Consider the following 288358-nt stretch of genomic DNA (forward strand, 5'->3'; position numbering starts at 1 on the left):
GGCTTATTCAAGTCAAGATATACCACATCTACGACCTCCCCCCTATCCACAAGGCTTGTTATCCTGTCAAAGAATACCTTGGAGTAGGGTGACCAGATGTCCCGATTTTATAGGGACAGTCCCAATTTTTGGGTCTTTTTCTTATATAAGCTCTTATTACCCCCCACCCCCATCCCGATTTTTCACACTTGCTGTCTGGTCACCCTACCTTGGAGGTATTTAGCAACATTCCTTTTTTTGGAATACATTCATTGAATCATTGAAATGCAGGGCTGGAAGGGACCTCAAGAGGTCATCTAATCCATCCACCAGTGCAGAAGCAGGATAAAGTATACCTAGACCATCTAATATTCTAGACCTTCCTGTGCACCGTGGTGGGGGGGATGAGTAATTATGTGTCCTTTATTATTAAAACACTTTTTTTTGTGTGTGGCCTAGATGTACAGGATTAGACATATGCCTTATGGAGTCATGAAGCGTTTTCTATAACTAGTAGCAAAGTAACTGATGGAGGAATCTGCCTTAGAAATGACCTTTTTGTAACTGAATTTGATAGAAATGAAAAATGAAACACCAGGGTTAATTTTCAACACCGTGCACTAACACTAACAAAAATGGGAGCTGCACATCTAGTTCACTTCACACATTACTGAGATGTCTCCTATAATATTACTTGAGTTGCAGGTATTATTACTGTAGTCCGTTTAAAATTTGCCTGCACGACTGTCAACTGTGTCAACAAGAGGATGACTTCAGTAGATACTTGAATATATTAGACATAACAAAATGTTACCTGTGAACCATTCTGTATCCAATTCTTCTATTGTGTTAGCTGCAGCAGAAGGGATTTTAATGGAAGTCTGTACATGATCAGTAATATCCTTCAGAGGAACATGTGACAAATTTGGGAGTTATGTCTGGTCTAGAAGAAATGTTTTATTTATTTCGCTAAACCTAGGAAGAGCACATATTGCAACATTGATTATGTTTCTATCTTTTGATTTGCCTTGGGATTTACTTCTATGGTTCTTTCCTAACTCATTTCCCTACCCCCGCCCTGCTATGCCTTTTCAGACTCAGAATATTGAGCAGCACTAAAGCACAGCACAAAATTACCCACATTCCTGCATATTGATAGGGACTATGCTTTGTATAATTGTGATCTAACCAGCAACACCGCTATTACAAGCCACAAGCTCAGAATCAGATTTTCATTCATTTCATTCATTTTCAAGTGAATTCCTGTAATGAACAATGAAATAGACGATGCCTTTGGATATGGAAAATAAGCAGGTTTTAGAAGCAGAATAGTTTTACCTACAGGACACCTGAGAGAAAAGAAATCTTTGTAACACCCTATTAGATATTCTGTTTCACTCTTTTCTTAAGGCAAGACATTTATCCTGAGGTTTGGAACAATTCTTATTTTATGGGGATATAACATTTCATTCATCTATGCAAACAGAGGGAATGAATAAACATTGACTAAGAATGAGATGGATATTTTGTATTATCATACCAGGCAAGCAGGAAACACAAAATGTTGCTAAAATAATTATTGTTAGCATTTACGTATATATATTAGAGTTACTAACTTGAGATTTCCGTCAATAGCAATGCTTACTGACACTTCTAAACCTTTTAAAAAAGCGTTTTTTACATTTTTTACGGCTAATAGATTTTTTTCTACAGAACATAAAGACTTAAATTAATGAAATTGTCAGGCAATTTTGAGTTTCCAAATTTCAATGTTGTCTTTGTAAGAATACCTTGGCACTCATCCCAGGATTGGAGACACCATCATATTCACATTGTTGAAGTATCGTTTGTTCGATATTCTTTAAGACATTTGAGTTAATTTGACATGGCTAAATTAAGAGAATTTGAAAGCTTGACAGTTATTCTGTCTAGAATGAACTGTTGTACAATAGGTGAGCTAGATAAATAATGTAAAGTATGAGCCACTGAGGGAGGTGAGGGGTGGGATAGAAAAGATTGCTATGGAAAGGTGAATGTTTTGGCATTAAATTGAAAGCATCATAATATACTAATTATGAAAGGGATGTTAGGCCAGTTTCTGCTCTCATTTACACTTATGGAGTCCCAATGCATTCAATGGGGTGTAACTTTGACCAGAATTTGCACTTTGGAGGCAAGTGTGTAACATTGTTAAGAAGTTTCAAAGTGTTTTTGTGTATTTATGTAAATTGACACCGCTCAAGTGACATCTGTAGAGCTATGTTGATTTCCACCAGCTGAGAACCTGTTGCAAACTGGATGTTCCTCCCACAACATCCCCATATGTTCCATTGGATGGGATTACTTTAGGAGAAGTTATATCTGAACATGGCAATTGAGAAGATGGATTAGTTCATGATGGCAGAGGGAGATCCAAATTATTCCCCCATCAGTATGTGAGAGCCACTATACATTGTCCACGAGAAATTCATTGTGCATGACAGCACAGGATTTGCCCTAAGGCTTCTGCCTTTCCTCTTGGGTGCAGCAGGGGGGCAGCTTTAAATTGTTGGGATTGCTCCACAAGTGCCTGTTTGATGGAAACTTCTTCCCAGCTAATGTGCTCAAACAAGCTAATCCTCTGCTTGCCATGGGCAAAATTCCTCCTCAGCCAGCACTGCCACATTAGGCCTGTTTTGGTGCCCTGCAGGTATCTCAGTGGATGAAGGCTGCAGGCACTTTTAGTGGGATTATTTAAAAAAACAAAACTCATTGAAATTGATGGGAGTTAGGTGCCTCAGTGCTGTTGAAGATTACATTATTTTTTTTGTTTGCAACCCCATTTGAGCAGATTTTCTTGCCCCCCCCCCCCATAGTTCGATTTATGGCAGTAAAAATATCATGACTCAGGGCTGAATCCAGCCCCCAATGCTTTATAATCTCATATTGCTCTTCAACATCATTTGACAGATCAGGAATGTATTTGAGTACATGACCATTGTTTTTCCTCCTAAAATGTTCTCTATAGTGCAATAGTGTCTGTTGAATAAATGTTGGGTTACTTTATGTAGTCTTAGATTGCAATAATGACTAAGAAAAATGAGCATGTTCCTAAGGACAAGTGCATCAACAGTTCTTTTAACCTACGAGAAACATCAACGCACTGTTGTTCATATACCTATATATTATGGGCCTGATCCCCTTTCAATGGAACTGTGCCAATATATACTAAGGATCTAGCCCAACATTTTTGCTGTATTTGTCTGACAATTGTTTTACTAAGTTATAAAAATACTGATTTTTCTCTATCAAAAAAGTGCCTCTTGTGCGCAAGGACATAAAGGCTATTGAACTGACAATCCTGATTCCCATGCAAAGACAAAGTGTGCGGACTTTTCACATGAGGAATGTAATCCTCTTTCCAAGGCAAAGCCCTGCATTTCCCTTCCTCTTGGGTTTTGGCTAGTGAATTTGTATGGTTATGGACCCACTGGCCACTCTCATGAGCAACCCTTTACCTTCCTGAAGAACTCCTCTGTGTTGTGGGGCAGAGAGAGCTGCCAAAGAGCACTGGTCCACAGCACACAAGGGAGAGCAGAGATCCCTGCAGTGCCTTACTGTGGCTGGGATGCCTTACCCAGGGAACCTGACTAGGTTTCCTACCTTTGAGCCCTTCCACAGGGTGTATGTCTCTGAATTGTGGGAATTCACTGGAACTAGCATTCTAACGTGACATGGTGCTTGCAAAAGACTCATCAAATAGCATCCGGAATTATATATCCCTGGTAATACTTCAGTCAACTCCTTTTCTTCTAAATGGGGGGAAAAGTACTGAAGCTTTAAATTATTAATTTCACATTGACTGCTTTTCTATTATCTTTCAAGTATGAACCATATGAGTATTGAGCTTATGGTAATGATCAAATTCATTATTTACTGTTTGGAAAACCTGGAAATTAATTTACAATCTATGTCTGAACAAATAGATCTATGTAACAAGCAACTTAGATCTGGACGAGTCACTCACTATGTGAACTTGAAATACAGTCTGATGACATATAAAGGTAAATTATCAAAAGGGTTGAGGTCTTGCCTCTCATTTTGCAGTCATGGAGTTAGAGGCTCAGATGCTCAGATATTCAATTTGTATTCACTTCTTTCAATTTCTCATAACTTAGATAATAATTAATAGAGACCAATAATGGACTACTCTTCCCTCACAAAAAAAACAACAGACACATTTCCATTGCAAGAAAACAAACAAGCAGTGGCAGTCTAGACCACAGGAAAATCTATTTAATTAGAAATTGATTTTATTAGATAAAACAGCACCTAAAACTGAATTTACTCTGTTTTTCTTTGACATGCAGCACTATAACTGAGGTTTAGATTCCAATGAATCAAAATATTGCAAATATTTTCTTCCTTTTTATAATCCTGAAGCTTTCCATTTTATGGCCTGATACTGCAAAACTGGAAAACTTTTATGTTTCAATATTATTAAACATGCTGTTGGGGGGAAAAAGTGCAGCATTTCTCTCTTATATAGATATTGTGAATATATCTTTTATTCTTTTCCCAGATGAAATATGACAGTTAATGGTCTCTGACTTTTCAAAATAATTTGCATGAAATCTTCTAAAGAAAGCTTAATATTTTAAGAAAGCATGCAGCTACTAGCATTTTTTTAAGTTCAAAGAAGAAAAAAATTGAGATATACAGTAAGTGGTTTTATTTTGGATATTCTTAGTAAATTATTTTTTTCTTCATGCAATGTGACTCATCTTACAATAAATGTGCAGTTCTGCTGTCCCAGTTTGTATTGTCATAAATGCTTTATAAAAATATACAATAGAAAAATGTCACATTTTTATGGGAAAATTGTAACCATTTATTCACTAAACCATGAATACTGCTTAGAAGAAATCTAGGTTTGCTGTAGTACAGTCAAAATATTTTTCATTGTCAATTATAGTTTTACTATATCTTCTCAAATAACCAGGTACCAAACAAAACAAACTAGCTGTGGTAATAGAATACTTAAAGTAATCACAGATGATGCTTTTACAATTAACTGAAATCATGAGTAGTCTTCAAAATTAGCATTTTTCGTATTACTTATCTTTAATGGACTTTCTTCTTTCATTTATTTAACTGGCATTGCAGTGCACAGTCTAGTCTGTCTGTCTGTCTATCTGTCCCACGTAGTATAGCCTTATAATTACAGGTCCAGATTTTATTGATATTTAGATATTGCTTCATTTGGCATTGCAATGGCTTACTGACTTAGGTACCTAAGTCTCAAAAGGTGACATAGGCTTTTGAGTCAGTCAGGTGTTGCAATGCTGACCAGACCTTTAAACATTTGAGCCTTAGAGCCTTATGTTTTAGATTAGAATATGCAGCTATTAGACATATTGCCCTGGCTCTTAAGCAGTCAAGAAAGGGTTGAGTTTATGGAAAGGGGCATTTCCTTAGAAAATGTGTGGGCATTGACTCAAGACAATCTTCTTAGTATATTTTTATTTTCAATATGATTTTATTAGCTTGCTGAAAAATGGATAAACCTGCAAGGCCATTAGCAAAGTTTACATACATGAAGCCCCGCATCAATCAAAACACACTCTCTTTGCAACTTCTTTCTCCTGTAAATTGTCCTTACATTGCCATAAAACCCTCTTCCCCCAGCCAGAAGCCAAGCCTTCACCACCACATTGACTTCTTGTCATTCTAAAGGCTAGCATTCTTTGCATTCAGGGTTCTGGTTAAATGGATTGTTTCCCTTTGCCCATCTGCTTAACAACACAACAAGAAACCAATTCAAATGTAATAACCCCTCTTAACTCAAAACCTCAAATGTCTATTGCTAATTCCACATACAATTTTGAATGTAACAATTGTTTTAAACTGTTGAGCAGGGATACATGCAGAAATGTATAATGATTTTTAACTGCTTCTGTGGATTGCCAACTTGAATTTTATTATTCCAGTAAAATTAATTGGTTTTATGTCTTCACTATTTTTAATAAAATATTTTTAACAGTACATGATGTCATGACCTCAAAATATATGAGGCCAGATTTTCAAAGAGCCAGAAGTGGAGGCCCATGCAGAAAAATAGGCACTCAATATTGTGCCTAATTTACAGTTTCACTTACGATGACTGCATGAAAATCAGGTTTTTGTGCCTACTAATAGACCCATAACTAGTTCACTGTCACAGGCTGGCAGTCTCTTGAAGGCAAGCCAGGCTCAGACTTGCCTGTGTCTAAACAATTATTCCCCAGATGAGTGTGATAGAGACTTAATTATAATGACTGACCTCAGCTGCAAGGGAATCAGCGAAAGGACTACTTAAACAGAGCTATGCCCCCTCTTTAGGGAAATGAGACCCAGAAGGGAGGAGTGTTTGCTCTCTGGAAAGGGCCTAAGGTAGTTAGGCTAGAAGAGACTTCAGGAAGCAGGCCAGGCTTGGGGGAGGGCTCTGAGGTAGAGCTTGTAAGGAGCAAAGAGATCCCTGAGGGAAACAGTTGGAGTTCCTGAGGAAGGGAGACACTAGGGGGAAACCTGCTGGGAAGACTCACAATAGAACAAACTGAAGAGGCAAAGAGCAGAAAACTTCAATGTAGACTAATGGGAGCAGATGAATTATTAGGGTAAATATTTATTTGGACTTACAGTTGGACCTTTGTCACCCCAGAAGTGGACTGAATATTTAAGTGACCTGGCCAGAGGGCCAGGCCATGGAAGACCCAGATAAACAGGACAGTGTGGGATAAGGAAGTGGTGACCAGGAGGTGCTTGTGTTGAGGACCGCTACACTGTATCCAGGCACAAGGGGCCACCCTCTATGTAAAGGTGGGCTATAACATTCATATATGCAATTGTAGTGGCTGATACTGGAGATTAAATATATAATTGCCTATATTCTTTTGTACATAAACCCAGGCATCTAGTCTCTAAAAATCTGCCCCACAATATAAAGTTACAGGAAATATCGTCTCCTCATGCATAAATTCTTGCAAAAGATTTTCACGTGTTTTAATGTAGTAATGTCCTGAAGAGTACTCACATTTGCTATTTGGCCTGAAAGCCAAATCTCTACTGAGTGCTAAATGGTTATACAATCAGTGCATTTGTAGAAAGTCCATGCCATGGGTCTGCAATCCCAGTACGCTGTACTGTGAAGGAGCTACAGCCTTGGTAGCAGGGAGGGGCCCAGGGAAAATGCATGGTAACTCTTTAGAAATCTGGCCCCAACTATGGATACCAACTATCCATAGTTAGTAATTTAGGAGCAAATCCTAGTTCTGCTTCTTCTATAGTGCAGAACTCAGCCAGATTCCATTACAGACCTGAATAAACTCTAAACTTTGGCCTGACAGCTCTTAAAGAGCTCTCAGACTTTTTACTAATGGGGTTCTCACCCCTGCTCCATAGTTGGAGTCTGTGATTCTATCCATAGGCCCTTAGAGCTGACATCTAAACACCTCTCAGGTGTTGCAAAGGGCTGTAATCCAGCTGTAGGTGCCCAGCAAAAAATTCCCCTATCAAAGAGGAAGTGCTTGCTGGCTCATCTGCACAATCCAGCCTCTGTTCCCTCCATCTCGCCAGGTATAGGGTGGCATGCTGGAGGAGGGAGCATGACAGTGCAGAACTCCACCAAAGTCCTCCAGTGGTGGGGATCCATTAAGGACCAGGTTGCACTAGGCCTGAAGATGGTCCAAGACCAAGCCACTTGAAGCTTTAATCTTATGATTTATATGAACACAGGAACCATTTTTTTAAAACTCTTGGCGCTGGTGCAGCTAAGTGGCTGGTAGACATGGCTCTAAGAAATATATATTCCTCATCAATCGTGGGGGTAGCTGCGGACTGAACTGATTCCTGGCACAAGTTAAGAGGAGGCACATGGTTGCTCTAACTTAGTGTTTCTCAATGACTGGTTCCTGAACTGGCGTCAGTCCCTGCGATCTCCCTGCCATAGCTTAGGAAGGCAGAAAGCTGGTCCCTGGTATCAAAAAGGTTGAGAAACAGTGCTCTAACTCACATGAACTAGAACAGTCCCATAGAGACCATTCTACCAGCCCAGGAAAGATGGAGTGCCTCATATTTTGGTTCTACTCCAGAGACAACCCACAATGAAGAAGGGAGAGCTATACTGGCTTTATTCAGCTAAGGATTCTCTACTCTGATATAATCCTTAGATGCCTGATTAAAGCAGCTAAAGATCCTCTTTGAGCTGCTGGAATGGTGCAAAGAGGACTTACCCAGGATCAGGATCTGTCCCATTCAGGTTTCTAAGTTAAAAACTACTCTTGGCCCAGAGATGGATTTACAGTGAAACACAGGGTGCCCTGGCACGGGCCCCCCCAACAACAGGGGGCCCCAGGGTTGGGCAGCTATGGGGGCAGAAGCTTGGTCCTGTCAGCTCCTGGGGCTCCAAGCCCATCCCTCCCCCGCCTGTTCCCCACCACCTCCTCCTCCCAAGCGTGCCGTGTTCCTATCCCTCCCTGCAGCCAGGAGCCAGCAGGACCAAGCTTCTGCCCCCGCAGCTGCCCAGCCCTGGGGCCCCCTGTCATTGGGGGGCCCTGTGCCAGGGCACCCTGTGTTTCACTGTAAATCTGTCTCTGGTGGAACATAAGGGCCCTGTCTCATTCCAAAAGTTAAAAGTTGTGGACCAGTTTTATGCATTTGAAGACCAGCTATGGATTCTGAGATTAAAAACAGGTATAGGGTAAAGTCTGGCTACTGCAAGGACAAGCAGGAGGAATTTATTTTTGAATTCACATATTCTGGTACATTTCAGATTAATTTCTGATTTAGTATTTTATAGACTAGAGCTGTATGTCCTTCAGGGTTTTAGCTCAGGCAGCACAGGACATATTATTGAATTACATTTTCAAGGCTAAACGAATAATGTAGGTGTAAATTCAGGCCTGATGCATTTATATTGGTTGAATAATTTGATTTGTTACTGGTACTGTATGTGATGTGAAAAGACCAATGGAAGGGAACTTTTGTATTCCTAAACACAAATTCCATGAAAAGTGAAGAACACTTTCCATCCTATTGATATTGCTTTAAAACCAGAAATCAGACATACAGTGAAATTACTTCTCGGTAGCAATAGTGTGAAACAATTTAGGAAACCTATCCAAGCCTAAATGTAACCATGCAATAAGATGGAGCTTCTGGAGTTGCTGTAATATGTTGGAGGAAGCTTTTGAAAACCAGCTATTTCAAGGAGACAATAGAGACCAACGAAATGTGCAATGACAAAGGTCTAAGAGAAATGTAACATGCCAGAAATGTCTCAATGAATTTCTGACGAGGCTGAAGAGTTACACCAGAGATGTTATGGTTGCATCAACAGTGATTCAGCACCTGTGTCTCTGTGGGCAAGAAAGGTACTTGGCTACATTTCCCAGTTTAAAAGTAAAAGATGATTTTTCTAACCTCCAGCCATAAAAATTCACCCTCATATTTGGACATCAGCCTAGGTTCTTTCCCACTTTGCATAATCATCAGAGTTATAATCTCCTATTGCAAAAGAACAAACATATTTCACAGTCTGGATTACTTTTAGTTTAGTTAAAGGAAACAACAAAGAAAGAACAAGTACAAAGTCTCCACTGGGGACTCATTCTGTAACTGTTGCCATCTTCGATTAATTCAGTGAGACTAGCAGATAGGGGCCCATCATTGAAGAACTACTTATTCTAATGAAGATGCTGAAATGGTAACGTCACTAACAATTCTGGTGATGATATTTGAGCCAGAATAGACTCCTGCTTGCTTTCCCACAGCTGTGTAGGCTCTACTGGTCTAACAAGAGTAAAAATAAGCAGACAAGAAACTTGAGTAAGAAAGTGCCATTTTGAAGTCACTTTTCTGACCATAACAGCAGTTTAAATATATTCTAAAACAACATACTGTTCCATAGAGTCATTTATAAAATATAGAGTAGATGGGTAGGAGGAGGGATTTGCAAAATGGCTGAGAGATTTAGGAGAACTAGTCCCATTTTAGGCTAATGAGATTTGTGCTCCTAACTCTGTTGCCTTTGAAAAATCCCACTTTAGATCTCTTCATCTTCTGGAAAGAACCTGACACCCTGTAGTTTGCATAAATTGACTGGCTTCTCAATATTGGATTGCATCTCCCCTTTCTAATGTAAAAAAGGTGGGACGAGAAGTCTTCGTGGTGCTCTTTCCCTCTTTGCTGTACTTTATGGAGGGTGCACTGCTGGAGAAGGGTCTGCACTGAGGAAGGCAGTGGGCTGGGGAAGGAGGTGGTGTGCCAGATACAATATATGTTGTTCCCCCCTCTGTCCCTGTGGAGGTTACATAGAAAAAAAAATACGATCTGAGGCAGTATTATCAAGAGCAGCTCTTCCCACTGGGGTCCCTAATAGCGGACCCCACATTACCAAGGACAGGAGAGGACCAACTGGTGGTTAGAGAGAGGTCCTGGGCCTCTGCACTAAGAATGGATGCTTGCATCATGTTGTAGATTCCAGGAGATCCTCCATGTTGGAAGGGCAGATCTTGAAGCTTTCCATAGATGGAACAATTCTCATGGAGATTTCCTCTCACTGAGCCCAACCTTTGGCTTGTGTCATAGGAGAGGGGAGATCTTCCTCATTGTCATTAGACAGCTTACAGTTCCTTCAATGTGGCACTAGGGATATTTATGATTATGCCACATATAATGTCTGCCAACCAATTAGATTGTTGGATGAATGACTTTATTTGACCGATAAAAGTTAAAAAACCCAACTTCTGGTAGTCAGGAATCAGTTTATTCTTAAATGTCCAATATACTTTGAAGAAAAAAAATCTGGGCTAGATCCTCACCTGATGTAAATCAGTGTAGCCCCATTGACTTAAAAGGACCAGTGCATTTTACATCAACTGAAGTTCTGCCCCTCCACTTATAAGGTTGAAAAAGTATCTGATTGGCTGGGGCACACAGTGTCTGTTAATCAGATTGTGGCAATTCATTCATAAAGGTGCAATGAGTAAATTACTTTCATGCATCAACATCCATGATCCGGAATAATTAAATCCACATCATTCATTTGTTATATCAGTCTTTGTATTGGAATATTGTTGCAAAATCAGATTCTTCCTGCTTTGAATATCTTTGCTTTGATATTCAATCAAAGGAGATCATAATCTAAAGACAACATTCTAGTCCATTGACTTTCTTTCAATTTTACTAGGATTTTAAAAATCTGAACAGAGGATTTGTTCTTAAACTATTGGAACATTTCCACTAATCAGGCTTCCTAATATCTGCTTTCTTGTGCTTTCAAAAGGATAATTTCTGGATGAAAAATGTCCATCGATATCTATGAAACCTGTATCAAATTTGCTAACACAAATATAAATAGCATCCTTTTTGTACTTCTTTGTAAACATTTATTGATGCCTTTATTTCTTATCACTGCTTAGAGTATTTGAAGAGTATTGCTTATAATCCTTCATTTCATATTCCTTACCTTTGTACTACTGAAGTAATGTACTACTATGCTAAAACAAGCACTCATTACTGTGAGTTTTTCACATGGTTTGATCTTGCTGAAGTTCTTCTACAGGGTATTTACATTAAGTTTTATAAAAAGATTGACGCTAGCTTCTTCAATATCCTCTTGACTTGGGCAGCTTAAAACTAACTTTTTAGAATCAGCAAGTTATTTTGTTAAGGAATGAGCCAAGAAGCATAGTTTATGGTTCTTTTGCAAGCATAATCCTTTATAGCATTATTTCTATCTATGTATGCACAGAGCTACTGATGACTGAGTGAAAATAGGATTAAGTGGGATTTAGTGACATTCTCAGTAAAAAGCTTGAATTTAATACAAGAATTCCAATGGGAATTTTTGCCCAAAGATAGTTTTAACTAGCACTTAAAATTTAAAAAGTGTAGAAAATAGAGGTCCAACTCCCAAGTAGATAAAATAAGTCTTTCTCAATTTAATTGTAGTGTCAGCCTTTATAGGAAGTAGAATGCCAACTCGCAAAGACAGAGTGTATGCTTAGTCTTCTTAAGAATTTAAAGTCTCTCTCTTTTCTCTTGTTTATTGACTTTGCTTAATACATTCTTTGAATTTACCGTTGATGGACCAAGCAAACCAGAGTATAATTAACCACTACTTAGGTCATGAAGTAACTGTCAACCATCAGGCATTTGTAAGTCATCAGCCTCATACAGCCTGTTCCTTCTGTAAATTGTTCTCTTAATGTTGGTAATATTGCAGAGAATGTCTTTCCCTTACAAAAGTCATGGGTATGCTCTGGCTGTTTCACACTGGTGATATAAAGCAGCTGTAAACCTGGCTGTAAATTGATTGGTTACCTAAGAGTTGCATCACCAAAACATACTAGTTAACTTAGTCCTTTGTCTTTTCACACTAAAAGTGAACAACATGGTTGTTATTAGTCTGGCCACTCCTTTTGGTATATAATGCATTCCTAGGCTAAGACCAGCTTCCTAATCACTCTGAGAGTGCTTGGGAGAATGGTAGATTAAAAATCTCACTCAGTAATTATTACAAGTGGCTGGAACATATGGAATTTTGTAAAATTGGAAACATGGAGGAATGTTGTAGAATTTAAATGCAGTGAAACCCATCTGTGGCAATTGAGTCAAATAACCAACACAAATCAATTACTTAATGGAAGTCTGGAGATTCTTTGGGATGGTTTATTAAGCCAGGAAGTTGCCTAATAAGAGTGACCTCTTGCATAGATTTTACAATACATTTCTTGGAAATTTACTATCATTTGGTAAATTACACCAAAGTAATTGTAAACAATCTGAAGGGAATTTGCTTCAATCTTGGTACTGGGGTTAAAAGGCTTGATCTTGATAAGTGAATCAGATAAGGTGAAAGTATTATCTAAAGAATCAACACCTGTTATCAGGGTGAAGCTTAATATTTAGGGAGGAGCAGCTGGGGTCACTCCATTCTATTGAAGATATTTTTAACAGGACATTTTCATATGCAAAAGTGAAAGTCTAGGAAAAGTACAAGATGGGATGTCCAGGGGAGGTGTTCTCAAATGGAAACAACAAACAGCAATGTCTTTGCAGGATGAGGGTCAAAGAGTATGATGACAATGTCTGCCCTTCTTCAGTTGTCACAACAGAAGCATAAAAATGATGGGCCCCTCTGCCTCAGCACATTATAACTATAAGGCAAACACCACCCAAAGAAAAAGGTTGCTTTAAATAAAGATGGTTTTATTTTTAGTGTTATTCATGGGCCATCTATGTAAATCCTCACACAGTGAAGATCTTTTGAAATAAATAAAGGGCTGAATCATGGCTCATAATTATGCAGGAGCAAGGCACATGTTAGCCAGCATGGAACATCATCTGTCAAGATGGTCTGGCTTTAATTTGTCAAACAGTTCTATCCCTGCGGTCCTTCTGGACTCTTTGTTATTGCTACATACCAAAAGAGCCTAAGGCTGCTGAAAGCACCTTGTCCCATCTACAGCTGGCCACATGGGACCACCTCATACTATAAGACTGATCTGACCACTATGTACCACACATTGGAGACTTATGACAGTAGGGGCCAGAACTTTTCTGACAGCTGGCCTACAATTGTGGAACTCACGCCCAGAACACCTCAATATGACCGGATTTCCCTACTCTCCCTCCCCACTCTCCCCTCCCCCCTGAACTCCTCCTTCCCCACCAGTAGTCAATTAGTTACATTGCAGTATTTCCAATTTAGTCGTTTTCCAACCCCCCCCGTACATTAAAACACCCCCTCTAATTTCAATTCCATGAATCTCCACACCTCTGAACAAAAAGAGAACCTCACTTATTCAACTCAGCTTTGATAAAACAAATGCTCATGTGTCTATGTTTCCCTCTCTGAATCCCTCCACTACTGCTCTGTTTTAAACTAGGTCAAATTCAAGCTTTTTGTCCTCACCTTCAAGGCCAATTACATCCATGCTTCTTCCTACTTATTTACTCTTGACTCTTATTGCCTTGCCCCACCCTTTTTGTTCTGGCAGAGATGCTAGCATTGGTTAAGGCCTAGATGGAGACCTCTTAAGTCTTTATGTGTGTTGCTGCTGCTTTATATACACCCGGAGAGGACACTTAGTCTTTATGTGTAACTAACTGAGCTTTACGTTCAAATCTGTGACCTTGACATTTTCCCACCTAATTATCCTTTAATTTTGCTAGCTAACTGTTGCTAGCAGTTAATTTTGCTAACTGTTTCCCAAATGATTGGGATTGTGATCCTGATCCATGCTGTGCTTGAAACTAAGAATATGTCCACACTACCCTGCAGTTTGAACTAAGGGGGTATGAAAAACAGCGTGCATCAAAATGCTAAGATGAAACCCCTCCCTCCACACGGATGCTGCGGCACGAATTTAAAGGTCCCAAATTTGTACTAATATAATCCTCTTTGATGACATGCCATAAGAGTCACTGACAAGCCAGAAGTCAACCTATAATTATTCCAGATAAGTTGATTGGCTAACATACTCCCAAAGCCTATTTACTAATGATTTATGTATAAAGGACAAATGGTTAAAAAGTAATTAACTTTTGAAGTCTTGCATTCATCATCAAAAGACAGTCTATAAAATAACACTTTGCTGATAATCAGTAACATCTGCTTTTGAATCATACAGAGTCATGACTGACTCTTAATAAAAGGTTCCCCAAATAGTGACCTACTTCATGAGCTAACTATCCAGTTCACCTATATGTGCAGATATTAGGTGTAGTAGCAGGAATCTAGGGGACACAGTTTTTAATGCTAAAGTCTATTATTGTTCTAGATAAAATTCTGAAGTATCTAGATTAGTCTTTTTAAAAATCTGCATGGAAGAAACCATTCTAAAGCATCAAACAAATACGCAAGATACTCCTGTTTAGAGTATCCCTTGGTTTAAGTAACTAAAAGTGGCTATAGGAAGAGAGCCTAACTAAAACTGAGCATCACTATATGAGGTGCTGGATCCCTTCAACTCACTGTTGACCATGAACAATAACTCTACTGATAGTTAAATCTGGACAAGACCATATTCAAACATGACAGTGTATCCAATTTGTATGTCAATGTATGTAAATATATGGAAATTTAAAAGGGTTATTTGGCTAGCCAAAGAAATCCCAATTTAGCAGCAGATGAGCAAGTTATCCCAAAAGAATACAAATTATAATAAAATTGTACAAAATCCTGATTAATTTTTTGTGGACCTGATGTAGTTGTCAGCTCATTAATCAAAATCTCCACACTGACTCACTCCCCTCCATTCCACCTAATAGGCTAGGAGACCAGGTGGCAAACATTGAAACTCTCACCCCATTCACAAAACCTGCTCCACCACCTGCTCTAGGTGTGTAGTGACATGAGACTTTGGCAAATGCTGATTACTCCTGTCAGGTAGAAACCGTCCTTGCCTGGTCTTAGTTTGAGTGTGATTTACTTTGCAGTATAGCTTACTGTCCAGTGCAACATCGGACAGGATTCTATCATAATTCACATGAGTAAAGGTGGAGAATTATGATTTCTGGATGAACTTTTACTGAGAATTTCCTGGCTTCTGCAGCTTCAAATTTTAGCCTTAGTATGATGTTAATGTACAGGTTTGGGATTTCAATACAGGAATTGCAGGTATTAAATATAGGCTCTGGAAAGTCTACTGATGTAACCACACCACCCTTTGGAAGTGCTGTTCTTACTAAAAATGAACACCCCCCCCACACACACACACAGAATTCTGCACTGCTCACCGAGGGCTCAATCTCCTAGTCACCAGCTTCTTTTTGTGTGTTTATGATTAGATCCTATGGTGATTGGTGCCAGAGAGAAGCTTACAGATAAATAAATGAACATCTGAGTAAGTCCTGTTTCCTTACTCACCTGATTAGATCCATTAAATACTATTGAGGTAAGTGGTCAGTCTTCCTGATTATCTCCTAGACCAGTGGTTCTCAAGCTTGGGCCACCGCTTGTTCAAGGAAAGCCCCTGGCGGGCTGGGCCGGTTTGTTTACCTGTCGGTCCGTAGGTTCGGCGGTTCGCCACTCCAGGCCAATGGGGGCTGCAGGAAGGGCGGCCAGCACGTCCCTCAGCCCATGCCATTTCCTGCAGCCCCCCTTGGCCTGGAGCAGTGAACTGCGGCCAGTGGGAGCCGCGATTGGCCGAACCTGTGGATGCGACAGGTAAACAAACCGGCCCGGTCTGCCAGGGGCTTTCCCTGAACAAGCGGCGGCCCAAGTTTGAGAACCACTGTCCTAGACTAATAGCTTCACAGGGCAGGATTCGTGCAGGATATACAAAGCAGAGTTTTGTCTGAATATAACCTGTCCACGCTAATGTTTCCTGAGTAATGGGGGGGAAATGGTTATGAATATAAAAATAGTGTTTCATTTTACTTTTGCTTTCCTCCAAGGGGTTTCATTATTTTTCCTTTGAAATTTTAACTTTATTATTAATTTTTATTTGCATTATAGTAGGAGGCTTAGTCAGGGACCAGGACCCCATTGTGCTAGGTGCTGTACAAATTCATAACAAAAAATGGCCTTTACTCCAAAGAGTTAACTTTACCATCTGAGGGCTTGTCTTCACTATGGAGCTAAATCAGCACTGCTGCAATCGATGCAATGGCATAGATTTAGTGGGTCCACCTCAACCAGAGGTGGAAGCAATGTCGGTGGGAGAGCGTCTCCCATCAAGATAGCATAGTGTGAATCTTGTGATAAGTAGATCGAAGCTACGTCGACTTGAGTTACGCTACTAACGTAACTCAAATTGCGTAGCTTAGATCGACCGGCAGCGGTAGTATAGACCTGGCCTAAGTAAATATGTTTGCAGTCTGCTTTTCTCTCAGTTCCTTACAAAGAGGAAGAAGAACCAAATCCAACACAAATGGAGATGTAAAGAAAGCAGCAGACATTAGCTGCTGTTGTGTGGCTCTCTCAGCCTTTTGGGGAGGTGAAAAAATCTCAGAACCTTTATCTGGGATACTTTACCTCCATCTTGTTTTGTTACAGATCTGAGCTACATCAATGTACTAAGCAGAGGATCCTAGTCTTCTTACTGAACATCATTGCTTAATTGAGTTTTAATAAATATGACTTTACAGATCTATCAAGGCTGAAATACTAGACATAGCTGGGCACCATTAGCTAATTGAACAACACCTTCCCCTCTCAACTATCTAGCATCCAGAAAAAGGCAATTCAGATGTTTCATAAACAAATTATTAAACAAATGACTGGTTGGGGAGTCACCTGATCTTGTCTCATTAGTATGCAGCACTACTGGCATGGTATGAAGGAGGGGGGGGGGGGAAAGAAAAACAAAAAACCCTAAACCAGAGGAGTTAGAGGAAAATGAAAAGCACTGAGAAGAGAAAACCTGTTGTTTCTTAACTGAATTGGAGAGCAGGAGGATGAGGACAATGACATAGCCTGCAGCTCTTTGTTTATGAAAACATTCTCCCAGTGATCCATGTCTGCAGCAAATGTGATGACTGCATGTGGTGCCACCCCTTCTATGTTGCTGGTACTTCAGTTAATGTGAGGTAAGTTGTTAATGAGCCACGGTTATCACTATGCAGACCATAGTCAGTTCAATCATCCTTAGCTGAACTCACTATGTTAGGACTGCTGACTGATTCATAAACTGTTCCTAGTTACAGTATGCTGGGGATTTCTCACTTCTCATGGCTCCCGCTGCCAAACCAATCTAAGTAAAAGAATTGTCATGACAGATGTAGTGGTAGAGGCTCACATATGGTAGTGACGCAGGTCAGTTTCATACATGTCTTAGGAGTTCTAGTAATAGAGATAACAGTTTCAGAAGTTTCAGAAACTGGCTTCACTTAGGGTAAGTATCCACTATTTGGAAACTTCTGACTTTATCCAGAAGGCAAACTCTTGGAGCCTACAAAACTAGTCTGGAAAAGTTGAGAGAATAGGTTTTCTCATTAGGTCTCTGGCACCTCTGGGCTCTGTTGAAAAAAAATTATCCAAATATTTCAGAATCTCATCTGAGGCTGGGTTCAAATTTGATTTAGGAATGGATGCAGATTCAATGCTTCCTTTATTTACCACTCTGGTTTATCCATACCTAGTAACAACATTTCACAAAAGATCCATGACTTTGAATACTGATTTTGCAAACACATAGTGGTTGTCAGTACTGCAACCATTGTAAGATCTTATAATAAGTATGAAATAGCAATAACAACAATAATAATAACCACCTATGTATCTGCTCTCTGTATGGACAGCACATATGTAAACACTCTTCCATGTTTGGTGAATAAAGAAAAAACTTCAGTCCTCAGGGTCTTTCAGTGTAGCATGTTTTTGTTAACGTTACCATTCACTATTACTAGGAAAAGGAATTCCATCTTATCAAAGGGATAAGGAGACAATGATGATGAGTGAGAGTCTTGTGCACCATTTCCCATGAGAAACTATATAAAAGATGAGCACTGATTTTCATAATTGTGGGGTTTACGGGGTAACCATTAGAACTGTATGGACGGTGGAAGTTCTATTTCCCAAAGGATTTAGAGATTTTGAAATTTGACTTCATTCCAAACTGGAGTGAAAACAGAACATTTCAAAATCCTCTGCAAATTAAACTCTGAATTTTGTTTGTTTGCTCGTTTTGGGTTGATCAACATGTTTTGTTTTGATTTTGACATTTTAAAAAATACATAAAAAATCATTCATTCAAACTGAAAAGTCATTTTAAAATGAAAAATTGGAATGTTTAGTTTCGAAAATGTTGAAATCAGATGTTTGAACATTGTCAACTTTTTTTTCCGTCTGGTTTTCTTCTGAAACCGAATTCTGGCAAAATCAACCCGATTTTGCAAAGCATTTCCATTTTGCTGGAACTGCATATTCTTATGGAATAGGATTCAGTTGAAGTTTCTCAGAACACTTGCAATACCTGTTATCCACTTTACACAGGAAGGCCAGTGACTGTGTGAGAGAGCGAGGGGGATGGCAGTCATCGTTTCTTGGGTAGGCTGGAGATCCACAGGAAAGGACAGTGACTATCCCATAGATCTTAGATTATACAATGTTTAGTCATTTGACTCTGTACTATCCCTCAGACATCCCCACCTACAGCATTAGCAGCACCTCTGCTAATCCAGCAATGGCAGCTTCTGTGGAATAATGACTGCATGGCAATGGCTGCTCCTGTACCACAAGCACAGTGATCCATATGATGGCATTTGTGGTGTGAAATACTGCTGCTTTAGGCAGTGGAAATGTACACTAATCTTTTAGATGTCAGTTGTTCTGGTTAACAAGGGGAATATGCATTATGGAGGAGCACTGTTGTTCCTTTCAAGGCATAAGTGAGTACCAATGACTTCCCTATTCCTCTCCAAGGTGTGTGCATAACTACTTTGCTGAACCGGGGCATAAATCCCACACTAGGACAAAGAGGTTAAGGAGCAGGTCTGGGACCAGCTGACTATGGCTCACCACACTTGCAAGAAGAGCTTAAGAGAGGGCCGGACAACTCAGAAAGGGAGAAGACAGTAAAGGAAGAGAGATGTATTTTAGGAGTGCCTGAATAAGGATACAGCAGGAGCCCTTAGTGCAATAGAGGGGCCTACAAGCAACAGCTATACCAGGCCCTTAGAAAAGGGGACAGAGAAGAGACATTGGCGGTGTGTGCACTCTCCATTTGGGGAGGCTAACCCCCTGCCCCTTCCCCCTTGAGGCCCCTCCCCATTCTGCTCCTTCCGCCAGAGGTCCTGCCTCTTCTGCCCCCCTCTCCCACCCCTGCTGTAGCTGGACGGCCCACTGGTGCAGCCCCGAGCCCTGGCTGGCACCTGGAGCAGCCCTGATCTGATTTTCTTCTCCCCAAGGAGAGGAGGAGGAGGCGATAGACATTGTAAGCCCTGAGTTGAGGCCACCCACAGTAACCTGGAAGTTGGCTGATGACCTCTTTCTTTTGTGGGGATAAATTAATGGAGATATTCTAATCTCCTAAAACTGGAAGGGACCTTGAAAGGTCATCGAGTCCAGCCCCCTGCCTTCACTAGCAGGGCCAAGTACTGATTTTGCCCCAGATTCCTGGGTGACCCACTCAAGGATTGAACTCACAACCCTGGGTTCAGCAGGCCAATGCTTAAACCACTGAGCTATCCCTGTTGACTGTATATATTTTGTTGTACTCTGTTACCCTGGAAAGGGGTGAATTAAATTGGTGAGCTAGCTGGAGGGCTGAGTCCACCTACTGAAAGGTGGACTGCCTCAGCTGGGACCCCGTGAACTAACTGCCACGCTGCAGCACCAGTGAGGTCAGTCTCTGTCACAGGCTGACTATGCATGTGAATTTTGTGCTTTAGTCCCTTTGCACTGTGCAGAGAAGGAAAACATCTGTGCCTAAAATCTAATATTGTACCTTTCCTACACAGTTATTCAAAGTGCTGGACAAACTGTGCCTGTGTCTGTAATAAAGGGTTCATGTTACATAGTAATGTATCTTTGGGGTGATATGTATTTTTAAAACTTCTTTGAATAAATGCACTCCCTGGCTATGATTAATTTTCTAATTTTTTGTGACTCATTCTAATTACAATTTGTAAATATTCATACGAAAATAAAATCCAATTTCACGATGATATAGACACATCATAAATACTGAAATTCAGTAATTACCACTAAAATGATTTGTCACTATTTACTTATGTTTTAATAAAACCCAGTTCGGGGTATTCAATAAGTTAGACAATATTTTCACCAAGAGCAACAGACTTATTACAGAACCTGGATATAATAGAAAATACACAGCAAACGGAGCTCATTTTATTAATTTGGATATATTACAGTTTTACAGTATTATTTATCTTTCTGATTGGATGGATATAGTGAATGCTTTAGGTATTCCGTTCTATGTATAGTTATTTTTATACTGCTAAAATAATATCTGATTAATATTGAAATAAAAATACAATTTACTATTTAAGGGTGAAATTCATTTCTAGGCAGGGGACCAGAATGAGGCCTATGCACCTTCCAAGTTCAACTTCAGGTCTCAAAACACAGTGAGACCATTTAAAAATTGTCTCATTTTCGGCCTCCTTTAATGTAGTGGCCATAGTAGCTTTTGTGTGAGTGTCAGTGCTGAGATTTCTGCTGTATGGTAATGGGAATTGGTCCATGTAATCACCAGGTGGCTTTGGACAAAATGTTCTCGGTCGTGCTATAATTGGACTTGATATCTTGTAGTTTACAATATTTAAAGACAAGAGCCTTATCCCTAAAATACAATGCATTACAACCTAAAAGGAATATACAGTAATGTATTTTCCTTTTCTACTCTCACCCAGATTTATAGAAGGTGGATATCGCTATTTTCTGAGCACAAAATAAAGTACCTTTTTATATGTTGTGGAGAGTGAGGGAGTTATGAGAAGTATTTTTTTAATAAATATCCAAGATCCCTTAGGTCACAGTGTGATATTATTCTTCCTGAATGCACAGAATTAAGTGAAAGGAATTGTTAAAGGAACCAAGCCGAAAGAACAATGACTCGGACAAGAGTTCTTGAAGAAACAATAGGGAAGCTCTTTATTGGGGGAATACCTCCTATTCTGGCTCTATCCAGGCTGGAATGGCTTACTTTTCTCAAGGCTAAGCCTAGAATCAAAGTGGATCCTAAACCTTAAACATCCTGGCCTTGGGAAGGAGGGGAGGCTACCCTGGGAGTGCCAGCAAGAGCTGACATGCTGGCAAGGAGACACAGAGAGAGATGAAGGGGCAATCACCTTCTTACAACCTAGAGATAGAGGTAACTGGCCTGGCTGAAATGTACATAAACTTGCATGGAAAGATTAAGGGTAAAGTAAAGGGAAATGTGTGTAGACCTTTGTTTTACCCCTTTGCTCTGATTTTTTAGGTATCTTTGGTGAATAAATAATGCTCTGTTTGAAGAAGCACATCTCCACAGTGAAAGGGCTAACAGGTGCCAAACAGACCTATGGTGTCAATATGGGTGGGAAACAGGGATGCTGCAACCCAGCGATCCAGTCTAAGGGTGATTGGACTACTTGATTCCACCCAAAGTGAGGTACAGACAGTCAGGTCTGCCACCTATGGGAAGAGCGCAAAAGAGACTAAAATGGCATCCAAGGTGCAGTTTGCCTTGTAATTGGACCTATATATTGTATAGGTTGAAACTATTTGCCAGTGGGAAGTCAGTCATTCTTGGAGCTGGTTGAAGACATAATCTAGAAGTGGACTAGATGTCCCTTGTAAATAAGGATCTGCTATCTGTGCTTACTCACCTATTTTTGTTATTATTTTAATGGTGGTGTTACTGTTATGTTATGTGGATCAGAGTAAAAGGTATGACTGGTTTATTTGTATCTAAAGATATAACTGTGTGTGCTTCTGAATCCTGGGTAATAAGAAATTTTATATAACTTAAGGAAGCCAAGTCCTGGTTTGAGGGCTTAAACTGGAACATAGGTCTTGAGCTTGATTCTCAGTTACACTAAGGCCCCTTGACAGAGCAGTTTAAATGGGCCTTAAAGTGGAAAAAAGGTGCCTCCCTACAAATACCCTCTGCAGTACAGAGCTTGTGTAAGGGCTCTGTGGTGGACTTGCTCCCATCCCTGATTTAGGGGATGGATTGGGGACATTTCAGGGGCTCAGCTCAAGTGCACTTCGATTTAGTCTCTGCTTCCCCGGGCCTGAGGAAGCATATAAATTACAGTCAGACGGAGGCCGCTGTCTCTTACTGGATAGGCTCTTGCCTAGCCACAGAGTATGGGCTGCACAAAAGTAGTTTAAGTCACCTAGGACTCCCCCCAGCAGGAATAGAGAAACTGTCATCAAGCTACTCTGAACAGGGGTCATCAAGCACCTCTGAACCTTCAAGACCATTTAGAAGCAGTTACCCCATGAGACACGTACCCTGATAAATTTACTGACCACTCCCTTAATGCATTTGTCAAATAAAAAAATACCTTCTCACTGCGAAAAGCTGATGTATGTGGCAGCCTATGTCTCTAAGAAGAATGAAAGAGAAACATAGAATAAGTATGGGGACTGCATAGGACATAGTCTCCTCCTTTCAGAGGTTTTATGGGTAATGCAGAGGCCTAGGAGTTTGGATATCTGTTTTCTGTGCTGAGTGAGACACAGATTCCCTGTGTGACTTTGGCTGAACTGTTCCCTGCCTCAGTTTCTCCATCTGTAAAATGGGGATGATCGTAATTCCCTTTTGGGTAGATGTGTTGTGAGGCTTGATTAATTAGCCTTTGTAAATTACTGTGAGACCCTCAAATGGCAGGTGCTATACAAGTGTCAAATAGTTTGTTCTTTTCTCAATAACAGGTGAAGTGTTAAAGCTTTTATCCCATGTGCTTTCCTCTGAAAAGGCACTTGTGTCTTGGAGTGCTACAGTGATTGCTCCAAGTAATCATTAATCAAGAATGTCCTCCAAGGTGACAATATCCCAATTTGCCCAGATGAAGGAAATCTGAATAAATGGCTTGTTTGCATTGTGTAACACAGAACTGAGACTTAACTAGAGAGGCATAAACACCTTTGACAGGATGCATACACAATTACCATGATGCCTGAATTCCTGAATACAAAAATGTTATCGACCACCTAGAGGGTAGGACCCAGAAGGGGGAAAGGAACACCTAATGTGCTATTGTGAAAGATGATTCTAATCTAATTTCTCACCACTGCTGAGAAGGACCTTAATATTTCCTTAAAAACCAAATAAATAAAAGGAAAGAGAACCTCTCAGATCTGGTTTAAATCATTCCTGTAGCAACCCATGAAATACAATCAGTGCTGCTTCCCAGCAGTTTTTACAGGCACACTAGTACTAAACTTTACATAAATGGGAAGATAAATTAAAGCTTTTTCCAGATGATACTCACTGTGCTATAAATCTCCTTTGCAGTTTCAAATTCCATGTAAATAAGCCTGCATTAAAATTCATCCCACAGATGAGCCAGGCCATAGCAGGTGTAACTGGTGATCAAGAAGTTTAATTAAAAAAAAAAAAAAACTAAACCCCAAACACTGAAACTAAAAGGAATCTGGAGAGGTTTGGGTGTGGGAGATGTGATGCTGGTAAAACAGAAAGAATAATTTATTCAGAGTTTAGTAAGTTGGATGGAGTACCAAACCTGCTGCTAATACCATAGAGTGAAGTTTGCTCTCAATTCATTTATTAGACTGCTTCATCAAAAAGTAATTTTCCACCCCCAAACTATTTCCAAACTCTCATCTTGTAGGGTAACACTTGACCCTCCATAAAAATAAATATGTAGGGTCTGATCCTTACTTATACAAAGGGCTCTTTGCACCATTCTGGCAGGGTAAAGTGGCTTCAGAGTAAATGAAAATCAGGCTATTAGGATTTTATCAAACATGACTTTTACCTCGGAAAGCTCCTTCAGCAGAAGTTTTCAGTTGAGACTCTATCTCCTTCAGTCCAACTCTTGTGGATACCTAGGAGTGTGAACAACCTATTGTAGGACTGTGGCTGGTAAGCTCTCCCTGGTTACCTGAGTAACAATATTCATAGGGTTGCACTCTGACCCAGCCCTATGCCGCGAAGAGGGGCGTAAAATCCCCCAATCCCTGTGCAGCTGCATTAGTTCTCCCCTTTTTGCAATTCCATGCATGTGAGGTCAAGGGGGAGTGCCTCATATTCCCTCTGGAGCCTGGATTCTGCTCAGGGCCGGCTCTAGGCACCAGCAAAACAAGCTGGTGCTTGGGGTGGCACATTTTTAGGGGCGGCATGGCTGGCACCAGAATGCCTCCCCTGCCGCCCCTAAAAATGTGCCCCGGCCGCCCTAGCTCACCTCCACTGCTGCTGCCGCTTGCGCGCCGCTACTCGCCCTCTCTCCCAAGCTCTCAAACCTGGGAGGGAGGGGGAGCAGCAGTGCGCGAATCAGCTGTTTCGCGCGCCGCGGCCGCTCGGAGTCTCCCCCTCCCTCCCAAGCTCTCAAGCCTGGGAGGGAGGGGGAGCAGCGGTGCGCAAATCAGCTGTTACGCGCGCCGCGGCCGCTCGGAGTCTCCCCCTCTCTCCCAGGCTCTCAAACCTGGAAGGGAGGGGGAGATCCCAAGCGGCTGCAGCGCGCGAAACAGCTGATTCGCGCGCCACTGCTCCTCCTTCCTCCCAGGCTCTCAAGCCTGGGAGGGAGTGGGAGAAGCGGTGCCCGCGCCGCGGCCACTCGGAGTCTCCCCCTCCCTCCCCCCTCCCTCCTAGGCTTGAGAGCCTGGGGGAGGAGGCAGGGTTGGGGATTTGGGGAAGGGGCAGAGTTGAGGCGGGGCCGGGGGTGGGGTAATTAAAAAATGCGGGGGAGGGCGGCCAAAATTGTTTTTGCTTGGGGCCGCAAAAATCCTAGAGCTGGCCCTGATTCTGCTCCCTCTCTCTCTGCCTTGGCCAGTGCAGCTGACCTAATAAAGGTCCAAAGTAAGTTACTTCCACCCCAGGAGAAAGTTTCTTCTGTGCTGCTGCTTGCACAGGACTGAGACAGTGTCTTGTACACCACTACCTCGATATAACGCGACCCGATATAACACGAATTCGGATATAACGTGGTAAAGCAGTGCTCCGGGGGAGAGGGGGGAGCCGGGTTGCACACTCCGGTGGATCAAAGCAAGTTCAATATAACGCGGTTTCACCTATAACGTGGTAAGATTTTTTGGCTCCCGAGGACAGCGTTATATCGAGGTAGAGGTGTATTGTCAAACAGTAGAGCCTTTCATCCCGAAGGATTTCAAAGCACTTTATAAACAAATATGCTCAGTGCAAACAATGGAAGTTTTGCAAGTGAAAGGACTTAGGGTATATACTGGGATCACTTCACCTGTCATCAAAAGGAAGCCACCTCTGGAGTTGAACACAGCAGCTATTTGATGGAGCATAGCAGCACTGCACATTATTCAGGGAGTGAAGTGAAATTCCAAAGTGAGTTGGAGCTTGACCAGGCCTTGAGGGCTAACATTTCTAATTCTTGCAAAAAGTTCCTTGGGTTCTTTAATTGCCACATGTGGACAAGACCTCAGAACCTCTGGTCACAATAGAACTCTAGCACCATGTAGAATGGTACTGTTAGTAAAGGGAAGTGCACCATCTCTATATAGTCACATCCATTTTCTAAGGTACCTAGGCTATGCCTTGCAGCAATGAGGCCCAGAGATTCAGCTTGTGAGATCTATTGGGATACCCAATCAAGGGAGCATGGCTGGACAAAGTAAAATCTCCTGTTATAGTTCAAGTGCCATATTCTGCTTTAGTTACTTAAGTTCTCCCTTTGAAGATCCAACACCATTAGGGAAGGGTTTCCCAAAAGTTTTGGAAGGAGCATGTAGGTGATATGACAGAATATGTGCAAATAGACAAACTGCCCACATGGTTCATGAGGAAGTTAGTAAGAGTTTATACACAATATGTAGACAACGTAGCATAGTGCTTGGAACCAAGAAAATTTTGTCTATAGGTGTGAGGGGAGACAGTCATTCATGGCATAGCTACAGAATATAATAATTAGCTTTATATAATATAATCAATAATTACAATTAATAATATATAATAATAATCCTGTCAGATTATGGAGTTCTGCCTCTTCTGGGGCAGAGTCCCCTTTATTAAAATCCTAAAGGAATGAATTAGGGCTATCATGCGATTAAAAAAATTAATCTCAATTAATTGCACGATTAAACAATAGATTACTATTTATATAAATATTTAATATATAAATATATAAATATAAATATTTTTTGATGTTTTCCACATTTTAAAATATATTGATTTCAATTACAACACAGAATACAAGGTGTACAGTGCTCACTTTATATTTATTTTTTATTATAAATATTTGCACTGTAAAAAAAAAATATTTTTCAATTCGCTTAATACAAGTGCCATCTCTTTATCATGAAAGTTGAACTTACAAATGTAGAATTATGTACCAAAAATAACTGCATTCAAAAATAGTCCACTCAGTCCTATTTCTTGTTCAGTCAATCACTCAGACAAACAAGTTTGTTTACATTTGCAGGAGATAAAGCTGCCTCCTTCTTGTTTACAATGTCACCTGAAAGTGAGAACATGCATTTGCATGGCACTGTTGTAGCTGGCGTTGCAAGATATTTATGTGACAGATATGCTAAAGATTCATATGTCCCTTCATGCTTCAACCACCATTCCAGAGGACATGCATCCATGCTGATGATGAGTTCTGCTCGATAACGATCCGAAGCAGTGCAGACCAATGCATGTTCATTTTCATCATTTGAGTCAGATGCCACCAGTAGAAGCTGATTTTCTTTTTTGGTGGTTCAGTTTCTGTAGTTTCTGCATCAGAGTGTTGCTCTTTTAAGACTTCTGCAAGCATGCTCCACACACCGTCCCGATCAGATGTTGGATGGCACTTCAGATTCCTAAACCTTAGGTCGAGTGCTGTAGCTATCTTTAGAAATCTCACATTGGTACCTTCTTTGTGTTTTGTCAAATCTGCAGTGAAAGCGGTCTTAAAATGAACAACATGTTGGGTCATCACCCAAGACTGCTATAACATGAAATATATGGCAGAATGTGGCTAAAACACAGAGCAGGGAACATACAATTCTCTCCCAAGGAGTTCAGTCACAAATTTAATTAACACATTTTTTTAGCAAGTGTCATCAGCATTGAAGCATGTCCTTTGGAATGGTGGCTGAAGTATGAAGGGGCATACAAAAGTTTAGCATATCTGACACCTAAATATCTTGCAATGAAGGCTACAAAAGTGCCAGGTGAACATCTGTTCTCATTTTCAGGTGACATTGTAAACAAGAAGCAGGCAGCATTATCTCCCGTAAATGTAAACAAACTTGTTTGTTTAAGCAATTGGCTGAACAAGAAGTAGGACTGAGTGGACTTGTAGGCTCTAAAGGTTTACATTGTTTTGTTTTTTGAGTGCAGTTTTGTAACAAAAAAAATCTACATTTGTAAGTTGCACTTTCACGATAAAGAGATTGCACTGCAGTACTTGTATGACGTGAATTGAAAAATACTATTTCTTTGGTTTATCATTTTAACAGTGAAAATATTTGTAATAAAAATAATATAAAGTGAGTACTGTACAGTGAGAACTGTTTTTTAATAAGAAATATTTCATTAATGTAGAAGAAAGGTAACCACTGTGAGGCTATTATGTTTGATGAACATTTTTTTAAGAAGATACAGCCAGCCAGATGGCAGTGCTCTCTGCAGAAGACCAAAGGTCAGGCATGTCCTTTCCGGGTCCAGACAGAGCCTGCAGTATACAGCAACAGGAACACTCCTGTGCCCTTCAGGCTGAAAGTGAAATGGGTATTTATAGCTCCCATGACTCTGACTGTTCATACTGTAGAAAAGAAAAATGTACCATGTCAATATGAATTCACCATTTTATGTGAAAAGTCCAGTAAAATGGATTGTGATTTTAGATACAGGTTTGACCTTTTAATCATCATTCTTACTTGTATCCTTTACTTTTCTGTGAGACTGTGGCATATCGGTTGCACGATATGTGGGAAGCCTGAATTTCTACAGAGCTAAACCAGGGGCAGCGGGCAGAATTCATTTGATCTAATCATATTCTACATTCATACTGTGCAGCACTCCAAACTCTATGCTTTTTAACCTGAACATGTTTGGTTTCACTTGGGCTGCTTAAATGTTCCTGCAATGTAATTATTTTAATTGACTCGTCTTTAGCAATAAATATAGACAATGCTCCACAGCATCTGTGGCTGATGCTCAGCTGGCAAGCTGCTTATTAGCCCAGCAGATATTTCTGATTTTAAGAAAAATATGAACTTTACTAGCTCTCTCTCTCTGCTTAAGCGAGAGAAACAAAGCTCTATAAAATGCTGAGCACCTCATGGGGAAACGCTAAGCTCCTTCAATTCCCTCAGTAAACATAATTATTATTTTAAAAAAGAGGCTTCTTGCACATAGTGGTACTAGAGAAAGGCATAACAATTAAATCTCTGCCCTTATCCACAAGCATGCAACCCCCATTGACTTCAATGGGAGCTGAGCATGTATAACCAGGAGGTTTTTCGCCTTCCTCCGCAGCATGGGGCAGAGGTCGCTAGCTGGAGGATTCTCTGCTACTTGAAGTCTCTAAACCACAGGATTTGGGGACTTCAACAGCAGAGTCAAGGGAAAGGGGTTGGGACGGCTTTGTGGCCTGCATCATGCGGGAGGTCAGACTAGATGATCATAATGGTCCCTTCTGACCTTAAAGTCTATGAGTCTATGAGTCTATGAGAATGTGCCCTTGCTTTTTCAGCTCGTTTGACATCAGATGTGCCAATAATGATAGATATGTTTGCAAGAAAAGAGGGAGCTGGGTTAAAGCTCCAACTCAGCATGAGAGTCTTAGTGAACCTACTACTTGAGAATCCACTGAAAGACTGTGGGAATTCCCAGACTGTCAGCTTGGAAACAAATAACATGCATGACCCTCTGTTCTTCGTATTGACAAAAGTCATGTACATCAATATTTGTTCTGTAATGGTATTTATCACGCCTCTTGGAGTGTCACTTCTTATGGGCATCCATGGAAGTTCTGTCTTCTGCACACACTATTCCTCTTCTGTTGATCTAGAGTTTCATTGTTTGTGGAACGTAGTTGTCATGGGAGAGCATGGACATAAAGGGAGAGAGGATTTCTTAGGTAATTAGAGTCAAACCAGTGAAAGTTTTGAACATCAGCACAGAGACCTTGAATTAGACTCTATGTTCCACAACTGGTGCTTCAAAGGTAGCACTGGTAAGCATACTGTGATTTAGATTACCAAACTCTCAATATCACATTGCAGATACCATGGACTCGTAGCAATACTTGCAGCAAAGAATTCAGCAGCAACTCATAGGTACTTTTTTTTTTGCCTAAAATGTTCATCAACAAATTAGTACAAATCACAGTCTGTTCACAGACAATTTTTGAATAGTGTAAAGATAAGTTCAATGGATACATAATTTCTTATTAACTGTTTGCTGAGCACTAGTACTAGCCCCTTCTGAGCAGTCAATTATCATGACAAATTATTAGCTAACAGATTTATTCAAGCTGTGGTTGTCTATTTGAAATAGACATCATGCCATGAACTTGATTTTGCTGTGGATGCAGCCTACTGAGCTGAGTGACATTTAGTGCCTCTGAGCTTGTCTGGAAATGAATATTCTCTGATATAAGTAGTCAGTGATTGAAGTATCGTTTCATCCTGACTCACTCAACGTTTTTGTTAATTGATTATCATCGTCTGCTTATAGTACTTACTGTGCCAAATAGACTCCCATATAGTCTCTCTGCCCATCGTCTGCTTAATATACTGTGATAGATAGGATTGGTTGAACAGTTTTTTTGAATGACAATGGACGTGATGCTTCTACCAATAGAATAATTTGCCAGAGGAGGTTAACGGAAAGATTAATCTCCAGGAGGTTTTTGCTGTGGAGGTTTGTCCCTGATCTTTCTGTCAGGGGGCAAGGTTTGCCCATTCCGTGTAAAGGCTGTGGATCCCACCGCCCACATCCTGCACATACCCCACAGTCTATGTGGAGGGGCTGGGATATCTGTTTGGAGATATCGCAGTACCAGGTTTGTGTTCCTAATCCCTTGCTCCCCTCTAGAATCATGGCTTTCGAGAGGAATTATTAAACCTCTTTCTGTGCAGGAATGTTGTGATCAGTGCATGTTCTTCCCTCATGGATCAATGGTCATGATCAGTCCCAAAGATATTAAAGTATGTTCTAACATTATTTTGTTCACATTTAACAGTAGAGATTTTTTCTAAGTACCAATACCTCTATATGTCAGTATATCTAGACCTTTACTATGAGAATAAAACTCTATTTGATAATATTTAGGACTTCTGCTAAGGGTTTCTGCCATATTACGGTCACTTTCCATTTGTGCTGCTGAATTTGGAGAACAATTTGAATTCCAATTCTGATGTATTAAATGACCCTGTTCTTTAGTTTTTAAAAAATATTCCCTTTGAGACAGCAATATGAGAAAGAAATTCAGGCAATCAATAGTGATTCACATAAAAATGATCACTGATGGTACAACCAGAATAATCTTGCATGGTTATTTCCCAGTTAAAACCAGACTCTGACACCTTTACTCTCAGTGAATAGTGCCTTATTCCCCAAATGGTCCCATTGACTATAGTGGGCCCCTCATGAAACAAAGTACTACTTAAAATGAGTTAGGGTACCAAAATCTGGCTCATAGTTACTAATAGCTGTTGCTGTTATCTATTTGTATTTCTGAGACAAGGTGGGGGAAGCAATATCTTTTATTGGACCAACTTCTGCTGGTGAAAGAGACAAGCTTTCATGCTTACACAGAGCCCTTCTTCACCTTCTTGACTTGAAGAAAAGCTCTGTGTTGCTGGAAAGCCTGTCTTGTTCACCAAAAGAAGTGGGTCCAATAAAAGATATTATTACCTCACCCACTTTGTCTCTCTAATATTCTGGGAACAACATGGCTACAACAACACTACAAAGAAAATTTGTGTTTCTGACACCATATGAAGTTACTTTGTTCTCATGTAGAAATATGGCAATGTTACCTTGATTTACCATGCAGTAACCATTGTTCTCAAAAGAGCTGCTCCTCACATGTCATTGGCACAAGAATTAATTGTGTTTTGTGGTAATTCGATGAACAGAAGCTTCACTTCTCACTATACTAACTTTTGTTTTTTAAATATTACATTTGTGAGAGGTATTGCTCCTAGAGCAATTTGCAGTTGGTGCTATAATTCCTAAAGGAAGGCTGGGTTTACCTGTAACAGTTTAATACAAATATCCATCCACATTCACATCAGTACGACTAGGTGAATGTTTGGAAAAAAAGATTCACAAACATTGCTTTACAACCTGCTTTGATTGTGTTCATGTCTTTTTTTGTGTTTGTGTTCCCCAGACATTCTAGCAAATGAGGTTGATTGAGGGAATGTTTGTGGGAACAGCAACTGCATGTGAACATTGGTGAATATTTGCAGAAAGAGAACTTTGCATTTGTAAATGTGAGAATTTGTACCAAATCTGGATTCTAAGAGTTGTGTCACGCAGTCATGAAGCAAAAAGATACCAGGTAATCTGTGTGTTCAGTCAGCATGAATAAAGCTTAAGTTTTGAATTTGGAATATCAAATATTTGCAATGAACAACCACATGTCCTCATGAACAACCACAGTGGAGATTCTAGTGGTTCCTACAGGTTCCATTTGGCAATTAGGTTTTGAAACAGTAGCCCATTTCTCTGGGACTTGGGACTCCTAGTCATTAAGTGGAAATGAACAGAGACCAGTAGAAACCAATAAAGACCAGTTGTAGCAAATGGACAGCAGTTAAAGAATCCTAATGGAACGTACAGAATTTCCATTAGAGAATCTGCAGAACAAGAATTTTTCACAAGAATTGGGGTGAAATTCCCCCATGATTCAGAGGGCCCTCTACATGACTTAAGCCCTAGCTGCTGTGCAGGTTGAGTGTGCATGGACTAGCTGGACTGGGGAGTCTGAACAATAGAGCTGGTTGAAAACTTTTTGACCAAACACTTTTTGACCAAAAGGGTTTTTTTGACTGAAGAGCAATTTTCATGAGCAAATTTCCATTTGTGTTTACATTTGGGTAGGTTTTGTGGGGAAACAAAAGCTGTTTTGTTTTTTGTTTTTCCAGTTTTCAACAGCTGAGAACCAAGAATGTTTAAATTTTCCGTTTAACAGAAACCAAAAATATTTTGGCTTTAGTTTTTTGGAAAAAACCTGAAAATCTCAGCCAAAAACATTTTCATTTTCATAGAAATGAAATACATTTTTGACAATCTGTACAGCCCACCCTTTATGTGTACCAGAGATGATCTCCATGACAGCCTCACACAGGCTGGTGTGGAAGATTGTGATGGAGGTGGGTTAGGGCAGGGGCTATGCAGTCTGTATTTACATGGATCCAGTGACCCCAACACTCAGAGTAACTGTATTGAAGAGTTTCCATTGCTTTTCCAGCAGGAGGAGGGAGAAAAAATGGTGGCTGGGCAGCAGTCTTCGTCTTTCATCTATTGGCAAACATGTTTTTTTTCTCAACTCTTTACACCCCATGAGAATTTTATTTTTTTTCCAATTAGTTAGAAAAAAGGCACACTATTATTTCATTCTTTGCGTGCTTACATATTGCACAACAGACACGCTTCGAGACCAAATATACTTTAAGAAGTTAACACATTTGGAAAAAACTGATCTCAATCGGTTTGTTGGAGGTAGAGTTAACAAGTGAAATAGCTTCAAAATAGATCTGGTAAAAAAGCAAATTTTGTAATTTTTTGACAAAAGAACAAATTGTTCATAAAAAAGATTTGTGAGTCCCTCCCCCTCCCCATTTTCCATTTTCTGGTTAAAAGGATTTGAAAAAGGTGTTTATTCTAAACACATTTTGGGGGAACAAAGCCTTTGTGTTTTGTACTGCAGACTTGTGGCTTTCATAATCTGTGATATGCATCATGGTAACGTAAAATAATTCTGTATCATTCCTCATGTTATATAGCATTTTTTTCTTTTATACCATGTCAGTTGCAAAAATAAGTAAATAAATCCTCCACAAAGAACCCCATCCCACCCTCACAATTTTGAAACTGGTAATATTAGTAAAAATCACAGATTTCATGAAAAACTTGCTTTCAAGAGAATCAGTTTTTGACCAGAGGCAGCAATACTATTTCAGTCAATATCTAAATTTTTTGCAAAGTATCTGTTGCAGTTTTTTTAGCCATGCAATATATTTCCCATTTAAAGTAATAGACCAGGAGAGCATCTAATAATGTATATACCTCTCAGTAACAGGAGAGTTCATGCTTAATGTTGTAGTTGGCATTCTCAGGGAAACTATCATGCTGGATATCATGTCATGCCGGACCACTTTGCTGCTGCTTTTTTTGAACTGCTATATGCCCAGACAAGCCTTCCTTCAGTGGCAATGTGCTCCTGTTATTGTAGGTAATGAAGTTGGCAGATCCAGGAAAACCACCTCCCTTCCATCCTTGCTTCTACAGTGACCTCTATTACAGCCAGCCAGAGGAGCAGCTCACACATATAGGAGTGCAGGCTGAGGCAGCAGCCCACATACAGTCCTAAGTATCTCTCCTCTGATCCTGCAGTATTCACATAAGCCTTGAGAGCCTGCCCCCAAAGGAGGAACCCATAGACAGGTCACAGAAAGCAGCATGTAGCTTTCTGCTACAGATAGGGAGAGCTACAAAACATGAGAGGAAAATAACACCCAAAATTAGAGAATGAAAAAATACATCAAAAAGAAAATGATTGGGAGGAAGAAAAGGTAGAAAATGGCAGGAGAGAGAAAATGGGGAAGACAATTGATGATGGCAACAGAGACTGGCACAAGAGGATATAGGCTGATAGTGCTGATTTGCTTGCATGCCCCAAGTGTGTGTGTGTGTGTGTGTGTGTATGTGTGTGTGTGTGCATCTACCAGCCAAAAGTCGGGAACCCGCTGTCATGTGTTTGATAAAATTTTAAATTGACCCATGTTAAAACTGTGATTAAACTTCAATATATTTTATAAAAAATAGTACTTAGTTTACTTTCACGGAAGTGAAGAGATACAATTGCACAATGGTGGTTACAATGGTAGAAATACATATTGTCGATAAACTGCAAGTGAGTTTAAAACATACTGTACAGCACCGCATCAGAAATTGTGTGATGGCAAAATGAATCATATACATTTTTTCAAAGTAAATCAAATCCCTAAAATCTTTCTCTTGGAATAAATAAGAATTATGTGCATTATGCTTCAGATTGCTACCAAAATATTTCCTGATTTTGAGCAATAGACAGATTAAAAAAAGACATAAGGTAAAAAAAGACATTCATGCATTTAAGCCACCATTAGTCTCTGACTCTAATATAAGGCAGATCATAATCTTTTTAAAACTGTCTTTAGCCACTTAAACTCTCTTTAGTGCTTTTCATGACAAGGTCATGGCAGGCCTTGTTTTTTCAAGAGTTAGGATGCTTGTATTTCCAACAGGTCATTTTTGACAGGCTCAGCCATATTTGGAACACATTGCACAGTAGAAAATGCTTTCATTTTTTAATGAAAAAGAACTTAAATAAAAAGAAATCCAGAAGGATGTTTTAGAGTTTATCACAAATGACACTTTTGAAGTGTGCGTGGGGGGGGGGGGGGAGGGGAAGAAGGGGGAGAGACAAGTTTATGTGTCATCTTCAGTCTTAATAATGTGGAAAAGGGTGACATTGAACAGGACCTGATGTCCATTATTCCAGGCATAGAGAGCTCTATCTCTTGCATTGTAGTCAAGCATGGATATATGAAAGTACTGATTATGGAACGGAATGTCTGTATACTCATAAGTGGAGGTTTTCGTGGAATAAGAATAGTAGACCTTGGCTCCTGTTAAATGTGAGTTGGTAACATACAAAGTTCCACAGATCATGAAGGATTCCCCAGCACTTCTCTTTGGATAGCCTGTACTCCAGCTCTTCATCACTTCTAACGTATCCTGGTTTAGCTGGCTGATAACAATGTTGCCTGCATTCTGATTGGTAGCATATACGGCCCACAGCCCAATTTCATCTGCCATCAGGTCAATATCTGAGAAGCCGCCCCAAGTGTAGGGGTACACATTGTGAAAGCCAGCATATTCCAGGCTACGCTGTGCAAGCACCCGTCCTGTGTCAAAGCTGTATTTGATGATTATGTTACTCTGATACTTGTTGAAATAGAGGGAGCCATTGTAGACAACATGATTGGTTCCTGCCCATTTGAATGGAAGATTGTATGTTCTTGATTCAGCCCCACTGACAAAGTCTGTGATTGATTTGTATTCACGGACAATTTTATTGTTAGTATAACTGTCCATGTACCAGACCTGAAAGAAAAATAAAGAATAGGCTGTGAACTACTGAAATAGAATCCTTGGCTGATCATGCTGTATTCTGAGTACATTTTAAAATATGTTCCAGAAATCCTGTGGCATTATAAGTTACTAGACTTGCTCATAAAACCTACAGAAGTGAAGGATGTGTCTGTATATTTATTCTGTTGCAAAGACATTAGTAACACTAGCATTTTGGATCAGAACCTACTTAATAGCCTCTCTGAGGCTGCTTTCACAACAATGTCTGCCAGGGTCAGAGAAGTTTGCTTTGGGAGTGTTCTCATAGCTTGGCCCTCTGGCTCAAGGGGTCATTAGTATTGTTAATGATGTGCCCAGATTTGTGAAAATCCCAAAGATGGAAGGAAAGTTGAGTGTGACTCGAACCTTTGAGTCACACCCAGAATTAGAACTGGTTGGAATTTTTCAGTTGAAACTTTACTTGTTGAAAAATGGCATATTTTCAGGAATGAGAATTTTCCATGAAAATGTGTTTTCTGTTTTTTTTTTTTTTTTGTATCTTACTGATTTTTCCACTTTTTGGTTCCCCATCACCTTTCTCTCCCATTTTATCTTCCACATTTATTACTTTATTTCACTCCACACCTTTTCCCCCTTTTGCCCCTGATAAGGGGGGAGGGAAGAGAAAGTAAAAGAAATAATAAAGAAAAAACAAACAAACAAAAATTTTCTTTTTGCTGAAAATTTGGAAAACTCCCCCCAAAATGAAATTTTGTTGATAATTTTTGTGACACATACTTACCTTATTTCAACTAGCTCTGACTGAAATCAAGCATACCCAAGTGCATTGATTTTTTAGTATTGGCCTTATTAGGTAAAGACCTGGATAAACCACATTGAGGGCCTAACTCTGCAAGCATGTGTTAGTTTACGCATGTAGGAAGCTCATTGACATCAGTGAGATTACCCACATGAGTAAAGTTACTCATAAATAACTGTTTACAGGATTGGGTCCTTAGAAGATGTCCACTGAAGAAACTATAATGAAAAGAAAGAAAATAATGTGTATTTGTATACAGAATACAGACTAGTATGCATCCTCCCCAAAACAAGCAGTTTAAAACTAATGAAAATATGCAATATGGTTGAATTATTTTTTAAGGAGGATGGTTTAACCTTTTTTTTCCTAAAGTACTTCAAAATATAGAATATGAAAATGCAGGGAATACAAGAAATAAATGTTACATGGTAAAATCTCATGTAGGGAAATTATCCCCTTGTAAAAATTAAAAATGCAAATAAAATATCAGAAGAACAGAAAGATATTCAATGCCGCAACATACTCGGTTATTCTTTTCTGATGCTAAAGGATCTGTCATCCAGGCTCCAAATCGGGTTCCAGAGGTCTTGACTGTAATGGGGCCTGTAATTTTCATCAATTTGCCACATGCTGAAATTAGAAAAACAAATGCACTCTTAGGAAAGCCGCAAACAATTTAAACATAACCTGACCATATTCTGACTGATGTCAAAGAGTTGTCTAGAGAACAAGACTAATTGCTATAAACCACAGAATGATTTCAGGATGTACGGAGGCCGGTTGAAAATAGCTCTTCATCCTTAGCGTATGAACATCGGTAGTTTACATTTTTTCCATTGAAAAGGGAGACAGGGATTTTTTAGAAAAGTTATAAAAATGTTTCAGAATCTTTATTATCTTTTGGGTTCAAACAAAATAAGATAAAATATATTAAAATATCTCCCCCACCAGACTCAGAAAAGCCAGAAGCTAGTGTTGCCTCCAAATGGATTTGAGAAATCTATCCCTTCCTTAACAACTTGACACGTCAGAGGAGAAAAGGGAAATAAAAAAATTCTAATGCAGATTCCAGTATTGCATAATCCAAATATGAATAAATTTAAAGATTTTGAATTGACTTTCTTCAAAATTATATTCAATTTACAGCTCAGTGAGGATTACAAAAGAAGCTATGTTTGAGCTCCTGCTGTCGTGGATTGTCTAAGCACTAACAGCTCTATCCTGCAAACGTTACTGGCATTAATGCCTACTAATGTGAGTTAATCCCATTGTTATCAGTCTCCCCAATACCTTGTGCAACTCAAGATTCAGGCAAGTGGAGCGGATTTCATTCTTAGAGAACTGAAAATGGCAGATCTAAAATCCCATCCATATGCCCCAACATCCCTGATTCATCCCTGCTGTCAGTTTATGCGACAATTCACAGTTCGTTATTTTCTCATTTCTCCCCACACAATCCACTCAACTCCATAGCAGCATCTGGAATAATAATCCAAGTTATAATATAATTAACTCCAATATACCATAGATAACAGTTACAGAGATAGACTCGAATGTGTAAAACCACCATAGGTTTACGAGCAAAAAACACCATAAATGAAGAAAGTAAATATGAGAATTATTCTGGAACTGTCACCATATCAATGGACATCTAATCCACCATGCTATCCCTTGTTAGACTGTCTGGGAGGAAATAATGAGAGTCAATTTGATCTTGAGTGCTGACCTTCCTAATAATCCAAAAATCTATATTTTAGGGGACATTAATAACATGCCTATTACCAACAAAGCTCACAGGGAATTTATTCTAAATTTATATGGCCAAAAGACTTACTATCATAGAATGATGTAGATGAATAAGTGACCCAGCAAGTTTGAGAAAAAATGATATTCCAGCTGAATGTAAATATTGAAACATTTCATGATTTAAAAAAAAAAAAGTATTTTAGATATATATAATTCATTCTGATATAACTGCTATTGCACATGACCCAATCTAACCAGAAAAGGTAAGAGACAAATAGAATATATCACTTTAAAATCTAAGGTATATCATTCAAAGGAGCAGGTCACATCATGATTTCATTTTGTAATTTATGTAACAGACAAAGAATGCACTGTATTGTATGTTCCTAATTTCAGCCAGTTATAATGTGGCTATTGCTCAGGTAGTATCTGAGTTATCACCAAAAGGAATTCAATCCCAGGCTAGTGAAATGGGTATAACAAAAATTAACATAATCTAAGTACGTACTGAGGATTTCATGAACAGCACAGGTTGTGTTTTTACTGTTAAGGCCCTCTTCTTAAAAGAGAGCTAATTTATTAGTTAGCTGTTAATGTTGATCCACACAAGCAAGCATCTGTGTATCTCAAACTCAAGTTGCAGGATCTTGTGAAGACATACTGGGATTAAACATGTAGGAGACACCACTTTTTAAAATTCTGTTCTCTCCCCTCCCCTCCAGTTGCTTATAGTATTTAATTAACTATCTCTTCAGGGATTTTTTTTATAAAACTGCTACCAGTGTCACACATAGCCTGAATGCTACCATTCTGGTATGCTTTGCAAATCTCCATTGTGGAGAGTTGACTAATATATCCCAGTCAGGCCAAGTTTTACCCTCATTTAAAATGGCATGTCAGCAAACTCAATTTGTGAAGAATATATATGTGGAGAAGTCAGAAACCATTTGGAAAGTACTAAAACAATTATGATTTGAGACTCAAATTAGCGGAAAACATACAGTGCACTGAAAGAAATTAGAATGAAATTAATCACCACAGCTAATTTACATTTACTTGCTCTTTTTTTAACTAATGGAAAAATACAAACTGAATAATGTAAGAATTTGCTGGATACATCATTAGTATCATTCAAGTATTGTGTTAAAATTAGAATTAAAATACACACTTTCCATTTTAGAAAAATGTAGAGTCCTAAAACAAAGGATATTTTTAGAAGAAAATGGAAAATTTAATTCAGGAAGATACAGAAGTATAAAAAATTATCCCTGAAATTTAGCTCTAGAATTTACAAAATAACGGTTGGACAATTATCTTTCAAAACCCATGGTGGGCTAATCAAAGAAGAAGAAGAGGGATGAATTTAAAAAGAGACAAAACTCTGGTTTCATAAAATCAAATGGGGACAGCCCCTCAAAAAAGAACATGTTGCCTCCACTTTCTCCTCTCTCTCTGTTGCTGTTCCCGGCTTTCCCTTTCCTTTTTATTGGTAACAGAAGCCCCAAAGCTTATCTCTCTGTGCCTGGGGAGCTTGATGAATCATTTTGTGCTATTTAGAACTAACTAAGGCTATCACATCTTATACCCACCACAGCCCATCTCCACTTTAAAGTTAACTTTTGATCTAGTTCCGTAGTTTCTGGTATGGCCCCCAGTGGTGCATTGTGGGTCTGTTGGCTTCCTAACGTAACTGCTCTCATACTAGTGCACAGTGTAGACTGGACTATTCCCCTCTGTGATTTGGAGGGAGACAGGAGGAGCAATCAATGCCCACCTCCAATGACTAATGTCCCCAATCCTCCTACATCCCTTAGAACAAGCTCTCTCAGCACAACCTCTTCCCAGCTGAGACTTTCACTCATGGAGTGCGGTGATATGTGCCTTCAGTCCTGCCCTCCTTTCAAATCTCAACAGATTCCCCCACAGTTGCATGTATGCATGCATCCCTCAGTTTTCATTTGAAAAGTCTGATCACTTTTATCAACAAGATTACTTTGTGTGTGGGAGGTGGTGGTACAGAGTGATAGTGGGCAGGGGAAAAGAGAAAATAAAACTCCCATTTTTGCATAAGGCTGATGCAGGCAAAGGGCTGACAGAATTTTGTTCAAGCACATCAGTATCCAATGTGCACCACTGAGTAATTTGAATTCAGAAGGAATTGTTCAGAATGACAACAGAGGCCCCAAAGCCCATCTCAACTATTTAGAACTACTTAGGGCCACTGCGTAATACCTTCATGGTTGGAAATTACTCTGAGAGTGCCACAAATCAGCTGGCCTGCTAAGTACTGACCATGGGAACAGAGTGAGGCTCTGGCTGACTGATTGGGTAGAGACAAATTGTGAGACCAGAGGAGGAAACTAATTGAGGAAATATAGGTCCCACCTCCTCATTTCACTTCCATGAATCACACAAACACTAAATCATGTGCAATGCCTTTTCGACCAATGGCACATCAGAAGAAAAGAGAATCTGATTAACAGAATGTAAAATAATGAAAAAGTAAGCTGCCCCTCTTCTCTGGGAAATATTGTACCTAGATATCATCATTTTCTCAATGTCTGTTTTGTGGAATCTGATCCTGCAAACACCTTTGCATACATGTAACAAGGGAGCTGTAAAGATTTTGCAGGATTGGACCTTGAGGCAATCTGTATTTGTGTACATTGTAAAGTGCCAAGCACTCTGTGCTAAAACATGGGAAAGGTGCTGCAGAGATGACTTAAATTCCCCGTCTCGAGATGGCGTAGATCAGTGTGTGGATCCCACTGGTCTTCTCTGATTAGAAGTCTAATTGGACCCCATGAAGCCAAAACAGGGGTTTCAGATCCTGTTTTAAGTTAAGTATCAGAGGGGTAGCCGTGTTAGTCTGGATCTGTAAAAAGCAACAGAGAGTCCTGTGGCACCTTTAAGACTAACAGATGTATTGGAGCATAAGCTTTCGTGAGTGAATGCCCACTTCATCAGATGCACGTTTTAAATTAGAAGGTGAACAGATTAAAAAAGGAAATAAAGAGCTGGTAAAAAAACAACATAAAATGGGGAAAATGTCATTGCTCTCCTTCCCTTGAAGTGAAAATAAATTAAAAAAGAAAAGCTCTTGGTTCAACTCATTAGATGCTTTCCGGATAGTCGGTTTCTTGTTTCCTTTGGAAACAAGATAGAAAGTGAATTCTCTAAAAACAGACCTGGAAGGCAGACATGCTGGCAGCAGAGTGGCAAAAGAGGAGATGATGGAATTATCCCCTGCTATGTCCTTTCATCAACTCTGAAATGAATGGCAGACATTAGCAAGTACAATTATATTAGACATTCATGTTAATTGTTTTACGGAAGCTTGGTGTTAGCTGGAAACACCTTGTTACTATCTTTTAGTACAGGATTGTTTGCATTAGAGATTTATTTAGTGCCTGTGTCTATTTGTGATATAGTTGTGAATTCAGAAATATAGCTGGGAAAGATCAGTGAAGCAAAGAAACAATCTGCCACATGAATTTTCTACAACAGTAGTGGTGGCTAAGAAATGTAAACAGCCCACAGATTATTTTTCAGGGCCAAAAGCTCCTTTTTGTTTGTCAGAAGAAAAGTGTGACAATGTAGAAATATCTCTTGTCATGGCATATAACCTTTTGACTATAGTACACCTCAGAAGCAGAAATACCAGATGATACTGAGAAAGGAAGGTCTTGTGTACTTCCAGCCTAGCAAAGAAGAGAAAATTTTGGAACATTCTTGTGAGAGCCTGTTTGATAGATTTGCGGTCTTTTTTCCAGAACAAAGATATCCAGATAGGTTTAGATAACAGCAGATTTTCAGGATGAGATTTTTCTAAAACACTGAGTATTGGTCTAAATCTGCTTCCACTGGAAAAACTTTAATTGATTTTAGTGGAAGCAGCAAGGCCCATGCTGAGCGCATTTGAAAATCCCAATGGTTATCCTAACTGAACAGCCAAACCTTTTAATGTTTGTCCACTAAATGTGATTGTATAAGAAGTACAGTGCACCATCTCATGAGTGTTTGTGGCCTGATTCCCTTCTTGCACTAGTGTTACTCCATGGACTTCAATACAGCTGCTCATGATTTACACTGGTTTAAGAAGCTGATCAGGGTACAGGATGAGGAGCATATACTACCCATGAAGGCGTGTAGAAGCAGATGCACTATCCCTGCATGCTAGGGAATCCTGGAAAGTAGAATGCATTCCGGAACTCTCGGTGGGGTGGTGAGACATTGCCAGCTCTATAAGTCACTAGAACTTGTGGGAGAGGCTGGGAAGACCCAGTGAGCATATGGCTATTTTGAGGTACACATAAGAATGGGTAATCAATGCTAATATAGCCCCACAGTCTCTGTGATGACTAGAGTTTACTCTGAAGATTACAAGTTTTACCATATACCAGAAACCAAAACAACCCCACTATAATGATCATATAAGTAGTTTTTTTTTAACGTAAGGTTAATTTTTAGATGCATCGCTGAAAGAAAATGAGCCGAATAAATTTAGTACAAGGACAGAATGGAAGTTTTCCTGGTTAATTAATAAATATTTACCTATTGAGCGGTGCTAGTACCTAGTTATGAGGTTTTCTCCTTTTTCTGTCTCAAATACAGTCAATCTGGCTTTTATATGCAGATTGTTTCATTTAGTTAGATACTAAACACTGACCTGAATTATTATGGGTAAGAAACAGGGTAGAGGGAAGTGAGTCCACTCCTCAGTGTGTACACGAGCAGTTTTCAGATGTTTTACTTCTTTTGCATCCTTCCTTAGGATAAAATTTGTTATAGGAATACATTGTAAAATGAAGAGCTAGAGACTGAGCTCACCCTTTACTTAGAGTTTATGTATCTATTATCCTACTTAGCCGCAAACCAGGAAATATGGTGGTCTAGTGGCTAAAGCCTGCTACTGGGAGTTGAAACTCCTGGGTTCTATTTCGAGCTCTGTCACTGACTCCTTGTGTAATCTTTGGTGTAGTTACTTACCTTCTTTGTGTTATGGTTTCCTCATCTATAAAATGGGGATAATAATTCTTACCTCCCTCACAGAACGCTGTACAGCTTAGTGTTTGTAAAGCTCCTTAGAATCTACAGAAATGGTGCCATACAAAGAATCGCTATTATCAATACAAGAATCCCTTGCTAATGCTACCATCTCTTTTGCGATCAATATGATGGCATTTCTTTGTTGAATATGCTATTACACTTTCCAGGCCCCAAGCAAAAATATCAATATCAAATTTTGCCTTGACCTTGCTGTATAAGAAAGCTAAAAATGAATCTAGCATATATCTAGTCTAATAGCTTCTTTCATGTTTCATAGGTAACTGTTGTCTGAGAGAATATTGATTTACTAGACTGACCATATTATTTCTAAAAATCTGTCACTACTAAATAGCATTAATGCACAGTAGCTGATTAAATGAAGATGATAAATCATAGGAAAGCAGTGTATTACTAGAGTAAAAATTGTCCATATGTACAGCACATTATATGCAGTACAATAAGGCCTACATTTTCTTGTGTGTATCTGACTTGCATGAGTGCCAGCTGAGGATTTGCACACACAAATGCATGCAAGCACACACACCCTTTTATATGCAGACAACCAAATTTACACGCACAAGTCATGCATATGCTTAACTGCATGCACACTTCTGAAAATATAGGCCACATTTATCAACTGCTGCAAAGTGACATTTTCCTATTATAAGGAGAAGGAACAAGTTTCACTCACCACAATGGCTTTGGAAATCATTAAATTTCAGTGAAAATAAAATGACTGCTCACTGTATGTTAATGAATGTTGCAAGGGTTGCCAATGCAGATGGAAGATTACTTTTAAGTGGCTAAAACTGTATAAATAATGCATAATATAACAGTTATATTACTGGAAAACACCTGCTAGGGAAAAGAAGAGGGAAAACAAGTCATTACACATGCTGGTTAGATAGCTATATTGCAAGACTCAACAATAACTCTGTAATGATTCAAGCCCAAATCCTGGGTGCAGTGTTGCTGTTCTGTCCTACACTGCCATAGGATTCTGGCCCTAAACTAGGGTTACCATTCGTCCGGATTTACCCGGACATGTCCTCCTTTTGTGTGCTAAAAATAGCGTCCGGGGGGAATTTGTAAAGCACTCACAATGTCCGGGATTTCCCCCTCCCCCGGCTGGGAGGGCGGCTGGGAGGGCTGCAGGAAAGTACCGGGCTGGACTCCGGAGCAGCTTCCTCCTCCCACCCCCCCCTCCCTGCATTCTGAGCCGGCCGGCAGCTCCTCCTCCTGCAGCCCGCTCCGGCAACCCTGTGCAGGGCCAGGGACCGGGTTTTGTGTTTTGCAGGGGAGCTCAGCCATGTGTCCGGCTGGCACAGAGCCCAACACCCTGTTCTGAGCAGCAGGGTAAGGGGGGGCAGGAGAAGGGACAGGGAGGTTCTGGAGGGGGCAGTCAAGAAACGGGGGGGGGCTTTTGGAGGGGAGTGGAGAAAGTTTTGGGCAGTCAGGGTACAGGTAGGGGGTAGGGTCCTGGGGGGCAGTTGGGGGGGGGGGGTCTTAGGAAGGGGCAGTTAGGGGACAAGGAACAGGGAGTCTTTGGCTCTCTTAATGGCTCTCCATGCGTCTCTGGACCCTCTCAGCTGTCGGGCTTGGACGGAAACATTGCCTGAGGGTAGTGAGAGAATGGGTTATCGGTGAGGTGGGGGTGGGCGTGAGCCCGGTCAATAGGGGCAACCCCTACCAAGATCTGAGCCTTTTCTCACACGCCCGTTAGAGCTCGACATTATGCTGTTTGGGACCCCTCTTTGAGGAAAGCCTCTGGATTGCAAGTCCAACCGCTACCTCCTCGTGGTGAGAGTCGGTAACTGGCTTGGATAGCCAGGCGGATTGCGGAGGACGAACCCACATCCCACGTTCAGTGGGGTGTGGGACGGGGTTGGGCAGCCCCATATGGTGCCACATGGATGCCCCCCTGGTAAGGGTAGCCTCCCCCAGGTACGGGTTGACTCCCCCTGGTAAGGGTTAGATTCCCCCTGGTAAGGGTAGTCTCCCCCAGGCACGGGTTAGTTTCCCCCTGGAAAGGGTTAGTTTCCCCCAGGTACGGGTTAGTTTCCCCCTGGAAAGGGTTAGTTTCCCCCTGAGAAGGGTAAATCTTTTAGCTATGGAAAAAAGTAATTTATATTTTTATACCGGATTGGCGCTGGACCGGGTTAATAACGCCCCCGCTGTTGGCTTTGATGCCCCGGCTGACAGTGTTAAATATATTAGGGGTGTGATCAGGGTCGCTGGACCAATGGATAAAATGGTGTGGACTATAATGAAGTCTCATGAGAATGAGAGTGAGAATCAAGTCCTCCCAGTGGAGCATGGAGAGGAGGTAGAGGAGAATGTTTGTGATGATCATGGTGAGGAGATTTTATCTATCTTACCGATGGTTTTTACAAGGGACACTTTTAATGATTTAACTATGGACAGTTTTAATCCAGATTTTAAGTATTTAAGTACATTTGATGATCCATATGTTAGGGAATCAAGTACTGATTTTAATAGGGATCGTAATAAGGATCTTAACAGTATTGGTAGTAATATAAATATATTAGAAAGTAGTTCGTGGAAGGATGGGGTTTTTTATTTAGAGTATCCCGTTGATAGTTTTAATTGTCCAATATGTCCCCAGATATTACCAACATTTGGTAAATGGGCCAAACACATTAATGTGGTTCATAAAAGTAAAGCCATACGAGTTGTATGTAGTAAATGTGGAAAATCTTCTCAATATCATAATATAGCTTGCCACTACCCCAAGTGCATACCCAAGAAGGCGGATACCCCAATGAAGAGCCATACGTGCTCGGTCTGTGGGCTTGGTTTTCATACTAGATCTGGATTGAGCCAACACTGTAGACATAGACACCCTGCTGTGAGGAATGAGCAAAGAAAAGAAGATATGGCTGCTAAAAGTAAGATCAAAGAGGGATCGACTAGATCTCGTATATGGACTAAAGATGAGGTTGCGCAGCTTATACAGTTGGAAAGGAAATATATTGGGAAAAGGAATATAAATAAATGTATTGAGAGCGAGATGAGGACCAAAACGAATAAACAAATATCAGATAAAAGACGAGAATTAGCAAAGAAGAAGTTAGTGGTAACAGGAGATAGGGAGGAAGTGACTGAGGTAGAGGACATTAGAGTAAATATATTAGAAATTCCGCCCCCAAGAGAGAGGATTTTCCCACTAAAAGGACATCCAGAAGTGGATTTAGTGGAGAAAATATGTAAACGGGGAAAACAAAGTAGAGAGGGAAGAGAAATAATAAATAGTTTAGGGGAAATTGAAGGATTATTAAAGGAGGATTTAACAAAAGCTCTTGGATGGGCAATGTTGGAAAAATTATGTTATTCATTAGTAGAGGGACAGGACCCTAGAAATGAAAGTCAAATAGAGTTGAGGAATAAAGGAAAAGGGAAGATTAGAAAGGAGGGGAGAAGGAAACAATTTAATGCAATTAGGAGATATGCTACAAAGAAAGCTAAGTATAAATTCTATCAACAATTATTTGATAAGGATAGAAGAAGATTGACTCGCATTATAATGGGAGAGCCAGATAAGGCTAAGTGTGCTATCCCTATGAAAGAAATTGAGGAATACTATGTAAATATTTTGGGAACAATTGGACATGGTAATATGATAGGGTGGCCATCATCCACAGAGAATGCGGATAATGATATATTAATGAGTCCGATCTCTGTGGATGAGATTAGAATAGCTTTAACAGAAATAAGAAAAGATAGTGCTCCTGGCCCAGATAAAGTAAAAGTGAGCAATTTGTGGGATATTTTTAATTTAGACTCCTTAATACTTACAAAAATTTTTAATATATGGTTTCTAAATAGACAGGTACCAGATGAATTTAAGAAAAATAGAACGATTTTAATACCAAAGACAGAAGATGAGGAGGAAATGAAGAAGTTAACATCTTGGAGACCATTGACAATTGGGTCAGTTTGGATTAGAATCTATACCAAAATATTAGCAAAAAGACTGGTGGAAATAGTTAAGATATGTAGTAGACAAAAAGGGTTTATATCCGCCCCTGGGTGTGAGGAAAATATTGCTATATTAGATAATTTGATTAAAGGGGCTAAACGAAATGGGAATGAAATTGCAATAGTGTTCGTAGATCTGGCTAAAGCATTTGATTCTGTGGGACACGGACATATAATAGCCGGGTTGAGAAGATTTGGTATAGATGAACATTTTATAGATATTATTAGGGACCTTTATGATAATTGCACAACTAGGGTATGGGTGGGTGATGAAGCTACTGAGTCTATTTTAATTAGGAGGGGGGTCAAGCAGGGTGACCCGTTGTCCCCAATTTTGTTTAATATTGCTATGGATCCCCTTTTAACTAGATTAGAAGTAGAAGGAAGTGGTTTTTATGTTAAGGGTAATAGTGTCACGTCATTGGCTTTTGCCGATGATGTGGCAATTTTAAGTAGCTCATATAAAGGAATGATTAAAAATTTGGGTATCTTAGAGGAGTTTTGTAAAAATACTAATCTCTCTGTTAATGTGAAGAAAACGAAAGGCTTTCATATTTTAACTAAACATAAAACCTATGTAGTTAATCCTAAGGATAATTGGCAGATAGGGTCAGAGAAGATTGAATATGTTCAACCAGGGGATTTTGAAAAATATTTAGGGGCTAGAATAGATCCCTGGATAGGTGTAGGGGGACCCGTACTTAAAGAAAAATTGAAAGATTGGAGTGAGAATTTAATTAAGGCCCCATTAAAACCGGCCCAAAAAATATTAATTTTACAGACATACATCTTACCGAAGCTATTTTATAATCTTCTTTTAATAGAACCCCCTTTTAATCTTTTAGACGATCTTGATGTGTTAGTTAGAAAAATAGTTAAAGAGATTTTACATTTACCTCAGTGTACCACAGATGGGATATTTTATTCTAGAGGTAGGGATGGTGGTTTAGCTCTCACTAAGTTTAGTGTGCAAATCCCAAATATGTTAATTCGTAAATGGAGGAGACATATTGTCTCGAGAGATGATTGGATGGACCTATCTTATCTATATGCAGGAGAAAATCTTGTGGATAAAATATTGTCATTTAGTGCAGTAACATCTCATCCCAAGAAATGGAGGGAAGAGGAATTTTTAAGATGGTCGGAACTGAGATGTCAGGGAATAGGGATAAAATATTTTAAAAATGATTTAATTAGTAATTCGATTTTTAGAAACTCTAGTAAAGTTAAATCGTCAGCGTATATCGCAGCATTGCAGCTTAGGGCAAATATTTATCCTACTAGGGAGACATTAGCAAGAGGAAGAGGAGGTGTGAATGCTCTTTGTAGATGGTGCGGTAAAGTGCGGGAGACTGTTCCCCATATCTCAGGACAATGTTATAAGACTAAGAATGCTAAGATAAAAAGGCATAATAGAGTAGTGTCTGCAGTTGTGGATAAGGTTGGTAAATTAGGGTGGAAGGCAATGATAGAGCCCCATTTGAGAAATAGTAAGGGTGAGTTAAGAAAGCCGGATATTATATTTATAAAAGGAGATACAGCAGTGGTGGTTGATGTTACAGTGCGATGGGAGGATAATGCCGGAAGTTTGGAACAAGCCCACAGTGAGAAGGTGGCTTATTATCTTGAGTTAGAGGAAGAAATTAAAAACTTAACGGGAGGTAAAAATATCCACTTCTTTGGTTTTGTGCTTGGGGCGCGTGGCAAGTGGAGTGAAGGTAATAATGATTTGTTACAATTATTGGGAATGGACAGAAGTAAAAATTTTAAGGAGAGTATATGTAGACTTGTTTTATATTCCACTATTGGTATGATGGCTATATTCAGTGACAGGTAAAGATCCCGGAGTTTCCATTCCGTGTATCTTGCCAAAACTAAATTTTAGCTATTTTGGTTTCCATGCTCTAAATTTTCAAATTTTTAATATTGTTTTGAACATTAACATATTTAGTGTTATTTAATATCTGCCCTTCAATAGAATGGTTTTAACTATATAATAAATACTTATTAATGGATGAAATTCCAATTTAAATCATTAGTTTATTTATTTATTTATTTTAACTACTGGATGTGGATGCGGACTGGCCACGTATAGTAACCAGGAAAGGGCAGGTAGTCACGCCTGTACATAAATAGGGGGTGGGGTTCTGGAGGGCAGTTAGGAGCAGGGGTCCCAGGAGGGGGCAGTCAGGGGACAAGGAGCGGGGGGTAGGGGGCTGGGAGTTCTGGGGGGGAGCTGTCAGGGGGCAGGAGTGGGGAGAGGGATCGGAGCAGTCAGGGGACAGGGAGCAGAGGGGTTTAGATGGGTTGGGAGTTCTGGGGGGGCTGTCAGGGGGCAGGAGTGTGGAGAGGGATCGGAGCAGTCAGGGGACAGGGAGCAGAGGGGTTTAGATGGGTTGGGAGTTCTGGGGGGGGCTGTCAGGGGGTGGGGAGTGGTTGGATGGGGTGTGGGAGTCCCAGGGGTCTGTCTGGGGGTGGGGGTGTGGATAAGGGTTGGGGCAGTCAGGGGACAAGAGGCAAGGAGGCTTAGATAGGGAGTGGAGTCCCGGGGGGCAGTTAGGGGCAGGGGTCCCAGGAGGGGGCAGTCAGGGGACAAGGAACGGGGGGAGGGTTGAGGGTTCTGGGGGGGCGGGAAGTGGGAGGGGCAGGGGCGGGGCTAGGGCGGGGCTCCTCCCGTCCTCTTTTTTGCTTGTTGAAATATGGTAACCCTACCTAAACATGGCATGGACAGCCACAGTTGGGTCACCCCAGTGCAGAGGGATCCTCCAGTGATGTAGAGCAGGCATAGCCCTTCAGTGCAATAGGCACAACTGGGGTGGTAGCTGGAGTTTCCTTATGCCCCCTGATCCCCAGATACTGTATTAACTTTAAGCTGATTTCAGGCTGCTCTAACTTGCAGGTGGGGACTTGCCAGGAACACAGTCAGTCCAGGATTAGGGGAGCACAAAAGCCACCTGACCTGTGCTATGCTTTTCTCAGCCATTACTGAGCACCTGGATCTCTGAGAATAAGAGCAAAGACAATTCTGCATTAGGATTTAAGAAGGCTGAAGTTCTTTCAGTAGTTAGCCAGAAACCCGCTTTAAACTCCTTAAGCATGTAGGCAAACCATAGGCCCTAATATGAAAATTTTAGAATGGTAAAGTCTTACTAGTGTTATTGTCTGGCATCATCCTACTCTTGAGGCTCAACATGTAGTTGCCTGTGGACTAGGAGAATATGTGATTGTTACATGGCTATAGAAAGCAGAGGGGTACAGAGACAAGTCTAGGGAGGTGGGGAGGGAAATGAGAAAGAACTCTAAAAACAGAGAAAGAGATGAGATCCTGGCAGTGAGCAGAGAGAGAAAAGGAGCCTTGGGGAAATCATATAATTGTATCTATATAGGGAGATAACTGAGTTGCAGTGTTTGGATTCAGAATCAATCTGGAGAGGAATTTCTGAGAGACAGACACAGAGAGAGAGAATACGTGTGCATGGATATGAGGGGGGTTTCTGATCCTGTAGTGAAGTTTCATCCAACTTGCATACATATACTAGGAGCAGGGTATGATGTTTATTTCAATGTGGCGATGGTGTATTTGCTACTTTTATTTTATAGAACTTCTCCCCCTTAAATTACCAATATAAAAAAAAATAGGCCCCAGAGACTTTTTTTATTGGCCAAGAAAGAAAGGAAGAATTGTATGTTAGGGAAGAACTCCTGGGAAGAGAGTTAAGAGAAGGATTTGACCTAGGAAAATAATTAAAAGGGAAGTAAAAGGTGTGGGAAGAACCTGTAGGAAAGACTACATACCGTATATACTTGTTCATAAGCCGAATTTTTTTTAGTAAAAAAGGGAAGCACCAGAGAAGGGGGTCGGCTTATGAATGGGTATAGAGAGGGAGAGGTGGGACACAGCCCCTCCCCACAACAGAGGGAGCAAGGAGAGACAGCAGAGCCAGCACAGTCAGAAGTGAAGAGGCGGGGCCAGATTCTCTCCGCTTCTGGCCACGCTGCTCTCCCCCCAGCCTCCGAAGTAGCTGCAGCTCCGGGGCTGGCAGGCTGCAGCCCTGCCGCTCGGCCCCACCCCCCCAGAGCAGGCTGCGGCTGTGCTGCCCAGCCCGCTGGAGCAGCTCCAGCCAGGCCAGAGACATCCCAGATAAGGTGGGAAGGGATGAGATGGGGAGAGTGTGGGGGTCCCGGGCTAGGGGTTGGGTCATGTGGGGGGTTTCACAGAGGTTACTCCCCTGACTCCCAGCTTCTCCCCCCCGCAAAAATTTCCCCACCAGTTGCTGTCCTGGCCCGTCAGGGTAAGCAGCTGGCGTGCCGGGACACTTTGTTTACTTAGGTTTACCTCCAGGCCTGCAGATGCTCGAGGTAAACACACCATCTCAGGCCGGGAGCCAAAGTTTGCTGACCCCTGAATTATAGGGTCGGCTTATGAACGGGTCATAAAGATTTTCCATTTTTACTTATCCATCTTGGGGGGGGGGTGTCTGTTTATAAACAAACCAGCTTATGATTGAGCATATACGGTAACTATAACAAGGATGATTCTGAGATTCAGAATACCTCCCATTGTGCAGTCAACTCATTGATTTATATTACAGATATTCACCACAAAAATGAAAACAAGATGACTGAAAAATATGTAATGCCATTTTTTTCTCCTTAATATTGCTTCAGAATAGTAACTATCGAGAAAAGTCACTATTTAGACCAAATTTCTTGCTTGCTGCTGCATAGTAAAACATTTATTTCCCCTTGACTGCACATGTATATGTTCTGTCAATGTAATAACATGCTATTATGTGTATGTATTGTTTTGGAGAATTGACTCATAAGAGATTTCTGTCTGAGGAAATCTTTCATGTATTTTTGCCCACCACAGATATGCTAATCCCATGTAAAAAGAGCTGAAAATAAATAATTTAAGAGGTTAACCCAGTCTAGATTACTTTTTTTTGGTCTTTGTCCATTACTTCAAAAATGTACATCTTCTGTAATAGGCAGCACCTCTTTCATATTTCAGATGCACCCACCACCTATGAAAGTACACACCCAAGATTTGATCATTGAGAAACCTATCATAAGCCTGAGTTCTATTTTTTTAGTGTTTAATTTTTGTTCATAGTGATTTTTTAGTTCTCATAAAAAGGGTCAGACTGAGAGAAGTGGAAGGCAAAGACTTTCAATAAATAATAATTCTTGGCTCCTAAACAGTACCTTCCAGCCAAGTATCTCAAAGTGTCTTGTCAGTTACTTTAATTGGAGCAGGCTAGGGCCTTTAAGTCCTCAGAACGTGCCTCTGAGGTAGAGAAGTATTAATTATCCCCTGTTCAGGATGACATTTTCCAAAAAGGCCTCTAATTTTGGGTGCCCAATATTAGACAACTAGTCTCTAATTTCCCTAAGCATCTACTGAAGCCAATGACTGGGCATCCAAAACTGAGAGTCACACAGGAAGGTTATGGCATTGCTGGAAACAAACCCAAAGCTGTGCTTTCACCAATACATTATTTCTGCTAAAGTAGGTAGGAACAGTTCTAATTTCAGTGGATCACACCTAACCTATTATTACTAGAGGCCCAAAGTAATACAGTCTGAGAGGTCATTTTCTGAACTGGATATTTGTAAACTTCAAACCAAGATTTAAATTTTGATGATGGTTTTTGTCATGTGGATATCTCTCCACTGGACACTGGACAGAGACCACCAACATGTATCACATTGGCCACTAAAATGCACCTGGATGCAATCCTGGCCTGAGTTATATTACAACTAGTGTGAGAGAGGAAACAATCTTTGTATCCCATTAACAAGTTCATGAGCAATTCAGTCCTAAGACCCCCGTCCTTAGGATTTCCAAGTTGCCATCCCTTATAATTCTGCATCTTAACTTTTTATTAATAATGGGTCAGATTCTAATTTAAATTATACTGGTGGAAATCTAGAGTAACAGTTGACTTCAGTGAAGTCACTCTTGATACACATTAGTGTAATAGTGATCAGAATCTGTCCCAGTGTGTCAAAGAACTGAAAAATAGAGGATTTTATGTTTCTACATCAAAGCTCTAAAATATATAACCTAGGGACAAAATCCGGCATGAAATGGTTAACTTACTGAGTTTTTTCATGCAGTCTCGAAGTCTGGTTTCTAAACTGAGCACCCTCTGGTGTAGTTCCTCATAGTCATAGGCACCAATTTCTTCCTGAATCCCAGTGAGAACTGCTGACAGATTCCTAATTTCCTCCTTGAACTGGGTGATTAACTTGGCATCAGTTTTGTACTGTTCCAGAACTGGGATCAATGGCAACAGCTCATCCATCTTTTCCTTCAACTCCTGCAAAAAGCAGTCACCTGGACATTAGAGCAGCTTAAAGGAGTTCAGTCCCCTAACACTCTTTAATATGATATTTTGAACTGATTAATAAAATGACTTTAAAATTCTTATTGATATTAGTTTCAGATCCATTACTAGTGTATTGTGAAAGTCTAGTGAATTCAACAGTACGAGTTGGATAAAATGTAAAAGAGAATATTCAATTTCTACTGAAAATACAAAATTCATTTTTAAAAGATTGGAAACAAATCTGAGACGCGTCTTTCCCTGCACATGATACAAAACTCCTGTTGACTATATTTTTCTTGAGAAAAGGTGACCAGGACTGACAACACAGTTCGAGGTGAGGATATGGTTCTGAAATAGTGACATATTTTCACTGATTTTCTATTTAATTTTTATAAATATTAATATTTAATTTACTTTTTTTGACTGCCACTGCACTCTGAGCAGACATTTTCATTGATCTGTCCACAGTAATGTCTAGGTCTTTTTTCTCCTAAGTGATTAGAGTTAAATTTAGACTCCAACAGTGATATGAGAGATTCAAATTATATTGGCCAATGTGCATTTGTCTTTAGTGATTTTTCACTGTCCAATCAATTAGTTTTGTTAGATACCTCTGAACTTCCTCAAATTCTTCTCTAGCTTTAACTAACTTAAATAATTGTATGTCATCTGCAAATTTTGCAATCACATCATTCTTTCTCTTTCCCAGACATCCCATACTTAAATGTTTGCCATGTTGAAAATTGAACATTTATCCCCATTTATTGAATGTTTGTCTCTTAGCCGTTTCTAATCCATAATGGCTATTTATCTCTCATACCATAACTATAATACACTTAATATCTTTTGCCAGGGAGTTTGTTAAACTAAGTCTTAATACATTATGGCAACTGGCTCTTGTTCAGCCACTAACATGTAGCTACCCTGAAAGAATCCTAACAGATTAAAGATTTTTCTTTTATGGAAGGCATGTGGGTTTATCCTTTTCAGATGATGTTCATGTAGATGTGTTATAATTCCATTGATAATTTAAGGAAACAGCAGGACTTCCATGAGAGAGAGAGAGAACGAGATGCAAGCTTGGACAGAAGGGAGAAAAAGTGATGGAGATATAGGTTTGACAGTTGCCAGCACAGAGATAACAGAGGTCTTGGGAGCAGATGAGATCACCCAGGGGAAAGCATAAACGGGCAAAATGAGGAGACCAAGGTTAGAACCCTGGGGAACATCACAAGATAGAAGAGAAGGCTGATTACTTCAGCATCATCTTCTGTTAATGGTAGAAAGGAAATCAGGGAAGAGTGCAATGGAAGGCCAAGCAAGAGAAAGTGGATCGGTGACACTATCAAAGGCAACAGAGACATTGGGGGTCAGAGGTGCCAGATTTATCACAAGCACTGAAATATCCTGAGGGGTGTGTGTATGCAATTTATTACATTTTCATTCATATTAAAAGATGCAACAAACAATGTGAAAAGTTTTAAAGTTGCTGTAATGGTGATCCTGTCTCTGATCATGAGATGGAGATGGATCACAGACGAAGGCCAGAGTTAAATTTGTTTAAGGAAATTTACCTCTGAATTTCCTGCCTTTTAAGCATGTTTTGTAATAATTATAGTATTTGAATAATATTTGCTTATAAATTAATATGCACCCCCCATTTTAACACTACCTCGATGCATTTTTTTTCACCTGGGAATTATTAACTCCAGAGAAACTCCTTAGGTGTTGGCAGTGTATTTTATACATAGCTATTTTACATAGCTAGAAAACTGCATTTTAAAATTACATATCAAAATGTTATTACTATAAATCCATTTAGAGTAGCAGGAGTTCCTTCTCTTGTTCTGATTTATAACTTTTACTCATGAGGGAACTTCCATTTACTGTATAAGTCCAGACATTTTTGAATTAAAGTGGGATGGAGAGAGGTGAGTGGAGAGTTTATGATTTTATTATTATTAAAAACAATGCATACAGCACCATAAACTTACAGCAATTTAAAACACATATTAAAAGCTTTCTCTGCCCTAAAGATTTTAATGCATGAGCCCAGTTTTGCCCCCATTGAAGTAAATAGGAGCACTGTCACTGATCTCAGTGAGAACAGAATAAAGCCCTAAGAAATTTCAATGGGTAGAATTACAAGACTGTACTATGGTGGGTATTTCATTTTAAAATTAACTTCTTAGTTAGAGCATCTTCTCACGTCACTAAAGGAAGTGACGATTTTGTGATCACTGTAACTATAATGATTCTTTTGATTTTATTGGTACTACCTACACCTCTTAAATCTATTGTTACAAGAATGAATTCACATTGCAATAAAAGAAGGAAATTGCACCATTTTTGAGCTTATTTCCCCTTTGAATTGCCACATAACTCCCACTAGTATTAATAGGAGCAATGTGGGGGTATCAAGGACAGGCAAACTGACAAATTTTTGTGACTCATGAATGACATACTGTACCAAAATTTTAGTCGATCAAAATTCCGAAAGAAGGTATTATTTTGACATTTCAATTACTCTTTACTTTAATTAGCTGGCAATCTGTTTTAGCCTCCTGGAAAACTGTCAAACTGAAGCTGAATGTCCAGTCAATTGAATATTGAATATTGAATATTTAAAAGGTTGGAGTAGTACAACAGGTTGCTGCCTTTGACAGCCAAGTTGGACATTCAAATTCTGGTATTTTGTTCCTCTGGAAAAAAATGTAGCAAGAATACAAAATATATAATGGCACAACACAATGTGCCATTATATATTTATAATAACATTACAAGGGGTAAAGGTGAAAACTTTCGTGAAGTTGAAACTGGCTGAGCGGAATTATACTCAGACTTTCAGCTAAACTGAGAATAATAAATAACCATACTCTCCACATGAGCTCTTATTAGTATAATTAATTACTGAAACCAATTACTGTTCAGTGATCAGTACCTCTGAAAAATCAGAACCCACTCAGTTAGGTGCCACTCCTTTTGAAAATGTAAGCCTAAGCTTTTATGTTTCAGTTATCATGAGCACCTCAAAGGACATAATGTTAATAATTTTGTAGTCTTTGGAATATATTTAATGGACCCTATCTTGCATTCCTTGCCCACTCAAAACTCTCCATCATTAGGGCCCAGTACTTGCAATACTATGATATATGTCTGTAACATTGTCTCCTTAGTATAGTCTAGATGGCTTCCTAAGAATAGACAATAGCAGTTTCTAACCTCTAGCACTAGACTTCATGGCAGATAGGGGGGCTAAAGTTTTTGTTCAGTGAAAAATCACTAGGAAATTTAACATGGACATTTTTTCTTACAGCACATGTGGATTAGAGGGGAGGGGGATACACCCCAAAACCAAAATAACTAACTCCCCCAACCTCTAATCAGAAACTTTTAGATCTTATTGCTATTAAGTACCAATTACAATAACTTCCCTCATTATAAACTTTTTTCTCTTCAGTTCTACAAAATGTCAGACAACTGTAAAAGTGCAAAACCCTCTGGTCATTTGCTATTAATTCCCTGGCTTCCTCATTTATCACTAGTGCTTGACTGCATATAAATCTCTCAGTATGAACTGCACATTGATACAGTAAAATAGGATTCTGTTTATACTGACATTTCTCTAACGTCTTAATAATTAATGGTCACTCCTTATTGCAGTTAAACTGAATAGGAAAAGTGATTATCATAATAAAAGAGGTTATTTTATGGTTCCTTTTCAACGTTGCTTTTGTATAAGCTTTTCAAGCCGAGATCTTAGCAGTTCATGCATTGCTTTTTAGTGCATAGCTTGCAGCAAGCTTTCAAAATTATTATTAAAATAAAACCTACTTGAAAATGCTTTGTCATTAATGTCTTCCGATCATCTTCAATTTGCCGAAACTTAGCCTTCAGCCCTTTCATTTGTGTTTCCATTTTTAAAACATACTGGAAATCCCTCTGAGTCCGTAGGTTTAAAACTTCAATAGATTGGGACATATTCTGAACCTGTTAAAGAAGAACACTGGCTGCACTCTGTTTTTCTTTTTCTTGTATGTGTAGTTAAATGTCAAGTGATAAAATGTCATGCCTCTGTCAATGCTTGAACTGTTAGCCATTTTTTACCTCAGTGGAGCTTTGAATTCGTAACTGTAGAACAATACAGAAAGTGGGCCACATTTTGGCCTTGGTCACACGTGTAATCCCACTGAAATCAATGGGATTGTTCCACTATAAATTAGAGGAATTTGGCCCAATGTCTTTACCCATCATATAATACCTAAAAAGAAAACTGTGCACTAAGTATTTTGACAATTCAGCAAGGGGAAGAACTGTTCCAGGGCAAGGAATCATAAAGGAGGTTTGGGTGTCAACATTCCCAAAAGAATATAAGTACAGTATTCAATAAATCAGGAAAATCGGATATTGATTTGAGTTAACTTATAACTCCATGCCACTTCACTACTTAAACCAATTTATTGAGGATTTGGGGGTGTGCAGGAAGAATGGGGTAAAGTTTTGATCTTGAATTTAAATCTGTTTAAGCTTCATCAAGGATCTGAACTTATACTTGACAAATGAAATGCATGCTGCCACCCAGATAGAGTTTGTACTATATTATGCAGCACTTGCTGATTTTTTTTCAAGTGCTGTGTATACAGCATGTGGATCTTAGAAGCAATCATTTAGCCCTGAACATTGTACTACTCTATTAAAGAGAATGGGCATGATTCTGATCCTTTACGTAAATGAAAATCAGGAATAATTCTACTGAAGTCAGTGGAGTTACATGAGTTTGAAATCAGTGCAAGAGAGACCAGGGTCAGGGCCAGTGGGTCTCCTTTAAGAGATATGTACAACTTGGGCTTTTTGCAGAACCCAATATTTTACACTCTAGTGATGCAGTAGTTTAAATGTCAGTGCTTTGGAAAAACATGGTCTTGGGCTTGAGAGTGACATTTACTCAAACTAGATTTTTAAATTTTAAGGAGGGCTACACCATTGTTTTTGGTGAGTCAGCAAAATACCCTATTTTAGGGCTTGATCCTGCTCCCATTGAAGTTAATGGCAAAATACCAGCTGACTTCAATGGAAGCAAGATTGAGCCTGTAAAATGCTAGTGTGTGTTAAAAAAGCTTTGAACTGTTTTCTTTATACACTGTGCACTAGCACTACTTTAACTATAAATATCTTTACTCAAAGTTATTTATGCATGCTTCAGAAATATTTCCTAACTCTGATACAGATAATAAGATTTATTAAATTGACACCAACATTATTACTACTAGTACATTCTTTAGACTGTAACTTCTTTGGAGCCGGAACTGTCTTTTTTGTTCTATTGTTTGTACTACATCTAGTACAATGGGGTCCTGGTCCATGGATTCTCTATCTATTGTAGAGGCATTCCTAGATGCCTCTACAATAGATTTCAATCCAGCAAAGCACTTAAGCATGGGCTCAGTTTTAAGTATGTGAGAAGTCCCATTGGAATCGTGCTTAGAGTTGGGCATATGCTCAAATGCTTTGTTGGATCATGGCCAGAGTGCTCACCTATCAGGTTAAAGGCTGTTAAGCCCTAAATGACTTGGACTATCCTACTTGCCTCTTTCAATGCCATATTGCTGAAGATGGGATCAGCAAAGATCACCGTGCTGAGCCTTCTTAGTATAAAAGAGAGGCTGTTGGCAGGGTATCTATCCTTCATGATCATGAGCTTTGGAAATCACTTCCAGATCCCAGATCCCAGATGTGTTATCCTTCAGGATATGCTGCAAGGCACAACTTTTCCTCCAGCTATCCGAGGAGGGGATGGGTTGAGAGTTGGAGAAGTTTTTGTTGTTTGCTGTGGAAATCATTATTTTAATTGCTAGTATGTGTTTAGTAGGGTGGAAAGCAATGCATTACATTTGAGATTTTATTATACAATTCAGTAATATAACAGGTGGCCAGACTGTAGGATATTTGATTGTTTATAGTTTTATAAGTAGAAATAAAATAAATCTATTCAACTGTAAATCATTAATAGAAAAAAAATCACTGAAAGATGAAAATAAATGAGTTTCAAGTAACTGATTAAGCGTATGTAGAACAAAAGATAGCCCATTTCCATCTTTAAGACAAAGACAACTTTAATTTGTATGTACTTTATGTATCTTTCATAAGTGTTCACTTTATAATAATCAGACAAAATATGTGGGTGATACATTTCCAGACATGAAGCTGAAGCAGAACATTTTGTTGTTGTTTTTTCACAAAGTTTTGCATGTGCAATAATTTTATGCCAAAATTCACTTTAACACATGCACAGGAGGGGGAAGGAGGGAAGTACCACTAGAAAACATTAGGCCCAGTCTTAAAGATCTTACTCAGAACTTGCTCAGGCAAAACCCCTTTTGTCCATCCAGTCTAATGGAGGTGGGAGAAAAGGGTGATATTCCTTCCATTCACTAATATATATAATCTTTGAGTTGTTATCCATAGTTTCAATTGGCACCCCGTTGTGATGACGACTGTATCATACTGCATCTGGTTATTAGGATCCTGTAACATATTGTGGATCTGATATAGTTTGATTTTACTTAACCTACCACCTAGTTAAAAATACCTTAAAAATAGTGTTGATAGCAGTGTAGATTAACTAGCAATAATCAGCCATACACATTTTTGCTAGAAAGTACTGTTAATGGAATAAATCCACATTTTTGTCGTCTTTTATGCTCCTTCTAATTATTGAAGCCAACAAAATAAATCCTTTCAGAGCTATGATAAAACTTGAAATGTTTCACTTTGCCAGATGCCACTTTCCCTCAGAAAGTGTAATAAACAGCAATGTGTGGCTTTATTGATGTAGTAAAATGATGCTATCTACCCACATTTGCCATCATCTCAGTGAAAGAAAATAAGTTGTAGAGCTTAAGCCTCCACATAGAACACCCCAAATTATCAAAGGGCTAGTTGTGAGAGGGTTCGTGCTGTGGACTTAAAAAAAAAAAGAATAAAAACCTTATTTATGAGTGTTTTAATGCTTGGGAAACATGCCAGAGTAAAAGCTCTGGAGAATGAAGTCCTCTGTTTATCAACAACATAAGTATAGCATGGGTCGTGCCAGCACATGCTGTCTACATTGCTTCATCTCTGTGCCTTAACCTTGACCTGAAAGGACCTCCTCTAACAAAGAGAGACTCCAGGCCTTGGCCTTTCTTTTGAGAGGGAGCTTTAATTTTTTATGTCTGTTCCGAAACTACAGCCAGTGAATGCTGTGAAACTTTGAGGCATGAGACAACCCAGCTGTGGAGTGTGCTTGCAGCTATATGTTGTTAATATGAACACTGCTTAATGACGACCAGCTAGATTTTGATCTCATTTACACTGGTTTTAGATTGGTGCCTCGTATGGACTCCAGCGGTGGAGTTACTTGTGATTTATACTGGTGTAAATGACACTTAAGAGTCTAATTATTAACATACTTCAGTTTGGGGACCTGAGACACAGGTGAGTCCATATAGAAATGTTAAGAGTAAGGTTTTGTCTACACTACCACTTTTGTCAGTCAAAGATGTGAAAAAAACACATCCCTGACTGACATAAGTTTCACTGACAAAAATGCTGGAGTGAACAGTGCTATGTTGGCAGGAGAGGCTCTTCTGCCAACATAGCTAACACCACTTGTTGCGGGTAGTTTAATTATGCCTACAGGAGAGCTCTCTCATGCTGGCAAAGAATGGCTACATGTGAGACCTTACACCAGCACCGCTGAAGCGGTACTGCTGTGCCGCTGTAAGGTCCAGAGTGTAGACATAGCGTTAGTCTGGTTTGATCTACGTTCTCTAAACTTTTCTTGGGTTTGATCCTAATCTTTTGTTCCAGCTGCTTGTGTAGCTCCTGTTGGGACTCCCTCTGAGACCTCTTTCCACTTGGCTTCCCAAGAATTCAGTTAGACTCCAGACTTTGTCACTCGGGTATCTTTGTTTTGTCATACAGCATCTCTAAAGCTGAGCTGTTCAAGCTCAAACGTGGGGAGGTGTGTGTGTGGATGCAGGGTACATCACAGCTCCAAAGTTACACAGAAACTCTCTTCCTTTATATACATTACACATCTCATTGCATTTACTATACAGTGCATCAGAGCTTTTTGGATTGGATTGGTTACTTTGCAGGAACCAATTCCTGTGCAACAGACACTGTCCATGCATTGTCCACGCTCAACCTCCTATTTACCTCATCTCTACATTCATCTCTACATCTCATTCATTGTAATCTTGTTCCTAGTAAATGGTTCTCCCTCTTATCTTAGATGGTCCAGACATTCTGCTTTTTAGCCTAATGATCTGGTTACCTCTCAAATTCTATCTTCCAAGAAATGAGGCCCAGGCCAGGCCTCAGCTACAGCTCCTGCACCACAAAGTAAGTGAAAAGCCACCTTAATCTAGCTAGGTGGGATTTCCTCAGATTTAGAAGAATCCCAGAGTAACATAAACCATCAGAGCTGGCATAGGGGTCACACCATGTGCTTAGCTGGGGAAAACAAAGGTGGTTGGAGCATTGCTGCTCTCCACTGATCCCTGGCTGGTGGAATGTGGCAAGGGAGGGTCTTGTCTGGCTGGCTGGAAGAAAAGGGGTATTTCTTCTTTAAGGGCTCCCCTACAATGTGGGTAGTAGGAAAGAGGGGGAAATGTACAATGATGAACAGGAAGGGCAGAAAGTAGTTGGGGCAAGGTTGGGGCGAGTCACTGCCCTTCCTACTGATCAGAAGAGTGGGAGGGTATTTATACCCCATGCAGCCCTGGAGAAGCCATCTTTTACTGGGTTGGAAAGGCAGCGCCCATCCAGCCACCCATGAAAAGTGCAAAAGGATGGGGTTTCCTCATGACCTGTTGTGGGTATTACACTAGGCACCCTCTTCCTTGGAGGCTGGGAAGGTATTTTTCCCTCACTGCCAGAATGGCCGAGGTGGAGTGGGGTTTTTTCACTTTCCATACAGCAGGTCTGGGACCAGTGGGGCAGAGCAGGTGGGGTTAGTATGTAAAACTCATGGCAGACGTCCAGGGCAGGTACTTGGTAGGGAGGAGATATGGTTAATGGATAAATTAGATTAGAAAATGATTTGAAGAAAAGCATCTCTTAAGGGAGCTAAGGAAAGCAGGGTTTGAAGGTCCTCTATCCTGTACAGTGGCATGCTGACCCTCCTCTTTTTTCTAGTCCCCCTTTAAGAAAGCTGAGGATGGGGGGTTGGGACTTCTACAGCTGGTACAGAGAGGAACTGACCCCTCTCCTTTTATAGTCCCAATTCATTTCAAAGGAGGGGAGGGTGGCTGAGTCCCAGCAGTGAGACAGCAGGTTGGGGTTTATGTAGAAATGATTAAGGAAATGAGGATGACATGCACTGCACTATTTATTGCTGGCTAATCCAAGATATTTTAAATGAATACAATTATGATCTAATTAAACCACGTCCATTGCCTTCTATCTTTCTTCTGACATGGCCAGACAATGGCTTATTGGTGACTATTAAGCAGCATGGGGGGCTGAAGTGGATTAAGAAATGATGGCATAAAGTTCTGTCTATATCTTTCATGTCAACTTCTAAGCCCATCCTGAACACGAGATCATGCTATAATTTTACAGAATTTGGTCACATGATATGGCATGGGCCCTGAGTTACATACATAAGCCAAGCTCCCACTGAAGTCCATGGGAGTTTTGCCTGAGTCAGGCCTGCAGGATCTGGCTCCATATTGGCACTAAAGTGAGCTAATACTCCAAAAATGTCTATGAGATAGTAAAGTACTGAACAATTTGTGCTGGAAAATATGTTTTTAGCTCAATATTTGGTGTTGCTATCTGCCTTTAATGCTCTTTGTGGTCTCAGAGGCTATGCATCACCATTTGTTCTACAGTAAACAGAACTTGGTTACAATGGCTCAGGGATGTCATAGCTGCAGTTTTTCCTCATTTTCTTATGCAATAGAAATCAGCTTTTACAAATTAAATTTACATGCAGCTGTGAATAAATCTGAGGTGTAAGACTCTTTAGTTGTTTGGCAGAAAAACCACTGAACAAGCTGTTGGTGTGATTCAAGGGAATGAGCTTCAAAATCCTCCTATAATGGCGACGTGGGCACCAAATTGAATTCTGGTGCTTCTAGCTAGCTTGAACTGGAATTTGTGGCTACTTTTATGATGGCCAGTCTGTTTTGATACAGACATATAAACTATGGGACTCAGTTCTCTTAAAGGAATAAATCTGGGAGGAAGAAACAAGAGAGAAAATGCAGCATTAAGCTGCTAGATCAATGACGGATCAGCAGAGCTGTGTTGTAAAGAAACCAGATGAAGTGTGATTAGTGGTGGAAAACTGGGAAGGGGAAATAGAGAAATAATATTGATAGATAGTCATTGAATGCTGTATTATTTATTATTTTAAAGAGGGAAAGGAGCAGATTACTAAGGAAGTCTTAGTAGACAAAAAGAAGGAATACATTTGGAAGACTTACCTTCTCTAGCAGTTGTCTAAGTTGCCTACTTTTGGCATCTCTGGAACATAAATTTTGTTCTGGTGCAACTACAGTACAAATGCATCGGCCATCTGGGTCTTGGGCTGAACTATACACTTGCCATCCTTCTTTGGGGCTAATTTGAGTCTATAGTAATAAAACAATAAGCAAAGGCAAAGAGAGTGAAATAGCTGATATTCATGAATGACTTTTGGGTTTTTCAAATTCTTTAAAACAAAATATCTATCTCTATATAAATATACACACACAAAGGAATGAAACCTAAGAAAATATGCTTGCTCAGTTACATACCATATGTGTTCACAATGATGTTCCTTTTAGTTATCTTTTATTATCCCCTTAATGGATGATTGGTAATTTTGCATTTTTCCAAAGTTTTCCATTATACCTGACTCCTTGTTAATAGTTATTTAGAAATGTTTCACAGCCCTGCTTAATTGCAGTCATCATATTCAGTCTGGATGAGAACAGTTTTGTACTTATGATTCAACAAAAGTGCATTGATTTAATTCCTTGTGGATAGGTGTTATAGTTTCCACGAACAAACAAAAATGTTGTCCTTTCTTACTGGATGACTTTTACTTTAGATTAAGGGAAACAACAAGATAGAAAGGAACAAATATAAAGTCCCCATGAGAAAGCACAGTAACAGTATTCATGCTGGCCAACTCTCAGGCCTAAAAACAAGTTAGAGGGGGCCCACTTTACTTTTAAAGGTGTAGTACACCAAAGACAGCCTTGCAGTTACATAGCTATAAACACCAACAGCAATAGAGAAGCCTTGGGGAAGTACAGCAAAGAATCTGTTTAGTTTAGATGAGAGGGAACAAAGTTAGTCATTAACACTGTAATGTATGCTGGAAATTCCTAGCACATTCTGCTTTCAGCAGTCATGGTAACACTGAAAAATTCTTCTAGTCTTTTATGTTTTTTTTTTTTTGCAGTGGTGATCAACATCCCAAAGCTCTATCTGCCTATTTCCCTAAATATTATATGATAGATTGAAAGAGTTGGTTGACATGCATTTAATAAGATGTATAGACATTACAGAAATCAAGATGAAGGAAGGAAATAAAAAAACTTGACGATGGAGGAATTTCAGATGATATAATTAAATCTGTTAATAGAAGTAATGTTCTTGAGTATTGGATTTAGAGATGACTAGTCAAGATAAAATTATGCTTTCTTCTTTTTATATCTAACAAATACAGTATTGGCTACTTGATTTCAAAGCTCAGATGCTAATGGCTGCCACCAGAATAATTTCATTTTGGCACAGTGTATGTGAGTCACCAGTTATATTATAAAAACGTAGTTAACATCAGTGCAAACAGTAATTATTAAAACTGGCAAGCATTAATATTGATGCTTACTGGACTAAGTAAAGTCAGCTATTGCATAGTTCATCACTATAGGGCAGATACAGTATCTCTCTAGAATGAGTTTAGAATAAAAGGTGAAAGAGTATTCCCTTGGTGATTCTTCTCTGCATTTCATCTTAATGCAAGAAAAGAGAACCACCTCTTTTCTTCCAAGGGATTTCTGCTGGGGTCACTGAAGAAAGCAGTGACCTCTCCTTCTGTAGAGTTAATTGAAAGATCAAAACTGTAATATTCCCCTGTTTTGCTAGGAAAATAAAAGCCTGTAATTTAAAGAGATTGTAAATGGAGGACAGTTGAACTTGCTTTAGGGTTTGCTAGAAAGACTTATCTAAGGTTCATTGCTAAATCATGTCAGTTTTATGATGTTCTTCTAACCTTTATTTTTTTAGGGCACAAGGAATCTAGTTTAACAGAGATGGTGAACAATAAAATCTAAACAAAATTACAGCTGCAGGGACAATTTAAATTGGTTTTGAATAGCAAGTAATATTGTAAGCTTGAACAATTCAGGCTTGTCAAAGCAGTTAACCCTTACAATGTTAGCTAATTTTAGGTTGGTGGCTTCTATGATTTTCCATAGTCTTCATATCCAGATACTGATGTCATATAACAGTACTGAAACCATAAGTTTATGTCAAAGTTTAGGAATATCTGCAGAATCCAATGTTAGCTCCTATCCCTTCTGAGGCACAGGAATACTTACTCCTAATGTACAGATACACTGCAATCTTTGGGCTTTATTGTGAGCTGATACTGGTATAACTCAGGAGTTACTCCATTCATGTTAATAAAGTTTCACCATTGTAAAATGGATGAGACACCAGAATCAGGCCCAGTCTATAGTAAAAAGGATGTAATCCAGGTTGTATTGTCCAAACAGTCCTTTATATGTTGTGTTGAAACCACACATTTCAATCTCATTTCCTGACAAAAACCATGTTTACCCAAGCACAAATTTTCTTACAATGTGGTGTTAGATGAAGAGACACTTGTACAATTATAAAATCATTTGCCATTCGATTTTTTTTAAATGAGCTGTTCTACGCTTGTGATGTATACTTATGTGACGTTATTGATATAATCTGGGACCATATAGATCATTGTTGCAACCAAGGTCCTGTAGTGGCACCCAAATCTTGTATAAAGGGGTCAAATGGGGTGTCTAAGACAAGGTTATGGTTTACTAGTTATGATTATGCTGTCTATATGTGTGTATCAGTTTTGTAGTTGAAGTTATGAATATTGGCTCTATACTGTCTGTATTGCAAATTTATGCTATGCTTCTGGGTGACATCCCAGACAAGCTGGTGTTAGCTCTGCCTAGCCTGCTTGATGGCCCATTAAGGACCATCAGCTATACAATGGACCCATTGAGAGAAGGCAAATATGCCTTGAGACTCAGCAAAGTATGCAGGAACTGGCCCATGTGACTCCAGACTCCATTTTGCTGTAATTTTCCACAGTAAGAACAAAGAGGTGTTCTTATACCTGGAAAAGACTATATAAGGCTGATGCCTCATCTCCATTTTGTCTTCAATCCTGCTTCTTATCTCTGGAGGGACTTTGCTACAACTGAAGCTCTGAACAAAGGACTGATGACCCATCCCAGCTGGGGATGTTCCAGAGATTTGATTTGAACCTGCAGTTTATTCTATCGCTGCTACAAGCCTGAACCAAGAACTTTGTCATTACTGTATGTAATTGATTCCATTTAACCAATTCTAACTCTCATCTATATCTTTTTCCTTTTATGAATAAACCTTTAGATTTTAGATTCTAAAAGGATTGGCAACAGCGTGATTTGTGGGTAAGATCTGATTTGTATATTGACCTGAATCTGGGGCTTGGTCCTATGGGATCAGGAGAACCTTTTTTCTTTTACTGAGGTATTGGTTTTCATAACCATTCGTCCCCATAACTAGTGGCACTGGTGGTGATACTGGGAAACTGGAGTGTCTAAGGGAATTGCTTGTGAGACTTGTGGTTAGCCAGTGGGGTGAGACCGAAGTCCTCTTAGTCTGGCTGGTTTGGTTTGCCTTAGAGGTGGAAAAACCCCAGCCTTGGGCTGTGACTGCCCTGTTTTTAGCAATTTGTCCTGAACTGGCACTCTCAGTTGGGTCCCGCCAGAACCGCATCGTCACAACTTATCACAATGAGAAACCCTCAGCCACATACTAGAAGTGCATTGTGATTGATTATCTATGCTTAAATGAATGATGATATATTACTCTAAATTTAGGTTCCATTGCTTTACTGTATTCTGTTTTCATTCAGTAGGAAAGAAGTTGCTGTCATGAGAGGGTATGGATGGAGATTATCTATCTATCTATCTATGTGTGTGACTGTGAGTGTGATTTTTACACACAACTGCACTTTTATTTTATTATTTTTTTGGGCTTTCCCATTTAATCCCACCCTCAAGCAGAAGTTTCTCTGCTTCCCAGGGAAGGAGCTAGAAGGCATCAAAATCTTATGAAAGCTGCTGAATCCAAACCCCAAATGTAGGCTTACTACTGACAGGTCTTAGTAAGTGGACAAGAAAAGAAATAACCAAGTTCCAAAAGAGGAGAAACAAAAATATTCATGTTAGTTCTTAACAATCTTATAGAAAGAGAAAGGAGCCCCTGCAAAAGCTAATATTTCATGTTATCTTAGAATAAAGGCAGCTGTGCTATAGAATTCCAGTACTCAGCTCCAAAAGGTTTCTTTTTCTTACACTACCAGATATTTCAATAAGAATATTATAGTTGTGTTCATTGTCATCACTGTCTGGGCAAATGCATTTCATAACAATACATATAATTCCTATGACTAGTTGTGTATAAACACTATCAGCCAAATTTTCTTCTGGTATAACTCCACTGACTTCAACAGTTATTCTAGCAGAAAATTTGGTCCTATCTTTCCCCCTTTTTCAGCTTATGTGAAAAGAAGTAGTTAAATATAAAGGAGATGGGGAGGTTTTTTCCTTTCTCTCTGGTACAAAATGTACAATTTTTCAAATTTTGTGTGGCCTGGGGAAACATATTTAGAAAGTTTTATACATAGCAAGATTCAATTTGAACTGCAGATTGCTCATGAATGTATGTTGGTGGATTTCTGAGGATATGTTGGCAATATATGCCCAAGTGTCAAGGATTAGTACTCAATTCACAGCATATAGGGCCTTATCTCAGAATGCTGCATTTTAGAAATTGCATGCCATAGAAATAAGAAGACTCTATAACAAGATGGATAAAGCAGAAGAAATTCTCTTGACTATGATACTCTACAGAATATGATCATTTCCCACCATACAAATGTTACAAGGCTGTTCTGCTTTGGATATAAGGCTTTTATCCCTGTGTGCCAGCTTCACTGACACTTCTATTACCTCACAGTTCACTAAGGCATGAAACAAGTATGGTTGCTCCATCTTAATGAGAGCAAGCAGCGTAATAACAAAGCCTACATGCTATGGTCCAGAGCCTCAGTGGGTTTAAATGAGCAGATCTTTACTTGAAGTCAAGGAAGATGTCAATTTACACTAGTTCAGGATCTATCTGCAAATTATATATATATATATATATATATATATATATATATATATATATATATATATATATATATATATATATATATATATATATATATATATATAAATATATATATATATATGTGTGTGTGTGTGTGTGTGTGTCCCAGCTAGTCACGCACAAATGTGTATTTGGATTAAGGGACCCATCTGACTTGTGGGTGTCAGTAGGATTTAGAGACATGCCCCATATAGTTCAGTGTGAAAATTAGTTATATTTTAAGAAAAATTCAGGATTTCCCCATTCTCCCTTAACATGGTGTTGTACTAAAATAAAAACTCATTTCTTTAGGATAACAATACAATGAATTAAAAAGTAACAATATTAAAAACTTTGTATGCAATATTTTTTTTCCTTTCCACATACAAACAGATAATTAAATATCGATCAGTTAATTAATCACTTTTAGCTACAACTGAAATTCAATCCTGAGAATAGTAAGCTGTTCTCCTCTGATTTCATTTACACTGAAATTACACAGATAGGCTTTCTCAAATATTTGATAGAATACATTTTGTTCCAACTCCATTTGCTCTTCTACAAATGCTACTGTAAAGGTCCTTGAGTTCACCTGTCTGTTTGAAATATGAATCTAATTTTTAGATTACACATAGAAGTTCAGAGAAAGAGTTAATAACACTTTTTTTCTTTAGTTCTACATAAACAGAGACTGCGGTATGTTGTGTTAAAATTTACTGACATCTGAACATCAAATACAAGTACTGGAAGATTTTAACTAATCTAACTAATAATTCATCATCTCCATTATTTCCTAATCAGCCTGCATAAAAGTCCTGTGGCCAAACTGAAAAGTACCTATTTTCGTTTCTTGTTAAAAGACATTCCTTTGCTTGACTGCTCTGCAAATTAAGAAAAGAAACTCTGTGGCAATGCTACAGAGTAAGATAGACTGTAGGTTTCTTTTCAGTTATTCTAATACAACAGTATACATTTTCTGGAACAATAAATATGGAAACAAATCTATGCTAAAGAAACATTAGCATATTTTAAACATTTCATACTCAAAAAATGAAGCCATTTGTTCTTAAATACTTAATGAGGCTATTTTTCAAAAAGTTTCCCTTGTATAGTAAGTCTGTAGCATCCACACAAATGCTGTGCAGTTTGATGTGTCCAGACAGAAGCATGCAGTAAGTTACAGCATAAAGATTAATAGCTTTAAAAGAGATTTACAAAGAGGCAACTTAACCCGTAGCCTTGTGGTCCCTTAAAATATCAGTTCAGCATGAAGATGGCTTACAACACATCAGAGCTACTTACTAGAGTATCTGAAGTGGATAGTGTGGTGGTATTTAGTCCTACCAGAGATGGAAGAGTTTGGGACATCCAGTTAGAGATCATTGCCATGGTACTAAGAACAGCACCAAGCTTGAGCAGTGGAGGACTCATTGCTGTGGAGCTAATGAGTTTTCATAGTGACTGATTATCATCCTAGTGCCGGCTGGCAGTGAGAGGCGTGACTGCAGCACTCAACATCCACAGCATGAAAGGAGATCAACCTCCCTAGATTTAATCATCCATTAAAAACACACACAGCCTCCCCCAGCTTCTGTTCTTCTACTCTTACCAACAGATACTTCAACAGACTGTCTTATACTGACCACTAAGCCATATAGTACTTTGTATCTACATTCATCTCGGTTAATGGTGGGAAGGATTATTAGAAAGGCCAGGAAAACACAAAGGCTGTCGTTCTCAGAAATTGTTTCCTAAAATAGCTATTTACTGACTTTTGAAGTACTGACTTAAATTATCAATATCAATAACTCCACAGTTTGCAAAGCTTGTTATTACATGTTCACAAGCAGTACAGAAGTAGAGTGACTGAAGAACAGATAGCTATGCTACTTTTGGGAACAGGAACAGAAAATAAATGATGTATGGTTCAAGTAGGGGTAAGGGAGTTACCGATTCCTTAAATCTGCTTCAGGGTCTTCTGTTGTCTAATGTGATACAATGATTTCTAAATTCAGTGGCAGCTTGTACTGATTTGTAGGGAAGTCATAAAATAGAAATAGAACAAAAGCTTGTACCACAAATTGTGCAATATGGGTAATTGTTATGTGTATAGTATGTGCATTTTGAAGATGTCTCTAAAAATGGTAGGTAGAGGAAGTTTTCTTAACAGTATTTACTTGAAAGAGTACTTGGTGAAAAGTTTATAGGAGACGGAATATTGTATTTGTTCCTAAGGTGAATGCTGGAGTTTGTTTCAAAATTTACTTCCTCAGAAATATATTTTTCATAAACAATTTTGGCAGGTGATATGAAAAAATCCTCAAAGCAATTGAAAAGATACATATTTATATAGAAGAGTGGGAGCTCATGAATGCATTCACTGGAATTAAGCTTTCTAAACCTCCAGAAAAGCTTTTGAAATTCTCAGAGCTTGTGTTCCAAATTCATGCTAGACTTGTCTCTCCCAAATGCTCTTAAAATGATTTCAATCAACCTGTTACTTAACCAAGAAGTACAGAAAATCAATCATTGTCTTTTTAAAATCAAGATATATAGGAAAAAACACATTGAGAGCTACTATATAATCTTATGAGGGACCTTGTGGCACAAAGGCTCAGCAGCAAATACAAGAAATACATGCATCTAAATATTAACGACTTTCATGGAATTGCACACTAAGCTAAAATGTTAAATTTCAAAATATTGAAAAACATGTTACTCACTGAAGAGTGCATTTAGGGATCTGTGAGGTTTTAGTAAAGCAAGAAACACCTAAAGCAAAAATCCTTTTGAAAGATGCATGTCTAGCAAATCAACAACAATTAACAGATAGTTTAAAATGTGAGGCAGATTGTAGGTTTACTTATTTATGAGCCACTTCAACACAAATGATAAAATATTGAATGTTGACAATTTTACCCTGTATTGTTTATTAGGCATGATAATAAAAGGTCTAAGTATGGAGAGTTTTTGGGGCCCCCCTTTTTCAAGTATTATAACTACAAAAAACATGACACCACTTATGGCTTTATATATGGGTTTTAGGTGGAAGATCATAGTATTTTACACACATTAGATAGAGTGGGTAAAATCCTGGCCTCATTTAAGTCAATGGCAAAACTCCCATTAACTTCAATGAGGCAAGATTTCACCTGTCTGTTATCTAAGGATCTTAAACTGCTGTACAAACATTAATTATAATTCACAATGCTCTCTGAGGTAGGTAACTATTTTACAAATGGGGGAAACTGATATAAAGAGGGTAAGTGATTTGCCCAGGGTCACACAGTAAATCAGTGGCAGAGATGGGGGCACAACCAAGGACAGCTGTCTTTTGTGCTACCTAACAAATAACCCTCTCTGCTCTGTTGTGTTTGACTTTTGCCATATGAACTAGTCTGCCCTTAACAACATTTTGTTGGCTCTCATGATTTTTTAGATACCTATTCTGACTATTCAAATGAAATGAGCCTGATTTTGATCTTAGTTCCACTGGTTCCACACTAGTGTAACTCTAATGGCTTCACCTAATTTGCTCCAGAATTTATGAGTGCAGAATCAGCCCCAATGGGTCAGTTGTATTGTATATTGATTTGTTCTACATGGTTTCTGTTCAACAAATGCTTTGCCTTAGACTAAAACTAATGTTAATGGGTTGGATGCTCAAATGTGTCAAGTAAAGGAGGAGGCAAAGGTGGCTCTAGGTTACCTCTACTTCTTCCCGTATCTTGAGGGCAGCTGGAGATTGAGCCAGCCACCGGATACACACAGAGTAACCACAAGGCTGTTCTAACTTAAGCTTCCCTAGGGCTCAGGATTACCCCTCTGGTTCTAACATACCTCTGGAAGGCCTCCTTTGGCATCAAAGCTGGGGGCAAGGGTGTGCTGTACCCAGGGGTGATGGAAAAATGTTTACAGTGGGGGTGCTCAGAGCCATTGAACCAAACTGTTAAACGCTGTATATTATGGAAACCACTTCAAGCCAATGGGTTCGGTAGCACCCCCAGCACCTTTAGTTCCAGTGCCTATGACTATGCCACCTTTATACCAGGCCTGCAGTGGGGAGAGTGGGGATCCTCAGCTCCCTAATTAAGGCAGCTTTAAGTCCCATTGGTTTCAGTGGATTGGTTCCAAAGGGTATGTCTACACTTACCGGAGGGTCCGGCGGCAGGCAATCGATGTTCTGGGATCGATCCCGGAAGTGCTCGCCGTCGACGCCGGTACTCCAGCTTGGCGAGAGGAGTACGCGGCATCGACGGGGGAGCCTCCCTGCCGCGTCTGGACCCGCGGTAAGTTCGGACTAAGGTACTTAGAATTCAGCTACGTTATTAACGTAGCTGAATTTGCGTACCTTAGTCCGAAGTGGGGGGTTGGTGGGGACCAGGCCAGAGAGTCATAACCAAGGCCAAAGGCCTGACACTGATGTGTCTATTATATTTATAGAAGAATGTGTAAAGGAATGGATCTTTCAAGAACTTGTGGTCCTTTTTATACGACTACCATATCTAAAGGAATGGTCAACAAGTGGACTCAAGGTTTATTATACTGTTTTCGCCACATTCTGCTAAGAAGAGGAAGTTTTCACCATCTGTAATACAAGCTTTGATTGGCTTCCCACAAACTGGATGGTTGTGCTGCCTTAACATATTAGCCCTATTGCCATTCAAAGAGATGCTGTTTCTTTTGCTCATGCTGATGCTACTGCACACTAATGTGGGACGAGATGCATACTCCTATCTTCACACAAAAATAGATGATCAGCCAACTACAATTTCTCCCTCCACAACTGGAAAGAGCAGTAAACGCTACAATTTTCTACCTGGAGCCGTTTCTTGATGTGGACTTTTCCTCCATTTCCAACCCAACCTCAAACAAATAAACTACACAGAACCACTTCTTCTACTACTATATTTCTCCAAGACATATAGAGCTCATAAAGTATTTAAAATTACCTGTACTTGGCATATGAATGTAGGTGCCTGACATCTGCACACTTATTTATCCAGAGGGCTTTCTGGATAAAAGACACCATTCTCTTTACTCTTCCTTCCTCTTTCATAGATCCCCTATTACAGTGATCTTCCTTTCAACAGATTTGGGCTGAGTGTGTCCTCCCTCTTCTGTAAGTATTCATCCCACCCTCCACCACAGGAGCTCTCTAGACATAGGTCCAAGACACTCCTTTCCTCAGGGCTGAGCATGCAAGCACCAATGTTTCCAGCCCCAGTTGCTCTGACTGAGAAGACTGACTTTGAATTCAGAACCCAAATGCATGCTCCTTGCATCTCTGGGAGTGCAAATATTTTTGCTAGGATTGGGAGCCAGTAAACTCTGATCCCAGCTCTGCCACTGACTCTCTTTTTGTCATGTAACCTCTCTTTCCCTGTCTGTAAAATGGGCTAATATTGTATCATGGATGCCATGAGAACCCATCAGTTAATGTTTGTAAAGTCTGTTGAAGGTGAGAAGAACTATATTTCAGTGCTTATTATTATTACTATGGCCATCTCCTTCCCCTTCCTAGTTTTAATATTCCCCTTTGAAAATATATAAGCTCCTTGTTTGGCAGGTTTCCAAAGACTGAGAGGTGGCACACACTAAATTACATTAGGCAAATTAATCCAATTTCTGAAGAGAATCTCCTGGGTGGTGTGAAACCGAATTAGGAAAATGTATTTCAGTTGTGAAAATTTGCTTGAGCTGAACTATTCTAAAAAGTCACAGTAAGTTATTTGGAAAGGACCGACTCACTCCTTACTCATCTGACATAGGATTTATTCTTAACCAAAATTCCACTTTGAGAGAAGGCAGAAAACTGGCAGCAGTAAAATGAGAAAAAATATCAAAGTGTAAAAATATAGAACATTTATATATCTTGCTTGTAGCTGAATCAAAATAAATATCTGAAAGCTATTGCTGCAGTATACAAAGTGAGTTTTAATAACTGCAAGAGCACTGACCCTCATCCACCATTTTTTACCTGTCAATGCGTCTGCTACTTTGCTCAGAGGTGCAGGTGGAAATTTCCCACAAACAGAACCTCACATTGCAATGCAAAAGGCCTACTTATGATCATGCAGATATTCAGACTTAAAACAAAAGAGCCATGTTATACTGTTGGATAAAACAATAAAATCCTAAGCCATTTGGGACATTATGCCAAGGACATCTTGGGGAGCCTTACAATAAAAAATATATTGCATCCATAAAAAGAACAGAAGAATGTGAATTGGTCCTTTACTAAGTTAAGAAGTACACTTTCAATATAAAGTCATTTCCTTTACTGAGGCCCACACATAGCTCACATTATGATGTACTAAAGAGAGAGAAACCTGACAGCAGATTTCTTGAGATAATTTGGCTGCTCCAGATGCCAAGACAATAGTGTGAAAAGGCTGTATCATCAGCTTACAAAAATGTTTAGAGTGCAACTAGAAGTTCTGAGCTCAAAGATCTTTAAGATCTCCATTTGGTAAAATAAGACAGAGATTCAGACCCAAATGAAATGTGCATGTAACTTACTGGAGAGTGTGTGTTACAGGTTTCTTTAGCTCAAGCTGTAGGAACTTGTACTTTTTGCTCTGGAGGTTGCTGAATTATGCCCCGTGTATCAGCCATGGTCATCACATAACCACGCACACCTAGCATATAGTGCAGAACTCAATGCTCTAGAGGGCAGGTGGAAGTGGGGCCTGGGCAGAGATCCATTGTTACTAGGAGTGTATAAATGGCATTGCTGCTTCAAGCGTTGGGGTGCTGGAGCTTCTGGGAGTGACACTGCATGTTTGGGAGAAGAATTGTCTTCTGCTTTTTGTCTTCCTATCACATATCCCAGGTAACTGGGCTGAGCATGGTCTTCAGGATTAGGCCAAATTGCACAACAGTGCCAAGGTGTCATGTTTTGGATCCATCAAAGCAGTTGTGTAACATCAGCAGGAAGGGTAAAAGGGAAATGTAATCAAATCAACTTCCAATACAGTTATAGATCAGAGTCTGTTTCAGTCGTAAACTTAAATCCAAGCCAGGCTTTTTAGAGGGAAAAATTTATAATTTTACAATAACAGGAGCAACATATTATTCAACAAGAAAACCTCCAATAAACTCTTAAGATTTCCGGGAAAAAATCTGCTTCCAAAATATCTGTCCCATCAGGAAATAAATCAGGGCATTCCACATTGCTCAAACCATCCAACACTGAATGTCAGACATACCATGAGATACACATTCAAATTAGATAATTATCCAAGATATGCAGAGCGTAAGTCAGGCCAGAATTAGGCCCCTATGGTGTGTGTAGAAATAGAGAGAGACACACACACACACACACGCACAGTAATGTTCTTTGTGTTATTGCTATCCAATGAAAACTGAATGTCATTAAAACTTAGAGAACATCTGCAGTAGTACTACCATTATTTCTAGACTAGACTGGAAAGAAAACTGAGCTTTTTTTTTAAAGAAAAACCTCATTTCCTGTCTACTAAACATGCATGTTTTTTCCCCTTTCCCCCCCTGAAAAGGAATCTAATCATTTTTGGTATCCCCGTAAGCGCTTTAACTCAGTAATGTACTGTAATGTGGTAGTGAGTTCTACAGATCAATTATGAGTTCTGGAAAGAAGTATTTACATTTATCAATTTTTAAATGTTAACTTTTCATTTTAATGGGTTTTCCTCTGTTTCTTTGTTATGAGAAGGAGTAAATATAAGCACCTGATTTAGTATCTCTACTCTCTACATATCATTAATGTGATACATCATATTTCTCTCCTTTCTAAAACATATAGTCCTAATCTTTTAAAATCTTTCCTCTTGCCAATCATACCATCATTTTTGTTGCCCTTTTCTGGAACTTTTTTATTTGTGCAGATCTTTAATGAGGTGTGGTGACTAATGTTCCACATGCTATTCAAGATGAGGGTATACCATTGATTAATACTACTCAATGGAATTGTTATTATTTTCTATTCCTTTCTTAATGCAGCCTTGCATCCTGTCTGTTCTTGACCACTCCTGATTACTGATGTTTTAAATCCAGAATGATGCCAGCCATAAATCTTTTTGCTGAATAGTTACACTTAGTTTACAATCTATCAATATGCACGAGTAATTCTGATTGTTGCTTCCAATATGCATTATCTTTCATTTGAACTGGATGGCCTAATTTTCTAGTTTTATTAGGTTCTTCTGAAGTTCCTCAGCATCCTTTTTAGACCTGACTAACTCAAACAATTTTCTTTCATCCCCCAATTTTGTCACTTCACTGTTCACCACCTCTTCCAGAAGTTAAATACATGCATTAAATACCACCAGTCCTAGTACAATTCCTTTGGGGGAAACCACTGCTAAGCTTCTTCCATGCTGAAAATCAGTTACTTATTCCTTTGTTTTCTCCTCATAATCAGTTTCTGATCCACAGCAGAACATTACATGCCCCCTTCTGACTTCTTAGTTCCTTAATTGTCTCTTGTGATGGACTCATCAAAGGCTTTTCAAAAGCACAAATGAATTACAATACTGGTTGTCCTTTATCCATTATATATTAACATTTTCAAAGAATAGTAATTAATGGAGAGGCATGATTATCCTTTACAGCGGCCATGCTGGTTTATCTTTATCACAGCATACTCATCTAGGTGTTTTATAACTTTATATTTAATTATTTTTTCAATTAATTTAGCTGGTACTGAAGCAAAACTCACTGATCTGTAATTAGCCCCAAGACCTATTTTTAAAGCTAGGTACAACTCAGGGTGCCATCCAGTATTCCGGATGAGCATGTAATGATTCTGAGCTCCATGTGGGTGCACCCACACAGAGCTCTATTGACTTCTATGATGTTTGACTTGGTGCCAAAATCTGCCCATGCAGAGCCCATTATCTGATCTGGGCTTTAGTCTCTGACAGTGGCTTGGAAACAGTACTGTGGGGTAAGTATATACCAGTCATCCCTTGTGGGGTGTGATCCAAAGAATTTGTGCAGCCTTTATGTAATGCTGTATGTGTCTGTAATTCTGAAAGTCTGCTTTCTCTCCATTATTTCAAACCATGACAAACTTCTGATTTTCAATCCATATTAAGTTTACTGGTTGGATTAGATACATTTGAAAAAATCATATTCTTTGACTTACAATAGCTGAAAATTTCAGACATTGCCTTTACTGAATTGGCTTTGAATGAAATCCCATTTCAAACTGCTTTTCTCACTGTCTTTGTAAAATCTTAGTGGGTGACTAAACTACGTCTTTATGTAATTTAGGCAATTGCATTTCAAAGTCTTGGGTTGAAAGTCCTTCTTGAAATATCACCCCCAGGAAAAGTGTTTCCGGAATTTCACGAATTTCAGTGTATCAGTAATGGGGAAACGGATATATCATTGGTTATATATTTCTAGTATAACTAGGAAAACTACTTATTCAGGCATTTAAATAAAGAACATATTTCATTCTGCAAACATTATATTCAATTTTCTCTTCATTGTAACTGTGCTAGAAAATTATCTGGGTTACATACATTTCAGGCATATTTTATTTAAATAATTAAATGAACAAATTACAACTTTTTCCTTCCATTCTAATAAAAAGTTCTTATGAAATATTTTTTACTTACACCATACTGTATGTATCTAATGTCCTTCATTTTTATGCATTCATTTGTAAAGTATGTAATTCAAAATCACGCTGCCACAGAGCACTTCAGTGAGGAAAATGTGTGCATCTGAAAACAGAATTTGGCTCCATCAATGGAGCTGTACACTGGAAATGTGATTTGTTTGTGTTTTCCTTAGAACTAGACAAAATATTTTCATAAATACTTGAAGGAATAAATCATTTAAATCACTTTGCCTTTTTTAGCACCTCTCTTATTTACAGAACGGGAATGATCACGGAAATGAGAATTTTAAGCAAATATTAGCGGGACACAAATGTTTGAAATAATAAATATGAGCATTTGCACTTGCATTTGCAGGAGAAATCTGATTCAAATAGTTATTCTCATCCAGTTCGAGAGCAGAAACAAGACCATGTGATCTATGTTTCCAATCAAATCTAACACAGCTCAATTTCAGATGTCAGTGGAGGGCCTCCAGATTTACAGACGAGTAACTGGCCAGTATAACCATTCAAATCAACGCCTTCCACAAGGTCATTCCAAGGTCGATTTACATTTCATGACTGTCCTTGAATGAAATTTCACTTTTATACATCGAGGAATAAGGCCATGTTATTTTTCTAACTTTCTGTATTTAAGTGCCCTTTTATGGTGATGGTAGATCCATGCATGATTTGTTGGCAGGAGCTGGTGAATAAAATTGACCATGGCCATCCTTATTTATAGTGGGGAAAGGATCCTTTTTTGAGTTGAACTTCGAAAGTGCTGGTATCTGAAAAGTAGCAGGTGACTTTTCTCAGGTCACAGTGCTGTAAAGTTTACATAGCTCTTTCCCTACTAACAGGTGTTGCTTTTGTTACCTCAGTGATTGGATCTTTTTAATGCGACACCTAAAAGCAAGTGAGATTTTTTTTCTTCTCTTTAAAAAAAAGGCAGCCTGAAAGAACACAGCTCTGGGTAAAGACTTTACGTTCTACCGCTGTCCCTTGTCCTTACTGTAACACACACACCTCTTAATACTTGTCTTTGGCTTTTTAGTGTCTGGATTTCCATCTGGACCTTTGGCTTTAATGTTCTCTCCAGGTTTCCCAGATTCCTGGAACATATGCTGTTACCTGTGCCTACAGAGAGAAGTTTCTCCTTAGTATATTTTTAATGAACAATAATAAGTTTCCTCTTTTTAGGACCACTAGATCTCTACTTATTCTTAAACTTATGTCTGGCTATTTTCACCCCTGCTGGGGCTACTGAAACTGGTTGAGCCAAACTTCCAAAAACGTGGCCACTGTTTATGTGCATGCAGCTGTGTATGAACTCCTTTTGCTATCTATCACTTGTAGGTTCAATGGGTAGAATTTACGCAAGCAGAGCACCTTGAATGCACAGAAAAGCAGTGAAAGAGTAGTGCAAGTTGAGCATAATCAAGCTTTGTGTTTCAAAATGTGTTTATCATTTATTTTGCTAATAGACAAATGTCTCCATGCATGCAAATGGAGGCCAGGTCGAGGTTTCATTGAAAATTTGGACCATTGTGCTGCATCCTAAGTTTTCTGTCCCTCTACCAAGTCCATAGCACTCAATAAGAGAAGAAGAGACCTAAATATAAGAAAAGGGTGATTTTAAATGAGAGCCTGACTAGACCCTCATCTAATACCATCTGAAAAGACAGTCAATACCCAAAGATATAAAAAGTAGGGATCTTTATTCCTCTCAAATAAACAGAATTTCCTGTTCTAAAAATCCCACAAAATGTGTATTTTAAACCTTGCCCCCAACAATTATTTGCTTGCAACCACAGTATCCTGAAATAATGTAATTGAAAATTCTGTGAGAGGAGCAACCCAGTATTTTGAAAACCCTCATGAGGCAAAGAAATTATATTTTCTTCTTTTTGCCCCTCTTATTAACTGGCGTAAACTCACAATAAACAGTTTCTATGCTTGCCAGATGCTTCAGCTTTGCTGCAGCATTTGACCAACCTAAAAAGACATTTATAGCTTTGTATATTTTGCCACCAAGAACATAGGCTCAAATGGACTTGACATTGCAGAAAGAAATTTTTTTCACTGATTAGTCTAAAGATTTCAGACTTTTGGTTTTAGTGATACTATTAAGTTTTATGTTAGAAATACTAATATTCTGAAAGATTAACCCCATCCTGCTTAGGCAAAACTCTTGTTGCAATCAGTGGGTGTTTTGCCTCATACAGAATCATATCCCACTTGAAGTTTCCTAGTCTAGTAAACAAGGCTATTTGTTATTTCAGTTAACATTCCAAAGGAGAACCTTAAATAATATTTTGTCTATTATCAACATATATCAGTTTTTACAGAACTCACATAGTTCCATCTGTCTACTGAAAATGCGACCAAATGAACTGAAATATATTTATCTGAAATATATTATTGCACAAATATCCATATTTAAGCACAGAATTAATACATCTCTTATTATTTGGAAAAATGTGTAATGTCACTTTTCTTAGCTCTAAGTCAGGAGTGTCTTTAGGAAATGACTTGCTTCATAAAGCCATATATGGTTTATTAACTATGTATGGGATTAAAAATGTAATTTACTTTTTAAAATTTGGTTTACATTAAGTATAGGACATGGAAAATGAAAGCAAATTGACTAGAAATTGGATTACAGTACATTTAATTAAACTTAAAAGAATGTAAATAACAGTTATGATTTCATTCATATTAAAAATTCTGATTATATAAATATCTTGGCTCTAGTTCCTCAATACTGTACATCAGATTTATGTTGATATAACTCTTCTGAAGTCGGAGTATAAAACTGGAGTAACAGTCTGGAGAATCAGTCCCCTTGTATGGAAGGAAAGAGTTCCATTAAATGAAGAAGAACCTTCTACACAGAGGATCCTCTGGATTCTCAAGTCAGTTGTCAGGGTCCCCTCAGCTTCTCCTGCTGGTAGGGAGAAACCCCACCTCCCATGAGAGAATTAACAGGAAACTTCATGAGTTAAAGCACATGTAAAATATCATACTTAATGTGCACTAACTATTACTCATGTTGAAGTGTTCTGTTAACTGTTAGAGCTTTCTTGGCTCTATCTTAATGTAAAAATAAACACCCAATCCTGCATGGAGATACGCAAGGCTATTACATGAAGCAAGCTACAGAGTAAAACTTGTTGCTATTCCATGTGGTAATATTGGCTCCTATTACTGCCCTTTTCTGTGCCACACCAAGCATGTGTTTTTTTCAAAGCAACTGAGATTTATTAGCACAACTGTGTATACTTTTAAATGAAATTTAAGAAGCTAACATTCCAATTTTATTTTCTCTTTTTACTTTTCAAGTGCCCCCTCCCCCCAAAAAACCCCCTCCAAAGTCCTCTTTCAGCTTCTGGTTAAATCTAATTCTATTATGAAGTATGGCTATAAAATCTTGGTGCTCCATGTTTTCCCTCAATGACATCCATGTTAAATTTGATCAATTTTAAAATTAAAAATATTTTCCAGCAGTCCAGACTACAGGCTCAATCTGGTATCTGAATATCAAACAGTTCTCTCTGCTTTGTATATTGCATATCACCAGTCATTGCTTCTGTCATGATTTCACATATAAAGAGCAAAACACGCATTTTCCATCAAAAATAGCTTATTTTTAGGTTAAGGAAAACAACAAGAAAGAACAAAGTGATCCCGATTCAAAGCCCACTGAAGTTAATGTTTGGCTCTGCTGAGAGGGCACAGTGTGTTTCATCTGTGACAGGGTGCAGCAACTCTAAGAACAAATGACCACCCTGTCTGAGAAGAGGCAGAGTTCTTAAGAAATGTAAAAGTGAGGTACACAGAAAACAGACATTAAATTGAGTTTCTGAGCACCATGGGAAGTAAAATATAGGAATCAAGATTTCCTGTATGACATGAGAGGACAATTTTGTCCTAATCAATCAGAGCTTGGCTGGAAGCTTTGTTAATGCATGAGGCTTCCTCTTTTATTCCTGTTTATTATTTGTATTCTGGTAGTGTCTACAATGTGCTAGATACTGTCCACACACAGAAGAAGACAGAGCTTACAAATCTAAGTAAGATACAATAGGATAGGGAAAGGAATACCATAAGAATAACTATGTATTGTCTATACCTAACTGCATCTCAACCTGCCATTTATTAGCTGGCATCATGGCAGAATTGAGTCTTGGAGAGGGCTTTGAAAGAGGAGAGGGTGATTGTCACTCAGATGGTGTCACCTGTTCTTTCATATTATCCCTCTTTTGTATCTTCTAGGAATGTCCCAAACTGAAAGTCTGATGTCAGAATATTGATCTAAGAGTTTTCAAGGCTATATAACCCAAATCATCATTGTTAATGTGTTAGATGTTGTGATATACTGAAATCAAATAAAAATTGATGTGATGCTTTTTTAAAATCTTTGTAATTTATTTTAAGGCCACTGCCAAGTGGTGTAATGTAAATAAGAATCAGGTCCAATAAATAGACCATCATGAATGATATATAGCCACAATAAACCATACTATAAAATAATTAAATCCAATATTAAGAGTATCAACAAAGAAAATATATTGAGGAGTCATAAAGATATAGTAAAGTACATATATAAATACACTAAAATACATATTTCCCTCCTGACTGGAAAAAGAGGAACAGTAATAGTCACCAAGAGGAACCAGGACAAAACAACAGTAACCAGAGACTTGAAGTGAGGTCTTGTAACCAAGCTACTAGCATACAGAATGTATATAAAAGGACTGGGAGACAAGTCCAATACTTTTCCCAGCATTCAAAATAAGACTAATCTGACCAAAATGAAAGCTTTATGGCCAAAATTTAGCTAAGTGCTGCAAAATTGATTTTATTAGAATAGCAAAATAAGTTTGTTTGGTTTGAAAAAAACATTTATCAACTGGCTTATAAACCGTTTGTATAAATGATTGGAAATAAAATTGATCATAATCATGTGACAAAAGTGGCTTTATTTGCTTAATTTCTTTTAGACAAGGGTCCAAACCTCAAATGCTAGCACCCTTGAACTTTGATAGGGGCGGGTTCTGAAACCAAATCTGTAGCATAATGGCAAGATTTGCACCATCTCTAGTGTTTTTCCCTAATAGAATATATTCCAGAAGTAATAGAAGAAATGGGTTTCAAATAATTTACAAGTTAGTATATTAAATCAGCATTTCTTAGCTTTCCATTATTTATATCTCCAAACAGGTTTAATGAGCACCTATTCAAAGAATTTTCACAATTCCACAAAACCACTAACTTCCGACAGCTGAGCATCCACTAAGATCCACTAAACAACACCCTGTCCACCCTGCTTTACGGGGAGGGGGGGGAGTGTCGATTTAAGATACGCAAATTCAGCTACGCGAATAGCTTTTTTTCGACCTATTGGAGCCAACTTACCCCGCTGTGAGGACGGCGGCAAAATCGACCTCCGCGGCTCCCCGTCAATGGCGCTTACTCCCACCTCTGCTGGTGGAGTAAGAGCGTCGATTCGGGGATCGATTGACGCGATAATTTGATCCCCGAGAGATCGATTTCTACCCGCCGATTCAGGCGGGTAGTGTAGACCTAGCCTAAGCCTTGCGGTGTGACATGAAATTAATAAAAGCCAGACAGTGTTGGGCCAGGAAATGGGGAGAAGTGAATTCCAGAATCAAGGAGCTGGCTTGGAGAATACTCCATTACCAGCCCCCTCCCAGTTCAACCAGGGGGCTGTTAGCTCAAGCACCTCCACTGAGCACAACTGCAATGGTATTATGCAGGGACCATTTTCAATTTTTTTTATTAGACTCCTAGTCTGTTCTTAACAGTGCAAGTAGGGTGAAATTCTTCCCAATGGAGAGAGCTTGCACAAGGCCTTGTGCACGGCTTCATCTTCACTGTACGGGCTTAAATGGATCATAGGGACTTGTGCAGGCCATCCACACTGGGCAAGTCAGTCCCTATTGAGAATATCTGCATCTTTTTTTGTCTAGGCCAGTGATGATTCCTGCACGTACAGAGCTGCTATTGAGTGCTGCATCTATAATAGGATTAGTTTATTAAATGAGCTGGCAGGAACACGAAGAAAGCAGGACAGAGTACTTTAGAACAGCTTGCACCTCATGGAAACATAACTTAAAAAAAAAAAAAAAGAAAAAAAAAGAAAAGGAGCCAGAGAAGTGACTGGTTGAAGTGAAACCAAGCCTTTGCTTTCAATTAATCCCTGCAGTTTCCTATTTTTATTAAAGGTTACATCAGATTCTCAATTAAACCTCTCATTTTATTTCTGATGCCAGCAGGTCTGATAAATCAAATGCACAAAATGACTGACTAATTTCACTGGAGAATTAGTTTAGTAGAATCATCCTTTTTCAACCCAATGTCTTTACTCCTGTAGATGATCAACATTTACAAATAGCTCACATCTATTAGAAAATTGTCTGTACTGAATTATATGTGAGAATCCAATTAATGTGTGGCCAAAAGCATTTGTGCAAGATTGTTCCTGGCCTTTGTGCACAGACTGGGAGAGAGTGCAGGGAGCCCTCTAGAGTGGGCTTCAAGGACAATTGTAGCCTCTGCCCTCAGGAAAATGCAGGTACGGCTCCCATTGTTGCAAATTGCCCCAAAGGACATGAGACTGGAATGTGATAGGGTCATGGACCTGTCCCAAAGAATAGTACAACTTGCAAGGTTTTCTTGTTTGCTAGGTAGCTGGGGACAGGGATTTTGTTCCTCCTGGAGCACTCTTTGCTCTAAATGTGATAATCATTCTAGCCCTTAACATTTACAGGGATTACCCCCCTCCTAACTAATATTATGTGGAAAAGGGGTGATTATCCTAATGACTCTCTCCACCCACCATGCCTAGTGATTTTTCTTTGCAACCCTCTGTCTTTTCAACCTGCACTTTCTGTTGTCTCTTCCTAGGTATCATCCTCTCTGCTTGTCTCTATGTGGGCTGGTGAGGTAAGAGAGATGGTCTAGTAGCTTTGATCAGCACTCAGTTCCCTTTGCCTGATATCCCCAGGTCTACTAGCGTTAGAGACTAGCAAAAGTTGTTGTATAGCTTGAACTAGTATGACAGCAATTCCAGCATTAAAGGCTGGAGCGCATCTACCGTTATGAATCTCCAGTCCTGGTAGCATTAACAGCATTTCCCCTCTGGGACTGTGAGTTATCTCTCAGCAGGTATAAGGGCAGAAATTGGCAAATGTTGGGGCTTTTCAGAAAATACAATATGTGCTTTCTGCAAAATCTGCAAAATCACATTTTGAGGAGGCGTCTACTTGTAGGTGACAATTTATTTTTAAATGCATGCTATGTTTCTGCAGTACCATTCTGATACAATTGTTTTACTTGTAAACAGTGATGAAAGAGTACAAGATACAAATATATGTGGTTATTTAGGAGATCCCAAAGGCATTATTTGTTGCAGTAGAGGGTATTAATCCTAGTGCTGTGACCCAAATTACAATATAGTTAATTATATTCTACCTAGTAAAATGATCCCTGCCATTTCAATTGGATACTGGAGTCTATCCTAAACTGTTGCATAGTGCTGTTTGTTTCACCTCTGAGATGGCTGCAGTTCAGTGGTGGGTAAGGTAACCCCTATGGACCATATACTGTGATGAAAAACACTAAAAATGTAAAATAATGTTTATTTATTAAGTGCCTACAAAACACACCTCTGATTTTTTTAAGGCTCCTATTTATTTTTTTAGGATTCTGGTTTAATAAGAGCAACACCAAACAGGACCAGGCAAGTTTATTTGAGAATAAAAACAAAATGTTTCTTAATAGCAGAAAAATAAATAATCTCACCCAAGTATCTTGCTAGACTCATTCCAGTTATCACTTACAGTAGCCAGACTGCCGAATTCTTTTTTATTTCCTATTTCTCTTTTTCTGATCAGAAATAAAATGCCATTTTAAAATAGTATATTTTAAGTCATTTAATTGCTGGTTGTTTTTGTTGAGTCTGCTGTACACCCTGTTATTGGTCTTAGTATGGTCTGTAAAGCAAAAGCATCTACTAGTCATGATATGCTGTACTGGCTTTATGGGTACAAATGGATAATTGGTATTGACCTCTTGTGGCCTGCAGAGAAGCTAAATGATTTAATATTATTAGCCGGTGAAAGAGCTTTCTTTTACGATCAAATGGAAGAAGAATTTGATAATGGAGCTTGAAGGACCAAAATTCTAGTCACAGCCCCCAGCTGATGATGGATATGTGTGTGATTTATTAAATTAGTTTCTTACAAGTGAACTTCAACAATCCACAAGAGTGAACAAAATCTATACATGAGCCAATCTGTGGCACATTCTGTCAAGACCAACTACTTTCGCCTGATGTGTCATTGCATCATATTGTTCAAATAAAGTAAATGAATAAATGGTTTGATTTTGGAGGGCCCAGCAATATTCACAAGAGTCAAACAAAGGGCCAAAATTGTTTTATATGAACTACCATGATTTCTGCAAACAGGTGAAGTGTTAGATTGAAAGAACCAGTTTGACTATGACTAGGAATCTTGACATTTGTAAATAGTGTTTGAGGAAGGGGAGACAACACAGCGGGAAGGAGAAATGAGAAAAAATGGAGCTATAAATATTGACACATATCCACTGATGGGCTCCTCTTTAAGAATTCCTTTCTCTCTGCTCCTAACATATCCTATGAATGTGACAAGAGCAAGAGTGCTGAGAAAAAGAAAATTCAATGCGTTGTTCATAGACTTAATAAATACACTCAGCAAAACAGCACTCCCTCCATAACCACTGTACCAATACTCACCACCACAATTGTGGGCCTGCCCATATAAAATCTGCTAAATTCTGGGTGTGTCTCAAAGAATGTATCAATGAGACTTGCAAGAGATTTGACAGAGCCTCTTCAAAGGAAATCAGGAGACACCTAATCATAGCAAACAGTGATCTGGAAGTATTGGATGGTCACTGTTCAAGCACTGTTGTGTAGTTGGGAGTGATTAGTCTGTTCCTGACTGTTGGCCTCATACAAAGCTCATCGAAGTCAGGGGATGTATTTCTATTGATTTCAATAAGCTTTGAATCAGGGCTAGATGAATGTTCAAGCTCTTCAAGCTCAAGGACTTGCATGTGGAAATTTAAAATTTGGTTCCATGGCTACTCTCTCATTGCACTTTGAAATTCTCATTCCATGAATATTCATGCCAGTAAATTTGCAGGAAGGGAACACAGAACATGGCCAAAGCAAATTCATGTAAATATTTGAGTGAATATTTGGGGGGAATATTCTGCGGTATTTCCCCCTCTGAGTCCCGCAATAGAAATCTCTGTTGCATTCCGTTGATTTGTAATTGATGGTTTTTATTGGTGCATTGTGCATGTACCTGGGTAATTTGCACCAAGTATAAACAAAGAGGTCAGCAACTCAGTGAGCTAGTTAAAACCCTGCATATTCAAAACTGCCTCTATTGCTGGGCACGTTTTTAATTGTTACAAGACCATTGCAACCGACACTCAAAGGGTGTCAAGACAGCTAAAGATATCCACATTTTATTATCAAAAATCCTATCTGTTCTTCCACAGCCTCACTCAGATATCTAACTCCCCTTACCCTCCTCCTCAAACAGTAATAGTTTGCTTAGGTATTTCTATATTGGCAATGTTAAGAAACATGGAAACATTTTAAAACACCATCACTTTGAATTGTTTTATTAGTTTCAACTTATAATGCAATACTCAGTAAAATCAGTGCTGTGTACAAAGGAAAGCAATTTTTCTTATTAGAGAAGAGAAGCATAAATTCACTACAAAGGAAAGAGAATGACATTTGAACAACACAGAAAACATAAGAGGCTGGGAACACACTGCAATAAATTCTAAGAAATTTGTAGATTTTCAGTATATAGGAACATTAATGTAAAAATTTGGTGACATTTTCTAAACTAGTGTTTTCAGGGAATATTTTCTGTCTTTTAATTAGGGCTGTCGATTAATTGCAGTTAACTCACATGATTAACTCAAAAAAATTAACTGTGGTTAAAAAAATTAATCGTGATTTATCGCACTGTTAAACAATAGAATACCAATTGAAATGTTTTAAATATTTTTGGATGTTTTTCTACAATTTCAAATATATTGATTTCTGATACAACACAGACTAGAAAGTGCTCACTTCATATTAGTATTTTTGATTACAAATATTTGTACTGTCAAAATGATAAAAAATAGTATTTTTCAATTCACCTCATACAAGTGCTGTAGTGCAATCTCTCTATCGTGAAAGTGTAACTTACAAATGTAGATTATTTTTGGTTACATAACTGCACTCAAAAACAAAACAATGTAAAACTTTAGAGCCTACAAGTCCACTCAGTCCTACTTCTTGTTCAGCCAGTTGCTAAGACAAACACGTTTGTTTACATTTACAGGAGATACTACTGACTGCTTCTTATTTACGTCACCTGAAAGTGAGAACAGGCGTTCACATGGCACTGTTGTAGCCTGTGTTGCAAGATATTCACATGCCAGATGCGCTAAAGGTTCATATGTCCCTTCATGCTTCAGCCAGAGGACATGCTTCCATACTGATGATGAGTTCTGCTTGATAACGATCCAAAGCAATGTGTTAATTAAATTTGTGAATGAACTCCTTGGGGGAGAACTGTATGTCTTCTGTTCTATTTTACCCACATTCTGCCATATATTTCATGTTATAGCAGTCTCGGATGATGACCCAGCACATGTTCGTTTTAAGAACACTTTCACAGCAGATTTGACAAAATGCAAAGAAGGTACCAATGTGAGATTTCTAAGGATAGATACAGCACTCGACCCAAGGTTTAAGAATATGAAGTGCTTTCCAAAATCTGATCGGGACGGGGTGTGGAACATTTTTTCAGATGTCTTAAAAGAGCAACACTCCGATGCAGAAACTACAGAACATGAACCACCATAAAAGAAAATCAACCTTCTGCTGGTGGCATTTGACTCAGATGATGAAAATGAACATGCGTCAGTCCACTCTGCTTTGGATCGGTATCGAGTAGCACCCTGGAATGGTGGTTGAAGCATGAAGGGACATATTAATCTTTAGCGCATCTGGCATGTGAATATCTTGCAATGCCAGCTACAACAGTGCCATGTGAATGCCTGTTCTCACTTTCAGGTGACATTGTAAACAAGACGTGGGCAGCATTATCTCCTGCAAATTGTAACCAGATTTGTTTGTCTGAGTGATTGGCTGAAGTAGGTCTGAGTGGACTTGTAGGTTCTAAAGTTTTACATTGTTTTATTTTTGAATGCAGTTATTTTTGTACATAATTCTACATTTGTAAGTTCAACTTTCATTAAAAAGAAATTGCACTACAGTACTTGTATTAGGTGAATTGAAATATACTTTTCTTTTGTTTTTTACAGTGCAAATATTTTTAATAAAAATACTATAAAGTGAGCACTGTACACTTTGTATTCTGTGTTGTAATGAAAATCAATATATTTGAAAATGTAGAAAACAGCCAAAATATTTAAATAAATGGTATTCTATTACTGTTTAACAGTGAGATTAATCACAATTAATATTTTTGTCATACGATTAATCGTGATTCATTCTTTTAATCGCTTGACAGCCCTAGTTTTAATACGAACTAATTGGTTTACATGGCAACACTTATTAAAAATATTACATTAAGAATTTACTTTTTCATAAGGGATATTATATAATGGGATCAGCTACAAGTGCTTTATGTTATGTATTTCTATATTATAACAAATGATATTCCCTTTTATTTATACACAGTAGATGAACTATCTTGAATATCCCTGAGTTGAAAGAGATTATATCCAACTACTATAGTGAATATGAGATATGTAAGTGATACCAAATTTCAAATACTCACATGCACAATTGTCTGCATTAATTACTGGCTGCAAACATTTAAAGTTTAGGGCTGACAAGCACATTGCTTACTAAGTTATCAATGAAATACAGTAATTTTGCACCTCTCATTCAGTCTCTCACACAATTTCCATCCTAAAGTTCAGAAGTGGCCATGACTCCTGAGACTTATACTATTGAAAGCAGAACATAGTAGCTATCAGGAAGGCTCTTCATTATGAATATCTAATGCCCTTGGGAGAAGTTAATCTTCCGAATGCTTGTGATTACTCACCACGTAATGCATTATCATTCTTTTATGTGTGTCCCAGACAAAAATGAGACAATATCTTCTGAGCTAGAGACCTGGGCCCTTTGACTGATAATAAATGACTCTTCAATTATTACAAATCCAGGCTGCTACACAAGTTGTAGAGGCCCTGGGAAATGATGTGATTAGGCTTTGTCTTCTTTTGCAGTCCAGTGGCTGAATCTGTGATACCACAGACTATTATTGTGGAGGAGAGAAAACCTTTTATGTCACAGTAAACAGTTCTGACATGAAGCTGATGGATGACTCTTTCCATACAAAAGGCTCACAGCTTTCAAATGCAAAACAATCTAGAAAACTGGGTACATGTCATGTCATATTAAAGGCATTCATTTACAATAACTTTTTATAACCAAGTGAAGAAAAAAAGGTCATTCCCCCTTACGGAATGGTTGGAATTTTATAGAAGTTTGAGAGCTTCTATAAACTTACACTGAAAGACTGTAGATTATGAATGTTGAAGTGCTGAGTGATATCAACTGGGTTGTTATGAGAAATATTCAATGTACAGACCATTCTACATACAATGCATGACTTATAATCCTATTTTTTTCTCTCTGGTTTTAATATGGAGGCTATTTTTAACTGCTCCTACTGTTTATTCCTCATGTGAAGTTCTAATCCTTTAAGGAGAGGAATATGACCTCAGGTGAGGAATATGTCACTAGATAAATCTATAAGGAACAAGATTTTGCTTTCAGGAAAATGTTCCTGTATATTTAAAAAAAAAAAAAAAAAAGGAGGGAGGGAGGGAGTTCACCTAAAAAAAGAACTTGGTAGAGGTAAAATTGTTTCTTAGTAGAATATTTGTTTTTCAAAGTGTCCATGACAGATTCAGTGGATCTTTAAATGACTGCAACCTAATATGTTTGCAAGGAATGGAATTCACAGCCAACTCTAGTAAATGTTAATGTGTGCTTTTAGATTTAAGTTAAAGGAATTGTTGTTGTTATATTTTCAGCACCAAGTCCTTTCTATAGTAGGATCCTTACGGAGCTTGCTAACTTCAGTTCAGGTTTTACAATAGGGATTTACCACTACACCATTGGAAAATGAGAGAGAAATTTACCTGCTTTACAATTCTGTAGTTCATTTCTGCAACTTAACTAACATAGTCGTGTAGAAATGTACAAAAATTTGAGCTACGAGAGCAGTTGTCATTTTAGATCCAAAATGTTTGTGCAGCAGCTCCTGAAAGTCTTTTCAGCTAAATTCTGTATATAAAGGACATGAAGTGAGATCTCCCAGTATCGAACAATATACAGCAGTTTGAAAGAAGAGGGGAAAGTAACTTGTTTACTTCAGCTCAGTGCAAAGCTGTTTGTATGAAGAAGGAAAAAAAAAATCTAGTTCAGTTCCATGGAGCCACCATGCCTTGAACACTTTGAAACTTTGGATAAATGATTCAACTACAGCATTTTTTTACACAAATTAATGTGAGAACAGAATGTATTTTTTTTAACCAGTTCAGCTGTCTGGGTTATACTTTCTTTTAATTTAAAAAGAAAAACAGTCATACAAAATTCTAGTAGACCAATAATTGATCACAATGCATCAGATAAATAAAATCTCACCTTCATAATCCACTCATCTCACAATCAGTTCATCTCATCAAAAATATTTGAGAAAATAAATAGTCCTTATGCTATATATATATATATATGTGTGTGTGTGTGTATAAGAAATAAGTAGTCAAACAACATTGTTTACTTTTATCTTTTGCTTTATCAGTATATTTACAATAAATGTGGCACCTTTGTCTTATCCCTCTTAATAAGATCCTGCTGGTTTTTATTCTATTGGTATAACAAGACTTCAGGTTTCTTGACTTACAGAGCTTCCTATTTGTAATACACTGGCCTGTGTGTGATTATGACTCAGACTAATAACATTTAGTGATAGGTCTCAGTGTGTTATTTTCTCATAATTAAAAGAGTTTTCCCTTAGTTCAAGTGGTACTGCCTGTGTTATTGGTGATGAAGTGCCCTAGGTTCAGTCCCTGCTGATAACCATGGTGTCTGTATGTGCATCCATCCAAAGTCCCTTGTAGCATAAGGACTATATATCTCTCTGTGTATATATATATATACATATACACAGAGAGAGAGAGAGAGGTTCATTTACACAATCATTCATTCAAGTTCTGTATAGGTGTTATAGTTACCAGCCTAGAAGTTGCTCATGCCAAGTTACTGGCCAGGTATCTTGGTCATGAGGATGGAGCCGAGTCTGTGTCAGGTGCACCTGATGCTCCTGGAGGTTGGCAGCAGAACCAGAGACTCAAAGTCATCAGTCTTTAGAGTCCATTCTTATAGGAATTAATTCCTATGTTAGTCTATGGGAGCTGTTTCATCCTGCTGTTGCTGACTCAATCAGCAGATGGCACATTCCTGTCCAAAGTGGCACATTCAGGTGGCTCCACACTGTCCAAAGTTTGTGTTTCTTATCCTTCCAGGTGATGGGGTGGATCCCAGTTTACCCTCAGGGGGTTGTCTGGTGGTTCTACTTGACACATTCTTCGGACGATGGATACTCCCTTTCTAGGCTGGCACCTCCCTAACCATTCATGTACATCAAGAATTCATCAACATACATTCCATATCTTAACCATATTTTAATTTACTGTCTCCACCACTTTCGGGGTGTGTGCTAATTCAGTTGAGACTCCCGACCCTTTAATCACAGAGGGTGGGGGTCTGTCCTAGGAGCCGTTGAATGAAGTGAAAGTCACTTAACAGCTTATAGTGTTTGTTTACATTGTATCAATTACTTCAAGAACAAAGTCAATTAACTTGTTTGTAAGTTTTACATAGTAATAAAGTATCTTTCACAGGATTGATATAATCAATGGTTTCTACAGACAGTAGCCTCCAAGTTTTAACAGAAGACCCAAGAGATTTTTGTACTTGGTGAAACTGTTGGATTTTAAAGTGTGGGGGACAAATTATGAGGGGGTCACTGTCACTTGGGGGAATCACTGTTAGTACCTACTTTTATATCCCTACACTCTGTCTGACAAAGTTGGGGAATAAATTTCAGAGCTGAATCCTTACAGTGAGAACACCATGCCACCAAACCTAACCCTGTATATAAACCAGATGATGCTAGACTGAGGGCTGGTCCACACTAACCCCCCACTTCGAACTAAGATACGCAACTTCAGCTACGTTATTCACGTAGCTGAAGTCAAACTATCTTAGTTCGAACTTACCACGGGTCCACACGCAACAGGCAGGCTCCCCCGTCAACACCGCATACTCCTCTCACCGAGCAGGAGTACCGGCGTCGACGGCGAGCACTTCCGGGATCGATCCCAGAAGATCGATTGCTTACCGCCGGACCCGAAGGTAAGTATAGACGTACCCTGAGTGCCTCAACTAACCAGGGAGAGAGATCATCCCAAAAGTAGACAAGTTATAATAATTTTGGTCTTTATAGTAAAACAAACATTTTAATTTTCACCTGGAAACCGACTGGAAGCCAGTGCATAAACATAGCAGAGGAATAATGTATGCTGTTTGGGTCACGCTGCTTTATGGGGTGCAACTGTATTTTTCTGGCATTCTTGGGGTTACTTACAGGACAGAGGTATAAAATGTTTCAAATTTAGACTCAGTGGAAAAGAGGATTTTAAAGAATTTAATATTTCGGAATAGACCTGTACTGAGAAAATTTCTGAGAGGTTTCTCTTCATCTAAAAATCTCTATCTCATTGGAAATTTTATTTTGAACACTGAATGTATTACTACAGTTGTCTTTTGAGGTATTTTCATTTTTACAAATAAATGATCAGCTTCATAGCTGTAATTTTTCCTACATTTTCTGTCTTAGAACTGAATCACAGGGGCCAAACACATATTTTATTTATCATCCAACATTTCGAAACTGCTCCAGGGCAGGATTTATTTTTTAAAGAAACATTCACCATTTTTGACATCTGTAGATTTAGAGAACATAGGAAGTTTTAAAAATCTTCATGGTTTAAAATACATAGTAGCTGAAACTTGATAAAATGAATATAAAATAGTGTATGGAACTCCCATAAGCTAGAAAAAATGTACATAGTACAAGAACATACTGGGTTACACCAATGGTCTATCTAGCCCAGTATCGTGTCTTCTGACAGTGCCCAATGCCAGGTGCTTCAGAGAGAATGAACAGAACAGGTAATCATCAATCACTTTAGTCCCCATTCCCAAAATGTATTCATTTACATATATTTATTTACAAACACATTTGTTTATTTTTGAATTATTTACATATTTATTTTGAATTATTTATACATTTTTGTATTTATTTTTAAATTATTTAAACCACTCACGGGCTGGAGAAAAATATTCTTTAAACAATTGGAGGGGTTTGGATTAATAGGAAAATTATTTTCGACAGCCTGCACTACAAATTTCTATATTAGATCCCTATTTCATATTCGCTACTTTTTATGCACCTGGAATTTTCATAGGCAGCAATAGAAACTCCACTCAAAGAATGATTGAAGAATATGCAATATAAATCTTGCCTCCTGTTAAGATGCAGGGAACTATCAGGGCTGCCAATTGTTTCTCTTGCAGCACTTTTTGTGAAGACAAAGGAAGTTTTGATTTAAAAAAATATATTTTGCTGGATATGGGACTAAGCATTGGAGAAGAGGGAAAAAAATCTAGCTGAAAAACACAGAATCATATATTGGCTGTTTCAAGAAGTCCTCAACATGGACTGATCTTGCAGTGTGCATAATACCCCAGCTCCAAACCAGCAAAATACTGAAGCATGTTTTTGAGTGTTAATACTAGAGTATCAGAGGGGTAGCTGTGTTAGTCTGAATCTGTAAAAAGCAACAGAGGGTCCTGTGGCACCTTTAAGACTAACAGAAGTATTGGGAGCATGCTCCCAATACTTCTGTTTATACTAGAGTAATGACTTCAGGGCATGAAGTTAAATATTTTCCTGGACCAGGAGCAGGGCGCTTAGCACTCTGCATGGTCAAGCCCTAAATAATTTTTTCAGCAAAGATCTTCTTGAATTTGTCCTTTGGAGACACAAATTATAACTCATGATCAGTACTGAGTTGTGAAGATTTTTCTTTGTGGCCGGAGTTGACAAGATTCCTAATTACTGTAGTTTATTTTATATATACCTTTATTCTTACCTATCAGTGACATCTTCTAGCCACTGCTGTTTGATATAATGAATACACGTTTTCAAAAGTTGACTAGTTTTGCTAATTTTTGAATTCATGTGACATCCTGAGGTCAGTCAGCTCTAGCACAACATCATGAGGGGGGTAAGTAAATGCCAGGTGTCCCTTTTGTGATTACTAATCCTGCATGAAACAAAGTTATCAGCATTCAAACTATTGGACACAGCAGGAAAAGAAGGAGGGCTGTGAAATGGAAGCTGGTTTAGTTGTTTTATGACAATGGGGAAAAAGGGTTCCCATCCAAGAGAATAAATTTTTTAAAGCTACTCAAAATCGTACAGACTACAGCTAGTAAATGAGGTGTTCCTGCAATTATTGGGCCTGATTCACGGCTCCATTTTTAAATTGGTGTGATGGAAAAATCAATGGAATTACACTAGTGTAAAATAGGAGTAACGCTAATCAGACACAGTATGTTTTTTTAACCTTTTTGCAGCAATCTGTTCTGACCATACAACGAATTGCACTCTAAGTTACAATTTTTCATTAACCCTTTCACATCCAAGAGTTAAGATTTCCTGGCATTGAACACATTGTTAGCAATAACTATAGTGTATCTGTCTGCTGGCACCAAGAGCTTAAGACTTAAGAGCAAAGACTATCAATGTGAACTGGAAAAATCAATACACCTTAGCCAGCTTGTCAAAGTGCTGATGTTGTTAAGGCCATTAAACAGCAATATAAAGAAATAACTCCCATCATCATTAGCCCTGGAGGTCAGTTTTAGATTTATACTCAGAATAAAATGATTTAAAACCTGCAATGATTTGACAGAGGTTTTGAAATACCAAGAAGCTCAAGAAAATAATTCAGAGTTTAAAACTAAAAAGACTAAGAGACCATATTTCACTGATATTTATTTTCTTGCTGTTACCTTTCATGTTAGCCATTCATGGACTTGCAAATTACACTGCACTTCATTGTTTCCTTTTGTAAACATATATGCAATTTGATTCTCACAGGAGAAAGGAAGAGTAATTATGGATGGAACCAGTCCCAGCCATATACTTGGGGATTGTAGTCCAATGCCCTCCATCCAGATGGGATGCCGCAGTACCAGATGCAACAAGAAAGCTTTTTGTTTTAGACATACAGAGCAAAGAAAATGTGAAAACATTCACCCCATCTTTTAAATAGGTTGGCTTTAACTGTTCTCCTGCCCCATTATTGCTACAAGCATTCATGCAATCAAGCCTTACTTGAATTTATACAGTCGGGGGACAAAAACAATACCATGTGACTTTATCTGCCCAATCACTACTACCAGCAAAGCTTGAATAGCAAATAGTGCGTCATCACACAGGAATGTAGGTAATCCGTGCATGGATTAAAAAAAAGAATCTCAAAAATAATTAATCAAATACTTTCAAATGGATAATTCCAAGGACATTGTTGTCTGCTCACAGATAAGCAGGAAAGGAGGTTAAATTGGAAAAATGTTTGTGACAAATTCTTAAAATGTGTGTGTTGTGAAAAGCCTTGAAAAAAAATTAAACTTGTCTCAGTGATTGTATAATTAACTGTAATCTTAGATGAGTAAAACTACATTTTAACAAGCAAGTTGGAACTTTATATATATGATACTATGGGTTTCAGAAGATGTTTATTCCAATTTCAGTGAGGGCAGTTGATTGTTTTTTTTCTAAATTTCCCCCTCCAGGAGTTCTTTTCCTTGTATTCTGACACACAAGTTTTGCAGATGGTAAACCTTTTACTGCAGGAAGTGTAAGCAAAGTTCATAGTGAGATCTGTGCAGCTTCTTTCTGGAAGAATGTAAATGAAATCTAAAAACCCTGGGGCAAGTTTTATTTCTGGTGTAGCTCCATTGAAATCACAGTCAGTATGCGAATAGATTTGGTCCATTATATTTAAATAATCAAATTTTATTTACAAGCAAAACTCTTTGCTGTTCCTGTGAAAAGTTTAGCACAACTCCCACTAGCTTGGCTGGATCTTTTTTGTTTATCGAGCAAAGATCTGTCTAAGGACCATGCGCATCCTGATTCAATTCTCATTTATATCAATGTATACAAAGGAGAAAAAAAATGAGTCATGCTTACAAATGGCGGTGTCTCGGGGAGTCATGCTAATGAAGGGAGATTGGATAAATCAGGTAGTGAGATATGGATCTTTTCATCTTCTAGGACAATGGGTCAAATGTGTTCTAGGCTAGTACTGACCAAAAGCTGTTATCTTCAGAAGGCTGTTTAATAGTAGCTTTTATCTGGTACCCATTGGTGATGGGCAGTTGTCATCACAACAGTCATCACTGTTGTTAGTAATAATCAAAACTCTAAAGGATGATAGATTTAGCATGGATAAGCCTCCAGATATGACAGGAGATATTTCAAGTTACTTCTGGTTCTAGCTACACCAGAGACATAACAAAAGCAGCCTCTGTTTGCTATTTCCAATTTCATAATGTGATGCAGATCACTCATCCTTACTTGTTGGACTCTCAACTTTCTGGACTCTTCCAGAAAGAAGCTGGGACTGAATAAGACTGAATTATAGAGCTGATCAAAAGACTTTAATCAGAAAGCTGTTTTCTCAAAAAATGGTGGTTCATCAACAATAAAGATTTTCATGGAAATGTTTCATTTTTAATAATTTTGTAAAACCATCATTGGTTTTCAAAAACTTGTGGGGCAGGGGGAAGTTTTCAGATTTTCTTTAAAAAAATTCATATGAAACTTCAATTAAAATGAAAAAATAAAACAACAAAACCCCAGATCATTTCCCAAAATTCCCTAGAAAAACATGATCGGTAGTTCTACTGAGTCACCCTTCTGCCCCTGGAGTTGGTCCCTCAAGAACAGTGGTGAGGAACACAGAAAGACTGCATTATCTGGATTGTGGCCATAGTGGGCTTTTGTTTACATTTTTGTAGATCTACCAATTTTCACAAATACTCAAAATTCACTTTAAATCAGAAGTAGAAAATCAAAATATTTGACACTTATTGCACATCTAAATATATGACCAAACTTTGCCATATTCAACAGCAACCATTGGAAAGCAGATTGTATTGGCCCTTGCATTAGCTGCTAGATACTAGTGAGTGGTGTTCTATGGATCTCACTTACCAACCACCCAGGCCCCCTGGTAGAGTGAAACATAACTAACTACACAGCACATTTTGGACAGGAAATAAAGAAGATTATCATATTCATTTAAATTGCACAAGGAATAGGGGTAAAAAGAATGTAATTACCAGGGGTGAAAGTAACTGAGGACACTTACCGGTAAGGGGGGGGGGTGGCTCTGGCCCCTGGAAGGGGCGGGGCCTCAGGCAGAAGAGGTGGGGCTGGGGGTCAGCATCTCCCAGCCAGCCCTTAGCCCACGCCGCCCGGGGCTCCCGTGTTGATTTAAAGGTCCCAGAGCTCCAGACGCCGCTGCTGTGGTAGTGTCAGCGGCGTCCGAAGCCCCGGGCTCTTTTAAATCGCCGGCCCCAGGGCAGCTGCTCCCTTTGCCCCCCCCCCGCCCGTCGTCAGCAGCCAGGGGAGCAAAAGGGGCAGGGATGTTAAAGCACTGCAGGGTCCTAACAGCAGGGCCCCCGACAGGAGAGGCAAAAGGGGCAGGGACATTAAAGTGCTGCCGCGGCAGTGCTTTAATGTGGGCTGGGTATGGGCCAGTGCAGGTTCTTACCTTTACGGAGTACTGGCCTGTACCGGCTCACTTTCACCCATGGTAATTACCTAAAAGGAAATTTAGCTGAACATGAGCTGAACTGCCCTACTCTTCTGAAAAGTACAATAGCTTGTAGTGTATACTAGTGATCACAGGCAGTCAGGAACTTGTTTTTTTCTAATCGAGAAAATATAACAAAAATACAAGCACAGTGCCTTTTCACTCATGCTGGATTATTCTAAAAACAGAGGACAAAATGCTACTTCCTAAATCACTCACATCACTTATTACAGCAAATTGATGAAACTAGATGATTATTGCATGATCATAACTTAGCTCTACCTCCATATAAAAAAAATACACTGTTCAAGGCAGCAAAAACCACACCACAATAAATGAAAATTATGACTTTTCTAAAAAATGCAATATGTTCAAACAATACACACTGTTAAAAGGAGATTAAGAAACACCATTTTAAACAATTTTAGGAACCACTTTGCAGACTATGTGGGAACATCAAAGCACAAAACACAGCCACAATTAGAGACAAATTGAAAAAGAAGAACATTTTACTGGGACAGTGTCTGTATGATTTCTATTATGGACTCTAGATACTATTTGAATTAAGATTACATTCAAAATTAATATGAAAAATGTAGTTTTTGGAGGATATTTAATGTAACATACAAGAATATACAGATAATTTAAAACAAAACAAAATCCTTCTTACCTATTAAGGATTTCAAAGAACCAAGGAAAGGATAATTTCTGTTACCACAGTGACACAAAAGCAACACAGTTATGTATGGATTTTATACAGCACAAGTAAATTCAAAACCTCAAAATAAAGTATTGTGGAAGTGTGGAACTTGTGATGAGCATTAATGAAAATGTCATAGATATTGGTGTGAAAATGGATGAAGAATTACACATGCTAATTAAAAAAAATCTGCCAGTGTGGGAACAAAAATTAGCTGAGATTAAGTCAGAAACTGACAAAGGTGAAACCAGATTGCCCATGGCAAATTCTGAGAACAGACTTGATCCCATAGAATGGGGATGAGTATTTACTCACAGTAGACTATTACTGAAAATATTGCTATGCAGGCTTCATAGAAAAGGAGACATTTTGAAAAGATACCCTTTGATTGTTAATATATATATATAACAAGCCCTAAGGTTGCAAATGAGTTTTTGATCATCAGAAGGCTTTCAAATCAGGGCAGTGTTTATATATTCAAACATTTACTGGTAATCAGAGTAGATATTTCAGGCTGCAAAAACAGATTCTTGATTTAAGAGGTTTAGAATAAATATCATCTCAGACATCTTAATTGTTTTTGGAGAAATTGTAATGACCTGAAACAAGCTTAGTTAATTGTTAACCAATGGGCTGAGTCCTTGAATATTGCCATACTTTGAATTAAAATGTGAATTAATAGTGAACTGATTCAGGGCCTCAGAAAATAGTTTGTAAAAGATATAGTCAAATGGGAGACAGGAAGGTCGTTTTGTTTTATCCTGAAATCTAATCACAGATTTTCATGCTACCAGTTTCTTGTGTTTGCATATTGCTGAGAGCTCTGGGTAAAGAGCTGCATGATGGAAGCTATTTTCAGTGCATAACAAGCAGTTTTATTGGACCTACAAAACTCATGAAGAATGGCACGTTTTCTTGCGTGCCATCGACTGGCACCTTATCTACTATCTTCATACATATAGATATTCAGCTATATCTCTCCTAACATGTATTTAGAGTGTTATAATTAATTTCTGTGTTTAAAATAGTTGATGAATCAAATCCCTTGACCTGACTGTGCTTTCAGCTGAACTCTGAAGAAATTCAGATTTGGCTTCAGAATAGTTCTTTGAATAGAATTGAACTTTGCTGACTGGTCCATATCCTTGTTATAGGCTGGTCCAAAATCCATATATGGGTATCTGCCAACCTTTGTGACTTGGCGTATCTGTCCTAAGAAACACAGGAGTAAAGGTCACATTGTTGTCCAGCCCCATCTCTTTAAAGTTTGATAGTCAATTAGAAAGTCTGGCCAAGTGTAGTTACTTGTTTGCAAATAAAAGGTTAGGTTGTGGAAGCCTTCCACAGCCTCAAGTAAAATCATGGTGCAGATTCAGTCTCACAGCCCAAAATTAATCTTTGGGGAAGGATTGTAACTCACCAATGGACAGGCCTTTCCTGAGATCCCACATGTGCAAAGAGGGCCATAGCCCCATATCCTCTCCTTCCCCTTTGAGGCGATGTGCAACTCCACAGACACCAGGACTAAACAGTCTCTGTGCATGCCTGGGCAGAAGGGCTGTGTGGAAAATGGGGCAATATCTATATTTTGTTATAAATATCATCTGCACATCAGTTTATCTAGGTAATATTATCCTGCTTGAATGCATAGAGTTAACTCAAAGGAAGCTGTAAGGGGAGAACTTATAGGAAAGAAAATGATGGCAGAGATAAGACACCTGTGGTAAACAGCTTCAAAGGAATTAAGTTCATAGAATCATAGAATATCAGGATTGGAAGGGACCTCAAGAGGTCATCTAGTCCAACCCCCTGCTCAAAGCAGGACCAATTCCCAACTAAATCATCCCAGCCAGGGCTTTGTCAAGCCGGGCCTTAAAAATTTCCAAGGAAGGAGACTCCACCACCTCCCTAGGTAACGCATTCCAGTGCTTCACCACCCTCCTAGTGAAATAGTGTTTCCTAATATCCAACCTGGACCTCCCCCACTGCAACTTGAGACCATTGCTCCTTGTTCTGTCATCTGCCACCACTGAGAACAGCCGAGCTCCATCCTCTTTGGAACCCCCCTTCAGGTAGTTGAAGGCTGCTATCAAATCCCCCCTCATTCTTCTCTTCTGGAGACTAAACAATCCCAGTTCCCTCAGCCTCTCCTCATAAGTCATGTGTTCCAGACCCCTAATCATTTTTGTTGCCCTCCGCTGGACTCTTTCTAATTTTTCCACAGATAACAAAGACTGGGTCATCAATGGGGAAGAAACTTCCTATCTGGCTCCATGGAGGGTAGAATGGATTACACATCCCAAGGCTAAAGCCTGGATCAATGGGGACTCTAAACCTCTAACACCCTAGAAAAGGCAAGAGGATTGGGTGAACTAGAAGAGACTGCTCAGGGTGCTGCTGAAAGGCTGACAGGCTAGCAAACACACCGGGGGGAAGGTGGGGAGAAGCTAGAAACTGCTGCGGGGCAATCTGTTTTCTACCTGCCAGAGATGGAGCTAGCTGAACTGGAGGGAACTTTGGATTGAGGAGGGGAGGAGGAGGGTTCACTCCCACACTCATCTCCCCTGAGCAAAAAGTCCAGTCCAGTCTGGCCCAGAGAAGATTGTTGAGTTTGAGATTTTATTATATAAGAGATCTTGTTAGTGTTTATAGAACTGTTTTGAAATAACACAACTCCAGTGCACCAAAAGTGACCCTGCCTGGTTATACAAAAGCAATCTCCAGCAATGCAGGGGACACATAAAGAGAGACAGGCAGAGAACAGACCATAGTTTATAAGTAAAGAAGTTCAGCTTTTTGTAATATGAGTAGAAATTTAGACACATGACTGATCAGTTAGAAGCATCAAAGAAAATAGTTTGGCTGCAAAGACATTGCAGACCCTTTAAGAGGAAATGAGAGGTAAAGAGGCTGACAGCTAGGATGGGAGTGAGATGATCACTATCTTGGAAAATAAAAACATCCCTATGGGAGAATGTCACTTATCAAGTGCTGATGAGCAGGTGACACATTCCAGACAACCTTGCTGAAGCCCATTACTAATGCCAAAGACACATAAGACATGAGGAATCAAATACAAGATACATTTATACCTCTGACAGATCTGATAAGATTCTTCCAAAGTTAAATGAGGGCACAGCTATGTGAATAAACAATGCCAATCAGTTTTCAGCTATTGTGAAGCACATCAGAAAAATCACCAACTAAATTCATACCGTAATTGGAATCCCCAAGGATTAAGCCACAATAGATTACATTGATTTCATATAAAAATGAAACAAACAAACCAAATAATAGAAACACAAATACAGCAGATAAGACTTACGGAATTACCATAAAGTTCAATGAAAGATGGGGAAATTACAGCTATAAAAATAAAAATAACTGAGGAGATGAATGCAGATGGAATTGCATGCAATGGAAGGGTAATATGAAACTCAGTAAGAAACACTGTATGATGTTCCCGTGTAGGGTGGGAGTAGATGAAAGAGAAATAGAGCAGTCGTGTAGCTGAAAAGTGAGCCCTATCACTGACACAACAATCCAGAAAAATATGTCTGGAATATGGAGGAATCTCCAGATGGTATAGAGCAACTCCTCCTGCATTGTTCTAGTTCCCGGAGCTCTCTGGCAACCCCTGCGTGACATAAAGGCATCGAGGATGCCCTAATTTATGTTGTGGTGACCAAGCCCCCAGCAGCACCAGGGTTGAGGCAGCACAAAGGTGATTTATGATCACTTTAGCCCCACCTCTCCAGTCCTGTACTGATCACAGATCACATTTGCTGAGGCTTGAGCCCGAAGTCTTTTGAGTTCACAATACAATTACCACTTTTTAGTATTGAGGCACTAATAAGAAGACTGCATGTTACTGTTTCTTCTGTGTTTCTTTTTTTATCAGTATTAAGGAAGTATTGCAAATGTCAGTAAAAGGCCTTGCATAAACTGAAGCTTTGTATTCTACAAGTGAATTAAATTAAATACTTTCTTGATAGAGCTTTAGTTTTTATTGAAGCACGATAGAATTTAAATATGAATGAAAGTTCCTACAACTGGTCCCCAGTGAAAACTATTTCATTTCAATCAACAATAGGACAGAATTTCCTACTGTGAGTTGACTGTATTTCATTAAATGAATTATTGTAGAAAAACATTTTTCTCACCATGCGGAGCCACCTATTATTTATTCAACATAATATTACTGTCTTTTAATATTGCTTTTGTCTGCCTGTGATACAAACTCATGAATACCTTAGAATTAATGGAATGCTTTCAAGAATGTGTAATACCTGTTCTGCGTCTGCCCACAAAAGAGTATAAAAATCATCAGTTACTTACAGGTAATGGAAAGGTATCTTTTTATTCAAACTGTTCAAAATGTTTTGGATGCTGTTTAAAGCTGAAAATGTGTATCTATGGATTTTAATAAACTAACACTTTGTTGTCTGGCATAGTCTTTTTTTTTTTTTAATAGTGGTAGCCGTGTTAGTCTGTATCAGCAAAAACAACAAGGTGTCCTTGTCGCACCTTAGAAACTAACAAATTTATTTGGGCATAAGCTTTTGTGGGCTAAAACCCACTTCATCAGATGCATGAAGTGAAAAATACAGGAGCAGGTATAAATACATGAAAGGATGGGGGTTACTTTACCAAGTATGAGGTCAGTCTAATGAGATAAATCAATTAACAGCAGGATTCCAAGGAAGGAAAAATAACTTTTGAAGTGGTAAGAGAGTGGCCCATTACAGACAATTGACAAGAAGGTGAGAGTAACAGTTGGGAGAAATTAGTATTGCGGAAATTAAGTTTAAGTTTTGTAATGACCCAATCACTCTCAGTCTTTATTCAGGCCTAATCTGATGGTGTCCAGTTTGCAAATTAATTCCAGTTCGGCAGCTTCACATTGGAGTCTGTTTTTGAAGAGTTTTTGTTGAAGAATTGCCACTTTTAGTCTGTTATTGAGTGACCAGAGAGATTGAAGTGTTCTCCTACTGGTTTTTGAATGTTATGATTCCTGATGTCAGATTTGTGTCCATTTATTCTTTTGCGTAGAGACTGTCCGGTGTGGCCAATGTACATGGCAGAGGGGCATTGCTGGCACATGATGGCATATATCACATTGGTAGATGTGCAGGTGAATGAGCCCCGGATGATGTGGCTGATGTGTTTAGGTCCTATGATGGTGGTGTCCCTTGAATAGATATGTGGACAGAGTTGGCACCGGGGTTTGTAGCAGGGTTTGGATCCTGGGTTGGTGTTTTTGTTGTGTGGTGTGTAGTTGCTGGTGAGCATTTGCTTCAGGTTGCGGGGCTGTCTGTAGGCGAGGACTGGCCTGTCTCCCAAGGTCTGTGAGAGTGAGGGATCATCCTTCAGGATAGGTTGTAGATCCTTGATGTTGCGCTGGAGAAGTTTTAGCTGGGAGCTGTAGGTGACAGCTAGTGTCGTTCTGTTACTTTCTTTGTTGGGCCTGTCTTGTAGTAGGTGACTTCTTGGCATCCTTCTGGCTCTGTCAATCTGTTTCTTCACTTCACCTGGTGGATATTGCAGTTTTAAGAACACTTGATAGAGATTCTGTAGGTGTTTGTCTCTGTCTGAGGGATCGGAGCAAACATGGTTGTATCTTAGAGCTTGGCTGTAGACAATGGATCGTGTGATATGGTCTGGATGAAAGCTGGAGGCATGTAGGTAAGTATAGTGGTCAGTAGGTTTCTGGTATAGGGTGGTTTGTATGTGACCATCGCTTATTAGCACTGTAGTGTTTAGGAAATGGACCTCTTGTGTGGACTGGTCCAGGCTGAGGTTTATGGTAGGGTTGAAATCGTTGAAATCTTGGTGGAATTCCTTAAGGGCCTCCTTCCCATGAGTCCAGATGATGAAGATGTCATCAATGTAGTGCAAGTAGAATAAGTGCATAAGGGGACGAGAGCTGAGGAAGCGTTGTTCTAAGTCAGCCATAAAAATGTTGGCATACTGAGGTGCCATGCGGATACCCATAGCAGTTCCCCTGACTTGAAGGTATAAATTGTCCCCAAATCTGAAATTGTTGTGGGTGAGGACAAAGTCACAAAGTTCAGCCACCAGGTTTGCCGTGATGGTATTGGGGATGCTATTCCTGATGGCTTGTAGTCCATCTTTGTGTGGAATGTTGGTGTAGAGGGCTTCTACATCCATAGTGGCCCGGATGGTGTTTTCTGGAAGATCACCAAAAGAGTGTAGTTTCCACAGGAAGTCAGTGGTGTCATGAAGATAGCTGAGAGTGCTGGGAGTGTAGGGCCTGAGGAGAGAGTCTACATAGCCAGATAATCCTGCTGTCAGGGTGCCAATGCCTGAGATGATGGGACATCCAGGCTTCCTAGGTTTATGGATTTTGAGTGTATCAGGTAGAATACCCCTGGTCTGGGCTCTAGGGGTGTGTCAGTGTAGATTTGTTCCTGTTCTTCTTTAGGGAGTTTCTTGAGCAGATGATGTAGTTTCTTTTGGTAATCCTCAGTGGGGTCAGAGGGTAATGGCCTGTAGAATGTGGTGTCAGAGAGTTGTCTAGCAGCCTCTTGTTCATATTCCAACCTATTCATATTCGAACTCAGGAACCAAATCCTGCTACATACCCTGGTGCGAACTCTGTCCACATATCTATTCAAGGGACAGCATCATAAATTTGTTAGTCTCTAAGGTGCCACAAGGACTCCTCATTTTTTTTTAAGTTACTATATAAAATACATTCATTATAAAACTTATCAGAATAGTTCTGTATCCTGGCCTGAAACTATATTGAATGTAGGGGATTAGATGCACCACTCCATTTCTTGTTTGGAAGGAATAGAGCATTTTAGGTGCTCTACTGTACCAAATGTCGAGACTGATGAGAAGAGAAATTAAGACAGATTGACAATAGTGCAGGAAAAGCATTGCTTATGAAGATATTAACTCTACAGCCCCTTTCCCACTCCCCGCTACAGCATCATTATAGTTTTCCTTCACCCACCCCTGGAGGGAGTCAGATTCTGTGGCACATGGGGAGTATTAGCACAGACTTGGAAGTAGGAGGGGGAAGTGCAGAAGAAGGCAGCCATTCCCTGTGGTATTGTCCCATCCCCATTGGGATTTCTGCCCTAAGTTAAAGTTGTCTGAAGCTTTAACACAGGTGATGTGGAGCTCCACTTGAGGGAGATTCCAGGCACAGTGGTATCTGGGGGATTCCCTGGTGAAGGAATCCCCTAGATGGGTCTGGAGGTAGCATAGATCTGGAAGTAGCAAGACTCCAGAAAGGGCTGGATGAGCTTGGATTCAATGAAAGGGCACCAGACCCCCCAGGCAAATAGCTCAGGCATCTGCAGATCTTGAAATCAGCTGATCTGGGAGTAGGGGTGGGGGCAATCCTTGCATGCCCTATGTACAAGGAGTTCCAAGGGAATGATGCCATAGGGATTCTGAGAGGATAAAATCACTGTTTCCACACCCTTTCATGTTATTCCATGGTAGGGCACGATCTGACCTACTGTAATTATGGGAATGGAAATCTACAAATCCGGAGCAGGATTTGCTTTCCATCTACCCTTTTTATGGTAAGCGAGAAATAGCTTGGCTTAGAAGAGAAGGTACGGAATAAAAGTGCTTCATATTTTCTGGAAAGACAGACAGAAGATCAATAGGCTCTAAAGAATCCTATGGTAATTTGGTTAAAAACATCTAAGAGTGCATATTACTAATTCTGCCACTGTAGCTAACTCTGTTTTTAATAAATCTGTTGATGGATTTTTAGTATATTGAATAGACAGGAGGTGTTTTTACTTGAAGATGAGATGGATGCAAAAATACCCCCTAGAAAATGCCTTGGTGAAAATGATTTTAGTGTTTAAGGTGGTACATTAATTTTGTTAAGTATCTTGCATCTGAAGAAGTGAGGTTCTTACCCACGAAAGCTTATGCTCCCAGTACTTCTGTTAGTCTCAAAGGTGCCACAGGACCCTCTGTTGCTTTTTATTAATTTTGTTATGCACTTACAAGAGTTTTTTTCCTACTTTTTTGCATTTAGCATAAAGAAAGAATTTAAAGAAAGTATGGAAGATAATCTGCTTCTCCTCCATTCTTGACTCAAAATTGTCACAGTATTTTGCCTTTATATGACACCCCAAACAACTCCCCATCTCTTCCCCTTGAATATCTCTTTGTCCTTTCTGTTGTACCAGTTCTTCAGCAGAGCTATAAGAAGTCATTTGCAGGGCCACTGAAGATTCATCAAATACTAATTCCTTAAGGATGCCAACCCCGCAGGTATTCTAATGGTAATTACCATTATGAATCCATAAGTGCAGGAACTTAAGACAAATGTTTCTATCTTTCATGGGTTTCATGGAGGATTTTTTAAGAGAGGCAAAGATGCCCAATAGTGCACTAGAATGGCAAATATGACCTACTCAGAGCCAGAACTTCTTTCAACTATTAAAGGGACTTGATTTCTTGTGCCATGCGCTGTAAATCAAGTAAGGACTAAAGCACTGTGTCAAAACTATAATGGCAACAACAAGCTTAGAAATGTGAATATAGGTGTGAGTGGCAGAGTGGAAGAATGGAAGGCTGACTTTATGCTCCACCTATAACTAAGCCTATAAATTTAACAAGCACAAAAATCAGGAGTTTGTCAGACAAAACCTTTGTGCAGATTCACTAAAGGGGATTGAAAAAGTGGCTATAGGGAGAAAAAAAAATGGAACCACAAATTCTGTGTCCTGCAATGCCAGTGTTAAATTATCTGCCAGAAAGAGGAAGATCGGTCAAATAGGGGCATATCTGAATTAGACAGGGTGTGCTCCACTCAACAGAAGCATCTTCAAAAGACTGAACAGTAAGGAGGAGAATATTGGTGGTAGAGAACAGAACCCTCAACTAACCAGAACGGTAATACAGAACTTTACACCTTTATATATCAGAAACTACATTGAAAAGTAAAATGTCTGGAAACAAAATATAGTCCTCATGGGAATGATTGCTGAGCTCTTGGAAAACTAGATACATTCAGATTATATCAGAGTGCTATTGAATGTTTCTGCTGGAAAGTATCCTCAGGTATTGGCCTATTTATGGAAAGAGAATCTTTCTAATTACTTAGCTTAGATATAAAAAAGGATCTGCTTTATGTGGGGAAAAAACACTATGCATATCCCAGTGAGATGATCAGGAAAAAAAAGGAATAATTCAGGTTGAACATTCATTGTCTCTTTCATAAATATTAGAAAATGAGAAAAGGTTTTATCAGCGGCAAGAAATAAGAAAGAACATTTCTTTGAAGGTAAGACGACTATGATTCCCCCCCCCCAGATCTCCACCAAGCAATGCCTGCAAATGAGAAGAATTCAAAGATGTTGCACTGAATTGTACTGATGAGGGAGTTGAGAAAGCCTTATTGTTTTTACCTTAACTTTGGGTTATTTACTATACGAATACATTGTATCAGTTCAGATCCTTTGATTTGACAATTTGAAAGATCTTTTTAACATATTACATTAAGTCCTACAACAACCCTGTAAGATGGACGACTTTAATTATATCCACTTTGCAGATGAGATTAATAACTGACTTACCCAAATTCACACAGCAAGTCAGTGGAAGAGTCAGGAAGACAACATGGGAATCCTGATGCCCAGACACTTGCTCTAATCAAAAGGTCATAACCGGTCTCAAAGAAAATGTACAAAATCATATTTTCAGTAAGATAATGAATAGGTTGCTGCTGAGGAAAAGGGCAGAAAATACCAACTTGAAATTCTCAGAGGCAGATGAGAGAAGGGACTGGGAAGGGTGACTTGTTTGTCTTGTGATTGAATTCACACAGGTGGCATGAGAAGAACTTGAAGAAAGTCTAAGATACAAATTCATCTCTAGTCTAAGTGGAAGCTACCCCAGCAAAGTCTGAATCTAGCCTTCACCCAAATGTTTGAGATCATTTCTCTTACAAATTGAAATTGGATTCTGTAGCTGAATTGTAAGAGGTGCTAAGCATTTGTCCCACTGAAGGCAGTGGGAGCTGCAGATATTCAATACCTCTGAAAATCAGGCTATTGGTGTGGAAATACACTTAATGTTCAACTGAAAACTTATTTATTGTGTTTCTTTTCTGCTCAGATATGTCCTGTATTTAAAAAAAGGAGACACACTCTGGCCCTCATCCTTCCGGGTGTGTCTCGTGGGAAGGTCACTGTGCATGCATAGTACTCCATACCGGGTCAGGACCTAAAGGTACACATGCGACACTAGCAAACCAGGTGCCAGCTCAGGCCAAGGTCCCAAGGGCTCACTGAACACTAACAAATGCATAGCTGGAAACCAGTCTGGCTTACCTGTTTGTTAGCATTATCAAAATAGATATTAGAGTTATAACAATGTGTTTAGACTTTATTGAACACTTGTAGGATGCTGCATGTATTAATCCTACTTATAACATCTGTATTCCATGTTGTAAGATAATGTTTAAATGTTTGCACTGTAACTATAAAAATGTTAGAAGACTGTACATTCCCCACAGTCAGGGGAGAAGCATTACCAAGTGTGAAATATTAGTTTACCCCAAGAGGTGTTATTTCCTGTTATCAGGAAGGACTGTTGAATCCAAATTGGCCATTGTGGAATAAAAACGTTGTCCTTTGCTTCACCCACCCACCCACAGAGAGGTTACATGAAGAAGTGTTCACCTGGTCAGCTTGAATTCTGGGATGAGGGGTATAAAAATCCCTGACAAGGACCAAATGGGCCTCTTCATGTTGTTTGAACTCTGAGGGGTAAAGATGCCTAGATATAAGCAAGAAATTCCCCAGTTGCTTGTCTTGGATGATCCCCAAAGGATATAAAAGCTTGCTTATCATAGAAGCTTATATTACCTTTTGCACTTAAGATTGTACTCTGTTTGTGTGTGTATTCTTACCTGCTTTAATCTTGTAAATAACGTTCATTAATTCTCTTAGTTAATAAATCTTTAGTAAGTTTATTACAGGATTGGCTATAGGCATTATCCTTGGTTTGAGATTTTAATACAATAGTATTCAATACAAAATACAGATTTTGACCTGGGACTGGGACGAACCTGAATATTGGTGTGTGGTTTTTTTTTTGGTGTAAAGCAACCATCTATCACATAGTCCATTTTGCCTGGGTGGAAGATATCCTGGCATGCCCAAGGGGACTGTCTGTGACTCCCTGGTAAGATTGTTATAGAGCTTTAGGAGTTCCCACTTGTTGGGAAGGTTGGTGAAGTTTAAGTATAGAACATACAATCAGATTGGGATGTCTGCCCGGCCTTTTGACAGTCCACCCTGAGGTTGGCACTCCTGATCATGAGCCTCTCCAGACAGTGTGACAGCGCAAAAAGTTATATTTTAATCTGAAGATCTGTTGGCTGTTATTTGAGTAAGTAGCTGACACAAAATAAAATGTCAGGATCCAGAAAAAACAAAACAAAGATCTCTTTATGTCCATATGCACGTTCCTAATCAGCTGAGAACTCTCTAGAGCTTTGTGTACTTTTGTGCATTTCTCAGATAACACTGTTGAACCTCTGCCAAAGAGGAGCAAATTGTGTAGCCTTGCAGGTTGGTTTCCCATTAGACGAGACATCCATGAGACAAAGTGTGGTAATTTTCATAGTGTGGCTTGCTTTATCTACACTGTGTGTGTCAGTACTTGAACAGAGGTAATCACAAACGGCACTGTCATGGGGCAACTGCCCAGTATGGGGAGTTAGGGTTCGTCTGACTGTCTGCCTTATGAAGGCCCTGCCAGGGGAGTAACTGACTGCCCTTGGTGGCTGATTAGTAAATGAGCACCTGAACCTAATAAAGGTTACCCATTCTCAGTTAGAGGGGAATTTCTAATTAAGATGGATTATGTGGAACAAGTAAGGTCCAGGAAATGATAGGTCATGCCCTTTGGTATTGTGAAGACTGTACCTATGAAAAGAGGGGTTTATATAGAAAACTCAGAGGCCTTAAAGAACTACATTTTCCTTGCAGCATCTCTCAAGAATACAAGGAAAATGGGGCCCAATAAAAAACATCTTCTGCAAAGCTTTAAGAATACCGAAAGGGTGTGAGACTCTAAGGCCTGGTTTACACAAGGGGGAGGGGGATTGATCTAAGTTACGGAACTTCAGCTACATGAATAATGTAGCTGAAGTTGACGTACTTAGATCTACTTACTGCGGTGTCTTCACTGCGGTAAGTCGACAGCTGACACTCTCCTATCGACTCCGCCTGTGCTTCTCACCCTGGTGGAGTACCAGAGTTGATGGGAGAGCGCTCGGCGGTCGTTTGATCGCATCTAGACTAGATGCGATCAATCGACCCCTGCTGGTTTGATCGCTGCCTGTCGATCCAGTGGGTAATGTAGACAAGCCCTAAGTCATGATCAAGATACAAAGTTACAATGCATGATGGTCTTAGACCCAGAAAGTGAATCTGCTACACTATAAAATCCAAGAAGAAGAAGAGCGGAGACAGGATGTTCCTGTGGAGAGGAGCTGCCTGGAGAGGCCTGACCCAAAGGACTGAGCAGGGAGCCTAGAGGGGAACCCACCAGATTAGGGAATCTGCAAAAGGTGCCTAGAGAGGGCAGTCTCCTAGATGGAAGGCTACAGTCAGCAGGCATCTGATAAGTCCTGGACTTAGCCAGGGGTCTCCCAGATACTGGCTAAAAGCCTGTCCTAGCAAGTCTCACTTGCTGTCCCTGGAGAAGAGTCGCAGTGGATGGACGACCCTGGAGCCCTGACTCCAGAAAATAATCTTACTTCAGACTCCAGAGAATGGAACAGAGGGAGCCCCTGGGGAAGAGCCCTGGGGAGTGGTAAGTACTGGACTCAAGTGGGGGCAAATGGACCAAAAATGACCCAGTCAACCAGCTGAGATATTGGGGTGAAAGTTTTGTTTATGTTCTGTGCTGGCTTTTCTGTTAATAAATGAGACCCTCCCCAGGGAGGCATTCTTTAGCACCTACTGGACTGTTTGGACTTGTTGATACACTGGGTGAGGAAAAAATCAACTTAGGGCTCACCTGCTATACCACACCTGCCTGCAAGGCAATGCATCTGTTCAGCCTGAAATGACAAATTTCTTATGTACATTCTTACTTAAAAAAAATCAGCCTTGCTCATCATCAATGCCATTTCCCTGGGAGCAGTTCTAGCTCAAGAACTTATTCTAACTAGAGAAATTAAGACAGAGAGCAAACTCTCTTGCTGTCTGCAACAGCTTCCCTGAAAATAATCTACATCACAAAATTTCATAATTATTCAGCATTTCTGCAAACACTGAACAGTGCTACCATGCTAACAAAAATACCTCGTAAAACAGTGTGTAAGGTGTGTAACCACCTGAGGTTTCCGAGCCTAACAATATTTTCCATTTCTATATATTTATAACTTTAATCTTTTATGGAGGGCAATCAATTAAACAACAGAATTTGAATACTTAGAAGTATGATACATTATTTCCATTAACTAGTGCATCAACATTTGGAATATCGTATGTGCAAACTTCATGAACTATAAACTCAAATGTCTATGCCTGATTGTCTCTTTGAAATTGGTTCTTGGAGGGTACCCTCAGTATGCAAATTGGCCTCTTTTGACATGGAAAAGGTCAGACATCTATATGGAGCAGCAATTTCTCTTTCCTCCCTCCCCCAGGTCCTTCAGATAGAGAGAGAAGGATGGAGGATCTCTCAGTAAGAAGAGGCCATGATCAAACATTTTAAAATAAATAGCATTCCATCAGCACCAATACATGAGAGCTAAAAGCTATTGTGGGAAGCTGAGAATAATTCACCGCTACTTAATGTGCTCTTTTTTCTAAAGCACATCACAAGTTTTTTTTTTTTTTTTTGTTTCAACTGAGGCTGCACTAACAAAGAAACTAATGAAGCAAAAGTGACTTACAGTTTAAAGTGAACATAAGATATGTCAGTTATAGGTGGTCAACATATCGTTATTGAACTTGAGACCTAATAAGATTTACTGTTGTTCTCAGAGAGGTGACTTTACTGCCTTTATTCCATTTCCATGGCACAGTATTATAAATCTGCACAAATCACAGATGCCTACTGCCATGGTGACAAGTGTATGAGAACTTTGTAATTCTTAGATGATAAATTCAGGAAGGTGATTTCTGAGACTCTGGAGCCAGAGTTAGGCAAGAGCTGCATGGGCTGAAATCTCTATTAGCTTGAGGCAGTTTTTGTTCATTTTCATCTAAAGAAAGGGTCCCGTGACATCAGTGATAACCAGAAGGGGCTTTCACATAATTCATTTCAACTGTATTTCAAGCACAGTGCAGGGTTAATGGGTTATTATAAAATGTGCTCCTTAGAATTTAGGCATTAGAAATGGATTTTCAAATCCATTTACTTTTTCTCAAATGATATCTATTTTATCCCTTTGTTAATGAAAACTGTTTTACTGAAATATGGAGGTTCTATGGACTTGACGCTGCAGTTTCTCCAGATCCCAAGACTCAGTAGTAGGGCTGGTTAAAATTTTTCCATCAAAGTTTTTTTTGACTGAAAATTGTTTTTCGTTGTTGACAAAACAAATATCTTCATAGAAAGTATCTGCTTTCTTAGAAAACTTTCAATTTTTTGTTGGAAAATGAAAACCAGAAAGCTGATTTCTTCCCTCCACACCCCCAGATTTCCATTGTTTGTCACCTAACATTTTTCACTTTTTGGTTTTTCAGGAAATCAAAATTTTCTTCCTAGCTCTAGTGAATGGTCTCTACCCTGCTTCCTGGAAGGCTCTCCTTTTCGCTCTTCTGGCCATTGATATAGTGAAGGTGGAAGTTTCAGGAATTGTGCTGAGCAGGGCAGGGATTGGGAAGGAAATGGTCTTTCATCTGCTTTAAAGTCTCTCAGCTTCTTCTAGCATGAGGTATAAAAAACCCAAAGATACTGTAAACAAGTTTTGTCCAGACTGAGCTTAAAAGTCACAGGAGTGACAGAAATTGAATTCCTCTGATGAAGCTGGCAGATGCAGAACCATGAAAGTTAGAAAGTTACTATTCAAGGACCAGACATTGGTTCATTAGATCCATGGTGGCCTTCTATTAAGGGTAACATTCAAAAACCAGTAGGATAACACTTCAACCCCTCTGGTCACTCAGTAACAGACTTAAAGGTGGCAATCTTGCAACACAAAAGCTTCAAAAACAGACTACAACAAGAAACTGGTGAACTTGAATTAATATGTAAACTAGATACCATTAATTTAGGCTTGAATAGAGATTGGGAATGGCTGAGCCATTACACACATTGAATCAATTTCCCCATGTCAAGTATCCTCACATCTTCTTGTCAAAGTGTCTGAAATGGGTCACCTTTATTATCACTACAAAAGTTTTTTCTCCCCTGCTGATAATTGCTCATCTTAATTAATTAGCCTCTTAGAGTTGGTAGGGCAACTCCCACCTTTTCATGTTCTCTGTATGTGTATACATATCTCCTTACTGTATGTTCCATTCTATGCATCCAATGAAGTGGGCTGTAGCCCACGAAAGCTTATGCTCAAATAAATTTGTTAGTCTCTAAGGTGCCACAAGTACTCCTGTTCTTTTTGCAGATACAGACTAACATGGCTGCTACTCTGAACCCTGTATATAAACTGTATATACATCAACTGTGCTTCTTAATTTCTCACACACTGGAGTTCCTTTGATAAAATGTTATCTTTGGATTATCCTCTGATTCCTGTATCCCTCTTTATCTCTGTGAGTTCAGTTATTATATTTGTGCCTGAATCTGTTACCATCATATGAACTAATATTGAATACAAATATGTTAGAAAAAAACACAGAAAGAAATGTCGTTCAGGTACAAAAATGTAGGGCTAGAACCTCCAGAGTGGTGCAGCATTTTTGCACCCACATAGCTTTATGGCTATATTTAAATGGCAAACTTAACTGGCTGAGAGAGGATTACCCACCTCAACAATTTTCTTCTGGTGTAGAGCCTGGTGTAGGGGCTTTTATGTCACCTCCTCTATTGACACAGCAGGGAAAGTGGGTGTGGCCAGAGGAAAGTGAACATGGCTGGGATACCGCTGCTTCCACACAGATCTTTGGTTCTGGTTTCAGTCCACTGTGGCTGCTTGCAGTTTACATAAGGATAGCCCCCATGATAATCTGAGATCTTGTCTACATGCAAAAGTTTTACCTTACACTAGTGTTAGGAACACCACATTGCTTTTGTACCAGTGTAACTAAATCTCTTTAAAATCACACAATTCGTTAAACTGGTGAAACTTTGAATCTAGAAAATCTGCAGCTCAGTACAGAGAGACCAGTCATACCCAAAAGCTGCATGAAGATTAGGGGAGTGCAAAAGTGAGCTTTACACCACTTGGATTGTCTTTTTCTATTCTGAGCCTAAAATTGTATGTTCTTAATTATTTCTTATGATGACTACTACTTTTCTTTCCTTCACTCTTGAAGGCCTTTACAATAGTGATTAAATGAACCCTAGTTCTATATAAATTAGTCTGCAAACCTAGAGAATATTTGTGAAGAATAGGATCAAAAGTCAGATCAAAGGCTACTGAAGTCAGTGGAAAGACTCCAATTGACCCTAGTGGGCTTCAGAATGGGCCCTATTTGAGTAATCTGCTAGTGGGGGCTAGCAGACCTTGCTGGGATTAGTATGGATATCTAGTTGAGAACCTGAATATATAGGTGTGTGTTAAGGGAATGGGCTCTAGCTTTTGAAACTGTGGAACAAGGTGAAGATGGCAGGATCAAGTAGTGTTTACAAGGCAGAACATTTAAACTGACAACTAGGGTGACCAGACAACAAGTGTGAAAAATCGGGACAGGCGATGGGGAGTAATAGGACCCTATATAAGGTAAAAAAACCCAAATCGGGACTGTCCCTATAAAATCATAGAATCATAGAATATCAGAGTTGGAAGGGACCTCAAGAGGTCATCTAGTCCAACCCCCTGCTCAAAGCAGGACCAATTCCCAGCTAAATCAGCCCAGCCAGGGCTTTGTCAAGCCGGGCCTTAAAAACCTCCAAGGAAGGAGACTCCACCACTTCCCTAGGTAACGCATTCCAGTGTTTCACCACCCTCCTAGTGAAATAGTTTTTCCTGATATCCAACCTGGACCTCCCCCACTGCAATTTGAGACCATTGCTCCTTGTTCTGTCATCTGCCACCACTGAGAACAGCCGAGCTCCATCCTCTTTGGAACCCCCCTTCAGGTAGTTGAAGGCTGCTATCAAATCCCCCCTCATTCTTCTCTTCTGGAGGCTAAACAATCCCAGTTCCCTCAGCCTCTCCTCATAAGTCATGTGCTCCAGACCCCTAATCATTTTTGTTGCCCTCCGCTGGACTCTTTCCAATTTTTCCACATCCTTCTTGTAGCGTGGGGCCCAAAACTGGACACAGTATTCCAGATGAGGCCTCACCAATGTCGAATAAAGGGGAACGATCACGTTCCTCGATCTGCTGGCAATGCCCCTACTTATACAGCCCAAAATGCCGTTAGCCTTCTTGGCAACAAGAGCACACTATTGACTCATATCCAGCTTCTCGTCCACTGTGACCCCTAGGTCCTTTTCTGCAGAACTGCTACCTAGCCATTCGGTCCCTAGTCTGTAGCAGTGCATGGGATTCTTCCGTCCTAAGTGCAGGACTCTGCACTTGTCCTTGTTGAACCTCATCAGGTTTTTTTCGGCCCAATCCTCTAATTTGTCTAGGTCCCTCTGTATCCGATCCCTACCCTCTAGTGTATCTACCACGCCTCCTAGTTTAGTGTCATCTGCAAACTTGCTGAGAGTGCAGTCCACACCATCCTCCAGATCATTAATAAAGATATTAAACAAAACCGACCCCAGGACCGACCCTTGGGGCACTCCGCTTGAAACCGGCTGCCAACTAGACATGGAGCCATTGATCACTACCCGTTGAGCTCGACGATCTAGCCAGCTTTCTATCCACCTTACAGTCCATTCATCCAGCCCATACTTCTTTAACTTGGCGGCAAGAATACTGTGGGAGACCGTATCAAAAGCTTTGCTAAAGTCAAGGAATAACACATCCAATCAAGGAATAACACAAATCGGGACATCTGGTCACCCTACTGACAACACAGTTAGAAACCTCCAGAATGGGCTTGGTAAAAAGCACGAGTGGCATCCTTCTTGCCATGTGGTCTTTGAGCCTGTCGAAAAATGGCTAGGGATCATCGTAAGGCCTTTTGCTTTTGGAAGAAGTTCTATTAGTCATTGGTTTGAGAACATCCTGTTCATACAAGAGCTAATGAAGTTATGGCCTGCTCTTTCCTATTATCATATTGTATCTGTCCTCACTTACATCGTGCCCTTAACAATACAGAACTTACTCCCTTTGTAACAAAAAAAAAAAACCTAACCAAGAAAACATTAGTAAAATTTCTGGTCTAAAAATTATTTATAATGCTCATGGTGTCATGTCCTGGTCTTTTCTGCTATTTCTGTATGGATAGTTCAGAAAGATTTCGGGATACTGGCCTACATGTGCACGCGTGCGCGCAAACACACACACACACACACCTGCAAACTTAATGCATAGGTATCTTTGAACCTTAACCCTTTTGTTAAGCTATGTCTTCCTATGCCCTCACTACAAAGGATTGCATCATCCAAATATGCTAATTAAGCTGCAGTCTGTCCCTTTAAAATGCAGAATCATAAACATGTTTCATTTTCTATGAAGGACTAATTTTTTGTTTTATTCTAGTTCTTTATTCTCTCCCAAGAAGTTTCAGAAATTTGGCATCTTGCCACACAGTAAACTGCAAAGACAGCATAATGAAAGTTAATGGAGCTCTGAGATTCAGGTAACCCATATGAATTAAAAACAATTTGTACAATGGGTTCAAAAAATCAAATCTAAATTGCTTCATGCAGAGTTCATTCAGACTAAATCAAACTTCGAAACTGTTGGGGCATATTTTACCAAACTGAAGTAAAATAAATGCCAAGGAAATGTCAGTAGGAACAAGAAACGATTGTTTTTACTTATAAACGCTATTTTTGTATAATATCCCTATGAAAAATGAACAACCAGCCTCCCCTCTCCTCCCAACACACACACTTATCAGTGTATATATTGTGGAAAAGCCTGACCACCTCTGTCTCAACATCTAAGCGGAATTTCTGCTTCTAAATTATAGACATATTCAGAACTAAGGGTTAGACTGTGAAATGACTTTTGTGCCTTCCCAGGGGATTAAGGAAGCATAAGAATCACCCCTTTTCTCCCCTTCAAGGGAAACCCAAATGTTATGGGTGGGGAGGGGGAGGGAATGGGTGGATCCTAGGTTCTATTCCCCCAACACATCTGTCAGTGCTAATGAACCAGCTTGCCAGGGATAGCAACACATAGACTAGCAGTAAATTAATACCCCTGGGAGCAATGGGGAACACAATTTCCTCTTTGTGCCACCTGTGAGACAGCACAGCAATGCAATACCTGTTATTGAGGGGTATATCCTAGAGAAACAATGTAGGCATAGACTGTTTATATAACCTCAAAGGGCATGATCCATTTACACTCAAGGAGATGATATTTGATATCAATTGGTGATGGATTGGACCCGAAACCTTCGAAGAGTTGATAGAATTTTGCCACACCATTTTTGTTAAAGTCAGTGTTTTGAATCACCTCCCAATTCATCCATTGGGACATCTGTGCCAGAAGGTGGCTTTACCCTAGAAGGAAGGAAGGCAGTTGGAGGAACTCCACCCTCCCCCACCGCCCGCTTGAGATTCTTCCAGTAGAGGCCAAATTTATTTTACAGAAAACGTTCCATAGAATCCCCACTACTGGAGGGTACACAGGAGGTATACTGAATACACTATCTCCTGTATGCTCTGACCATGTCCTATCCCCAGACAACCACTTTCTGGGCTGCATAGGACATCTCCATATTCATTAGCAAGATATTACTCCAATCCTGATTTCCTTGCTTAAATGGTTGGGCCTTTAGGTCTAAATCCTTAGCAGCTTTGACAGTGTGTTGGCACTGCTTTCCTTTAGTCTGCTAAATCACGTCAGATACTTACACTCTTAAATTAATCCATAATTTCTCTTTAATAATAATGATTCAAATTTATATAGTGCCTGTCATCTAAGGATCTCAAACGCTTTAAACAACCGCTATATCATGTTGCATGTCCAGTGTTATATAGAAGGTCAGACTAGATGGTCACAATGGTCACTAAAACATTGGCCAGATCCACTACTGGAAGAAGTGGATGCAACTTCAATGGATTTGTGCCTATGTACACTAGTAGTGAATTTGGCTCCTTGACTATAAGTTTCCAGTAAATCAAATATCTGATAAACTTATATATATTACATAGGGAAGTTATATTAGCTATTTGATTTATTGGAAATGTATAATTAAAGAGCTATGTATATAAATAATATTCACACACACCACATATATATGTATGTGTATAGTTGTATGTATGTATATACACACACACATCATAACTTTTGTTCAGTAAACTGCTACCTCAAAGGGCCAAATCCTGATGTTCTTATTCAGACAAAACTGTCCATGAGGGTTTTGGAGTGAATGAGAACTGCAGACTTGGGTTCTCAGGGTCTATACAGCAACAAATGTATCTGGTTGTAAACATTCATGATGAGAGAATGTGAATGAATGAACTGTGAACGAAAAAAAAAAGAATAAGACATATCCCCCTAGTTTTCAGGTGATGGAGTATTCCACATGTAGAATGTCTAGAATATACATTGAATGTCTAGAGTATACATTGAAGACTATAGCTCAGAAGACGTGTGAAAGTTCAACATTAACATATTTATATTTTGCAGATTCTTAGTTATTGATGTCAGTAGTAGATACTGAACCATCATTAGTAAGAATCTACAGATAGCTAATAGCAAAATGTTGAGCTAGATCCTCTATTGGGGTTAATCAGCACAGCTCCATTACTTCACTATGTTCTAATTATAGCTCTTGGCTTGTCTTTAGGATGATCATCGGTGACATCTCTTAATATTTATTGGCAACCACTGAAGTTCTGTGAGTTCGTGTTTCTCTTCTGTATACAAAGGGCCAAATTCTGTCCTCAGTTACTCTGGTGAAAACCTGGAGTATCTTGACTGATGCCAGTGGAGTTGCTCTGTATTTACACCAATGTAACTGACAGCACAGTTTTAGTCTCTCGCTATATCTGTAGCTCAGTGGTCACCAGATAAAAAGAATGAAAACACTAGGGGCAATTTATCCCTGCCAAACTGTAACAGTGCTGTTTATAGTCTAGGGGAAAAAATCTTTATACATGCCTGGTCAGCTCAGAGCAACCCATAATAATAGACAAGTGTGTGTCAGAGTGTCTTGATTTATTCAAATATCAAGGCAATATTTATGTGGCAGTTTTATTTAGCTAATGATGAATTGAGAATAAATAGCAACATGACATCCTTAGTTAAAAACCTCTCAAGTAGAAAAGAAATGGCAGTCCTGGGTTTCACTGCATGTAGAGAACTCAGAGGTCTCTTCAGTATGTAAATGGGATCAGATTCTCTGACCCTGCCTGGTCCCTTTGTGCTGCTCTGGTGACAGAAAGGGGCCAACAACTTGGTGGATATTCTCAGATTGGGATTCCTCCAGTGTTTGGTGGAACCCTAGCAGGCTAAGAACTCATGGGCAAATATTATATCACCCTAACCATAGCACCCAGTGTGCATGGCATGCCAGGGCAGGGAGTGGGATGGCCATATGCACCAGTGATCACAGGCTGGTGGATGGCTCTTTGGGAGCCACAGCCAGATGCTGTAGAACCAGCCCCAGAGTGAGATAGCCGCATGACTTCCCCTCCTTTCTGTTCACTCAGTAGAAATTGGGGACAGAAAACAACTAGTCCATGGAGTTCAGAGGTCGTGAGTTTACAGTGAACAGCATAGGTTGTTGATCATATGCAGCATATTTCAAAAACAGCTGGGCTAATGTGACACAGAGGGCCATTGGTGGTTCACTACTGCGTGTCAGCAACTCAGCAACTCAGGCAGAGTCAATGAAGGTACATGTACATAAAAGGTAAACACAGCCATGAAATTAGGGAATGGTCTGAACCCCAGATAACAAGCAATTGAATCAGCTGATTATATACAATATTATTGTATTATAAAAGTGTATCTAGTAAGGTCTTTTATGAAAGCTAGTGACACACTGGTGATTAATAGCATTGTGAAATGTCAAGTATCAGAGGGGTAGCCGTGTTAGTCTGAATCTGTAAAAAGCAACAGAGGGTCCTGTGGCACCTTCAAGACTAACAGAAGTATTGGGAGCATAAGCTTTTCGTGGGTAAGAACCTCACTTCTTCAGATGCAAGCATCTGAAGAAGTGAGGTTCTTACCCACGAAAAGCTTATGCTCCCAATACTTCTGCTAGTCTTGAAGGTGCCGCAGGACCCTCTATTGTGAAATGTGTATATTAACACTCTATGGGGGATTACAGATACTCACTGCTATTATGCTTTAAAGCCTGTGGATTTTCTCCCAAGCAGGAAGGAAGGTAACTATCTACCTGTCTCCAGTGTAAACTAACCAGTGTGGAATCAGAACAGTGGAAACCCTATTTACATCTCAATCAGCAGGGGGACTGGGAAGTCAACAGAAAGGGAAAAACAGCAGGAATCCTTTCTTCCTCTTGGAACAGGGTCAATGAACTTTGGGAAGACAGCCTGGCATTTACACACCTGAGCAAGAGAGAGAAGCTTGGTCTGGGATTACTTTTCAAAGAATACATTGCAAAGGTTTACTGGACTATGAAAAGAAAGGGGAGAGAATCTCATAGGCATCCAGAATTTGGGGGATTAAAGGGTCCAGAGCTTTGGATCCTTCAACCATTGGGGTTGGAGTCCTTGGGAACTGAGTTTAGGTGTAACTTCCTGAAACAAAATTTTAATTGTAAAAGTGCGTTTTTGCTTTTGTTTACTTGTAACACTTTCTATCTTTATTTCTTATACTGTGTATCACTTAATCCTTTGTCTTTTTGATAAATAAACTTGTTTTACTTTTACTATAAACCAATTCAGAGCTGTGATTGAAATTGGAGTGATTGTTAACTCCAGTTTTAAATTAATAAACTGCTGTTACTGTCTCTTTAAAGGAACAGCAAACTTAACTTCCGTGAGTGTTCAAGGAGAGGATTGGGCACTTGAGAGATGTTTCTGGGGAACTCAGGAATTGGGGTGCACTGCTTGTTACTGGCAGAGTCCCGAAGAGTTTGCTAGCAAGGTAGACAAGCTGGTGTGTCAGAGAGTTGTCACACATCTTAGCAACCACAAAACTCTCATTTGCTGAGGCTGAGAGTGGTAACACAGTAACTCACAGTTCTGGGAATCTTAGCCGATTGGTTGGCTGTTCATGGTAGGGATGTAAGCCACAGCAGCATAGCACCTGAGGCGATTAGTGTTGCAGGGCAGGCGGTGGTCTGGGTTGAATGCCAAAGTGTCACAGCCAGATCCTCAGCTTCTGTAAATTACACTAGATGAGGATCTGGCCCATCTATTTCTAACATGAAGTAGGAACATATGGGAATACTGTGCCATTTGCATGCATACACACCCTGAATGTCAAAAAGGAATCACAAAATAAATATCTAATCAGGAAAGTCATGGTTTCTGGCAGTCTTGACTTAATTCTACCCTCCTGCTCCTCAGTCAGACCCCCAGGCTTCCTAGAGTCATGGAATCAGCCAAGAAATAGAGTAGATGCCCTGATCTGCTTTGGCTGGTTACTCCCTTTAAGAGACAAAGACTTTCTGTGTTGTTATAAGAAAAAATAACACTTCACTGCTCCTGTCATCTTGAGTTTATACTGCTCAGTGTCAAAGTTCCCTGTGCGTTCATGAACTTTTCAAAGGGGTGAAGAATAATTTAAAAAATAATTAAAAAACTTACAAGAAGTTCTCATTTTTTAGGGAAGTAAAAATGGTTTTATATTTTTAAAAAATCATTTGTTTCTCCTGGGAATTTCTGTGGAATGCAATACAATTATATTTTTCTTTTTCTGAAAAGCTGACTTTGTAGCTTTGTGGCAATAATAATAAAGACTGTAAAACAGCTCAGACTCCTGCATCTCTTCTGTGGATGGGACTTTTAGGACAGGTCCATCCCTGATGATCTTTGGTCATGAATCATTCACAAGACTCTGCCTCTGTTTTTTTCTGCTGCAGTGTAGAAATTATTTGGAACCATATTGATCTTTGAGTAGAAATGAAAAGTTAGGTAATGTAATGCCTTTTAATTGAACCTCAAACTAACTAAGCCCCCAAAAGTCCTTTTTCCATGTGAACAAGATGAGAACTTTTGGCCTCAAAACTGTTATATAAATTCTTTGTGGGTCAATAAAAATGATCACATTATGTATCTTGTATACTCTCTCTGCTACAGTGAAGCTATCAGTGTCCTCTTCTGTCTATTGTATGGTTTTCTCTAGAGAAAAAATGACTGTCAGGAACAGCTCAGCTATTTCCATAAACACGATGAAAAATTTATTTTACACCATACTGCAAAACAAATCTATACACTCTGTTAGCTCATTATTTTTTATTTATTTGTGGTAGGGCCTACAATTTGCTAAGTGGTTCCTAGAAAGTTGAGAATGTCTGGACACTGTCTTGAGCAGCTTAGTAATATTTGTATTTATAGCCTATGAAGCTAGGTTCAGTTGATGTTCATAGAAACAGGCTCCTGAACTGTTATGCTAATCATGTCACTTGCAAGAAAGGTGATGTTCTTGTGTTCTTATGATGTCTGGAGCTGGGTGAAATTTTTTCAAAGCATAATTTATCTGATATATGTAATCTAATTTTCCAATCACAGAGTATCTGTGACTAGATTGATTTCTTCGAATTCATGTGTCATATGTAAATGTTGGTATCTGACTCTTTATTTGCATTTTTTTTAAATCTCTATGGCTTTGTTATAGACTTTCAAGTCAGAAGGAACCATCATGATCATCTAGTTTGACCTCCTGCACATTGCAGGCCACAGAACCTCGCCCACCACTCCTATAATTGACCCCTAACATCTGGCTGAGTTACTGAAGTCCTCAAATCATGATTTAAAGACTTCAAGTTACAGAGAATCCACCATTTATACTAGTTTAAACCTGCAAGTGATCCATGTGACAGGCTGCAGAGGAAGGCGAAACCCCCACAGAGTCATGAACAGTTTGATGCAAGTTATCAATATTCATGCTGCATAGATTCATTTTGATTGGTCAGATAAGTCACATGTGTTCATTCTGTTCTATGAATGAATGAGCACTTCCAGTATAAATACTCATCCTTGTGAATTTAAAATTATATTTCTGCAAATATGTGAGCTTCTGACTTTGAAACTAACTTTCCATAAGCATTAAGTCATAGGAGCAACATGAGTGAAATGAGTGGGGGAATCTGCTCAACATCTTAGATGTCTATACACAAATACAAGGAGTATGAGGAAAAAATAGGAAGAATGGGAAATATTAGTCCATATGCTAAATTATGATTTAATTGGCATCACTGAGACTTGGTAGGATAAATCTCATGACTGAAACATTGGTATGGAAGGGTATAGTTTGTTCAGGAAGGACAGGCAGGGAAAAAGGGGAGGAGGTGTTGTATAATACATCAAGATTATATATACTTGTTCTGAGGTCCAGAGAAAGGTAAGAAGCAGACCAGTTGAAAACCTATGGGTGAAGATAAAAGGGGGTGGAAAACAGGGGTAACATGGTAGGAGACTGCTATCGACCACCAAATCAGGAAGAGGTGAATGAGGCATTTCTAGAACAAACAACAGAAATATCCAAAACTGTGAGTGGGTAGTAATGGGGGACTTTAACTACCTAGACATGTATTGGAAAAGTAATATGGACAAACAGAAAGTGTCCAATAAGTTCTTGGAATGTACTGGGGACAACTTTTTGTTCCAGAAGAAATAGCCAGGTGACAGCAATTTTAGACTTGATTCTGACTAATAGGAATGAGTTGGCTGTGATTCTGAAGGCTAAAGGCAATTTGGGTGACAGTGATCATGAAATGACAGAACGCATGATTCCAAGGAAAGGAAGCAGTGAGTGCTGCAGAATTAGGACAATGGACTTGAACAAACTTAGAGAACTGGTAAGTATGGTCCCATAGAAAGGAAATCTAAGGGAAAAGGGAGTTTGGGATAGCTGGCAGTTTCTTAAAGAGACAATATTAAAGTTGCAACAGCCAAATATCCTGATGCAAAGAAAAGATTGGCAGAACAGTAAGAGGCAAATATTGCTCCATCAGGAACTTGTTAATCACCTGAAAATGAAAAAGGAATTTGTGGAAACGTGGACAAATTGCTAAGGATGAGTACAAAAGAATAGCACAAACATGTAGGGACAAACTCAGAAAGGCTAAGGTACAAAATGAGTCACACCTAGCAAGAGACATAATCAATAAGAAGAGAGTCTATAAATAGGCCAGGAGCAGGCAAACATGAAGGAAAATGTAGGCACTCAATTTAGCAGGGAAGAAAAGTTAATAATGGGTGACATCAAGACAGCTGAGGTGTTTAATGCTTATTTTGCATTAGTCTTCACTAAAAAGTTTAATTCTGACCAGATATGTAACATAATTAATATTCACAAGGGAGAAGAAACACAAGTCAGAATAGGGAAAGAACAGGTTAAAGGATATTTAGATAAGTTAGATGTATTCAAGTCAGCACAGCCTGATGGAATTAATCCTAGGATACTTAAGGAATTAGCCGAAGCAATCTCGGAACTGTTAGTGATTATCTTCAAGAACTCATGGAGGACTGGAGGTCCTAGAGAGCTGTAGAAGGACAAACATAGTGCCCATCTTTAAAAAGGGAAACAAAGATGACCCAGGGAATTATAGACCAGTCAGCCTAACCTGAAAGATACTGGGACAAATTATTAAATAATCATTTTGTAAGCACCTAGAGGATAATTGGGTGATAAGTAATAGCCAACATGGATTTGTCAAGAGCAAATCATGCCAAACCTAATTTCTTTATTTGGCAGAGTTACTGGCCTAGTAGATGGGAGCAGTGGTAACTGGAGAAGTATTATTTCTTGATTTTAGTCCAGCTTTTGACACAATGCTACATGACATTCTCACAGGCAAGCTAGGGAAATGTGATAATCTTCAGAAAGGGAGATTTTGGATAGATAGGTAAAACTTTCTAACTATAAGGAGAGTTAAGCACTAGAATAGGCTTCAAAGGGAGTTTTTAGAATCCACATCATTGGAGGTTATTAAGAAAACGTTAGACAAATACCTGTCAGGGATGGTCTAGGTATGTGGTCCTACTTCAATACAAGGGGCTGGACTCTTGAGATCCCTTCCAGCCCTACTTTTCTATGATTCTATGATTTGTGCTAATAAAACACTATTGCACAAATATTCATGGAAAACAAGCAAAACAGCAGTGTAAGTATGAATGAAATTAATTAATTAAAAATTTTGATAAAATATTAATGGACAATTTCTAATAGGTACAATGGAAAGAAAGCAGAAGTGATCTAGGAGCCAGAAATGCTATTGTCTTCAGATGTGGCCCCCTCCACCCCTCCTCTCAGTATTGATACCAATGACTACCAATACTAGTGTAACACAGATAATAGACAAGGCGAAGTTTTTTAATTCATACATGTTTATAAAAAACAGATAAAACACTCTCCCTTCCTCCCCCCCCCCCCAGCCATTTTTTGTTCTGGTCTATTTTTGGTAACGTTTGTATTTGTTTTATTGTGCGTAAATAAATATTATGCATGAAAAATATAATATTAGGAATAGGCTTTAAAATGTCTCCTTTCATATGCAGGTTTGTTTCTTAAAGAGGATACTTTGTTTTCTTCTTCATTGCAAACCATTTGAAACGAATGGCTGATTAAGAAGAGTGATACAGCTTGGAAATAGCTGTGATTCACATTTTGTAGTGTGATGCTTGAAGCATACAGTAGCTTATTCCTTGTTTTGTTTGCTTCCTGACATACACCTCAGACATCCATTCTGAAAAAAATTGATCTTCTCAGCCTGTCTTCCTCTTCCTTATATTCACTGCCAGTGAAATATAGTGTGATAATTTTCTGCAAAGCCTCATTGACTGATTATGTTATTTCACTTTCCATCTCCTGACTATACAGTGAATGCAGGGCTCCTTGTCTTATTTCAAAAAGTGAGCCGGGGTGATATGATCATTTACAATTTTTGAAGAGTACAGACACGAGAGAGGGACAGGAATGACTTAGGATGACATTAGGGGTTATAATAACAAGAAGTTGTAAAATGAAGATAAGGACAATTTGGGCGAGGCTGCACAGGCCCAGCCCTTTGGAGACTATTTCATGTACTTCAGTGAGAGTTGGATTAGATTCAATATAAAAAAAAATAATCTCTAATAGTGAAATGTGTTTGGTTGTGGAATAGCCTGACACAGGGACATGGTTAATGCTCCATCACTTGGGTCATTGGGCGAATAATTTGTGCTATGTAATCTATTTAACAAAATTGGTCTACTATTCTATTGGTCAGTGGTCCAATTTTTCTCACAGTTTTTCCAAACTATTCAGAGGAACATACAACAAATAATTCCTGGTCTGTAACTCATTCCTGGGCATTTTGTTGCACACATTGGAAAGTTACAATCTGAGCTATTTTGATCTAATGAATAAGTCACATGAAATATTTTTATTTCCTACATAAATGAGCAAAACTTTAAAAGAATCAGGTACTGTGCCAATACAATTACAAATTACAAATCACTTTCCATGAATACTCACTCACAATTCACTGTTTCAGAAAACATGCCTGCCAGCAATCTTGCTTGCTTCAGCAATGAAAACAGAAAAAGGACATGCAAATAAAGTGAGTTTGTTTAAACATACAAATGAATATTTGTGGAAGATTTTTTTTTCAATATTTGCTCATGTCTACTAAGAATAGTGTCTTTGAAAGGCAAATGCACTGAATCATCTAGTAGGTCTTTTCCATTATCACTTTTATCCCACAGGCAGTCAGTACTGATGTGCTTGTCCTTTAGGAGATCATTTTTGATGGATGGTGTTCTGGTGATTCTTATTGTATTTTAGCAGCAGAGGTGGTAACATACCCTAACTGGCATTTGATTGATGCTGCAGAACCAGTGAGAAAGAAACTGTTGTAATTGCTGTGACCATTAACTTTTTCTTGAGAGACTTTCCCTTTTTCATTTTGTTGGGAGACTGAGAGTCCTGTGGCACCTTTAAGACTAACAGAAGTATTGGGAGCATAAGCTTTCGTGGGTAAGAATCTCACTCCTCACTGGAGTGAGGTTCTTACCCACGAAAGCTTATGCTCCCAATACTTCTGTTAGTCTTAAAGGTGCCACAGGACCCTCTGTTGCTTTTTACAGATTCAAACTAACACGGCTACCCCTCTGATACTTGGGAGACTGAGACAGAGGTTTTTCCACACAAGGGGTAGCTTGTAGTTCAGTGAAATGAAATTCAACCCTAATCCACCTTGACAGTCTAAGTAGCATTTCTAGCATGCTTTATTAATAATAGCTCAATATATTTCTTAAGTGCCATACCTAGTCCACAAATTTTTATAACGCCTTTCCCAATACTCCTGTTTCTCTTGTGTGCCCAGTAATTTTTTCCTTTCTGCAATTGTTTAGCATTTGGTCTTCCTAATGTTTTTCCTTATCTGGCCTATTCAGTCTATTCCTGCTTATTACAGTTAATACATTTTTAAGTGTGCTGTCATGATATATCACATCATTCTGATAGCTCCTAATAGCTGTCCTCCCTCCTCCCACCCCAAGCCCCAACTAAATCAGGATGTATTCATTTGCAGTCTGTTTTACATCTCCCTCTAAAGCAAAGATATAATTATGAAACATTTAACTTTTAAAAGAACAGAAATGGTACCACATGCCAAACATCGAAACAAATGCTAATTTTGCATGTGGAATTTAGTAGCAAAATGTACTTGGAGGCATTTATCTCCCAAACATTGTTATCCTGAGACACTTCCCTAAGTAGAAAACAGGTTTCCTGAGGGAAAGGTACAACACAGAACAGTGCCAACCACTTTCAGCTCCTGGTTTAGTGCCAGTGTTGCAGCCCTACAACTAGCCAGGGCAAGGGCACCTGCAGATGTGCCGAGTCAGTGGAAAGTCTTTGCCAAACATGTTCCAATGGAACGCCATCCATACATGTAATTACATATTATATTTATATAGTCACCTACCTCTAATGTCTCCAAATAACTGCACATAAAATTGACAATTATGCAAATTAAGGAGGAGGGTTCCTGATAAAAATGACTTTCTGACTTGCTTTATATAGTAATCTTCAACAAAAACAAGTATTAAACAGCTATGCAACAGATACTGTCCTCCTCATCTTCTGCTTCAGCCTACTCCTTCCCCCAGAACCTGCAGCCAACATCTTCAAATGTAGGTGCCTAAAGTTAGATACCTTGATCCATATTTAAGCACGTAACTACAAATGCAATACATCCTGGAGCTCTCACTGATTTGAATATTACCTTGGGTTAAACTGCAGTCAGCTAGCCCTCATCCAGGCTCCTGTCTTAACTCAAGTTAATTTTATAATGCGGAGTCAGATGACATGGAGATATGAAGCTGTTCTTGAGGCAAGAATTCCCTGAGCTGTGGTGTGTTAAGGGGTCCCATCCAAACAATTCATAAGTGAGTCCAACTCTGTGTGTCTGTGTGTGTGTGTGTTTGTCTGTGTTTATTGCTCATAGTAGTCTAATATATGTTTGCATTTGCAAACCTAAATGAATTGAGAAGCAATGCAGAACTGTGAGATTTGTCCATAGGTTCACACTGCGATACGTGAATGACTTAGTTAATCCAAACTCAAAAGTTTTGAATGTCAGAGCCAGTAGACCCATGCAAACTGATTCTAATGAAAACAGAATTTCAAAGCCCTTGCACCATTCTAAAGACTTCTCTAGTAGAATTTTATACATTGATTTTTAACAGGACATTATATTCAAAGATCAAGGGGCCAGAGAGGACATCTATTCTAAAGTAATATTGCCTGATCTGAAAATATAAACTTTGTCTGAGCTGAAGTCATGAACTTTTTTGACTTGAAAATAATCCAGTCTAGGGATCTCTTATTCTCATGTTTAAATTGGCAGTGATAGATATGCTGATGATTAAGTCCTCCAACTATGGTTAACATTCTGTATATTATAGTAGTAGACATATATTGTAAAAAGACAACCTCCCCACAGCAATCTATGTATAAAGAAATGGGTATTTTGGGGCAATGTTTCTCTTATTTTTCTGTTGTGCCTGTCATGGGTTATTTTAGTACTGACCCTGACTGGAGTAACAACTCCAGAATATGGATGTGTGCCCTTGAAGAGATTGCCAAAGTCTTTCCAGTCTGAGGAGCAGCTTATCAGATCAGTCTGTTTTGGACTTACTCCTAGGAAAATCAGAGAGCTGTGGGGCCTAAAACAGAATACATAAGGTCTTGGGACGTTAATAGCAGATTTAAAATATTTTGGACATCACAGCAGAAATTTACCACTGGCAGAAGCAACTCTCATTGACCTCAAAGGAGTTGCTCTAGCTTATGCTATTAGTAAATTTGGCCTGATGTGCAACAGTTGGTAGCTCAAAGGCATGAGGCTGTAAGGGGTCCAGGATGGGAAAGACAAGATTGAAAAGACTCCTGAGTAAGGATATCACCCTCTTAAGGTAAGTGATAATGACAAACACTAGCTAACCTAGTTAAGGAAAGCAGTAAGGAACCAGGTAAAGGATAGACAGAAAGCATTTCCCTAGGTAGGAAAGCCATGGGTACATTGGTATGAATAGAAAATTAACATCTACATGGGAAAAAAAAGCAAGAAAGTAACGCCTAGTGGTCTTTAGTAGCAAAACTCTGAATGGGGCAGATTCAATGTAGAATGACAAAGTATTAGGAAAGAAAAAGAACACATACACATAAAAATCTAACAATATAGATCCATAGAAGTATATAATCCAATACCCCTCCCCGACAAGTCAGGATTAAGTATACCTATGCCATCCCAGACATATGTTTGGTTAACCTATTCTTAAAAACTTCCAGTAACAAGGATTCTACAAACTCCCTAGGTAACCTGGTCCAGTGCCTAACTACCCTTATGGTTAGAAAGTTTTTCCTAATATCTAACCTAAATCTTTCTTGCTACAGGCTAAGCTGATTATTTCTTGTCCTAACCTCAGTGGACATGGACAACAATTGAGCACCATCCTCTTCAGAATAACCTTTTACGTATTTGAAGACTGTTATCATGTTCCACCTCAACCTTCTCTTCTCTTGCCTCAAATCAATCTTTCCTTCAAGGTCATGTTTTCTAAACCTCTTATCATTTTCATTGTTCTCAACATATAATAGTCTACTTATTTTAAAATGGTAAATACTTGGTAAACAATAATATAATAGAAACTCTTCCTTCCCGGAATTTTAGTTAGAATTAAAGACTGCAAATAAGAAAACAGCAACATTTTTTCACTTCTGTCTTTAAAGATAAAAAGAATAAATTTTGAAAAAAGCCAATACTCTCTGGGGAAAGAGTCTGGGTAATTAGGCAGTGAAAGGATAACATCTTTGGTTCTTAAAATGTTAGCTTCTATTAAAACATACAAATCACCAGATCTAAATTGCATATACCAAAGAATGCTAAAGGAAGCATTAGCCAATATCTTCCTGAGTATGCTTGGTTCAGAAAGGATCCTAGAGGAGAAAAAAAGTGTAACATGCTTCTATTTAACAGAAAAACTGGTCATTTAGTGTTAATCAGGAAACTGTTCAACAAAGCCACATTTATAAACCATGTGGGATCATATGAGGAAACACTAACATATTATATTCCTTGGCAGGAAGATGAATTAGATGACTTAATAATTCTTATCCATCTTTACTTTCTAGGACAGCCAACTTCAGAAAAACAAGAACTGTTTAATCCAGGACCAGATTTTGTCTCGAACAAAACAAGGGTGTAGGAGGGACTCAGATCACACCTATGCACACTAAGGAGATCACAGGGGCTGTGATCAAAATCCTAACCCCAGGGAGAAACTAGGTTGCCATGTGGGCTAGAGCATGTCAAAATTACTTCACCCAAAAGCAACCAGTGACTCCAGGAAGAATCACATCTCTATGGTTTGAATAATTAATTTGTTTCATTCACTGGTTGGGGTGAAGTTGGGGTGAGTCAGAGTGAAAGGAACTTTTTATATGTGAATTTTGAATAATGTCAGAGGTGTCTAGAACAAAGGGAGAGGAGCTCTTTTACTTGCCTACATCTAAATACATAAATAATATAATTCCTAAAAGGATCATAGCCACTTCCAGGTGAATCCATCCCACTCCTGCTAGGTACTGAAACATAGTCAATGGTACAAAGGCATGTGGCAGACTAAAGGTATCGACATGGATAATTTTTCCTTGTCCATGGCTAGAGATCATAAGCCAAGGCCACCAGCCAAAGTCTAAAACCTGACAGACTTGAGGACTGCAAGTGCTGCAAAAAAATGTGCATCATCATCACCACCTTTCTATCTCTCTTCCCCAAAATACAAGCTTTGAAACTGACCAATAATTCGCAAGATTGTCAAATGACAGTTTCTGGCGAAGGGGCCATACTAGAGCTTCCTTGAGAACCTCGTTAGCCTACCCTCACAAAGGGAGGTCTTGATAATCTCCACCAAACAGAGACCCAATGTGTCCCCCACTTGCTCTTTCAAGCTAGGACAAGTATGATTCCACCTACAAATATAAGCCTGAAGAACTCAAATATTTCCAAAAGCTTGTAAGTGACACTGGCTAAAATGAGATCAGAGCAGATTGTGTGTTTGTCCTCTTGACTTGAGCCATTGGTCTCAGATGACAGAAGCAGCCATACTGATCCAGGTGTGAATGACTTTTTTCTTAAAAATAATATGCAAAATTTATCCAAGTGCAGAGGCTATTCTAAGGACCAGATTATCCATTGCTCTTGTGCAAATGCTCAGGGATGGGAGGCCACAAGAGCATTCCTCCCTCCTTTTGCACCCCATCTGTGAGAGATAATCATAGTCCCTATGCTCTAGAGACTGCTCCTCTTGTCCTCACCTCCCCCGCCCTCCTGACATATAGCATTTGATGAATAGGTAGAGCCATAGTCCTGAATCCCATCCACACTGGGCTCTCAGGGGGAACAGGCTGCACAATCCCAATAGATAGCGCTCTGAAAAGTGGAGAGCTCGGGGAAGGAGGATGGTGCCTCCTGAGTCTATGTGGTTCGCCAGTGCTTGCTGCTAAGAGCTGGTAGCCCTTATTATAGGTGGTGTCTTCAATTCAGTGACATGTTAGCTGTCAGCAAATGTTTACTTTTTAATCATGACCACATGTTTCACTCTCAAAGCAGCTTCTCACTTCTCAGTCTCTGAAGTGAGTAACAGCACCACAGAGGATGTAGTGCTTAATATTTTAAAAAGCCATGTTCATAACAAATGGAACATTCTGAGAGCACTGGTTCCTTAAATAAACACATTCAGAATTTTCTTCAAATACTTTCTCCCCTGGCTTGAGAGAGAGAGAGCACAGATATCACAAAGCTCTCATGCTAATGCTGGGTTTTATTGTTAGATGCTGCCATATAACAGCAGACGGCAATAATGTTATCTTTATTAGTGATATGATTTATTATCTCAAAGTGTTTTACACTATACCCAATACAGAGGAGACAGTGATGGGGACTGAATTTCTGTACAAGAAAATTCCCATAATGCACTGTTGGGTAAAACAACTGTTATAATGCCAAGACAGAAGGATTTGATTTACAGAGCAGGATAAAAAACACTAGCAATCCCTCACTCCCTAAAAAAATAGGCATAAAGCCTGTGAGATGAGACGAGCTGAAGTGGAAGTTAGATTTCTGAAAGATGATGGATACACTCAATTGAAACATGCTTCATATTTGCACAGAAAAACATTAAACATTAAAATAAGAAGTTTGTTTAACTATGCTTCAGGAATGATTACTGAGAAGTTAGACTGGAGAAATGCATGGCTCAGCAGATTTGTAATCAGATACAGAACTTATTTCTTTAAATCATCATGTTAACATTTTGGGCTCTTCCCTGCACTACAGAAGTCAATGGTAGTTTTGTCATTGAATTGTATGGTAGCAGGATCAGACACTTAGTAAAAGTCATTACTATCCAATGGTTGATCAATGGCTTTGCTAAAATGAGCTGATAGTCTGTTTACTAAGCATCCTAAGTGATGGTCAGTAAACAGGTGCCTGCATCACCAAAAAACACCATTACAATTGACACTTTAGCTACCAGTCTCAATAGAGAGTAAAAATTAACTGAATTTTGGGGAAAATTAATTGCTTTTTCATCCCTAGATTTAATTCCTCCACACTTGAGTTCATGGTTGACAAATGGTAAGCCTGTTCTCTGGACCTTTTAAAAAAATCATTAAAAAAATAATCAACATTTCAATTTTTCCAAAGTTTTAATTAAAAATCTTAAATCCCATTTTCATCTTTTTTGTCCTCCACCACTATTTCTCCTACCCCATTTTCCCTCTTGTTTACTCCCTCCTTCCTTTTACAGTTGCAGAGTAGAAAATGAAATTAAGGTAGGAAAGAAAAGGTGGAGAGGACAAACAGAAGAGAGAGAGCAATAAACCAAAACAACGAAAAACTGACCAATTTTCAATTGGTCAGTTTTTGCTTTTTCCATGAAAGAATCAGAAGTTTTGAAAAAAAAAAACAAGTGTTTCCGTCAACATTTTCATTTTCAAAAGAGGGCCCTTTTTCTTTGAAGAAAGATTTCAAATGGAAAATATTGACCAGCCCTTAATGGGGAATTGTGGAAAAATTCACTGCCCATTACTGTGCCTATTCTGCAGAAAAGGACTTTGTTCTTCATTGCAGTGTCTATCTAGCAGATTACACACACTCTCTTTCCATTCAGTGTTAAGATAAATAATAAAATAGTCCATAAAACAAAGAGCATATCTGTGTGAGAGAGAAATTATTCATATTAAACACAGAGAGGAGAGAAACGCACGAGGAAATATACGTAACTGGGTGGGAGAAAGAAGAAAAAAGCAGAATGAGGTAAGCTCCATCTTTATGCTCTATATATTTCTTCTTTATGTTGTGACAAACAGAACAGTGCAAACAGAAATGTCTTAAATAGAAATGTAGTTGGTAAGAGTGACTTGAATTAGTGTTCCAGCTGTGAGGCTGATGAATGTTTAAAGGGTGTTTAAATTGTGAACAGCTCTAAATAGCTTCGAGAGTTGTGGCAATAGCCACTGCAGAGGAAGAGGATAGCAATAGTTTAAAGGCCACTGAGGAAAATGTAAGCCCAGTAATTGGAATTTCTCCAGTACTTCAGATTCAGTGATTTTCAACTATTGCTGAAATAAAGATCTTCAAATTCACTGACTGAACATGTAATAGAATAAATACATGGTCTAATGAGAAAATAACTCTTGAGGGCAAAGAGATCAACACAAGATGAAGACTAAGGCATAGAAGTTTGAGTTCCTGGGATAGTACTATATAGATCACAGAACACAGCAGGAAGCATTGGAGGAAAGCAGGGTAGAGAGGTATTTCTGTAACCATCAGCTGATAAAGCTGTATTTATTTTAGCAGCGTCTAGCAGTACTGGAACAGCAAAAGGTCTGTAAGGATTGTCTTTATAACCCTCCTATTAGAAAGGATTAGAATGCAAACCAGCTATTTAACCCACTGAAAGTCACAACTGGTTCACGCTCAGGGGGATCATGAATTAGCAGTTGCTACCACAGAATATGGAGACAGGCAGTATAAAACCACAGGGCCTAAATGTGCCACTGTGATGGTCGTATGTTGAAATGTGGTGGAGTAAAAGTGTACAATTTACTTTGGCCCTGCTAATTACACAACATGGGGCTGTGCATGACATGACCTTCTTGGAATTTTTCCCCATTTTAGTTGTGGTGGCGATTTGGGGATCTGAGCTGGCTAATAAAAGGGTGTGCTTCTGGTGCGACAACATGGCAGTGGTACAGGTTATCAATCGCCAAACTTCCAGATTGCACAGGGTTATGAAGTTAGTAAGGGCGTTTGTTCTACAATGTTTACCCTTCAACATCTGTTTTTCTTCCAAGCATGTGCCAGGCATGGATAATGGCATAGCAGACGCCTTGTCTCATTTCAAGTTTCACAGTTTTTGTGAGCTTGCACCAGGGACTAGCAGTGAACCCGAGCAGATGCCGCTGGCTCTCTGGAACCTCGAAATATGATGTGGTTGGTGGAATAGAGATTTTTGGCTCCAGCTTACAAGTTGTTTATTTTGTTTTCTTTTAAGAAGTCTTATCAATTCAAGGATCCAGAGAATGGGTAACCTATACAGCCCTCCATGGAGGGTGGTTGTTGCAGTACTGGGTCAAGGACAATGCAGCTGCTGGTGCCCCTTGATGATCACACGTGGGACAATGGGTTCTTTCTCCCGAGTAGGGCTGCTAGGCAAGAGGCCATTTGGAGATGTCTGGGAACCCCTTGGGGTTGCAGGGGAGGCAGCTAAGCAAATTGCCACCACCTCTTTGTGACAGATGTTCAGTGCAGGTACTCCATAGGGAGGGCAGCCAGTGACCAGATAAATGGCCTGGTAAAGGACTTAAAAGGAGGTACTGGATAAAGGAACAGAACGGGGGAGGGGGTTGGGGACTCCTCTGATTGGTATGGCAGGGAGCCAACCCTCACTTCCCCCATTCTTATAGCCCTCCTTAACCCTCTTATGAGGGTGGTGGATGGTAAGGTCCAAGCTATGGGTCGGCTGGGGGACCTGGATGGAAACCAAGGGGAGCTGGTGGAAGCCCCGGAGAATTTATTTGAATAAGCATGGATTTGCCTGCACTGTACACTTTATCTGCCCGGTAGTTCCAGACATCTAATAATAAAGTTGTGGCCTGATTAAAATCCATAACAAGTGTCTCCTGTCCTTCTTGCAGAGTACCCAGACAAATAGTTTCTAGCTTTTACACACACACACACACACACACACACACACACACACACACACACACACACACACACACACACACACACACACTGGATGTATTTGCCAACCCTCAGTTTAACAGCATATGTCACTGACACAGGTATGTAAATCACTGCTTGCTCAGCTAGTTAAACCATGTCAAGTAGTGTTAATGTCAGGGCGATATGAATATATTAATTGCAAAGTAAATGAAAAGCCTGGCTGGCAAGATTTGTGGGGCCCCAGATGATAGGTGGAGATCAGCCACCTCCTTCCTCTTGTGCCACATGTAGATAGGGTCAGCCTGGAGGTTAAAAAGCTGGCATGGAACGTGGGGCCTCCAAAGAGCAGAGCCTCAGAGACCAGTTTCTTTGTTGGTATCTGAGGCCAGTCTTGACTGATAGATTAAATTGTTGATATATTCATCACCCAGTGGTTTACACTATGTGTCGACCATTTACATAGGGCTATATCCTGGCCAGCTCTTATGCTGGTGTACACTGTTGGGGGTAGATGTAAAGCAGGAGTATGTGAATGGCATGTGAATGCCCTCGGAACTGCTTCCGATGGCAGAGTCTGATACACAAATGAGGGCAGGGAGTAAACAGATCCAGGGTTCTTCCCTACTCCTACCTGCTGCCTAGTAGATCTGGTCAACCATATATAGGGCTCACTACGCTCCCCTTAAAAGCTGTTTGTGCTCTTCTGATACGCCATGTTGCTCTGGTCAGAGTGCCCCTGGTGCTTTACCCATACAGTGTGGCTTTGCACCATCCCCAAAGAGAGCTCTGCTTCAGAGGGACAATCTAATCCATAGATTGATATTGATTAATATTAGAACACCAGGCCAAATTCTGCTCTCATGTACACCAGTGTAAATCAGGAGTACCTCCATTGAAATCAATGGGGTTCCACACCAGTGTAAAACTGAAGTCAGATAAGAACCAGGCCCTGTAGTTCTATTACCAACCCCCAGCTGCCATTGTGGCTGCTGACATACACATGCTCCCTGAATGGCATTGCTGCTTATTATTCCAAGGGTTTGCTTTCTCCTCAGAACCAGAAACATAAAACCTGACAAATTAACAGTACTCCCTCACTTGTATCGTTATGTTCAGTCTCACAAAGGATTGAGCAGAACTAGTTATTGAGAGATGGCCAACAAAATGATTAGAGGCCTGGGAAAACTTTTGTATGCAGAGAGATTGAAAAGATTGGAACCATTTAGTATGGAGAGAAGGCAGATAAGGGAGGCAATGAGAGAAGTATAAAAAATAACAAATGATTAAGAAAAGGTAAATTGGTACTTCTAATGACCTTTCCATATAACACAAGAACATGGGGACATTATAGCACAGGCATGGGCAAACTACGGCCCGCAGGCCAGATCCGGCCCATCAGGGCTTTGGATCTGTCCCACGGGATTGCCCCCTGGGGTGCCATGGGCCCCCGCACTGTTCCTCCGTCCGCCGGATGGGGGAGGGGGCAGAGGGCTCTGTGTGTTGCCCTTGCCTCCAGGCACCACCCCCCGCAGCTTCAATTGGGCGGGAACAGGAAACCATGGCCAATGGGAGCTTCAGGGGAGGTACCTGGAGGTGCGGCAAGGGCAGTGCACAAAGACCCCTCTGCCCCCCACCCCCAGGGGCCATAGCGCTTCTGGAAGTGGCGCGGGGCCGGGGACAGGGCAGGTAGGCAGGGAGCCTGCCCTGGCCACGGTGTGCGCTGCTACCACCCCAGAGCCGCTTTAGATAAGCGGCGCCGGGACGGAGCCCGAACCCCTCCTGCACCCCGCCCCCCAACTCCCTGCCCTAAGCCCCCTGCCTGCACCTCACACCCCTCCTGCACCCCAACCCCCTACCCTGAGCCCCCTCCTGCATGCCGCACCTCTCCTGCACCCCAACCCCCTTCCCTGAGCCCTCTCATACACCCCGCACCCCTCCTCTGCCCCAATCCCTTGTCCTGAGCCCCTTCCTGCACACTGCACCCCCTCTCACACCTCACACTCCCTCACGCACCCCAACCCCTGCCCCAGCCCCGCATACAATTTCCCCACCCAGATGTGGCCCTCGGCCCAAAAAGTTTGCCCACCCCCGTTATAGCAAATTCTCAGGCCAATATTTAAAATTGATTACAGTAAATACTTCTTACCCAACATATAACTTGTGAAACTCACTACCACTAGATATCATTTTGACTTAGTAAGTTTTAAAAAAATGATCAATATATATGGATAATGGCCACTGCTATAACAGGTTACTGGCCTAGATGGACCTTTTTGTGGTCTGGTATGGCACTTTATATGTTACCATGAAAAAGATTCCTGTCACCTCAGGAAATGTTTTAGTATCTAACACACAGGATATTCTCAACTATGATACTAATCAACTGACCAATTCTCAAATTTCTAGAATTAGAGTGGCTCTTGAGGAGATGGAAATTATTTTAGGAAATATACATTTATCTCTTAATGTCTTTAGAAGAAGAGCTTCCAATGTGGAAAAATCAATCACTGTTCTTCAAGAAAAAGATAATGAAAAAATAAGATTACAACTTCACCGTCTCAGTTGTCTGCTAGTATTTATGACAACATTGCATGGTGCAGACATGTAGAAAATCAAGAAAAGGACTTAAGGTACTTAAACCATCATTTTGTAAATTGCCCAATATTTCATTTGGTAGAACTGAATTGGACATTTGGTTTTATAATATGTAAATACATATTTGAAAGAAACTTTCAGAACAGATGAGAGCATACCCAAACCATAGCAAAAATAGTTTTCACATGGCCTCATCAATAATTTGCATAATTTGAATGCATCAATTTCTGCTACAGGGATGGACTTTTCTTCTGTTTCTGTTCCTCAGTCAGATGCTCTAGGTCTAAGATGCAGTCATATACCGTGAGTGGATATTTCAGACAACTCATTATTATTCACATTATCTTTTAAATGGTTAGAAAACTCAATAACCCAGATATCATAAAAGCCACATGTTATCAAAAATGTCATTTTATCTCTTTTTCCAGACGTTGTATCAGTTAATGAAGTTCATAAACTTATCTGTCTTTGCAGGTGCCTGCCTTCTTTGGAAAGAGATGTAATGAATAGACAATATAAGTATGAAGGAAAAATTATAACAAATATCTATTTTTTTCTGCTTAATAAAAATGGCCTTATCTATATGTAATTGCTACCTTTTGTGGGATATTGCGTTACCTCTGTGTGTATCAACTATAGAGTAGAGCTAGTAAAACAGCATTAAACAAATCAAAAGTTCAGTGAATTTCGGTCTTCATTCTGATTCATGAATAATATACAAACCTTTCCTGATTTCTGCAAATGTATTAATTATAGGTCATTATTGGATGAACAACTTCTAGACCATAGGTAGTGTGTAAACTGTTGACTACAATTATTTGCCTCTAGGCATTTGTGTTGTGTGAATGGTCACAGGGTATTTTTATTGTTGGAATTAGATGATTGGAACATTGATATAATTTCCTTCTTTACACAGTTTGGCTTGCTGTACATGCATCTGGAATGGTTTGTGAGTATCAGCTCCTAAAATGTGTGTTCACTGAGTTGTTTTATATTTCTTTTCTGTAAAATCATTTAAAACAAAAAGAAAAAACAATAGACACTTTCCAGTTTGGTATCCAATACAGAACTAAAACCATAGGTTTGGCTCTAGTTTGGCTCTACTCTGTCCCTCCACTCTCCTAGATGTAGAAGGGAGTGTATTCAAGGTTCTGATTTTGATCCATTTCACAATTTATGGAATCAGGAAGAAAAAGCACCTCAAATCAACCTGTCCTGATAGAAATTGTTTTAAATTAAGGGAGAAAGACCACACTAGTAGTTGCTCTCTTCCTTCTACCTCCCCCTCACGTTACCATTCACAGTGAGCATAACTTTAGCCCTAGGGCAGTAGTAACTTTGGATAGCTACTTGGCTTTAATGGTGGTTGTGGAAATGGGAGATGATAGATCAAGAATTGGAAGCTGCTGGATTAAGCAACAGCTAGAAGCTAACCTTGTGTGAACTGGTGAATTTTTTGATGAGTCATTGTTTTAAATGTATGGTAAAGACAGTTGGCTGAAAGTTGCCTTTAATTACATTAGAAATAATAAAATTATTAGTATTAGGGATGCGCCTAGAGAAGATGCAGCCAAGATCCAGTCCTCAAGTCCTGAAGAGTTTACAGTCCAAATAGACAATATAGACAAATAGGGAGGGAATATTATCCTCATTTTGCAGATGGAGAGCTGAGGTACAAACAGATAAGTGACTTTTCCAAGGTCATATAGGAAGTATGTGGCAGAGCCAGGAATCAATCCCAGTCTCAGTCCAGTGACTTAACCACAAAACCACCCTTCCTCTGAGTCATCTCCTTCTTTCATCTATTTATCTATAAATAATCACAAAAGTAAGGCAAGTTAGTGGAAGATCAGTCATTTTCCCACATTGTCACCCATGGATGTATTGACCATACACCTTCAGATTTCATTCTGAAAGTCTTTGTCAGATAGTCACACTGCTCAATTCATTTCAGTTTTTGTATCTCAAATACAATTAGAAGTATGTGAAATAATGGATGAAAACTATCTGTTACCAAAATAACAACCAATGGACCAGAAATTCTACTCACACTGAATGAATATTACATTGTAACAAGTACCTTGACCAGAGTTTTTGATTTTATATCTATATATAAATATAATGGAGGAATGGCTTATGATTGGAAAAACATCAATGAGTGTATCAGGGCACAACACAAAAGAAAATGAAAATACTCTACTGAATGACAGTAGGAAATGCAATTTTAAAACAACAACAACAACAATCTTGAATGTAGTGCTAACAGTTTGAAATACACATTTAAGTAATTGTTTGGCTCAACTTGAGATGACATAAGCATTCTAATGCTAGATTAAATCTATTAGGCAGAAATCCTCTCCACATAAATCACAAAAATAAAAAATGTTGCTGATGTATTGTGAACATTAATACAATTAATGCAGGGCATACTGTAACAAATAATGTAAGGGGACAAATTCTCAGTGAAAAGTTCAGAAATTAGCAAGGCAGTTAGGAAATAAATTTTCTGTCCACTGATTCTTTATATTTATTTATTTATTTATAGTTTATACACATGACCTACTGATGCAATAAGCCTAATGTTATTTACTGCCTTTGGTTCTTCTCCTTTGGTACAATTGTAGCATTTCTGGGGGCTCTTGTATGTACTTCTCTGAATTCAACAGCCTTTATAATAAGGTACCAGAATCGGTCTCTTTCTTGTCAGTAGATTATGATGCTTAATCTGTTCATTTCTTAATGATTTGGAATGCTCTAACATTTGTTAGGCTGTCATATACAAGTCTCTTTGGACACTTTGTGAAAATGCACTGAAATACTTACACTGATAGCATGTATGATTGTTTTGTGATCTCATTATGGGCCCAAGCCCCAAATTCCTGGAAAGCTGATGGGAGATGAGCGCACACAATACCTCACAGAAAGTACTAATAAACTTACAAGAGCAGCCATAGTCTATGTGTTCCACTCATGTGAATCATTATATCAGTTTTATTTGTAAGCTTATTTCACCTCTCTTTAAAATGTGCTAAATATTAAAGAGGGACCCAAACTGGACAACTGAATCTGATGCATGTGTAGGAACAATAATACAAAGGTAGTTTTGAAATTTGGACTCTCCCACGCAAGTTAAGATAATTCATCAATGTATACATAAGGGTTTTAAGATCTGACTTAGTTATCCTCAAATGAACCTGCATATATGCCTTGCATTTTAAGTATTTCTTTCCGCTAGTATCTTTAGAATTATTTAAAAAGTTGAAAATCTGCAAATAAGAGACCCCATGTTAAGTGAGTCTTTGAATAGAAATGACTGAAATGTTTCCTCAGAATTTTTTTTTTTTTTGACAGAAAAGCCATTTTTCATCAAAACAGAAATTTCAACTGGAAATCTGAATGAATACTTTTAAAATTTTCTTTATGGAAACAAAAATAATTTCCCAGCCAGCACTATGAATATAACTTATAAGCATAATAATTGGCATATGTGGACTTGGAGTTATCAAGCTTTTCTCTCTTTACCTCTCCCTTTAAAAATAACTTTTAGAAAAAGCCTGTTTTAAATAGCTAAGAAAGAAAATGACTTATAAGGTTTCTGTGGTACAGAAATAGAATCCTTATAAGGAATACATCACAATCCTTTCACAAAACGTTCTGGACTGTGGTTCCCAGTGAACAGCCTCATGTTCAGCTAGCATTGGCTAATTGGAAAATAATGGAGAGCCAATGAGCTATAAACTACAAATAATGGGCTTGCTTCTGCTCCTACCAAAGACGGCAGTAAAACTCCTATGGAATGTAGTAGGAACAGGATCAGTTCTGTTGGGTCCAGAGTGACCAGCAATCCAAAGCAAATCACTAACTGTTCACGTCTTGTTAAAAAGAGAACAGTTTTACTTTGAAAATGTTGTATTACGATTACACCTCTACCTCGATATAATGCTGTCCTCGGGAGCCAAAAAATCTTACCGCATTATAGGTGAAACCGCGTTATATTGAACTTGCTTTGATCCACCGGAGTGCGCAGCCCTTCTCCCCTCCCCCCGCCCTCCTGGAGCACTGCTTTACCGCGTTATATCCGAATTCGTGTTATATCGGGTTGCATTATATCGGGGTAGAGGTGTACTAAAATCTAATGAAGATCTGTGTGGATTATTGTTAAAAATAAAATGCTTTTGAACTGCTTCTGCATAGTAAATCTCAGTCGCTGAGTGTTCTATGTCCGATATATTACATTGTTAAAAGCATTGTAACAGCTGCTCTGTTCTCCACTGATTTTAACAGAAAATCCAATATTTTGAAAAAATACAGAAATAAATTGTGTGCTAAGAATATTAGTTCACCTGCACACCACAGCACTGGTGTGACTATAACAAAGGGAAGAAAAATAAGGAATATCCTGCAGAAGAGTATTTGGAAACTGAAACAGAAATAACCCCTATTTAAATGATGTAGGAATAAATATTTACTTGGACACTAAATAAGTTACTTTTCTTATTTCTATAAAGGAATATTTTAAAAAAAACCACCACTCCGAAAGGCAATACATAAATAAATAAATAAATACAAACCACAATTGAAAACAACTAAACCCTATAATAAGTACAATGGGACTGCTCACATAAATAATTAACAACTATTTATGTGATAAAATATTGCTGAATCATCAGACCCTTAGGCCCTAATTCTGGAAAGCATCCTTATTCACTACAGCACTTAAACACGTGCTCAAGTCCCACTGAAGTCCGTGCTTAAAAATGAATGATGTGCTTACATACCATTTTAGGCAGGGATGGATTAAAGTATGTATAAATGCCATCCTGATTCAGGACCTTAATCTGGGTGCTTCTAATTAATTAATTAAATAAATATAAACCAATAACCATGCATACATATGGCAAAATATATCGATTAATAAGAAAGCTGTCCCAGAGCATATCAGCTACATAAGAACAAACACAGTCCCAAAATTGCCACTGGCAATTTATAAAGGAGTTCTGCAACATGCCTTTGCAGCAGATCCTCCTTCACCCAACTGCCCCAGTACAGCTTATCCCACAGCTGCAGAAAGGTGCAAATAATAGCATCACTCCCTAAAATCAAAGGGACAAGTGTGGCCCTTTGTTTGTAGAATGTACCTAAATCCGGGTTGCCCCAATTGAAATATGTTTTCAAGTGAAGTAATACTAAATTGGAGATTAAAGCTATAATCAGATTTACAGGGATTCATTTGAATAAATGTCAGGGAATCAGTTTGATGACTTTCTTCTTGATTATAAACATTTCCAAGGGGAACGAAGAAACAAAAAGTACTACATTTTGGGCTATCTAAAGCTGTTGTGAATGATCGCACGGATACTCTCTGAGAGAGAAAGTCTCAGAAAGGGCCAAAATATTAAAGATTTTTTTCACCCTGTAGACTCACTCTCAATAAAATCTTTTATAAAATGTCAATAGACATTTTTGTAAATAACTTTATTTTTATGGAATTGCTGTGTTCTAGAATATCTGTCCTCTAACTAAAAAGCACAAAGACACAGAGGCAACTGGGCAATGAGATATAAAATCTTTTACTCCTAGGCTGGCAGTTCAAATCCAGCCTAGTTCTGATAGTGATTGGAAGTTAACATCTTGTGGCTGTTTAATGACTTATATAAAATGAGTTTGGGTGTCTCAGTCCAGTTCCCAGTGAAAAAGCTTCCATATCACAAAAAACTGTCACCTCCATTGACACGAATTTGGCACCTTTGCTGACTGGCTGTGCAGCCAGGCCAAAGATGCACACAGATTGGACAGGGAATCGGAACTATTTTTTCACTTCTGCAAGTGATCCCCAAGATGAGCAAGGCAGTGTGGAGCAGCTTGTAATGCCATCTCCTATGCTGTACCTGTGCAGTGAATAAATATAAGACTTCAGTCTGCAGCATTGTCAAGTCTGCTCACAATCTGATTGGAAATAAAAGCCCATATGCTGCAACTGTTACTGAACATAAACAAAACAAAAAGAACCAATGGAGGAAAACAAACAAAAGTAAACATACTTGCAAAATGATTGCACAGGACTAGACCATAAGCCCAGAAAACATTCTGGCCTAGAACTACTTCAGGCCAACCCCAGCAGTCTCTACCAGAAGGTTTCACTACCCTGGGATAGCAAAATCCCTGATCTCTCGGTTATGAAATTGGATGACAAACACTGCCTTGCCCCAGTTTAATTGCTTATTGTTATACAAAATTCTCCTACAAGAATTGTCCTGAAAACATAGATAAATATAAATTAACCAACCACAATATCAACTTTCTGATACAGAAGAAAAAATGCTATACCACCTGTCCCTCCATTCAAGCATCTGGGTGAGTGGATGGGTTTTACACTGGAAGGAGACAAGAAGGAAGAGAAAACTCTTTCTCCTTTAACAAAGGACATTAATGCATCTTAGGTTTTGGAGAGGGTATCAGTAAGAATTAGACTGTGTGTGGCTGGTTGGGGCATGCCTTCTATAGGTAACAATAGTAAAAGAACTTCATTCCCACATCCAGCATGGATATCGTGAGTACTAAATTCACGATGTTTGTTTGTTTTTTGTTTAGAGATATTAATCAAAGTCCACATGGCCAAGTCTAAGCCCCTGAAGATCAGTGATGTGCACTACAGGAGCTACTGGGAAGTCCCTTTCAACTAATAACCAGCTTATTTACCTATGGAAAAAAACTGAGTCTTTGAATGAGCCAGATTGAGTAACAGTAGTGATAGATGTACTTGGATTGTGGCTATGACCATATTTGGAATTTTTGCAATTCTGAAAGCTATTCTTCTACGAAGAAAAGCATGAATATTACATGGTAAAATGAGGAGCATCTGCTCTGCTTTGCAGGTGCACTGAGATGCACGAATATCAGCCAAGACTGTTTGTGAGACATAGGACAGATATCACCTTTACACTGTAGGTAACCTCAAAGTTCTTTGGTCCTAGTTTCCAAGTTCTTGTAATCTGTTAAAATATTTTGTAGGCTTAATATATATGTTTCTACCTCAACCACATTTAAAACAATATTATTCTTTACATTATAGTATGCATTCTTACTGTACATAATCTCAGTTTTTCATTAGCTGTGGAACTCAGAACGCCACTCTAATTAGATAGCATGCTGAACTTTTACATACATCCTTCTCCCCGATCATGATTTTAGAAACACATTTGACTGACATATGCAATTAAAAGATTCTCTCTGTCTCTAGGTGCATATTCCATGGTCATTGTTATGATATGTGAATGCCTTACAAAAATTAAGCAAGGCCTATAAGATTTTCAGTTCTCTCCTTTGGTATTCTTCTCCCTTCTAGAGAGAGTACTGAGGGGTTTTTTATGTTGAAACTGAGAGATGCTGGAAGAATTTGTATAGTGGGGGTGCTGAGAGCAATTGAACCAAACTGTAAACTCTATATATGATGGAAACCACTTCAAGCAGCACGCCTAGTTCCAAAACCTATGTCACCATGTCCATAAATTACAATAACTATAGTCAGTTATTATTTTGGGAAGGCTATGAGCAAGAGAGGGTTTTATGTTTGCTCCTGAATGTTGTCTTTCAATTCCTTATGGTAGGGACTGCCACACTCAAGGTCCAGCCACCAAAAAGCCATGAATCTACTCCTTTGAGGTTCATCGTCACTTGTTAAGATATCTAATGCCTCTGAGATTAAAGCTATCATAGTAGATTGTCATCTTTCTGAAAGTCTTTGAGAGTCCAAGCCTATTCAGTCCTTTGTAGGTGACAAATCTGAGGAATTGTCACAGATTGAAGTGTCATTAGAGGAGGTTTTGGAATTAATTGATAAACTTAACAGTAACAAATCACCGGGACCAGATGGCATTCACCCAAGAGTTCTGAAAGAACTCAAATGTGAAATTGTGGAATTATTAACTATGGTTTGTAACCTGTTCTTTAAATCAGCTTCTGTACCCAATGACTGGAAGATAGCTAATGTAACGCCAATATTTAATGGTAAAGAATAAAATTGTCAGACACATAGAAGAACATAACTTGTTGAGCAAAAGTCAACATGGTTTCTGTAAAGGGAAATCATGTCTTACTAATCTATTAGAGTTCTTTGAAGGGGTCAACAACCATGTGGACAAGGGGGATCCAGTGGACATAGTGTGTGCCACAAGTACTCCTGTTCTTTTTGCGGATATAGACTAACACAGCTGCTACTCTGAAACCTGTCATAGTGTACTTAGATTTCCAGAAAGCCTTTGACAAGATCCCTCACCAAAGGCTCTTACATAAATTAAGATGTTATCGGATAAGAGGGAAGATCCTTTCATGGATTGAGAACTGGTTAAAAGACAGGAAACAAAGGGTAGGAAAAAATGGTAAATTTTCAGAATGGAGAGGGGTAACTAGTGGTGTTCCCCAAGGATCAGTCCTAGGACCAATCCTATTCAACCTATTCATAAATGATCTAGAGAAAGGGGTAAACAGTGAGGTGGCAAAGTTTGCAGACGATACTAAACTGCTCAAGATAGTTAAGACCAAAACAGACTGTGAAGAACTTCAAAAAGATGTCACAAAACTAAGTGATTGGGCAATAAAATGGCAAATGAAATTTAATGTGCATAAATGTAAAATAATGCACATTGGAAAAAATAACCCCAACTATACATACAATATGATGGGGGCTAATTTAGCTACAACTAATCAGGAAAGAGATCTTGGAGTCATTGTGGATCGTTCTCTGAAGACATCCACGCAGTGTGCAGTGGCAGTCAAAAAAGCAAACAGGATGTTAGGAATCATTAAAAAAGGGATAGAGAATAAGACAGAGAATATCTTATTGCCCTTATAGAAATCCATGGTACGCCCACATCCTGAATACCGCGTACCATGGATGTGGTCTCCTCATCTCAAAAAAGATATACTGGCATTAGAAAAGGTTCAGAGAAAGGCAACTAAAATGATTAGGAGTTTGGAACGGGTCCCATATGAGGACAGATTAAAGAGGCTAGGACTTTTCAGCTTGAAAAAGAGGAGACTAAGGGGGGATATGATAGAGGTATATAAAATCATGAATGGTGTGGAGAAAGTGAATAAGGAAAAGTTAATTGCTTGTCCCCATAATATATGAATTTGGGCCACCAAATGAAATTAATGGGCACCAGGTTTAAAACAAATAAAAAGAAGTTCTTCACATAGTGCACAGAAGGCAAGGACTATAACAGGGTTTAAAAGAGAACTGGATAAATTTATGGAGGTTAAGTCCATTAATGGCTTTTAGCCAGGATGGGTAAGGAAGGGTGTCCCTAGCCTCTGTTTGTCAGAGGGTAGAGATGGATGGCAGGAGAGAGATCACTTGATCATTAACTGTTAGGTTCACTCCCTCTGCGGTACCTGGCATTGGCCACTGTCAGCAGACAGGGCTTGTCATAACTATAAAGGGAAGGGTAATAGCTGTCCTGTGTACAGTACTATAAATCCCTCCTGGCCAGAGACTCCAAAATCCTTTTCCCTGTAAAGGGTTAAGAAGCTCAGGTAACCTGGCTGGCATCTGACCTAAAGGACCAATAAGGGGACAAGATACTTTCAAATCTTGGGGGGGGGAAGGCTTTTGTTTGTGTTCTTTGTTTGGGAGAAGGTTCGTTCTCGGGGACTGAGAGGGACCAGACATCAATCCAGGTTCTCCACATCTTTCTAAGCAAGTCTCTCCTATTTCAAACTTGTAAGTAAATAGCCAGGCAAGGCGTGTTAGTTTTCCTTTGTTTTCTCAACTTGTAAATGTACCTTTTACTAGAGTGTTTCTCTTTGTTTGCTGTACTTTGAACCTGAGACTAGAGGGGAGTCCTCTGAGCTCTTTAAGTTTGATTACCCTGTAAGGTTGATTTCCATACTGATTTTACAGAGATGATTTTTACCTTTTTCTTTAATTAAAAACCTTCTTTTTAAGAACCTGATTGATTTTTTCCTTGTTTTAGATCCAAAGGGGTTTTGGATCTTGATTCACCAGGAGTTGGTGGGAGGAAGGAGGGGAATGGTTAATTTCCCCTTGTTTTAAATCCAAGGGGTTGGATTTGTTTTCACCAGGGATTTGGTGAAGGTTTTTCAAGGTTTCCCAGGGAGGGAATCCATTGAAAATGGTGGCAGCCGAACCAGAGCTAAGCTGGTAATTAAGCTTAGAAGTTTTTATGCAGGCCCCTACATTTGTACCCTAAAGTTCAAAGTGGGGATCTCAGTCCTGACATGGTGAATAGCGGTGGGATCATTTTAAACCCAAAAGCCAGTGAGATTTTTTTTTCCTTCTAGCTGCTTGGAAAGCCGAGCTGGAAGTAGATAGATGCATATCTTATCTCTCCTTGCCTGAAGGCAGAGGTGTTAAGTTTTTTTTTACAGGTCCTTTGTTAAGAGAAGGGTTCAATTAGCAAATGACTGGTAAAAGGTATTTACAAGCTGAATTGTTTTTTTTTCTTTTTACATCCTCGGGAGTAGCTAGTTAGAAAGTTACTGTTAACTCTGCAGCAGCCAGAGCTGAGAGCTTCCCAGTTTCAGCCCACTGCAGAGGGGGTTACCCAGCACAAGAAAACAGGAAAATGACTACCAAAGAAGTAGCTAACAAAATAGAACTGGCCAAACTAGAAGCAGAAGAAAATGAAAGAAAACATCAGAGACTGCTTCAATTAGCAAAACTCGAGACAGAGCAGAGAGAAAGAGAAGAAAAAGCCAAAAAGGAGGCCCATGAAAGAGAGATGGAGCTGAAAAAAGCCAAAGAGAGGGCCCACAAGAGAGAGATGGAGCTGAAAGAAAAAGAGATGGAGGAGAGAGAAAAAGAAAGGAAACATGAACTGGAACTAGCAAAGGCTAAGCAAGCTTTCACCCCCATCCCTGTTCCTGAGCCGTCCACCAGGGCCCCGTCTGTGTTACCAGAGACCCAAACAACGGTGGTGGAACCGGATCCCCTGCCAACGACTGCAACAGCCGTAGTGGATCCAATCCCAGAGACCCAGCCAAAGCCAGTCCCAGTACCGGAACTGGCAACGCAACCAGCACCAGAACCATTGCCAGCCCTGAGTCCAGCGCTTGCAAACCCGTCTACAACTCCAACGCCAGAGGGCACCAGCGAGCCTGAATTGGCAGAAGCAGCAGATAACCCTACCCAAGAGGCTCAGCCAGAGCCTGAGTTACCACATAGTGCTCCAGCGGACAGCGGTTCACAGTCAATGGAAACAGCCCCAGCACCTGCATCGCTTCCAGAGGGACCAAGCCCCAGTCCACAGTCCAAGGAGGAACTGATGTCTCCAGCATCAAGGGAACAGTTCCAGGCCGAGCAGGAAGCAGATGACAACCTTCAGAAAGCTTGGGCGGCGGCGCGGAGCACCCCACCGCCTCTCAGCTCTTCTAACCGATCCCGGTTTGTTGTAGAACAAGGACTTTTATACAAGGAGACTCTTTCGGGTGGGCACCAGGAAGACTGGCATCCTCAAAGGCAGTTGGTAGTTCCCACTAAGTATCGGGTAAAGCTCTTGAGCTTAGCCCATGATCATCCCAGTGGCCATTCTGGGGTGAACAGAACCAAAGACCGGTTGGGGAAGTCCTTCCACTGGGAGGGAATGGGCAAGGACGTTGCAAATTATGTCCGGTCTTGTGAGGTGTGCCAACGAGTGGGAAAACCCCAAGACCAGGTTAAAGCCCCTCTCCAGCCACTACCCATAATTGAGGTCCCATTTCAGCGCGTAGCTGTGGATATTCTGGGTCCTTTCCCAAAGAAGACACCCAGAGGAAAGCAGTACGTACTGACTTTCATGGATTTTGCTACCCGATGGCCGGAAGCAGTACCCTTAAGCAACACCAGGGCTAAAAGTGTGTGCCAGGCATTAACAGACATTTTTGCCAGGGTAGGTTGGCCCTCCGACATCCTTACAGATTCGGGAACTAACTTCCTGGCAGGAACCATGGAAAGCCTGTGGGAAGCTCATGGGGTGAATCACTTGGTTGCCACCCCTTACCACCATGAAACCAATGGCCTGGTGGAGAGGTTTAATGGAACTTTGGGGGCCATGATACGTAAATTTGTAAATGAACACTCCAATGATTGGGACCTCGTGTTGCAGCAGTTGCTTTTTGCCTACAGGGCTGTACCACATCCCAGTTTAGGGTTTTCACCATTTGAACTTGTGTATGGCCGTGAGGTTAAGGGGCCATTACAGTTGGTGAAGCAGCAATGGGAGGGGTTTACGCCTTCTCCAGGAACAAACATTCTAGACTTTGTAAGCAACCTACAAAACACCCTCCGACATTCTTTGGCCCTTGCTAAAGAAAACCTAAAGGATGCTCAGGAAGAGCAAAAGGCCTGGTATGATAAACATTCCAGAGAACGGTCCTTCAAGGTAGGAGACCAAGTCATGGTCTTAAAGGCGCTCCAGGCCCATAAAATGGAAGCGTCGTGGGAAGGACCATTCACGGTCCAGGAGCGCCTAGGAGCTGTTAACTATCTCATAGCCTCCCCCACCTCCAACATAAAGCCTAAGGTATACCATGTTAATTCTCTTAAGCCCTTTTATTCCAGAGAATTAAACGTTTGCCAGTTTACAGCCCAGGAAACAGATGATGCGGAGTGGCCTGAAGGTGTCTACTACGAAGGAAAAAAGGATGGTGGCGTGGAAGAGGTGAACCTCTCCACGACCCTTGGACGTCTGCAGCGACAGCAGATCAAGGAGCTGTGCACAAGCTTTGCACCAATTTTCTCAGCCACTCCAGGATGGACCGAACGGGCATACCACTCCATTGACACAGGTAATGCTCACCCTATTAGAACCCCACCCTACCGGGAGTCACCTCATGCCAAAACGGCTATACAAAGGGAGATCCAGGACATGCTACAGATGGGTATAATCCGCCCCTCTAAGAGTGCATGGGCATCTCCAGTGGTTCTAGTTCCCAAACCAGATGGGGAAATACGCTTTTGCGTGGACTACCGTAAGCTAAATGCTGTAACTCGTCCTGACAACTATCCAATGCCACGCACAGATGAGCTATTGGAGAAATTGGGACATGCCCAATTCATCTCTACTTTGGACTTAACCAAGGGGTACTGGCAAGTACCACTAGATGAACCCGCTAAGGAAAGGTCAGCCTTCGTCACCCAGGCAGGGGTGTATGAATTCAATGTACTTCCTTTCGGGTTGCGAAATGCACCCGCCACCTTCCAAAGACTTGTAGATGGTCTCCTAGCGGGATTGGGAGAATCTGCAGTTGCCTACCTCGATGATGTGGCCATTTTTTCTGATTCATGGGCAGAGCACATGGAGCACCTGGAAAAAGTTTTCGAGCGCATCCAGCAGGCAGGACTAACTGTTAAGGCTAAAAAGTGTCAAATAGGCCAAAACAGAGTGACTTACCTGGGGCACCAGGTGGGTCAAGGAACTATAAATCCCCTACAGGCCAAAGTGGATGCTATCCAAAAGTGGCCGGTTCCAAAGTCTAAGAAACAGGTCCAATCCTTCTTAGGGTTGGCTGGATATTATAGGCGATTTGTACCCCACTACAGCCAAATCGCCGCCCCGCTGACAGACCTAACCAGAAAGAAACAGCCAAATGCAGTTCAGTGGACTAATGAGTGTCAAAAGGCCTTTAACCAGCTTAAGGCAACACTCATGTCTGACCCTGTGCTAAGGGCCCCAGACTTTGACAAACCGTTCCTAGTAACCACAGATGCGTCCGAGCGAGGCGTGGGAGCAGTTTTAATGCAGGAAGGACCGGATCAAGAATTCCATCCTGTCGTGTTTCTCAGTAAGAAACTGTCTGAGAGGGAAAGCCATTGGTCAATCAGTGAAAAGGAATGCTACGCCATTGTGTACGCGCTGGAAAAGCTACGCCCATATGTTTGGGGACGGCGTTTCCAACTACAAACAGACCATGCTGCGCTACAGTGGCTTCATACCGCCAAGGGAAATAACAAAAAACTTCTTCGGTGGAGTTTAGCTCTCCAAGATTTTGATTTTGAAATACAACACATTTCGGGAGCTTCTAACAAAGTGGCTGATGCACTTTCCCGGGAAAGTTTCCCAGAGTTAACTGGTTAACAATTGTTCTTGGAATGAAACATATTGTTAGTTTTTATATAATCAGTAGTATGTCTAAAGGTACATGTGTCTTATTAACTCTGTTTTCTCCTAGAACTCCAGGAAGAAATCACAGCCAGTGTGGAACCGAACATCCAACACTATCTGTGATTTGGGGGGCGTGTCATAACTATAAAGGGAAGGGTAATAGCTGTCCTGTGTACAGTACTATAAATCCCTCCTGGCCAGAGACTCCAAAATCCTTTTCCCTGTAAAGGGTTAAGAAGCTCAGGTAACCTGGCTGGCATCTGACCTAAAGGACCAATAAGGGGACAAGATACTTTCAAATCTTGGGGGGGGGAAGGCTTTTGTTTGTGTTCTTTGTTTGGGAGAAGGTTCGTTCTCGGGGACTGAGAGGGACCAGACATCAATCCAGGTTCTCCACATCTTTCTAAGCAAGTCTCTCCTATTTCAAACTTGTAAGTAAATAGCCAGGCAAGGCGTGTTAGTTTTCCTTTGTTTTCTCAACTTGTAAATGTACCTTTTACTAGAGTGTTTCTCTTTGTTTGCTGTACTTTGAACCTGAGACTAGAGGGGAGTCCTCTGAGCTCTTTAAGTTTGATTACCCTGTAAGGTTGATTTCCATACTGATTTTACAGAGATGATTTTTACCTTTTTCTTTAATTAAAAACCTTCTTTTTAAGAACCTGATTGATTTTTTCCTTGTTTTAGATCCAAAGGGGTTTTGGATCTTGATTCACCAGGAGTTGGTGGGAGGAAGGAGGGGAATGGTTAATTTCCCCTTGTTTTAAATCCAAGGGGTTGGATTTGTTTTCACCAGGGATTTGGTGAAGGTTTTTCAAGGTTTCCCAGGGAGGGAATCCATTGAAAATGGTGGCAGCCGAACCAGAGCTAAGCTGGTAATTAAGCTTAGAAGTTTTTATGCAGGCCCCTACATTTGTACCCTAAAGTTCAAAGTGGGGATCTCAGTCCTGACAGGGCTGGATGGACTTTTGGTCTGACTCAGTATGGCCATTCTTATGTTCTTATGTTCTACTGGGGGTTACATAGATGAAGGCTAGGACTTTGAATTTGATCTGGTATTAATGGGATCTCAGGGTCAGGAATCAGAGTCTGGCAGCAGAGCCAGTCTGGAAAAAGGACCTGCAGCACAGCCAGTCTCTGGGCAACCCTAATAAGCACAACTGACCTGCAGGAGGCCATCTGAGTGGCTACAGTGTCTGGTTGGAAAAGTCATCAGATCAGCTCTTAAGACCAATGGTAGCAGCAGTTCATTAGCTGCTCAAAGTGTTTGCCCATGACTGGACCTGCTCCTTGTTCCAGCCCTGCTGCAGCCTTGGATCCAGCCCTGCCCCTGGCTTGCTTCACTCCAGATAACATGGTTCTGACTCTCAGCTCTGATTCCTGACCTCTAATTTTGGCTCTGACCCTTGGCTCTGGCATCTGGTCTCTGACTCCTATTCTGACCATAGGCTCCAGCTCCTCTAGGTGTGAGCCTTGGCTCTGACACATGGCATCTGACTGCAACTGTGACCCTGGACTCTGAATCCTGGCTAATGATTCCTGCTCAAACCACTATGCCTGACTCCTGCTCTGACCAGAGGCCAGACTACTGCTCCAACCAATGGGCATGACCATCCACATCCACATGATATGCAGGGATAGGTTCTTGCTCCAACATTGTTGAACATATTTATGAATGATCTGCCTCTGACCATTTCAAGGTAATTCACATAGACAGATAACATCTGTCTAGTTTCAAGAGACAGAGTCTTCAAAAAGATTGAGGACAACTGGAGCCACCATTAGTGGCTATTACAAAAAATGGAGAATTAAGTCCTGTGAGTCAAAGACTATGTTGTCATGCTTCCATCTCAGCTACAAGAGCTGAACATTTTCTTGGATGGAGAAGAGATGGCACATGACTCAAAACTCTATCTAGGAGTTACTTTAGCTCACACACTTACCTAGGTAGCTCAGAAGAAGAAGACCAGAAACGGCCTCCTAATCAAGCTTGCAGGATCAACTTGGGAACCTAATGCACAACATTGTGCATCTTGGTGCTAGCTCTCTACTACTCCTGTGTGGTTAAACTCTTCCCAGACAAAGCTAGTTGATGTACAACTGTTGGAAATGGGTGACGTCCACCTTGATTGCATTGGCCTCGTTAGCACAACAAAAGTACTTTTTCCTCTCTTGATATTCACCCCTTCTTGTCAACTGTTGAGAATAGGCCACTTCCACCTTAATTGAATTAGCCTCATTAGCACTGACCTCCCACTTGGTAAGGGAACTACCATATTTTCGTGTGCTGTAATATTTATACTGCTTACTGTATTTTTCAGTCCATGCATCTGATGAAGTGGGTTTTAGCCCTTGAAAGCTTATGCCCAAATAAATTTGTCTCTAAGGTGCCATAAGGACTCCTCATTGTTTTAACATGGACTGTGAGACCAACAATCACCAAGTGGCTGTCAGATTATGCTAATACCCTGCATCCTAACATCAGGTGTTATATTGCAGCAAAGAACCTCCTTGACAAAATCCAGGGGATGCTACTACTGCCATTTTTCAAAGATATATGGGAAGTGCCTTGCCACCTACTCATCAGCAGAAGACCAGTCTGGACTATGTTCTTGACCACCTGTGCAGCAGATGCTGCCACATCGTTGCAAGCAGAATGGGAATGAGCTGCTCCGTCTGTAAGAAACGTTCTCCTTGTTACTCAGCCTGATGTGCCTGGCTATGAACTGCCATGCTATCTCTGATGCAAGCCCAATCCTTTCAAATGCAGGGTGGTGAGGTGTACAAATGACTACAACTGGGAACTCGGGAACTGCCCTCTATGTAGTTGTGGTGGAGAGGAGAATGCTGCACATCTAGTGAATGGCTGCTCATCTCATGTTGGACTAGCAGGAGGACTTTCCAGTCCCCACACTGCTGATCCCAAGGCTACTGAATGGCTAAAATGTGTGATGCCTTCCTAAGCCTTTTTGACACTTTTGACATTTGTTTTTGTTTTGCCTTATGCATCTGTTTTATTTCCCTTCCTTATATTTTGTATTACAACGTTTTCTTTATTGTGTCACTTGTGCATTCATTCATTAATAATAATATTTTTGAGGGGATCCTATTAGAACCCAGAGCTCTGTATTGATGTACTTGTGTCTCACTACGTTATGGTGAGGCTGCTGTGTTCTGAATCAGCTGTAGGTTCTTCAGTGCCTCCAAGTTCATTTCTTAATATAGTTCATTATAACTGTCAACCTGGGAGGTTTCAATGTATTGATAATGGTAGTTGTAGCTAAGTCTGCATTCATCTAGAGAGTGTAAAACTGTCTTTATACTGAAAATATTGGGAGTCAATAACCATCCAACTTCCACCTGCATCTTGGCTACAAATCTGTGGCTCCAGTCTTGTTGAGAATAATGGGAAACAGTGGCCATTTTTAGTTAGGGCTTTAAAATACATTTCTTTTTGTTTTTCTCCTGATAGCAGCAGCTTAACCCCTCCTCCTATACATACACCTAAAATTATGACATTTTTGATAATATCACAAGAATTGGCAACTCTGTGTGTCACTTGTTTTCTCACAATCTCTCCCAATAGTATTAGAATAAAATTGAAAAGAAGAGAGATCCTTGTGTGACTTCACACCCAATGTGGAAGGGGTGCCCTTTGGTGTTGGATTGAGAGGAAATATTTGAAGCATCTTTATTCATTTTCATTCACTCTTTCCAGGTCTCTAAGGCAAAAAAACCCACTGTCTGATGACTAACTGTATTGTATATTACTGAGAGAACCAGTGGTATTTGGATCCAGGGGCAGCTCTAGGCACCAGCAAAGCAAGCACGTGCTTGGGGCAGCCCATTTTCAGGGGCGGCAGGGATCCAGCATGGGAGCTGAGAACCAACAGGGGGCCCTGGGAGCTGTAGTTCCTTGGTTAGCTCCCTGCCTATAGAGCCAGCCCTGGAGCAGGGAAAGAACTACATTTCCCAGCATTCCCTTGGCCACTACCAACAGGAAAGAGGGGGAGGGAGTGAGGAAGCTGAGACCTCATTCTACAGCCTGTTTTGAATGGAGAGCTGCATTGGGAAGGGTAGGGATACCATATTTTAACATTCAAAAAATAGGACACTCCACGGGGAGGGAGGGTAGCCCCACCCTGCCACCATCCACTCCCTCCGACTGCCCCCCCCCAGAAACCCCAACCCATCCAACCCCCCTGCTCCCTGTCCCCTGATCACCTCCTCCCGGGACCCCTGCCCCAACTGCCCCCCAGGACACCACCCCCTATCTAAGCCCCACTGGTCCTTGTCCCCTGATTGCCCCCTCCTGAGACCCTACCCCCATCTAAGCTTCCCTTCTCCTTGTCCCCAACTGCCCCCTCCTGAGACACCCCCCCCCCCCAAATTCCCCCCTAGGATCCCACTCCCTACCTGTCCCCTGACAAACCCCTGGGACTCCCATGCCCCATCCAACCTCCCCTGCTCCCTGTCCCTTGACTGCCCCCCCGGAACCTCCTACCCCTTCTCCAACCTCCCAGCCCCCTTACCGTGTCACTCAGACCAGCGTGTCTTGCTTCGCGCAGCGCCAGACACGCTGCTGCATACATGCTGCCGAGGAGCCCAGGGCTGGGACGGGGGGGGCGGGGGGGGGAGCCAACATTTTTTTTGCTTGGGGCAGCAAAAAACCTAGAGCTAGGCCTGTTTGGATCCTGTTCATAGATGGGAATAGAACAGCTGCTAGTGGCTAACACCATCCCTATGCTATATCCTACTCTGAACCCCAGTATAGGAGGATCAAGGATGGGGACAAAGTTACATGTAGTGAAGACAGTTCTTCCCTGGAGTCTAAATTATCTTGCTCAGAAATAGGGGATCAGACACTAGGTGGTAGTTGACAAGACTCAGAAATGAATGTTTTAGAACTTTCATGTCTCCCAATGTCATATGTAGGCTTGATGGTTAATGCCATATTTTCATATTATCTAACCACTGATACTAGAAGAAAGAGGCTAAATGAATTTCATAGTGGCTAATGAGATTTTACATGTACATTGCAATGGATCATAGAACTATGCGTCATTATTTTCAATAAAATAATGTATTTTGGCAAATGTATGATATTACTGTTATGAAAGCTCATAAAGGGAATGAATTTAACTTGTAACACCAGTGAAGTAAACTTGATATAATTCCTTTTTTTCCTTTAACTCTCTGGGAAAAAAGTTTTTAATTGCTAGTTGTGCAAACAGTATGAAGACTATTACAGTTTCTGAACAAGTTTATGGATTTTGAAAATTTACGAGTACAAACAATTCTAAGGTGAAAATACAGAGATATAGTATGCATTCTGCAGTAACCAATGATGAATTTTAGATCTGTTTTTATTTCTTGAGCTTTTCCAAAATCATGTTAATAAAAGCCATATGTATAATTTACCACTTTTTTCCTGTCTATACTATACTTTTGTTCCTGTTCTAACTTCATTAGTCCATCTTCTTCTGAAACTTTTTTTTGGCAAATTTCAAGAAATCAAAACCAATCACATGTGGAACATAAAGTAATTACGGGACTTAGAGAAATAATGTACATGTAAAATATGTGTTTGAATGATGCACACGCATTTTTAAGGCCTATTTAAGTTCCAGGATTTCAAAATTAAAACTAAATATTTCTGGCTAGAATGAAGACAGTCCTTTAAACCTTCTCTGCTTATTTTCTTCAGAGGTGAGTACTGAACAGCTTTGAAATGCTTACTTCTGTTATACTATAACGATTAAATGATGGCCTGTCTAAAATGGTCCTTGTAACAGGAGGCCACTTTATATACTATCAAGATCTTTACAATACACCATGCTTTTAGAAAAGCAGCACAGAGATGCCATCTAGCAGCAATTCTTAGGAATTTCCAAATATTGAATAGTTCCTTCTCTCAAGATATTGGATCTGAGTGAAATACCTAGGAAAGCTTTGTATTTCTAATTGAAACCTTTTGATTATAACTGGACTTCTTGCTGAATATCCACCTACTCTGATGGAAATAAAACTTTACTGAAGTACATTATGATGAACAATGATTTTTTTGTATTTAAGAGACAAAACATTTTAATTATTTTCTTGAACTAAAATTGATAGTCTGTCAGCAGCATTAAAAACTTGTAAAATCAATTGGTGGTGAACTGCTTTCCATTTAGTTAAAGAAGAGTTCCCCTGCACAGTCAATATTAACAAAAACACTGAAAATGTGTCAATGTGGAAAATAAATGAACTCAGTTGATATAAACACTTTAGCATTTCAGAAATTAAAGACAAAACTACACACTTTTTTTCTAGGTACATATCTTACCATGAGATGGCGTCACTTAAACACTTTACAATTGGGAGATAACCTAGTAAGTTCTAACACAGAAAGCTTGTCACAATAAGAGTGCAAATATCATATGATCCTCTTAGAGTCAATAGTGGCCTCTCTGCTGGGGAACCTTTTGAGTTCTGTGAAATCTGTAAAATGGGAAAAATGATACTGACTGCCTTTGTAAAGTGCTCTGAGATCTAGTGACAAAAAGTGCTATGTAAACTCTAGGTATTATTATTACTATTTATTTATTTGTTTTTAATATAGCATTGGATATATTTATTACTGTCTACACAGTAAATAAATATCTAGCACATTATTAAAAATATATTGTGTCATCTATTCCAAAATTGTAATATGATTTATTAGCGTAATGTGTATGTGCAGCAGGTGTGTAAATATTCATAAGTATATATATCATATAGAATTATCCCTCACCAAAATGGATAAGCATAAAAGTTGAGAGAAGTTATCACAAACAATTCTTTTTGAAAAAATTCATATTAACATCCCCTTAGTCCCTCCAACTAATTTCAAATGGCAAATATGCTATCCAATCTGAAAGGCAGAATATTATTGCTTCATTTCTTCTTAAATAAATGAATACATTTGTACTATTGCTATTTCCTAAGTCCTTTCAGTCATTGTTTGTACTTATTTACTGAAGACAGTCAATAACTAAAATAAAGACATTAAAAGGCAATAAAAATAAAGACTTTAGTAAAGACAACTAGAGGAGTTTTGCATATACATAATTTATCACAGAAATTTGAAAGCTATTATTTAAAGCCTTAAAAGGTGAATAATTAGAAGTATAATTTGCTATATTCAATATACTTTATATGTTTAACCTGGCAAAAAAAATTAACTGAGAGACGTGTATGCCATTGTTGTTTAGGTCTATGAAACCCCAGCTCAGTTTTGTTAAATAGCAAAGTTTCACTAGGGCCTTTTATTTTTATATTATCCTAAGGACTTTTTTGCTTTTCAGTCCATGACCCCTTTACAAAATTAAAATAGACTGCAATGAACATTTTAATATCCCCTAAAATGTCACACAGACTGTAGAATAAAAGGCCATTTTTATGCCCTGTGCATAGTATAATGCAGTACCAAAAAGGCTAGAAGCGAAATTTGAAAAGTTAATTTATGCCATATCTTTAAAGTGTATCATTATGGCTTTTCAGTTCTAAATGAGTATAGACATATTTGAGGGAGAGTTTATGTCATCATATATATGGGGGACATCACTGACGCCTGATGGGGGACAGACAGAAGTATGTGAGTTTCACTTCAGTTGCTATAGTAAGTAGATAGACAAACTGATATAAATTCTGCCCACAGTTGCTCTCAGGCAGTTGCTCCCTTTGACATTAATAGAGCTGACTAGGTGTGACTGTGGCTAGAATATTGCCTCTCACATGTACAGAAAAACAGATAAAACAAAATGTAAGTATGGAATTTCATTAATATAAAATGTATGTATGGAATTTCACTAATATAAAACAAGCACATGCTGCTGCTCACATACATGTACAACTCTCATGCATTTGGTTGGTGAATCTCTCTTTATAGGTTACAATAATAGCTACTAAACACTTTAATAGAATTGTTGATATAGCTTATTTTTCAGCTAATATTATTAAGCTTATATCACACCATGTTAACAATTACTTATGGGTTTTGTAAGGTAAATTTCACTTAGATTTGCTATTTTTAAAAATCCCCAAAACTTATTTCTACAGATGTACATTAGATTTCCATTTAAATGATTTTAAAGTTTTATCTCAGTGTATTTTTGAAGATGGACATTGTTTACTGTATTTGTAGAAAACAGATATATTGTTTTTTATGTGAGCAATTTTGACATCTACCTAGAGGAGAAAAGCTGTTTACTAGTGCTGAAACTGTTTCACACAGTTTAGTACTCAAAAGGCATCATTAAAATGACACTCACATACATACTGTATAAGTGGTGACAACACAATGTGTATTACTTGTGGTAATGGACTGATATACTCTACAGAAGTTCTTTGTCTCATTACCTTTGTATATAGCCTACAAGGAATCCAAAGATTGCGTAACATAAATACTGAGACAGATGAGACAAGTTTTAAGTTTATACTGCACAAAATACACATATATAGGCCTAGTAGTTTCCAGTCATCAGTGCTGTTAAATGGTATTAGACAAGGCTGATTTTCAATAAATTATTAAAGGATTTTTACATTCCCTACACAAGACAGGTTGTATAATATATAATATTGCTTACTTTTAAGTACTCATAATTCAATTTCAGAGCTGATATTTTTGATACCTGAATGCACTTGAAAATAAGGAAACTCTGCTGCAGTCTAAAGCATGGCTATTATACTCAAGGGGGGAAAAAACCCAGCCTTTTCTTCCCTGTGACACTTCAGCTTTTCAGTCTAAATACATTTACTTTCATTTCTTACAACACTGATACCAGTGCTGATACTAGTGCTAAATGTTTCATAATAGTTTATATATATTCACTGATCACCATAAATATCTCCTTGACTTGTGCTGGGTAGTCTAATGTTAATTTCAGCCAGAACTGGACAGCTTCCAGAGTTCAACAGATAACAGTTGTTTCCATTCTAGTCTTAGCGTTGTAAAGCTTCTATCACCAGCTTCTTTTATTTTTGTCTGATAAAATAAACTCGGGGGCGGTGGGACGGGAATCCGAATACTGTATCAGCAATCAGAAACAGTTAATCTTTTCTATTCGAGGTTTCAATGGTACGAGCATCCCAAATGTTTTGGACACAAACTGCAGCACGTCTGCGTTGTTAGAATTATTGACCAATTTCCAGCACACACAGAGAGAAAAGGAGAGAGAGAGAGAGAGAGATCTTTCTTAAACAATGGAACCATACATCTCAATGAATGTTGACAACAAAACATCCTTCCCATTACTACCCAGTGCTGCTGATCGGACAACAAAAAGACACACAAAAGCCTTTCCACTCCGAAAGCCAAACTACGAGAGATCCGCATTGCCTGCTCCATAAAACATTTATTTGTATTTATTAATTTACCTTGCGGTGGCATTACTGAGATAGGTGAACTTGTCATCTGCCAGGAGCGGGAGGAAGGGGGGCGGGGAGGAGACTTGGGTGTAGAAGGACAGCTTTCAGATGGTCTCATGCAAACCACAATACACCGTCTCCTACCTTGGAAGGATCGAGCCCAGCGAGCAAAGCCAGCAGCAGCAGGTTGAGGATGTTGGAGGGCGCCTGCATTCTGATCCAAGGTGTGCGCCTCTTTTTTCACTCTTCATTCATTCACTCCGCTCTCACTGCAGAGCCCAGGCTAGTCAGTTGCACTTTCTGCCAGCCCGCCAGAGCCGAATGGAAGCAGCAGCAGCAGCAGCCGCCCGAGGGACAATCATTCCGCAGGCATCCTTAGAGCGGAGAGGGAGGGGAGCGCCAGCCCAGAGAAGGCAAGCGAGGAAGGCGCTGGCCGTGGTGCTGAAGCGTCTCCGGTCCCCCTCCTCTCGCCCACCTTCCCTCCGCCCGCAACCAACCCACCGCAAAAGTTTTGACCCCCCCCCAAAAGAGCGGAGCCCTCGCTGCTGGCAGAGGGGCTGAGACCTGGGCAGCGGATGTGACATCAGCACAGCTCTGGGGGGCTCGGGGGCTGTTTTGCAGGGAATTTGTTAACCAAACAAGGACCGACTCACTCGCTCTCGCTAGCTTCACTTCGGGATTTGCTGGCAGCCTGAGCTGCGGAGCGGACTCCAATAGCCACACAGGAAAGAGCTACAGGGCACTGGCGCTGGCAGAGCCCACGCACTCCGAAATCACCGGCAGGGGGCGGGCTAGCTCCCCAAAGCCCTGAGATAAAGTTTGCATTTTCTCCCATCCCGTGTGCTGGTGGCAGAAGCATTTTACTATGGTCAGAGAGCAATATGCAGCCAGCCATTTCTGTCCCTTTGTCTAGAGCAGGGGTTCTCAGACTTTTGAACTGGTGATCCCCTTTCAGACAGCAAGCCTCTGAGTGCGACCCCCCTTATACATTAAAGACACTTTTTTATATATTTAACACCATTATCAATGCTGGAGGTGAAGCAGGGCTTGGGGTGGAGGCTGACAGCTCAGGACCCCCCATGTAATAACCTCGCGACCCCCTGAGGGGTCCCAACCCCCAGCTTGAGAACCCCTGGTCTAGAGGCAGCTAGAAACAAGAATCTTACCATAGACAGCTTGAAATAGCCAGAGACAGACTCATAGACTGATGATGAGGGCGGTACAAAAGCAGCGGAGAAGGTGAACAGCCAGGACATTAGGAGGAGAAGGGACTAGCCATGTGTGCTGCCTGCCCCCTGCTCTTACAGATCAGCCAGGAGCTGCTCCCAGTTGGAGGGAGAGAAGCAGCCAGGGCGCTAAGGAGCTGAGACCCAGGAGGGTCAGGTGCAGGCCTTGTGAGCTGTCAGACTGTTTCCCTAGGGGCCACCTGGAGGACTTTAGGAAGGGCAGAGATCAGCAGTTAGCTGCATAGCTGACAAGTTCTAAATAGCAACTTGAGGGACATTGTTGTGGATGTGAGGGCATGAAGTGAGCAAGCTTCTTCTGGGTCACCCTGTTCCCTTCTATCTAATCATAATAAATAAATTCTAATACTTCCATCTGAGGATCTCAGGGTGCTTTCACTTACCTGTCAGGTAGGTCACAGGTCAATATCATGTCCTATTGTACAGATGAGTACATTCAGGCACAGGGGGATGACATGACTTTCTCAAAGTCACATAGTGAATCAGGCAAAGCTGAGCACTGAACCCAGGAGGACTGTCTCCCAAGCTTGTGCACTAACCACTAGACCATTCTCCCCCTAGTTACAAAGTACCTGCAGTTTTCTTTCCTCCTTTCCCCTCTCTTAATCTCAGTCTCCTATTTCTTTGTCTCTTTACTATGGTCTCTCTCTTTGCCTACCACCTGGCCCTTTCTCTCCGCTTTCTCCATTGGTTTTCTTCCTCCGTGGTTCAGTCTCCCTCTCCTCACTTCCCCCAAATCGTGAGACTAATTTTAAACCCAATTAATTGTGCTCTGTGGAGGCAGACAATCCATATTATTCAACTGTCCATACAACCCAGGATTTAAATATACCATGCAGTATCATGACCACTAAAACTGAGAACAATCTATAGAATGAAGAGGCTAAGATTTTGTGGGATCTGAAAATTGTCACAGACTGAATGGTCCAGGAAAACAGGTTGGACATAACTGTTGTAGAAATGAAGACAAACAAGACCATGTTTAATTGATATTGCCATACCAGCAGATAGAATCATAAAAAAAGAAACAAGAAAAGAAGATAGCAAAGTATGAAGAGCTCTGTGAAGTGGAATGATCAAAGACAATCTGAGTGATTACTTGAGCATTTGGAGCAATCCCTAGGGGTATGAATGAGCAGCTCAAGAACATGCCAGCAGTGCAAGACATCACAATCATTGACCTCTAGAAGACAGCGCTCTTGAGCACTATGAGAATTTTTAAAAAAGTCAAAGGAGAACAAGTGCATTTGAGAATCTACAAATGCTGGAATTCTGTGAAGTGTATAACAAAATGCCTGACTACCCAAATCTATAGTCAGTTTGTGATCAGGTTTTAATATTGACTCATGGGGATACATTTTAGACACTAGCTTCCCCTTTTTATGCTTAAAGATCTCTTATGTTTTGAAGCTATTTGTTTAAAACAAATTGAAACAAACAAATCATCCCCTTGATGTAATAATGAGGGATAATAATAATAATAATAATAATAATAATAATAAATACAATGGTGGTGGGGGTAAGGACAGGTAGTTATTTGCCTTCTGTTTTTTGAGCCTGTAGAAAGATGATGCTGGCCTGCAATTAGCATGTGATCAATACAAGTTGAAATTTCAAGCCTAAGTAGTCATAAAAAAGAGCCTTTTTACAGGGTGCTCAATGGGGGACTCTACTTACCTTATCCTAACACTTGGCATGGGGAAGTTCCATTTTATCCATCTCCTCCATCTTCTCTTGTCTCTTTCCTATTGTTGACAACTCTCACAATTGAATCATGAGTCTAGTTTTTGTTTAAAACCCCAGCACCTGAAGACAAGTGTTTACAGGAGAATCTCAGATTTAATTAAAAAAAAAAAGGTTCTAGCAATCATGGTTACACAGAAAAGCTTAAGAAAGGCTTAAGAATGTATCCTAAAGGCTCAAAGTCAGAAGACAACCCACAATTTTAAAATCTCATGATGGAGCGGGAAGGGGAATTGAATCATGATTTTTAAGCATTTTGAGCAGACAATAATGCTCGCCCTTCTTGTTCCATCAAATCTCCTTTCCCGCACTTGTTTCCCATTTTTACCTGTCTCCCCCATATTTTTGCTGCCCATTCATAACAATATTTCATACTTCACATTCTCCCTTTCTGCCATCTTCTTTCCCTCTGCACCCTCTTCAGTCTCCACCCATGCCTTTTCAGAATTCTTCCTACATCCCACAATCCTGTGTACACTGCTCAGTCTCTCCACTGGATCCCACATACACTAGCCTCTCTTCTGCTCCCTTTTATCTCACAGTTGTCTGTCTAATTTGAAACCATTAGAGCACATCTTCCCTAAGGACAGCTTGGCTTCAGTCCCAGCGGAAACAATGGAAGACGGTGACCAACTTTACTAGAGGCAGCCTCATTTCACATGTAAAAGTGGTAAGGAAATGGCAGCCAGCTTTAATAGTGGCAGCCTGTGGCTTCAGTGTCATTAAGTGTAACAAGAAATAGTAGCTATTTTGAATGAGAGCAAAATTTTATGAGTTCCACGCTAGCCATAATGAAATACTTTAACATATGTCTACTCTGATGAGGCCCTGCAATTCTGCACATTCCTTTGGAACCCTGTCTCCCTTGCCACCTGGCAGTGGAATGTACTGTTGATCAAGAAGCAACAAAGCTGTCCACCTAATGCTCCCCACTTCCTGCTCCACTGTGCCACAGTGGCAGTGAGGGAGCAGTGAGAAGGAGAGGGGCAGGAAATCTTGGCTGTCTGCTTGGAAGCTGTGAGAGTACCTTGTAGTATCCGGAAGGCACAGCTGAAGGGGAAGCCTTGCTCAATGCCTAAAGCCCTGCCTATGAGTGACATTTTCACTCACATAAGTCAAAGTGACAACAAGGGCAGATGAGCTCAGTTGGAGTTTCCCCCCTCTCTACTTCAGGGGTTGGAGGGAGGGGATGGAGAGAGAAGGCACAAGCAGCTGGCACACTAAAATGGGTAGGGATTGGCTCTGCAGACTGCCTGCCCCCTCCACTTAGAGACCAGTAAAGATCTGCCTTCTCTACTCCTGTAACAGGAGAGAGAGAAGTAGGCTGACCCCTTTCCTAGGGACAAGCACTGAGCCATTGAAGAGAAGGAGAAGCAGTACAGGAGGAGGCTCTTATATAATTTTGGGCCCTCTGTGGTTTTGTTTGCTGTGGGGAGAGGGAAGGTAAGCATGTGTGGATGAGGTGAGTGGAGGGCACTTTTGGTTGGCAGGGACTTGTGATCAGAGGGGAGGGAAGGGGGACTTGATTTGGGGAAATTAATAAGCATGGATGGTGGCATTGTGGTGAAATGTAAACAAGCTCTTTTGTTCTTGCCTATTGCAAATATATTGCATGGTTTTGTAGTTGTTACATTTTGTCTGTCTTGTCTATATTTTAAGCTCTCTGGGGTTGTTGAATGTATTTTACCATGTGCTTTTTCAGCACTAGCACACAGTCCTGATTAGGGCCTCTAGCTGCTATGGTATTCCAATATATAAATAATAATAATGTAGCATCACGAGTATCCATATGAATGAAGCAAGACCACACCGTCAAAAAGTCTAACAAACTTTAACTGAGTCAGAACCTGAGTTTTCACAAGATCTGGCACCACACATTGAAGAACACTTTGTTTCATTTTCCATTCCCCAACCATTCCTCTCTCAAACCACACCACATGTTACAGAGACTCTGTGGGAGGAGATGTGCATAACAACAAAATAGCTATAAAGGCTGTATGATAAAGCAGTAGGTATGCAGAACTGTTAGACTTTGTTTTCATTTTATGCCTGAGGAAAGACACAGTGATGGATACTCAGAAGTGTATCTGGGCATACTGGGCAACTTCTCCTCTTGGGTAAGTAAGGAAAAGGTATTGCTGGGTGCTGGCAATAGATGGGGTGAGAGGCAGTCTGGCTTCACTAACCTCTATCTCCCACCAGTCCATAACCCTGGTGCCTGACCAGTCAGGAGCTTTGCTCAGTGCCACTGAAAGGTGAATCGAAAGGATTACAAAACAGACCCTCCCCCCACACACCATAGGCAGCATATGAGAAATCTTACAAATCATCAGTATAGGGAAGACACGCATGTCACTGAGAGAATTGCATCCTGTTCAAGAATGCTATTTTTTGGGTAATGTTTCATGATATTTTTCCAAATATGAAATTCTCTTGGGATAAAACCAGACAGACAGATTTTCATATTTGAGTGAAGCAGCATTGATTTCTTTTAATGTTAAAATTAGAATGAAGAATATTTTGTTAGATTAATCTGAAACATAAGGCCTTACATTATAGAAAAACACTTCAGTCAGCAATTTATTTTTACTAGGCTATAAACTCTATAATTTCCATATAAGGCATATGTCAAAAGCAGGGCCTTTCATATAAAAAAAGTCATACAACCTCATGGAACATACATAAGGGGTCTCCCACTGAAATCCCAATGGTTAGAATGGAAACAGGATCTGGCCCAATATTGAGTCTGTGTTGAATTTTCTTCTACAAAGTGTAAGTGAAAGGAAACTAATCTAAAAGTTTCCCGTGGAAAAGGTATATTAGGCATAGAAAAGAGATAAGAGAATATCAAAAGGGACAGTCATATAGATTAATACAGGTTTAATAACAACCAAAGCAATAATACTATAGCACTGGAAATCTGAGATTCCCCAGCAGAAAGAGAATGGACAATGTCTTCAATAGAAATAGCCTCTTATGGAAAAAAGCACACAGATTACAAAACTACAAAGAAAGTATGAGAGCATTTAGGATCCCTTTCTAGAGTACATCCCCAACTAATTCTTTTACTTTCCTTTGTAGTATATCCTAACTTCTTCTCTCTTTTTCATATCCATCATGTGCAAAATTGGCAAAGTTTAAGAACTTCAAAGTAAATCATATACAGTAACACTTTTTTTTTAAAAAGATGCTCTATCAAAGTTGTACATTTGTCTGACAATTTCAACATGCTGTTGGAATGTCTATCTTTGAAACTAATAAAATATTGAATAGAACAAGTTAAGATAAAAAGGACCAACTGTTCTGTCCCTAAAAAAGGCAAACCTTCAGATTTTCAGAACTTCCCAGATATTTTAATTGATCTCAGGAACTAATCATTTGTTGGAGGCAATGGGAGCTGAGTGGATTTTACAAGGATCTGGCATCATAAGGTGGCTGCATTATGATGATGAATATTATCTGGAATAACAGAGAAGAGATTCAGTCCTCTTCCCACTTATGTTAACATTCCCTGTAAGGGAGAAAGATAAAATTTAGAATGGACTTTTCTCTCAACCAGACAGTCATAGGAGCCAAAAGCAATTGGCTGAAGTGTATAATTTGATGAAAACAGTCACAAACTTATTTGAGGAACCATTTTTCCTCTTGGATTTGCAAAAATATTCATGAAAAAATAAACTAAATTCAGACTAACTCGAACATCTTCCTGCCATGTAACCAAGAGGGACAAGGGAAGCAACATATAGGCCTTGATTCAACAGTCCATCCCTATTCAGTAAAGCGCTTAAGCAAATCCTTAACTTGAAGCACATGCTTAATTCCCAGGCACTTTAATGGGACTTAAGCACATGCTTCAATACTTTGCTGAATAAGGACAGCCATAAGAACATTCTTAAATGCTCTGTTGAATTATGTTTACAAGGAAGAAAAGACATACATCAGCAGCTTTCCAACAGACCTTAACAACAGAGTGCTGGCAATATGGTGACAAATTGAATGCCACTGGTGTAAGTAATGAGGGATTTTCTGTATGGCACTGAAGTTAGAGTAACTTATTTTTGATACCAGATTGCAAGACATATTGCTAGCAGTTGGAGGAAGATAGACTCTTATTCACTTGTGTACATTAGAGACTACTGTTGATGTACTGGATATAGATATTTAATTGTATACAAACATAGTTCCATGCACTACACACTGAGTTTGACACCTCCAGTGTGTACTGATCGGAATTTTGATAAAACATAATACGCTTCAGTATCAGTAGAAAAAGACTCTTGAAAATATTTATTACAGCTCACATTTGAAGATTGGGAATCTAATTGAGGGTGCTATGGGAGAGTACCTTAGAAAAAATGATGCATAATGTAGAAAATGTTTTATAAACTAAATTTATACTTGCCCTGAATATTACACCTTGTGTGAGAATTTTGTGTTTTCCTCCAAGCCCCTGGCTGTAAGGATTGTTCTTGATTTGGTTTGTCTTCCTTTTACATTCAACTTCTCCACCTTTGTAGTGATGAGGACCAAATACCTTTGCCAGGAGAGTTGGACACAGTGTTGGGGTCTCTTTGGACATTTTCCATGGATACTACCCTAACATCACTCTTTATTCCAGATGTTATTTATTACTTTTTATTCTGTAATCCTCCTAAGGAGGAAAGTAGTGACTTTCCACAATTCCCGTGTAGTTTTTTAAAATAAAACATAAAAGTATTTTTAATGATTCTGTCATTCACAAGATTGACTTTTTTAAACTATAGATCACCTACACTACTGGCAGCTGTTTTGTAATTAAGATAGTGGTCTTTTCTCCAGTGTTTAATGTATGCATTAAAAAACAAATCAATCAGATAAAATCCTTCACTTCCTGTCTTTGTAGCTGTTAACATCATCTTTATGTTAGAGAACCATATGGCTCTGGTTGTTTCAGATATACAAGTCAGTTTTATTTAAATATAAATTGTGTGTTTAAGTAGAAATGAAAGCATGTAATTAAAATCAGGCTGTCTTATAGAAATGGGCACTTCTTAATGAAAATGCAAACATACCAAAAAAAATCAAAGGTGCTGTAAACCAAAGTGCTTTCTAATAAGTAAATTATGGCACTGTGCTAGAATATATTTTCTGATTTCTTCCCTCCAATAAGGACAAGTACAATTCAATATATTCCTTCAAGATGAAGTATACCTGCAATTACTGGTCAAATGTAACTTCTGGTTTTCAATATCAAAGATAAAGAACAAGAAAAGAAATCTGAAACAAACCTTTAAAATAAGGACCAAATATACATCACAGGGAAAAGTAGATATACGCTTGATGAATCCTCTTAGACTGTGAAAATTGCATGAATACACAGGATAAATGTGGTTTAGAGAGATGAACATGAATGAAATGTGTTTTTCAAGACTATGTAAGAGATAGTAAAATGTAGTGAATTGGTTAATGAATAAAGTTTAGGTCTGGGTGATATATTTTGAAAGTGATGACCAAAACCTCAATAAAGTAATACTATAAAAGGTGAACGGGAACAACTTCATTTTTTTACATTAAGAATACATCTCACACTTTTTAAAAGCAATATTAAATGTCTAAAAATGCAGTGTGTTAAACAACACTCAAAACTGAAATAAGTACCAGTGGAGCTGGTTCTAAACCCTAGAAACCTGCAGGGTGGTATTAATAAACGATTTTTCTTACTGCTTAGAATAGAAGTATTTCACATATAAATACCCACTTCAAAAATAACAAAAGACAAGGAGATTTGCCATAGCATAAGATACAGTTACACTGCTTCTATTAAAAGTTACCACTAGAAGTCCATAAATCATTGGATGTAAGCAGAACTTATAACTGTGAGTCAGAATGCATGTGAATTATATTTAATGCTACTAGTTCCATGATAAGAGTTTGCTTGAGATGTCTTTACAAAGTATCCGGGTCTGCTTTTGCAGGTCATGAGTGGAGCTGAGTACCCACAACTGACATTGACTTAAAAGAGAGCTCAGGATGTTCAGCAACTCACAGGATCAGGTCCAAAAACAATCAATGGGGACACATGGTCATGTTCAAATGTATCAGCCATCTCCACCAATAACATTTAATGGCAGAGATTACTAAAGGGAGACTATATCATGAACATAAGTTGTAGTACAAGCAGCCTGGTCAGTATTCTAGTCTAGTCTACTCTACTCTAGCCTACTTTATTTCTTATACTGTGCCCATTATCATCATATCTGAGAACCTTCCAGAAGTGCACCAAGTAATGTATCTAGCATCCCTCTCCAGTGCAATATGACTGTCATTCTTTCTCCAGGCTGCCTTTCGGTAGGTTTTGCTATAATGAGAAATGAGTTCATTTAAGGAGTGCATATTTTTTATTTTATAACACATTGTTTATTCTTTTGATTTGTGTGTGTGTGTGCTTTAAAGGTCCGTCTGTATTAACCATAATAAATACAGTTTAATATATAACCAGGAGATACACTTATATTGCTTTAGATGACAACTAAGGTATTGTTATGACAATAAAATGCTAGTTGATAAGGCTATGGAACTTTATCTTCACCTGGCTACTAGTAAATAGCTAATCTGAAAAATTTAGCTAAATTGATCCATACTGGCATTCCCCCTGACACTTCAAGTCTGTTAAATTTTAAATACTGATGAAAGATCAAGGCCATGCAAGCTATACACTGATATTCTCTCTGAAATCAATTGAAGCCAGGAGGCAGATTTTTAAAGATGAACTTTAGGAACAAAAGGATAAGCCACATTAAACAGGACTTTCAGTTGACTTCATACAATGTTTATTGTTTTCTAACGGGGAAGTCTTTTCTGAGTGAATCTGGTGTATCTAATTGCCATTATCAAATAGTGTATGACCAAATAATCCTTTTAATTCCTTTGCAACTAGTTCTGCCCAGTTTTATCCTAAAATGAACTGTTGCTGTTCTATTTGTTGCACTGGTTAAAAAAACAACTCCAAGAACTCCTGCAATGGCTTTTGGACAAATGATTCCTTTTTGCTTTTCTGAATAAAGATAATTAAAGACAGAGGCCAGATCTTCAGGTGATGTAAATTGGTACAGCTAAATAGACATTACTGGTGCTATGCTTATTTACACCAGCTGAGAATCTGGTCATATAATCATCTACTTGTAATATAATTAATTCTCTCTTTGTTGTAATATCCTTTTAAAAACGTTTAAGACAAAAGATTTTTCCCTAATGATTTCTCCTTTCTAGCACATCAGAAGCCAGCATAACTGACTAGTTTAGACTGACTGGCACCACTATGGCCAGAATGATTATGAATTAACTGCTGCTACAGAGCAAGTGGAGAAACTTTGCTGTAGTGTTTTGTATCATGACACCAAAATGGTTTGACTCACATATTGTTTGTTTCATTTCTCAGTGACAGTGTGACTAAAAATCTGCCAGATATTTAATAGATATGGGTTCAGATAACCAAAAGAAATTGATTAGCACATTTTGTGATTAGAAACTTGACGTAAATGAACACTATTTCCAAAAATAACACTTTGGAAAAAGAAGCATCATAGAAATAGTCGTTAGTTGAGACAACACACCTTCCTTGAATTTTTAATGGCATACCTGCCCATCTGTAATAAACATATGTTTATAAACTTTAGAGCTAGTAGCTGGCTTTAAAATGACAACATGGATAAAAAGTGATGTATTTTGGCATAGAAGATCTGGTTCTTTTGTCACATGAATTTTACACCCAAATAATTCCATTAACGCATTTGAAATGACTCCTGATTTATACTAGTGTAAATGAGAAGTGAATTGGGACCAATACATCTAATGCTAAGTAAAGATAAAGATGAGTAGTGTGCCATGTTGAAAGCCAGAAGAAACACAAATGTGGAAACAGTTCCTTGCTTCTTCAATATGTAGGTACGGCAATGACATGTCTTTTCCCAAAATGTATACAGGCAGATATCTCACACTTGCACAAACAATGTTAGTAACTAGGGCTGGTCAGAAATTATGTTTCTAAATTTTGATTTATTTCTGAAATTTGAAAAATAAATGAAAAAATCAGATACATTTTATCTTCCATTGTAAGACAACTGTACAGTTGGTCCAATTATGCTGAATTTTAAAATTTCAAAATTTTAAATTCTGAGTAAATATCTGGAAAAATATATTTTAAATGCCATAATTTTTTTTCCTGACAAGTTCTAACAGCAACTTCCATTTATACAGTATCACAACTGAATATCCAGTTTTATTTGAAAACTCAGGGAACTGAGGCTTGAGAGTGAGGTACATAAACTATTAACTTTATTCACATTTGCACTGCATGAATGATGCTGTATAGTCATGTGGCTCATAAGTTTAATACTACAGTAGTTACCATAGTCTTATATATATCTCCTTTTCTCTTAAATATTGGTACTAATGTGCTCCTTCTCCAGACATCAGGCATCTTCTCACTCCTCATGAAATTAAACAGTCGTGTCACTATTTTCAGTCTACTTGGTCCCGGCACTTCCATACTTCTGCTGGTATACCATTGGGGTTGAGATCATTCTTATTTCTCATGTTTCAGAGTAGCAGCCGTGTTAGTCTGTATCCGCAAAAAGAAGAACAGGAGTACTTGTGGCACCTTAGAGACTAACAAATTTATTAGAGCATAAGCTTTCGTGGACTACGAAGAAGTGGGCTGTAGTCCACGAAAGCTTATGCTCTAATAAATTTGTTAGTCTCTAAGGTGCCACAAGTACTCCTGTTCTTCTTATTTCTCATGTGGCTCAATGGTTCTGCAATTTCTGGTGTCACCAGACCCTGGTTTGGTTTTAGCCTACACATGGTTATCTTGGATTCTCTTCACTCATCAGTAATTTCTTCACTGTTCCTTGATCTTTTTCTCATTGATTAACATATTTCCACTTTAATATCTTTGATCTCAGCAGGGTCTTTAGTTCTTTTATCACAGATGGACATTCTCGCCCTCCTTCATTTCAAGATGGACATACAAGCCTTTAATAGCTTTAGCCTTAGCAGCTACCACCTCTTTCTTCGTACCTCTTCGGCTTTTTTATACTCCTGAAAATCCTGCTGTTGGAGCATCTCTTGCCCAAATTTAAAGCACTTTTTCTTTTCCTTCACAGGCTATTGAACTTTCTCATTCCACCACCAGAACTCATCGGGGAAAAAAAGCTCTTGCTTTTGTTTCATCAAGCAAGCTTTCTGCACATTCTTTATTTTTGCCTGCAATATGATTCCCTCATTGATTTGTATTTTCTCTTAATCTCTCTAAAGAGATCTTTTTCAGCATTTCCATTTTAAACTCCTTGCCAACTTCATTAAGCTTTCACCACTTGGTTTTCTGTAGTGCTTTGGGCTGTTTTCTTCTCACATGTGATACGTATCCATTGTCAAGAAGCAGTGTTCTAGGCTAAGTTGCAATGCTTTCTCCTAGGAAGGCCTTACAATTTTTTATGTTCTTCAGCTCAGCTTGGTGTATCAGGAATCTGTGTCCTCTTACTACCACCTTTATAGGTAATCAGATGCTCTTCCTTCTTAGTGAAAAATGAATTAACTACCAAATCATATGTCTGGGAGTAATGTAAGATAGTTCCCCATTCCTTGTTTATATGTCCATAATAATGGCTACCATAGTATCGTTTGAAGAATTTACCATCTTTCCATACATGACCTTTGAGGTCAGCTCCAGTGATGATCTCTCATTCTTTATCACTTTCTGTAAAACAATGTTGATTTCCCCCAGAAATCCTCTTTTTCTTGTTTGTCACATGCCATCTGCACATATAACATTTAGGGGGCCATTTTCAAGTGCTAACTTAACCAAAATAATCCCGTCACTTATCCATAACCACTACACATTCCCACATCTCTTTATCTAAAATTAAATCAATTACATTACTCTTATTAAACATGCCATAATATAGTAGCTTATGGCCTTCCCCAATATCTCCTGACTTTGGTCCCTTCCATTTGGTGTCTTGACTGCAGGCAATCTGGACTGTACCTGTATTCCAAGATATCAATATTATGTTCTGGACTCTCTTCTTTGATCACATCCAAACAAAATGATTAAGTAGCCCTGGCAGTAACACTCAGATGAGGGTGTTAATGCTTTGTTTCTGAGGAATGCTCTAGTCATATAGGGCATATAAAGGGCTCATTTCAGGGATTTCTTTGGCAAAGTTTTATGGCTGGCTGCCCTACCCTCTTACTGAGATCCACAAAAGACCTGCAGATGCAGGGACAGCATGATACTAAAGACAACACCTAGCATTCCATCTGAAAAAATAATATTTCACCTATGCTGAATATTGGCCAGGACTCCACAGTGAAATATTTGCCAGGACTCCACTTTCACACCCTTGTTTGTGATTGCAGATTATCAGGAATTTGGGTTTCATGTCTTATCTAGAGCTGGCAGATAGTGATACAAAAGTTCAAAATCATTTCAGCAACTTCTAAATAAAATTTAACTTTCACCCTCTCCCTTTTAATTAGTTTTGTGAATACTCATGCAAGAGAAGTTCTGTTTGTATGGATGTTTGCAAAAGGCAAATTTTAGGTCCATAGTCAAGATCTGTGTAAACATGAAATGAAATTGGTTTCCTGATTGAAGGAAATTTATTTTGGAAAGGAGTCTATTAAGGTTAGGTAATCTAATAAGGGAAGAGGAACATTACCATGTGACCGAGGTGACCAATCACACAGTTTAACTATTAAATTGTAAGTGCAAATACACTAAGGAATACACAACTTGAACAGCTCACAAGAAATCTATAGGTCAAAATTTATCTGTAAAAATAATCTAACAATTCTGAATTAGTAGATGATCAGGGCCGGCGGGTGAGGGGCGGGGGGGGGGGAGGGAAGCTGGTACAAATTACCAGGGCCCAGCGGTCTAGAAGGGGTCCCGGGGCTTGGCTTCCCCAGCTTCCCCCCCATCTCGTCGGCCCTGTTTAGCCGGTCCGCCCTTGCTGGGCACTTTATACTTTTAAAACATAAGCAATTTTTCATCCCTTTCTTGCTACTTTTCAATAACTTTCAAATCCCTAACACTACAGGTGTTTATATACTTCTAGATTTATATTAGTTCCTGTCATGCTATCTGGAGTGACTCATGACCGTGAGTGCCAACCTCTGGGCAGACAGTTGAGAAGCAGGGCTGAGACCCCAAACTAGCTGTATGTTCTATAATTAGATTTCCCCAACCCAGTAACAAGTGTGAACTCCTGAAGCACTATAACAGTCTTACCATGGTGGCACAGACAGTTCCCTTGGGCATTCCAGTCTATCTTACCACCCAGGCAAACTGGATTTACTGATAGTTGGTTGCTATACACCAATGATCACAAAAGATCAGGTTGCCGCAGTCATTTGCCTCAGGTCAGTTTGTACCTTAGGTCTCTCACCAAAGACAATGCTTGTAGCCAGTCCTGTAGTAAACTAACTAGAGATTTATTAACTAGGAAAAAGAAACGAGAGGGTTTTTACAAGGTTAGTGCAAGCAAACATATATAAACATATGAGTTACAGTCTATGGTTTTATAATGTGACAGAGTTGTAATAATCTGTCAACTCGGAATGTTTTTTAGGGCTAACCCAGGTTGACCCTGGGGATCTCTGCTTTGTTTTGTAGCTTTAGCCCCATGAGAGTCAAAACAGCAAAAGAGAGATAGAAAATGATCTTGTTAGCGGTTTTTATTTCCTACTTCTGGAATTCATGCTAATGGGGTGAGTCCTTTTGCATGGAGCCTCTTCATGGGTGTGAAGGGATGATTAACAAAATCTTTGTATTGTGATGTCTCACAATGGACCATTTAGTTTTGATAGGCCTTCTTGATGGTTAGAAGACAATCCCTCCTGACTGGGTTCATAGTTTCAGAGCAAACATTTTGTACAGTCATAAAGCAAAAACTTAAATATTACCTTAGAGCATTTGCTAAAGATATTATAAGTGAGATTAATACATGCAGCAACCTACAAGTATTTCATAAAGTATAAACACATTGGTATAAGTTCAATACTCATCTTAACCATACTAACACACAGGTGAAACAGACAGGTTTCCAGAAGTGAATTTGTCAGAGCTCACCTGAGGCCTAATGCTTTGGCAAGGGCTGGCACCTGGCCTGTCAGTGTTATAGGTCTATAGAAGGAGGTTGGGACTGTAAGGGCAAGCTTCTCTCATATTATGTTCTTACTCATACATATAAGCTTGCTTTGCCTTTGCATTGACAACCAGCTCTCTCCAGAAGACTTACCAATTTGAGGATTGAATTGCACAGATGAAAAATACAGACAAGCTAATGAGATGACCTCTCTTCAAATTCAGTCTGAACTTTCTTATGAGCTGAATTTATCAATAAAAACAGAGGCTTACAACTATGGCATTAACTTACATTGTCTGGGCGATAAAAACTTACAACTCATTCTCCAGCTTAACATTCATAAAAGAGAAGGGTGGAACAAACAGCAGTTCCCAAACAGCTTCTGTTTCTTTTGACCTTATGCTATATTATTAATCTTACATTACATTGTAGTAGCCTCCACTTCAAAGAAATAATAGAGAAGGTTTCAGTTTTCTTAAGAGTGAAAATAGAAATTCATGCTTCACAGAAAAATTGACTGAAGATGTTTTGTTGTTGTTTTTTTGCGGGGTGGGGGTATCAATCTTTACAAAATGTATGAAGCAATGTGTGGACATGATATTGAAGTCAATGCGAGCAGGATATAAACCTAATTTGTAGGCTGTGTGTGTGTGTGTAATGTTGACATGTTCTCTCTTGTAAACTGTAATGTGTGTCCACTTTTAGTGCTTGCCACCAGTATTCAAAGATACAGCCACGAGATCCAGTAGGAGAGCAATGCCTTGTCAGATGTAATGATGCAGTAATTTCTGTAAGGTATTAAGGCTAGACTGTAACTTTTCAGTCAGTCCTTAGTAAGAGGTAACATGGAACTGAGCTGACTGAGGAGCAGCCATGGAAAGGAACTATGACTCAAAGAGCTGTGAAAATCTAGCCTTTCATAAGATATTGTACTGTTGCTATTATTACATGGCGAATGTTGACATTTTAATGGCAGCCACTTTCTAAAGAAACGTTCAAAACACATATTACAAATACCTGTCATTGTTTGAATATCTCCATGCACTGCATTGAACTGTTGCATTTCTCAGTGGAGGCTGGCATTTTAATGATACTTCTTGGTTGGAGGCCAGTTTGATGACACAAAGGAGAGCATTTAAATATAGTGAAAGGAATACTCCAGTAATTTAGTCTAACTAATTTGATGCCAGACTGACAGAGCAAATAATAAGCATTTATAAATTCTGCCTTTCATGCTTTTTAAAGTTTTATTGGAGATATATTACTTAAGTTTGATTAAAATGCTCACAGTTGATTGAAATTTGTTGAAAGCAAACATTTTCATCTAAATTTGGCCTTTTTTTCTGAAATAGAATTTTTTCATTAAAAGATTTAAAATGTTTTAAGTTTTCCACTTAAAAAATTGGGATGAAAATGTTAACTGATTAAAATGACCCTGTGGTTCAGCAAAATGTTTTTATGATTTGTTGTTATTTTGGTTTGATATGTTGAGTATTGCCAATTTTGATTTGTTATTTCAGCCACGTGATGGGATTCTTGTCTCAATTTTATTTCAAAATTTCTTTGTTTTGAAAATGACACTTTAATCTTAAAAGAGTTTGCAGGAAACTTGGAAAATGAAAAATCACTGTTACAAAAAAGAAAGAAATGAAAAACACTTTTAAAATGATTTGCTGAAATTTTCATTTTTCTTTCCTACGTTTTGACCAGCTCTAAAAGTAACACACACAGATTCAGAGATTCACCGAAGAAATGAACGGAACCACTAGGTGGCTTCATTAACATTCCAGTGAACTCACTGACTTCTAAAGTGGGATAATACAACAGTACCCCATAGCGCCTGGAACAATGGAGTCTTGGTCCATGACTGGCCTCCTCAGCGCTACTGAAATTCAAATATTAAATAATAATAATAATGCTACCCAGGAATTTCCACATGCATCTTCTTTAAACTCTCAATAATGTTGAAACATAAATGGGACATTAACTATTGATGAAAACAGTATCCAGAAAAACAAGTTTTCTCTTCACTAAGAGACACATTCTTGTAAAGCACCTGTATCATTGTGTTTGCAGTCAACTGTAGGAGCATATGGCAGAGTGCAGACATCTAACACATTTATCTATGCGTGCAGATGATGTTTGTAACCACAGACCTGTCAGAAAAACTTATTGATTCTAGCATGTGCATCTGCATTTGATTTTGGGTGCAATTTTAGAGGCTGCATTGAAAATCTGGCCCTCTGTAAATAATACATCTGCTGTTTTTTGGCTTCATAGTAGGTTTGTGGGAACTCAGGGTGTCCGTATTTCTTGGCTTGGAATCCAAAGATTAACTTTTACCTAGATATTAGTTGCTACATTTCATCTTGAAATGTCCCGTGAGCACAGCTTGAACCCTCTATGGGCACATGGGAGATGTTACATCTGTTCACGGATTCTTTCTCTTCTGTGGTCGACACAAATGCTTCCCATGCCTGGACCATGTGATCTGTGTCTCTGGTTGTATCCACTATCCCATAGCAATTGTCTGTGCACCCTATAACCATTTCTATCCTCTGAAATAGTCTCACAGAGCTACTGGTTGTCATCTAGATGCTAATTAGTTCTAGTCCCTTCTCCTGGCAAGTGTAATAGTCTATTGATCACATCCCTCCTGGATATTTGCATTCAGCTGATCTAGTCTAATATACAGGCTATGTTTGAGTAGCAACATAGCAGGTGTCTCTTCAGCCATATTTTGTAGACATTTCTATAAATCAGACAGCCTAGAACTCCCGAGTTCTAACTCTGACTTTGCCACTGACTTACTATGTAGTCTCGGGCAAATCACTGAACCTCTGAGATCTTCATTTTTCCCAATCTGTTAAATGGAGTGCTAGGATTATTTAATGTTTGTTAAGTGCTATGAAAATATAAATGAAAAGTTCACATTCTACTCCCGTATGGAAGAGGAAATGTGTGATGAGTTACAAATCAAGAGTGACAGAGTTTTACATTAAGTAGATTTGTTTTAAGTGAGACATATTATTCTAAAATGGTAACTTTTTGGCGTAGATTACAGGTAACCCTGTGCAAAGAAAACTCTTCAAGGGCATAGGAAGCCATGTCCCCTTCCTTTGCATCACTTTTTAAGGCCTAGCCACAATTCTTGTCTTTGCCCTAGGTTCAAACAGGGTCTAACATCACCATTAGAGTTCTGAAAAGATGAGTGGGGCAAAGTGTGAGGCCAGAGCCCCATCTTCCTTTTGTATCAGCCTGCAGCGGGAAACCAGCACGGGAATGAATGCACTCTGTACTCTGTTAAAGGGTAATGCTGCCTCCACTCTGCCAGCACCTACTCTGGGGACTGCAACTGGTACAGAGCCCCTCTATACTCACCCCACTGAGGGCTTAACAGCTATAACCTTAACTATTATCTCAGTTAATTGAATTTTGTTATGATTTGTACAATTAATACAGAATGTGAGCTCTGCAGAAGCCTCTTAGAAAATTAAGAACAAATTAACTAGAATTCTTGGTTTTTAAGCAGGATTGGGGAGTACAAGTATCAGTGGTCTTGTGTTTTTATACGTGTGCTTCTTTATTAATGAAAACTATACTTGGGGAGAGAGAAAAAATCTTGTCATAAGAACTTCCATTTTTCTTCTACCGAATCAGAACAAATATTTCTATGTACATTAAAAATGACAAGGCAAATGTTTATTTCTCATGTTTAGCTGCTTACAAAATAAAGGCCAAGTGTAAAACAACAGCTCAAAATGTTAATATATCATTAGCTTCCTGAAAAATCATATAAGAAAAACAATTGCCTATGTACAACAACATCCTTACTTTGTGCATGTAGCTTTTGCTGATAACTAAGCAGTCAGAAAACCCAGCTACGTACCTACTGTAAACCTTCAGTTTGATCCTATTAAAGCTGTCATTAATGCTGAGATACATGAAATCAAATGTATTATTCATTCACACTGGCTAGAGTAATTGCAGCAAATGTTTTGGGTGTAAGCCAATTAAGATGGAAGCTCTGTATTCAGTGTAGAAATGGTCAAGATTGTCCAAATTGCTATGATAGACACATACATGTAATATGAAAAAGACAGAAGGAAAATCCATAGTTAGGAAGAATTCCAAGACATACTTATGAAGGACACTGGGCTGATCAGCAATCATTTAGTAATACGGTAAGTGATGTGGTTATTGAGACAGTTACATGTTGCATCCTTCGTGTAGAAGAAAATGTTAATGGGTCTTACAGGCTAGCTAGGACACAGGTGGATACGGTTTGAGAAAGGCTGGTGTGGGGAATGGAGACTGAAAGGAGAAGTGTTTGGGGGTGTGGTGCTGCCTCTTGGCATCTCAAGGGAAGATGGGACTGCTGAATGAGGGTTTTGGCTGCATTAAAGAACTGTTAAATTTGAAGACAACAGTATTGCAGAATATTAAGATAACAGTATGGTCAACCTACAGCCTTCAAAAATAATGAGTTAGCTCCCCCTCGCCAAATCATGAGCTTTTTTTAAAGCAGTGAATTTAGAGTTCTATTTTTTTTTATCTTAGGGATCATGTTTTCAAGCTTTTCTCTGCAACCTTGAGGGCTAGAAACTTACTTTAAAAAAAAAAAAGAAAGTTGACATTCTCACACAAATAACAGGACTTCAAGAGACAGAGCTTTAAGAAAAACAGCAAATATTTCAAAAGTTGGAATAAAATCATGATTGTTGGCAACACTGACACAATGAGGTCCCATTTCATTCATTCAAATATTCCTGAAGCTACAATTTTATAGGTAGGTTTGACAGGATTAGATTTTTATTGGTAAAGTCAGTAAATGTCAATTTCATTGTACACACAGAAACTGATGGAAAATATATCCATCAATAATCAAAATGTGTGGATAGGTAAACAAAGAAAAGTGCTGCTTGAGAACTTAGAGTTAGATTTAAAGATACTCTGTATATTTTGATATATGATGTTTGCAATTTCTGTAAATCATGTAAATCTTTAAACCATGATTTGAGGACTTCAGTAACACAGTCAGAGGTTAGGGGTCTATTATAGAGTGGGTGAGTGAGGTTCTGTGGCCCACAATGTGAAGAAGGTCAGATTAGATGATCATGATGGTTCTTTCTGGCCTTAGTCTCTGAATCTAAAAGCTATAAAGTTTTAACTTTTTGAATCTCAACTTTTACTGTCATTAAATAATTATTGTCTGATCTCCCTAATTTCTCTCAACTGTGAAATTGCAAAATGGTAAAAATTGAAAAAAATGCTTAAAAATAAATATTGACATTATCTGTCAAAATTACAAAAAAATTAGAATTGAATTCTGCCAAGCCTGTTATAGGTTTGAACTAATTAGTTTAGAAACACAAACATACCCACAAACAAATTACTGAACATCTGAACAGAACCTATTACCTTTCTGGACATCCTTAACTTCAGTGCAGTTTTTAGAGTAATTATAAAATTGATTTCAACAACGATAGCTGTAGAATTATTTGCATAGGTTTATTTAGAATTTTTTCTAGGGAGCCCATTTTACCTCTAGATTTATCACTCTGATAACACAACCCTACATTCATTTTCGCAATCAGGTCTTTTTCTAAAACATGAATGTTTTACATGGTTTTCTTGTGATAAGAATTACATTGGTACCAGCTGGTATTTACACCAAAGGGAGGTGTCCTGGTTTAGATAAGACACTCTTAGGGTATATCTCTTGACTCAAGCTCCTTAGAGTTACAATCTGTTTATTATAGTAATTAAACTTCTATTAAATATTTTTTTTACAAAGCACAAATTTCAATAACCAATATATATTTTAACACAACACAAAAGAAAACAGTATAAGGTTAAAGCAAGGTAAAGTTAAATAAATATGGATTTATGGCTAAGGAGGAATTATCTACCTGAAATTTGCTTGTCTTTGGGAGACAAGGTAGAAGTCTCCTGCAATTTCTTTAACCTGCCTGAACATTTTATAACATAACTAACTAAAATACACAAAGCACCCTGGTTGCAACATACCTGTAGCTATATCTTAATATTCAATAAAGGCACAAACAAGTTTGTAACAACTAATATTAAAAAGAAGTTACAGTAATTTTATTAATATCACTTTTGTTTCAGTATTGAGGTCTCTTTCCACTGAGTATAGGACTTTTGCTTTATTATTAGTAATACATCTAAGTTTATATTGCGGTTCTACATTTATACAAAAAGCACAAGGGATACAGAAATCCTGGGGAAGGTATTACATTAATGTATTGTGTTGTAACAAACTTGTCCGTATTATAGGTGGACAAGGTAGTAGAGCAATCTAATCACAAGCTTTCAGCTTGGAAGACCTGAGGTCTTAGTTCACAAGCAAAACTAGTGTGAAAATCTTATTAAACTAGCCCCTAGTAGAAATTTGTTACATCCCATTACGGGGTTAAGAGAGATCAAGTTTGAGAATCAAGTTTTATAACACCTACTTGCATTGTGTTATGGCTTTGGTCAAGACAGGCTCTGATTCTGCCAAGATGTGCAACTCCCTGCTTGTTCATAGTGGCATACTGCTCTGTCCCTCTCTTGTGGTGGTTAGGCCAACTAGAGATTGATAAGCCTGCTACAGCCTTGGCTAAGAGACATGTGTCTTTTAGCTCATGCACTAGAGGCTCATTCATTAAGCTTCAGAGGTCCCAGGTTTCATTGCAATCGGACTATTCATTGTGTGTAAAATTAAGCATGCATGTAAAGTTTTCATAGGACCAGGGACAATATCATCATATGATGGAAATATTTTCCCCTTAAGAGTAGTAGTACCTAGAAGTCAGCACATCCCTGTTACATTTCATGGGCCTTTTAAGATTTTTAGAGATGTGATATACAAAGGTCACTGAGATATTGGGAGAGTTCCCTAGAATAAGCAGTGTTTTTAAGGAATCCTGTTACTGTGTTTTTAAGGGCCTGGCACCAAGAGCCTTGCAGAGTGCGTGGGGCAAGGCTCTATCTCCCCACCAATTAGTATGAATTTAGTAAGGGGAACAGCATATATATGCTGCCTCTTCCCTCACCACAAGGTAGACATCAGCAGGAGAAGGTTGTCTGTGGGAGTCTCTAAGCTGGAAAACTAATTGGGCAAAAGGGGCCAGCTGAAGGTGGAGCTGGTTAAGGCCCTACAGCTGGCCTAAATCACATCTCCACTCTGATGGAGAAAAGCTCTGGAAACTCCTGTCTTGAGGAGTGAGTCTCTGCAGTCTTCCACCACAACTCCTGTCCTGTGGAGTGAGCTAGCTGCCCAACTGTACCCTGAGCTCTACAGAAGAGAACTGGATAGACAGTTCTTTGAAAGAGGGAGAAACTGCCTGCCTGAATCAGCCTTGGTTCCTAGAGAAGGGCTGGGGGAAATGAGGTGGGGTCTCTGGGGAAACCTCTGCCTCACTCCTTAAGGCAGGGGGATTATCTGAAATACAGCCCAGCTTTGAGTCAGCTCCTCTATAGCTAGCTGGGAAAAAGCTAAGAGAAGCTGCAGCTCCATGGCAGGAAAAAGCAGTGCTTATAGATCTGTGGAGAGTGCTGACAAGCAGGGAAAGATAGGTGCAGCACAGGGAAGTGGCAAGTGATTGAAGGATGAGTGTTCAGCTGTTTAAAACAGGGTCCCTGGGCTGGCTTCTGCTATCCCTGCCTGATAACAAGAAGGGAAGTACAGGCTTCATGGGTAAAAGAGCCCTAGAATGATGAGACCCAGCTGGAGGCTGAGGGCCTGGCAAAGAAGCCAATAGACTGAATTTTTCCTTTTTTGAGGGGGGGGGGGGGAATTCTTTCCTTAACCTGAGAAGGGGACTAGACTGTGAGGGACCTTGCTGCAGGGCTAGGACACTTAAGTGTTTAACCAGGAGAAGATGTGCTAGAACCCCTGGAATGGCATATGCTGAAATGAGGTGGGGTCTCTGATGGTGAGTATGCACTATAAGATATCATTGAAATTTATAGTAATCTATCATTCTCCAGCATTTGATCCTGCCTCATGGACTAAACATTTCTAGTTAATTGTTAGAAAATGTATAGTAATATTTAACTAATTTTTACAGTAAAAAAAACTACTAAGACTTCATTTTTATGAGGAAAACTTAAACATACATATTAATGTAAGAATGTTTAATTACCACAGAAAAATATACCTGAAACCTAACTAAAAATTCAAGAAGTAGAGAAACACTATAAAAGGAAGTATACAAATGTTTACTGTCTGAAACAGCAGGGGCGAAGAAAAGTGATCTCTCTAGTCAATGCCAATATAGTTGTTTTTCTTACAAGCTTATTTGCTCTTGTGAAATCTTATTGAAAATGTTATACATAAGCACAGTACATAAATCTCATTCCTTGGATGTGTCTAAAAAGGCTTACCTAACAGCTCAGTAGATTGACAGTGAACTGCCAAAGGTAAAAACAGTTTTTGAAGCCTGTCCAAAATATAATTAATATAAATCCCAAATGATTATGTGGGAGGAAACAAAACAACACCATTAATATGGGAAATACATTACCTAAAATAGTCTGTTTTTTGTATTGTCCGTTTTAATGGTTGCATACTCATAAAGGAAATATATTTTCAGTTTAAGACACTACTGAGATGACAGTTTCTGAAGAAGGTTTATTGCTGACTGTCCTTTAGGGGAAGATGGGGCTTTTAGTGAAATATGCATAAATAGCATTTTGGATATGTGACACACATAATCATACCTGTCCTGAGAGGCCAGGTATGAAAATTCTACTATTCAGAATAATTAAGTTCACCTCCCTAGCCTTATTTCTCATTAATTCAATATTCTTTTATAAAATAAGCTCCCACAACAGCTTTAGTAATCAACCTCTCAGATTTATGTGCTATTTTTATGCTAGTATTGTTTTATAAGACAAGGTCCTTGATCTATTGCCAGGTAACTGTTTCAGTCTTTTCCAGAACCGTGTTAATCCTGCACATTAATTTATTTTTAATTGAGTAACTTCATTATTCGGAAAATCCCTCTTGTGATACTTATGAAAACATTGCCAGATATTTTATACAAGCAATTATTTCAATATAATCACATTCTGTGCACTCTTTTCCCCCCCCCCCCCCCCACTCTTTCCCTTTCTATATTAAAAAAAAAAGGCTTTTTGAAGGTCTGATTCAGGTAGAAATGAAAAAGAAACACTCTGGGGCAGTTAAATTGGCATAGTGCTCCTGTCCAGTAAAAATGGCTAGCTGAAAGGTTTCAGCTAACCAGAGAACTCACTGTTATAAAGATAATATTAACAAAGGTATAAAGCTTACATTATAATAAATAGGGGTATTGAAGTCTAAGAGAATGTTCAGAACGTTGATCTACCAGCAGGCTCCGTTTTGAGGCCTGAGTGTGTAGAACACTAAACCTAATGTGAAACTTCTTCAGAAGCATATGAGAAAGTTATTACCTTTGTGTAGGAGAAGAAATAAGTTAGTGGACCCTGAAACAGGTTCTCTTAAATGTCATTGTATTGAGAGCAACTGTAACAGGTACAAATGATCCTGTAGTGAATGTAAATAATGACTACAATACATGGTTTTTACCAGGTGAAGTCAAGGGAGTATTGGAGAGGGAAGCAATGCAATGGTTTAGCTGCCTTTTTTGGTCCAAATTTTTGTTTGTCTGAATGTTGATGTACTTTCCCCAGCTTTCCTCATTTTGCTTGTTGCAAATACCAATTGCATTCTCACTGGTTTTCTCTGAGGTGTGGAGTTGTATGTGCAGACCATTGTTTATAGAGTTGGGGTTAATTACATAACTGAGTGTCCACTGACCAAATATTCCATTGTGTACTGACATATTAATACAAATGAATATCACTTTTACTGTGAGTGATAAGTACACTTTGACTTGCATGTCATTATTTTTTTTTTCCTATGGACTTCCCATGACCGTGCCTCTGATGTGCAATGTAAACACTCAATGATGTAAATAATTCATTTGTTTAGGATCTAACTTATTCAGGGTTGGGAAGGAATTTCCCCCAGGTCAGATTAGCAGGATATTTGTGTGTGTGTGTGTCTTCCTTTGCAGCATGGGCAGTTATGTGCTAGGATCATCTGCGTATATCTCACTAAGCTAATTCCCTGCCATTTCTTGAGCCTGGGGCATTGGTGCACCTTGGTCCCTCCTCTTCTTCCAGTAATGCACAATGGTTAAGTCTTTTGAGGGCTGTAATATTTGATCCAATTCTGGTTGTTGGGCTTGGTGTGGGGGTGGTGAGTAAGAGGTCAGACTGGATGAGCCTCAGATCCCTTCTTGCTCTGGAGACTACGATTAAGGTTCTCAATCTTTTTCAGTCAAATATTCAGTTTTGTATTTGTATTTCAGGAGAAATACTGTTCCTACTACAAAGGTGCTATACTATATCCAATTAGATAAAATGTTTGAACAATGAAGCAATCCATGTTCTTTGTTTTTGCCTCACCTAGTTATGTTCAATTTTATTTAAAAAAATATACATCATCTTTGTTCTCGGAGACAGAGCACTGTACTGTGTATTTGCCTCAAGTGTTTCTCCACAATTAATTACATACAAGTCTATTCTAAAATTTTAGATGCTTCCTTTCAAGCTTTTGTTAATATACTGATTACAGCTAAGCATATCAGTTCACCAGAAAACTGTCAAACAAAGGTTACCCATCAATTCAGAGGATCATGACATTTGTGCCCACACTGCTTTCAGAGATAAAGGAGTGCAGGAAACCATCCATACTTCAAATACAGCCATGTTACAGAACCTGAAGGCAACACCGTTGTTCTGTAACCTAGTTGCAGTGTGGCTCAAATTTATTTCACATTGGAACTAACTGCTATGTAAACAGGACAAAATCTTGGTAATGTTAATCACATTCAAAGCTTTAACCTGATTGCAAAACTCGTTCAGGTACCCTGCCATCATTAGCTTCCCTTCCTCTGACACTTGTGCTGTCTGGCTGCTGTGTTGAGTTGCAGAGGAGTAGTTAATGTCACTTCAAGCAGCATTAATTCAAGTTTTTTTTTTTTCTTTTTTTCTTTTTCTTTCCAGAACTGAATCCATGTTGGATTGGGAACAGTTTTGACTCCTTCCTCCCCTTCTTTGGTCTGACTATACCAATTTCCCCATATGGGATATCTGTACTGAGTTTGTGTGTAAAGGCAGACAGTAAGGGTTTGGTAAGGAGGGGGAATTGCAGCATACCTTTTCTCTTTATCCTTATTTCCCTGTGATCAACATGGTCTTGCGTCCTTCCAGGCCATGCTGTGTAGTGAAGTATATAGACCTCGTTAGCAGTTGGATATTGAGTTAGAAAGATCATTACCCAGACCCACTAACCTGCAATGATTAAGAGGATGGAAAACAGGAACACTGAATTTGAGCTTTTGCTGTGAATCAGAACTTTTATCCCTACAATTTAGTGGATTGGAAAAAAGATTCCTAGACCCTTCAGCATTTAACATAGTGAATACCAGTGCACCTTGGTCAACTGATGGAACTTTCCAGAACAATCTGTGGTGCTGGTCACTCGCTGTTCTGAGTCATCATTTCTGTTGGCAGTGCCTCTGTGTACATTACTTCAGAAAATAGCAATTCACCATGGGGAATGCTGGGGGTTAGAAGTGTTTGGGAGAGATGTAGTTTTTATGTCAGAGACTGATGGGAATAGCACTTCTCAGTGCCCTTGCTATGGTTTATCTTCTTAACTTAGCACTGTATAATAAGCAATATGTGTATATATACATTGGCAAAAACAAAGCAAAAGGCCATTCTGTCGAAAGAAGGTTAAGATTTAGTATGCCAATAGAAATGCTAGAATTAAAGTGGCCTGTGAAAATTTAATTTAGTCTTGTGCATTTGAATTTTGATATTCTTTAACTGCATGATCACATACTTCTCCCCCATGGGACTCCTGCCCTATGCAGTACACAGAGTGGATGGGGCTGACTGAGCAGCTATTAAAGGCAGGTCTACATTTAAAATGCTGCAGTGCGCAGCTGCAGTGCTTCAGTGAAGATGCTAGTATGTTGACAGGAGAGCTGCTTCTGTTGGCGTAGTTAATCCATCTCTGTGAGAGCTGGTAGCTATGTTGATGGGAGAAACCCTCCCATCCACATAATGCTTTCTGCACCGGGGTTAGGTTGGTATAACTGCGTCACTCAGGTGTGTGGCTTTTTCACACCCTTGAGCATCATAGTTAGAACAATCTTAATTTACAGTGTAGACCTCGCCAAAATATTTGTTTTATCCTCACTATTCAGTGTGTGGCCCCATGCCTTATTTCTGGGATTGGCATGCGGCCCGTCAGAGAAATCCACTGGTGGGCCGGGCCAGTTTGTTTACCTGCAACGTCTGCAGGTTCGGCTGATCACAGTTCCCATTGGCCACGGTTTGCCGTTCCAGGCCAATGGGGGCTGCGGGAAGCAACGGCCAGAACATCCTTCGGCCTATGCTGCTTCCCATAGCCCCCACTGGCCTGGAACGATGGGAAGCGGCATAGGCCAAAGGATGTTCTGGCCGCTGCTTCCCGCAGCCCCCATTGGCCTGGAACAGCAAACCGTGGCCAGTGGGAGCTGTGATTGGCCGAAACTGCGGACGCTGCATGTAAACAAACTGGCCTGGCCCGCCAGCGGATTTCCCTGACAGGCCGCATGCCAAAGGTTGCCGATCCCTGACTTATTCAGTGCACACTATTCAAACCTTACTCTGAGGACAGAATTATTAACTTCCTCTTTGGTTTTCCTGTGCTGCTCATCACTACAGTGTCTGAGTGTTTCACAAACAGTAATGAATTTAATTTTTGTAACCCTTTTTGTGAGGGAAGGAGGTGGTATTATCCCTGTTTTACAGATGGGGTACTGAGGCACAAAGATTAAGGTCAAAAGTATCCACTAAGTCTGGACGCCCAAATAGAGATGTCTAGAACCTGTTTTTTTCAGAGTATTGGCATTGTATAGCACTTTATCTATTCAAAGCAGGCTCCCATTACTTCAGTTACAGCTGGTAGTGCTCAGCACTTCTGCCAATCATGCCAAAGGGATCTGGAGGCCAAATTAGGCTGCTGGGTAAGAGACTGAAGTCCAGAACCTCCATGGTGGCATTCTCTGAATACTTCTAGTTCCATATGCGGGGCCAGTTAGGCAGAACTGCAGAATCTCAATGTATGGATGGTTTAGGGAGGAAGAGTTTAGGATTATTAGGAGTTGGGGAATCTCTTGGGAAAGGAGTCTGTATGGGAAGGATGGGTTCCACCTAAGCCAAAAGAGAACCAGATTGCTGGGATGTAAAATTAAAAAGGTTGTAGAGGAAGCTTTTAAACTAAGGGCTGGGGAAAAGCTGACCGGTATGGAAGAGCACATGGTTCAGACAGACATCCCTTAGGGGAGGATCTATTAATGGTTATTTTCTATTCTCTTCTCCTCTAGTAAGGAGAAGAGTTTGAATGTTGATAGAATAATAGAACTGGAAGGGACCTCGAGAGGTCATCTAGTCCAGTCCCCTGCATTTGTGGCAGGACAGAGTAGGAGATGAAGAGAAACACTCAAACAAAAGAGTCAGTGACAAATGCTATAAGTGCTTGTATATGACAAATTATAGAACTCTAAATATTAAGGTGGGTGAAAAGTGTTATTTACCACTTCATACAACACAAGAACCAGAGGTCACCCAATGAAACTAATAAGCAGCAGGTTTAAAACAAACAGAAGGAAATACTACATCACACAATGTCCAGTCAACCTGTAGAACTCATTGCCAGGCAAAACTGTACCAGGATTGAATTAGATAAGTTCATGGAGGATAGCTCCATCAATGGCTATTAACCAAGATGGTCAGGGATGCAACCCCATGCTCTGGGTGTCCCTAGAATCTGATTGCCAAAAGCTGGTAGTGGATGACAGGAGATGGATCACTTGATTGCCTGTTCTGTTCATTCCCTCTGAAGCATCTGGCATTGGCCACTGTCAGAAGGCCAGATACTGGGCTAGATGGTCCAAAGATCTGACCCAGTAAGGCTCTTTTTATGTAAGATGGGCACCCAGAAAAGTAGAAACAGATAGTGACCACCTGTGATAATGTTTGACTTGGCCAGCACTAAACAAGAATTCTGTTGGAGATAGGATTAGAATCTAGTTATCCAGAGCAGCATTCAACAACCCATCTGCCCTGTGTCCTTGTCCTGTCTCCACCTATGCCAGGCTCCTGTTCCAGTCTTATTGCCCAGCCAATCAGTCTCCCACTTTGGGCTCCCCATCGCAGTCCCAGCTTTCCTCCAACCTAGCTACCAGCCCTTTCCCCAGGCTCCTCAATCCAGTATCCCTCTCAGGCTCTCTGTTCAGTCAGTCCCAGTTTCCTTTCAAACCCCTCTGTCCAATCACTCCTCATCTTTTACTCAGTCTCTCTTTTTCCCACTGGATCCAATCTTCTGGCCCAGGCAGTCCAATTCTCCCCCAGAAGCCTCTTTCTTCTATCTAGTCCCTTCTCCAGCCACCTGCCTATTCTAGCTCCAACACTGCCACTGTGCCTAAATCCTGAACTGGAGGATGGATAGCAGGGCCCTTGTCTCTGTGCTTGCTAACAGAGATGCTAATGATTTAGGGAAAGTATGTTGTGATTACTGTTATATGCCCCTTGTTTTCTTCTTACCTGAGTGTTTCTCATTATTTCATTGCAAACTTGATTCTGTGTTGATCATTTAATTAGTTTGTATATGCAATATAGCTCTTGTTTAATTTAACTGTCAACATAAGAGTGCACTTTACTTTGCATGGTTTGGATGCAGCTAAAAATAAATGCACCTAAAAATTTAAGTGATCTTTGGGTTGAAAATGAGATGTTTCAAATTGTTTGTTCTGATTATTTTAACTGAATGCTAAATTAGACTACTCTGAAATTTGAGATTCAGGCAGTCAGTAACTGGTATCCAAATCAGATGCACCTCTTCCTCCAACATTCTGGTAATGCCTCCGTCCCTATTAAAGATATCCTGTCCAGCATGTGAAGAGAAGACAGACATCATTTCTACACTGATGTTGTCACAGAAGCAGTGAAACACATTCTAGAGAATGGTAACACCTTCATTAAATTATTAACCAATGAGGAACCACTCCCTGAACCATCCAATGGGACTATTCCAGTATGGAATTTAACTGGGTGCACCTATGACCCTAGGTGTTAGAAATATGAGATTGACTATGGGGCAATGCCTGCAGAACCTGCAGGGAGTCAGTTTCAACTCATTCCCCTCATCCATTTAGGAGAGATGAGATGAGGGGAGCTCACTCTGACATGCACAGTAAAACTTACTCTTCCAACTCTGTATATGTGGGCATAGTATTTATTCATTGGACTCAAAAAAGGCATCTAGCAAACATGGGGGACTCTTGGCAGGCTTTCCCAATTCAGCTGGACTAGGTGCCCGCCCCCTCCATCTACTCTGTGGCAGACTGTTTCCATTCCCCACTGTTGATCATTGTTCACTCTGGGAGAAAGATTTATGTATACCGAATAGGGTTAGTCTCATCAATATGTCTTAATGAAAAGTTTTCAGGCCACTTCCCTGGTGTTATGTTGGTCTGTTTGGAGATGCTTTCATGACCTGTCTGGCGAGGAATATCAAATGGGCACAGAAGAAAGTGAAACAGGAAATTAGTTAGTATATTATCTTGAAAGGAGTGCAGTGATCTCCCATCGGAGAATTATTTAACCTCGCCAGAACTGTCTAGAGAGGACAGTCTAACCTATAAAATAGGGTGTTGGATATTTTCTTGGAGGACCTCAAGTGATGGGTGGATTCTTTTCTAGCCGCCTGGCAGGGTGGAATTGGACATGGAAGCTGATTGTAGTTATCTCCTGTGGTAGGTTCCATTCTGGTGGATGGGTTAAGAAAAGGTCTAATGTAAGGTCCCTATAATGCAATGGGCATAAGGCCTCTGCAATACAATAGAATCTGTGATTGGATAATTAATTAGCACACTCTAAATTCACAATAAATGGCTTTGGTGATAAATTTAGGCTATTCTGCTCATGGAATATCCATAGGAAGATTAAAATCCTTTGAATTTTTCTATAATGAAAAATTTAATTCTAAATATATTTTCAAATACCTTTGCTTGATATTCAAAATTTGAGCTGTGTTGCTTAGTTGTAAGAGGTCAGATTAGACAATAGCATGTGTTTTTAGTACCCTGTTTGGATGAGAATGCAAACAATTCCACATGACTCTTTGAGTGTGCATATTTAAATTTTCAGTTTTCAGGAATACTTTAATCTGCAGCTCCTGGAAAATATAGTATTCTTTATCTACTGCTGTTGGGGTGATTTTTCAACATCTGTTTACCCTTCCATAATGACATCACTTCTGAAAACTTTCCCTTACTATTTATTTCTGTGGTGAAGTTTAACTTCATGTGATCTTGGTGGCCAGAGAACTGTTTTTCAAAGTGCATGGTTCCACTATTTTTTTAAATTAATATCTTCCTGACCTTTCACTCTCAGGGCTGAGAGTTTTAATATCCCATCTATTCTGATCACTCAGACAGACAAGGTTACTAAATTCCATAGGGGTTTAGACAGTTTATTTCTCTTGCTTAATTGATTGAGGAACTACATTTTGGATCCAAAATGTAGATTTTAAAAATTACTTATTCAGGTGCCCAGAGAGATTGCTGTGCTGCATCACGTGACCTCTCAGGGGGGCTTCATTTGTGTGTGTGCAATATTCATCCTGTTCTATAATTAATAACAGGACTATCCTCTGCCTTTAATTTTTAAATCTATTCTCTTTCTAGTGTCAGGGACTGCACATGCTCACATTTAATAGGTCTTAATTGATGTCTAAAAACAGCTAACTAGATTGTGAATCATTCATGGGCAGTCCCAATGAAGTCAATTATTTAAATCTTAGTTTATTTCCAAATTTAGCTTCTTTTTCCCCTTGTAAACATAGCACTTCAAATGCTGTAGGTATAGATGAGCAAGTTAATTCCTTACTCAGCCTTTTTAATGTACAGTCACAATTAGACCAAAGTTTGCTCTAGACAGTATGTGATATAGTTTGTGTGTGTGGGGGGGGGGAGGGGGGGGAGATAATTTCATGGTGCAGTTAAACCTCTTTATTACATGTTTTTCCCCAAATTACATTTCTATGTATTATGTCATTTAGACATGTACTACTGTATCTGTCCTGTGCTACACTTGAAATCAAAACTCTCTTGGTACTGAGACACTTTCAGTCCAACAGGCCTGCAAATTCTTATGATAATAAGCATCTAAAATTGACTGAAATAAGCTTTTGGCCTGATTATTTATTTTATTTGAGGATTGCTAAATATCATGCAGATTCCATTCACTTCAGTGGGAGATATGGGTCCTCAGCCACTTGCTACTACAACCAGATTTCAATAAAGCAGAAAATCTCAGTTCCTTCAAAGGAAGCCGCCTTTGTGGTCTCCATTTGTGTGCACATGCTAATGGAATCTTTATCAAGTCCAAATGTCATCTGATAGCTCTGGAGATGAGCTCTAGAAGTCTCATAGAAGGGCTCAGAATGTTTCCCTCATAGCCATAATTTTATTTAAGGCATCTGAAATTTCACCCCCAAACTTCTGTAGCCTGGGACAATCCTAGAATATATTAATAAGATTTTGAGTGAAGTAACACCTTCAACAAGCATCTTCATCAGATTTACCCACTTGAGGTACTAAATTTGATAAGGGGGAGTAACTTTTTACGGTGAACTAACTGAAATAGTTTTAGCTACTTAAAAATATTGAGACTATTCTGAACAGTGAATTCTTCATTATATTTGATCTTCCCATTTGCAGCACATGTCAGAGAAGGAGGTAGCCACTTGATTTGTGTATAGGCTTTCATGATCTAAATATGAAATCCTGGCCCAACTCAAGTTGATGACAAATTCCATTGGCTTCAATAGGGCCAGGATATTTCACCCATAGTGTGTGTTTGGTTTATTTTATTTATATATATATATATATATATATATGTATGTATGTAACTGGTATGACTCTGAGTGAGGGGCGGCCCATCCATATAGGTGAACTAGGTGGTCGCTTAGGGTGCCAAGTTAAATGAGGCACCAAATTTGAGGGGAAAAAATGAAAGAAAAAAAAATGAAAAGGGGGGGGTGGAAATAAAGATGTCATTATTTCAATTCCCATGTGCAGGAATTATAGTTCATTTCTCTACATTTCTGAGAATTTATTAATATGTCAAATCTTTTATTTGCTGCAAAAAATAAATTTTAGCAATATTTTTTTTCAATTTGTGACGTAGGGTTAAGATGACCCAATTCTGATAAGCAATAACTCATCCACAATTAAACATATCCACCAGCGGCAAGAGCTGCAATGCGTGTGACACCTAACTTGAATATACATTAAGGTCGCATAGCTGGAAATTCATGTAGAGCGGAGATATTGTGAGTTGATACATGTCAAATGGTCATTTTAACATACATCGCAGGTAGAGGGTTAAGAATTGAGCGAATACTGTGGAAAATTGTTTCTTGGTGCCAAAGACTAAAGAATGTCTTTCAACATTATAAATCCAAAATGTGAGTATCTTTAAGCGTTATTAAACCTTAGCGTTATTATCGGGCTGTATAATTATGAACTTTTCTTTGTTATAACTGGTTCACAAGTAATTAATGTCTATAAAAGAAAAGTAACAGCATTAATGCTTAGACTACGAAAGAGATGACATTACAGTCCAAGCAGGTAACTATGAGGAAGGGGATTACTGTCCCGATAACCGGTGTCGGGTTATAACATCAAAACATCATTTTGTTTCCATATAAATGCTGTAATTAACTGTTTTAATAGGTAATTGAGTGTATGTTACTAATATTGAACCTTTAAGCAGTGAAAAGACATGTTGGAATGGCTGCAACATGACTTAAATCACTAACCATGTGGTGCATCAGCCATCCTTAACGCTATAATGCTTGCAGTCGGGAGCACAGTACATAATATTCAAATGCCCCATAGCAGAAAGAAGAAAAAGAAAACTCTCTGGAGCTGAGTATCATAAACAAAAGGCTGAGAAGGAAAAGGACCAAGCAAAGCAGCAGGGATCCTTCCTGAAATATCTTCTCTTTAATCCAAATAAAGATGGATGCAGTTCACAACATCCAGATGAAGGAATTTTACTTGGAGAGGAGGTTAGCTTACATCTGCCTGGAAGCAGTTTGGAACATCAAGATGAAGGTATATTACTTTGAGATGAGAGTAGCTCACATCCAGAAAAAAGCAGTTTGGAAACTCAATGATGGAAACTTACTTCTAGATGAAGGCAGCTCACAGCATCTGACTAATCTGGAAATGGAGAAAATTTATTCACCTTCAGAGAGACATGCAAAAATTGAAGTAAATGAAGTAGAAGGAAGAAAGGATGAAGAAGTTACAAACAAACAAATTACTCTATGGGGACCCAGCTTCATGGCCCAGATGTGATGAGTGTGCAACAAATTCTTGTGGAACATGGACCCAAACAAGTTCATGAATTTCCCTTCCCTAAGGATGGAAATAAAGGAAAATGGGGAAGAAATTCATTGAAACTGGTTACAGTAGTCAGTGTCGAAGGACTCCAAGTTTTGCTTTTGCTGCAAGTTGTTCAGAAATCAAACAATTGGTACATCACTTACTGAAAATGGTTTGAATGACAGGAAAAACAGATCTTCAATTCTCTCTTCACATGAAAGAAGTACAAAACATTTGGAAAGTTTTCAAAATTGGAAAGAACTTGAATTACAATTGAAAAAAGGAAAAACTATTGATGAGGAAAGAAGAATATTGGCAACAAATATTGGAGTATCTGATTGGTTTAGTGAGGTCTCAGTGGGTACAATTTAGCATTCAGTGGCTATGGTAGAAATGAAAATTATACACTCCAGGTAATGGAACCTTTTTTAAAATGTGTTGAATACCTAGCTTTGTTTGATCCAGTCATGGAGGAGCATCTAAATAAAATAACTGATTCAAATACTACCAAATGCCATTAAAAAGAAAATTGTAGAAGCTGCCCATTCTACAAAATAATTTTCAATAATACTGGACTGTACACCAGATGTGAGTCATGTTGAATAAATGATAATTCGTTTTGTGGATATGGAAAAGTCTGCAGATGAAGTTCTAGTTCTTTTCTTTCAGGTAACTGCCCCGCTACATAGAGCTACATCCAAGACTTTCATCAGAGCCTTTAAAAAAACTGAAGGAATAAAGGAATTGGTTGAGCATGGGAAGAAGAACAGTAAGTTTAAAGTTGTATTGAAACAGATTGTTTCAGCCACTTGCCTTGTCTCATCTTACTCCATATAAAGTATTCCTGGAAACTAATGATATTGGACTGGGCTCTGTACTTTGCCAGAATATTGAGAGGAAATGAGTAATCATTTGGTCACACTTGTTACCTGTAGAGAAGAACTACGCTCCATCTAAAAGGAATGTCTAATAGTCCTATGCACAGTGGAGAGGTCTAGCAGAGGCCATCTTCCTCTGCCCCCCCCCCCCCCCCCTGGCATTTCCCACCATTTGTCAGATTCTCTTCTGGCAGAAATGGAGAAAGTACAGCTGCTATGGTAAACTTTTTTTGGTGGGGGACATAGTGTAGACAAGGTCATAGAGAGACTATTTGAAAGAAATAGTACTTATTGTGGTAATAGACCGCCATGCTCTATAAGAGTAATTTAATCATCCCTCCCATCTCCCCCTTAGAATTTCATATGCAGGGCTTATTTCAGGTGGGGGGGGGAGGGGAAGCTAGGTACAGCATTTCTATGGCTTTAGAATAGTGTGGAGGGTAAGGAAGTCAACATGAACAGAGGGCTCTCCCCAAATATTCCCCATTTCGCTTACACACATCCAGAGCCATAGAATCCATTCAAAGATAGCTTTCTACAACTTTTCTCATTTGCCAGGGTTCTGCACATGGGTATGTTATATGCCATCAGCTAATTCTTTGGGGATAAATTGGTTAAATTAATGCAAAGCTCCTCAAATTCTACAACTTGCACTTAATAAGGACATTAATAACTTACATGCAGTGTGATCATTAAAATCTATACTTTGTTTATACTATTGCCTTTGCAAAGAATCAGGGCCGCCCAGGAGGGGGGCAAATGGGGCAATTTGCCCCAGGTCCCGGGCCCTACAGGGCCCCCCATGAGAATATAATATTGGAACTTTTTTTTATGGAAGGGGCCCCTGCAATTGCTTTGCCCCAGGCCCCCTGAATCCTCTGGGCAGCCCTGCAAAGAATTCACACTTGCCTCAGAATTCTTTATATTAGGCAATGCTGCAAATATTTACTTGCAAAGGCAAAAGTGGTAAAGATTTTAACGAAAGCCCATGGAACATTACACACTCCATAACACAAGATCACATCAGCTATCTGAAAAGAATCTTGTTGAAAAGTGTACTGTTAGAATGAATAAAGACTGCTTGATGACTATTCAGCATATCTCTTAAAGCTACTTTGAATTTACTTGCATTATTTTTATTTTGATTGTTTCTTCCTCCACCTCCCTCCCCACCTGCCCGAATGTCACCTCGATGGAGCTAATTAAAGTGTCCACCATAATGAAATTAATAGTGACTCAGTGTTACTTTTGCTCATCAGAAGTCAAAGGTAGCAAAACATTAATATAAGTCAGCATCAACACCCACTAGCAAAGTCAGCACTACATATTTCTTTATACTAAGTTAATATGATTTTTTTTCCTGGCAGTGACTTCGTTCCCCATAGTTGTGGACTGCATGAGGTGTAGTCAGTAAGACACCATTTATGGCATGCCTAATGGATTAGTAGTGAATGATTCCTTTTTATTACTATGGGCATATCGAGAGCCACCTGAAGCTGGGTGTCATTTCAGTTAAGCATGTCGTTTACACCTTTTGCAGCACATTACAAATAATCCTATAATATAGATACTCTGCAGGCGCCACTTTCCAAAAGTAAATGACTTGACATGTTTAAATTCATGGCAAAAGTCACTGTTTTATTCTAAGTTAATAAAGAGGCTGTTTTTGTCCTTGATGGTGGGGAGAAATATAATTCCCATTACCACAAAGTGCCTGCAAAACTTTACTTTGTGAAATTAAGCTATTTTTAGCGATGGTGGCTCAAGACAAAAACTTTGATTCCAATGGACCTGTCATTGAGCTGGTTATAGTTAACTAAGAACGTGATCAGGAATAAAATCTGTTTGAATAATGTAGTAGAAAAAGAGAGCCCGAGACATGAGGCCTAGAATAAGGGGCTTGTTGTAAGGCCTGAACTAAAGTATATAAAAGAGAGGGTGTCACTGAGCCGGTCCATTGTAACAGGTTACATGTCTTAGTATCCCAGTAGAGTATATGGGATGATATTACTGTGCTTCATTGGCAGTAAACCTGGCTGAGTGCCTTTGCCACTGAACTGAGTCTGTGGTTTTCTTGGGCAGCTTGATTGAGGTTTGCTGGGCCAGCTATCTTGGCAGAGCCTGTATAGCACACAGAAAAAACACACACAGCCAACAGCTGATGACAAATATCTTGTACACTTACTTTTTAAAATACTCAGTTTCTAAGCACTCTAGTTAAAACATGGTGTTTATAATGGAAAGGCACAAAACAGTAATGTACTCTAAGTGCTGCTATATTATAATTTACATAGGATGTCGCACAGCCTGGTGTGCTAGTATGAAATTGTCCTGCACACTTTGGTACTACACCTACCAAAATACCCTGTAGCTAATTCCTTCCCAACCCCAAACCTGCAGATTAACTTTAACTGTGGGTACCACTTCATGAAACACCATAACTATGTAACTAATCCCACTTATATTCTATGCCACCATTTAAAAATCCATTATCCAGCTCAGAATTCTCATTATCTTATCAAGATACTCAGTGCCTAAAGACAAACAACTTATGCAAAACAGAAATGTCTTTGTTTATATAACTTTCCAAAGAGTATGGTACACTGTCCATTGCTGTGTGGCCATGGAATGAATGACCTAGAGATGTAATGCATAGATACAAAGTGTAGTCAAATAGGAACCTCTCCTTGCATTTTTGACTAGAAAATCAAGTTTTTTGGTAGACTCTGCAGTCATCAGTTTGGTACATTTGTTTATCTTTCTATAACTTAGATTAGCACACAGGTATGTAGATGTAAAGCTATCCACTATTGCCTTTTTAAATACTGACATTACTTTGAAACACAATTCAAAAGGTACTGTGTGCTGGCAACAACTATCCCTCTAAGTCCCAACAAATGATAGAGATGAATATAGGATTTAAATGCAGATACTTAATGGGAAGTTATGTAATTATCAATACTTTGCATTGTTATAGGACTTTTCATCATAGTACCCAAAGTCCTTTACAGCATTATTATCCCCGTTTTGTAGACCAGGAAACTGAAATACCTATTCAGAATTTTTTATGCCATCTTTAAAAAAATTAATTAATTCCCTCCTTCCACTAACAAAATAATTTTAAAGTACACCTTGCCCTGCCTGGAGTACTCTGTCCCTGCCCATACCCTAGGGAGACACTGGGCGTCCCCAGGTCCAAACAGGTATAAAACATGTTTCATACAACATACTACAGTAGCCCAAGGAGGAGATACATTTACTGGATTTTCCCATAATGTTGGGCCTGCAATTTAAGCTTAGGTGACTGCATACCTTTAATCAATATAGAAAATAATGTAACAATGCTATTTAGGGCACTTTAGACACTTCTGTAATGTGAATACTTTCATGTACACCTGGGAAACAATTCTTTATGCCACAACCTAGTTTAAAAAGAACACTAGATATTTTCCAACTCACGTTTATCGTATTCAGTGTTCAAGCCTCATCTTAAACAAATCATAGAGTAAGATCACTGAACTAATCTAAAGTCTTTGAAATCAAATGGAAAAGCTCCCACCGACTTCACTGGGCTTTGGATCCGGCCCTATGTAGATTAATATTAAAATACAAAAAGGACCTGATTTAATTGCTTCTGATAAAAAGATTACTCCCTTATGTGATTGCTATTGACAATGCAAATTGATGATTCAAGTGCCATTAGTTAATCTGTGGCAGAGTAAACACATTTTATATTTGAGGAGATTTCTAAAGGCACAAAGGGCAGTTAAAAGCACCAATCTCCCACTGTATACACCTACCATAAAAGGCTGCCAGTCCTTTGCATGTATTTAAGAAAGTAACATATTTCAGTGACATGCCATGGAAAATTAACTAATCATGTATAATTTGACATCCTATATCCTTGAGCTGTCTGTGCTATCTCACTCTTGTCTGCCATATTGGTATAATTGTAACTGGAACCAGACATCCACATGACTGTCCAAGTTTGAGTTTTGTTTCTCTCATTGCTCTTGCTTAACATTAATAAGTTTACCTCCCAAAGACTACAATAATGCATCCTTGTGACTAACAAATATATTTTCCCTAATTAGCAAATCTTCAAGGAATATAAAGTTTACACAAGATATTAAAACATCCATTTTATTATTGCCCTTTGTAGGCAGACCTTTTAAAAAAGCATAGCATTGTATTGACATTTTACATGGCACTTTACAGTTAGGGAGACTGCCCAAAATTATTTAAGAAATGTACATATCAGAACAAGGGAAGCTAGAGGTGAAGGTCAGCTTGTCCATTCTACTTCCAATGCAGAATTGTTTCCTATAACTTTAGTCATCTTCATTTTGGAGTCCATTTTTAAATGAATCAAGTAATGTGGCATCTACCACTGCCTTTGGAAGACTGTCCCAAGATCTAGTAGATCTCCATATAAATAAGGAAACTTTTGCTTGTATTCTTTTAGCTAACTTCACCTCTACTTTTTTCTATAGCATATTTTACTTGTAAAATGTTTTACTTGTACCTGGCTTTTATTTGTAAATGCTTCTTATTCCCCTTAATATTGCCATCTTTATCTCCACCACAATCTAGGATGACTAACAGCATCAGGATCAAAACCAAAATGTACAGAGAGCAAATCAGGAGCTATTGTGCAAAGCTGGCTTAGACCTTTCATTTGTAATCCCCTTATTATGATGCTACTTTGTGCCCTTCTTCCTCCCTGCACAGTGTTGGAGCAGCCTGAGGGCTGCTGTAATGAATACCAGCCTATTTTAGCCACAAGCAGCCAGAAATGTAGCCCAGGATCAGATTAATGTAGGGGAACCAAGTTAGCCCCATTTTCCTGCTACTCTGGCAACAAGTTGGGTGTATTGTGTACAAACCACTACATTGGCTGTACCCCATGGCAGGATCACCCTTGCACTGTAGTGATCCTCCATCAATCATTCCACAGGCTTTGCAATCATGGTGGTTTTGTGCAGAGTAGCCACACTGCAGTCAGGTATCTACCCCTCAATGTACTCTAAGGAAACTTCCATATCTGACAGTCACACATACGCTTTTTCAATTATAAATATTTTATTAGCAATTCAATAGCCAAGTAAATTATTGTAGGATAGTAGAGATCACCCTACAGGCTTAACCTTTTAAGATTAATTAACACTATTATCTAGACAATAACTCTTTTCCCATTTAAAAAAAATCCATGGACCTACATAGCTAACTTAATACAAATCCTCCATTCACGGTTACTGGAACCTCTGTTTAAACAAGAATGAGACCTTTGCAGACAAGAGACCCACAAATAACTATGTCAGGCATGTTTATTTAAAAGTTACTGGTGCAAAACTTCACTCCCCCTTTTCTGAATAGAATAAAAGTTGAATTTTGAGAAATGCAAGTAGTTTCTTGCTTTAATTGAGTCTGCAACCATGGAAGTCTCCTGCTTAATTTTATCTGTTCTACTCTCTGCATTCTAGATTTGTAACTACTTGCCGGCATCAAAAAGAGTAAACCTTGTCAGAGCAAAAATTCTCTGGACTTTTCTACTGGGGTAGATTCACAAAGTAGTGAATCTTCCAAAGTATCCGTGTTTCGCATAAACATCTGGGTACCTCAGAAGTAGTCAAATTCTACCCCATCTTCGCTCATCCCCTCCGTGAGTTGACACCTCTTCAAAGACTCTGGGGACATCAGGACCCCACCTGACTGAGGTGGGGAGGAGAAAAGCTGTGCTCCTGAGGGATGGAGCCAACCCCTATGAGAAAAGAGACTGCCCTGGTGAGTACCAGGGCAAGGATTAGACCCAGATCTTCAGAACTGCTGGATACCATTAACATCAGCAACTATAATTTGAACTCTGGACATTTTTTTTATCTGCTGATTTGTCATTCTCTTCCTCAGTCTTCCCTAACTTCTGTGCTCTTCACACTAAAGCAAGGAGTGCTAGCACTGAATAATTAAATGTTTATACAGTTTTGACATACATCCAACACTACTGAAATTGCAGATTGTTCTCTGCTGTAGTCTGCAGCTCTTCTGAGCAGACACTGAGGTCTGGAAAATCCTCCTTCCCTACTACATGTGTATATTTTGTCGTCATACTGTTGTTCTAAGAGTTTATCATAGAATATCATGGTTGGAAGGGACCTCAGGAGGTCATCTAGTCCAATCCCTTGCTCAAAGCAGGACCAATTCCCAACTAAATCATCCCAGCCAGGGCTTTGTCAAGCCTGACCTTAAAAACCTCTAAGGAAGGAGATTCCACCACCTCCCTAGGTAACCCATTCCAGTGCTTCACCACCCTCCTAATGAAGAAGTTTTTCCTAATATCCAACCTAAACCTCCCACATTGCAACTTGAGACCATTACTCCTTGTTCTGTCATCAGGTATCACTGAGAACAGTCTAGATTCATCCTCTTTGGAACCCTCTTTCAGGTAGTTGAAAGCAGCTATCAAATCCCCCCTCATTCTTCTCTTCTGCAGACTAAACAATCCCAGTTCCCTCAGCCTCTCCTCACAAGTCATGTGCTCCAGCCTCCTAATCATTTTTGTTGCCCTCTGCTGGAATCTTTCCAATTTTTTCACGTCCTTCTTGTAGTGTGGGACACAAAACTGGACACAGTACTCCAGATGAGGCCTCACCAATGTCGAATAGAGGGGAATGATCACGTCCCTCAATCTGCTGGCAATGACCCTACTTATACAGTCCAAAATGCCATTAGCCTTCTTGGCAACAAGGGCACACTGTTGACTCATAGCTTCTCGTCCACTGTAACCCCTAGGTCCTTTTCTGCAGAATGGCTTCCTAGCCATTCGGTCCCTAGTCTGTAACAGTGAATGTGATTCTTCCATCCTAAGTGTAGGACTCCTGCACTTGTCCTTGTTGAACCTCATCAGGTTTTTTTTTTTTTTTTGGCCCAATCCTCTCATTTGTCTAGGTCCCTCTGTATCCTATCCCTACCCTCCAGCGTATCTACCATTCCTCCCAGTTTAGTGTCATCTGCAAACTTGCTGAGAGTGTAGTCCATACCATCTTCCAGATCATTAATGAAGATATTGAACAAAACCGGCCCCAGGACCAAACCTTGAGGCACTCCGCTTGAAACTGGCTGCCAACTAAACATGGCACCGTTGATCACTACCCGTTGAGCCCGACGATCTAGCCAGCTTTCTATCCACCTTACAGTCCATTCATCCAGCCCATACTTCTTTAACTTGCTTGCAAGAATACTGTGGGAGACTGTATCAAAAGCTTTGCTAAAGTCAAGGAATAACGCATGCACTGCTTTCCCCTCATCCACTGACCCAGTTATCTCCTCATAGAAGGCAATTAGGTTAGTCAGGCATGACTTGCCCTTGGTGAATCCATGCTGACTGTTCCTGATCACTTTCCTCTTCTCTAAGTGCTTCAGAATTGATTCCTTGAGGACCTGCTCCATGATTTTTTCCAGGGACTGAAGTGAGGCTGACTGGCCTGTAGTTCTCCGGATCCTCCTTCTTCCCTTTTTTAAAGATGGGCACTACATTAGCCTTTTTCCAGTCATCCGGGATCTCTCACAATCGCCATGAGTTTTCAAAGATAATGGCCAATGGTTCTGCAGTCACATCCACCAACTCCTTTAGTACTCTCAGATGCAGCGCATCTGGCCCCATGGAGTTGTGCTCATCCAGTTTTTCTAAATAGTCCCGAACCACTTCTTTCTCCACAGAGGGCTGGTCACCTTCTCCCCTATATTGTGCTGCCCGGTGCAGCAGTCTGGGAGCTGACCTTGTTTGTGATGACAGAGGCAAAAAAATCATTGAGTACATTAGCTTTTTCCACATCCTCGGTCACTAGGTTGCCTCCCTCATTCAGTAAGGGGCCCACTCTTTCCTTGACTTCTTGTTGCTAACATACCTGAAGAAACCCTTCTTGTTACTCTTAACATCTCTTGCTAGCTGCAGCGCCAAATGTGATTTGGCCTTCCTGATTTCACTCCTGCATGCCTGAGCAATATTTTTATACTCCTCCTTGGTCATTTGGACAATCTTCCACTTCTTGTAAGCTTCTTTTTTGCATTTAAGATCAGAAATGATTTTCCTGTTAAGCCAAGCTGGTCACGTGCCATATTTACTGTTTTCTACACATCGGGATGGTTTTTTCCTGCAGCCTCAATAAGGATTCTTTAAAATACAGCCAGCTCTCCTGGACCCCTTTGCCCTTTGTTATTCTCGCAGGGAATCCTGCCCATCAGTTCCCTGAGGGAGTCAGTCTGCTTTTCTGAAGTCCAGGGTCTGTATTCTGCTGCTCTCTTTTGTGTCAGGATCCTAAACTCTACCATATCATGGTCACTGCCTCCCAGGTTCCCATCCACTTTTGCTTCCCCTACTAATTCTTCCCAGTTTGTGAGCAGCAGCAGGTCTAGAAGAGCTCTGCCCCTAGTTGGTTCCTCCAGCAATTGCACCAGGAAGTTGTCCCCTACACTTTCCAAAAACTTACTGGATTGTCTGTGCACTGCTGTATTGCTCTCCCAGCAGATATCAGGGTGATTTAAAGTCTCCCATGAGAACCAGGGCCTCTGATCTATTAACTTCTGCTAGTTGCCGGAAGAAAGCCTCATCCCCCTGGTCTGGTGGTCTATAGCAGACTCCCACCACGACATCACCCTTGTTGTTCACACTTCTAAACTTAATCCAGAGAGACTCAGGTTTTTCTGCAGTTTCATACCGGAGCTCTGAGCAGTCATACTCCTCTCTTACATACAATGCAACTCCTGTAGTCTTCACTTGAACAACAGAACCACTCTGCAAACTTCATTATATAAAATAGTTGATCAGATTTGCTAAAGCCAAATAAATAAGATGAAGACTACAGCAGTAGTTTCACAGAGTAGAATGCTAAACAGCCAAATTTATTCACTTTAAGAAAATCTCTTAAGGATTCCTTCTGCCCCCCTTCCTCCCCCCCCCCCCCCAAAAAAAAAAAAAACCCACCACCACCAAACAAAAAACAACCACATCCTCACTGAGCAGCATTGGCTCTACTGGTTTCTACCCATTGCTATGGGGACAGTTCATAAGAGTGCATCAAAGCACTTAAGTTTTTCTAGTGTTGTCAACAACACTACTCTAAACCTACTAGTACAATTGTCTGCTCACGTGGAAGAGACTGCAGCATTGCGGGCCTTAATCCATAGAGGATGACATCAGAATGAGGGGGCTGGGGCAAATGTCAGAAGCATGTGAGTAGAGCAGAGAGCAAAATTTTTCAGACCAACAGTTCATTTGCCAAAAAAGTAATTTCAGTTCATCCAAAAATATTAGGAATTTCATATGCATTCACTGAATAGTTTTAGCTTCCCTTTAAAAACAAAAAAACCCACACATTTGGGTTGAATTCAGAAGTGGACTTCACGCACACTATTCACAAAATAGCTAGAAGAGGTCATGCCTGCTTTGTAATATTTGGCCAAGTGGTTAGGGCACTTTCCTGGAAGGTGGGGAATCTTCAATTTTCCCTTCTGCTTGGTGAAATTTTTCCTCAGATTTGTCAGAACTGCCAGCAAATTTAAAAAAAAAAATCAGCTCTTTGCCCAGCTCTACATGTGCCTAAGGCTGGTTAGGAAACCATTCCATTTTGCAAAAATGGGGTCAAGATTTCAATATGTTTGTTTGTAACAAAAAGGACCGTTTGAAATTTTCCACTGGGGGGGGGGAACATGAGAGGGAGAACCATTCCAGAATAAACAATAGCATGGTGGTTATGGCACTCAGCTGACATGGGAGGCGACCTCTGATTCAGAGCAGAGACTTGAACCTGTCTCCCCCACAGTTTAGCAAGTGCCCTAATGCCAAGCCTATAAAATGTAAATCTTCCCCAGTCTTTTCTGGTTTTGACCAGGAATTCCACCCTTAACCTGAGAAACATTTTTGATGCTTTTTATCAAAACCAATACACTTCCATGTTACACTCCAGTTTCAATAAAATGGCATTTCTTGACAGAAAAAAGTTTTGTCGGATGTTTGTCAGCTGTGCATCTGAGGTATTAAAAGCCTCTAAATAACAAATGGCTTTTGGTGAACAACTAAGATGATGCTTAATGTGAGACACCATAATGTGATGTTTTAACACTAATATTCACTAATCTCTTGTTATCTGGCTGTACAATATAGCTGGTTGTATGTATGTTGTGTTACTGTAACCAGTGATGCATTTTAAAATGCTTCTTGTAAATGAGCCTCTTTAATTGCGAGGAAGCAAGGAGGGCCAGTTATAGTAAACTATGCTGGATTGTGTTACATTTTATGAGGCATTTTATTTTATGTAAGTGATGAGCTTGTTTAGACTACAAGTTGGATTGAAGCTGAGATCCCAGAAGAGAAGCTAATTTTATTATTGGAATAGAAATGTTCTGAAGAGTTTAATGGATATTTTGGAGAATAAGGCATTAGTGTCTGGAAATGGATACTGTGTGCCATGATGATGATGATTAGCACACTAAGTGGCAACAGCCATGGAAATCAATGCCAGGGCAGGGCCTGAAGCGTAGCCCCTTCCTCTGTGTGGTTCTGCAGGACTTGCAAGCCAAGGGCACATCCTTCTTAAGATGGCTGCTTTGATCAATCCCATCCCATCTTCTGGGTGACAGAAGTGGCTGGTGAATACTATTGATTCCACTGAATTTTTTGTGCAAACCCCTTTTAGCACAACCGCTCTCCACAACTCCTTTCACCTCAGTATCTGTCTGTGACAATACAGCATTCATAGGTCCTCTTCCTCCTTCTGACACTTGCCTACTTCCTCTCCCTCTGTCTTCTTCTACACAGCCATACTACATGTGGCCCCATGCTCTCTAAGGCCTGGTCCACACTAACCCCCCACTTCGGACTAAGGTACGCAAATTCAGCTACGTTAATAACGTAGCTGAATTCGAAGTACCTTAGTCCAAACTTACCGCGGGTCCAGACGCGGCAGGGAGGCTCCCCCGTCGATGCCGCGTACTCCTCTCGCCGAGATGGAGTACCGGCGTCGACGGCGAGCACTTCCGGGATCGATTTATCGCGTCTAGACCAGACGCGATAAATCGATCCCAGAACATCGATTGCCTGCCGCCGGATCCAGAGGTAAGTGTAGACGTACCCTAATTCACTCCCACTTTTTACCCTGCTCAACCAGGCTGCACACAGCTCCCAGGGATCTTTCAAGCCATTGTCCATAGGTTAGTTGTCCCATTGGTGCATGTGATGTCTTGCCATCCTAACCAGTTGGTGAATAAAGTCTGATGTCATAAATTGTGAGTTACACTTACCCATTTGGAATGTTCTTAATAAGTGGAATGGGCACCTGAAAAGGCAAAAACCTGGAGCAGCTACAGTGGCCTGCACTTTCACTTGTGGGCCTTATCTATGGGAGAATTCTCCCCCCGCCTCCAAAATCCCATCATTGCTAGCAGCAGTGGTGAGAGGACTAGTGTAGAGATGGCTCCTGCAAATACTAGCATTTTGAACACCATGTCATTTAAATTTCCTCACTCATCTCATTATACAATAAAATATCATGGGACTATTGATGGAATAATGTTCCCTAGTATACCAAAAAGTTTCCAGGCCACTCAAACTGCTGGATAGCTGATCCATATTTTGTGAAAAGATTTAGAGTAATAAAACTTCAGCCAGATAGAGAAGTATATTCAAAAAAGCACAAGACACTTCTAGCAACTAACTATTTTTGGATAAGATGGCATACAAAAGGCTGAATCACACACCAGGTCTGTGTCTTTGTTCATTGAATGGCTTACAGAAATGGCACAATGAGCAACTGTCACTTTACTGCCCTAACATCTGTTCGATAAAACAATGAGAAGATCTACATCTGTCATTTTATATCATAGAAATAAAATCATTAGACTAGAATGTTGTCACAGGATCAATGTCCCCCTCTTTGAAGATAAACCTCTCTCCTCTGCCTTTTCATTTATAGCTGGAGACCATTATCTTGTGGCAACTTACTATTCTTTTGACATTAGTTACTAAATTATGTAGAATAAAATACGTGTCCTCTTGTATTACTATGCATATTCATAGGACAAATTCTGTTCAGTTATAGGGACGCCAGTGACCTTGAGTGTGTTTTAACAACTTCTGAAACACATCCTTAGGAAGCCTTAACGCTTTTGCAGAAAGCCATTGTAAAATAACTGATGTGAAAGCCACCTGATCCATTGGGAGTGTATGTGCTGATACTTTGACTATTATACTATGAATAATATTATAGCTGCACATTTCAATGTCTTCATACAGTGCATAAACTAAGGTAAAAGGAACAGGTAGAAAAGAAAGGTAAGAGACAAATATTTTTATTTTTAATGCTAAAAGCTCCCTGGTTTTCCTATTTTAAAGTTATTGCAGGACAATAACCAATACAACAAAATCTGTTTACTCATTTTTTTTCCTCTCCCTGTTTCTCTTTGTAAGTGACTCTTCTAATGCTCTTTTCAGGAGGCCAAAGCAGACGAGCGAGGAACTTTTTTCATAAAGCAAGTTACCATTTCTGTTATGGTAAGATATAGGGATAACTTCTTTTAGTAATACTATATGTGGCTTGCCATACACAACACTGAAAACATATCCCACAATCTGTTTCTTTAACATACAATAGTATAGTAAATCTCCATTAAAAAACTTTTGTTTTTGTTTTTGTTACCGCACAGTAAGATAAGCATTGTAAAAAAATTTAATCACACCACACAAAGTACAATATAATTTCCCCTCCATAACTGCAGGAAATTGTAGTTAATTATAGGCGGGGCTGGAAGTGCCCCCTGTAATTCAGGTTGTCAGACACTTCCCATTATGAGATCCAGTTTTCAGCTGCTTATAACTTTTTGCCAAACTTTACCTGTTTTGAGCTGAAATGTTTCACACTGGGGGTCTTCTTCAGCCTGATTTTTATTTGTGTGTGTGTGTGTGTGTGCGTGTGTATATATATATATAATAAAAATTTCAGCTGAATCATTTCTGAGAATGAGGCTAGAGAAAAATACATTTTTCCTCTGTTAAAAAATTCTTGTGACCTTTTATTTGAGAAGTTCTAATGGTCTGTTACTTTAGAGAACGGCTCTGAAATTTGGCAGGGAGGTTGCCTACGTCAGGGATAAGCCTTTTGCCCTTCCTGTATAAATCTGCCCCAATTTAGCCATATATTAAAGCTGTGACAAATAACAGTTCACATGTTCAGGCGAGACTTATTAGAGCTTCACAGCTAAATTCCCTGCAACTTTCATCCATATTGAGCATACTCTAGTGTGGGACCAAGCAGGACTTTCCCTGAAATTGCAGCTCTGGGCTTTTGTAGGTTGGGTCAGGGCTGAGCACTGGAACTGAGAGCAGGAAACATGTCTGCCCTGTGCTTCAATAATCCTCTGCTGGGCCCAGGTCATATGGAAGAGGAAGCTGCCTGAGTTGAATGCAAAGGGGACAAGATCTTGGGGGTCAGCTGAAGTATATTGGGGGCAAGAAGCCTGGGTGAAGGAAAACTGGGACTTGGAGTGAAGCAGGACACCAGGACTGGGTGGACAAGAAACCAATGGGTAGAGACTGGGAATGGCTGGGAAAGGTGCATGGGAGCCAGCAGGGGAAGACTGGGACCAACTCGGAAAAGAGACTGGGACTAGCAAGGAGATGATGCAGCGGGGAGAATGATTTCACTAGGAGCCAGAGTGTGGGGGATAATTAGGATTGATTGGGGGAAGAGGGATAAGACATTTGAATTGGCTAAGGAGTCAGGGAAGGGATACTGGGACTGGGAGTCAGTGAGGACAGGAAATATGGGAGGTGGTAGGGACAGACACAGATAAAACAAGGAGTGGGACTGATGAGTATAGAGGTTGGGACTAGAAGCTGAGGGAGACTGGGACAAGGACTCTGGAGAGTGTAAAATGGGGATTTGTTGGGCAAGGAGACTGGGACTGGAAGAGAAACTTTAAGAGTGGAGACTGGGACTGGCTAGGTAAAGAAAATGGGACTGGAATGAAGAGCTAGGGGTGAGGAAGAGACAAGACAGGGAGGGATAGCTCAGTGGTTTGAGCATTGGCCTGCTAAACCCAGGGTTGTGAGTTCAATCCTTGAGGGGACCACTTAGGAATCTGGGGTAAAATCAGTACTTGGTCCTGCTAGTGAAGGCAGGGGGCTGGACTCAATGACCTTTCAAGGTCCCTTCCAGTTCTAGGAGATAGGATATCTCCATTTATTTAAGACAGACAGTCCAGAGTGGCTGGGGCAGAAGGAGTCAAGCTTGGGGTGAAATGGCAGAAGAATCTGTACCCACTAGAGCACTCTTCCACCCCAGACCCTAGAATGGAACCCAAGATTCCTGAGTCTTTCTATTCCTATGCTGTCAAGAAATATCTGTGAAACACAATAACAGTGTCCCATCTCATAGAATATTAGGGTTGGCAGATACCTCAGGAGGTCATCTAGTCCAATCCCCTGCTCAAAGCAGGACCAACACCAACTAAATCATCCCAGCCAAGGCTTTGTCAAGCCAGGCCTTAAAAACCTCTAGATTGAGATTCCACCACCTCCCTAAGTAACTCATTCCAGTGCTCCACCACTCTCCTAATGAAATAGTGTTGCCTAATATCCAACCTAAACCTTTCCCACTGCAACTTGAGACCATTACTCCTTGTTCTGTCATCTGCCACCACTGAGAACAGACAACCTCCATCCTCTTTGGAACACCCCTTCAGGTAGTTGAAGGCTTCTATCAAATCCCCCCTCACTCTTCTCTTCTGCAGACTAAATAACTCCAGTTCCCTCAGCCTCTCCTCATAAGTCATGTGCCCCAGCCCCCTAATCATTTTCATCACCCTCTGCTGGACTCTCTCTAATTCGTCCACATCCTTTCTGTAGTGGGGGGACCAAAACTGGACACAATACTCCAGATGAGCCCTCACCAGTGCCGAATAGAGGGGAATAATCACTTCCCTTGATCTGCTGGCAATGCTCCTACTAATACAGCCCAATATGCCATTGGCTTTCTTGGCAATGAGGGCACACTGCTGACTCATATCCAGCTTCTCGTCCACTGTAATCCCCAGGTCCTTTTCTGCAGAACTGCTTAGCCAGTCGGTCCCTAGCCTGTAGCGGTGCATGGGATTCTTCCTCCCTAAGTGCAAGACTCTACACTTTTCCTTGTTGAACCTCATCGGATTTCTTTTGGCCCAATTCTCCAATTTGTCTAGGTCACTCTGGATCCTATCCCTACCCTCCAGCATATCTACCTCTTCCTCCCTCCCCCCCTCCCCCCCCCGTTTAGTATCATCTGCGAACTTGCTGAGAGTGCAATCAATCACATCATCCAGATCATTGATAAAGATGTTGAACAAAAACGGCCCCAGGACTGACCCCTGGGGCACTGCGCTTGATACCAGCTGCCAACTAGACATCAAGCTGTTGCTCAATATCCAACAATCTAGTCATATTTCTATCCACCTTATAGTCTATTCATCCAATCCATACTTTTTTTAACTTGCTGGCAAGAATACTGTGGGAGACCATATCAAAAGGTTGGCTAAAGTCAAGGTATATCACGTCCACTGCTTTCCCCATATCCACAGAGCCAGTTATCTCATCATAGAAGGCAATCAGGTTGGTCAGACATGACTTGCCCTTGGTGAATCCATGTTGACTGTTCCTGATCACCTTCCTCTCCTCCAAGTGCTTCAAAATGGATTCCTTGAGGACTTGCTCCATGATTTTTCTGGGGACTGAAGTGAGGCTGACCAGTCTGTAGTTCCACGGGTTCTCTTTCTTCCCTTTTTAAAATATGGGCACTATATTTGCCTTTTCCAGTCATCCAGGACATCTCCTTCTAATGCGTGTCCACATAAAAAATAACAACCTGTTATTGCTATCTTCATTAGCTTAAGGGACAGAGGTCTGTGTGGAGAATCTAAAGGCTCCAAACCTGCTGATGACTCTCATGGGTGTCAGTATGATACCACATGATGGAATTTCTGTTTTTTATAAACAGAATAAAAAAAAACAGGGATATTACATTAAAAATAGTACTAAGATTGCAATGTTCAGGAGTCAAAAGTTAGTGAATGCCAAAGTTTCCCTTGTATGTATGCATGCATTATGATGGAGTCTTCATGTATGTGATCAACTGGTCATTATTAAGATTCTGGGCTCTATCATTCTTAGAGCAGACTATCTCTGACCTATTACCGGTGATTCTTTGCTTGCTTACCCTTTATATGTCTTAAGCAACAATTTATTTGGGTGCAATATAATCCATTACTGCTGATATCCTCTTCTTTTTCTTTGGCCTAGTAATCTTGTGGAATCAATAGAAGCAGTTAGAATCGGGTGATTTACCACGCACCTGCTATGCATTTAGCTAATAGATAGGTGTGGAGAGTGTTCTCTGTCTACATCTATGTAAATAGTTAATAGATAAGGAAACTATCAGTAGATAGTGCTCAAGAATATGTCAAACAGTTCCTGGGTTTTGAAGGACCAATAAAGCATATTGTCCTAAAAAAATGGCTTCCTTTGTGTGTCTTTTTTGCATCATCTTTTAACAGCTGAACAGAAATTGAGCAGTGTGCAAATTCTGTTTTCAGTTAATTTCAGTGGCGGTATGCTGGCCCAAAAAACAACCACCCCAAAATAAAACCCACCCCCTAGAGTATTAATGTAATTGAATTAAGCCCTACCAGGGGAATTAACCACTATGCTGTAGCCACTTTGCATTGAGTAGGGACCCCTGTGTATACCCCCAACACAGGACCCTCTCTGGCTCTCTGTCCCCTCACTACGGCAGGCCCCGGAGCTGGGGCAGTCACAGACAGGCCATTGCAGCAGGGGTTGACTGAATTCTGAGACTGAACTGGTCCTAGCAGTCTGTGAATAAGGGAGGGGCACTCTCTCCTTGTGCCAATGCTAGCGTCAACACTGGGATGAAGGGTCATTCTTTGCTTATTCCCTACCATATAATAAACAAGTTGGACATACAGACATCATTAAAAATGGAAAAAAAGCATAAACTGTTAACAGCCCCAAAACATCATTAAGGCACAGTTAAGCAGTGTCTGGTACCCTTTCAAATACACCTATATTTCAGGCTCTGAAATTAGATAAGGTACACACCAATTTTCAAGACAATGCAAATAAGCATGAGGACTTTAGAGCACTTACTGTTTAACAGCTGTTTTTCTAAGTTATATCTTCACTATCCTGGAGCAACCACACCACCATAATAAGGAAAGTGGCATTAATAATAGTCCTTTTGTTGTTTAGTCAATTCCCTACCAATATCATTAGCTGCACTGATAGCAAAGGCTATCTGAGTCTTTCATAATAACAAACAACCACCAAAAAAAGTGAGAGCAAAAATAATCCCATAATGAGTTGCCCTCAATGCAAGTCTTTGAGAATATATTTTCAAAGGGTTGCACTGATGTCAACAGGCCTTTCTTGGCTAAATCTTGTGCTGCTAATTAAACATATGCGGACAATTGTTTCCTCTGCTTTTATTTTTACAACCTGAAGAAACTTTTTTTTAAAGTTTAAAAAAACGTAGTTTGGATCTGGCTGGATTTTTTCCCTTTGCAGTTATGTTTTACGATGGTGGATCTAATTGTGAATATGACATAAATGACGCATAGGCGATGCATGGGCTTTCTGCACAAGGATGAACTTCATATGCTGAGAAGAGATGGGGGAAAAAAATAGGAAGATTAAACATTGTGGTGTATGTAGTATCAACTATTCTCACACAATCATTTAATATAATTTTGCAAACAGCTGATTAGTATGTATTTTATTCCTTTCTAGAGATGAAAGTGGAAACATTAATTAACTAGAATATCTACCAGACCTTTTAAAATGACTATTGGTGGGTAAATATTGTACAGAATATAGAGAAAATAAAGGCTTCATTAAGCAGAGGTAAGATTTATAGGTCTCCATCCTGCATTGTTTTTATAGGCAAAACTTTCTCTGAAACAGAGGGTCAAATTCTGCTCCCATTTACACCAGTGTAAATCTAGTGTGGGTCATTACAAGCAATAAAGTTATTCTAATGTATTTGAGAGCTCTGTGTGGCCCTGTGGGAAATTTACTTATTGAATGCCTTCAGGACTGGTCCTACAGAGGTTGTGTAAAGGAAATACAAAAGTTTATATGAGAACAGTAAATTAAACTTAAGCAAGGAATGTCTTTAAAGACGTGCACTATATTCTATAAGTTGTTATGGGAACTGTGTCTTCTATAATAGAAATAAACATGAGAACTAAAATCAATGGAGAATTAAATTGAGGGTAAGTCTACCTAGCAAAAGTTGTGCATGGGCAAGCTTATCTGAGCTATCTTTAATCCAGCTAGTGCAGGTAACAATAGCAGTGGGAAAAGTGCAGCGTGGTCTTCAGAGCAGATTAGTGAGCTGAGCTGAGTCCATGCTGGGCTTGTACTACTCGCAATGAAGCCCGTGTTGTGATGTCTTTGCTGTTGTTACTGTCTATGCCAGTTGGATTCAAACTAGCTTAGGTAGGCCAGCCCCCACATGGCTTCTGCTGTGTAGACATTCCTGAACCGTGGTGTAGAAATTAGAAAGTAAGATAAAGAAAAACTTTCAGATGATAGTAATCTTGCAAGCATGTGGGGAGGGAGGGATAGCTCAGTGGTTTGAGCATTGGCCTGTTAAACCCAGGGTTGTGAGCTCAGTCCTTGAGAGGGCCACTTAGGAATCTGGGGCAAAATCAGTACTTGGTCCTGCTAGTGAAGACAGGGGGCTGGACTCAATGACCTTTCAAGGTCCCTTCCAGTTCTAGGAGATGGGATATCTCTATTTATTATTATTATTATTATTAAAAGGTAATTTTGTATAATATATAAATAGTACTAGCATATAGCACGCTAAAAGTTAGTTCAAAAATACCAGGCAATGTTAGGTCACACAAGAAAACTATTTAATAATTCCCCAAAGTGTAAAATGTCTCGGTTCTTTTGCACAATTATTACAAATTGTGAAACATTAATATACCGACTGAAGTAATCCTGGAGGAATTCATACAGTAAAATGTTCTGTAAAATTACGTTTCTCAGAAGTTCATCCTGGGGGAAAAAATCATCATCATCATCAGCTTGTGCTGATGATCTGCTTTATTTTTCTTGTATTTCTCTGTTGTCATGTTAACAGTTTAGCAAACTCATCCTCTGGTTTATTCTAAAAGGCTGTCTGCCAATTGAAAACTATTGCTAATATGGTTATACCAGTTACCCTTTGGTAAAATTCATCCTTGTGCAGAGAGTCAGCACAAAGCCTATTTACCATGCAAGTCCTAGCTCAGTGCTACTTTGAAAGCTGAAGTACGCTGAAGGGGTGGATGTCACAACAATTATTTACCCATTTTACTGGCTTTAGTTAACTCATAAAATTGTTTCATCCTCTTCAATGTTCAATAATTTCATATTGTATATCTGAAATTGTAATTAGGGTTTATGGAGGTGGATTCGTTTCTTGCTCCATCCATGTTATAAGTAACCAATTATCTATTATAGCTTTCTTCATGTGACTTCACATCACAGTGAGAGTCTGGGAGAAAAATGACACAAACTGGTTCTTGTTACCCCTTTTGACCTGAGCAGCTAGTCAAATTTGGGGTATTGTGGGTTGTTCCAGTTAGGAGGGGAAATTGATGGTGGAAGTGTTTCCTTTGATGCAATCTTGTTTATTTACAAAGATTATTCATATAAGTCCTGTTTTCCTAACAGAGTAGGAATCAAATATCAGAAGATAGTTTTGGAACAGGAAGCAAATGAACTGCCTTTCCAGCTAGCAGAAAAGCTTTCTCTCAGGGCCATATTACCAGCACTTCTGTTACAGTCTGTTTTGGCTTTTTTCTCTCTCCTGCTTCTCCCACACCTCCACACCAGCCCACTCAACCCTTACTCAAATGACTCCCAGACTCGCTCCTTCCCAGATTCCTGAGTGGATTTAGATGTGCTTTCGTTTTAGCCAGAGACATGGGCCTATGTTTGGGGCAGAGGCTGCTTAGCTGTTTGTCACCTGATTACAATGGTTTATTTATGTTTATCCTGGATGTCAGGCAGCAGTTATGCCTGACCCATAATAGTTCCCTTGGCAGAGGGCAAAGTCTGAATGTACCACTGAGATGGAGTCATCTTCTCACCCTAAAGATTTCCCTTCCAAGTCAGGACTAAAACATGATGACAGGCGAATTTAAAGAAACTTGCACTGCTGTTGGCCATGGGGTATCTGTTCTGTGGGAAGAGGGCTTCAGTATCTAAGATAGTCCATCAAGAGCTAAATACTGTTTAGGTTTTCAGTGATGAGCCATTTTACACAAGTCTATCTGCACATGTGGCCATGTAAAAAGGGGGTTTTAGAAGGAGTTTGACGTAAGGGCAAGCTTCCTTAAACTCAGGAAATGATAGGAACATAAAGGTTATAATGAATTCAGATAAGAATATCCTTAAATCTAATTTGATAGGAAAAGGAAGAGGAGAATGAGAAAGTAGTGCTTGAGCTTTAGATGAACACATGGGAAGGAAGGGGGAAGGCAGAAAGAGAATCAAATAAAGATGAATTGAGCTATTAAATAAACATCCAACATGGCCTAAAGTTATAGCCTGATATGTAAGTAGATCTGTACTTAGAGCTAGATCATATTCAAGCAGCGCTCGTTTCTGTATTAACTCCCCAATGCTAGCAGGAAATGCAAATAGTAAATCCTCATCAGTCATGTCCATTGTCTACAGACATATGTCACTTATGGCCCGTGAGTGGGTATCCATTCTGAAGCAACACCAGAGGGCTCTGAACTCATGCAAAATGGGGCAGCCCAAACTGTACTACTGCTTTATTCACTGTAAAGCATCATTTTTTCCTTTCCTGACCTTGCTGAATGACTGCAGCTAGTTGTGAATAATGTATGAAATGCAAAGTTCCTGGCCAGTGCACAAAAAATAGAGATAGTGCTATGCAATCACTGCTGTACTGAGTTATGTTCTCTAACACACAATATTCAGCTCGGTCAGGAAAGCAGTCCAAGCCTAGAAGAGAGGCCAAAAATAAAACAAATAAATTACTTTGAAAGTTTTATTTTTACTTTCTCCATTTTATTTAATCTCTTAAGGTCCTCCAGGCAGCCAGAAACCCTCATCTCCCGAGTCCGTTACAATACTTTAAAATGTCATAAAATACTTTAAAAACGTTATTTTAAAACTGTTTAACTGTCCCAGTCATTCCTCCTATGAGAAAATTTAGGGAGGCTAAAACCCCACTGGAAATTCAATATTATGGTTTGTTTTCTTACACACTACTCTTTACTATTGTTTTATAAAGTTATTGGGATAATAATCATGTTTGATTACCAAAGATCTTGACATTTAGATTTCCACCATTAAGGAACCATGAAGCAAAAAGTTTAGTAAAACCTTGGAAAAGGTATTCTGGGCAATTTAAAGACTGCTATTTCTGTGGAGGATGAAGTGGTTTTGTTTTGGTTGGGTTTTAAATTTGGGGTTTTTAAATTGTTTGTTTTTTTTTAATCTGCATGCTGCTGTGTATTTATATCACTCCATATCTATATAGAGAGTTAGTGTGGAGCAAGCTGGAGTGTAAATCTACAGTGCTTTAGCCTTCCACACACTACTTAGCCATGTGGATCCTGCTGTAGTATGCACTGAAATGTCTGTGGAATTTTTAGTGAATGGCAGGCCAGAGCCAGAGTGCTATAAACTTGTATCCCAGCTTGTCATGCACTGCCTCTTAATATAGACAGCCCTTTAGAGAAGGCAGGTGGAAATACTCCTTTCACTTGGACTGGAAGGTGTGGATGTTTGGTATGGTCATTTACCTCCTGTAGGAGTTCATTCCACTATCTCAGACCAGCCCTGAGAAAACTCTGTCTCCTGCACAGATAAGCTTTACTCTTAGGGTAGAGAGTGCCATTGCAGAGTGGTGCTGTCTACCACTGTCTTTTATCTAGGAGTATTAGATGATTGTTTAGATACCTGGGCCCAGATTATTGAACACCCTGATCATAAGGACCAAGAGCTTGAACTTGACTTGCAAGTCTGGGGGAAGCCAGCATAGAGAGTGGAAGACAGGTCTGATATGCTCACAGTTGCCATATCACTGTGCTGCAGCATTCTGTACTAGGTGGACATTCCTAAGGTGTGTGGCTTCATATCCAAGTATTTTGTATTGATGTAGTCCAGATAGGAGGTGACAAAGTTGTATGTAAGCAAGGCCAGGTCATCAGACAGAGTCTCCTAACCAACAGGAGATAGTAGAAAGCGTTACTTGCGGATGCATGAGACCTTAGTCTCAGCAAGGAATCCAGCATTGTTCCTAAACTGTGGACTGAATTGATCAATTGTGGGTGAATGCCTTCAATCAAAGACGACTGCAAACTCTTCAGAATGCTTTCCTCTGACTACAAGCATCACCTCTGTCTTGCCTGGGTGCAGCTTCAACCAGCTCTGCTTCATAAATAAACTGATATCATCAAGCACCAGGATATCTTGGGAGTAGTGGCATGATCACATGTGGTGAAGGATAGGTAGAACTGTGTGGTTTACAGGTAAAACCAAACCATTTTCTGCTTCAGAAGCTTTACTTGTACCTATGTGTCATATCAACAGTGCAGATTTTCCCCGTTACAGTTGCCTCAACATAGCAACACAGGTGCCTAACATCTTCATATAAACAAGGCTTTCTTTTATTATGGTAAGTGTTTGTTACATTTGTAATGGAAAACAGCCATCTATTGGAAAAGATTAATAACCATTGCAGACCATCTTAACCAAGTTGAATTGGTGTCTAACTAAAGAATGTAGACAATTGATACTACATTGTCTAATCTAGTATCTAGCACATAGCATCTCAAAGGCAAAGGTTCACTGAAAATATATTTGAATGAGTATCATTTTGAGCCACAAGACCTGGCAAATGGTTCCTTTTGTATTAGGGTGTGTGTGTGGGGGGGAGACATGTTGATTTTGATTGACACCCAATTCACCTGAGTGGTTGTGACTTTGATTGACAGCATTAATGACTTAATATGTTGGGGATGAGGAAAATATGCACTATTCTGAAGCAATGAAAGAGAAACAATCTAGCTAACTGTTGTTACACAATAGCTTTCTGGCTCTCTGAAAGTATGAGCTGTATTCTAACTATTGTTTTATTGGTGATAAACTCAAACAACACACTTTTTATATCTATCAAAGAAAGGGAATGTATGAAATACTGTTAGGGGACATAAATGTCCAAGTGTGACACACAAAAAGAATATAAACAAACCACCTTCTAGGAAGTTTCCAATGTGGCCATTTCTGACAAATCTGGTGCTTCTGATGTATATATCTGTGAACTTTCTAAAGCACTAAGGGATCCCAAGGGCTGAAGGGCCATAGGTAAACGTAAGTATTATTGTACTCACAAACAACTGAAGCATGTTAGAATACCAGATACAACACCAAGGGAATGTTTATTTTTGTTGTTGACTGAGAGGTGCTTTTCTGCTGGAGCAAACTTGAAAGAAAACAACTTAGCAATTTATATCACAAGACAGGGACCTATATCAAAGACCAAGCTCTACTTTTATTTCCACTGGTGCAAGCCCACTGAAGTAAGGTGGGTTGCACCAGTATAAAGGAGGGTATAACTGGGCCTGTATGTTTTTTTTATTTTTTAATTTTTTTAAAGGTCAGACCTTACAGTTAGTAATTTTCTATAATCATTTCCCTAATATTTTAGGTATTTCTGTTTGAGTATAACACTGAAACACTCATGGGCATTTTTTCCACTTTACAACTCTGATTGGTCAAATGCCTGAGTATTAATGGATTGCTTAAAAGTGCCCCAGGGCATCTACAGGTTTTTTTTAAATATGCCCTTCTGTATTTAAATGCTAACTCTCTTTAAAAAAAAATCAACTTTTGCTGCTATAGAAAATAGAAAGGGCAAGAGGATATATGGTGATGGGGAAAAAGTAATCAACATTTTTGTTTGCAGTAGAAATAGGAAAAGGTAACGAAGGACTTTGGCCTTCTGTTTGTTATAGTTGTCATTATTTTTGTAATATAATCTTTAATACCATTGTCATATTGCTTTCTTCTTGTTCCTAGAAGAAAAAGATTGGATACTGATTTTCACACTGTGCAATCCCCTTGAAGTCAGTGGGTTTTCTTGGGGTTAAATCAACACAGAAGAAATGGACTGCCTTTCCTCTGACTCCTCTATTTGTGTGTGTGCGTGTGTCTCTTCCCCCCCACCCTCAGCTCCCATTGCTGTTCCAAGAGTAATGTTTTCTCTTGTGCCCTGCTAAGCCTCTTCAGACTTCTAGTTAAGAAACTGAATTTGGAGCTTTTAAGCTCCATCTCAATTTAACTTCCCAAGTAAATGTATCAAGCAGCCTAGCCACCTGCAAACCACTGTGGTTGGAATGGAAGAAAATAGCTGTGTTAGCCATACTACGAAGGGCAAGCCCATGTGTCCCCTGCAGCTTGGGCATTTCAACAGAACCATTGCACGCTCTTGCCACTTAAGATTTCTATTTCTAGGAATATGTGTAACTTGTGGTTCTGGTTTAATATAAATTTGGTACCATTACCAGCTACAAACTGATAGCATGGCAGCAAAGGTGCTGAATAGAATATCCTTGATATAATCCAGTCTAAATTGAAAAAAAAAAATAAAGCTTCATGGAATAATGGGATTTGTGAATCTTTAATATGTTTTTGCTGTATCTGATCACTTTGGAATCTTTGAATATTAGGGAACTTGCTAACTTGTGGGTGAGTGAAAATCACTGGCTAAGTGTGTCCTTTCTTCTACACAGATGAGACCAACGAGGGCAGGAGTCTGTTACTGCTATAGGCTAACAGAGTTATCCTTTTAACTCACATCATAAAGGTCTGGGCTTTTGTTGCTAAAAGCCCTGTGGGGATTTGAGATAAGCTTTCCAAAAGCAGCGTAGAAGATTTAGCAACACATCTTCCATCAAAATGAATATTAGTGACTGCCTCTCAGCTGTGTTTGTACTACGCTGAGCACAATGGGATCTCATTTGGGATTTGGACCACTAGGTACAATGCACAACACAAGTGTTTACTACGAATAATTACAGAAAAAGATCCTATCACCCCCACCAAACATAATATCACACAGCACAAAGGAGCTTAGAGTACTAACATAACAGGTTTTTTATTTAATTTTCTAGAGGATAGTCCACCACCTCCTCATACATCTAAAGGGGTCTGAATTCCAGAGGTGGGGAGCACTCACAATTATAGATGCCTAGTACTTTTGAAAATCAGGTCCTAGTTGTATAAGAAGTAGGATATGTCACAGCTACTTTTTTCTCATTTGTTATCATAGTGAACTATAACTGTCATAAAGGGCCTTTTTCCATGCTGTATGAGGTTTGTTCTTTCTTTCTTTCTTTCTTTCAATATAATGCATCTGTGCTCAAAGTACATTTATGAACAATTTCATAAAAATCCATAGGCTACCACAATCTGGCCTTGAATTTTTGCTTTCTCACATTTAGTATCCAATTCCATAATAATCCCATTAAACCGTATATACTTTCTTGAGGAGTTTACTGTTCAATACAGGGATATCATAATCTGGCCCTCAGATTGAGATATCAATATTGAGATCCTCATAGCACAGTAGGACTAATAACTCACCATTTCAACCGATCCTCTGCAGAAGCCTAGGAAAATAGATAAACTTTGCCGGTTGCCCTGGAAGACAACAAAGCGCCTGGCTTTGACAAAGCAAGTTCTAGAGTTGTAGCCCATTCTTCAAAAAGACCTTGTCACAAGTCCATTCTCATTTTCAGTAGGGCTGTTAACCTGAACACCCCAACTCACCTCTTATATGGAGAAAGGTAGTTTTAAGGTAGCTGATACTCAAACCATGTACTATGTAATCTGTACTGAGTGATCTCTTGTCTCCAACATCCTTTATTACCTAAAATAACTTCTATTATGTAATGGGACACCTAACTCCACTGAGTATGGTCCAATAGGATGCAGACCTGAGCAATGTAGCTTTCACATGATAAAAAGGGCAAAAAGTCATTGAGCAGTAATAAGGCCCTCATTTTCAGACCAAGAAAAGCTGCATAAAGTAGAAAAATAATGGAGCATATATTAAATATCACCCTAGACCTTGCAGCTATTATTCACTAAATTCCACTTGTGCTATCATGACCTCAATGAATCCTGTACTGTATCCTCATTCCCCATTATGCAACACATTATTATATCCAGAGATGAAAAATAGTATTCATGAGGGATTTCATTGCAATGAGCTTTAACCTACAGGTATAAACTTTTATAAATGTCTAGTTTTGCTGTAATAAATTTAGTTCCTACACAGGTTGTCACTCGTGTATGCAGTGATAATATGAATATTTTACAAAACGAAAGTAGATAAGGAAAGATGAAAAAGATTCAGCTTTTTTTAAGTGTTATTTTTAACATTGCAAATTGAAGTAATTATGGACCAAATGTATTTAACCTTAAGCATCCAATGACTATACAATGTATTTACAGGCTTAGAGATAAATCTGAACCAAAAAGTTTTTATCTGGATCTGAACTCCCTCAAATTTTGTACTGTTTTGGACTAGATGTTTGGTACAGGCTCATCTATAGTGCATTTTATATTGTTGTTTTTTATTTCAATGCACTAAAACTCATATCTCTAAATGTTTATACATATTTTGATTAAAACCCATACCAAAGCTCCAATAAATCAATATCCATAAAATCTCTCTAATCTACTTCAGTTACTAATCTCCAGCTGCTGCCACCTCACGATCCACAAAAAGCTTCTCTGCCCCCTACAAATCTTGCTCTCAGTCCCTTCCCATTTACTCCTGGAAAGCTGTGAGCTCAAGTGTAATGTTGCAGTGTCATAGGAGATGAGAGGCAATCTCTGAAGTAATAAAGACCAAAACTATTTAGCACTTTATAAATCAAAACCAACACTAACTTTACATGTAGGCCAATTGGAAGGCAGTGCAGGCTAAGGATATTGATTGTAATTCATTCCCTATGTGAAATACATTTTCGTAAGTCTGAATCCATATTTCTTCATTAGCTGGAGAGTGAGTGGCATTCAGGGGAGCCCCATGTATCAGTACAGCTCATTGGGGTAAAACAAACTTGAGTTGACAAAGGCCCAGTCAAGTGTTGCAAGGTCCGTGCTCAAAAAGAAGAGCTTGCAACCTTCTCTTGCTAAATGCAAATGAGAAGAGCACTTTTGGTCACGGCTAATACTTGAACATCCTGGAGCCGTGGCGCATTTGACATGAACCCAGATTGCAAACCTGAGCGTACAGTGCTCCTTCAAAGGAACTGATGTAATCACCACCACTTCATTGACTGGTGGGTGGGGGTCCATATAGGCATAGTGGTCTATCCATGCAGAATCAATTGCAGGATCACGGCCTAAGGGTGAGGGATGTATTTGGTCCCAGGAGCCTAGGTTTCTAATCCTATGCCTTCACTATCTGGCAGGCCTCCATTAAGTTAATGAAAAAAAACAATTATGCCTATTTGATTGTTTTGGTCTTCAAGCCAAAACCTGTGTTTAGAATCCAAATTTACACCATAATTCATAATTAATGCTATCAACAAACTAAAGAAGTGAGCTACATTTAAAAAGTAGAGGACTTAGGATAACTGGGGAAAAACCAGAGAGTAACTGCAAAAAAAATCAGCAGTGGCACAGAAGTGCAATTAATACCACTGCAGTTAATGTGGTCTGTTAGCATTTTCATCATTATCCTCTATTTTCAGGGATTATATCTATCTTGACTATAAACATTCACATTTTGAAATAAAAAGGAAACTTTTTTTACAATTTCATTTTTTTTAAAAAGGAGCTTCTCTGCCTCAGCAGCATGTTATTTTCATTGACAATTTCATAGATATTTTTAGCACTCAGCCTCATTGCTCTCACACATGAACACCACTAGTCTATAATAGCCCCAGTGGGGCCACTTTCATGTGTTGGGGTGATGAGTTGTGAACTAAGAAGTCTGTAAGACTGTATGGTTCATTGAAATGGCTGAACTTAAGGAGACCTTGATATAAATCAGGTAAACTAGTTAGAATATCATATTTTACCAAAACCCCATTAAACTGTCATGTCCCAACTGCTTATTTTTGAGCACTTCTTTGTCCATCATTGCTGATCTAGATGACTGTGTGAATCTAATCACTCTTTATAATCGGCTTTCTCCTCTTTTCCCATATTTTGCAGTCACAGTGCTGTAGCCCATGATGTAACTTCACTGGATTCGTCAGATACGTGGTGCACACTGATAAAAGGGGGTAAAAGGCAGGGCCGGCTCCAGGTACCAGTGCAGCAAGCAGGTGCTTGGGGCAGCCAACGGGGAGGGGTGGCACGTCCAGCTCTTCGGCGGCAATTCGGCAGCGAGTCCCTCAGCCCGTCTCAGAGGGAAGGACCTGTCACCGAAGAATGAAGCAGCGCGGTGAAGCTGCCGCCGATCGCGATCGCAGCTTTCCCCCCCACCCCTCCCAGCCGCTTGGGGTGGCAAAAACCATGGAGCCGGCTCTGGTAAAAGGGGAGGCCTGTGTTACATCCAGAAAGGAATATTTTGATATGGATCACTGATCAAACAGGACTTAATGAATAGGTACATGGAAGTGAAATGGGAGTGAGACATTTTTGAAAATGTACTAGATTTTGAATGTCTTTTTCATAATTCCAAAAGTTTTGCTCCTTGCTAACGCATTAATACCCAAATTCCTTATTTCAGGAAGCATTTTAAAAGGCTGGCTACAGTTTCCACAAAAATAAGAGGTATCTGAATTTTCAGTTTAATTGCACAGAAAATAGTAGACATGCAAATGCATCAGAAGCTTATTAGAAATCAATGTGAATCTGAGTTAGCTGATATTTCAAGAGAAGTCTGCAGTACCCTATTCCTGTCTTTGCTATTGATTTGCTGTGTAGCCTTGGCAAAGTCACATAACTTCCCTCTGCACCAATCTATCTGTCTAGAAAATGGTGATAATAAGATGCAGGGGTTCTTTATGCCACAGGCTTGCATGGCTGTGTCCTCTGCTGGCAGGTGTCATATACAGAATGGTGTCTTTCACATATAGGAGTCATTTTACAGTAGTTCAAAGAGTCCATATTCCTCTGTCCACTTTTGATGCTGCTGGTCAGGGGGAAGGGTTTCTAGAGTTCACTCTTCCCCTAGCCACTGCTCGTACCAAAAGGGTGGGGGTGAGGAATAACCTTAAGTGCTTCCACATCCTCATTGAGTTTTGGGAATGCAGTTTCACACTGAATTACTTATTCCTAGTTCCATTCTGAGGCTGCTGCTAAGGAGGCACATAGGGACCTTGTCAATTATGACATGGCTCCTGAAAGGTCTTTTAAAAGCCTATGCACTGTGTCACTCCTTTCCCCCTTTAGGGGACAATATATAGAACATGTCACAAGGGAACCTCTTTGAGTGTTCTGCTCCTCTCCCACTTTCACCACTCTATAGGAGAGTTTGACAGGGGTCATCTACCTAGCTCCCACGATTCTTGTGAGGCTGAATTAATTAGTGATTGTAATTGTCTTTGAAAGCCTGGGATGAAAGGTGCTGTAGAAGTGCAAAGTGTTGTTACTGATGCATAAACCATTTTGTAGAATTGACTTTGCATGCTATAATTCTCAACTCTCCCAATATAAATTTGGTGTGTGACTTCACGTTTATCTGAATCCAAAAAGCCAGCATTTTTTTCATCAGTGGTAACGCTGATAAAATTAATGACATATCAATAGGCCTTTAGTTTTTAAAGGAATTTCCTCAGTGATCATTATTCTCCGATTGGGAATTCTGACTTTGCATTAATGACCTTGCAAAAGCACCAAATTTCTTAGGAAGAGTTTCTCAGCTTTCAAAGGGAAGCATAAGAATGAGATATTAGATGTGCAAACCAGATACATATATGATTCATACAAGAAGTCTGTTAATTCTTTATTATGGCTACTCAATAATAACAATACTAATGCCAACTTCAATAACAATTATACGTTACCTAAAGTGGCTCACTAAAACATATACACTATAGGGCTAGATCCTCAGCAGGACTGAATAAACCTCCACTGACTTCTGTTGTGTTATGCCAATTTATACCAGCTTCAGATCTGGGTCTCTGTCTTGGTATACAGGGATGATCAGTGCTCTAGTGATAAATTTGTTGATTTAATCCTAGTTTTAAATACTTAAAAATTGGGATCTTTGACTATCTCCATTGACATTATTCTCACAACAGCTGAATGATATTCCAATGGCAGGTGCAGGTGATTATCTGAAGCTATGATGTCACCCCTGGAAGTGTTTCCTTTTAGAAATGGGCCTTCTAGGATTGACAAGAAGACATGGCATGACAGAGCCTTCCCTAATTAGGGAGACTTTCATTCCGTTCCTGCAGTACTGCTGCCTAGATAGATGTTTCTCTATAGATTTTGTAATTTTACATTTGATTTTTTTTTTCTTCCTCAGTGAAGTACTTTGCACTTGTCTTTTTAGAATTTAGTCTTGTTGACTCCAGACCGTTTCTTCTTCAATTTATCGAGGTTGTTTTGAATTCTAATCCTGTCCTCCAAAGTTCTTGCAATCCCTCCCAGTGTGGTGTCATCTGCAAATTTTATAAGCATACTTGCCACTCCATTATCCAAATCATTAATGAAAATATTGAATAGTACCAGACCCAGGACTGACCTTTGTGGAACCCCACTGGATATGCCTTCAGAGTTTTCCAAATAATCATAGATAACTACTTTTCTGAGTACTGGCTTTCAGCCTTTGGTGACCCATCTTATAGTATTTTTCTCTAGTTGGCTTATGACTGTGACAAAAGTTTGTTATAGCACATCTGTTGTTTCCTGTCTATCCACTAGGTCAATAACCCTGTCAAAGAAGGAAATTGGGTTGGTCTGGCAGGCTTGGTTCTTCACAAATTCATACTAGCTATTCCTTACAACCCTATTACTCTCTAAGTGTTTACAAATGGATTGTATAATAATATGTTCCTGTATCTTTCCTGGTATTGAACTTAGACTGGCTGATCTATAGTTCCCCATGGTTCTCCCTCCACCCTTTTTAAAGATAGATACTAGGTTTTCCCTGGGGTTACAGCTCTCAGGAGATTTTTCCCTCTGTCTTTCTCAGTCCCTCTTCTTCAGGGCCTATTTGCAGGATTTGGCTGTACTCTTTTAAATGAGCACTGCCCCTAGGGCTTTCCCCCTTTTTCTTGAGAAGGTTCCCACTATCTCCTCTACTAGGGGACTCTGGCAGCCTTCCCCAGGGAACTTCCTGCTGCTCTTGCTCCCCCTTCCTTTGTGGCAGCCTGGCTCTTCATGGTCCCACGTGCTGCCCCGTCCTCTTAATTGGCTAAAGCACAGGGATTCTGGGCCTGTTTCACTTAAAGGGGCCAGCGACCCTGTGATAGCTACAAAAAAACTGTCAACGGGCTGCTGGTGTGATGAGACCACTGCCCCTCATGCTGACCAGTATTGTCTCATTGTTTCCTTGTACTTCCCCATCTACCTGAAGCCATCTGTGGTCTCTTGTCTTATACTTTGTAAGTACCTTTGTGTCCTAACAATAGGATACTGCTCCATAACATGGGCTCCTAGGGGCTTCAGTAATCATCAAAATAAAGACAGGTCTCAATCAAATCTCACTGCAATGTATTTTTGATTTTCAGAATATATTGTGCCTTCTACTATGTCTACAGAAAGCGTAATATCTTTTGGCTTCAATTGAACTTGCATGTTTATTAATCTGGGAGCCCCTAGTCCACAGTGGTTTTTTTGATGGAATAATTCTGCATTGTGCTTGTTGTTTTTTGTCTTGACTGTATTTTTAAAGCTTATCAGCTAAACAGGAATTGCTTCCAGCAGAAATTCAGATCCAATGGATGTTCAACATTCACTCTACTCACTCTAGAGCATGTCTAGAAATTATTAGCCTTCATTGGAGTTATGTGCATGAGAGGAGCACTCAGTGAATAAATGGAGCTTTCGGCATGGGAGACAGAATCTGAGATCACTTGTTACAGAGTTCACTTGTGGTTCAGAGCATCAGAATAATAGTGTGGATTTTGGTAGTACATCATTGTGTCTGAGATGCTATAGTTAAGGGTCTGCTGTATGCTAACATATTTATTAAAGTATATTCAAAGAGTTTACATAGCAGATTATCAGTGTTAAAGCTAATTTTTCTTTGAAAAATTGAAGGAAACCATTTTGACTAGTTTGTTTAGGGGATTTTTTTAAAGGGTAGACTTATTTATTTAATTCTCTTGTAAAAACAGATTCTACTGAGATTTGAAATACTGCTACTGGAATTTGGCAGGCAATCAGTCATTATTTAGAGTGGTACCCGTTTGAAATAATTTTAGCTATTAACATTTTTAAAAATGGTTGTTCCCCATGCAACTTAAAATCCATTAGAATTCTTGAGTCAAAATGATAGTACTGATTAAAATTGACTGCAGTGATTCAGATCCATTGTATCAGACATATGTCATGTTTTTCCTTCTTAGAATAAACAACATGAGTAAAGATTATATTTTATGGGAAACAAGATTTTTGCCGCTTGAAAATTTCATAGTAAATCTCCAGTTTTTTCTCTAAGATTTTGAAAGGGGTTGTCAAGGCTGCTTCCCCACTCTGAATTTTAGGGTACAGGTGTGGGGGCCTGCATGAAAACTTCTAAACTTAACTACCAGCTTAGATCTGGTCCGCTGCCACCACTCCCAAAGTGCTAATTCCCTTCTCTGGTTAGCCTTGAAAGACTCTTCACCAATTCCCTGGTGAATACAGATCCAAACCCCTTGGATCTTAAAACAAGAAGAAATTAACCATCCCCCCTCCTTTCTCCCACCAACTCCTGGTGGATCAGGAGCCAACCCCCTTGGATCTAAAACAAGGAAAAATCAATCAGGTTCTTAAAAAGAAGGCTTTTAATTAAAGAAAAACGTAAAAATCATCTCTGTAAAATCAGGATGGAAAATAACTTTACAGGGTAATCAAACTTAAAGAGCCCAAAGGAATCCCCCTCTAGCCTTAGGTTCAAAGTTACAGCAAACAGAAGTACACACCCTAGTAAAAGGTACATTTACAAGTTGAGAAAACAAAGATAAAAACTAACACGCCTTGCCTGGCTGTTTACTTACAAGTTTGAAACATGAGAGACTTGTTCAGAAAGATTTGGAGAGCCTGGATTGATGTCTGATCCCTCTTAGTCCCAAGAGCGAACAACCACCAAAACAAAGAGCACAAACAAAAGCCTTCCCCCCACCAAGATTTGAAAGTATCTTGTCCCCTTATTGGTCCTTTGGGTCACGTGTCAGCCAGGTTACCTGAGCTTCTTAACCTTTTACAGGTAAAGGATTTTGGAGTCTCTGGCCAGGAGGGATTTTATAGTATTGTACACAGGAAGGCTGTTACCCTTCCCTTTATAGTTATGACAGGGGTCTATATTAATTACGGTGGAATATATGGTCCAAAGGTGTTTACATAACCCAATCACTGTCCAACATCAAGCAGTGTTAAACAAGGTTCAGGTTTTGGTATAGAGACCTCACCCTGCTTAGGGCCATGGAAAACACACCCTTTTAATCTTTTATTAATGATAAAGAAAGGAAGGAGAAACAGTTAAGCATTTGAAATGTAAAATATTAAGTAAGACTTTCATTTTAATAGCATTCCTTGTTCCCTTTCCCTTGTGCTCGTGAGCATTTTAAGAAGGAAAGGGCTTGGGGGTAGACAGTCTCTTAGATAGTATCAAAGATGGTAATAACTATCCTTTTGGAGAAAGGAGAAATTAGTTGAGATGGACTGGAGCTATGGTTTTTGTTGAATTCCCATCATGTTTCATCCTAGTGATTGAGATTCAGCTGGAGCTGGTAGATATGGTGACGATGTCTGGCTCCCTCTTTCTTTGGCTTGGTCTGCTCAGGATATCTCTTAGGATCAGGATGAAGATGGTCTGGGATCCCAGGACATGGTGGGGGTGATAGTCAGATGCTGAAGCTCATTCCAATAAGGAGTGGGATGTAGGCAGTCTGGGCTAGAGGCCTCAGCTGGGCTGAGGTCTTCTCACCAGGGACAGGAGTCACCGGGCATGAGTTGGACAAATCGCAAGGCCAGGTCCCATAAACAAGAGTCAGAGTCAGGCCGGGATCGAAGAGCGGAGATCAGAGATAGTACCAGGCTAGAGTCAGAGTCAGGAATTGGGGTCAGAGTCAGGCTGGAATCAGAGACCAGAGATCAGATGACGAGGCATTGCAGTAGGATGAAGTCTGTATAGTTGCCCAGACAAGTTCCTGAGGCAACCCCTGAGATTAAGTAGGGACACTTGGCTAATCAGAGGTCTTCAGGATACTGTCACTCTGGGTTGCTTAGGCACCACAGGAAGTAGCACCCACTCTCCACAGTGCTCCCTGGCTGTGCCCCTGCATGGCCTCCTGGTGGCACAGTGGGAATAACAGCCAGCCCAGACTCTGCGAACCTGGGTTCTAGTTCCTGGGTCCTTACACTTTCTTTAAGGACCCCAAGGGGAGTGGTGGGTGGAATAGCTTTTCTCTTTATTATTTTGGCCACCAATTAGACCTAGTTTCTGATACACCAACTTTGGTTTATTATTTCTGGTTCAACACTTTTCTTATTTACCAAACATGCTCTCAGCACAGTCATTCAGTTATACCAGTAAGCCTTCTTGTTTGGACTAATTCAGTCTTTCTGTCTACCTTTGTTACCTTTTCCCATCAACATTTGTTGTTCTAGATTATTGTGATATCTTATGAATGTTCAGACTTTTTACAGTTGAGCTCACTATTAGGGTAACTTTGTAGGCACAGTTATCACAACAGATCTAAAGGTGCCCCACTACTATTGAATTTCAGTGTGATTTGAGTGTCTAAGGCTAGGTCCACACTACCCGCCCGATTCGGCGGGTAGAGATCGATCTTCTGGGATCGATTTATCGCGTCTCATCTGGACGCGATAAATCGATCCCAGAAACGCTCCCCCGTCAACTGCGGAACTCCTGCTCACCGAGAGGAGGAAGCGCTGTCGATGGGGGAGCTTGCCTGTGCCGCGTGGACCGGCAGTAAGTAAACTTAGTTCGATCTAGGAAACGTCGACTTCAGCTACGCTATTCTCGTAGCTGAAGTTGCGTTTCCTAGATTGATCCCCCGCCCCAGTGTGGACCAGCCCTAACTCTCAAAGATCCTTTAAAATCCCAGCCCTGGGCTTCTAGACCATGTTCACCACAGTGCGTGAAATATGTCAACTGAAAATAAAATGTGAAGCGGCATCCAATTTTAAAACTTCAACATTGAAGGATTTTCTATAACTTTTAACAAAACTTTGAGGAACTCTTGAAAGCATTAAAGGCCAGATTTTCAAATGGTTTTCTACTTGTTCACATGCAAATAGATATTGGCAGTTGGATGTGAATTTACCTAATTTATATATTCAGAAGTAGATTTTGCATACACAGATAGGCACACACAATGGAGGAATTTTCATAATTCCTAAAAGAGGTTTTCTTTCAGATAGATATGTAGAGGGAAAGCAAGTTACCAAGGGATGCATATAGACTCTTAAAGCACAATCCCACTTCTTTGATTAAAGAACTGGCAGTGACGAGAGTTTAGCCACTGATTTACATAGCTATAAGATCAAAACCATATAGCCTAATGGATACATATCAACTCCTCCACGTATTGTCTCTGTGGGTCTTTCTACACTGCAATTAAACATCCACAGCTGGCTTGTGTCAGCTGACTCGAGCTCTGGGAGCTCAGGCTGCTGCACTGTAAAATTGCAGTGTAGCTGTTCAAGCTCAGGCAGGATCCCAGAACCCAGCCTCCAGCCTGAGCCTGAACGTCTACACCACAATTTTACAGCCCTACAGCCTGAGCCCGTGGAGCTTCAGTCAGCTGCCATGGCCAGCTGTGGGTGTTTAATTGCGGTGTTAGACATACACCTCGTGTGTTGAGACTGGGGGTAACAAAAGGGATTTTGTTGCAGAGCTTTATAGGTAGCCGTATACATGTGGTAAAAGTGTTAATCTAAAACAAGAACCTTCTTATTTAATATCAGGCAATGTACTACTTATATCTACAGAAGAATTCATTGGAAATGCCTGATATTGCAAATTATGTGATGAAACAGCCAATAGGTATTTCCCATAACGGATCATGAAGTGAATGATTTTTAGCTTGGCAGCGAAGTGGATGAATTACATTGTAGGCTCTTAGGGTCCTATCTTGCAAGGTCCTTCTGCCTCATGCCTTCAACTCATAAATCTCTGGGAGTGGTGGACACTGCACAGCTTCCAAATCAGCCCTTAGTCAGTGACACTCAGTGTAGTGAACATATAATAAATAGAAAATGTTGTGATTCTCAGCTCTGCATGCAGCAGAAAGAGGGAAAAGACGACTTTTGAAAAGTCTTGATTTATGACCATTTCATACTAAATATACTATAGAGAAGGCTATTTTATATTGACATGCACTATATAAATTATCAATAAACAAACCTCAGGCAATAGGAATGGATTGTCCCTTAAAGAACTGGCAGTGACTACTACTCAAATAAGTCATGCCATTCCAACCAGCAAGCAACACTGGAAAACATTGAGAAGAAACATATTGTGAATTGTGGTCTGTTTGTACAGGAGGCAGCCAAGGCCATGAAACTGGTCAGTGATTTGCTGCAGCCAAAGATCCACAGATCAATGTCAGTCTATAATTAATCTCATTGCATTAAAAGTGAGCTGACAGTTGGTACAGAAGGAGTTTTATTCTCTAAGGAAGCAGAGTAGTAATACTGACACCAGGAATTACCTAATGCAGACTGCCAACCGTGCATAGAAAAGTCACCTAGGGCTCTTAATAATTAAATGCCTGATTCATGAAGAAAGTATTTGCCTTATTTTCAAGTACTTAGAAATTCTGGGCCAAATGTAATCACTGGTGAAGTCAGTAGAACTGCAGCGTGGATGAATTTGGCTCCTGGTTAATGCGTTGAATGCATGTACTTGTTTAACCACTTGAACTATGCTTTGTGTGTCTCTAGTATTCATTAAAGGGGTACATTATATCTGAGAAAATACATATTTTTTAATTAGTCTTTTATTTAATCTTTCTTTCCAGCGAATCTCACGTGTAATTTATATTTAGTCCTGAGTCAAAAGCTGACTCAACATATACTTCAAGCAAGTTATTTCCAGCACTAACATAGTAAATTAACAACAGAATTTTTTTAAATTAGGGTAACATCATTAATTGTTAATACAACTTTATAGAAACAGCTCCATGGGAAGGGACACTTCTGCGGCTGGAGGGGTATGAAGAATCTGAAATAGAATTGATAGTATACATAGTGTAGATGGAAACCCGAAGAGACTAATATAATCCTTATTTCAGAGTTACTTAAGTTGTACATTTCGCATTTGGTAATTAAGAATTTAGGAATGAAGTGGTTAAGAAAGCCCTGGGTGTCTCAGTGTAAATGTGCTGTATGTACTGTCTCATGTAGTAACATTACAGTACATTCCCATGTTGTATTGGTAACTGTGCTTTTGATATAGAGGACTAGAGTTAACCTGTACAAAAAGGTGCTAATTAGAGTGGTTGTCAAAAAAGTAAGGTGTTAATTCAAGAATATACACTGAGGATTTAGAACTATTTGAGATAGTTCAGTTCATATTATTTTCATATATCATAACATTTCCTCTTGGTATGGAAAAAATGACTAGCCATAAGAACAATTCATATATGAGAGATAGCAGAACTTATGGCTACTTGCATTACTACTTATGCTGATGCTAAGAGCTTGTTTAAAAGGTCAACACTCCTTATGAACTTTTCTAATATTCCATGAACTTTCATTCATTTGGTATGATGTGTGATGTTGCACTCTATATGATTTTATGAAAATATGCTAATGAGTGTGAATATAATGTAAATGGAATATGCTTCATGCAAAAGGTCTCTTGTAAGGTATCATTACAAAGCTTATAATCTACTGAGTGTGGTCATCCAATTTGTATAAATGTATCATTCTTGTATCCGAAACTAGAAATATGAAATATAACTCTGAGGTCCTATTGTAATTATGCAAAGTGTGGGCCATTAATGGTGGCTTGGAATCTTGATGGGTCTTCCTGTATACCTGTGTGCTGGCAAGTGGGTAATGAAGTCTTACAGTGACATGTGGTCATGTCACCTGAACTGGAATCCATCTTTAACCTGGTGCTTTTCCATTTAGAAGGAGGGGTGGGAACCCATTTACCTAAATGTTGTTGTTTGGCTCTCAGTACACTTTTACTACAACTGCTGTTATTCCATGGGATATTATGGACTGAATATCAACTCTGACAATTTTGTTGTTGTGGCAACAAAGTGACCCACCTGCAAAAGTGCAATTTGCTCATGAATCAGATTTTGACATATAGCTCAAGTACAGAAGCCTTCCTCTGCAGTTAGTAAATGAGCACGATACTGGCATGAGACCAAGTATAAACCTTTTGTGATGTTCTCACCATTCCAGTGTCAGAAAAGGAGGGAGTCAGTGACTGATGGTTTGCCACCTAATCAATCAATCATGTGTGGAGCAGTGCCACCACTGGCAATTTTTAAGTGTGTTCCAATAAATCATGTTAGAATTTTTTTTTCATGTACATAAATAAGACAGGAAACTCCTGGATCAGCGAGGTAACAATCCCTCTCTGTACAACACTAGTAAGACTCTACCTGAAAGAATACTTTGTTTTTGGGCAACTTAGAACCAGAAAGAAAATGTTGGGGAGAATTCACAGAGAAACAACAAAATATGGCAAAGAAGCTGGTTCTTGAGGAAAGTTTGTGAGAACTTAATACATATGTCTTGCCCAAACTATGACTTACTATGGGGTAATAGAATTGCTAAACAACATTTTAAGGGTGTAAACACCAAAGGGGTAGAACAATTGTTTAGGGTAATCCATGGTTTCGTGATGAAATGAAGCAAAATAAAATGGGATCCAAGTACTGAGAAAATGTGAAATTCTATTAGACTGTTTAATAGTCTGCCAAGAGGAGTGGTTTTGTTGCCTGATAAGTTAAAATTACAGTGGACAGTACTGCCCCCTCCATTAGTGGGGGTGATTTTTAACTGAATTGGCCAGAGAAAGACACCCATGGACAGGGTGGCTGGGATGGGAGGGAACAGTGATGTGCTTTCCTGACTCCTTGGCAATCTTGTGTATGAGAAGGGCTTTTGAGCAGTGTTGTAGTTTCTAACCCCCCACAGCCTGATTGGTCACATCTGGGGGGTCATGTGGGCACCTTATTTTCCTAAGGGCACCCCTACAATTGGGGCCAGCTTATATTGCTCTTCCTGGGCCAAGACTACCATTGTACCTGCTTTTTAAGGGGTTAAGAAAAACTTTTCTCACATCACAGATTGGCAGGTGTGGGATATTCGCCTGTCTCAGAACACAGTGGAGATTTGGCTTTTTTGGGGTGGAGGGAGGTAACATTGTACTGTGGACACAACTGAGTGGCAGGTATCCAATGCGGGTTAATTGAGGTAGCCATGGAGCCAGAGTTGCTATTTCATTTTCAGGCATCAGCTGGGTAGCGTCTGGCTGGACCCTTGCATTGCATTGTGTGGAGAGTGGAAGGCTTCAGGATCTGGAATAGAAAGAGGCACCCATTTTGTCAACCCTCATCTCTCACACAGGAAAAGGAAAGTGGGAAATGGGGCCTTTGTGGTCCTGATCCCTGGGTTGATTTCACTGGAGGCAGATAGCAGTAGTCTCCTTAAGAATTGCTCTGCCTTTACAGCCATTTGTGTGTGAACTGCACTGGATTTAACTTGTATGGGGAGAAGCCCTCTGGGAGTTCTATCCTTAGTTCTGTTAAGCCATAACTAATAAGAGTTGGAGTCTTCACTCTAACCAAATCTCTGTGTGTAGTGTCTTATTTACTGTGAGTAGTAGAGAATGCATTACAGGCACAACATTACAATGGCAAGGAGATGGAGAAATGACCTAATTAAATGCTCAAGGAGCCTAGTGAGGCAGTTTGTCTCCCCTGAGGGGAAACCAGACTGTAAGAGTCTCCAGAGTGTATGCATGATCAGACTTTGAACAGCTATGCAATCTGCTGAAAGTGGTGTCTTGGTGGGTGGAGCTTATTTTGTGGGTGGAGCTTGGAAGGATTCCACTACTTTTTTTCCCAATTTGACCCCTTGACTTAAGAATTCTGTTGTATTTCTAATTTCTCTGATGCTATGAAAATATACACTAAATGAGAAATACTGTTAAATTAAGCTAGAATGAACATAATTACATTGGGACTATATCATATGATTTAAGATTTTTAAAGATATTTTTATATGAATGAAGGTGAATGAATATACACTTAAACTTAGCAATGAGGGATGCCTATGAATGGAGACCATATAGTATTATGTCTTCAGCTTATCATTTAGCTGAACAGATATTTCCATAGCTGCCAAGTCACTCATTATCTTACATATGCAAGAAGAATTCCATCTTTGTAAAATTAACATCTTGGCTATAGTTACCCCTCTCAGCAGCCATCTTTCATCCCCCCAGCTCAGATAATTTCACTGTAGAGCGATTCCCTAGAATAAATAGATCCGGATCATGTGGAGGATTACATTCTTACACTAAGTGCATTCTTTCAATTTTCTCTTCCCAGAAATATTCAGTCTTATCAGAATCCCAGATTATTTCTACAATGGTCATGTTACATCTAAAGCAGCTGTTCCCAAACTTGTTCTGCCGCTTCTGCAGGGAAAGCCCTTGGTGGGCCGGGTCAGTTTGGGTACCTGTTGCATCCGCAGGTTCAGCCAATCGTGGCTCCCAGTGGCCACGGTTCGCTGCTCCAGGCCAATGGGAGCCTGTGGTAGGAACATGGCCGTCTTTCTGAATTTCCAGTACAACAAGAATCTTCCCCTCTGCCATCCCTCTCCAGGAGAACTAAAGAATAATGCATTCAGCCTACTGGTACCTATATATCCTGTGTGGTTTCAGCTGATTACAACTCCCTGGGTTGGAAATTTTTAGGAAATGAAGTCACCCCAACTCTTGTGGGAGTCATGTGATCCTTAGTAATGGTTAATACATCATAAGTCAAGTGACTTGTCCAACGCCTCAGAAAAAGGCTGTTGCAGAGTTGGAGTTAGAACTGGGATTACCTAGAGCTGCATTGCATAACCACTAGACCATACTGCCTCACTTTAATAACTACAGAAAGGACACTGGTTCTATAGCTTATTCTAAAGGAAGACACTTCCTACAGTACAGCATTCCTAATGCTCTGATGGAACATTACAGTCAGTACTTGATTCTGATAATTTTATTATAGTGGACATATGGTGGAAATATCTATGGTACCCAAGGAAGAAAAGACATTTTAAAAATGTAATTTATTTTGGCCCTTAGCCAAACTTGTAGTAATGATCATTTCAAGTAGCAAACCCCTTATTTATGTAGATTTATAAAGAGGTAGATAGACAGGGCCAAATTCTCCCCTCATTTACCTTCTTTCTCCAATGAAGTCAGTGGTGTAACAAACACATGAATGAGGGCACAATTTAGCCCATAGATGCTATCCTAGTGAAAAAAAACCATTACTTGGCATTTAGCCAAAAAGGAATAAATGAAAACCTGTGTTATTTCTCCCTGCAAATGCCCCCAAATATATTTGCTTTTCAGGAAAAAGCACTTAAGTTTGTAATTAGTTTTAAGCATATGAATTGTCCCAATGAATTGAATGGAACAACTAACAAGCTTAAAATTAAGCACATGCTTAGGTGCTTTGCTAGGTCAGGGCCTTACTGCCTACCAGCATCATTTAATCGATTCTAAGCCAGACGGGACCATTGTGATCATCTAGTCTAACCTTCTGTATAGCACAGGACATAGAACTTCCCTAAAATAATTCTTAGAACTTCTCTTATAGAAAAACATCCAATCTCGATTTAAATTGGTCAATGATGGAGACCATCATGGCCCTTGGTAAATTGTTCCAATAGTTATTTCCTTTCTGAGTTTGTCTAGCTTCAACTTCCAGCCATTGGATCATGTTATAATTTCTCTGTTAGACTGAGGAGCCCATTTTTAAATATTTGTTCTCTATATAGGGACTTGTAGACTAATCAAATCACCCCTTAACTTTCTCTTTGTTAAACTAAATTTGGATTGAGTTCCTGAAGTCTATAAGGCATGGTTTCTAATCCTTTAAGCACTGTTGTGGATCTTCGCTGAATGCAATTCAATTTATCAATATCTTTCTTGGATCGTGGACAACAAAACTGGACATGGTATTCTAGCAGCAGTCACACAAGTGCCAAATACAGAGGTAAAATAACTTTACTCCTACTTGAGAGTCCCTTGTTTATGCACCACAGGATCACATTAGCTCTTTTGGCCACAGCATCACATTGGGAGCTCATGTTTAGTTGATTATCCACCATGACCCTGAAATCTTTTTCAAAATCACTGCTTCCCAAAATGGAGTCCCCTGTCCTGTAAGTATGGCCTGGGTTCTTTGGCCCTAGTTATGTATTAAAATACATATTTTTTTGCTTGTGCCCAATTTACCAAGTGATCCAGATTGGTCTGAATCAGTAAACTGCCCCCTGCATTATTTACCACTCCCCTAATTTTTGAGTCATCTGCAAGCTTTATCAGTTCTGATTGTTTTCTTGCAGCTTATTGGTGAAGATTTTAAATAGCATAGGGACCCCACTGGAAACAGACCCTGCTCAATGATGATCCCCATTTAGTTACATTTTGAGACCCATCAGTTAGCCAATTTTTAATCAATTTAATGTGTGCCATGTTAATTTTACATCTTTCTAGTTTTTTAATCAAAATGTGTGGTAAGTCAAATGCCTTACAGAGAAGTCCAAGTGTATATTACATCAACCCTATTATATTTGTCAACCAAACTTGCAATCTCATCAAAAATATATTGTTAGTTTGACAGGATCTATTTTCCATAAATCCATGTTGATTTGCACAATTACATTACATTACAAATCTAAGAAATTGTTCACATACTTAGCGATATTCTTCTGCACACTCTTTCAGGATACCATACTTTTCAGTACTGATGAATCATTCGGTGATACAGCACATTGAATTTTAAATAATAGCAACAGGACATGTCACAACAAATTGCTGTGGACAAATATTTCCTCAAATATTTTGGAAAAAAAGAAGTCAGACTTGATTCACTCTTGTTTCTGTGCTTCACTTGGCACAGGAGAATTGTGGGGAAGGGCAACATTAAGAAGCTGATTATGATGCCCTGATTGAACTGCATCATCTTTGGCCTCTGCATAAGTTAGATTGGTCTAGGAGCTGTTCAAAGATGCAAGTAGTATATGGTCCCTTACAGACCATATACCAATTGAGGATCAGTGGAACAAAGCAGAGCTTGGCTCCGCCCCAGCATGCATCCTGTTCCAGCTGTGGCAGGAACCAATTCTACTGGCTTTATGCCTACTGAGAGCTCCCCCTGCAGAGTGCAACTCTCAGCTGGTCAGTTACAGCCAGAATCCAGTCCCTTGGCACCATTCATGATTGAGAATTTTTAATTTTCTTTCATATGTGGAGGACTAGATTTAAAACAAAAACAAAATTTTATATGCATTATATATTTGTACATTCTCTAACCTGGATGTGTTAAATGACAGATATATGAACTGCTTGAACATGTTTCTAAACCGTGCCAGCTGATTAAGAATGTTCCATCAAGAATGTTCCAAACCAAATATGTTTTTAGCATCTGCATCAGGCTGGAGGAAAAAATAATCGAATAGGAATCGTATATGCCCTCTTCTTACGTTTAACATTTTATTGATAAATAAAAATGTATATTTTTCCCAACTAAACTGACACAAAGAGATACCTGTTACAATAGGACAATGGAATAAAAAAAAAGAGGTGAGCTGTGAATGCAAAATAAAAATAAGACTTCCAAACATTGCATAGAAAGAAATATCGTAGTACCATTAGCAATTTAACCTCAGAAGAGTTGAGGTCAGATCTATAGTAAAATTCCTTTGGAAGGCTCGATTTTGTCAACTTGTCTGATATGATTGGTGTTTTGCCTTCAAAGTTCCAGAATTACAACAGCAGTTGACATGCAGGTGAAGATTACTGTGCATTAGCAGATACACATGCATTGTGTGTTCCTGTATGTCCTGTGCTTAAGATAGTTGTAGCCATTGCATATTGTATATCCTTAGCTCACATTCATAAGTACTACATTTCTAGAATTCTATACCACAATATCACATTCATGTAACACAGAATATACTGTATGGGCCAAATTTTGCAAACTGTGTTCAGTTTTTAAAGAATCAAAACATCCATTAGCTTCATTAATTTGGTTCTTCCTGAGTAAGGATTGATAAAACTGCCCTTATGTACATTGCATATATACCATGACTGCCATTAAAGGCTTGGAAAGGCAGTGGGAGCTGGGAGCCTACTACCCTTAGGGCATTTGAAAATCCCAGCATTTTTTTAAACAGTTTTGCCTTTGAAAGTCTCTAATATAATATACTTTGTACTTAGGGCAAGATATATAGCATACATACCACAGAATGCTAATTACTTCCAAAGACACATGTAAAGATTTTTAAATGGCAGCAACTTTAATAATGAACAACATATTTATAAGGGCTACGGGGAATAAGAAAAGGGGAAAATAAATAATGCAATGTATTCATATTTAATTTAAAATACATTTGATATAAATTATTTCATGCTAGGATATTTATAAAAAAAGTTTGATGAAAATAGTTTGAAATGAAATAGAATGAAAATCAACTTCAAGATATAAGTATTTTTTCATTACTACTGAAAACCCATATAGAAAATAGAAACATATTAATCACAGAACAGCATACGTGTGTGGTTTAACTGGGAAACAAAAGCAAGAGAGGCTGAACATTACACACTGTAAATTGATCTCCACAAATATTGGTTTGTCTCAGGCCAGCAACCAACAGTTTCCAGATGCTATTCCACTAGTCGGGGAGGAGCTGGCACAGCTGTATCCTAGCCAAACTCCTTAGAGGGTGGCCATATCCCCCTATACCAGGTGCTGAAATGTAGAGTGATGCACCATAAGGTTTTCTCAGGCTGGGAAATCCTGGATGACTGGGTTTAAGGTTGCTTTGGGCAAAGTGGCTATATCATGCCCATGAAACTGGCTCACAGCATCCTAAACAATATGGTCAGGATAGTCAACATGACTATTGACTGAAATTTTATTCCAACATGGATAATTTATTGCAATTCAAATAATTAGAAAGAAAAACAAAAGCAAAAATTAAAGGTTGATTCTTATTTGGAGGTTTAGTTTAATATTTTTATATCTTTATCACAAATTCTATTTTGTTTATACACATCGGACTTGAGAAATTATCTTTTTATTCACAAAGGGTCATGGGAGCAGCAAATGCCATACCTGGAAGATCATTGTTCTCTGCAAAATGGAATAGCATCAAATATCGAGAATAGTTAATTCAAGCAAAGTATTAAATGCATCAAATGAAAACGTACATGGGTAATAGGAGTAAATAATACTCATGATGTAGAAAAAGGAACCAATTTTGAAATGACAAGTAGGGAAGGGAGGAAAAATGTGGAAGAAGCAGAGGAAGTGTAGAGGAGGAAGAAAAATTTAATTTAAGAAAACATTCAAACAGGTAACAATAGATTGGACAGTTGTAGGCTCTCTTACTGGGAAGAAAATCATAAATAGGACCTGTAAGAAGTAATAACTGAGAACAGTTTCACTTTTAGAGAGCTTGTAGGGGAAATGCCAGTTTCTGGATCAAAATGAATGCACTAAAAAAGGTGTGCTATAATTTAAGAAATGGACTATCAACAAAGCAGCAACTTCTTTGGGGAAAAAATCCCAAGCCCTATTTTGTTGCATTTTATTAAATATGAAGAAAAAATTAAACATTGAAATTAGCTGTTACCAAGTCTTTAAAAAGCATCCACTGGTAAATGCCATTGCTGTAATTTTTTGCGTTATGATTCTTTGATGTGCGCTTCCCAAAACTTCACAGGTGACTAGTCGTTTAAACAAAATATTTCTCAGAATTTTTAGCCCAAAAACATAGTATCTGCAAAAATGCCATTAACTCCAGCTGGGACAGGCACTGGCCTCTTATCCCCTACATATTCTTTGACATCATGAATGATAATGCCTCCAAAAGTCAAAAAGCAGCTCTTTGAATAGCTGCTAGATTTGTGGCTTTATTGATTATGCACATTGTAAAGTCTTCAAGGAGATGATCTATTACAGTCCTGACACTTTTTTCTTTTTTAAACAGTCACCTTTAAAACTATGGATACATGTACAATTAATCTAAAATCATTCTAAAAGCATGTTTTAAACCCACACACTTTATTCATGATTTTAGTTTGGATCACGGTAATACCTACCGCACCCAGCGCTTTCTGCACATCTATTAAATACGGGACATTTAGGGTTAGGACTAAAACTAATCACTGTTTAAATTAAGATATGATTCTTTACTAGGTGGGCTAAGAATAATAGGTGATCTTCCATCCTATAGACTATTCAGAGGTGATTTGTTATAGTGAGATCTCATGCTGACTAAGTTCCACAGAGTTCATTAATTTACTTAATAAAGTATGTCAGTGGTAGCTCTGATAATGGGATTTGAGTCAGAACAATCCTTCATTAGGTGCCAGTAAGTTTTTGTTTCTTTGCTTTCTGAATTTGCCCATTTGGTGGAATTGGTGTTGTGTTTTCCACTTCTCACCTTCTATAAGATGTCACAGTGTTATAACTTAATTAAAGTCTTAGCAGTTCCTCATGCTTGCTTCAACAACTCTGGTATGAGAAATTCCCACTTCCAGATTGCTCTGAAGTATTATCAAATTGGAAACAGACATCCTGTATTTTCCTGTTAAAAGTCTGAAAAATGCTCTACAACTTGTGATCTTCCCTCTCAGAGCAGAAACTCATCCCAATCAAACAGTTGATTTATAACAAAGAATAGTGATAATGATGAATAGTTCTCTTTTTGTTAAGAACCTCCTACCATGGGGCATATCCAATAATTAAAATACAGTAATATAGAGAAAAGGGTTGAGAGGCTGAGGGATCTGATTGAACTGCAATGGGGTTGCATTGAATCTCATACCATTTAATGGCAAAGACTCATATCAAAACCCAAATCTAAGTAGTTTCTCAGGCACCATAGTCCTATTTATTTACGAGAATAGTGAAACTGATGTATTATACTTTAAATGTGTTACATTCCAACATAGCTGCACAAAGGAGTCTCTCTGCATCGGTTATAGGCTGCAAATGTCACAGCAGCAGAGGTACTTTGCTTTTATTGGTGCAAAACCCCAACGTAAAGCCCTTCTGGAAAACAGTTTACTGCTACAACCATGTCATACGTAGTGGTTTGGTTTGACTCCACTGGGGTTCATGCGAACTTTGCCTTCCTTTCTACTTCATATGGATTCACACATCTGCAGAGTTCTGCCTTGAATTTTTGTTTAGAATGAAATTTGGAACCTCAAAGGAAAGGTTAGTTCATTCCAAACCACTGAATTTTACCTGGTGTGATGGCAAATCAATGTAAAAATGTGACTTTTTTATGATTTACAGCTGAAACCATAAATTATACTAGGTTTCCTTGGAAATGGCCCAAGAGTGACTCAGAAATTGGCTCCCACTCATATTAAAGGTTCTACAAGATCTTTAAGTGAACCTGATCTGTGCTTAGACTTCATAACAAATTTTTGGGTTTAATTGCAAATGTTTTAAAGAACTTTAGCTATAACCAGGTGTCAGTTTGGAACCTAAGCCTATTGAAGGCAATGGGTGTTTGGTCTTACAGTAACAACTTTGCTTAAAAATTTCAGGGACGCTCAGGGCCATCCCTAGACATTGTGGTGCCCTACGCAGTCTCCCTCCCCCATGGGGGGGGTGTCCCCAGTCCTCTGCAGGGAGAGGGGGAGGCTGCACCCAAGGTCTGTGAGGGGCAAGAGCAGGCTTGGGGGGGCAAGGGGCAAACTGCCCCCCAGCATGAGCCGGCGGAGCGGAGTGGGTTGGGGCTGGGTTGATCCACTTCCTGCCGCCTGGCCTGACCCATGCTGCAGTCCACCGGGATGTAGCACAGGAGAAGGCGTGGGGTGGGGAGGGGAAGAGGTGGGGCAGAGCAGGGGCGGGGGCAGTTTTCCTGGCCGGCTCAGCTGGCCGGGAGATTGGGCTGGCTGCTGGAGGCTGGAGCAGCACACAGCTATGTAGGGCACCAGGAAATTTGAGGCAATTTGGTGCCCCAAATTTCCTGGTGCCCTACGCAGCTGAGTAGTTTACGTATGGGTAAGGAGGGCCCTGGGGACACTTCCTTAGCTGGTGTAAATCTGCATAGGTCTATGGAAGTCAATGGAGCCATGCCAGTTTACACTACTTGTGGTTTTGGCACTAAATCATTAAGGGTAAACATTTTAAAAGCACTTAACATTAAACACCCATTGCCTTTCAGTGACACTGAGGCTTATAAGAGTCTAAGTCAATTTAAAAATAGGATATAGGCACTTTGGTGATTTTGAACATTTTAACCTTGCTGTCCCATTATGTTGGACAAGCATCGCAAAATGTCTTCTGTGAATCTTTATAGCTGCTATTTTCTTTACATGGAAAAGTAATGTCTTGAATGTAATTCACTGGTACAACATCCGTGAGTATTCTCTACATGAAGATGAAGAAATGCCATGTGTTCAAATAGACGGGGCTTCTTTTTGCTGCACCTTATGTGGCTTAGACACAAGTACTCATAATTTTTTTATTCAATTCTTCTGTGTCCATTCAAAGTTTTTCTTTTTTATTTTTATTAACTCTAGTCAGACTAGGGAAATTACATGAGATTTCTTTCTCTTTTCTTTTTAGCAACTCTCCATAGGTATTGAGTAGTGCTCTTGTAGTCTTCTGAGAGATTATTGTTCCTCTTGATTCTTTCTTTATCAGAGTAATTTTATGTTTTCTGTTTTGTTTGTTATGTATTTACCTATATGGTATATAGATGTGTTAGTGCTGATGCCATTAAAGGTGTATCTATTCTAATTAGGGCTGTCGATTAATCGCAGTTAACTCACATGATTAACTCACAAATTTAATCATTATTAAAAAATACTGATGATTAATCAGTTTTAATTGCCCTGTTAAATAATAGAATGCCAATTGAAATTTATTAAATATTTTGATGTTTTTTCTATATTTTCAAATATATGGATTTCAATTACAACACAGAATACAAAGTTTACAGTGCTCACTTTATATTATTATATTGATTACAAATATTTGCACTGTAAAAATGACAAACAAAAGAAATAGTATTTTTCAATTCACCTAATACAAGTACTGTAGTGCAATCTCTTTATCATGAAAGTTGAATTACAAATGTTGAATTATGTACAAAAAATAACTGCATTCAAAAATAAAACAATGTAAAATGTTAAAACCTACAAGACCACTCAGTCCTACTTCTTGTTCAGATAACTGCTCAGACAAATAAGATTGTTTACATTTGCAGGAGATAATGCTGCCCGCTTTTTGTTTACAATGTCATCTGAAAGTGAGAACAGGTGTTTGCTTGGTATTGTTGTAGCCAGTGTCAAAAGATATTTACATGGACATTCTTCCATGCTGATGATATTTACATGCCAGATGTGCTAAAGATTCATGCTTCAACCACCATTCCAGAAGACATGCGTCCATGCTGATGATGTTCTGCTCAATAACGATCCAAAGCAGAGTGGACCGACACATTTTCATTTTCATCATCTGAGTCAGATGCCACCAGCAGAAGATTGATTTTCCTTTTTGGTGGTTTGGGTTCTGTAGTTTCCGCATCAGAGTGTTGCTCTTTCAGGACATCTGCAAATCTTCTCCACACCTCATCCCTCTCAGATTTTGGAAGGCACTTCAGATTCTTAAACCTTGGGTCAAGTACTAGTGCTATCTTTAGAAATCTCACATTGGTACCTTCTTTGCGTTTTGTCAAATCTGCAGTGAAAGTGTTCTTAACATGAACAACATGGGCTGGGTCATCATCAGAGACTGCTATAACATGAAATATATGGCAGAATGGAGGTAAAACAGAGCAGGGGACATACAATTCTCCCCCAAGGAGTTCAGTCACAAATTTAATTAATGCATTATTTTTTTAATGTGTCATCAGCATGGAAGCATGTCCTCTGGAATGGTGGCCAAAGAAAGTATGAATGTTGGGCATTCGTGAATGGGCATTTGAATGTTTTGCATGTCTGGCACATAAATACCTTGCAATGCTGGCTACAAAAGTGCCATGCAAATGCCTGTTCTCACTTTCTGGTGACACCGTAAATAAGAAGAGGGCAGCATTATCTCCCGTAAATGTAAACAAACTTGTTTGTCTTAGTGATTGGCTGAACGAGAAATAGGACTGAGTGGACATGTAGGATCTAAAGTTTTACCCTGTTTTGGTTTTGAGTGCATTTATGTAACAAAAAAAATCTACATTTGTAAGTTACGCTTTCACGATAAAGAGAGTGCTCTATGGTACTTGTATGAGGTGAATTGAAAATGTTTTTTTTACAGTGCAAATATTTGTAATAAAAATAACTATAAAGGGAACATTGTACACTTTGTATTCTGTGTTGTAATTGAAATCAATATATTTGAAAATTTAGAAAACATCCAAAATATTTATTTAAATGGTATTCTATTATTTAACAGAACGATTAATCGTGATTAATTTTTTAATTGTGTGATTATTATGATTCATTTTTTAAAATTGCTTGAAAGCCCTAATTCTATTTAGATAATGTATACAGAGGAAATAATATTGTACGGCCTTCACAAAGTGATTTGACATCATTGCGGGTCTAATGCAGGGCATCCCAAACTTTTCCTTATGGTACAAGATTTGGTCCTCTTCTAAACTTGATGTGTATATTTTATATCTTTTAGTGAAGTAGTAACACTTATTTTCCCTTTCCCCCTCTTCTGCAGAATTCCACTCCTTATACCTGATTAGTAAGCTAATATTTATTAGGGATGGATAAACTGCTTCAGAAGATAGTTTTGGTTCAGTTTGGGGGCTGGAGTTTGAGACTTTCTGAAGATTTACATAAGCATCCTACTACCACTGCCCAAGGTTCATTGTGCCAATCAAAGCTCCCTTTTTTCCTGATAAAACCAGTGGTGGTTGTAGCAGATCTGGCAGTCTCAACTGACGTAGCTATAGGCTCATAATCTCATTTGAGCTTCCCCAGAAATGCTCGTTACACAGTTGGCACACTGCACCTGGGAAAGTCCTGGATGAGATAAGATTTGATGAAAGCTGCTGGCTGAAGACCAGCAGGTACTGCAGCTTTATATTTTCCAATCCATTTAATCAAATATCAGCAATGATAGAGGAGTGGAAGATATGCCTTTGTTGGCTAAATTACAAGGGGTGGTAAAGAACATTTTAAAAAAGGATTGGAAGGAAAAGAGAATGGGAACACTGGGTTTGGGCCAGCAGGTTAGTACTGGAATGAGAGATGTAGTGTAATGGGTCAAGGACTATACTGAGGGCGATTGTGAGGAATACTAAGACTACATCTGCACTACGAGGTAGGGATGTGATTCTCCTGCTAGTGTACCTGGAAACAGCACTGTATAAATAGCACTGTAGCTGGAGTAGCAACAGTGGAGACGCAAATGAAACCAATGAATATATATTCAGCCATGCCTTCACTGTTGCTATCCATGCTACCTTCTAATGAGAGCTAGTGCAAATATGTGTACTGTGATAGACCCAGACCAGTTGGGAACAGCAGAGTAGCAGAAGGGAGATATACTGGCCACTGGATAAGTAGTTTTCTGTTCCCTGAGTGACCAGAGCAGGCGCTGCTCCAGGCTAATAGACCACCTGACTCCAATTAACCTGCTAAGAGTCAGGTGAGGCAGTTAAGCACCTGACTCTAATTAAGGCCCCTCTGATGCTATAAAAGGGCTCACTCCAGTCGAGCCAGGGAGCCAGAGGAGAGGAAGTGTGTGTGAGGAACTGGGAGCAAGAGGAGTGCAAGAAGCTGAGAGTGAGAGGTGTACTGCTGGAGGACTGAGAAGGAGGCCATGGGGAAGTAGCCCAGGGAGTTGTAGGTGTCGTGCAACTGTACCAGGAGGCATTCTAAACAGCTGCAGTCCACAGGGCCCTGGGCTGTAACCTGGAGTAGAGGGCGGGCCCGAGTTCCCCCCATACCTCCCAACTCCTGATCAAACACAGGAGGAATTGACCTGGACTATAGTTTCTACCAGAGGGGAAGGTCTCTGGGCTGTTTCCTGACCCACAGGGTGAATCTGCGAAGCGAGCAAATCTGCCAATAAGCGCAGGACCCACCAAGGTAGAGGAGGAACTTTGTCACAGTACATGATCAGAAGAACACTACCCCAGCTGGTAGTGTAGACATAGCCTAAGAGTGAGAAGAACCTGGTGGGTTGGAAACAGGTACAGATGGCGAATGTCTGGGTAAGTTTCAAGGGAGCATTTGAACTTTAGAAGCTCACACTCAGTAGTTTAATAAAGGATCTAATCTATCTGCCTTCCTGAGTCAGGGCACTCTCCTGGGAAGTATACTTAGTTGCCAACTCTGTAGAGTGCTATTTTGAAAAAAAGAGCATTTTTTGGATTTATTAATGGAAAAGAAAAAACCTAGGACATATATAAAAGGGCTAGCCTTGTATTACAGTACATACAACATTTTATCCTTTTAGGTTGTGCAGATCCTTTATTACTTTCCTGGGGTTTCAAGAGAAATGGTTTTTTGTATGTATTTGGGAAGAATGCCAGAACATTGTTCTGTTCAAGAGAAAAAATTTTTTTTAAACTGTGGGCTATTCCAGGTGTTCTCTTGCAGAAAAGTCTAAATTTCATGAAAGAGAGAGACCCAAGTAATCAAACTTACTGTGTGTGGTCCTATAGTAAAAAGAATGCTTTTTCATAATAACAAGAATATATCTGTTAAATTGCAACATATCCATTCAGATGTTACTAGGTTGTGTCTTCCAAAGCAGATACTTGTACTGAAAAATCAGAGTAATATTTATATATACAGTACAGATAAGAAATATTAACATTGGGCCAAAACCTGACATCCTTACTTGGGCCTTGACTCAGAATGGTACTTAAGCATGTTTGATTTCATTGGGACTGCTCACATGCTTGAAGTTAGACACATGCCTGAATCTAGGCCTTAGTTTCACTTAGGCTTCAAGGAGGAGGACTTCATTGCTTACGGTGTCTCATTGACCTATTTAGTCCTTATTCAGGTTTTATTTATTCTCTACTTACCTTTCACTTAAGGTGAAATTCATTCCTCTGTGAGGGCCAGAAAAGGATCTATGCATCAAGTCCCACTTAAGCCTCTTTAAAGATCTTAAATGGGACTTGTGTCCCACAGGCCTTGTACTAGTCTCCTGCACAGAGATGAATTTCATCTTTTCTCCTTACTCAGGCTTCACTAGTTTGCTTGACTTTAATGAGGAACTAAATAAAACTCCACAAAATGGCCAAACTTTTAGTTCTCTCTGTTGTCCCCTGCCCCTGTCCCATTTCCCCTCTCCACCCCCCCCCCCATAGGAGCAGGATTTTATAATTGTATTATAAGAATTAATGTATGATTTGATTTTATCCTGTCAGCCACCCTTTTTGAATAGCAGAAAGGAATGACAGACCAGAACAATCCTTATGACTGATTATGGTCACTCTTTTGTTTTAGGATAAGTTATGGGTACTATGGTTTCCTATATGTATTACAAATTAGGCACTCTAGTTAAATATACATTTCTTTGTTTTAAGGTTTTAGTAAGTAAGAGACAGGATCTTGTATTGTATCTATGTTAAAGAGATTAGAGGAATGTTGAGGGCCTGAAGCCCCAGTGTGAATTGGTTTAGTTATAAGATTTAGCAAGGCTTGATTTACAATGTATTCTGCTGAATATACAATACTGCTGTCTGTATACCTTTGAAAGTTTCTGTAAGAGATTGTTTGTGTGAATGAGGAATGCATGCATCAGGAAAAGCTAAGGTGTGAAAGCCATCACAAATGTCCAGATGGTCAAGAAAAAGTGAGAGACTTGCAAAGACCAGGAGACAATCAGAAAACATCCATTGTATCCGATGCTAAACATGTTAGCAGCATTGACGACCTCAGAGGTGAGGCAGGCACCCCCGAAGGCGAGACAACAAATAGGAGATAACGATGGGAAGCCCAACAATAACCATCAAATGATAACCGCAGAAAACCCCAAGATTAACACCACTTAAGGACTAATGATTACAGGATGACATTGTAAAATGCATGGACTCAAATGGGAACTTACAACTGTAAAGCTGGGGTGTTTTGCCATGGAACTCTGGGTTCAGTCCTGCAAAGCCTCGGAGCATTGGATCACGACCAACAAGAGCCCAGCTCCTCACTCGTGCTCAATCTAACTAGCCATTAGATTGACTTGAGCTACAACAGACTGGTAACTATAAACATCAACTGGCAGGACTGTGTGTGTGTGTGTGTGCGTAATGCTGAAAAGCATATGCTAACTGTTGCATTTTCAATAAATGTGGCGTATTTGCCTTCTCCTATAAAAGATCCTGTGTGCTTTGTATAGCATAACACCCCCTCAGTCAGTTTGACAGCCATGAAGACTGAAGTTCTGAATTCATCCTTATAACAGATACAACACAAGTAGCAGAGGTGTAAGCTCTATAACACCACTGTCCCAATATTCCTCAGTGGCTTTCTGCATGAGCACCTCTAGGTGTGAGAGCACTTTTCAGACTACCTACTCAGTCCTATCCTTTGGTTCTCTGCTGAGATTACCAACATGTGGACAACAAGCACCAACCATAATGGTGACTTCTTGTGATTTGGACTTTTGGATACTGTAAATTGGATTTAGACAACCCAGCTCATTTCAGAAAAGGCCATCAAACAACAGCCCGATAGCAATGATGACTTTCAGCCACTGCCAGCCTGCTAGATGAGAAGCAGTGATTTAGCCAATAGTGACTCCATATCCTGTTACCAGTCCCAAGCTAACCAGTGCCCCACAACACTTCTCCACATTTAAACTCTAATGATGTTTTCTCCTACACATTATATTATGTTATATCTCAATATTTCTTCTGATTTTGGCTGGAAAGTTATCACCCAGCCACTAGCACATACTGAACTGTACAAAAAAGACAGACCAGGTGGATAAGACCTTCATGCCCAATATAAAATGACGGGAATGGGCATTCAAAAAATAAAGCAATTTGGCACTGGTTCCCCCACACACCATCATTTTTGAACATTTCAGCTGCCACAGATTACCCAGGACAATGAAATACTTATTTTTATACATGTTCTAGACTATTTGGTGTCCATCTTAAAACAACCCATCTCCTGGCGTTGATTTAAAATCACTTTAGTCTTTTTCCATATTGTGTGTAAAACTCCCAAAATATGTGTCTTCAGGCCTGTCAGTAAAAAGGCATAGAAGATTAATTAGCACAATATGAGGTCTGAAGGCACTCCTACCCATCCATTCTGTGACTTTTACACTGATGCAATGTGAAAAGAGACAGTGTTTCCATCTTCTACTCGTAAATATCAACCACTTCTTGCAAGTTTCTTTACCAATGCACCATTAATCTCAGTTAGTGGGTAACAACAAGAGACTAAGCACGTTTTCACATTATAAAGGAACAGTTTTGTCCTGAAAATGATCAATTATAGATAATTACAGTATAATTATTTCCCTAGGTCATGTGTATAGAAAACTGAACAACTTAGCCTAATAAGAATCCTATGGAAAATATTCACTGCCATCTCTGTAAATGCTGCATTTAAGAACTGAATTAAAGTGTCAAATTATCATCTTACTAAGAAAGTTCATTATTATGATAATGCTCTGAATATATATTATTTACACCTAATTACCATTCTGCTAAAACTATGTTTTCTTTGTTATTTTTCAGATGTTACAAACCCATGATTTATATTTCACTTAAGGTTTCATGAAAATATGGCACAGAATCTTAGTTAAGGATTTCCTTATTTATTACTTCTGGAAGGGGCTGGATAAGTTTGATAGCACTAATAATTTGAAATGGATGCCTTGAGTCCATTTCTGTCCTAAATACACTTATGAAACTCCCAGAGCAGACAGTGGGAGTGGTGTCTGCATATTAGAGGGCAGAACGGGGCCCTTTAGGAACCACAAATAAATTTAAGAACATGCTATTCCTGTTTTTTTTTGTCCTCATATGGAAAGCAGGAATATGTCTATGCACTGACTGAAAACCTTTATGCCAGCAAGCCTCTACGAAAGCAAGATGAGTAAGTGACTGTGTTTCTGCTGCTTTTCGCAATAACAGAAAGGCATGCTCAGACAAGCTCTCAAGAAGCAGATTCTCTCTGCCTGATTATTTATTCTAGAGAAATAAAATCCATAAGGAATTGCCCTAATGGGGGAGCTGTATACTTGAGATATTTGACACAAACTACCACCCGTTGAATTTCCATCCCTAAATCATCCCCAGTAGGAATGATTTAGAATTTTCATTTGAGTGAAAACAGGTCATGCTTCTTTCTCCCTTTAGGGGCCGCATTTCGTTTATTTATTTGTTAACTAATGCTGGGATAACCTAACCATAAAGGCAAGTCTTCTGAATCTTTTAGATGAAACAATAAGTATGAAGGGGCTCTTGCATCTTTCAGCCTTCACAAAGCATGTAATAATCCCCTCTACTGCTTAATAGGGCCACCTATTCTGACTTTCATTAAGTGCATAGCTCAGATTTGAACATGCTAGTTGCAAAAAAGTACTTCAACATGTTCCTTTTATTAAAACCTGTGCACAGGAGGCATTCTGCCCTGTATACTTTCATGCGCCTTTCAAGCTGCTTGACACTTAGATAAGGGCTTGTTTATGTTACAGATAGGATATATGGCCAGACACCAGGCCAGGTTCTGCTTTGCCTTACACCAATATAAATCAGGAGTCACATCACAAACTTCAACCAAGTATGCTGAATTCTTTACTGTACATTATGCTACATACCTAGTCATCCAGATCAATGTCTACATATGGAAGAAAATAAAGAACATTTGGTCTAGCCTACCCCCTAACTGTTGTGTTTTATACGTTCAGGAGACTTGAGTATGTCTGTAAGTCACAGTACATGATCTTGTTAGGCCAAAAATACTGTTGTAAAGGCATATCCAAGGGGAGAGCCTAGCACCATCCTGGGTATCACGATAGTGGTTCACTTCTGACTCTGAATGGTTATAAAAATGGTAGCTGGATTGTGGAGCTTCAAGGGTTAGAGGGTGAAATGTCAGAAAATGGTGTGATCTTCAGGACTTCAACAGAAAAATACAGAGTTATGGAAAAAATGTAGCAGACTTTGCTTTTTGTGACTTCACAGAGTTTATTTCTCATTTTAATTACTGTAATCTGGCATAATAAGGTAAAAGATTTTTTCAAAGCACTATTCAATAACTTCATGGGCATCAGACAAAGGGTTATTTATTTATTTATTTATTTAATATATTTACCTTCCTAAGATGCAGTGAATTGATATAACACAGTATGAATTAATGAAAAATTTTGCATAAAGCTCATACTTATCATGTTCAGATAGCAAACTGAATAATATCATTATCTGAACTGCTCACAATCAATATACATTTAATAATAGCTTTAGGACAAAAATATTAGGTTACAAAAGGAAACTGAGAAATTGTTTATCAGCTAGGATTTTGAAATCACACTGAACTTCCAATGGTGAGGGTTAGATAAAAGATGAGAATACACTCTGACAGGATGGGAGACAGACATGGACAGGGACAGAGTGAGCATTCAATCAACAAACAGAAACTGGCACTAATACAGAACTGCTGCCAGACAGGCATCAGACCAGACTAAAAGGACAGATATTTTATCATCTTTATGTCATTATTTGCCTTAGCTTCTTTCCTACTTTTGCAAAGCAGAAGAATGACAAAGAAAGAGGGTACACTGAGCCGTGGTGCATGAATTAGAGGTGGCAGATGAGCAGCTTATTGTGGGCTACTGTCTAGACTGAGTAGTAAGCAAGGAAAGTTATTCCATTTTTGTTCTACAGAAAATGTTCTGTGCCCTTTTCATAGTAGCCACAGGGTACTTCAAAAGGGTAACAGGGAATGTCACGCAGATGAGTCAACATTTAATGGCCAGGTGCCTTAGTTCCTGAGAGCAAAGCTTCAACCCATTCAAATGTATCAGCCTCGCTGATAGTAGAAAGACAATGTCATCATTTATAGAGTTCAGTAATTCTGCCATTGATTAGCTGCACTCATTTTTGCACTGTAGCTATCTTACATAAAGAAGTAGTATTTAGGAACAGGAAGCAGTTTCATATTCATATGCAAGGTGAACTGGGACATAATTATCCATCTTCTAGTAAGGCATCCTGGTTTCACATTTTAAATCTTCTACATAAAACTCATGTTGGGCTCTTGGTAAGCACACATTACTGTAAATCTTTTTTTCTGAATACCTTTTGGTTAACGTTATAACAAAGAGTGGCTATGCTGTAAAGTTTTAATAAACTATCTGTTTCTAATCTTCATGTTTAATCATGAAAGAGAGAATGAGGCTCATAAAAATTGATCACTGATTAAAAAGACATTTGAGAGCTTCACAGTATTAAGCCTCAAATGTTTACACAGCATGAAAGGTACCTTACTAACATTCCTAGGGACAATCTAACAGATGTTTTTCGTTTCATACATGATAAATAACAGGGCATGAAAGTTCATGATGTGTGCATTAAGATGCATGTGAGATTTGGAGAATACATTGTGATTTAGTACCACATGAGTTTCACATGAAGCAGCCTTTGTCGAAGCAGAAAGTAAGCTTAGTTTCCCCAGTATACAAAATCTTATATTGTTACAATGTCTGGTTCTACACATCTTTGTATAAAATATATTTGCTCTAAGAAAACATATAGGTTCTTGGATGGAATATCTAGAATAGTGAAAATGGAAGGAGCAGTCAAGCAAGATTTTGAATATTTTATGTTAAAAATATGACAATACCCATTAGAATTTTGAGCACCTGTACTGCACGTTACTGAAGATAAAATAGCATTTTAGCATTAAAAGTGCAGTTCAACGTAAAAGGCTCTAATATAGTAACATACAGAGATTTTACAACATGAACATGATAGAATGACTTCTTCAAAATCCATTTCAAGGAAGCCCTTTTGATATGTGGTTAAATATAGCACAAGCTGCTTCTCATTTGAGAGCAAGAAAGAAAGATGGTAGGTCAGCCTTTTCACATGAAAGGAGAGAAAGGGAGTCTGTCAATGAAAAGGGAAAGCTTAGCAGTAGAGATAAAAGATAATCAGCTGCCAAAATAGAACACTTGAAAGATAGTTTAACTAATATAAAGGCAGAGTGATACTTTAAAATGAATTTCCACATGTTAAAGAGCTGTATGGCTAGCTGTAGAGGCTGAAGACTTCAATGTGTCCTCAGACCCAGCTATGCATTATGAGCCTCCAAACATCACCTCATCCTATTTTGAAAAGATGATTTATCCTTGCCCCGTCAGTCCTTGGCATCTCTGCTGAGAGAGCCAACAAGGTGGCCAATAAGAGCTAATTACAGTTAAGGTGATTTTGTTTTATTTTTTTGTGTGATGTACATACCAGTAGACTGAGTCTGTCAATTCACTTCACTTAAGACCGTTATTACCAAGTTTGGCCAGATTCAATCTCAGATAGTGAGAAAAGACTTCATACTAGGGATGGGAGAATTTGTTTTGCCACTTTCAAACATCTCTGGGTTGACTAAAATTTGAATGTTATTGAGGTCATGTCTCTCATCAGAAACTGTGAAAAAAGGAAGCAAGAAGACACAGAATCCAAATTAAAATAATTGAGAACTAGCACAATACAGAAAACAAATATAGAGAGACTGAACCCAAGGAGCAGAAAATGGAACAAAGAAATTGTGTAATGTAGGAAACAAAGGGCAACAGTTTCAGTTGGTGTAACTCTATTGACCTCAGTGCAGCCACTTGGATTTACAACAGCAAAGTATATGACCTAAATACTGTGTTATGTCCAGGAAACACTCTTGTGACAGCCTGATTTTGCAAGGATATTTCAAATCTCTACCACATTTATGTGGAAAAAATTGTTAAAAATACTGAAGCATCGTTGAAAGTAAAAGGTCATTAATTAACTATATTAATTGTCATGGTAAAACAATAAATAGTCAACTTGAATCAGCTTTGCAAACACTAACCCCTCCCTGAAATATTTCATAGTATTTGTAAAAACTTGCACATCTTAAGATTTGCCCACCTAACTCTATAACTCACTAGTAAGCTCATGAGTAGAGCTGGTTGAAATTTTCTGAAGTTTGATTTCTTAATTAAAATTTTCTTTGCAATTTCAAATTTTGCTGGAAAAAAGACACTTAAAAATCACAAAATGTTCATCCTGTTTTTTCACCTGCTCTACTCATGAGCCATTCACCCCCTCTACAGGCAGATTCAAAAAGTTTATAAGATGATAGTTTATGAGAGTCTCTTCAGTTTCCAATCCTGTATTTCTTGCACACCACAAGAATCCTGTAGAACAGTGTTTCCCAAACTTGGGACACCGCTTGTGTAGGGAAAGCCACCGGTGGGCTAGGTCAGTTTGTTTACCTGCCACGTCCACAGGTCCGGCTGATCGCGGCTCTCACTGGCTGTGGTTTGCTGCTCCAGGCCAATGGAAGCTGCGGGAAGCGGCGCGGGCTGACGAATGTGCGGGCCGCTGCTTCCAGCAGCTCCCATTGGCCTGGAGCAGCGAACCACGGCCAGTGGGAGCCACGATCAGCCGGACCTGCGGACGTGGCAGGTAAACAAACCAGCCCAGCCCGCCAGGTGCTTTTCCTACACAAGCGGCATCCCAAGTTTGGGAAACACTGCTGTAGAAGATAACTGAAGTTCTGGGGTATGAAAGAAATGCAGGATCAGATCCTAAATAAAAATAGTTTTCAGGTGGAAAGAAGAAAGTTTCTTTACTACCGGTAATACATAGGATAGACATATCTGAACTGACTGAAGATTCGGAAACCTGTTAATCCTTCCCCGCCCCCAGTTTATATATAGATTCATATATTTTAAAGACATAAGATACTATTGGAATTTTCTAGTCTGATTTTTTACATAATACAGGCCTTAGAATTTCACCCAGTAATTCCTGCATCAAGGACATTACTTCTGGTTGACCTAGTTATATATAACTAGAGCACATAAAATGATACAAAGCTAAACCGTATCCTATCTCCTGACTGTCTGGACATAGAATCATGATACTTCTTGGTCTTCTACAGAAGGAACTTTAAGAATAAATCTATTTCACAAAGTGCCCTGATACTGAGGGAGGCAATTCTGACTGACAGATTAAAACCCTGATTCTATTGTTCAGTCCCCAATAGGTTACTTACTGCCAATTAGAAAGGTAAATCCAGGCAATCAACTTGAAACACAATCCATTGAAGAGATCAGTTGAAATATAAGGGAAAATCATCCATAATCAATGTAATAAGGCCAGATAGAATATGCTTTATAATATTATGCACTTGAATCAGGTACTGTCCACTATCAGCCTGATCAAATGTTAAAGGGAAAGCTCTTAGCTACTTCTTTTAGTAGGCCGTATTATTCAGTAGATATATATCAGGGTGTAGCCGTGTTAGTCTGTATCTACAAAAACAACAAGGAGTCTGGTGGCACCTTAAAGACTAACAGATTTATTTGGGCATAAGCTTTCGTGGGTAAAAACCTCACTTCTTCGGATGCATAGATGAAAGTTACAGATGCAGGCATGGTCAGTATATAATGCCTGCATCTGTAACTTTCACTCTATGCATCCGAAGAAGTGAGGTTTTTACCCACGAAAGCTTATGCCCAAATAAATCTGTTAGTCTTTAAGGTGCAACCAGACTCCTTGTTGTTTTAGTAGATATATAGTTCATAGCTAGTATGCAAACATATCTGTTGTTATCCAGTACATGTATTCTTTTCAATCACCTCTTTGCAAAGAGAATAATTAGGCTAGTTAGATAGGTCTGGCTGAATACATTCAATACAATATTGACTTTAAAAATTTTAATTGGACATTTTTACTTTGACATATATTACTTGATATCCTACTCATTCTCTTAGGTCATCTAATTAGAGGCTACTTGAGGTTCCCCTTCTGTACAATAGTTAAATGACTGTGTGATCACTGTATCAGCCATTTAGCCAGAGGTTTTTGAGTATAATTCTGAAGGCCTAATAATCAAGGACAATTTTTAGGTCAAACTTTTGCAACTTTTATGCTTGCAAACTACTTATACTTCATGTGCTCTTTAAACTCATTGTTCTGTCTTCATTTTTACTTTTGTTTTTCTTCTGTATTGTATAATACAGGGGTCGGCAACGTTCGGCACGCGGCTCGCCAGGGTAAGCATCCTGGCGGGCCGGGCCAGTTTTATTTACCTGCTGACGCGGCAGGTTTGGCCGATCGCGGCCCCCACTGGCCACGGTTCGCCGTCCCGGGCCAATGGGGGCGGCGAGAAGCAGTGGCCAGCAAATAGCTCGCCCGCGCCACTTCTCGCCGCCCTCATTGGCCTGTGACGGCGAACCGTGGCCAGTGGGGGCCGCGATCGGCCGAACCTGCCGCGTCAGCGGGTAAATAAAACTGGCCCGGCCCGCCAGGGTGCTTACCCTGGCAAGCTGCGTGCTGAACGTTGCCGACCCCTGGTATAATACTTTGTGATGTTTGCTAGTACAAATTGATAATAAGAACATAAGAATGGCCACACTGGGTTAGACCAGTGGTCCATATAGCCCAGTATTCTGTCTTCCAACAGTGGCTGCTGCCAGATGCTTTAGAGGGAATAAACAGAACAGGGCAATTATTGCATGATGCATCTGGCAATCAGAGGCTTAGGGACACTCAGAGCATGGGGTTGCACCTCATATCATCTTGGCTAATAGCCATTGATGGACCTATTCTTCAGGAACTTCTTTAATTTTTTTAATAACCAAGTTATATTTTTCGCCTTCACGACATCATGGCAACGAGTTCCACAGGTTGACTGTGTGTTGTGTGAAGAAGTACTTCATTTTGTTGATTTTACACCAGCTGCCTATTAGTTTCACTGGGTATCCCATGGTTCTTGTGTTAGTGAAGGCATAAAAACACCTTTTCTCCACACTGTTCCTGATTTTATAGACCTCTATCCTATCCTCCCTTAGTTGTCTCTTCTAAGCTGAACAGTCCCAGTCTTTTTAATTTCTTCTCATATGGAAACTGTTCCATACCCCTAATATTTTTGTTGCCTTTCTCTGCATCTTTTCCAATTCTAACATATATTTTTTGAGACAGAGCAACCAGAACTGCATGCAGTATTCAAGTTGTGGGCATACCATGGATTTAAATAGTGGCATTATGATAAATAATGTTTGTTTTTTTTAATCTATCACTCTCTTAATGATTCCTAACTTTCTGATTGCCACTGCATATTGAGCAGATGTTTTCAAAGAACTATTCACAATGACTCCAAGATCTTTCTTGAATAGTAAAAGCTAATTTAGACCTCATCATTTTGTATGTATAGTTAGGATTATGTTTTCCAACTGCATTACTTTGTATTCATCAACATTGAATGTCATCTGTCATTTTGTTGCCCGGTCATCCAGGATGGAGACAGGTTAACCCCAATCCACCATGGTGACTCTTAAAGTTCTTCCCTTGACTTGCTCCAACCCTTCCCTAGCTCTCTGACTTCACCTTTTACTTTTCTACAGCTTGTTCCCTTGGATTCATGAATACCAGAGAGCTTCCCTTTATGCCGCCTGCCTGATCTCTCAGTAATGATGTTAGATCCTTTCTGCATTCTGGACCAGATTTTCAAAAGTGTTCAACACCCAGTCATTGAGAACAGCTGGCTGCTGAGCACTTTTGAAAAGCTAGACACAATCAGAACAGAACTATTTTGAACATAAGAATGGCCACACTGGGCCAGACCAACGCTCCATCTAGCTCAGTATCCTATCCTCTGATAGTGGCCAAAGCCAGGTGCTTCAGAGGGAATGAATAGAACAGGTAATCATCAAGTGATCCATCCCCTGTTGCCCATTCTGGCAAACAGAGGCTAGGGACAAAATCGGGAATCAGTTGTGGGTGCTGATAACTTTTGAAAATCGACTTACTGACAAAAACTTTATACCTACACTCCTATCATCACCACTTTACACATGGGAACTGAGGCAAAGACAGACTAAGTGACTTGCCCAAGGTCACACAGAAAGACTCTGACAGAGCAGGAAATTGAACCTAGGTCTCCTAAGTATCTGGAAGGTGGTATCCACGAAACCACCCTTCTTCTTTAGTCAACAGCTACTCAATCTAAATCTTCTCTCTTACAGGTTTACCATATTACTTCTATTTATAGACTGTGCCAATCTTCTCCTTCTCTTTTTAATGTAAAACAATAAAATCCTACTACCTGAACCATCTACTTTTCCTATGCTGTCATTATCTTGAAAATTTGATCTATGAGCCTTTTTTCATACTTGCCCTGCTAAATCTAAACAGGCTGTTGGCACGATACATTTTAACCAATGCTTAGAACATAAGAGCGGCCATACTGAGTCAGACCAAAGGTCCATCCAGCCCAGTATCCTGTCTTCTGAGCAGAACAGAACAGGTAATCATCAAGTGATCCAGCCCCTGCCGCCCCTTCCCAGCTTCTGGCAAACAGGCTTAGTTCTCATTCTGTCTTTACTTGTGTAGGCTGTTGTTGGCTGGGAAGCTGTCATGGTTACAGGGCAAGCTGCTTCTTAGACCCTTTTTTGAATACACCCCCTCAGGTGACTGGCCTGGCTGCCCTCCTCCCAAAGCCAGTGTTTTAAAGTATAAAATTCCCTTTGAACCTAGGCTGCCAGCCTTAGGGAAAATAAACTATGGCAGCCTGGATGGAGTGCCAGGGGTAGCTTCTTCCCAATCGATGGCCCAGTCATTGTTATCTTAACTCTTTTGACACTGTATACCTGGGCTGTCTTTGCCACTGTTTTGTTTCCTGTTGGTTTCTCCCTTAACAGCCTCCTTTGATTTAACTCCCGGCATTCAGGCAGGATAACATCAAACAGATAACCTGAGGGGCATGTGATATTTATAAAAAATACTATTCAGAAGCAATTTGTGATACTCTTATGGAAGATACTTTACAAAGCTGAGATATGATCCCTTTATTTATGCATGAAATGTGTTTAATAAAAATAATGCTTCTGTAATTGTACTGTTAGTGTTTTTACATTAAACATATGTTTATGACACACTGTTATTAAACTAAGAGCATACTTGACAATATTCTAATAGTGTCTCCTAACTAATACTCAGAGTGCTTTCTATAAGGTAGTAGCATTTAAGATACAAATGGAAATTTCCAAATGAGTTTCTTTCAGTATATTTGGGCAATGCAAAGGAGCAGTACTTAGTTCTGATTCACTGCAAGAGTTCCATTTTACACAGCTCAGTTGTATAATGTAAATGTAAAAAACAAGTGAAGGCAAATAAGTGATTTTATAATTATAGAGGGCAAACGAGTTTGGTACTATAACCTGCAATGCTCTTATGTACTGTGGGACATAACTTTTCAGTATTCAATATTAATTTCATTAGGAGTACAAGTACTAGCAAGCCAGATGGTAATGACATACAACATTTACTGGTCTGAATAAAATTCCCTATTTCCACTCATGTTGCTATAGGGAATTTATATAACATTTATTCCACATCTCTCTTTCTTAACTGATCCCAAATCCAGTGTTCAGGCAATAGATATAGAGGTAGATTCAAATATATTAAACGGTGCACCCTTGTGTGTTAGGATATTGGCTTGAATAAAAAAAATAAATCCTCTGTGTTTTCAGTAAACCAGGCATAGTGCAGATTATGTAGATGACGGGTTACTGCATCCTTCAGTGCTTCCATGTTGCTCTAAAGGAGTCACCTTGATAATTAAGGTTTCATACTCAAACCTCTCTTAAATATAAACCCTTAATGGTGTGTTTTAGTGTTTATATAAATTCTACGTATAGCTCAATCATCCTTACTCAGTGGGGAGTGTTTGCCTGAGTAAGGACTGTAAGTCAAGCCCTTCATGGTATTTCTACTCCAGATTTTTTTCCAGCAGTCCTTGATTTACATTTTCTTGCTGTTTTGAATTTTACTTCAAAATGAAATGGGGCTGGCCAGTGCTGCTGTGAGGCAAGCAGAGTTGTAGGTAGCATTTGCTGTCACTGAGAAAAGGTATCTGCAGAACCATTTGACTTCTGCATATCTGGATTGGATGTTTATTTTGCAGTGTATTATGTGCAGGAGGTTAATGGGTTGCAGCATTGTGTAACATACACCAAGGTTTTTGATAAAGTCTTTCCCAGCTCTTAAACAAATGGGCCCACACTCAGATAGGCATACACATCAAATGACCCTTCTCTGTGTCAGAAGACTGGAGAGAGGAAAACACCTTTCAGTGCCAAGCTTTTGGAGTCTTTAGTTCTGGCTAGCCTACTCCAAAGCCTATCTAAGTTATTTGGAGTATCTCCATTGATTTCAATGAGCATTGGTTTGGGGCCTTAGATACCAAAGTAATAGGGCTATATAAAATCCATAGCATATAAGTACTAAATATTATTACTTCTATGTATGTAATATATATGCTGTATATGTTTTCTACAGTTGATTTCTGTAAGTTGACTAAACATATACAGCAACAAAGAATCCTGTGGCACCTTATAGACTAACAGACATATTGGAGCATAAGCTTTCCTGGGTGAATACCCACTTCATCACATGCATCTATAAGGTGCCACAGGACTCTGTCACTTTTTACAGATCCAGACTAACATGGCTACCCCTCTGATACTAAACATATACAGTTGATTCACCTCTTCTGTAAAATGTTAGAGACTCAATACTGATCGACCATAATCACATTAGCAGAAAATACCAAAAAATATCTTACAGTTGAAGAAAGTCTGGCCCACTGGTTTTATCAACAATGCTGTATAAACAGTCATTGACTGTAATAGCATATTATTTCCTGTGATTGATCTCCCTATAAAGTGGCTAAATGTCTTTGATTAGGAAACAGCAGAAGTGCTCTGACTGCACAGAGATGTGCAATGAATATGGAATCAGTGCTAAATGGTTACAAAACTCCATGATTACTTCAGCATACTGACTCTGAGATCACAAAATAACTCAGACACAGTGATTCTAATCTGAGCATAAACTATGGCAAAAATTCATATTTCTAGATTAGGCGACGATTGCTTTTCTGAATGACCAACATGTGAGAGCAGAAATCCTAGTGGACGTGCTTGATGTACAGTAATGGAAAATATGTCAGAAAAATAGTGTGCGTAAGCTTCTAACATGTCATATGACTGGTTCTTGTAACAGTAAATTGCCATACCTCCATGTCCCCAAGGGAGGAGGGCATCATCTATGACAGCATATGGACTCTGACAATGCGATACCTTTTAGAGAAAGGATTGTAGAGTTCTTTCCATGTACTTTTTTGTGATGTTGGCTCTGCTGGGTCAATGGACTCTGCTTCATGACTCAGTGTTGTCTTACACATCTGCCAAGACAGATAGCCAGCTAATGTTAACAGACACATCCATTATATAGCTGGGGAGTTAGAGAAGGTGTGGAATATTTAAGAAAAAGGGAAATAAGTAGGTAAAATCATTACCTTTTATGCTCATAGAGATGTTACTCTGCAGGAAGCTGAGGTATTAAGTGTCATAAAAAATAGGTTACAAAGATTAAAGGTTGCAACAATAATTTGTCAGACTCCTGTCTTTACTTTTCAGTTCATAGCACTGGGAAGGCGGACTTGTATCCCAATGAGACTGTGTCCCTTCATTTGTCAAGCACTGTTCTATGTATGAAAAATAATCTCTTTGTACTTTTTCTACGGGCACCTAGCAGTGTTTTCTGCAGATGTATGGTTTCGAAACCATGTTTGAATTCTTTCTTCCTCTCCCCTTCTTTGGAGAATCTGCCAATGTGGGAATCCTGTTGTTTCTACCTACAATAGCCTTAAATCAAATTTCATACTAATATGTAACACGTTTAATCAGCTGTACTGATCCATTAGAGTTCTATCCAGTAGAGCAAGGAGGCTAGTATTTGGGGCAACAATCCCCACTGTTGTTGTGCATGCTAATGATACCAATTTTTCCAGAATACTATAATGTTATATTCCTGTGGAATTTTGGCATTATGATCATCTCTTTCTGCATTTGCTGTTGCCATTGTTCATCATGATCTCTTCAGCCAGCTTCATCAGCATAAATATATACTATGGGACATCTAGACGGGAGAGATTTAAAAAAACCCAACTTAGAATGAAAAAAGAAGATAATGTGTCGTTAGGTTAGAAAAGTTTCAGTTTGCTTAATCTTTTAAAAGGAAATTGTGCCTCTAGGTTCGGATTTTCAAAAGGCCCAGCTGACCCATTTTAGGGAGCAATCTGCATAATTCTGCATTTTGTTTCCACAATTCAACTGAGGATGTAATTTGCACCTGCAATTCAAATGTGACTACAAATCAGACTAATTGCTTCTGTACCTAGATAACTATGGGGGCATTTCATTCACAGGTTCCAAAGCAAAAAGGAACCATAGTGATCATCTAGTTTGACCTCTCATATAACACAGATCATAAAACTTCCCCAAAATAATTCACAAAGCATATATTTTAGAAAAATGTCCCATCTTGATTTAAAAATTGTCAGTGATGGAGACTCCACCATGACCTTTAGTAAGTTGTTCCAATGGTTCATTACTTTCACAGTTAAAAATGTATGTCTTATTTCCAGTTTGAATTTGTCTACCTTCAATCCAGGCATTGGGCTATACCTTTCTCTGCTAGATTGAGAAGACCCTTACTAAATATTTGTTCCGCATATAGGGACTTATAGACTATAATCAAATCACCCTTTGATCTTCTCTTTGTTAAACTAAATAGATAGACTCAAGGAGTTCAGTCACTATAAGGCATGTTTTCTAATCCTTTAATTGTTCTCTTTGCTTGTCTCTGAACCTTCTCCAATTTATCAACATCCTTCTTGAATTGTGGGCACCAGAACTGGACAAAGTATTCCAGCAGGGGTTTCACTAGTGCCAAATACAGAAGAAAAATAATCTCTCTACTCCTACTTGGGATTCTGCTCTTTATGCATCCAAGGATCACATTAGCTTTTTTGGGCAAAGTGTTATAACTGGGAGCTCATGTTCAGCTAATTATCTATCATGACCCTCCCCCAATCCTTTTTCAGTCACCACTTCCCAGTATAGAGTTCCCCATAATGTGAGAATGGCCTACATTATTTGTTCTTAGAGATATACATTTACATTTAGCCATATTGAAACAAATACTGTTTGTGCCCAAATTACCAAGTGGTCCAAATTGCTCTGTATTAGTGACCTATCCTCTTCATTATTTACCACTTCCCCAATTTTTGTGTCCTCCTGGTCCCTAGTCTGATTTGATGATCTGTAGCAGACACCTACTAATGCCCATCTTGTGCTTTTTCTGTTAGGACATTGATCCATAGTCATTCAAGATCATTTTCTTCTGAGTTATCAGTGACTCAGAAACAGTAATGCCATTTTTGACATAGAGTACCATTCCTCCTCTCGTTTTGCCCATTTGATCCTTCCTAAATAGGTTATAACCTTTGATTTTTTTTAACAATCATGGGAATCCTCCCACCAGGTTTGAGTAATACCAACTGGATCAAATTTATGCTCATAAAAGAACAATTCCAATTCTTTGTTTGTGACGTAGGCTCCTAGCATTGGTGTGCAGCCAATACAATAATTTCTTCTCTTCATATTGTTTGGTTCCTTGATTAATTTTGTTCTCAAATTCTCAATTTTATGCAAACTCAGTGCTCAAATCTCCTGCTGTTTACCCTCCTCTTTTGTTATTAGTTTAATATCCTCCTGACCATTCTTGCCAGCCTGTCCTGGAGAAGATCAGTCTCCTTTCTACTGAAGTGGAGGCCAGCCAAGCTATACAGCCCTCTCTCCCCTCAGAAAGTAGAACCACTGCTCCACAAAACCCAAACCCTCCACTTTATACCATTTACCTAGCCAGCAGTTAACTCCCAGAATTTTTTGCCTTCTATCTTCCTTTGCTCGTGATACAGGAAGGATCTCAGAAAAGATTGCTTAGACACTTTTCTTCTTCAGCACGTGTCTGAATTCTCTGAAGTCATCTAGTATCTATGAGATATCCCACGATCCAGTGCCATTAGTGCCAGTAAGAAGCATCACCAATGCATCCTTTCCTGTCAACTTCAAAAGCCTATCCAATCTTAGAGTGATATCTTGTGTCTTGGTGCCTGGAAAGCAGTACACCATCCTGCTGTCTGCCTGTTTCTTGCAGAAAGTTCTTTCAGATTCTTCTGAATATTGAATCCCCCAACAAGGATTGTTTGTCTTTCTTGGTCAGTTGGGGAACTCTTTCTGGGTAAGCCTGATTTTCTTACAATTAGCTACCATCCACAGGTGAATCCTGTTCATCTCTCCATTTTCTTGGACCAGCTGGATCTTGAGAGGAATCTTCTACCAGTGTGGAATTCTTCCTGGTCCTTTTTTCTCTGGTGGCTACAGCCTGTCCATCCTCATCTATCTCTATGTAGAATGATGCTGTGATCTCTTTCCTCTGGTGGTTACAAACTACCAGGCCTGCTTCCTGACTTCTTATCTCTCCATCTCCTTAGTGTCCAGTTGCTTTCTTCCTTGAATGTGGAGCACTGACATTTCTTGAACTTGGCTGTCTTAGGAACGCCTCTGAGTCTCATGTAGGTGGTGGTGCAATTTGTACCCTCAATTGATTCTTGCAAACACACAGAGATGATGGAAGATTTTTATTTTTAATTTGGTGCAAATTGCTTTCTCAAATAGTGAAAATGAGTCTGTTGGAAAGATAATCTAGCCATTCAAATCTAGCTTTTGAAAACCTATCCCTTAAATTCTATGACAAATCTGACCCTAGCCCTGCCCTATAAATGGTGCTTGATATCAGTGCCAGTTATACTAGGGAATTGAGAGCTGTAGAAGGTTACAGTAATGATCAGGGAAGTAAGTTGGTATATATTAACTTTTATTTATTGTTTTGTTTTTCTGTATGTACAACATTTATATTTTTAAGAAGACAGAATTGATGGTTTCTTCTCAGACTGAACCTGAGGGGCACCACACAATGAAGTCAGTATGTCTGCTTGCAGAAATACAAACATTTTGTTGGTCGTATTCCAGGCTGACAAAAGTGAAAACCTTGAATCCTACCACTCAGGGAAAGGCAATGCTGGATCAAGGAACACCCTCTCTCTACAATGAGGGAAATAGTAAATTCATAATACATTTTAAATTAACATTTTTAAAGGTGGGAAAGGAGTGAAGACAGAGGAAGAAAAAAGATAAGAATAGGGAGGAAGAGGGATAGACCGAAAATAAAAGAGACCAAAAGAACTAGAGAGGAAGTGGGGACAGGAGAAAGGATTGCTGTTCCTTTTCTTCTTCTCTTTCTTTTCCTTTTCTGTCCCTTTATTCCTTGGTAGCAGCAGCTTCACCAGTTAAACTGGACCTGAAGCAGGAGCTTGGAAAAGAAATCAGCGCTGCCACCTTCACCTGATGAAACAGTGTAAAGATTCACTTTTTCCACCAAGCAAATTGAAACTTTTAAATTCCAAGTGGTTTGATTTGAAAGGTTTCTGGTGGCAGAAAGGAAGAGTGATGCTTCTGTCTCTGCATTGGCTGGATTCTTGTCAGCTAACAGAATACAACACATCGCGTGTCATTAAAGATATTTCTACAAGTCTCTAGTATTATTCTCAAGAACCAGAGACTTATTTCCAGACAGGAAGCTGGGATGCCAATGTACTTTACATGTACAAGCAATGCAGATGGGACCACTTCAGACACGTGTGCGTACAAATCCCCAATCTACATACGCATATATAGTTTTATGTGTGACTGTCTTTTTTCTGATTGGGTTTGAGCTGGTTCCCAATGAAGTCAATGGGAACAAGACAATGACAAAGAGGCAAACGCTGTCTTTCATTATTTATATGCAACCTCATCTATGTATACCTCTACAAGCCTACTTCCAGTGAGAATGGAAAGAAAAGTATTAGAGATATCAGCACAACCAAAGTGAACTCATTTTCAGAACACAGAAGTCATCTTTAACATTTAACAGGTGTTAGCCCTTTTCCATCCGACTGAGGAGGCATTAGAATGAAAAAGTCTCAATATTTGTGCTGAGCATCTACCTTCCTACTTCTGCCCTGCCCACTAACTGACTATCTAATGTCCCCTTCTTCCTTATCTGACCACTTATTGTCAGCTTCCTTCAACTGAGCACTTCTGCTTCTGAAATATTAAAAGAAGGGGTATTGTCCCAAATGCTCTCTTACTCTTTTTTTACAGGAACATGTTCTATATTTTAATGCCATTTATAGTTTCATTATGTGACACAGCAGACAACATTTTGAACTAACTGTAATATTCTGAATATATTTAAAATATTGGGTGTAAATGCTTGAATAGGTCCCAGGCAGTATGAATGCTTTAATGATTTCTAGCCTTGATGTTCAGGTTCATCAGCCAGTCTGTTGTGTTATTTTAATGAGTAAACATATAGATATATACAGTGGAAACTGACAAACTTATAACTAACTATAATAAATGACTCCCCAATAACAACAACAAAAAAGGAATCTAGTGTAGCATATAAAAGCAAAGAAGGTGAAAATAGCTCTAGTTCATCATTAAGAGGAAATTATCCATAGAGAAGTCTGGTAGAGTGCCAGAGCCTCAGACTTCATATCCAGCTACACAGAAAGAGTAGCTGGCGAAGCAATTAATGATAGGGTTCTTTTTCAAATACAATGGTTTCTTAATGGAGGTTACAACCTTAATGATGTCTAACTTCAATTATTCAAGAGCACCAACAATTCCAAGTAGAAAATTGAACATAGTGGTAACACTTGCAAAACCTTTCCATTCTTACTGCAGATGGGGAACAATGCATTATAATTTATCACATAATAAAAAAACCTCTCTAACTAATAACGGAAAAGAAAACATCAAGCACCAAATGTATATCAAAATGAAACATCAAGAAAATATACTGAGATTAAGAACTATGAAAACTAAGGTAAATAGGCTTTGATCTGGCAAAATCAATGGGACCATTTGTGTCCTTAAAGTTAACTAAGTGCCTAAATACTTTGTGGGAATGGAACTTGAGTGAACATGAAACACAATGTTTTAGAGGAGGAAATATAGTCACCATGAGTGAAGGAGAGGGAGCAAAAGGAAGGCTAGAAAGAGGAATATATGTTTGGTGTGTGGGTCGGTCAGGAACAGTTGACACACAGCTTGAAAACTACAGGAGCTAAAGGTAGCAAAGGCAGTCCGGGGTAGAGAGAAATATATGCAATTTGAGATACAACGGTGAACAATGTATGGTCAACTGTGCTGGAGGACACTTATGCAAACATGCCCTCTGTCTGAGTTTTCATGCTTACAGCTGAGCAAACTATTTGCAGAAAATTTATTTTAATTTTGTTAAATTCACTGAATAAATTATTTAACAGTCCCTCCTCCCCTGCCCTCCAATATTTAGCTAGGTTATAAACTTGTTGAATAATTAATGAATATGGTAATCAAATAATAGATATGACAAGTTGTATGAAATTCATGTAAAAATGACTTGAGGAATACATTTTCTATCACTTCAATCAATTCTTCTCCTTCTGTAGCGATGTGACAGATTTTTTTCTTATCTATCTCTCTTTGAAAGAGCTCAATAGTTTTTCAAAATGAAATATTGACAAAACCAAACCTCTTTTCGCTTTATACAAATAAATTAGACAGTTGAAAACACAATACCAGCTATTTTGCAATGATTGTGGTTGACAGTATATACTAGTTCAAGCATAGAAAGATAAAGTGGTTACTGGAGATAATACTGTCTGTACAGATTGAGGAGGGTCATATTCTGGTCCCACTGAAGTCAACAGAAAAACTCCTATTGACTTCTACAGGTCCAGAATTTCAACATAGGTTTTTGAATTGTGTCCTTTAAAAATACTGTCGTTTACAACTATTGAACAATCACTAGCACCTACAATCTATAACTATAATACAGGCTTGGTGCTGAAAGACTTATCCAGTTTTTTTCTGACTTCCTTCTCTAATATAATATATTTATTTTCTTTAAATTAGAGACAGCATTGATGGTAATAAACTTCATCCTGACTATCGACAGTGCTCTTTAATATGTAAGACCTTATTCTCTGCTTCATTAAAATGGAATTTATTTCAATGGAGTGCAGAATCAGGTCTTTCAGTTAAAAATTCCTTCCTTCTGGCACATCCACCTCTCTTTCACTCCCTCCTCACTTTCAATCTCAATCCACAACATCCAATGGAATACTGCAAGATTCATCTTTTCTCCCTGGCGGGGGGGGGGGGGGGGGGGAGGAGGGGGAAGGGGAAGCGGGGGCAGTTGTGGTTGGGAAGAGTCTCTGATTTGTTATTTTAACAGAGAAGTTAAAAACCAGAAAAATGACTTTCTGAAAAATGCTTTTTTCACTTTGCCATTTTCCATTTCTGTCACAATATTTTAACAAATTTTTATCAACATTGTTTTTGAAATTATTGAAAAAATTATTTACTGAAAAACACGATTTGACTTTCAATGGAAGTTGGGCACCTAATTTCCATTGACTCCTTTTAAAATCTCACCTCTAGTCTTTTTACCATTGTCACAATTAATAGTAAGGGTAATGATCCACCATCTTACCCCTCACTGCTCTGATGGGATTGAAAGTCAGTAACCTTATCATCAACTGCTAAACCCTCCCATAGGTCCTCATACTCAAAGCCTCCTTCTAAACAGGTTACATATCCCAACCCATAAAAATAGGACTCCTCTCACATCCTAAAGATTCTTGTCCCTTCTCTCTCCCTGGCTGATTCCTGTCCACACAGGCAATAAAATAAATGTATGTATGAGAAACACATATATAAAACATGCCATGTGAATGGCATTTAATATAGCAAGACCACTATTTAATTATATATATATATATATATGTACACACACACAATTAGTAACATTTTAAAATATTTAAGTATATTAGTAGTCTATGTCCCATTGACTCAGTGTGACTGAGGCTCCGAAATTACTTAGGCACTTCTGAAAATTTTACCCAATGTATGTCTATATGGCTTCTCTTTTACCTATAGTAGCAAGAAAGGTGCACTGGATTTTCAGTATAAAGCACCTTTGAAATATGCATTAGAGTACCTGCCTTGGGTAAGGTCAGGATTTTATGCCATGTGGATTCAACACTATAAATTCATAGATTCATAGATTTTAAAGCCAATAAAAGAACATTGTGATAATGAAGTCTGACCTCCTTTGTATCACAGGCCATAGGACTTCATTGAAGTAATCCCTGATTCAAGTCCATTGGCTGTGGTTGAATTAGAGCATATATGATAGAAAAAACATCCAATCTTGATTTTAAAAAAATTCCAGTGATGGAGAACTCACCACTATTTTTGGTAAGCTATTCCATTGTTAATTAGCTTCACCATTAAAAATGTATGCCCTTTTTTTTTAGCCTGAATTTGTCTAGTTTCATCTTCCAGCCATTGAATTGTGTAATACACCAGCTAAATTACAGTGTCTTCTATTATCAGTTTTTTTTTCCCAATCATCTATTTTTTGTTCCTTGGTATTTATAGACTGTGATCAAATCACCCCTTAATTTTCCATTTGATAAACTCACCAGATTCAGCTTCCTGAGTCTTTTGCCATTATAAGGCATGTTTTTCAATTCCTTTAATCATTCTCATGGCTCTTCTCTTTGACAACTTTCATTTTTCAACATCCTTCTTGAAATGTAGACATGGAAACCAGAACTGGTCACCGTATACCAGCTACAGTTGCACCAGGAATAAATGCAGTCATAATATAACCTCCCTACTCCTACTCAGTATTCCCAGTTTATACATTTAAGGATCACATTAGCCTTTTTAGCTTAAAGAAAGTTTACATGTTTTTAAATTGTCTGGACACTTTCTATAGTATTCTTATAACAGAAAGGTAACACAAAGCAGTTATGTTGGAATGGAATAGTGTGCTTGATCACTCAGACAGAGAAATCTGAGTTCTCTTGGAAAATTCTATAGGGGATCACACTAAGAGTTTAATTCCTGTCTTTATAAGAAAGTTTTTTCCCAGTATTCCTTGGGTATATTCAGTCTAAGTACCCTCTCCATCTCCACTTCTTTCTTGTAGGACTACTTCCTGATAAAGTATTAATGTAATACATCATCAGATGGCCATCAGCGATGTTTTGATGAAGTATTATATCATTATTCATTAAAGAACTATTGTTCTGATGATATATTTGTCATACCCTCTTGAATTGATGGATAGCACAGAGATTCTATTTGTAACAAGGCTCTAAAATAGCCACAGGGGAAGAAGATGAAAGAAAAGCATGGGGTCCTAGGAAAGCCATAAGAGAAGATGTGACACAATGAAGGACAGAGGGCTCAGATTGATGTGGAATTTAGAAAATGAAGAAATAGGAGGACTTGGAATCTTGTAAGAAAGGAAAAAGGAGATGGTAATATTTAAAAAAATCACGCACAAATGTGAGTTATGAAAAGAGGAGAATTGACCATTGAGAATGGAGAGAGAGCAAAAATCAGTATTAACGGCACAGGAGCAAAATGAAAGTTAAAGAAACTAAGTGTAGACAGCTTTAACACATGGATATAATGCAAAGCAACCCATGTGGGAGTCTGAAATACTGCTGTTTCATTCTCCATTTTCTGTTGCTAATAACAGGTCCAACAATAGCCTATCATTTTGTATGGACGGGGTGCAACACAAAAGAGTCAGAGTCTGATGTTCACAGGCCATCTGTAAATCATCTCACAAGGAGAGGACACTAACCACATAGTTGTAGAAAAGACAGCTCATTTTAGCATACACAGTCACAGCTTGAGTTTCAAATAAACACGTGCATAAACAACAGTGAAATGGATCTAAGTAAAACACAGGAAAAATTCTTGAAATTCCCCACTGGGCGGGCTCTCGAGGTCTGATCCAATGTCCTTTGAGGTCAATGGGAATCTTTCTGCTGTCTTCAAAGATCATTGGATCATGCCATCAGTTTCAAATCTGGCTACATGTGATTGGAGAGGTGTTCTGAAAAGCTCTCACAAGAGAAGCTGGGGTCCTTAAAGGTATCATATCCATATAAGCATGCACGATCACCACAAAAGCAGTTGTGTCAGAAATCACTGCCATCTTATGAAGAACTTTTAGGGAGGATGGGCAGGATCATAGACAGCAACCTTTATAAGATTAGTAATCTTCTGTTTAAGATGATATGCTCCTATTCCTCAGTCTGTCTTTGTCAGATGGGTACCTATCCAGGGTCGTCCCACAACATTTTGGCACCTGAGGCGGGGAGCTCAAATGACGCTCCCATGCTCCCTCGCTTGGGCCAAAACTGTGAAAGGTCTCAATTCTGCCTTCTTCCTGTTCTACTCCTCTCATGGTACTGTTCTGCTACCTACCCCAGTAAAGGAGAACTAACAACTTAAAATGCCTTGTTCAAAAATTTTAAATAACACTTCACTTTCAAATGCCTGAACAGCAAATGTAACTTTTCTTGTCTGCATAGTAAACACTGGCATTTTTATCTGTTTGAATAATCAAAGTGGTGCTTTCTCTGCCTTCTTGGTTGCAAAGATTTGAACTGCTGCCTACTGAAGGTCCACAGTCTGGACCAGCTCATGCTCTATTGAAATACTGGGGGTGAGGGATAGCTCAGTGATTTGAGCATTGGCCTGTTAAACCCAGGGTTGTGAGTTCAATCTCTGAGGGGGCCATTTAGGGAACTGGGGTAAAAATTTGTCTGGGGATTGGTCCTACTTTGAGCAGGGGGTTAGACTAGATGACCTCCTAAGGTCCCTTCCAACTTTATTCTATGAGATGGTTGGCCAGCCATCTCATCTCCTCTCCTGTGACATTGTGGGGCATAGATATGTTTTTATTAACTTCAGCTTAGAGAAGCTGCATTCTCCACTGGCAACTGTTACAGGAAGTGTTAGAAGTATGCGCAGAGCAACAAAAGCATTTGCAAAGAGGGTGATCATCTTATTTTTTGGCTTTTCTTATTACTTTTTTACACTTAATTTGGCAGTTTATGCTCCTTTCTATTTATCTCACTAGGATTTGAATTCCACTTTTTAAAAGATGCCTTTTTATCTATCACTGCTTAGTTTACATGGTTGTTAAGCCACGGTGGCTCTTTTTCAGTTCTTTTACTGTGTTTTTTAATTTGGGGTATACATTTAAGTTGGGCCTCTTTGGTGTCTTTGAAAAGTGTCCATGCAGCTTGCAGGGATTTCTCTCTAGTCACTGTACCTTTTAATTTCTGTTTAATGTACCTTTTAATTTCTAATTATAAAGTAAATACACTTTTGATCTAAGGTTAAGTAAGTACAGGGATATAGCAATGTAATCCACTAGCATTGAACAGGTTACAGATAAATGAAGACAATATCATTCACATTTCCTTTGAACTAAATTAACACTCAAGTGAATTAGTACACTTAACAATCCTTTGAGATTCACCATGAGTTAATTGGCCTATTGCTCTCCCCTGATCTGGTCTATAAGCATCACAGATATATTCTTCTTTTGCTAGTTGACAGAACTTCCTTTAATGAATATAGGAGATTTTTGGTTTATTTATATTTAACCCAATTGCACTTGCTGTAGTAATTATGCTTTCAGTGGTACAATTTTGTAAATAGAAAGTACAATGTGATAATATCATTTTTTTTACATCGTAAGTGACAGATGTCTGTGTCCCACAGTCGTCTTAGGCTGACGTTTTCAATTGTTATAGCAGTATTGATGAAAGAGGATTAAGGAGCTCTCCGATTCCAAACCCCATTATTTCAACTTTACATAGAGCTGCCAAGCCCTAATAATTCCAAAGGGATTTAGCCATTATAGGGTACAAAGGCTAGGTCCTCACAGCAATCTGAAAACTATTGTAGCCTGTCAAAATGTAAATGGTCCTATATTAATGAAAATCTAATGGTATAACTTTCACTCAGTGTTTTTTAATTAACACTCTTCTAATGACACAATAGTCAACAAATGGCAGGACACACTTAAATAAATCTTTCAGAGATCTAATGATTTGCCCTAACATCCTGAATTGTGACTTGTCATTGCCTAACATGGGAGCATGTATTAGACTTTGCAATAAACTATAGTATAAGGCTTTTTTTTTTTTTGGTCTGATTTCTTCATCATCAATTTGAAGTCCAGTCTTTTTTAAGTCAGTTTGAAGGGAGATAATTCTTAGAGACTCACTGCTTTATATCTATGACACTTCCATGAAAACCTACAAGTATAGCCAGTACACTTTGACCTTTTCAAGAATTTGTTCTTAGTCCTTTATTCTTTTATTTTTGAGACACTGAACATCCATCCATCTGTCTGTCTGTCTATCATCATTTCTGCAACACATCAGCGTAATAACTAAAAGGTAACTAAAAGGTTAAGTATTTCACTGTCTTGTATGCAAAGAACCCAGCTCTATACCCCTCCTAGATTCAGCCATGGTGGTTAGTTAATGAGAGGGTTTTTTCTCCTTTGCTTTACTCAACCTTCATTATTAGGGAAGGCTTTTTCAAAAAGATGTTAATTGGAGCATGTTTTTAAAATGATCATGTCTGGACCCATCCACATCTGTGGTGGCAAGGCATTCTTGAGCCAAGTGTCCTGTACTAAAACTGCTTTGCCTACAACTCCTTAAGATTTCACCCTAGTGGCTATTAAATTCAGTGTTGAGCACAGCTGTTTCAGAGCTTAGAGGATGGAGAGGGTCTATAATCCCATGAGCTTTAAACAAGAACTGGAACTGTATCCAGTCAAATGGGGAGCCGTTGGAACACTGTTGTGATGCGCTTTCATTAGCGTTTATTGCTTAAAAGATGGACTGCTTTTTACTGTACTAATTGAATCTGCACATGGCCTCCTCATTCATCTCCTGGTACAATGTATTGCGACTATCTAACTTGGAGCTGACAAACCTGTATACACTATATTTTTGTGAGGGGAATGATTGCAGCATGTTGGCTCTATGAAAATGGGAGAAGATGTTTTGCCACTATGGCAATATGCTTGTTCAAAAGTACTGATCAATCCAATAAGTCTGTTAGAATGCTCACACCTTTAGTGATGGGTAGATGCCTTAAAAATGGAGCTATCAATGTCTTAGCTCCTGAAAGTGCTTTCTAGACCTCTCAACAACTGGCATCTATCTCAGTGTCTCACAGTTATGCTAAAGTAAAGCCTTTTGTTTATCACTGGATTGGTGACAGACATTTATGCTCCTCATAGGCCTATTCTGATCCTTTTGTGAACAGGGACCCAATAGTGAAAAGTTGTATCTTTTGGTTTTATAACATGTATGTTATATTACAAAGCACATAGATGAGAAATGCACAAGTTGAACTCTGCCTATAATTGAAAAACAAAGAACAATCAACTATACCACTTATAGTCACCAGCTTATCATCATTGGATTTTGGAGAATAACCAAGGTAGAAGACTATTTTCAGCTGAAAGATAGATTTGTTTATTGTTTTGCAGCCAGTACAGCGGAGAGACCGAAACCAGTATATATTATGAACAGAACCCTAAAGAATGCTTTCTGGGCTGCAAGATCTGAAAAAGACACAGCAAAGAGAACTTCTAAGAGGACCAGTAGTAGGGCTGGGTTCCATTCTCTAAGTCTAATTCAGCACTATGTTACACCAGTTTTATGGCAGTGTAACTCTATTGAAATCAATGGAATTGCACAGGTGTAAAAAACTGGAGTAACACAGCACGCAGTCTGGTCAGGTGGTCTTATTTCTCACTCACTGTCTGGTGTCAGGTGTTCTAGGAATGATGTGGAGTCAGTATGAAGAGTGAATATGTCCCATCGCTTACCACTGCTCTCGCCTAGGATATGAAGGAGTTGGTCTGATGAAATCTGAGAAGTATACTGTCCAATCCTCTTCAGCCAGAAGAGTCAGAGCTTTAATAAGGAGGCAGAGGACATTCTCCAGGGGATGGAACAGATAGGATGATGTGGAAGGATGCTTAGAGAAGTGTGTTTTTTCAGCCATACAGGAGATTTGTGTCAGCTTGTATTGAAATCAGACCCGTCTGTTAAACTTGCCTGTTACATGTGTGTTTGAACATTTCTTATTAATGCTTATTTTTAACTTCAGTTAGTCAGGGAGGGAAGCTAGGGCTTTGGTTTACTCCCTCTTGACTATTCTGAGACCATCAAACTCAGCCTCCGCTTGGCTTCTGAGTTTGTTGTGAATGATTGTGGCTTTCTCTGTTTTCCACTCAAATTTGTAGCTAGCTAGTCTGCCTGGGTCCCTGTAATTTGTTGCTATGACTGTTGGATGATATTCCTTGCTTTGTGTGTTCTAATGAGCTCAATAGTTCATTCTGAGCTTCTGCATCTGGTAAAGATAATAAGCATGACATCTCTGTTAGTCACAGCCGTGCCTGCACTGAAGGGCGCAATGGGTTTGTAGTTTAAAATAGTTTTCTCTTCTCAAGCCTGTGTGCTTCAAACACATAATAATTACTGAACAAAATGTTCTTAGACATTTGCTTGAATAGTGTTGATCAATAGCACTGTTTATGAAGGGAATGCTATTTTTGAGCCACAAAGAACCTATGCAAATAAACAGACAATTACTTGGCTTCACTACCAAAAACCAGTGCTGACGTTTTTGTTTTTATCTTTATTTAATCAATAGGCAGTTTTTGGTTAGACAGCTACTGCATGTGCCAGCTATCTCCATAACAGGAAAAGAGAAGAACCAGTTCCTTTTTGTCCTGTAATGATTTCAATATTATTGAAAGACTGTCTACACCATCAGACATCAATAGCTGATATTAGTGCAATTTCCAGGAAAATCTATATGTTCAATCAGAACAAACTGTGTGAGTTCCTGGGTGAATATAAGGATAGAAGCTAAGCAAATCATTCACTATAAAATGGTTTATAAGAACGCAGGAGGGTTGGGAAGGGTACCAAAACATGTTTCGGAAAGTAAAGGGGCATGTTCGGTTACTCCAGAGAAGGGGCTAACCCTACCTTTGTTAGAAAATGGTTACCTCTCTTTTTGTAGAAATTCACTGAAACAAATATAGCCCCAAATCCTGCAAGTTGTTCTGCATAGATGGACCCCTCCCCATGTGGAGTCCCACTTATTTCTATCCACATGGCAACATTTGCAAGATTGGACTGTACGTACCTCTAAAGGTGGGGGTGGGGGGGTTTGATATTTTGACCAGTCGCAGCTCAGTGATCTTTGTTCTTATATGGCACTAGAACAGGTTGATATTTTATGCATAATTTTTTTCCAGTGGAAAAATGGCCATTTTAGGACAATAGAATGTTTTGCAGAAAGTTTGTTGGCATCTCTTTTTGAGAAAGTTTCTTTGACATTTTAATAGATATATTTTAATGAAAAATGTTATTGAAATTGTTACTGAACATTTTCATTTCCCTGAATCTTGGTTTTCAGTGAATGAAAATGTTTGATAACATTTTCAATATTTTTACTGAAAAATTAATAAAAATTACCTGGAAAATTTTGCATTTAGTACCATGTGACATGGAAACAGTTTGAAAATATCTTTCAAAATTGTGTTTTCTGATTTTCAACCAGCTCTACAATAGGACTTCTAACTGAGAATCTCAAAGCAAAGGAAAGTTAGTACCATTTTCCTCCTTTTATAGATGGGGAAACTGAGGCACAGAACAATGATGTGATTGGCCCAAGGACACACAGAAGGTTAGTGGCTGAATCAGGAATAGGATCTAGGTCTTACCTGTCAGTTCCATGCCCTATCCACTGGACCGTGTTGTATTCCCCCGTTCTGAACAGGATGGGTTAACACTAAACGTTGCCCAGATAAGAGAAAACTTTATCTGCCACCCTAGACAGAGTTTTTGTCCCCCAGGAAAGCTTCTGCCTCCCAACTCAGTGGTTTGAGCATTGGCCTGCTAAACCCAGGGTTGTGAGTTCAATCCTTGAGGGAGCCACTTAGGGATCTGGGGCAAAATCAGTACTTGGTCCTGCTAGTGAAGGCAGGGGGCTGGACATGATGACCTTTCAGGGTCCCTTCCAGCTCTATGGAGATAAGTATATGTCCATATATAAATAAATATCACTCCTCTTCTGTCCACATGACCTCTGATTTTCTACCCTCCTCTGAATCTTTTATCGTCTTCCCAAGTGAGGAGACTCGGTGTACCCAGGATGATGATAGTTGGCAATAATCAGGTGTCTGATACACTAATAGCTTTCTGCTTTGTATTTGACTCTGTTCCATCCTGGGCCTTCTATTCAGAGCATCTAGATCATAATGATACAAAGTAGTCCTTTAATCCAGTTCTGTTTTCCAACAGTCTGGGTTCTGCCTTGTTGTCTATGTAAATCTCCACAGGTTGTACTTCTGCAGAACAATTAATCAAGGAATGATATTGCAGTACAGGAAATATTGATTGGTTTAAATTGTGATATGATTTATAGGAAGAAAACCACACTCCAAGAAGGCTGATAAAGAAAATGTATATCACAGTGTACAATAGCTAGTCAGAATAAACACAGGAAAAGTATGGGGGGTTATTATACACTCCCAGCAGATTTGCAGTGACCAAGTGTGCTTTATAAATAGAGGTGATTTATTTTTCATTATAGTCACTTCTGTAAGACTCTTGAATGATGGCCACAAATTGTGAAAAATTATGTGAATAATAGGGCTGTCAAGCGATTAAAAAAATATTTGTGCGATTAATCGTGCTGTTAAACAGCAATAGAATACCATTTATTTTAAATATTTTTGGATGCTTACTACATTTTCAAATATATTAATTTAAATTACAACACAGAATACAGAGTGTACAGTGCTCACTTTATATTTATTTTTATTACAAATATTTGCACTGAAAAAAAATATTTTTTTTCCAATTCACCTCATACAAGTACTGTGATGCAGTGCTTCTCAAAGCTGGTCCCCCGCTTGTTCAGGGAAACTCCCTGGTGGTCCGGACCGGTTTGTTTACCTGCCGCGTCCGCAGGTTCGGCTGATCGCAGCTCCCAGTGGTCACGGTTCACCAGCACATGCTCCACACCTCATCCCTCTCAGATTTTGGACGGCACTTCAGATTCTTAAACCTTGGGTCGAGTGCTGTAGCTATTTTTAGAAATGTCACTTCACTACCTTCTCTGTATTTTGTCAAAGCTACTGTGAAAGTGTTATTAAAACAAACGTGCTGGGCCAACATCAAAAGTCAAATAGATAACTTTAAGATATTTAGCACATACTGCTGTCAATTTGTAGGAAGACTTGGGGAGAATCTATTTTAATATTTATTTTGGTGTAAGTGCCTGGGCCATTTGTGCACAAATTGGTTTATTTCTGTTGAGGTGAGACACATTACCACTAATGGCCCTATTGTATATAGAAAGCTAGAGCAATCAAATCTTTACAATAGTTTTTCTTCGGAACTAGACAATCCCGTCTACTAACCTGAAATGTCAATTAATGTAAGAACCGATCTTTAAGGTCTGAAGCAATACCTTCATTGTCCAGAGTCTTCCTGAATTAGGAGGCAATCTTGTCAGTGTTTAATGCATGGTGAGTTAATGAGCACTCTCAAATCCAAATGACTTTAATGGGTGTGAAGGACACTCTGCACCTTACAGTACCAACTTCTTAAAAACTGAGGTCTTCACTTTCAGTCACAGGGATGGGTAATTCCAGTGCACAACTGCCTGTGTCCGTTACCTCCACAGAAACTCGCATTTGTGCACACAATGAGGCATTTGTATGTGCACTGGGTAATTGCAAGTCCAGTCCATTTGTGTATAATCTGACACGATCTGTTACACATACAAACACTTGTGAATCCCTCCATTGTCTCCTGCTTGAAGAGTTTATTGATATGCTGGTGTTGTCAATCCTGTAAGTACATTGGGAAGGGGAGAAAGTTGCAAATAAAAGACAGCACATTCCATGATGCGAATATATTAATATAATACATGGATTCAATTCTCTGCCCATTAAGACCAAATGGAGTTTTGCAATGGGGGCAGGATTAAGCCCTGTACCTTGCTTTGGATTCGAAGTCTAAGCAGCGTCAATCTTCTGTGAAGCCAGAATAAATAATATAGCTGCACACCTTGTAGTGCTATTTCACTTAACATTTGTATTGACTAAAAATGCTAAACAATTATCACAACTAAAATAGGTCATGCTTCACATTTTCCTTTAGCCTAATGTCCTAGAAGCCTGCGAGAAGCCTCTAAAAGCCAGGAGCCAGAAGCAGTTTTTAGAAATCAGTCCTCTTTATCCTAAGCTGTGTGCACTCATCAGACTGGCAGCTTGAAATTGGCATGACTCCAGAGAAGTAGGTCTTTTCAGGAAGGATGGCATTATAGCAATGTGACAATCCCCCTTCCTTCTCACCCCTTGCCCCCCAGATATTTCCCTGTTAGAGTGGTTGAGGATGGTGTGGGAAAACCATGCATTTTTGTGCCTCTATAGACCTTACCACAGTGCTTCTGATCTATTATGGAAATATTTGCACTTTGACACCTGTACATATTAAGGAAAAGTAAACTCTCATGACATTTATTTATAATACAAATAATAATCCAAACAAAAACCATAGCACTTCTAAAATGCATGCTAAACATCACCACTCAATCCCATTGCTTTTGCCACTCCCCCTTCGCTCTCCTGTGTTTGTGTGTTGTCTATTTACATTCTCTATGGATTCAGAGGGTATATTCTTTAGGAAAATAACCTTATCATTATACCTCTCTATAAGGTGTGTAATACATTATTGTTGTAATGCTAATAACAAATAGCTCACTGCCATGTGAAATCTCCTCATTTCAAAAGGTAAATATCTCAGTCTTCTCCCCCCGGTACCCCCCAGCAAAACATCATGTTATGGGGTTAAACTGTTACGACCTTTTGATTCCCAGAGTGTTTATTTGTTTATTTATTATTTCATTTACCAAATTAACCCTAGTCCAATTGAAGTCAATAGCAAAACTCCCCTTAATTTTAATGGAAGCAGGATCTGACCCTACAAAACCTTGGAGGAGAAAGAGATGTTCATAATGGAAATGCTATCCAGCACAGAACTTCTGTGCTGGGAAAGAACTGAAATACTGTTTTCTCTTTTTAGAAGTCCCTATGGACATGTCCAAAGTCTGACTGAATTTTGTACTGAATCTGGCCCAGTCACTGAGAACCTTTCAGAGTAAAAGCTTCTAAACTATTAAGCAAATGTTTTTTTAAAAATGTAAGCTAATATACACATAGTTTGTTGTGTTTATGGCTAAACTCCTAAGAGTAACTGCTTTAACATTTGTGTATGATGTTTTTACAAAAAAGAAATTTATCTTTAGACAGAGTGGTATTTTATCGCTGAATAAATTCACTTACTGTAGCAGAATATAAGAATGTATTATGCAGAAGTTTATACCTACATTTTGTCTCAGCTGCACAATAATATTGGAGAGTTAATGCAGCAGGATAGAGAAATATTTATATGCCCATCATACAAGAAAGTAAACTGAGATTCTAATCTCAACAGCAGCATCCATACAAAAAAAAGTGAAAATGTCTCTATTATTCTATCATATTTTGTTCTGATGATTTAGCCTACTTCAGATCATAATGGGACCTGATCCTGTATGGTGCTGTGCACCTCCTGATGAGTTCCCCAATGATTTCTCCATGTATTCCAAAGGCCCTATGTGCTCAGTGTTTTCACTTTATTAAAATCAGCGGGAGTTGAAGCTGGTCAGCACCTTGCAAGGGGCATTAGGGCTTGATCTATTTCCAATGAAGTCAATGGGAGACTGTATTTCAATAGTACTTGGCTTGTGTCCTTAGCAGTTTACAGGATCAGGCTCAAGCATTGCTGTTGAATGTGAATGATTTCACGTGAGTTAAGGGTGGATCAGGCCCATACTTGATTATTGTTTGAAATGACTTAGTGACTATCACAGATCGCCTTTTGCTTCACATTACTAGTAAGAAAACATAAAAGAAAGGAATAATAATTATATTAAATGCATAGCACTAAATTAAAATAATATTTAGTTTGAGACACAGACTGACAGAAATATGTCAGTTCAGTAACAAAAGTCATTCTGTGTGCTAAAGAAGATGATTTAGGCAGCTATTTTCAAAGCTGCCTAGGTGAACACCTAAGTCAACCAACCTGCACCTTGCACCCAAACTTTAACATTTAAAAATACCTGGTGATTATCTCTTTTGAAAACCAGGTGTGCTGGCAAAGTAAGGAATTTTGAATAGTCCATTTAGCCCCTTCCCCTCTCTGATGTCTGGTGTAGTATAAGGAAAAGGGAGTCTAGGAAATGGGTATCCATTGCATAATACTAAATTGGCTCCCTAGCTGTTGTAGCTGAAATGCTGAAAAAATATCTAACTATTCTCAGAGGATTTTACTGGACTGGCTGCCTCAGAAAGTTACCTCTTGTGTGAATTCATTTTGAATGTTGCTCCTAACTTAATTGCAGAGC

At 39.3% G+C, this 288358-nt stretch overlaps 1 protein-coding gene and 1 long non-coding RNA gene across 6 annotated transcripts; one reads left to right on the forward strand and one right to left on the reverse strand.

The window, feature by feature from the left end:
- Positions 1-34586: 34586 nt before the first annotated feature.
- Positions 34587-165430, reverse strand: OLFM3 (olfactomedin 3). Of its 5 annotated transcripts, XR_010589711.1 has the most exons (7): positions 164979-165430; positions 64319-64465; positions 57675-57830; positions 53612-53831; positions 37235-37341; positions 36694-36929; positions 34587-35924 (listed from the first exon to the last, which is right to left on the reverse strand). XR_010589711.1 is itself a non-coding variant. In XM_042840638.2 (6 exons), exons 1-6 carry the CDS (start codon positions 165045-165047, stop codon positions 35247-35249), a joined length of 1377 nt encoding a protein of 458 aa, XP_042696572.1. In that variant the 5' UTR covers positions 165048-165430; the 3' UTR covers positions 34587-35246. The 5 variants fall into 5 exon arrangements, 4 of the variants coding, with proteins under 4 accessions (XP_042696572.1, XP_042696573.1, XP_005300933.1 ...); XM_042840638.2 differs by lacking the exon at positions 36694-36929; XM_042840639.2 differs by lacking the exon at positions 36694-36929 and having other exon boundaries at positions 164844-165333.
- A 21606-nt stretch (positions 165431-187036) lies between these two features.
- Positions 187037-207155, forward strand: LOC135973288 (uncharacterized). The gene is made up of 3 exons (XR_010590098.1): positions 187037-187892; positions 200130-200229; positions 205822-207155. It is a non-coding gene; the product is annotated as an uncharacterized LOC135973288 (long non-coding RNA).
- The last annotated feature ends 81203 nt before the right edge of the window (positions 207156-288358 follow it).

This window comes from Chrysemys picta, chromosome 8, assembly GCF_011386835.1.
Source record: "Chrysemys picta bellii isolate R12L10 chromosome 8, ASM1138683v2, whole genome shotgun sequence".
NCBI classification, from domain to species: Eukaryota; Metazoa; Chordata; order Testudines; family Emydidae; genus Chrysemys; species Chrysemys picta.

Bases quoted from the DNA above. Each gene is read 5' to 3' on its own strand.
- OLFM3 (XM_005300876.4), bottom strand. From the start codon at position 70,706: ATGAGTCCTCCACTGCTCAAGCTTGGTGCTGTTCTTAGTACCATGGCA. The intron at 64,466-70,577 runs GTAAGTAGCTCT...TTATTACTATAG, and splicing joins TATCCACTTCAGATACTCTA to ACTCAAATTAGCCCCAAAGA. The intron at 53,832-57,674 runs GTAGGTTTTATT...TGCTTTTTGCAG, and splicing joins TAATGACAAAGCATTTTCAA to GAGTTGAAGGAAAAGATGGA.